The following is a 269,396-nucleotide window of genomic DNA, read 5'->3' on the forward strand; positions in this document are numbered from 1 at the left end:
AAATGCAAAGACCTCAGAAAAGTTCATGGTAAACTCACAACTGAAAATGCACGCCGATTTCTTGCATTCTGCAGATTTTCTTTTCTAACTCATACCATTGAACATGCCATTAAAATGAACTAATTGAAACTGAAATACACGAACAGTTGATCTAAAACAAGCTTCAGTTAGCAGAAGTACGTAAAATTCATGCAATAAGAATAAGTAACTGACAAGAGAATACGAACAAGCAAAATGCATGCAATAACAATATGAAACAAAATGAAGAACACAATTAGTTAAAGGACGTAAAATACATGCATTAATAAGAAATGCTAAACAAAAGCATGCAGTTAGTCAAACCGTATAAAATACATGCAGTTAGTTACATAAATTTAGGCATTAGTAATAAGTAACAAACAATAGCATGCAGATAGTCAAACCGTATAAAATTCATGCAGTTAGTCAAACCGTATAAAATTCATGCAGTTAGTTACATAAATTTATGCATTAGTAATAAGTAACAAACAATAGCATGCAGTTAGTTAAATTACATAAAATTTATACATTAGTAATAAGTGCAAACAATAGCATGCAGTTAGTCAAACCGTATAAAATTCATGCAGTTAGTTAAATTACATAAAATTTATACATTAGTAATAAGTAACAAACAATAGCATGCAGTTAGTTAAATTACATAAAATTTATACATTAGTAATAAGTAACAAACATTAGCATGCAGTTAGTTAAATTACATAAAATTTATGCATTAGTTAGTCAAACCGTATAAAATTCATGCAGTTAGTTAAATTACATAAAATTTATGCATTAGTAATAAGTAACAAACAATAGCATGCAGTTAGTCAAACCGTATAAAATTCATGCAGTTAGTTACATAAATTTATGCATTAGTAATAAGTAACAAACAATAGCATGCAGTTAGTCAAACCGTATAAAATTCATGCAGTTAGTTAAATTACATAAAATTTATACATTAGTAATAAGTAACAAACATTAGCATGCAGTTAGTCAAACCGTATAAAATTCATGCAGTTAGTTACATAAATTTATGCATTAGTAATAAGTAACAAACAATAGCATGCAGTAAGTCAAACCGTATAAAATGCAGTTAGTCAAACCGTATAAAATTCATGCAGTTAGTTAAATCACATAAATTTATATATTAGTAATAAGTGCAAACAATAGCATGCAGTTAGTCAAACCGTATGAAATTCATGCAGTTAGTTACAGAAATTTATGCATTAGTAATAAGTAACAAACAATAGCATGTTAGTTAAATTACATAAAATTTATACATTAGTAATAAGTGCAAACAATAGCATGCAGTTAGTCAAACCGTATAAAATTAATGCAGTTAGTTAAATTGCATAAAATTTATGCATTAGTAATAAGTAACAAACAATAGTATGCAGTTAGTTAAACCGTATAAAATTCATGCAGTTAGTTACATAAATTTATGCATTAGTAATAAGTAACAAACAATAGCATGCAGTTAGTCAAACCGTATAAAATTCATGCAGTTAGTTAAATCACATAAATTTATACATTAGTAATAAGTAACAAACAATAGCATGCAGTTAGTTAAATTACATAAAATTTATAAATTAGTAATAAGTAACAAACATTAGCATGCAGTTAGTTAAATTACATAAAATTTATGCATTAGTTAGTCAAACCGTATAAAATGCAGTTAGTCAAACCGTATAAAATTCATGCAGTTAGTTACAGAAATTTATGCATTAGTAATAAGTAACAAACAATAGCATGTTAGTTAAATTACATAAAATTTATACATTAGTAATAAGTGCAAACAATAGCATGCAGTTAGTCAAACCGTATAAAATTTATGCAGTTAGTTAAATTGCATAAAATTTATACATTAGTAATAAGTAACAAACAATAGTATGCAGTTAGTTAAACCGTATAAAATTCATGCAGTTAGTTACATAAATTTATGCATTAGTAATAAGTAACAAACAATAGCATGCAGTTAGTTAAATTACATAAAATTTATAAATTAGTAATAAGTAACAAACATTAGCATGCAGTTAGTTAAATTACATAAAATTTATGCATTAGTTAGTCAAACCGTATAAAATTCATGCAGTTAGTTAAATTGCATAAAATTTATACATTAGTAATAAGTAACAAACATTAGCATGCAGTTAGTCAAACCGTATAAAATTCATGCAGTTAGTTACATAAATTTATGCATTAGTAATAAGTAACAAACAATAGCATGCAGTAAGTCAAACCGTATAAAATGCAGTTAGTCAAACCGTATAAAATTCATGCAGTTAGTTAAATCACATAAATTTATATATTAGTAATAAGTGCAAACAATAGCATGCAGTTAGTCAAACCGTATGAAATTCATGCAGTTAGTTACAGAAATTTATGCATTAGTAATAAGTAACAAACAATAGCATGTTAGTTAAATTACATAAAATTTATACATTAGTAATAAGTAACAAACAATAGCATGCAGTTAGTCAAACCGTATAAAATTCATGCAGTTAGTTAAACTGCATAAAATTTATACATTAGTAATAAGTAACAAACATTAGCATGCAGTTAGTTAAATTACATAAAATTTATGCATTAGTAAAAACTAACAAACAATAGCATGCAGTTAGTCAAACCGTATAAAATTCATGCAGTTAGTTAAATTGCATAAAATTTATACATTAGTAATAAGTAACAAACAATAGTATGCAGTTAGTTAAACCGTATAAAATTCATGCAGTTAGTTACATAAATTTATGCAATAGTAATAAGTAACAAACAATAGCATGCAGTTAGTCAAACCGTATAAAATTCATGCAGTTAGTTAAATTACATAAAATTTATGCATTAGTAATAAGTAACAAACATTAGCATGCAGTTAGTCAAACCGTATAAAATTCATGCAGTTAGTTACATAAATTTATGCATTAGTAATAAGTAACAAACAATAGCATGCAGTAAGTCAAACCGTATAAAATGCAGTTAGTCAAACCGTATAAAATTCATGCAGTTAGTTAAATCACATAAATTTATATATTAGTAATAAGTGCAAACAATAGCATGCAGTTAGTCAAACCGTATGAAATTCATGCAGTTAGTTACAGAAATTTATGCATTAGTAATAAGTAACAAACAATAGCATGTTAGTTAAATTACATAAAATTTATACATTAGTAATAAGTGCAAACAATAGCATGCAGTTAGTCAAACCGTATAAAATTAATGCAGTTAGTTAAATTGCATAAAATTTATGCATTAGTAATAAGTAACAAACAATAGTATGCAGTTAGTTAAACCGTATAAAATTCATGCAGTTAGTTACATAAATTTATGCATTAGTAATAAGTAACAAACAATAGCATGCAGTTACTCAAACCGTATAAAATTCATGCAGTTAGTTAAATCACATAAATTTATACATTAGTAATAAGTAACAAACAATAGCATGCAGTTAGTTAAATTACATAAAATTTATAAATTAGTAATAAGTAACAAACATTAGCATGCAGTTAGTTAAATTACATAAAATTTATGCATTAGTTAGTCAAACCGTATAAAATGCAGTTAGTCAAACCGTATAAAATTCATGCAGTTAGTTACAGAAATTTATGCATTAGTAATAAGTAACAAACAATAGCATGTTAGTTAAATTACATAAAATTTATACATTAGTAATAAGTGCAAACAATAGCATGCAGTTAGTCAAACCGTATAAAATTTATGCAGTTAGTTAAATTGCATAAAATTTATACATTAGTAATAAGTAACAAACAATAGTATGCAGTTAGTTAAACCGTATAAAATTCATGCAGTTAGTTACATAAATTTATGCATTAGTAATAAGTAACAAACAATAGCATGCAGTTAGTTAAATTACATAAAATTTATAAATTAGTAATAAGTAACAAACATTAGCATGCAGTTAGTTAAATTACATAAAATTTATGCATTAGTTAGTCAAACCGTATAAAATGCAGTTAGTCAAACCGTATAAAATCTATGCAGTTAGTTAAATTGCATAAAATTTATGCATTAGTAATAAGTAACAAACAATAGCATGCAGTTAGTCAAACCGTATAAAATTCATGCAGTTAGTTAAACTGCATAAAATTTATACATTAGTAATAAGTAACAAACATTAGCATGCAGTTAGTTAAATTACATAAAATTTATGCATTAGTAATAACTAACAAACAATAGCATGCAGTTAGTCAAACCGTATAAAATTCATGCAGTTAGTTAAATTGCATAAAATTTATGCATTAGTAATAAGTAACAAACAATAGCATGCAGTCAGTTACATAAATTTATGCATTAGTAATAAGTAACAAACAATAGCATGCAGTTAGTTAAATTACATAAAATATATGCATTAGTAATAAGTAACAAACAATAGCATGCAGTTAGTCAAACCGTATAAAATTCATGCAGTTAGTTAAACTGCATAAAATTTATACATTAGTAATAAGTAACAAACATTAGCATGCAGTTAGTTAAATTACATAAAATTTATACATTAGTAATAAGTAACAAACAATAGCATGCAGTTAGTGAAATTACATAAAATTTATACATTAGTAATAAGTGCAAACAATAGCATGCAGTTAGTCAAACCGTATAAAATTCATGCAGTTAATTACATAAATTTATGCATTAGTAATAAGTAACAAACAATAGCATGCAGTAAGTCAAACCGTATAAAATGCAGTTAGTCAAACCGTATAAAATACATGCAGTTAGTTACATAAATTTAGGCATTAGTAATAAGTAACAAACAATAGCATGCAGATAGTCAAACCGTATAAAATGCAGTTAGTCAAACCGTATAAAATACATGCAGTTAGTTACATAAATTTAGGCATTAGTAATAAGTAACAAACAATAGCATGCAGATAGTCAAACCGTATAAAATTCATGCAGTTAGTCAAACCGTATAAAATTCATGCAGTTAGTTACATAAATTTATGCATTAGTAATAAGTAACAAACAATAGCATGCAGTTAGTTAAATTACATAAAATTTATACATTAGTAATAAGTGCAAACAATAGCATGCAGTTAGTCAAACCGTATAAAATTCATGCAGTTAGTTAAATTACATAAAATTTATACATTAGTAATAAGTAACAAACAATAGCATGCAGTTAGTTAAATTACATAAAATTTATAAATTAGTTAGTCAAACCGTATAAAATGCAGTTAGTCAAACCGTATAAAATTTATGCAGTTAGCTAAATTGCATAAAATTAATGCATTAGTAATAAGTAACAAACAATAGCATGCAGTTAGTCAAACCGTATAAAATGCAGTTAGTCAAACCGTATAAAATTTATGCAGTTAGTTAAATTGCATAAATTTTATGCATTAGTAATAAGTAACAAACAATAGCATGCAGTCAGTTACATAAATTTATGCATTAGTAATAAGTAGCAAATTTATGCAGTTAGTAAAACGTAAAAAATCATGCATTTAGTTAAACTGCATAAAATTTATACATTAGTAATAAGTAACAAACATTAGCATGCAGTTAGTCAAACCGTATAAAATTCATGCAGTTAGTTAAATTACATAAAATTTATACATTAGTAATAAGTAACAAACAATAGCATGCAGTTAGTTAAATTACATAAAATTTATGCATTAGTAATAAGTAACAAACAATAGCATGCAGTTAGTCAAACCGTATAAAATTCATGCAGTTAGTTACATAAATTTATGCATTAGTAATAAGTAACAAACAATAGCATGCAGTTAGTCAAACCGTATAAAATTCATGCAGTTAGTTACATAAATTTATGCATTAGTAATAAGTAACAAACAATAGCATGCAGTAAGTCAAACCGTATAAAATGCAGTTAGTCAAACCGTATAAAATTCATGCAGTTAGTTACATAAATTTATGCATTAGTAATAAGTAACAAACAATAGCATGCAGATAGTCAAACCGTATAAAATTCATGCAGTTAGTCAAACCGTATAAAATACATGCAGTTAGTTACATAAATTTAGGCATTAGTAATAAGTAACAAACAATAGCATGCAGTAAGTCAAACCGTATAAAATACATGCAGTTAGTTACATAAATTTAGGCATTAGTAATAAGTAACAAACAATAGCATGCAGATAGTCAAACCGTATAAAATTCATGCAGTTAGTCAAACCGTATAAAATTCATGCAGTTAGTTAAATTACATAAAATTTATACATTAGTAATAAGTAACAAACAATAGCATGCAGTTAGTTAAATTACATAAAATTTATGCATTAGTAAAAAGTAACAAACATTAGCATGCAGTTTTTCAAACCGTATAAAATTCATGCAGTTAGTTAAATTGCATAAAATTTATACATTAGTAATAAGTAACAAACATTAGCATGCAGTTAGTCAAACCGTATAAAATTCATGCAGTTAGTTAAATTACATAAAATTTATACATTAGTAATAAGTAACAAACAATAGCATGCAGTTAGTTAAATTACATAAAATTTATAAATTAGTAATAAGTAACAAACATTAGCATGCAGTTAGTCAAACCGTATAAAATTCATGCAGTTAGTTACATAAATTTATGCATTAGTAATAAGTAACAAACAATAGCATGCAGTAAGTCAAACCGTATAAAATGCAGTTAGTCAAACCGTATAAAATTCATGCAGTTAGTTAAATCACATAAATTTATACATTAGTAATAAGTAACAAACAATAGCATGCAGTTAGTTAAATTACATAAAATTTATAAATTAGTAATAAGTAACAAACATTAGCATGCAGTAAGTTAAATTACATAAAATTTATGCATTAGTAATAAGTAACAAACATTTGCTTGCAGTTAGTCAAACCCTATGAAATTCATGCAGTTAGTTAAATCACATAAAATTTATGCATTAGCAATAAGTAACGAGCAAAGGCATGCAGTGACATGAAACACCTAAAATTCATGCAATAAGTATAAATACTAAACTGCAAGATGCATTTAGTACAGGCAACTCAAAAATGCAGAAAGAATAAAGAAAAAGGAAACCGAATTTATCTAGTGCAAGCACTTCGAATATAATTTGAGAATAGTGTAAGTAAAATTAGCGAACAACATGTAGCAATTAAAAAATACTGAAATTCATACGGATATGAAATAAGCTTATATTAGTCAAAAATGCTATAAAGAAATAGGTGAATCTATCAAAAAGCATGCAGTTAGTGAAATTAAATATCCAGAAATGCAAGAAAGAAGGTACTCAAAGTTACATTTTAATTTAAAAACATGCAATTGATAATATGCAAAACCAGTGCGACCAAAAAATCCAGAAAATTGAAAATTTGTCTGCAAAAAAGATAAAAAAAGAAAAATTGAAAAATTCTAAAAAAATTTTTAAAACAGAATGAAAAGCTCAAAAATGAAAAAAATTATACAATATTCCTATAACAAAATGATCGGGATAATTCAGAAAATGAAAAATGAAAACGAAATCAAAATTTGAATAAAGAGCGAAAATTATTTAAAATTAATTGGTGCAAAATATTAAAAAAGCAAAGCTTAAAAAAAGGCTCAAAAGGATAATTGAAGACAAAGAAAATTTTAAATTGAAAAAAAAAAAACCAGAATTCCAAAAACGCCATTATTCAAAAATTAAAAAGTTAAAACAACAAGTTCATTTTTTTGAAATATTTTGAAATTAATCTGAAAATTCAAAAACATAACAACTCATTCAAGTACTTCAAAATCAAGAATATTAAAAAGTTTAGTGAGTTTAAAATTTGCAAGTTTAAAATTTCATTGAAGAAATTTTAGCTCAGAGGAATGGTTCCTTACTTAAAATTATGCTTAATTTCCATTCACTTAGTGCCAAGGAAATAAATAGGAAACAATAAATACTACTTAGTTACAAATTGAGTACCAACTCGTAACACGTGTAAAGAAATGAGCACAAAAAAAAAAAAAAATGAAAAAAAAAAAACTAAATAAATAAGATTACATAAATATTAAATAAGCACAGTCAGTGGAATTGCAACTAAATAACGAAAATGTTATTAAACAATCAAACTACAATTGAAGTTGAAATATTAATGACTTAATTAGAACACGAGTTGGTACCCTATCTATGAAAAAATCTCCAGCAAAAAATAAATCTAAACAACATGAAAAAGTTTTAAAATCAAAATGGATGTAAAAATAAAATAATGTGAATAATAAGCTACTTGGAACATTAGGATTTCAACTAATGCTAGTTTCCCATGCGCCATTGAAATTAAAAAAACTAAAAAATGGGAAATGAATACAAATTAAAGCAAAAAATCCCCTTAGAAAATTTCAAATTTTGGCAAGAATTCATCAATGATAACAATATACCTATATTATATTCATATCCACATTTAAAATAAAAATACTTCACCAACAACAAATGTTAATAAATCGTAGTTAAAAAAAAAACTGTTAAAAAAAAACAAACAAATAAACAAACAAACATCAAAAATTGTAAAGTAAAATATAAAAAAACAAAATATATTATGAGAACATTGAACATTGAACTTTAACAAAAAACAAAAAAAATATTAGTAAAAAGAGGCATAAAATTAATTAAAGCATATAATTAGTTAAACATTCAACAAGTTATTTGCCCAAATGAGGGCCACAAAAATTTAAAATTAAAAGTAAGCAGTTGAATTCGAAATGGAATGAAAAACTTATTTTTCAAGTCCCGATCTTTCCAACTAATAGTGATAATATATACTATCCAAATTGGTCTTCCAAAAATTTGCAAATCCCCACTTTCTTATTAAGCACATTTAGAATTCAACCGCACCACAAACAATATTAGTTGAAAAAAAAAACTGCAAAAAAAACTTTTTTTTTGGTTTTTCTTTTTTTTTTAATTTTTTTTTGTTTTTTAATTATTTATTTTCTTTTTATTTTTGTTTTTTGTTATTTTTTTTATTTTTTTTTATTTTTATTTTTTTATTCTTTTTTATGTTACTTTATTTTCATTTTTTTTATTTTCTTTGTTTTTTTTTTTCATTTTTTATTTCATTTAAAACCTGCTAACCCGCTTGACTGGCTTCATTGGCTGGAGGGTGGGGAACTTTTTGGAACAGGCAGCGACAGGTTGACCGCATGGGGAATGCCAAAAGATGTTATTGGCCTGAAAGAGCGATTCAGTGATTAGGAAATTCTTTGTTTGTTATAAGTTGAATGTTTGTTTTCTATAATCATTCAAAGTTTCTTTTTTTCAAACTTTCTGATTTTTACTTCATGAATTTTTCAAGCATTTCTCACCTGGAACGAAGAGGTGGTGGGTGTCCTCTTCTCTCCCCACAAGATTCAAACGGCGGCGTTTCACCTGTCGTTCTTTCATTACCGCTGCGCATGCCCTTGGGCACCAGTCAAGGGCATGCAGTTCCATGGCTGCAGTCTTCTGCTCAGCCGTAAAGTCGGGTGGCAGCAGAAGATAATGCCCACAACGGGCGCAGAAACCTATAATATGTATAGTTAATGAATTTGGTATTTTTTAGACCAAGCCAAATGTAAAACTAGGGAAATTGCTGTAAAGTACTTACCATTCTGCTTATGCATCCTCGAAGCATGGATGCGCCACCCTTTCAGCGTGTCAAACTGCCTGTTGCAGATGCCGCACACTGAAAATAGAAAAATATTATTTTAAAATCAAAAAAAAATTTATTATAGACATTATCTATGGATATTTTGTCTTGGAATTCATTGAAAATGAAGTAAACCAAAATACAGATACATGATTTACTTCGATGCTAAAATTAAAAATTTACCGATGCTGATAGTTCCCTCCGCTCGAAGCACCGTGTACTGCTCTGCCTGCGGCATTTCCAGCTCTCTCCGGAGCTGTTCCGGAAGGTCCCCTAGATCTGCGGGACGGAATGCTTCCGGTGTCGCCGCAGCCAACGTTGTATTTGTGGCTGGAACCGGGACCTTAATCGTCCTTGATCTCCTGAAATAAATTTAAATTTAGCTAGATTTATCTGTTTCATGTGATTAGCAAAATTCATTGTTTGTTTTAATTTCTTTCCAGTGCATTAAATTAAAACTTACAGGACGATCTCTCGGACTGTTTCTTCCGGTTCGTTATCACCACTTGATTCCACCGGTGCCACCGACACCTCAGGATTTTCCTCGCTGTCTTCGGGCAGAGGAGCCCACTCTGCCTCTGCTAGCCATTCGGCTTCATCATCACTCTCCGGCAGAGGTGCCCACTCTGCTTCCTCTATATTGAATCCCGGCTCCTGAGGTGCCGGCCCCTCCTCCATTTTTTCTACTTCCATTTCTTGTTGGGCATTTTGCCCTTCATATTCCGCCAGTCTTCTTTCTGCCTCAGTCAAGCGGGCATTCAGCTGAAAACCGTACAATGATTATTTTTTCATTAATTTCAGTATTCGCAACATAAGTTTAGTAACATTTCTTATAATTTTCTTCTACCGTAATAAAGTACCAACACCAAGAATGAAGACCATAAATCAATTTATGAAAAACGAATGAATAAATAAAAAGAAAAATGAAATACTTACGTGCTGCGTCATATTAATAAATTCCTGTAATGTGTGTTGCATTACAGGTTCGTTCTCCAAATAACGGAGAACATCGAATATTCCCGGCATTGCCGGGCCTTCTTCATTCGCAGCTAACATTATTCAACGAAATCTGAAATAAACCATAATTAGCCAAAGTTCATTAATTAAGCAAAATAATAACAATAATAGATATCACAGAAATGAATATTATAGGAAAATGGTTAAGTGCAAATATGTAAATACATCGAAGATCCCAGCAGTCGGTTTGGTCCTTACAGAGAGCTATTACTTGTGGGAGGTCTAACATTATCTACACAGACTGTTAAGTAACATGACTATATGAGCAAGTAATCTATCTACGTGACTAAGTAATCTATATGAGTACTCTTCTATACAAAAGAAGAGCATTTCTCTCTCTCTCTTCTTCAGTATTCTTTTGGGGATAGATCGAGAATAGAATCACTCAATGTTTAAAGCATTTCTAACCTTTTCTTTTATTTATTGTTGATTTTTATTGATTTGTGTTCCGGCATATGAGAAGTAATATTCAAACATTGTTAAATTTGACTTTGGAAAGCTCCGAACAATTTCAAAAATAAGTTTCATTTATGATCTGCGCACTCGAAAATGATTCGTCCTGGATTTCGATTGCTTATTTTGGTTATTTTGATAAGTCTGTTATTACCAATTTTTTAAGACTAATATTGTTTCATTTTTTCATTTCTTAGATTAAATACATATTGCTGAAGGCAACTTGATTTACTTCTTAATCATTTGCTAATTATTAATCAAATAATTTGCCATTTCTTAATCATTGCCATTGTTAATTGCTACTTTACCATTTAATATTATTGTAATTATGAGGAATATATTCTGTGCATTCATATTTCTTCTTTTCTTCTCAGTTTATGTCAATTTATTCAGTACAAATAATAATATAGTTTTGAATATATATAAATGTAACATATGCAACTTTCCGTCCCATGCAAACTGATGATCTTCAGTAGGGTACTGGGAAGGTGGAAGTATAAATGTATATATATATATATATATATAATTTAATAGCTATTCAAAATTTTTAAATTTCAGTTACTGGGATTTATTTTTGTTAGCTGTACGTGAATGGATATGCTGTTAAGCTGCTATTATTAATTTGTGATCATTTGCATGGCTATTTTATGCAAATAATTTGTATCGTATACAAATCTTTCTACCTTATTTGTAGTGGTGATGAAAAGGCTAAAAGGGAAAACAATCATTAATTCAAATTTATATGAGATGTTTTTAAAATAAAAATTACCGAAAACAAGTAAGTTTTTTATTTTTAATTAGTGATATATCTTAATTTCATATTATTGACCTATCCAAAATTGCATTACTTGCACTTCTTTCAAATGCCTTTCTCTTCTTTTCTCTAATTAGGAAAATAGAGCTAGGAATAATGATGCTTACTACCTGCAAGTACATTTTACTACTATCGTTTTGTCTTATTTTTATTTTACTTAATTCTTAATTCAATTTATTTTTTTTATCTTCTTTTTTTGCAGATTAGTTGCGCTAATGGTTGTTTACTAAATACTGTACATTCTTCTTTTTTTTGTTCCAAGATTTAAATTTACAGAAATTTATTTAAATTTCATAAAGCACAAAAATGTTAATTACTTAGTAATTAGCTTACACTTCAGAAATCTGATGTCACCATAACCATACCGCAACAAGCACTTATTTATTCTGAAAGTTCGCACATAAATCAAATTGATGAAATACGGTCGAAAAAATATATACACGCATTTCTTTGTCCAAATTTTAACCTCAAAGTAAAAGTTGAAATTTCATGGAAAGTAAAAAAGTAAAATTGACTAGTAGTTAGAAGCAGAATGCATTTGACATTTCTTTTACTCAAACGCTATTTACAATCTGGTCGCATGTAAAATATTAATTTATTCCATAAGTTTTCTGTAAGAGTTAATTGATTTTTCACCTGTTGACTCAGATTATATCATGATGGACGGTGAAGTCACTTGAATTGAAGTCAAAATCGTCGTAAAATTTTTAAATGACCAAAATATATTCAGTATAATTTATTGTTAAAACTGTTCATTGTTGTTATAGTTATCAACAGCATTAATCTTTGTATTTTAATTATTTCATTTCACACCAAAAGATTAAGTGGAAATTTCGTTTGCAAAAAATCGAAATAAACTTTAGCTGATCCTTTTACATTGAATGATATATGATATAAAACATAAAATATTTCAGATTTGCAAAAGTTTATGCAAAAGTTGTTGTGAGTGCATAAATAATACATTGCTGAAGAAAGTTTCGCCTCATAGAAACTCTTATAGAAAAATCTTAAAATTGCATAATATCCTGAAAAAATCGAAAAGAGTGCACATAAAAGTATTCAAAACATTAATTTGCATAAACTCATTTATCGTATTTCTTTCATATTTTTCCACCAAATCTTGCTTAATGTGCGCTGTTGACAACTGAGAAGCGCTATTGGAATGTTTAAAATAAAACTGTTCGTTGGATCGGAAATAAAATTATCAAAACAACAAGAATGCATTGTTTGTAGTTCTCGATAAACGTTCCACACCTTGATTTCACATAAATGTACTTATAGTTCAGATAGCTGAATTGATTAAATTTCCAAATCAAGAATATATAATAAATTTTTTGGTTAAAAAATTTCAATACATTTGAAGTGTATTTTTAAAATTGAAAATTGGATTTCAAAATGAAAAATGCTGGTGACAGTATGAAACATAAACTGTACTCCTTTTTAATTAATATTGAATCGGTTTATTGCTTTTTTCATTATTTCTGTGATTACTCATCGAGTTTTTGTAAGAAACTTTATCATATACGACGAAGGCTTTTACAAAAACTTTTCACGTATTACCACAATGTCATTAATCATTAATACCTGATTAATTTAAAAAGAAAATAGATGTTTAAATCTAAGATTACTCATCTTTTTCTTTAGAGTACAAAGGTATACCATTCAAGATGGACTGAAGCGTTAACTTTTAAAAAATTGATTTGTTACTTTTCTTTTCATTATCTAAAAAATTTAAGATATTATATTTTGCAATATAGGTTATCAGTAAAGCAATATTCAGCAGATGGTACTTACCTTTTCTCACAACGATATTTCAAATTGCAATAATATTTGCACTACAAAAAAAAAAAAATAAAATTCAACTTTAAATAAAGAATTATTGTTAGATAGAAAAGAGCACTTTTTAATGAAGAATTTGGTGTAAAAAAAAAAATTTTGAAAAAAGCAACTTTTTAAAAAAAGAAATTAAAAATTTTTTAAAATTTTGACAAAATTTAAAAATAAAAGTCAAAACTCAAAAGCAAAAAAAGTAAGGGAAATTTTTTTTTTTCTATTAGTTTGTTACTTAATATTTTTTCTTTTACCTCTAATTTTTTTTTTTTTAAAAAAAAGAAATATTATATTAGAAATTGTGGAATTATTACCGTATCGTAATTTCTACTCCAAAATATCGTATAATTTTACAACTAACTTTTATAACTTTTGAATGAAGCTGTTCATACGACAAAAAGTTATAATGCATACAGGTAGGTAAGAAGTGGAATAATTGTTTAATAAGTAAGAAATTTTTCAGTTAACTTAAGTATTGCTAAAAAGTAATAATGCAATTTTATTTTCTGCAATGAAAGGAGAAGTAATATGCAAAAGTTTGATGAGCTAAAAAAGAATTAAAGAATTAAACTTAACAAAAAGTGAGCATAAATTTAAGTTTCAAAGGTTAAAATGGATGATAATAATTTAACCTTTGAAAATAACAAAAATATTTGTCGGAATAAAATTACAAAATTACAAACAAAATATTTTACAGAAATTTAGCTATTTTTAAATTACAAACATTTGTATTAAATTATTAATAACACAAAGCGTATTTTAAAAACTAATATTAAGCACAATGTTAGCTAGCTGTAAGCATAATTAAGCTTAGAATATATTTTCCTTCTTTCAAACAAAACTAAAGCAATAAACAAATGTTTGATAATATTTTCTTTTTAATTCTTAGCAACTTATCATTGCTGTACATTGATCCTTCCACAAATATTCTTTAGAAACAATCAGATATTTTAGCAAAGAATGTTTTAACTAATTTTTTATCACTGATTAGTTATCAATAAACGAAGCCATTTTTTTTGTTTTTAATTTAAGCAATTTCTAGGTACTACTGAACAGGATAGTTTTTCCGGTACTTTCCAATTTTACAAATAGTACTATTCATAAATGATAAAAAAGTAATCCATCAAAAATATAAGTTTTCACGAAAGCTGAAGAAATTGTTTGATAGAAATCGATTGATCTACTTGAATTACTTTTTAGTAAGATTTTATTCAATTCTTATTCGATAATTAATTGCAATAGATTGTCACCTAATGTCGCTTTGTTCATTCTTGATTCCAACAAAATGTACTAATTTATGATAGTAATTATTAGTAATAAATTTTGTAGAATATTATCTCAGTAATAATAATCAATTAGCCAAAGGGCAAAATTGCCAAAAGAGGGAAGAAAAAAAAAAAAACCTAAAGAATTGGGCAGAAGATAGAAAGATCGACTTATTGAATCCATTCCATTGTTTTCTAAATGATCGAATTTTCATCATTCATTTGATCTGCTCATCTTTTATAGTCACACATATTTGACACAACAATTTTTGCTCTTTTTATCAATTTGAATTTTCTAGACATTGAGAAAGTGTCGTTTTGGTGTAATTTTTCGGTAGCGTTAAGGTAAATTTCGGTATAATTCTTTCGATCATATTATTACTATCGTTAAGGTTATTTTGTTGTGATTCGTTAAAGTTAAGTTAAATAATGAATAATGCTAACAGATTACTAATTCTTAGCTGAACATTGGCTCGATTACAACCAATCGATCTCGAGCAATCAACAATATTGACTAAGCCAAGAAAACAAGTCCAGTAAGAAGAAATAATTAAATGGCAAAGGAATAATGCAAGTGAAACTGAAGTGACTAATTTTTTTTTTTTTTCATTCCATAATATTTCAATTGTATTTCACTCTTTTAGCTTCAAATTTTTTTTAAATCTTTCAAAAATTTGCTTTCAGAAAATGTCAGATTTAAAGCAATGGGCAGCTACTTCATCTGGTGCTTCCTTATCAAAGATATTTATTGGACGAATGATAAAAAGCCGTGAAATAGGTAAACGTGTAAGGTCAATAAGTCATCACGCATCGCTTATGCCAAATACATCCAGTGCTTCGGAAAAGCTGATAAATTTGCATACATCATCTCTTGCAAATAAATCCAATGCTTTCACACCAAGTGAAAAAGCTAATTTTGTCAATAGGTTATTAGTTGCTAATGTAAATTTTAATTTAAGTAAAATTATAAAAAGAAAAAATGTTACTAATAAATACTATGATATATTTATTTATTACTACATTACTAAATAATTTTCAATTGTGAACAATTTTAAAATTTCATTGCTTTCAATTTTAATTTTAGATTTCTTCCTAATAAATGGACAGATGTTGATAAGCTTGATTCGGGATTATTTCGTTGTATACATTTGCCAAATGAAAGATTTGTTACTATAGGTCAAGGTAAAAATTTTATTAAATTTTTACTTTCACAAAGATTAAAAGAAAGTACTCTGAAATTTGAAAATGTTAGTAGTTGAAAATGAAAATTTTACAAATTTTTACCTCAAAAAATTTTATCAACAAATTGTTTCAGATAAAAGTTTACGCTTTTATATTCGTCAACCACCACGTTATCAATTCATTGATCAAATTGGTATCCCAAATAATGGATTTATTACTGATTTTGCTCGTAGCACAAAAGGTGATCAATTGGCATATACAACTTCTAATGCATATGGTATCATTTTTATTATCATTATTATCATCATCATTATCATTATTCATAATGTTTATTCTTTCTGATAAGTTTATCATTAATTTTAATTCAACATTTAATAATTTAGCTCGTAGTTCAAGAAGTGGTCTATTTGGTCATACATCTGATACAAGTGGTAATATCTTTTCTTAATGTTGCTTATTTCAATTTGATAATGATAATATTACATTTATCAATTTTATGATTGATTAAATTCATTTTATCAGTTTATCATTGCTTCTCGTGTGAACAGATAACAATGGAATACGATTTGGTTAATTTAAATTGTAATATATGTGAATAAAAAGAAAAAGATAATTTCTTAATTTTTTTTTTTAAATTTAAACTTTTCTTGAAAATTAAATTTAATTTAAGCAAAAATATTTGATAGATTTATCTGTTGTAGCTTATCATTGTTCTATTGATCAAATTAATGATGGATTATTGCAATGGAATAGATTTCAGCCAAACCAAGAAAGAATACCTAGAAGACGGTTAGCTAGCTATGCTTCATGTTTTTTTTTTTTTTTTTTTTTTTGTTTTTGATAAACAACATTTAACTGATTTTGAAAATTTTGAAAAAAAAAATGATAGAATTTTTTTTATTCTTAGCAAAAAATTCAAATTTTGTGATTTTAATTCATTTAATTTATTTCTAATTGTTAAAAATTTTAAATGTTAAAAATTTTTAAATTTTTAGAGATGCATTTTTTTCCATTTGCTATACAATGGATGATCAAAATCTAGTAATTGGAAGAGCAGGTGGTCGTATAAGTATTGTGGGTGTAGATGAACATACTCATTACTCAGTATATTTCATTCATTTTATTTTAATTTTCTCATCATTCATTCATTCATTAGCAGCATTGTATGATATTTGATATTTAATTTTAGCATTTATAATTTTTGAATTGAAAAAAATAAATAAATAAATAAAAATAATCCCAATGAAATTAGTAATAATTAACTTTATGATTTCAGTTTGATGGTCATGAAAATGATGTTAAAGCAATTCATTGCTCTAAAGCTAATCCAAATCTTTTTTATAGCGGTTGCAGTGATGGTTTTTGTAAGGTAAATTAGTTTTTATCTTTATTAAGTAATTAGTTAAAATTTCTTCTTACAGCATAAAATTTATCAAATAATCATTACTACATAAGCGATAATTTATAATGAAACTATTTGTTTATTTATGTTTTTTAAATGTTTGTTTATGTTTTTTTTTTTTTTTTTTTCTAAACATGTTGTTTATTAAAAGTAAACAAAAACTTATTTACGTGAATATATTATTTTATTATTTACTGATAGTTTTTAAAATGGAATTATAATAGTTAATAGTTATTAATTATTAAATATAATATTACATTTAGATGTGGGATTGTCGTACGCCAAATAAATCTATTCCACTTGCAAGTTCTTTTACAAATGATTATGCAATTACACATATTGATTGTGACACTTTTGATAGATACGTTGTGATAACTTCTGGTGGCGTAAAATTTGATATTTTGGATGTAAGACAATTTTCTGAGGTATCATTTAAATGATATCATTTGTGTTAAAGCATTGAAATATTAATTTTCAAATAAAAGGTAACGATAGCATTTTGGCATAAGATTAATGCTTCGATGTGTTTTAGGACGAGAAAAAACATCAAGTTGAAATATTTTAAAATAATTATAAATTTATAAAATTCATTTGTTTAGCAAAATTTATTATTATTATTATTATTATTAAATGAAAATTAAAATTTATTAAATGATTTTGCTAATTTATAGTGAATATCTTTTATAACAATATGTTATTTATTTATTTATTAAATTTTTATTTATTAAATTATTAAAATAAAAAAATTTAGCAAATTAGATTATGAATATTTTTTGATAAGGTTCTTTACATCTTTCCTAAATGCATTTCATATATTTTATTAAGTAATTTTATTTCTAGGTTATTTCATTTGACATAAAACAAAAGCACCAAGAATCAAATTTATGGGGTGATATTCCAACTTTTTATAAAGGTTATCATTTATTCATATGCAAATTTATTTTACGCCAATAAAAATAATTTTAATTTCAATAAAGAAATTTCAATATTCTCATTCAATTTATTTTTATTTCTTTATATATTTTTAACTTTTTTTTAAAAAAATTTTTTGTATATATTCTTAAAGTTTTTTTTTTTTTTTTCTATTAAATTAATAAAATATGCTTAAATAAATATTGTACTATTAGCAATGACAATTAAAAAACAAAATCTATCGGCAATATTCTGGCGAGTTAAATTTTCACCAAGACGAACTGGACATCGCTTTATTTATTGTGGTAGCAATATTGGAACTATTAGTAGTATGTTTCAAATGTACTTCATTATGTTTATTTATTTGAAAAAACAAAAAAACAAACAAACAAAAACAAAAACAAAATTTACAAATACTAAAAATAAATATAATATTTATTAAGACTGTGATTTTATAGTTTTTGATATTGTAACGGGTGAAATGGTTAAAGAATTCACTAGGGATGAATGTGAAGTGTACGACTGCAGTTGGCATCCAAATGATAATGAAATCGTCAGTGTGTCGGTAAGATCAGTTAGTTGAGTAAAATTAATAATAGTAACTGATAACAAATAACTGATAATAATAATGATAATGATAATAATAATAATAATAATAATGATACAAGAATGAGAATAAGGAAGATAATCAGTACTTGTTAATAAATTATCAAATTATTTTTACAAATAACGAATTGCTGTTATTGATAATAGAAACTGGAATAATATTTTATTTTTAAATATGCGACAGTATTTTTACAATTTTAACTTATTGTTAAATAAATTAATAAGAAATTTTCTTTTTTTTTTTTCATTTTCATTTGTTAATGCTAAAACTAAATTTGGTTAATTTCAAAGTAAGAGTTTAAAATTTGAAAATTGAATTTGGATAACTTTTGGCGAGTTTATTCATTTCATTAAACTGTATGTAAAATGAAAAATTTACCTACTTCAAATATGATTAATATATGTTAATGTACAAATGGTTGAATAAATTGAAAATATAATAAAACAATAAAATAAAATAATTCCAATAACATTATGCAATTGCATATATTCAGCAGAAATTGTTTAAGATATATTTGATAAATAAATAATTCCGAATATTTAATTTATTTAAAAAAAATTAATAAATTATTTTCATTTTTACATTTTCTTCTCATTCCACTCATTTTGTGCAATTTGTTCATTCAAAAAGTAAAAATTAATCGAAAAAATTTTGCAAACTAAACAAAATTTCTTTTTAACAAGTCAGCTGACAATTTCAGTATTATTATTTTAACAAGTCAGCTGACAATTTCAGTATTATTATTTTCATCTATTGATAATTAAAATTCATTTTGAATTATTTATTTTATCAGTAGTTTTTCTTTTTTTTTTCATCAATAGTTATAATTTTTGATTGATTATTTTTATAATAATGTTCTTTTCAATTGAAACAAATTTAATTATTAAATGATTAGTTTATTAATAATAATTTCATATTTTTATTTAGCGAAATGCTATGGGAGTATTATGGTATGATGCTAGCTAAAATATGGATGGTTATCATATTATGCTTATAGTTTATTCAATTTCAATTTTTTTTTTCTCTCCAATACCGCATACTTTGAATTTATTTGAATTAAATCAAAATACTTTTTAACTATTGATCTTTGCTCATTGATCTTTGCTTATTGATCTTTGCTCTTTTTGTTTGTGACATCGTATCGCTCCTTTTATTGTCCTTTTATTGATAAATATCACAAATTTGTTATGTATATTTGTGAGTTAATATGCTATCAAAAAAAGTTTCGAAATTATTTTACAAAAAAAAAAAAATCGAAAAATATTTGATTCACTTTTTTTTCTCTTTCAATTGAAATTAACAAATTTTCATATCATTTACTTTTTATTTTTATACAATTACACAATTTATTACATCTTCAAGCTGAATGTTAAAATTCGGTTTCAAATTTTTAGCTGAAATAAATTTCAAATTTGAAATTATTCTGAAATGTGAAATTTATTAGCTAAAAAAATTTGTTTAGTCAATGTTTTATTTTCATAAATGGGATAATTGTTTAATGTCTTATTGATTGCTAATTGCTGAATTTGATATTTTATTTCACTGTTATTTGTGAATTTGAATTTTCATTTGAAATTCACAAATTACTCTTAAATTATTGAGTTTTTCTCAATTTCAAAAACACTAAAATAAATTTGCTCAATTTATTATTTGTTTTTCCTTTTTATATTGTTTTACACATTTGTTTTTTTTTTTTTCTTCTTCTCCTGAGCTATTTTAAGTATATTATCATTTATTGATATGATTGTTGTTGAAATTTTTTGCCAAATTGAAAATATTTTTGCATGAAATTCCCTCCCACTAATGTTGTATTTTAATTTATTCGATATATCAATTAATTCAACAATTTGAATAGATCAATGGATGATATTTTTAGCAAAAAAAAAAAAAAAAAAAAAAAGATATTGTTGCCAATTTGATAGAAATGTTAGTTTCATATTTTCATCATTTTTCTGATTTTTGATTTACAATCAATAAAATTGCATCATACGTTTTAATTTTTATCATTTTAAATCATTTCTGAGAAAGAAATACATTTTGATAATCAAAAGGAATGCATTTTGCTAATAGCCATCTTTAAGCATTTTTAAATGTAACTAAAACTAATGCCATTAGTTTCTTTCGTCATTGAACAACAATTGATAAAATGATTGATGACTAATGTTAAAGCCTAAAGGACTATCTTTTGCAACAGTTTCTCTCTCTCCCTCCCTCTCTCTCTCTCTCAGAAATTGATCTTCGAAGAGAAATGAAAAAATTCATATAAAGTATGAGTTATCATTTTAATTGTACTTTCATTCTTATCACATTTTCAAATTTAAATTGTTTGTGAAATTTGTAATTGAATTGCTGAAATAAAACATCTCAAATGATATCTTTTGATAATATCAACAATTTAATGTATTTGTTAATGATAGTTTACAATTTTTTTTTATTGATTCTATAATACAATGAAGTCAAGAATCAGGAAACTGATAAAAACATGAAAATTTGAAATGAAAAAAAAAAGTCAATATTCATATAAAATCGTATAATATAGCAAAATAATTACTATCAAATCAATTCTAATTTCATATCTCTATTTACACCTACATATAATAATTGTATTAGCATTATTCTTCAATAAACAATAAACATTAAAACGTATCAGAAAAATTCAGTGAAGTATAGAAATTGAGAGAAAAAAAAATAAGCATAATCGAGTGGATTTAGAAAATATTTTATCAATTTACATACTAAAAGCTAGTTTGCTCTAGAAATTTATGAAAAAAAGAAATAAATAAATAAAATAAAGTTGCAATAGAAACTGAAATAAAGGCATAAAGTATATTATTCAAAGATATGTCACATACATGTTACAATACTGAACACAATTCATCATACATTTGAAATATGTATAAAATATAAGAAATTTGAAAAATAGCAATAAATAATATCTTTATGAAATTATTAGCATATACATGGAATGGAATATAAAGACTATGAGCTATTTGTCAATGAAAGAATCGATGATATTACCTGAGAAAATGAAAGAATCGATGATATTACCTGAGAAAATAAAGGAATCAGCAATATTACCTGAGAAAATAAATAAAAATAACATTCAAAAGTAATCTGATAAATTTCAAAATTTGCATAAAAACAATTCATCTATTAATAGATGTGCCTTTTTCTTTATAATACCATCTGGCCGTTGCACCACGTAGCTAAATAAATAAATAAATATTTATTTACTTATTTTTTTTCTTTCTTTAGAACTTAATTAACTTTTTCGCATTTATTAAGAATTTCTGCTTATTTATAAATATGAAAATCATATTAGCAATGTTGTATCTTACCGATACACTAATAATTTCGTTATCAGTTGGATGCCAACTACAATCATGTATTCCAATGTAGCATTTTCGAAATGAATATGTGCTTTGACCCGATACAATATCAAAAACTAAAAAAAAAAAAACAATATTAGAACAGATGATTAAGAGAAAAAAATTTCATTAAATAAATTAAATAGCTGAAAATATCGTTGCAAACTTACCATATACACATCCGCTATCGCTACCACAATAAATATACCGATGACCAGTTCTTTCTGGTGAAATTTTGGCTTGCCAAAAAATTTCCAACGTATTTCCTCCTTTTATTTTTAGTGCTAATGAAATTTAATTAAACAATAGCATTCATATTAATATGATATATCTTATGATATAAGAAATTTATTATAGGCATAATGAATGTCAATATTGTGTTACTTCCTCTAATTAGCTATTAAATTGTTTCATTTTATCCAATCTCTAATTTAACTTTAGGACTAGTTATGATAAATTTTTTGTATAAATAAAATAAATTTACACTTAATAACCTGTATTAAAACGAGGTATTTCTTCATGACTTTCTTTTTGATGTACATTGAGTGGGAGATTCTGGAAATGAATTATTCTGCAGGAAATGAAAATGAACCAAAAGAGAAAACGTAAGCAAATCTTCCAATCATAAACTATATGTAAGTTAGTATTAATTACATAACTTATTACCAGATGCAGTAAATTTATTTGGTTTCCAATTTAAAATATCTTTTGCGTCTGTAATTATATATAATATTATTTCTTAAACCTCGGAAAATCGGCGTAAATCCCAAACAGCAATTGTTCCTCCGATGGAAGTTGTTACGATATACTTATTATAACTGTCACCATCGATGTGACTTATACTATATCCATTTCCAGCGGATATAGCAAGCGGAGTATTATTATTAAGCGCACGATCATCCCATAGCTAAACCTAACAATTTAGGATCTATAAATAATTACATCTAATTTAATCAGTGACTATCAAAATAATTCGATATGCAATAGAATTCTACCTTTAAGCTTTAATTTGAACGTTTTAATGAAATTTTTGCGTTATACTTATGTATAAATTACTAAGCTATCATTTTTACGGCTTCATTTGTTATCAAAAATTTCCTATTTATTAATATATTTATTAATATAATAAAGTATAATTTATTACACAAAAGATTTCTAATTTTGATGTTGAACAATTTAATACGAATGTTATAAAAATTATATTTCACTATTAAACTTTTTATAATGATGCATATTCATTCATCTTTTAATCCTACTATGTATTGTGAATTATCTTAAGTACGCTAACAGATTGCTATAATTTTAGCAAGATATATGAATAACTCATTAAATATTTTTTGAATACAAAAGAATTCACTTACTTTACAACATCCATCACTACTTCCACTACAAAAAAGATGTGGATCAGCTTTGGAGCAGTGAATTGCTTTAACGTCATTTTGATGAGCACAGAACTAAAAAAGTATTCCATTTTTTAAGTTTTAATACATATACTTTTTATTCGTAAATTTTATTGTAACCAAAAGCACAGTATCACATCAAATTTAGCCAACCCGTTTATGACTTCTTGAAATTTTCGAATACTTATATAATATTTGTTTGTTTTGTTTGCAATTGTCTCTAATATCACATCACATTGAAATATAACTTCTGAGGAAAATTCAACAAAACAAAAAAACTTCACTGAATAATGAGAAGGTCGATCGATACCGATGATGCTTACATAACCACCTGCTCCGCCAACTATCAGATATTTATCATCTAATGTATATCGTACGCTAAAGTATGCTTCCCTGAAATTTTTTTTTTTCCTCTACAATTACAAATTCAAAATTTGAAAAACAATATCTTATTAATAGAAATTGCATGTATAAAAAAAGATTTACATAAATTAATTTAAAATTAAAAAAAAAAAAAATAGATCCTTTAGCAAGAAATATAGTAATAGAAGTAAGAACAACTTACCATCCTCTAACTGGCGGTAATGGTGGTGTGTGAAATACATTCCAATTCGAGTCATGATCAATTTGATTTATGTAAGAGTGGTAAACTATAATACTGAACTTTTCATATTTTTCATGAAATCAATTAAGTAATATAATAAAATATTATATATTCAACATAAATGAATCAAATAAAATGTTGAATTAAAAAAATTTAATCTAACTAAATAATAATGAAAAATAATAGTAAGGAAGAAAATGTACGATATGCATTAGAAGCTGTATACGCTAGCTGATCACCCCTCGTACTTCGAGTTAAATCTGTCACAAGTCCTTCTTTATCAGGTAAACGAATGGTATTCTTTAATTCATATTCTGATTGTTTTCTGACATAAAAACGTAACCATTTATCTGGAAAATTACGAAAATTCATTTAGAATTAAATATTAACGAGAAAATTTTTCGAGAAAAAAAAAAAAGAAAAAAAATTTAATAAAATGAGTTTTTGAACGAAATCATTTGGAATACATTAATATTATATTTGACATAAGAAAAAATGTTAGAGACAAACTTATTCATTCAACGATTTATTATTTACGTATTTTGTAAAAATTCTACTAGGATTAAAATGAATTTAGTTTAATGACTGATACAGTATTACCTTTAGCTAAAGTGACGAACGTCTCGTTTGGTAAATGTAAACAGCGAAATAATTCAGAATCCATCGTTGTGATCAATGTCCATTGATTGGGTAAAAACCTAAAGGTACATTTCTAGAGTGAATGTGAACACTATATAAGCAAATGTATAAAAGAATTTACGTAGAAATGACGTACGTAAAAAATAACTTGCTATGCTCTATTCGAATTTAAAGAGATAACGCAACAAATGATCCATTAGATTACGTCATCTTGAATGGTTTTTTTTTTTTTTTTTTCATACGATTACTTTAATTAAAATTTAAATTAGCTACTAACCTATTGACGAGATTAGCTTTCTCATTTTGTGTAAAAGCATTGGATGTATTTGACGGAGATGCCTGATAACTTGTTGGCTTTTCCGAAGCACTGGATGTATTTGGCATAAGCGATGCGTGATGACTTATTGACCTTACACGTTTACCTATTTCACGGCTTTTTATCATTCGTCCAATAAATATCTTTGATAAGGAAGCACCAGATGAAATAGTTGTCCATTGCTTTAAATCTGACATTTGCTGAAAGAAAATTTTTGAAAGATTTGAAAAAAATTTGAAGCTAAAAGAGTGAAATACAATTGAAATATTATGGAATGAAAAAAAAAAATTAGTCACTTCAGTTTCACTTGCATTATTCATTTGCCATTTAATCATTTCTTTCTACTGGACTTGTTTTCTTGGCTTAGCCAATACTGTTGACTGTTCAAGATCGAATGACTATAATCGAGCCAATGTACAGCTAAGAATTAGCAATTTATGGGTACTGTTTATTATTTAACTTAATAAATTACAATAACATAACTTTAATAATGTGAATGAAAGTTTATACCAAAATAATATTTTAATAAAGTGAAAAAAAAAAATTCAATTTGATAAAAAGAGGAAAATTTGTATCAGAAATGTGTGATCATAAAATGGATATATTGAATGAATGACGAGAATTCGATTATTTGGAATAATGGAGTGAAACAGATTTGATCTCTTTCTCCCTATCTCCTATCATTATTTGAGTTTTTTTTCCCTCCTCTGATAGCTTTATCTTTTAGCTAATAGATTAATACTATTTAGATAATCTTTATTCTAATAGACTATCAAAACGTAGATAATTTATATCAATCACTGTCGATTATCTACAAAATTTATCATTAATAAGTACTTCTATAAATTAGTATGTTTTGTTGAAATCAAGAATGAACGAAGTATTAAGTGATAATCTATTGCAATTAATTATCGAATAAGAATTGAATAAAATCTTATTAAAAAGTAATTCAAGTAGATCAATCGATTTCTATCAAACAATTTCTCCAGCTTTCGTGAAAACTTATGTTTTTGATGGATCATTCACAGAAATTTGTCTAGATTATTTAAATAACTAAACAACAACAAAGAATTGGAACGATTCTTTGCTGCTGATTGTTTTCTGAAGAACAATTTGTGGAAGGATTAATTTACGGAAATGATAACTTGATGAAAATAAAAAATATTCGAAATATTATATTCTCAGCAACTGAGGTGAAAAAAAATTACTCATAAGAAAAAAAAAAGCGCTCTGAGATTATAACAGAAGTAGGCAAAGGATATTTTTATAATTTCTCTTAGCTATTCGAATTTATTAAAATATTCTTGCTAGTGTCATATTAGATATGGTCCAAATATGCCAAATATGACACATAATAATACAAATAATTAAAAAAGCACCACTAATTACTTTAGCTCAATTTATAAAGCGAGAAAGAAGTCCATTGGTCATCCATGTTCTAACGGAAGGACAAATAAATAAAAAGTTAATATTGTGTGCATTATGTTGTAATTAACGACTGGGACTAGAAAAAGGGGACTTGGTTTTTTTCTAATCTTTAGTGATATGAAGAATTTCATTTATTTCAACCTCATCAAGTACCACAAGAGGGTTTTCAACTAATAAATGGATTCATAATTGAAAAATTACCTAGCAGGACAGTACGGTACATCCTAATAATGTAGGGAAAATTGTTCCAAGAGACATTGCTAAAGACCAAAAAAATTAAATACCAATGCCCATCTTTTGTTTTCGGGAAGAATTGACAATTTGAATCCCTTTCCAAGAGAAGACATTTGAGCGATTCAGATAATCCCTTCATTTTATTTAGACGCATAAGTAGAAAGCTAGAAAAAGTTTATTATAAAACAAATTTTATTGATAAAACAACTAGGAATGACGTCAGATATGAAAGCAAAAATATTTTGTAGCTATAACAAATAATATCAGTATAACAACATAAAATATACAATTATGAACAAATAACTTCAGAAGGAAAAGTTGCATACGGTTGAAGAACCGTGAAAACTTGATTCATTTGTTATTAATAAAAACAGCTAACAATTCCAGTCTATTCGACCATTTTTGAAGATCTATTTTTACATCTGCAAGTGTTCCTTCACTTTTGAGTGGAAGATATTTACCACCGTAACAATCATACAGTAACTATTTACTTTGGAACACGACGGATTTCATTTGAAAGCCAAAAAGCAGATGTTATCACAGCCATTGATAAGTTCTGATGCATGACACCCAAATAAACCGGTACATAGTGTACCTGGAATTTGGAATTCCGTTATAGTATTACACACTAATATAAAATTGGAATAACAATAAGTACTATTTCCATAGCTGGTCATATTTTCAGAAACCATCCAGCGAATCATAAAAACTGATACACGTTTTAAAACAACGTGAAACTTTTTTCAGATTTTTTGGAGAGTAAAATATACTTAACATCTGTACTATTTGCATCAAAATATTTAAAAATGTAAAAGAGGGAATTTTTCGGAAAGCAAATAAGACCAAATAAAAAATTTGAATAATTTAATGTATTATACCAAAGTAGCTATTCCTAGAAGAGCCTGCAAGTATACCGCACCCATCAATGAATGCAATGCAATTTTGGCACGTCGACCAAGAAGCATACGACGTCCAAAAATCCATGTGAGTGATACCGAAAGTAGTGTCAAGTAAGCCTGTAAATAAAAAGCTACTACCAAAAAGCGATTTCCAGTAAATAATAAAATAACAAATTCGTTTTAAAAGTATAAAAAGTTTGCTCCCATAAAAAACGTATTAAATCTTCTTAATGAATATTTTTTGAGAATAGGAAAAACACCTCGAATTGAAATCACAAGAAATGTAAAAAATTAACCATATTTCGATGCATGAACTGGGCAGTTGCCGGATTTTCAAAAATGTTAGACCATTTTGGATTTTTAAGCCATAAATCTTCTGGAAGCCAACGTCCGGCATATTTCGGCCATGAATTGTAAACTAATCCAGCATCCAAGCCAGCAACAAAAGCGCCTATAATTAAGATGTAATATAAAAATAAGTAATTCAGCGAATTCGAAACAGTGGGTACTAAATGTAATGAAACAGTATAATGGTGAACAGTATAACAAAAAACTCTCATAATATTTTTCTTGCATGTTTAAGAATAAACAAAATTAACCCATCACTGCAGTCAAAACTATCATCGTTTTCGAAAGATGTGTCATACCACGTAATCGTCCAATTTTGTTAACATTTGTGTGCTGAAAAGTCTTCATTAATTATATATGCCACAAAATTTACTTACAAAATTCATCAAGAAAGAAGGCGTCGGCTTTCCATCAATAAAGCTTAAGATTCGTCCCTCAAAAAATATTTCAATTTTAGGCAGGTGTCTTAGTCAGTTAATTTTTTAAAAAAAATAAGCTCCCTGAGATATTTGGTACTAAGGATGTAGTAGTAGATTAGGTTAACTTACCTCTTAGCTCACGTTAATAGACTTTAAAAAATTTCACAACTTTTTTTTTGGAAAAGAGAGATAGGGCAAAATTAAACAATTAGTCACAAAGTCTTTTCCCTAACTTTCCTTTTAACAAAGCATTCAAAAAATTTTCGCCATACATAAGACTGAATAGCCAAAAAAAGAAAAAAAGCTATCTGCCTGCTTAAATCATACATGTCGTGAGGTAACTCATAAAATCAAATCCAAATCAACCAAAAGCTTTAATCGCATAAACATTTGAAATAAATTTCAGAAAAAGAGAAGAAAAAAAAAAACGTACGTCATGAGCTGTAAAAATATGTGAAAGACCGGTCCACAAAAACACAGTGTATAAAACAAAAGCCATTGTCAGATGAGTGGCTAAACGATATTCCGAAACACGAGGTATTTCTTTGTTAGAATTGTTCTTCGGATCCAATCCTGACTTCACCATCCACCAACCAATAAGTCCCTGAAAAAAGCACAGACAATGAGACGGTGTAAAATTAATTTTAGTTGAAGGCACTATCATAAGTTTTCTAAAGGAGAAATTCCAATTGCTAAGACTAAATAAATTATCTCAGTATGAATAAAATAACTTGCCTGCATGCAAATCAGAGTACCAGCAATGAACATTCTTTTTTTCATTGCAGAAGAGAAATGACCTTTTGCCCAGAAAAATGCACAAGGAACTAGAAAAAAGATACCCAATGTCCGTCCCCACATTCGATGAATGTATTCCATCATCCAAATAAATTTGAATTCTGCCAATGTCATCTCTTCATTACCACTTTTGCTACAGAAATTGTACAGTCATTAATTTTTCTATGAACAAACTACTATCCATCAAAAAAGGATTGCAGAAATTTCATTTTACAAAAAATTACTGAAAAATTCATCATGAAAACCAATCACTTCTTATTAAAATGTAATAGACGTTGCTTATGAATAATATGGAACATACAATTTATATTCTGGAAATTGCTTGTAACGTTCAAATTCGGTTTCCCATTCATCCTTACTCCATGGTGGCTTCATCGTACGAAACAAATCCCAATTGACCATACTTAAACCCGATTCTGTCAATCTAAAAACAGAAATTTGATCATTTAGGAAGAAAATTATTAAATGATCTACCAGCTAACTAAAATTTTGCATTAATCAAATAGATAAAGAGACTGGATTAAAAATTTAAATCATGCCTTGTGACACCTCCCAAAGCAACTGCCCCGTAAACCATTCCGGCACATCCTAATAACCACACTCCGATTGTTCGGCGCTGTGCTGGTGCTAATTGATGTGATAGCGATACTCCAAGTACCATACGCCTTTTTATAGCATTCGTTCTGAAACAACACAATAAAGCATAATCTCGAAATATCATCTGATTATCGCAAAGTAAGTTAATCAAAAATAACTAACATCCGTGGAATTTTGAAGAAGGCAAATGATTCCTTTATATTATTATTGAATGCCGAACCAGTAAAAAATGATGACTTCTTTGTAATGTTGCCGCATGCTCGACGACTTGCCAAAAGGTGAGTCAATAGCGACATTGCTGAAATATATACGTTTTAATAATGCAACAAAATTGTTGTATTTACTAGTAGTAATAAATCATTCTTACCTCATATGAAATAAAATTTTAATTTGATAAAATGCACAAAGAAAATATATTTCTTACGTATGCAAAATAGCAGAGAACCGTATACACGGTTATTTTAACTGCTCAATATTTGCCAAAAAAGAACTGATTCATGAACAAAATCTATTTCATGAACTTGAGAGAGATAACGCACGATAATACCAAAATTCACTGCAATGAAAACATCGTATTATTTTGTTATGTCATAACGACACAGTTGACATATATAATAAGCTATATATTCCAAATATTAATTATGGTATAATTTATTTCTTCTGAGCTACCTAAAGAACTATCAAGACAACAATAACTGTTAAAGCTTTTGTCTAATCTGTCGGTGACTATAAATTAATGATTAACACCATTAATAACACAACAGGTTGTTAAGCAATAAGTTTTGAAAAATTGTTCCATTTGGTAAAACCATAATAAACGAAAGAAGGTATTAAAATGAAAGATTGAATATTATGAACCAATTCCATTTAAGCAACTAATTTAAATATGCAACAATGCGAAGCAACATGATTGGACTAGGACGGCTACATTCACATCAAATCAAGTTTAAAGAAGAAGCACATTTGAAATATTCCAAATCAACAACGAGGTATGTTAATATTAAATATTGCGCCTGAAAAATAGTAAGCGTGGAAAATAAATTGGGATACAGAGAAAAGACTAAAATAAAATTAACACATAGTCAACTAACCTATAACAGCACATCAAATAATCAAAAAATGCTTTCATTAAATAAGATGTACCTGCACAACTAATACCTTCCTAATCTTTGCGACAATTTTTTTTCATACTACTTAATTTACTGTTCAATACATATAAAGACATCCCTAATATAAATTATATCAATCCACTTAATAGAAAGAATTCGCATAAAGACCTAACTATTATCACGTGTAAGGAGAAACTTTTCTTACTTTGAATAATAAACCCTCGCAATGCCTTAAAGCTTAAAAATGAATAAAACCTCTTGAATGAAATAAAACTTTTTTTTGAATGAGTGCGTCACAATTTTAGGACTCTAAAACCTTAACATTGTTTAGAAAAGCCATGTGGAAGGTGGAAGTATTATGGGTTCTGCTTTTTCTCGTACAAAGGCAATTTTGGAGTAAGGCCCAGTGTTTCAAATTTGAAACGCCAATAAGCAACAACCATCCGATCCCACACATTTCCGACATCCGTGAGTGCTGGACGAACATCTAATATAGTGAATAATTTCGATTTTGGATCAACTGCACCACCATCATAAAAATCGATTATATAATGAACCTAAAATGAATTTCCTTCTTACTGAATAACCTAATTAAAGAATCTTATGAGTTGAAAAGATACGTTTTTAAAAAATTAAAAAATGCTATTTTCAGTAGCTCAACTAAAATGGTGCTTAGAGAAATTATTCTTCTGCATCACAGTAAAAATGGAATAGCCATCATTCTCTTTCTTTTGCCATTCCGTTCGAAAATTATTCCTTAAACGCTATTAACTCACTATACACGGATACGGATAATTTCAATTTTCCTTTCTTATAAAACCAAAAAAAAAAAGAGAAAAACAAACATCTTTTCGCCCACACCGATCTACTGTCCAGTCGTGCCGATCAAAAGGTAAACCGTACCTGAAAAAGATCCTTACAGATGAGTTTGCTTTCACGGAAATTATAAATTGGTGGAAAAAATTATTCGTGAATAGCACATGTCAATGGCAAACGAAAAGCTCTCAAAAACATTAAAAACAGAACAAACCCCAACAACTGTCTCACTCGAGCTCGTGGAGAAATCTTTTGCGCATTGCCATGGAAATTTTTCAACTTTGGACAATTGCATTCACTGTAACTTTTTTTTTTTGCGGTTTACTGCTTCAGCTTTGGAAGTAGAATTGAGACACAGCAAATCCTTTTGCAGTAGCAAAAAAAAAAAAAAAAAAAAAAAAAAAAAAAAAAAAAAACTAAAAAAAATTTTACGAAAATGAAGGTGATAAAATATTATCAGGAGTTATCTTTTTCATAAAACTTACGGATGTAGAAGCATTTCCCACTTCAAAATTTCACGCCATACTTCCTCATTATTTGCGTTGTGGATTTTGATAATTTTGTTCATATCTTTTGCACTAATCTGGTCATCTCGCCATTGCCATCCTATAATCATCAATGAAAGATATTCTAATAGGTAATTCATTAATGAATTCATAAACTAACAATACCTTTTCTTAGCATAGCATTCCAAAACATTTGTTCTGACGGATATTCCCAATAACCATCCTCTGTAGCCTTCGGAATCGTAGATCGTTGTCGTTCGGTACTTAATGGAAACGGTTGGCCAGGAGCAGGTTTTTGATTAGGTGGAGGCATCTGCAACAAAAAAAAAAAAAAAAAAAATTGCAAATATTAAGTACATTCATTTTTTTTAAAGCAAGTGAATATAAATGCACGAATTGTTTCATTGACAACTTACAGCATTTAACTCATTAAATTCAGATCCTGAAGTACATCCACCTTGTCCATCAGTCTTTTCCCTATCTTGATACTTTGGACATTCGGAAGCCATTGATTTAATCATATTTTTTTCTTTTGAGTCAGCAGATTGATCCTTAGCCGATTGGTATGGACAACTGAATTTGGAAACCTGAAATTTGCGAAAATTTTGAGACATAGTTAGACATGCAAGAAAACGAAAAATATTACTTCTGATTGAGCAACTTCATGTGACACCTGTGATGACTGCCGACCACCCATATTGGCCGATTCCTAAGACAGCAAAAATTTGGTCGATTCCTAAATTGGCGAAAATTAGTACAGTTAAGCAAACAAAAACGGAAAAAATTGTTTAAATTATTCAACAAAATTGCTTGTAAAGCATTGATGTAAAGCAATAAACAATGCTTTAAATCTAATGTTATGAATAAAATAACCAAAAATTTTCTATTTCTTAATCACTAATAATTATTAAACTGTTAGCAAAATATATAAAACTAAATTAGCCACAGCCTATATAATGTACTTATTAGCATAAAATGATATCAGTAATAATTTCACAAGTAAAAAATAATTTAAAAAAAAAAAGAAAAAACCCCTTACAACCGTTAAAAAAAAAAAAAAAAAAAAAAAAGAATAATAAGACAACCCCCCGCATTTCCAATTCGTTAAACCATATTTCACACTTTAATATAATTTATTTATCGGGCCCGAACCATCAAATACCCACAGGCCTATATAATGTAATAAATTTGAATTTCATAAATGAGTGCCTCTGAGTGTGGGAAAATGTGTTTAGTGTAATTATTGGGGTCTGAAGACATTAGCCTTATTGTTAATGTTTAAAAAGTAATTTTTTTGTAACATTTTCATATTTTATTGTTTTTCTCTCTTTCTCAATTTATTTTTTATAATTTTTATCAATTAATTGAGCAATTTATTATTAATTGACTGCAACAAATTATTACTTAAATTTATTTAATTATTTGAATGCAAACAAAGTATAATTTCATCTATCAATGTCATATTTTTAGAAATGTTTACAAATGAAACTTTTTTGATTTTTTTAATTAAAATATTCTTAACATTTCTAATATTATCAATAATAATCTGTTATTATCCTAATTGACAATATCCTACGATGAACTTCTCGCTTTTTTTCTCTTTTTCTTACCATAGGATTGTTATTATATTGGTTTTATTTACATCGACATAGCTTAATATAATGAATTATTGATTGATTCCGATGAGTGAGTGTTTTTTTTTTCACGATTCGAGTTAGATTTCAATAATTGAGCTGATTTTTCATTATTGCTTTAATGGAGAAGTTAGAATTTGAGATTATAAGAAAGCAAAAGAAATTTAGTTCTTAGATAATTTACATTTTACATTTGGGCTTTTTACAATGGAACAATTTCTAAATGATTATCATAATCAAAATAGCTTTCATAAGTTACTCTATTGGTCACTCATTTATTCATTCCATGAATCAATTCTTAATTTAGTAGTTTTTCGAAGTAACTTGTCATATGAGTCATCCAGTCAATTAATTTGTGAATTAGTCATTGAGTTCATTGAGCGAATAATTCATTTAATCAATTATCCAGTCTTCCAATTGCGATATGTTAATTAAATACTAAGATAAAGTCTTGAAAATTAGTGGGATAGTTTTCAAAGTGATCCAGAGAGTGTGGTTCTTGATATGAATTCTGAGTGTTACAATTAGAATGTGTTTGCATTATTCTCTTTCGTTGATTTATCTTGAAAAAATTTGCATAAATGAAGGAATGAATAGTATTTAAGAGAGAAATTAAACTGGCAGTCAGTTAGTTTGTGACTATTTGATATCTGTGCGGTTGCTTTATTCTTTTGCTTTCAACTTACTGTCAGTTGGTTGTTATCGGCGTATTTTTTTTCTTTTTTCTTTTTTAAAAAACAGAGATCTATTTTTATTTATGTTATTATTTTTGTCCTTATATTGCTATTGACAGTTTATATAATTTGAGTAATTGATAATTATGAAATGAAGGGATTTTTTGTCATTTATGAATAAAATATTGGTGCAAGGAATAATTATTTTTTGTGATAGCAATGAAAATGAATGAACATTACTTTACATTTTATCATATAACAATTTGCGAATGCTCTCCTTACAGCATAGTTCGTTCTTTCCAGAAGTTATCGTCTGGTTATCACTGTTAGCTAGCGGATTAATTTTCGTGATAAAAAGGAGGGTTGACAGAGTATTTTGGTGAGCGATCAAAAGTGGTAGAAATTAGCTGACAACAATGCGAGAAATTCTTCAAATTCAGGCTGGCCAATGTGGTAATCAAATTGGCACAAAGGTTTCCAGGATTTCTCATACACTTTTATATCTATTTGTATTTTTATATAAAACGATGAGCAAATATTACACATTATTAGAGAACAAACATAAAGCTTATATGATCAAACTGGACAAGAACAGATTATATTAGCATAAATGGCAGACTTAATTGGTCGTATACATAAATATTTTTGCATAATATTAATTACTTAAGAAGCCTTATTTACAACACAATTTACGTGGTAGTTTATAGTTTTGGGAGGTGATTTCGGATGAACATGGTATAAAACCAGATGGCACATATCATGGTGAATCGGATTTGCAACGCGAGCGTATTAATGTTTACTACAATGAAGCAAGCAGTTAGTTTTACATTTTTCAGTTTGAATAATTGTGATAGTGTTCCAGCGAGGTCAAAAATCGAGGTAGTGGATAACTTTTTCAATTTTTTGGAAGTTTCATGTTTAGCAAAACTAGTCTAGTTATTTCGTTTATTTTTCATCAGATGGTCGTTACGTCCCTCGCACTGTTCTGGTTGATCTAGAACCCGGTACAATGGATTCAGTTCGCAACAGTCCATACGGGAAGCTCTTTCGTCCCGATAATTTTGTTTTTGGTCAAAGTGGTGCTGGTAACAACTGGGCCAAAGGACATTATACAGAAGGAGCAGAACTAGTTGACAGCGTTCTGGATGTCGTCAGAAAAGAAGTTGAAGGATGCGACTGCTTGCAGGTTAGACATACTTTCACTCTCAAACTTTGTTTGTTTTTTTTTTTTTTCCATTTTGCTGTTAATTAAACAAAGAAAATACTATGTTTTCAGGGTTTTCAACTCACTCATTCGTTGGGAGGCGGTACAGGCTCAGGCATGGGTACGCTAATGATTTCAAAAATTCGTGAAGAGTATCCGGACCGTATCATGAGTACATTTTCAGTCGTTCCATCACCAAAGGTTTTCTTAACAATTTTTTTAATATGTGGCTGTTTCATGAAAAATGGAATATTTGATGAATAATTATGCTACCTCTAGTTCAGCCTTTAATTAATTGAAAATTAATATGTTCTGAAAAGAAATATTGAACAATTTGGGATTGGGTGGATCGAATGACTTTATGTAATTTTGTTTCAAAAGGTTCTTTTAAAAAAATGCATGAGATCTTCAGGTTTCGGATGTCGTACTGGAACCATACAATGCTACTCTATCAGTTCATCAATTAGTTGAAAATACAGATGAGACATTCTGTATCGACAATGAGGCATTGTATGATATTTGCTTCCGAACTTTGAAGTTATCAGATCCCAACTATAACAATCTCAATCATTTGGGTATGTTATATGAACATTTAGATCTGAGTTTTTATTCGTACACTGTACAGTTAAATTTGTTTCATAATAAGGATTTCATGGCTTTTATGATATAATTTGTTATCATTTAGTCTCAATGACAATGTCTGGAGTAACAACTTGTCTTCGTTTTCCTGGCCAACTTAATGCTGACCTCCGTAAATTGGCGGTAAATATGATTCCGTTTCCACGTCTCCATTTCTTCATACCGGGATTTGCACCACTTTTTGCACTCAATTCAGCTGCCTATCGCGCTCTGACCGTTGCTGAACTCACACAGCAGGTTGGTTTTCAATTTGATTATATCATATATATATATATATATATATATGCCACATCCCTACAAGGAATTAATACCATTCATTAAGGAAGCACCGATTGAAAATGATTTAAAGAAAATAAATTAATGCTACTGTTTATTTTATGTATTGCTATTGCTTAATTATGAAAAGATTTTTTTTTTTTGATGTCTTCATTTATTGCGTTCTGTTTCTTAAATGATGTAATTTTTTCTTCTGCATATTTCCACAAAAAATATATATATATATATATATGAACACATTTTTAGGTTTCGTTCAAGTTTATTCACTGGTTCTTCTCTCTTTTTTGTTCATAGTTATGATTAATACATTTTAGGTTTTCGATGCAAAGAACATGATGGCAGCATGCGATCCACGACATGGCCGTTATCTTACGGTAGCGGTTATGTTCCGTGGCTCGATGTCGATGAGCGTATGTGTTTTTATAGATAATTCTGCGTTTCTAAGTTCAGCACTGTTCATTTGATGATGTTTTTTTTTTTTTTTCATTTTGTTTGATAACGTTTTCTTCGTTTAAAATTCCATGGATTCTTTGGATACAACATGAATTTTAGGAAGTGGACAGTCAGATGTTCAATGTACAGGATAAGAATTCATCGTATTTCGTGGAGTGGATTCCAAACAATGTTAAAACAGCTGTTTGTGATATTCCACCACGCGGCTTAAAAATGAGTGCAACTTTTATTGGTAATTCGACAGCTATCATGGAGCTTTTTAAACGTGTCTCGGAACAGTTTACTGGTATTGTTTTTAAACTACTATCACATTACATTATCTGAACATATTAAATGCACTAAATGAAATATAATTTATAGCAATGTTCCGTCGTAAGGCTTTTCTTCATTGGTACACTGGCGAAGGGATGGATGAGATGGAATTTACTGAGGCAGAAAGCAATTTGAATGATCTCGTGTCGGAATATCAGCAATACCAGGATGCTACCATTGAGGATGATGATGAATACAATGAGAGTGGCAGTGATATATATAATAATCAGGTTGAACCGGAATATTAAATTGAATGGGAAATTCATGCAACTCTGTCATTAATTACCGCTGCCAGATTTATTAAAAATTTTTTCTATTGGTTTCTAATTCTGCGCATTGAATCATTAATTTCAGCTCAATTATTGGGAAAATTGATTTTAGTTGTTTGATGTTAGAATTTGTGCAAATTTTGTGAAAAATTCAGCATTTAAATTAAGTGGAATTTGTACTTGTAATACCATTTATAGAAATATCTTTTTGATTCGTGAATAAATTTGAGCGAATTTTATACCGGTGAGAAGGAAGAGTTATGTTGTTTTTTTTTTTTTTTTTTTTTCTCCAATTTATTCATCTTATAATGTTAATTCTACCTGTAATTTTTTGAAATGGTTTTGTTTTCTTTTTTATAGAATTTAAGACTTAATGTTAAGGATTCTCAAATTTTGAAAACTCTGGGTTTGCCTTTGCCAAGTATTCACTGCATTCCATCTGTTTTCTCTTTTCTTTTCTCCTCCCATCCTCTCTCCCTCTTCGAATCTACAGGATATACCTAAATTTATTCAAATCATCCCAATATCATTTTCTGTTTTTTTGATGAAATGAATGTAAGCAGTATAAGTAAGTACAAAGCTGCCCAGAGTTATATTTGTGTTATACTTAATCGTTTTTTTTTGTCAAAATCCATTTAAAGTACAAATTTCTTTTAAACTTTTGTGTTTTGCATTTATATCAAGTCGAAAGTTAGACGAAGGTGCTAAGATGTTTCGCGAATAGTATGTATACTAGAATTATACATAGTTTACTACTTTAGAGTAATTCTACTTATCATTTATCTTACTATTCATAGCAGACAAAGTGGTGTAATTCATAACTTTTTATGTATTTATCTGATAGTTAGAGTAATTTGTTAACAATTAGTAGTTAAGGCATTGAAAAGATTAGTATAGAATTTTTAGCTAAGTAAAAATTTTTTTAGTTAAATCTTTTAGAATGTTCGATATCACTAATGAAATAAAACATTTCGAGGATAAAGTTAGGCTGTCAATCGCTAGTTAAATTGTGGTAGAGTGGAGGAAGTTCTTTTTTTTTATTTGATTTGATAAGTGGATGAATGAAATTTCGTTATTTCGACAAAAGCAATATTTTTAATTAGGAAAGATTATTTGGAAAGAAAGATATGATGGGAATGAAGTTTACAAATTGCTTGAATTATTTTATGATTATCTTAAAATACCAATGATGTTAAAATCTGGTAGTGATGTGATTTCCTAATAATTTTTTTCATTTAAAATAACTATTAATTCTTATTACAACATTAACAATAGTAAAGGGATAATGGAAGAAGGAATAAGTTAAAAACTTATTAATAAAATACCAAATATAGAAGTGTTCAAAAGCAATCAAACCATACACCATCATTACCTAACAGCTAAACTTATTTCTGTAAAATATTCATCCATTTATGTATGAAATGAAATAAATTAAGAATTAAATTAAAAATGATAACTTATATAAAAATTGAAAGGAAGAATGAGAAAAAACACTTAGTTAAACTTATCTTAATTTCAAGAAAAAGAATGAAATCATAGATGGGATGAATCAATTCAATTAAATGTATAATTGAGTAAATTGATCAATTCCAATTATAGAAATACGAGTATACATAGTTATAACTTTTATAGTATTAATTATCTTGTTGCAGCTATTATTTAATATTTTTACTTTTCAAAGGTTTTTTTTATATATTATATAGAAGAGTTTTTGAATGTATTAATAATGTTTTTTATATATTTATTTTTATATTTAATATTTAAAAAATTAAAAAAAAATTTTTTTTTTTGTTACTTTATATTTGAAAATTTGCTATATATTAAGAAAAAATGTGTATCAAAAATTTTCTTAAAATTATCACTATACTAATATTGCTAGAAGATAATATGATGATAACAATATGATAAATCATTTCTCTCTCTTTGTCCATAAAAAGAAAAAAACAAAACTATTCAATGATAATTTAACAAATTTATCCAAAAGAAATGTTAAATGAAAAGGAAAAACAGAATAAATATAATTGGGTGAATTTTTTTTTTTTTTTTTAGAATTTTGATGTTATAAATGAGAAATGAGAAGATAATAATCATTAGTTCATTTCATGATAAATTGATTTAATCGATAGATCGATAGATAGGATAGAAAAATAGAATTGAAGAGATAGAAAAGATTAAAATGGTGTGAAAATTTTCGATCTTGTTCGAAAAACCGGATTTACAAACATGAAGAAATGTGATGAGATGTAAATGAAATGAAATTTCATCGAGAATAACGCTATGACTGATTGATTGTAATGTATCAGAACGAAATGATACGACACTTATGGTTATTTCTATTCATTAAACAAGTTTATTCTAACTTTACTCCATGTAATGGTATGTTTAATTTGATTTATAACAAATTTTAGTTCAAATTTTATTTATCATTTTTATCATATGCATTATCATTTTACATTTATTACATTTATTCATTTGAAATGAATGATAGTATTTTGATAAAAATGATTTTATATGATATATTTGAAAAGTATGATAATATATGTTATGATGAAAATATTAAAAAATAAATAATTTTTTTTTTTTTTTTAAAGGAAAATCACCACTTGGTGGCACATGTGATTGGAATATTGATTGTGAGAATAAAGGATCAATATGTTTACGAGGACGTTGTAGATGTCATCCACATTATACTGAAATTGTAGATGACAAAAGAGGTGGTAATCCATATTGTAAACGATGTAAGTTTCTCTTCTCTATCTTTTTTTTTTTTTTTTGCTATATTTTAATTTAGTTATAGTTAGTTAAATTCTATTTCATGCTAATATTTATTAAAGGTTTAATCCAAATATATAAACAATAATAATAGATATATGTATTCAAATGTAACATTATTTTTATTTTAAATTTTATTTTTATTTTATATATATATATTTTATATTTTTATTTTAAATTTTGAAATTAAAAAAAAAAAAAAAAAAGTAAAGTAAATAATTTTAGTACCAGCAAAAGTTGGCCAAATGTGTACCACTAAATGTCGTGAGCCATTATTTTGCCGTAGTGGACAATGTCAATGTGTTCAACGTGGTACAACAACATTAATTAATGGTCAATGCATATCGAGTATGTCTATACGTTACGTGAAATTTACTGAACAACATTAGTTAATGGTCAATGCATATCGAGTGTGTCTATACGTTACGTGAAATTTACTGTATTGATTTACGTGAAATTTACTGAACAACATTAGTTAATGGTCAATGCATATCGAGTATGTCTATACGTTACGTGAAATTTACTGTATTCATACGTTTAAATTACTTATCAATAGATTGCTATAAGTTATTATTTAGTAATGTCATCAGTTTTGGTTTAACTAGTTAATTAATTAATTAACTAGTTTGCACACATTAATTTGATATGATAATCACTTGCAAAATGCATATAGTATATACTTATATATTTTTTAATATAAATATACATGCTATAAATGATAAGCAATATTTCATAAATAATTTTTTTTTTTATATAAATAATAATTTTTAATAATTTAAAACAATAATTTTAAATAATTTTTACATTACATACAATTATTTCAATATATTTCAATATTCCAAACATATATTCTCCTTTTTTCTTTTTTTCTTTCGATAAAAAATGAAGTGAATGAATTAGTTGAATACAAATTATATATGATAATTTATATGCAAGTATTTTAAAATTTTTTTTAAAAAAAATTTTTATTATATTATCATTTAAATCATTTCAAACAATTTCATCTTTGTAATATAATTTTTAAGAGTGAAATTAATTTCTGTATGCTATCTTATCATTCTAATTAATTATTATTCTAACTATAATTTTAATTTATTATTCTAATTAATTGATTATTGATTATTACAATTATAATTATCATACTTATAATGAATCTATGGTTAAGTGAGCCGAGTGGGTGATCGTTGCACGCGACATTACGACTGTTCCGCACCTTTTTCGGCATGCTTGAATTCGCAATGTGTATGCATTAGTGGTACCATACAGCAAGGCTCACAATGTATAGCAAAATCAGCTTGTCCACTTGGAGGTAATTTTCTTTTATTTTATAATTAATTACTAATATTTTATGAAATATTTTTATAACATGCAAAATTGCAGGTATTCCTGGTAATGCATGCATTCGTAAAGCAAATCAACATATGGTAGAAAATTTTGTCGATGGGGCTGATGATTGTCCACCTGGACAGGTAAATAAATTTCACTTTTATATGGCTATTTTATTTTTCTTTTTTATGATTTAATTTTCAATTCTTTATATTAACTTAAAAGTATGATTATTGGATAAAATTACTCCCAGTATAAATTATTATCAAATGGACAAAAAAAAAAAAAAAAAAAAGAAAAAATGATAATAATAGGATGTAATTATTTGATAGAAACATTTTTAGATATGTATAACTATTGGTGAATCACCAATGGGACATTGTTGTCCAAAAGTATGTCCACTTGGAACATTACCAGAATATAATTATTCTTGTGATCCTACTTCAAATATTCGTTGTCCATCTGATACACATTTTTGCCATCGTATTTCAGGTATTTTTGTTTTATTTCATGTTACATTTTATGTTATCTTATTATACTACATCAAATATCTAACTTACTTTTATTGAATATTTGAAAATCTTTTTAGATTATCCTTAATAACTAATCTTAATGTTATCTTTATATATATATAATGTCTTCAATTAATGAAGAAATAATTTCACAAAATGATAAAAAAAACAAAGTATAATTTATCCATTAGTTTTATCCTAAAATTTAAAAACTTTAGAATAAAATGACTTATTGTGGATTTAGATGGTGGATTTTCCCAATCATTATGCTGTCGTCGGCCATGTAATGCTATGGCACCTAAAGCATTGTATATTAATGGTATATGCATGGCACGCGGGCAACTTAACTCACAATGTACTGCAAATGAGCAATGTGGTGGTGGTGAAGGTATGATATGCAATAGAGTAAGTTGACAGATCGATTGAAAATTTGTTTGTAAAGAAAGAGAATCGAAAAAAGAAAGTTATTCTTCTGAGAATTTAAAAGAAAAAAAAACGAATATTTCATGAATTTATTAATATCTAATGACGTTTCCGTAAGAAATATTTTTTTTTGTTTAGGGACAATGTGAATGCTTAGCTGGATTTCATCCACTTGTCGATCCAGTGACGCATCCATTGCGTAATCCAAGTCAAACCTGTACACGAGACTGTGAATCTGAGGCACTTTCTCGAGACACAACCTGCCTAAAGCCAGTAGCACTTCAAGGTCATTGTTTCATCCAAAAACAATGCCCAATAAATTCCGGATGTTATAGGTAAGTTTTTTACAGCTACACTAAAATGTAGAATATTAAAATTTCAAATTCAAAAATAGCAGCAAGGGTTTAATAAAAAGTAAATGCATTTTTGTATGACCTTCATGATATTTCTTCAAGTTTTAGGGGTCGATGTCAGTGTAAGTGTGGCTTTAAACAAGAGAAACAACGATGTGTTGAGTTACCTCCATCACCAACGACAACAAGACAACCATCCGGTATAAATTAAAATCCAGTTGTAATTCCTCTGATTTGAATGCATTTTTCCCAAACGATATCTTAAAAGGTTCTGTTTTCAGTGATAGTACCTGGTACTGTAATCGTACCTGGTGGCGATTTCTTAAGCCTCATTGGGAACTTTTTTGGTAGAACGGGAGCGCGAAATGCTATCGGCAGATAACGTAGGATGATTACACAATATACATTCCCGGCTTTACATTAACGCTGTATTATGCTTTGTAAATTATTGTAGCAAAAATCTCTAAAACATCCCCAAAAAATTGTTTGTAATTAACCTTCAGAAAATTTCTCTTACTAAAAGAATGTAAAGGCTAATTAAATTAGGAAAATTCTGCGTTAAATAGTCAAGAAATTACGAAGATCTAGTGTGAACAGATATGTTCGTTTTCGTTTTGAGCTAGTGTCTTTTCCTCTGATCCATCTGTCTTCCTAAACATGCATAAGACTTTCAACGAAAAGGAAAAATTGCAAAAGAATGAATTTGATTGAATGGATTTGAGCAACACTGTGCAGCATTTCATTTATCAAATTAACAACCTACCTACCTGAAAAGATTCACGAAAAAGTAAGAATATGCCACAAACAAATATCAAAGACCTCATGTATTGAACAAAATTAAAATGAATTACTTTTCAGTCATTCGACATGTGTACATGTTGACAGCAAAGGCCGAAATAATTATACATGAAAGAGGGAGACTCATGAAACGTAAAACGTAAAACTATTTCGTTCCAAGGATAACATAAGTTAGAGTTCTAGAAAATACCAATAAAAGCATAGAAGATTGGACAGTTCATTATTTTTTTTTTAATCGCCTGAAGATTATTCCTTCACAATCATTGGAACGCTAACTTCCTTCACTTTTTCCGTTCCAACAAGTAACTCGACCAATTTTAATGCAAACTCTAATGCAGTTCCTGGGCCACGGCTAGTGACTATATGATCTGTTGTAACCACACGATCTTCAGAATATTTGTATCCTGAAACTGAGCAAGAAGAATTTACTTGAAAAGTTTCCACTTAATAAAAACTCACTTAAAACTTTAGTTCTCCAGAAAAGCAATAAAATAGAAAGAAGGCCATTATCCAGTGCAACTCTGGCTAAACGCTAATAAAAGCTAAACTGTGGCATTTAAACAAAAAAAAAAAAAAAAAAAAATGCATACAAGAGACTTTTGAAAAGTATATAAGGTGGAACAATGTAATCACAAGATTATTTCCTATTGAACTAACCTACCTCCTTCCACAAGTTTTGGTTTAACACTTGGGTGTGATGTCAGCAATATCCCTGGGGCAATACCGTGACTTTTTAGGGCAATCGGTGCAGCACATATCGCAGCTATGTAACGACCACTTTCGTACTGAGTTCGAAGTATAGTGCCCACTTCGTCTGACTGAAAATGAGACTGTTTGCAATTGTTAACATCAAGGCGCAACAAAAACCAACCAACAACACTTCGAATAAAAGATGATAGTAAATAAAAATTTACTAATAATGCATTCTGACGTAGTCTTATTGATTCCTGCTAAACGACAGATTGTGCAAAAAATGTCAGTGCCACAAAAATTTTAAACTATTACGATCAGAAGAAAATGAATATATAAACGGGTTGCTCTCATTTGCTCAGATCGGCATGTAAAATATTATCAAAATACCTTAAGCTTCGAATTATAAAAGAATAATGTCGAAATTATAAGTGAGAGAAAGTATAAAATAACGCAAACTTACTGCTGCAAGGGAATTTGCCCCTTGTAAGCCACCTGGCAAAATCACAACATCAAATTTGTTATCTGCCACTTCGAATAAAGCTTTATCAGGCGTAATCATCACTTGCCTCGAACATTTCACTGTATTTTTACCGAGAAGACCAGCAATAGTAACCTATAAAATTCTATTCACATCAACACAAAAAATTGGATAATTTAGGTAAAATAAAGTTGAACAGACTAAGGCAGTAATTTTTCGCGGTACGTACGACACCAAAAAAACGCATTTGACACAAACTACACCTCAGTTTAACATATAAAACTACATTAGTTACATCAGCTGTATCTCTAACGTGTAAAACTGAGTCGTATAATTGGTTACGTAACGAAAAATCGAATTTAATTTTGATTAAAATAAGTATGAATATCGCCTGAAACCTCAACTCCAGCTCGTCTCAAAACGTCAACGGGAATAACAGTTTCCATTTCCTCGGCCCCCTCAGCAAGTATAACCATAGCAGTTTTTGATGCCATGCCTAAATAATTTATGAATGATGTATATATATACATAACTGAGCTAGTGATAATTCTGAAATTTAGGCACTTCTTACACTGTTTTTTAGACAAATATTAAAAAAAAAAAGTTTTGAATTACAAACTCTAAAGTCTCAAGTCGCTATACCGATCTAAATGTAACACTAATAAAAATAATGCTACAGCTCACTTTCTATGTTTAACAATCTAGAAACAACAGTTATGAGTGCAGCTCATATCAAAATAATGCCAAACAAAATATTAAAGCACCAAGAATTAAATAAAATAATTGTAAAAGCATAAAAAGATTAACAGTGAAAGGGAAAAAAATTCAAAAAAACAAAAACAAAAAAAAAAAAAAAAAAAACAGTCAGATCTTACGTATAATAATGTAAAGTTATTAATGATATTTCATACATTACTCATTAAATTATTACAATATTACAAAATTCATCTGTACGTGTAATTTAAGTTTTAATTATATATGACACGTTTACGTAACGTGTTAATTTCAGACACGTATAAATCGTAAACACGAAACGTATGTCAAATAAGTACAGTAGTTCTCTTTCGTTAACAGTTGGCATAATATTTAGTGAATTTTATTTGCTTGTTTTGTTTTCCTTTTAAGTTACAAAAAAAAAAAAAAAAAAATTATCTAATAATTCTTATTTGTTTTTCCTTTTTTATTATCCAAATTAAGAAATGATGTTTGTCTTTTGATTTCCTGAAATAATTACACTTGTAGATTTTTTTTGCTCTCTTTACAGAGTTATCGAATGTCTAATTTGTGTACTAATCTTTTATTCAATTAATTACATGAGATTTTAGTAATATTAAACAAGTCAAAAAAAGTTCATTGGGCAGGAATAATATGAATAATGTAAGGAAATGTTTAATGAACCTGCTGTGAATTGACTGATTTGTTTCCACTTTTTTAGCATCTTTTTCCGAACAATCATCTCACAAATATTAACTACTTGAGGCTTGTATATAGATAGCATTATTCTCTTCAGTTATCTGCAAGTTCTTTATACCAGTTAACATATATTAAAAATACATTATGTATTATTGAATAGTAAACAAACATCTGATTAGAATATTTATTAATTGCATTGAAAGCATCATCAAATAGTATCCAATCTTTTTGTTCCTTTCAGCCTTACATCAATTACATTTTTCATTCTTATTCTTTCTGTTCGCTAATTTTTGCCAATAATACTAATTCAGTCATACCTATAGATTTGCTCTAAAAAAGACGAGCAAATCACTTTCACGGTACGATTTTACCATAATTCTGATAATATGTAAACCAGATTTTGCCATTTATCACTGTTAATATTATATGGACCATATTTAAAAACAACTCTTCTTTCACTTACTTTAAAACTTGTTAAGGTAATATCTAATGGACTGCAAACTTTATCAGTATTAAGATATGGAAATTTTAAAAAATGATCCACGATTAAATGTGTTTTTGAATTTTTATTATTTTTTAAAAATAATAAAGAACATCTTCCACTCTCTCTATCTTATTATCATCTAATTATGATGTCATGCAATTCTCTTTATTAGCTGAAAGTGTGATAATGCCTTACTAGTGGAATATTAAGATAGAATTTATGCTTCATAAGATCCATAAACAACAATACTACACAAGAAACAACAACAGTAACATAGATATTGTAAAAAAAAGAAGCAAAAATTGCCAAAAAACATTCCCAGAATCCTAGCCACAATTATTCTCATTCGAGTAAACCATTACATGTTACTTTAATTCTAATTTTTTTCCGAACAATTTATATTGATCCAAAAAACAATATGCTTTTAATCGGTAATAAAACAAAACCACGCTATAATAACAACAGCAACGGGAGTCTATAACCGTATGATAACACCTTATATTTGCATTCAGCGAAACAACTAAAGATAAGGATAAAGCAAAGAAAGTAAAAAGTTTTTCAAAACATCAAAGTAAAATACATTGTAAATTTAGTGCTCACAATATTGCATGCAAAATACTATATAAAATATGATTTTAAACACGTAAGTGAAAAGAACAAAATGAATGAAACCCTGATAACACATTTAAATAATTAAATAAGCAATTTTTATTGTTCACCGGATAATATCAATGAAACCAGCAGAATTACCATTTACCAGATAAGAATAAACTAGGAATGGAATCTAAAAAAAAAACTCAAAGAAAAAAAAGTAAACCGTTTTTCCAAGAATTCTTAAAAAGAACTGTCACTTTAACATAAAGTAGGTAACACTAGGAGCAACCGATCATATAGAAAAATAGTGTTTTGTTAAATCAGTACGAAATTTACACAGATCGGATTCCACTGTAAATGATTCAGCCGATAATACAAGAATTTTAGCTAGATTCTATAAATTATGAAGTGAGGATAACAGTTCGATAGACCAATTGCAACGGCTTTCTTTTGATAAACTACTGATCAACAGCATCAACATGTCACAAACTACATCTGTTATTTATTTATTTATTTAAATATTTATTTATCTGTTATTTATTTATTTACGTTTTCTCATTTATTTAAAGAGTACTACGGGTTTGCTCTATGCCTAAAATATACTTGAAATAAGCCGCATTGAGCTGCTCAAGTATGATAAATGTTAGCATAGTGTGTGGACCCATACGAAAGTAATAAGGTGTAAAACCTTTCCACAACGAGAAAAATCCCTCATTACTTATAATTTTAGACCATACATCCAACATACCGCTGTATTCTGGTTTCCCATGTATCATACGCATATTCTGCACTCTGAAAAACTTTTCATCAATAAGCTTCCTACCAGTATTAAATCAAAAATCACTCTATTCCCATTTCCGTTAATATCGTAAATAAATTTATGAACGCGAGTCTTAGTCCTTACTTTACCGATCAGGGTTAAATCGATAATGTCTGCTCAAATGATGATCGAATTCGTATGAAAATCAGTAATCAACATCTTAAACGTTTGGACAAATCCGAATTTTCTAGTAAATAAACCGACTAACCTTGTTTTAACAATATCAATTGGCATAGAAGCTAAAGTTGTTGCAAGACCACTTATCATTGAAGCCGCAAATTGCAACATCATTCCTTCTTTGAAGAATTTACTCGACAATAATGCTTCCTTACTTTGTGAATAAGTTGCTAGTTGTGCTGCATTTACTGTCATTGCTCGAAGAACAGTTGGCCCACATCCCTATAAACGCAAATTCAATAAAAGAATTTACTTCCACTTTATGAGAAAAGTGAAGCTCCAAAAATAACATATATGAATTGCATATACTTACCCTCCATAACGTAGAAACTCCTTCTTCTCGGACAACACGCACCAAAGCATCCAAAACATTTTTATATTGTCGCCGTTGTTCTGGCGGAAGTCTAAAAGTAAATTATCGTGATGACATAGTGATTAGACATTGTGAAATATGAGAGGATATTTCTGCTGGAAGTTCAAAACAAATCGAAAAGGTATTTGTTACAAAAACTACATCACCTGGAATGATAGTAATTTTTTTGTTAGCTAGATTCGATTATAATAGTATGACCATGCTTTTTATACTATAATCTAATAATTCTATTTTTCATATAAAGATTTACCGTCCATCGGTGCACATTCGAATAAGTGCTACTTCTGCAGGAGTACCAACAAATGATCCAGTAGCACCAGCAGTTAAACCAATAACAGCCTTTGTTGCAAAACTAGTTGTTGTTCCGTCTCTTCAAATTATTTTAAATCAATTTAGGAATTTCATAAGTGAGCTGATTATAGAGTCCAGGATTTGTGAATGATACTCGGAAAAGTAATATCGAATGGAGAAGCATTACACACTTAGTGAAAATTATTGCTTAATGTTTCAAGAAACAAAGAATCAACCCTTCCAATTCAAAGCGAACACAGAAACGTATCGAAATAAATCACTTTTATTTCGTCTCATTAAAAGGAAACCAACTTCGTAAATTGCTCAAACAGCCAGGTATAAATGCCAAGACGAGTTGTCGTATAAGTAGCCTGACGTAGAAGACCAGCAGAGAGGCCACTATAGATCGCGAAAAAACCCTCATTTGTTATGATACTCCTTAGAACGTGTAAACTTGAACGGGATTCTTTTTTACCAGTTACTCCACTAAGCTGCATACGATTTTTTAACAAATCCAACGGTTGCACTAACAAAGTAGCACCCATCCTGAAAGATCAGATCACCATTACTCAACGGAATTTTTTTCTGCAAAATCTTATTGCTTGTTTACGGCACAGTTACTGACTTTTTGGTCTTTCTTGAGTCTGCACAAAAAAATAAAGATATGTAAACAATAAGAAATAATTTCATTTAGAAGAATTACCTACCCTGCAGTCCCACCAAATGCAAACTTTACAATATTCGGAATTGTCGCTGAGTTCACCTTATCCTTCGAATCCATAGTTTTTCTCGTCGTAGTAACTTGCAAAAGTATTTAACAACAGCGTTATTTTTTTCCAGCTATTATTACAGCACCAACTTTTACCTTATTTTGCACCTCTTTGCACCAATTATTATTTCTTGCCTTTATGTCGCTCAACGATTCACATCTAACCAACTGAATAGTTCCAACAAACTGAAATTGAATAGCTTTTCTAGATACATGGAGAGGAATAAGTGAAGTAAGAAGGAAAAGCGAATAAGAAATGATGAAACAAAACAAGTACACTGTATAAACATATTATGATTAAATGAGACTTCTTAGTTAAAGCATTTTAAAAGAAAACAAATGCTGATTAAAGTTATTCAAAATCAGTGTGTACAACGAATGATTAAATCAAAGTTTAAGAATTGCGAGATCCCAACTATATCTCGCTTATGATCCTCTTCGTAAATCAAAACAAAATTTCATACTCAAACTAATCTGCGCTAACATTTACTTTAACAGAAATAACTATGGCGTATTTCCTGAAAATCGATACACATTAATTCTACCTGAGAATAAATATAAATCAAGGAGATAATTCTAAAATCTCAACTGTATTTCATTAAACGTTTACCAAAAATTAACCATGTAGCAAAAATAGAAGAATCAAGCTGTTTAAAATGAATGATTATCTACAACTGATCATTCTTACACAATAAAGTAGCGATCCATTTTATTATTGCTCAAACAAATTTCCAGATTACAAGTATAGGGATGGAATGAGAAAAAAAACAAAAAAAAAAACGTACTATTACTTCCACAGTTCTCCTGTTCGAAATTATCGGATATTCGATAGAGATATACCATACAAAAAGAGCTTAAAACGTTAATTAAGTAAGGTTGTTCCGAATATTTCCTCATGGACTAATTCCAAACTAGCAGTAGATTCAGCTGCAATTAGTAAAAGTTAACCGAATAATAGATGAACAAAGTTAGGAGCAATTAGACTATTTTGAGTTATAAAAAAGTCCGTTTTAGCTCGTTTTCTAATCGGTTAATATAGAAAAGAAGTACAGAGAAAATCCTAAAAAAAACACCAATTTGAAAAATGAAGGTGTAAAACACTAGAACAGTTAATGGTATGTGCCAGTGAGACCAAAGAATATTTCTAAGATGAACAATTTTTGATATCAACCATTGATACCAACAGAAAAATGAAAAGAAAGGTAAATATTTCGGTTCGAGAAAAAATAATTAAGCAAGCTATCAAACATAAAAGATACTATCAAAATGTTAGCAAAAATAAACAAGTATATGATGATATATACATTCCGACTATTAAATTTTGAATCAACATCATCAACGGTGAAAAATACCTAGCTGAAAATGAATACGCGTGAGAATACCATTCAAAAATCACTTTCACCTTTGATATGCATGATTTCGTACGTTTGCTATCACAGAAATATTTAATATACGACTTATGAAAATTATACTTTTCATTGATTTACGAGGTTAGCTGAGTCATACAACTCCCCTCTACCTTTTCCAGTATGGAGAAATATGTGTAAAGATTTCTAATGCTACAAGAGAATGCAAATACTATCGAACATTGAAAGATTAATAATGTCAGTATAATTGAAAATAATTGAAAAATATTCTGATATAGTCCTAAACATGAAGCTGGAAAGGTAGATAGATTTTTATAGTTATGAAATATCAATGAATATTATCAATGCTTCTCGAAAAATAACAGAGCACAGACATCGAAATATGTTGTCAACCTGAGTCGAATAGATAGATATAAACAACGAATCAGTGGCATCATCAAACACTCGAAACATGTTTCTCGGCCAATCAAAACGAATGAAATGATCACGTGATCTCTGTAAACAAAACGAATGTTTGAGCAATGCTTAAAAGATCACCGAAACAACTAGCAGCAATCTTTGCTCACATTCCTGCATATTAGCAGAAATAAAACGAAGTTATGCTAAATTCATATATACGTGAACAGGAGTGAAAGTGGTGGATTTTGAATGATATTCTCAGCGTATATTTATACTGGAAAAAATGTACGAATGACTGATTACTCCAAAATCTTTTACCAAATTTATAATTATCTTTACTGCTTGTTCTAAATATTATCATTTATTTTCCGATAACCACCTTTTGACAAAACTTCTATAATTAAGCTTCGCTAGTCAATGCATAAGTATGTCTTCTCAGTTGCTGCTAAAATGAAAGACATAAAAAGACCTAACGAAACATATGAAAAATAAGGCCGTACACAAACTATTCCAATGATAATGTCGTTTTCATCCAGGTGAACAATTTTATCTCACGAAATAACCGAAATGATTGCAAATATTTGTGACCATGTTGAAGATAAGTAAACTTCCCGATTAACATCTTTATACCACCGGTAATACCTAAATGTTGACAATTATAGTCATACTCAGGGATTGCCCAGCTATTTCTTGCAATTCTTTGGTTAATGCAGGCAACAACATACCGGACCCGATCAATTTTATCAGCTTCCTGTTCCCTCCGATTTTTCGGCATGATGCCGGTGATTTTGAATTGCCTGAAATAATTGCCTAACATTCAATACGCATTTCTTTTTTAATAGAAATCCTTAGGAGTATTTTCAGTAATGTGTCACAACACTACAATAAAGTTCGAGTAGAACTTCTTGTTCTATTTTTATTTTTGCTTTCGTTTCCTTTTTTTTTCTGCTTTTACTTTTGCGATAACCATAGAAATCAGCTTCAAATTTCAATCAAATTGTCCTCAAATTCTTTTTCCTTCATTTCAATTATAACATGATATTTTTCAAATTATGTCAAAAGGTTCAGTTTTTCAATGATATAGAGAAACAAAAAATGCACAAAAAATAGAATCAATTCATTAGAAAAATCGAATAATGAATCAAATTTGCAATTACCAATGAGTTAAATTGACGACTACCACAATTTGCTCTTTACAATTATGCAAAAAAAAAAATCAATTTTTTATGCTCTATTTTAATTATTATCGATATCTCTAAATTTACATATTTTTCCTCATATTACCAATTACTTCTGACAATTTATTAGTTTTCCACTAATTTTATATTTCTCATAAATTCTTCAACTACTAATATTTGTAAAGCAGCACTATCACTAAAAATAATCATCTAATGAGTAAGATCCCAATTACCCCAGAAATAGGTGTTGCATTGTCGTTGCACGTATGTTACATCATTATCACATACAACAGACTGTGAAAATAATGGATCACATATTTCATTTTGATTGGCCAATTTTATATAAATGTGTTTAGTTAGTTACATAATTGTATATTTTAGCATGCTGGATATTATATAGGGAATATTAATTTCTGAATATTTTTTTAAGTCTGTAAAAATTATTTTTTAGTCATAGAATGATAAATTATACTAAGTAATTTTCTATTATTTCTTCAATAATGTTAATTATAAGCTAAATGTGATAGCAGTGTAATGGATTTATTTCAATGCACAGTTGATCTTTCTTTTGTAGCATATCGACAGCATTGAGCAATAAAATCATAAACATGGCTGTTGTGGATGATACTGATCGCAAGGTTCTTTTTGAAATTTTCTCTCCTTGCATCGATTGGTACATCTGAAATAATAATTAATGTTTTTAGATTGTTGAGTTATTTTAGGATCAGCTGAATGAAATTCAAGCATTAGAAAGTATATATTCTGGAACACCAGAATGGTTCTCATACAGGATAGATAATGATTCACAAATTAAAGGCTGCATAACTGTTGTCTTATCAAAAATAGATGATGGTATTGCTGTCCATGCAGGTTTGAACATATTTCTTTGAATGGCCAACTTATTTTTGCTCTCATATAATGTATTTGATTGCATATTATAATTTCTTACGAAGTAATCGATAATGTTTAAATAATGTGTTATTTGACGTTAAATCTTGTAATTTATTCCGATGGTATTTGCAGCGATTTTTTTTTCTTTTAGATGGGAAAATTATTCATGTTTATTATCTTCCACCTTTATTGCTATTTTTTACATTTCCTCAGGATTATCCTTCACATTCTATGCCTTTATTTTCCCTTCATGCAAGTTGGCTTGATTCAGCTACGGTATGTCCTTTATAACATTCTCTGATTGTAGATATTTATTAATTTTGCTAACTTTTAATTATTATATAACTTTATTTATCTGGTCATGTTTTTTAATTGTTATTCAAGTTCTAAGGATTTATATCAAATGATTACTCATAATTTTTTATCGGAATAAGTGCTGTCCATAGATTGACAAATTTCGGTTTTTAGAGACAACGGCTGAGAGAAATTCTGATTAATTCTTGGACCAATTATCTTGGCATGCCTATTTTGTTTACATGGATTGAGTTGTTAAAGGAAGAAGCTATGCAGATTGTTTTATCTCAAAAGAATGTTGATTTAAATAAAATTGTTTTAGAGGAGGACGAAAATGAAGCAGTAAGCTTTTACTTTTGCTGTCATCCGTATCCTTCATCACTAATATGTTTTGTAAATGTATATTGGATAATTTTTATAATTTTCAGTTTGGAAAGGCATCTGCTGAACTTTTGAAAACATTTATTGAATTTAACGATCGGTCGATACAAAATGATTTCGAGAATGAGTGGTATGATTGTGAGGTTGTCTCTTCGAATATTTTGATTATTGCAGGACATTTTTTAAAGGATCTGACTTATCATTATTGCTCTGGAAATATTCATGATGTTTTTTAGTTAGTAAAAATCATCTAGGAAGTACTGTGATAAATTTATCCAAAAATTTTCTCGCATTCTCCTCGTATTATCTTACATGCAAGAAAAAAAGAGAACTGAGGCATATTTATTTTCTAAACTCCAAATTAACATATGGTGTTAGCACATTCATTTTAAAAATAGATTAAAGGAGCTGAGACAAGAATTACATTCATCTGAACTTAACATATTTATTTATTCGAATAGCAATTTTATTTTCAATTATTGCAATTACTAATTAAAACTGTAGTACATCAGCTATGCGTTTCAGGTGTGCTTCAGTTTGAAAAGTGGTAAGGAATGTATTAGATTTATGCCATGTGGTCATGTTTTTTGCATGGAGTGTACTTCAGACTACTACCGCCAAAAACTACACGATAATTCGGTATATTATTGTTACTGCCTTTGCTTAATGCATTCAAGCTACGTTAAATTAAGTAGTTAAGCAGCAATATTGAGATACATATCTGGACTTATCATTGCTGTCAAACTTTTCGGCAGACTATCATAATTTCCATGAGCTAGAAGGTTAAACTCTTTTGCCAGAACTGTTTCCTCTGTTTCTTTTGCTAGAAAATATAAAAGATGTAATTAAAAATAAATATTGGTCAACGAAACCTCTACCATTTCTCTTTTTCCAGATTCAACAGTTACAGTGTCTAAGTAGTGGGTGCGACAGTTATGCAACTCAAACACAAATTCGACAAGTGTTAACTGATAAAGAATTTGAAATTTATGAACAACGTTTACTGGAAGTGGCATTAGATTTGATGTCCGATGTAGTTATATGTCCGAGAATATCGTGCCAAGCTCCCGTTATTGTTGACGATGGTGAAAATTCTAGGTATACCATTGCTTATGAATTTTCAATTATGCTTGATTTAAGCAGAGACATTTTTTACTCGTACTAACTGAAGTCGAAGTTGAGACACTTACTGAAGTTAAAATCTTTTTCCTCTAACTTGTTTTTGAACAATTTGACTCTTAGTACTTAGGTAAGGAAATGATTTATTGAGTGAAAAAAAAATTTTTTTATTGAGTGAAACTAAGATATATTTAGTAGTATCATCATTTTTTATCGTTCTTGAGAGAGATACATTATTCGTATGCGATATTTTTCACCGTTGTAGAAGTTAATTTTAATTTTTTTTTTTTTAGCTTAGCAAGTTGCTCACTATGTCACTATTCTTTTTGTATATTGTGCAAGAAATCATACCATGGTATAGAATTGTGCTCTTTAAGTGAAGGTAAACATTAAGTTGATTATTTTTCAAGCAATGTTAATCTTTCTTAGACATCATTTACTCTCATTTTACATCTATGTGTATTTGATTTTCAGAATCAAAGAGGAAGATACTTAGTCAAGTAGCAGTTGCGACGCCTGCTCAACTCGAAGAAATCTATAAAAGATTTGGTGGCAAAAAACAGGTTGAGCAATTGCTTCAAGTTTTGAAAAATGAAGAATGGATAAAGTGCAACAGTAAAGCTTGTCCTTCATGCCATGCCAAAATTGAAGTGATTATTTTTCCACAATCTTCTTTTTGAAATCATTAAAGGGATTAACATGCTACGACGCTTTCATATATTTTTTTAGCTTGTATTAGCTTGTAGACGTTATAAGTAAGCGAGATTGACTAGAGAAAATTGAAATGTGTTGTTTTATATTTGTGGATGTATTTAGATATCAAAAAATAAGCAACTAGACGATACAACTTCGTTACCTTGTCACATGATTAAATCCTCCAGTGGTACCAATACCGAATTATTCTCAATGATTTTGCTTACCTAATAATTTTTTTTTTCAGAAGAACAGTGGTTGCAATAAAATGACATGCATAAAATGTGGGCGTTCTTTTTGTTGGCTTTGCGGTATTGTATTAGATAAGAAAGATCCGTACAGTCATTTCAATATATCTGGTCCAGGAAGCTGTTATAATCGTTTATTTGAAGGTATGATTTTAATATTTGTGTAGGAGAAAAAATGGAACAACAGAATGCATAACAAATGCAAAATAATTTCTTATAAAGAGGCCTTTTTTCAGGTATTGAAGAAGAAGAAGATGATGATAGTGATGATGACGATGAATGATTGCTTGCTTAGTGATATTGTTCAAGATAAATATTAAAGTGTTAGTTAATGAAATAATTTCTCGTTTGGATCTTGGAAATCCGTTAAACTCATAAGCAAACAGTTATGTTCATCTTTCAATTAGTTTTGTTATAATTTGACGGTTCGGTTCCACTAATCTTTCTTTTATATTTGTCAATTTTAGAATTTTGTTTCTATATTATTACGTATTAAGTCTAAGTTTGTCTATACTGGTCGTACTTTAATATTTTATAGTTAGTAGCAGTTTCAAACGAGTTTGTTATTGTGCCTCTTGCTACTTCCGTAAGTTCTGTTGTATTTGGCTAATAATTTTTCTTATTTTTTTTTTTTTAAATCTTAGAATTCTTTGCAGTTCATCCTTGTCTAAATAGTTTTTTTTCTTTTGTTTTTAAGTTTTATTGAAAATTTATGCATGACAGGAAATTATTTTCAATTCGTCATTTTTGCTCTGATGTCTTAATAGATTAGTGGAACCAGAAACTGAAATAAAATAATATGAAATAAGCTGTCTCGTAACGATCTGACCTAGCAGTTGGAGATTACTTTAGTTATATAGTAACTTAATTATATAGCTCAAGGTTTTTATATAACTGCAAGTTATGCAAAAAAAAAAACGGAATTTGTCGTGTGACTGTGATGAAATAATTCAAATTTATGTTATAAATGTTGCCGGGTAATTTTATCTTTGTCTTATTATATTTGAAATAAATTGGGATAAAATAAATTTGAAATAATTTCTCGTACATTCTATTATATAATGGTTTTTCCCTTCCGATTTATGTTAAATTTGAATCTTATTTCATAATAAAACTCATAAAAAAAAAATATACCATTTTGGACTAACTAACGGATAAACTTGTTTAATTTAGCAATTTGACATGTGATAAAAAGTACTGATTGGAACTATTAATAAACCGATAGTAATGATAAAGTGATTTTTGTGATTCGGGGAAGATGCCGTAGCAGTATTAGATAATTGTACCGTGACCTGTCCTCACGTCATACTGATGATATCGTTTAAATTATTTAAAATGAATTGTTACGATTGATCAACTTATAGATCTGCTTTCAGTCATCTATATATTTGATTCTGCTTCTTAAATGCCCGTTATTGGTACTACCGTTTACTGCATATGATATTAAGTTAATACTAATAACAATATGGAAAGTTTGTCTATTGGCATACATAAAGTATTGTTTAATATTATTTGTAATTATAGGATAAAATATCTGATGAAAATTCAATGCCTTCGTTAAATTGGAAGCACTATACAGCTATATTTGCTTCTGTTTCTGGAATGCCGGTTTTCTGTTATTGGTACTATAGCTTACCGCATGTAGTAGATCGATTTGTTAGTTCATTGTTTTAGTTCTTATCCAAATGAATCAAATTTATCAAAAACGAAGAATAATTTATATATTTGGTATATTTCAGACTGAGAAATGGATGATAGAAGAACCGGAAAGAGATAACCAAGAGTTTCATGCATTCATGAAAGAGCTATCAACAATGAAACAGCAAGCTGATCATGAAGAATTGATTAGGAAAGTTGCGATTGAGGAGGCACGAAGAAATACATTGCGCCAATGATTCAAGTTATTTTGTAATTTTATTTGCAGTAAATGGAATTAAATAGTTCATTACGAGTTATTCATAAATTAAATAATGAGAAATTGAAAATACTTTTTTGGCGTACAAAAATTATAGTATTACTTGCTTCATTTTATTTGTGAAAAAGGAAAAATACGTCAGAAGTTAATATTAGTCTTAAATACTACTAAAGTCACTACTACTGGTTAATTTATAGTTTTATGTTAGCTATGTAGGATTATGATATGTTAGTTATGTAGAAATCTGGAATTTTCACATATTTTATTTTCGATGTTGTCAAATACAATTCCGTGCCATATACATTCAGACTTATTTTTGTTTTTTTTTTTTTCCTATAGTCATCCATTCATTTTATTATTTCTTTCATCGAAAAATAAAAAAAAGATGGTTTGATCTATAGGAATTGATTAAATGAACTCTTATCATCTTTTTCAATCATTTTATTTAATTTTATCATTATAATTTGTATATGGCACTATTGGAATTAAACAGCACTCACATCCACAAATTTACTGTTGCTTTTTAAGAGATGCTTCATCGTTGAAAAAAATTTCCCTCTATTCTTCTGGCACTACTTTTTTTTTTTGTGGATAATGAAATTACAGTTTATAGTAATATCAAATCTGTTTAAATAATCTATTTTGTAGTAATGAGAGAAAACTAGATTAAAGTTATAAAAAAAAAAAAAAAAAATGAATGTTCCGACTTTAAAGCTTTTTAAAACTATTTAAGATTAGTATAGAAATAATAGAAAGATTGTAGAAATTGTTTACTGATCATAAGTTCTGTTTTAGCTAGCAAATAATTAGTAAATTTTATATTCATTGCTTTCTTCGATATTCTATTACATAGTTGTTTGTATTGCTAATGTTATTATTGACTATATATTTGCTATTTTAAATACTTTAAAATCTTTCATTATGTCATAAAGAGGATAAGGAAACCATTACTTAATATTACTTAATTGATGATGGAAAGCTGTTAAACGAAAAAAAAAAAAAAAAAAAAAAAACGAAAATTATGAAGCAGTAAACAAATGGCTATGTTATTAAATTTATTAGTATCCTTAAAAATATTGTCAAAATATGCTTGTATATTTGTGAAATGAAAAAAGAAAAAGTAAAATGATTGAAAGGATATACCGAATAAAATCAATACATCCATCATTTAGATATGATAGTAGAAACTATGGATTTATCTTAATTGATACTGGTATATTCTGTTCTCGAAATGCTTTTATCTAAATATCATTAATTCTACAAATATTATGCTAAGATTATAATTAGCAAATTTTAAATAGTTGAGAAATATTTTGCTGAAATTGAAATTTTATATAAATCCCAACATCACAGAAGAAAGATATTTTACTTCAATAAATATTAGAAAGTCATGAATATTTCTTGATATTTCATTAAATCTAAAACTTTAATAAATATTACTAAAATCAATCCTATTATCAAAAAAAGATTAACTAATTACTCTGAGTTATGATTGAAATATCTAAATTCTTTGTGCAAAATAATTCAAAATTAGATTGATTAATTAAAATGTTGAGTATAAAATCAGGAAAGAAATATGATCTTTTGATTATCTTAATTTTATATTCTATTTCATACTAATATAACTTTTCATAATGATCACCACTGATAATAACGGTGCATATTGTATAAAAATAATTTGTTCAGTGATAAAAATTAATTTAATTATAAATATTTTCCTTTTCTTCTGATGAAACAAGCACTTACCATAATTATAATAGTAGATTCTTATTAAAAAAGCAACCATAATGTACCACAAATCATCTTTTTTTTTTTTTTTTTTTTCATCAATTCCCGTTTAATTTCATTTTCCACATTTGTAGTGCATGAATAAAATACACTAAAAAAAGATGAAAACGATGAATAAAACAAGAAATTATTGATTATTTGATAATAAATGTAGTAAAAAAAATCATAATAAATTTTTTTTTTTTTTTTAAAATCATAATAAATTCAATAAAAAACAAAGACAATAAAAAAAAAATATTGATGACAAGAATATTTAGATAAGAAAAAAAAAATAATTTCTATATAATTACCGATATTATCTATGAATACATCCAATCATAATATTATCTCATTTATATTTTAACCTTGTAATTTTTTAGAAAAATTTATTGGGATCAAAAGAAGAATGACAAGTAAGACATTTTCCAATTAACAAATTAAATTAATTAATTACCCGATAAATAGTTTTAGAAGAAAATTTAACACACCATTATTATATTTATGTTAGGAAAAGGGAAATGAAGATGAGAAAATGAAAGATGCCAATCTGTGATCAAATTTTTTAACAAGTTGATCAAGCGCATTTGTATACATGTGTATATATACATATGTGATTTTGTCAAATCTATTATCGCTTATATTTTGGTATTTAATTTCAGGTTTTAATCCAATAAAGTCGAAACATTTCAACCTTATCCATTATATCATTAGATGCTTGTCTTCTTTGGAATCTCCATATGTAGCTGATAGCAAAATATTTTATTAACACATATTGATACTTGTTACATATTACACTTACAGATATATCTAATGAGCAACAAATCAAATCAAGATTTCAACCAATAAAAAGTTCGACAAAAAACCTGACAGAACCTTTAAAAAAAAAAAAAAAAAAAGGCAAAATATGTTAGTATGCAGAGAGTAAGGCAAGAATGACATATTTCAAGAATTTTCAACGAAATTGTTGGAACTATTAGAAATATTATATGATTGCAGTTAAAGAGTAAAAAATATGAAAACAAATTTCACAAATGTAATTTATAAACATTAATTGTGATTTATAGACATTGGATTTTATTTTTGTTATATTATATTTATGATAAAATAAGAAATATTCAGCTTCTTCCTGTACGTTCCAAGGTACCAGTTTTTAACATATATGCAGGTTTGTAACCAATAATGGAACCATCATCACCAACAATCTTCAATGCATCATTCTTACGAGTGGTATCACGTCCTCCAAGAGATGTATAACCTAAGTCATACAATGGACAATATGGCATACAGATACCACGTAACGCTCGCCATACATCATCATAGCTCCAATCCAAAATTGGACAAACTCTAAAAGTAATTTTTTCGTTCTTTTTTTTTTCGGTTAAAATCATTGCAATCTAATCTTTATTTTATTTTAAACTAGAACTATTTCCTATAAAATAGTACAAAAAATGCTTATTTAAACCACAAATATGAAAATATCCCACTTCTCTCAATTATTACATCATGATAAATCGAAAATACTAGCCTCAAATAACGTGGCCAGTTATCATCTGTGAATTGACATTTAGATTTCATAGACGATACACTAGGATCAGTTGCGCGACAACCCATAAATATACACTTTAATTTCGGTCTCATATTTTTTAATTGTACAAGACCTTCTTTTACTGGACCTGATGCTTCCAGTACTATGATATTATATCTGGAATTTTGAAATTCGATAATATTTAATTAAAATTATTGTTCAGTGAATTAAAAAAAGAAAAAAAAAACTTTTTAAGTCACAATTTTCTTAAGAAAATACTACAGAACAAATAAATATCGTGTCTAACATCACATATTCATTGCTTTTGTCAGAACGTATGTCAATATATGTCTATATATATATATATATATTAGAAATCGATCAAAAATAAAATAACAAGCCGTTTAGTGGTGTCAATAATGAATTGATTCATTTCCGGGAAGCTATCACCACACACTATATGAACGCCAAGTATAGTTTGTCCTGGTCCATATTTCCTGCAATTACCATCACTCCCTTACTGGGACTGCAATTATCGAATTATCAAATTTATCGATTATCAAATTATCAATTATAAAATACAGGAAGACCACAAATGGATCTTGTGTTCACTCAGAAGGGTATTTTGTGTCATTCATAGTTTAATAGATCATTTATTGATAACAACCAAAAAAAACTCTAATGCGGTAAGAATTTCTATTCTTGAAAAAGCTAACTTATCGATAGCAACTCGCAAAAGATGCAGGACGAGGGTGCAATCTTTACCACCGTTGAATGCTATTGCTATCTCATCCAATCTGTAAATAATCACATTTCTATTCTTTACTGATGGTATATTTTTGCTTTTCTCCATAAATTGCTATCATTTTAGCTTTTAAGTTGAACTTTTGTAAAAGATTTTACACTTGACGAAATCTCATCGACTGAACTTACTAACAGATTCAGAGAAATTATTTTGTCGATACAACTCATGGTATCATCCAATCGATCCACAAAACCATCAGCTAAACCATCCGCCAATTCTCTTTCTCGAAAAGCGTTGAACTTTCGTACCGTATCTATCCATGGTTGTTCATCAAAGTATGTTACTTGATCTAAATAAATGAAAATAAAAGTAGAAAATTACATACGGATTAAACATGCACGGAGACTTCAAAAAAAAAAAAAAAAAAAAAAAACATAGGAATGAGCTCACGAACTTTTTCCTTCGCTATCATCTCCTGTTTTAATAATAATAATAACAACAACAAAAACAACAATCAATAAGCAGTAGTTAACCTTTCAAAGAAGCTTTCAAATCCTGCACAACTTTCTCACCAATATCCACGCATTCACTTTCCACTAATAACTTCGTTTTGTAATATCTGAAATTATAAAAGTACGCAAAAGGCAAAAAAAAGAATATAAGTTATGTAATATCAAAATAATAGTTTGATCTCTTTAGATATTAGAACTGTTAACTATATAACTGTTTCAATGAAGAGTTTTATGAAAGCTTAATGGAAAATTTTTAAAATGAAAAATTTTGGATAAAAAAAAAAACAAAACTTTTCGTCGTAAGCTTCTAATGTATTGAAAATATTCTTGATATAAATCTCGCAAAGCAAATTAAAGAATTAATAAATAGCATATCCATCCTCTGTAAAGTAATATCAAACATATAATAAAAATTTATATACTTACTGATTGTTTCTTACGGGATATGAACCAATGGAAACTTTCTTTGAACTATATTTCTTTGCCATCTCCATTATTATATCCGAAAATTGCAATTCGGTAGATTTTATATGAAGAACGCAGGAGTAAAACGGTTTTGCTGCATAAGACGAGAATATCGAATTCTGCAAAATATACATTAGTTTCATAGCATAACCCATCAACCATATTCTACGCAATTATAAAAATTATTTTGTAATGATCTATCCGGTTTATTGCATCAACTCTTCCCGAAAGTACTTCAACCAGGAGAAATTTTTAAATTTTTTGTTAAACAATAGGGGATATATATAAAGATTGGAAACACCAATCTAAAAATTTTAAAGTATAATTTCTACTAACATAATACAGTAAGGAAAACACTGCCCTTACTTTTTATTCCTACCAATAATATTTTAAAATGAATAAGTGATAAATTAAACAGGAAAATAGTCGAACATAGAGAGGAAGAAAAGACAATGAAGATACTTCTATAAGTTGCACGATATAATATCTTCATATTTGTTAATCACGTAAATAAGTAAAAGAATTCACAAAGAACAATTAAATTTGAATCATACAATCATAAAAATTATGATAAAGCTCAAGAAAAATATTTGAATTTAATAAGAGAAACAGGTCATTCAGACAGTAATCAATATTACTATGTGAACGAATGTTTGACATTCTCTTCACTGCTAATGTGATTCACTCCAGTTGCACTTTTATTTTCTATTTTCCTTTTCTCCAATCGTAGTTTTTCCTGTTTAGCATAAATTCTCCTAGATTCTTTTCGAATTTCCCTGTCATCCATAGCATCATAAGCATGAATGATTTCAATACAAATGTTTGCATAATTGCTCGTTAGAGAAAAAGTTTGGAGAATTTCAACTTGATCTTACTTCATATTCCTTGAATGCTTCAATACAGAATTCCGGAATACCGGGAAATGCATAAACATTACGCATTTGCACCAATGGAAAAACTGTTTGTTTACCCCATAATAACTGAGCACTTTTTGGTACCTAGAGAAAATTATGTTTTAATTACACTTAATTAGTGCTATCAATATTTTTACAACTTTAAAAGCAACCAAATAGTGGTTGAAGTTTTGGGTTTGATTATTAAAATAATTGTTATGATTTTGGCTTACAGATACATCAAAAGGAATATTTCTAACTATAAGACAACCTAATTAAGGATTCAGGAAGTTCTTAATTAATAAACAGAAAAGCATACAGTACACATCCGCTGTAAACCACCATCTGGTATGATTTTGTTCATACTGCGCATAAAATATTCAATCAATACCATCATTTCCTGTCTTGTTGTCAATTCATCATTAAAAGCAATTGCCAATCCTAAAAATGACCTTTCTTTTCTTCCTAATATATTGACCTCAGATCATTGATTTGCACTTCACATTTCCATTTGTTGTGTATAACATCATTATTGACCTTTCAGCATCTTTTAAAATCAAATGAAATAAATGAAATGAACTCTACTCTAACCATATTTTAAGTATACAAATAAAAAAAAAAAAGAGCTCACAACTTGCTACTATATAATTTTAAATAAGAAAATACCAGTGTAAGTTCGATCGTCATGCGTAGGTCCAACACCACCAGAACTGAAGACTAGATCGTAACTTTCACTAAATTGCTTCACCTCACATGCAATATCATCCACATTATCAGATACTATTGATATCTGTAATAGAATAGAATATCACTGAATATGTCTTTAAAAAGTATTAAATTTATAGCAATATTTGTTCATATCAATATACCAAATTTTAAGAGTTTTAAGCAATGAAATCGGTCCTACATACATAATTAGTAAACAAAACCTGTTTTAAAAAAGTTATTTACTTGAATTTGGAATTACTAAGTGCTATTCAATGCATTGCAATTTTAGGAATGCAAAAAATTTTCCTTATTTATAACAGTAACTAATATACTAGTGAACAGATAAATATGCGAATAGAAAAATGAATTAATCAGAGCACGGATGGAAAATTAAATAATCTAAGACAGATTAGATAAATTAGCTGATGAAAAAATAAATAAATATAAACAAATAAATTTCATATGAATGACGAATAGTTGAAGAATAAGTATCATACGAACAGCTTCGTTCGTCGTCAAAAAAAGAAAAAGATCAAAGAAAAAAAGATGCCCTTATTTGTTGATTTCGATCTTGAAATCAATGATTTTAAACTGCACTGAGTTCTATTTGGGTCGATGAAAACCTGTTACAGTTCATCAATATTACTAAACCATACTTTCTTCAGCAGAATTCCTCGACCATACAATTCTTTACAGAAGAAATTCGAATTCACATCACTTGTTACACCTTTCAAAATTTCATCACCAATTACTGAAAATGTACTATATGAAGTAAATTGTGAATTTTTAGATTATTGGTTAAAAAAAAAAAGGAAAAACATCATTAATCATATATCAAATAAAAAATACATACACTTAAAATGTTGCTTAACGGGAAAAGCATGGAATATGTGAAAATTTTATAAATGATGGGAGAACCACCTAATAGTCGACGATGGAAAAATATTTTTTGAAATTTTTTAAAATAATTTCTTGCATAAACTGATGGCACATCATCAGTTTATGCAATTTCACAAACAAAAAAAAATAAAAAAAAATTTGTTTTTTCTTAAAAAATTTCCGCTAATCCAAAAATGAACGTTCATTCTGTAGAAATAAATCTAAAAAATTAAAATAGAAGAGAATAAATCTTAAAAATTAAAATAGAAGAGCAAAATATTCCTTATACTTACTAATAATGCCTGCTGTTTTACGTTGTATACTGCTTGTTACATTTGATGAATATTCGCTATTCATTCCTCTTTGACCACTGCAACGACAGCGATTATCAATTAGATATGATAATGAATCAGTCACAATAAATCGCTTAATTCTACACCACATCATATAATTGTTTAATGATAATAGTAGCAACACTGAAATCAGATAAATTCTCAGTTTCAATTGAGAAGTAATAAATTTCTATACAATCATATTGTCAATTACAATTTAACTGTTGATGGTTTGATTAATGCATTCAATGCATTATTATTTATTGTTATTACTATTATAGCCTAATTTTATAGATTAATTAAATGACCATAGTTAAAATATGGCATTAGAAAATAGTCCAATAATATTGCATCACTTTTCTAATTCTAACATTGTCAAATTAATCTAATAATAATTCAAGAAATAATTCAAAATCAAGCAATAATTCAAACCATTTTACTTACTCATGCAAAGTGATATAAAAAACGATATAAAAACTAAAAAAAATAGATTACAATAATGATATATGATATAAAAACAAGATTATATATATATATGCAGCAATAATATATAGATTACAGTAACGCATACCAAACGTAGAGTTTGTCCATTTATCGAAAACTCGAAGTATTACATTTTTATTTTTATGTTGGTAGTCTTATCATTGCTTCTTTTCAAGTATCAATCATTTGACATCAAATGCATCTTTACCAATACTCTAAAGAAAAATTAACCTTCAGCAATCGATGAGAGGATATTAAGCAACTTCTCTTCTCCATCTTCATATAGCATATTCCATGATTATCAAAAAAAAAAAAAACTACAGAGCTAAAAAACCAAGTAATACTTCCTTGTATTTTCTACCAACATTCACCTGTCAGGATATGAGTTATAATCTCAATATTTTTTTTCGTCTAAATATATACAATAAAACCAAACTCCTGAATAACAGTACAGTAAACAAACATTCAATTCAGACATCAGAATTCGCCGGTAAAAGTATTTTTATCTTATGGCCACTACGAAATTATAGGTAATAAACTTTTTTATATCCATATACGTTTTAACGAGATGTTTCTCATCTCTGAAAAATTTTATCGAATGCAAATGTAAACCACAACAAAATGTATAACAGTTTACAAAAAGTAAATGGTGCAAGCCATTACTATAATCGATTCTATAAATCATGACAAAATTTAATATTATTTTGTAAATCATTTGTATAATGCAGAGAATTACAGCTCTTAACATTCTAGATATGCAAAACAAACAATGAAATTTCATTAACAATCAAAACATAATAATAGACTACCCTTATATATAACGCTGAATATATTCGAGATCTGGTACCGTACTTTCTTTGGAAAGTTAAAACTTAATATTTCAAAACAAAACGAAACAAAAATGAAATTAAATATCAACCAAAGGAGCACAGATATACATTTATATACAACTATGAAAACTCGTAACTGATAAATTTGTCATTATTATTCTACTGACTATGTGGTTGATAATCTGAATCGGATGAATCTGTATCACCTAGATAAACAATTCGTAATCGTTTACGACGCCGAGATCCTGGCACTGATTCGCGACTTCCACTTGGCCCGTTGTCATCTGCTTGCAAACCATATCCTAAATGAAATTTGAACGATAGAAAGAATTAATTTAAATTACTAATAGTTACATATATACATATATATATATATATATAGCTAGTTTAATAATCAGCGTGCCATTTAATTACTCAAATACGACTACACGAAATAATCAAAAATAATAATAGAATACTTTTGGAATCTAGTCATTACAGACAAAAAGACATTTCCAAAGGACGTTTTAATTATTCTAAAAGTAACTAAGAAAATGACTACGTCGAAATAACCCTTTTCTTTTTCAATTACATTAACAATTACTTCTGTCGAATGTTCGACTGCTGCTTGCAGCTGTACCACCTGACGTTGGTAAAGTGGAATTTCGTTCTCGAGCACAAAGCCGTGTTTGTCGTCTGCTAAGCACGCTTGAATTGTACTTTATATCATACAGCTCAAGCTAAAAGATAAATAATACATTTTCAAAAAGAATTATAGAAGCATAATAATTCACTTCTTCTGTTGAAAGTTTATAATTATTCATGGTACCTAAGTTGTAAAAGATAAAAATCCGAAAATGTTTTTGGGGTTTTCATTCAAAAAAAATAAAACAATAACACCCTGTGATAATTACTTATGGATTAAAAAAATAAAATAACGCACATCATTATGTTTTGCCTTCTCCCACTCAACAACTCCTATTTCTTGTAAACGCTGAACTTCAAGATACGATTTCCGAGGACCACGCTGGTTGAAACACATCAATACACCAGACATATCAAAATGTAAAACGGTATCCTAAACAGTATTAACAAATATTAATACTATTACAGTTCTGAATCGCTCAGAAAAAAAGAACTCTATCAACCAAAATTGACAGTTCTGACTACTGTCACATCTAATCTAACAAATTTTAGATTTGTAAAGGAACAATTTAAAAAAAAAAAAAAAAAAACAAAAACTTAACCTCTCTTATTGGTTCACGCATCATCGCAATTTTCAAAATTATACCAGTAGTATCATCTAATAAAAAAATCACAGTGCACATATCAACCTCGTCCAAATATATATTGCGGCGAGATATTGCATCGAACGTTCTTCAAAGAAATACAATAAGAACGAAATAAGAAAAAGATCTAAAGAAATTGTCTCGGCTATATTATTACTCAAAAGATAATTGACTTGAAATGTGAAAACTGCTATTCAAATCTTAGAAACAAACCGGTCTGGATCATCGAAAATTGGCGAGTGAAGATCGCATTCTGCAATAATTGCAATAATTTGGCTTTCAATATCGACATCCACTCCTTTGATGACCTCAATCACACCAATAGAAGATGTTATGTAAAAAACAAAGAAAAAAAGCTTTTACACTAATACTTAGTGATCGTTACGGAACAAATAAAACGACAATTAATGACTGCAAAATACTTAGGCGCATTACCAGCTTTTCATTTTGACAATAATTAGAATCTTGAGGTGTGTCTAATAGTAATAGTGGTAGTTAAATAAAAGAAGTGAAAGCGATAATATTATGTTATTATTTCAAAATGATAATATCAATCAATCAGATAAACATACCAGCCGAAAATCTTGCTCAAAATCCGACGTTGGTTTAATATGGCGTCCAAAACTTGATTTAATTTTTACATTGCTGAAAATAAGCAATTTCGTTAAACAGAACTATATCTTTATACTGACATAATTTTTCAGCATGTGCACTTCTCCTACTTAAGAAATGCATTTCCATCATAAGCACTTATATTCATGTGCCTTTAAATCTAAAAAAAAAAGTGAGATCAACATATTTTTGTCCAAAATGCTATTCATTGCAAAGTGAAGTCCTACTGTCTACTACAAAGAGTAAACCGCAACCTTTCAAGCCTCTCCTGCAAGAAACTATCTTTTACCCATAAATTGGTTCTCCAGACTTCTTGAAAAGACATTTCATCATTTACAGATCTGTAAAAAAAAAAGATACGGATAGAACAAACTATAATCAATGATCTTATTAGTCCAACGAGTAGCTACTGCATGAATCTCTTACACACATGGTTATATCTATATCAACAATTTTTAATTTTGAGAATTATTTGAAAAACTACAATTACCGTTGCATCTTATAGGATACAATTGCTGGTCCATCAAAACGAAGCAATCGCCCCGATTCATCTGAATGAAACATTAAACTTGCTCCCTCCACTTGCAATGATGTATTCTTTGGTGGTTGTAGTGGAAATGGTAACGATGCCTGTAACTGTGCTTATTAAAAAAAAAAACTAACTAACTGAAAGTTACATACGTACTCAAGGAAAAATGGGATGAATCTGCTTTCTTTTTGCTTTATCCAACCACTCTCTTTTCTAATGATCTTCTGTTTTATATATTCCATATGCGGTTATATCATATTTCTCAGAACTGCTTCTTAATATAATTGAATTTAATTCCATAATAAACTAACCGGTTCAGTCATTTTTGCAGCATCAACTAACATATATGATTTTTTTGAAGAATACGAAATGCCTAACAAATGATATGGCACACCACTATACTCTAGCGTTGACCAATTGCCTATAATGTTCATGCAAAGAATTAATGTCCACTTAACTGATGGAAATTATGTTTTGTTTGAAGCAATATTATAAAATAAAAGAAAATTACCTGCAACTGTAGCGCATTTGACCGGTTCTGATATAATTAAATTAGGCACAGGTAAAATTATTTTCCCATCGAACCGTAATTCTGGATCATACAATCCTTCTTCAGTCTGAAAGTAACTTTCACTACAAAAATTCGTAATTGTAAATCTTTAAATTCCTAAATAAAAACATCATGTATAATAACGTATCAGAATAAGAAAAAATTTTCATGCAGCACTGAGGATATTTACAAGGAATTATAAAATAATGAAAAATTTCAAACACTTTAAAAATACCTGATTTTGAAAATCGACCAAATTATACAGCACTGTTTCATAGGGTTTCTTCTTGAAAACGATTACCATATCAGATATTACACTTACATTTGTAACATTTCCAAAAACCTTAAAGGAAAAAGAGAAAGGTAAACAAATTACATCAAAAATCCAATCAGTTGTTTTTAACTTGTTGGCAATAATAAAATAAAAAGTGCAAAGTCTGACTTTTGAACCCCAGAATTCATGTCTACAATGAAATTTTAAATCTGCAAAGCAAACCATATTGATAGTTGCCGAACTATATTTCTTTCAGCTTGAAATTATAAGATCTTCAATTCAAATAGCTCTCGCCAAATAAGAGTAAAAAATAATAAGAAATAAAAAACCTCTTTCGTGATGCGAAAGATGCCTTTGAACTTAAGTGGATAAACATCAAAAATGCCCACAACACAATCTGTTCCTCCAGTACTGCTGCTTCTTACGCTATTCTGAATCAGCAAGCCATATAAAATAGTTTGTTTTATCGTATAAATCTCAAGTTTTCATGATTGTTTATGAATCTTATACCTGCGATAACATATTCCCAAATAAGCAAAACGTTCGACCAAGTTCATTGGGTGCTAGACAACTGTAAAATTTATACCTTTAGGATAAAGCAAGCAATAACTTTAAACCATTTCTTGTCAACACTCAAACAACGCTCCGCATTGATTATTCCTCACCTATCTCCCTCCCCCCCACCCCACTCCCATAATAATTTCAAAAAAAAAAATTTTTCTTTTTGTACTGCAATAAATGCAATCTAATGCGTATATATGTGTGAACAAAACTACAACCCGAATAAATCAAAGGTGTACGAATGTGTGTGTATGTGTATGTATACTTATACGAATATCTGAATACATGCTGTATAGATTTAAATAATTTAAGTATGACATATAATTATAATATATATATATATATATATGCAGAGATATACATGTTTATATAAACATTTGACCAATATACACAAAAAAAAAAAAATTTCTCGAGGAAAAAATTGAAAAGAAACAAACCTAAATTTACAAGAATCTGATGGTAGTATAAACTCAGCTTCCACTAACTGACGTAGGGGATCAATGCATAATAAACGATTCTGTGTTAAAATTAGTACCCAGAATGGTGAAGAATTCGATGTTCCTTCCTGTAATACAAATTATCCTAACACGAAGATATTACAGATTGACAAAAAAAAAAGACAAATAATAGAATTTAGTGAGAATTTTTTGTCTATAATAATTACTACGGCACATGCAACAATATGTCATTATATGGTCCAATTTCGAGTTTCTTCATTTTTCATCTACATATCGCCAAATGCTCATAAAACCTATTACGAATAAGGAAAAATAATTACACTCACTTCAAGTTTATTCAGTACATAATAATTCACATTGAATAAATTTCGAATTTTGTTAACTTTATAATAAATAAAGAAACTCGAAACTTATAAGGAAGTAATATTCAGAAACTTCCAAAGCTCTCTGTCATACTTTAAAAGGCTACAAGTAATCGTAAGCAAATTCGTCCAGATTAATCGGAACATATCGTTCAAGAAATAAGAGATTTAATGATGAAAAACACTACATGATATAAATATAGACCTGCAAGTCAACAACAAGTTCAACCCAAAGTGTTGATAAAATCTTCTCCGTTTCGTCTAGCATATCCAGTCGGCATAATGGTTCCAAAATATCAATGTTATAGATCTTGCGCGCTTTATGTGCAACCATCAAACCTCTATATTTGATAAAAATATGAACTAAAAAATCTTTTATTTGAAAAAAAAAAAGAGAAACACTTCCTTTCCTCAACTGCCTTCTTAAAGCTTATTTAGAGCCATATCACATTTCCTATTAGACCAATTACATCCTATTACATCAATTCTTTTAAATCTCAGTATGAAACTCACCCGTCGACGTTAAGAAAACCCTTCGCATCGTGCTTTTCACATAAGACATATCTCCGATTATTCTACAAAATATAATCAAAATAAATATTAAACCAGCTAGGAATTAAGTAGGTCAAGCAGACAAGGCTTAGAAAAGCATATCGTTATGAAAAAGTATTCCAACGTAAAAAAAGAATAGTTTCTAAGTCTATGAAATGAGCTTTTTCCGGGAACTAAGTAGCAAGAACAGTGAGCTATATTTAAAATCTCATAAACGACCATAAACAGTGTAAAATAGTCACATACTGAACAAAATTTAAAACATAATTCCTATATTATTAAATCCTATACTACCAAACAATCCAGACCGAAAAACAACAAAAAACATGCCGACATAATGAGTGAACGTAAAGCATTTCTACCAAAACTACATTGAGTTCGCTGAAGTCCTAATTCACGTCGAACGATTAATCGTGCTATAGACGGATGTTTCAATACTTCTACAGGATTTTTCTCACTTCCAGTATCCAAACATGATAGTAATCGACGTGATAGCTAAAATATTGTTACACTTCACTGCTTAGTAATATCATTTAAAAGTAAAAAGCAAAAAGTTTCTCATAAAAATAACTGAAATGAGAAAAAAAGAATATTTAAACAATTTTAATTATTTCATCCGAAATCACACTCAAAGTCACATAATTTTAAAAATTTCAACTCATAATTTTTTCACGATTATATAAAACAATAAAAATTGTATTTCAATATGGTGTAAATAGAAATGTAAACACATTTCTATTTACAAATTTTAAAATTTACCTCAATGTAACCATCATCATCATTCGGCCGATGAGTATTTCTTGATTCCACATTCATTAAACGATTCAGCAAACGATTTGCAAGTGATGATGTCACCATCGTTTTTCACTTTTATAATCTACCTTTTCAAACAAAACAAAATATTTGCATATCAGATTTTAAACTTCATTTTAAATGCAAAAACTCACATGAATCATCCTCTTCCATATCACTCTTTCTAATTCAATCACTCAAAATCTCACTAAAAATCCCGGTAGTTCTCAATCATTCACGCATTCCCTTCTATTCTCCCGCGTTTCCGTGTCCGTCTAAAAAGGACGCGGTCCTATAGCGTACGTAGAATGAAATAAAATAATCTCAGATTGTACAACGTATTTTCGTGTTGGATAAAATTAAAAAAGTAATAATTATAATAACTATATGCATTATTAATTAAAAAAAAAAAAGGATTATAATTCTTATTTCAATTTAATAAACAATATTTCATACAATAATAATAATAATTTAAAATCATTGCTTCGTCATTTTTTTTTTTTTTTTGTTTTTTTGTCATTTATACAATTAATGAATTTTCAAAAATTTTCCATTTTTTCTTTTTAATTAAATTAATTTTTTTTTCTAATATTTTTTATAAAATAGTAGAAAAGTTTTCTAATGTTTTGTTTTTTGTTTTTTATTCAAAAATTCCAATAAAAGAAGAATGATTGTAATTAAATGAAGCAATGATTATTAAAATTTTTATTAAATTACTCAAACTTTAAAATACATTTTTTAATTAGTTCATTAATTAAAATATATAATTGAGGAAACAAATTGTTTATTAGTATTATCTTTGTAATAATTTTTATATTACTAAAATACAATTGGTAATGAATTGGATTTGAAAAGAAGGAAATATTCTTTAAAAAATATTATTTAAATTATTTTATTAAAAATGATAAATTATATAAGAAGCATCAAAAAAGCATATCCTTATTATTGTTTATTATTATTATTACCATTATATCAATATCATTTACCACTACTATATATATTATTTATTTATTTATTATTAATTATTATTACTAATTAATGAGAATAATTAAAATCGTAATTTTTGATATGTAAACAAAGGATTCATTGATAAATAACAGTAAATTAAATGTGATATGAGAAGAGAAAGATGGAAAAGTATGAAATACATAAATTTGATTGATAAGAGATTAAAAAAAAAAAAAAAAAAAAGATTATAATATCTCTTTTCTTCCATAATGTTTTTATTCCATACTTTTGCCACTTTATCTTTATTTAAAATTTGTTCAACAAGAATAAAGATAAAATTTATAAGTTTTTTTTTTTTTTTTTTAGAAAAAGAAGTAAGAAGAGAAAGAGGAGAAAAAAAATAATACTTTTGCAATTAATAAATGTGAAAAAAAAAAAAGAAAAACAATTTAAAAAGAAATAATTATCAAATTTTAGTGATATATGATAACGTTGTGATATGTGATAACGATTCTATAGATAGAAAAAAGGTAATATTAGCACCGATAATATTGTTAATATCATTCATTAATAAATAGATAAGAAATGCTTTTATTTATTTTAATTTATGATTAATTCAGCTTTTACATAAATAAAACTTAATCCACCATTTTTACATTTCAATTAATTTTCTTTTTAACATTAATTAATCTGATATTAATTATTTTTTTCTAAAATTAAAATAATAATAAGAAATGATTAATGCAAAATGGTAATCAATTAAAAAATTTTTTATTTTATTTTTTTTTTTTCACGAAATTATACAAAGATGAAATTATTAAAGGTTAAAGATCAGAGAAATAGGAAATGATTCTGTTTAATGTATGAAATAATATTTGTATTTTAAAAAAACAAAAAAAAAAATTTTTTTTTTGATAAACAAATCCAAAATTGCATTATCATTTGTTTATCACTTAATCATCCAATGTTTGAGCTATTTATTATCATTTCCAATTGTTTACTTCATTTGGGTTTTGTTGCTGCAACGAATAAATTTTGATTTATAAAAATTAAAGTATAAAATTTGATGATTTCAACAATTTTATACATACAATTATCTTAATTAAAAAATTAAATTCCATTTATATTTTTGAACCTTTCCCACAATTCAATTTTCTATGCTAATTTCAATTTTTTTTCTTTGCTTTTTACATTTTAGTTTAAATCATATTAATTTGCTATTATATTATCCAACATGTTTAATATCTTTTTTTTTTTTTTTTTTGCTAAGCAATAATTTATTAAATTAATCAATTGTCTAAAAATTTAAATCTTCCACCTGCAATTTAAATTTTTCTTCATTGTATTAAGAATTAAATCAAAATTTTAAATACTTTTTTTGTTGTTGTTGTTGTCATACAAACAGATTGTTTTGATTTATTTTCTTCACTATGTAATGTAATTGAACTGGATGATGTATTACTGATAAATACTTCATCTAATGTTTTTGATATTGTTAGTATATATGTTTGCATTTTACTGCATTCCTCCTGCAAATTTAATTTTTTTCTTTCTTTATTTTAATTTATTTAATTAATCTTTATGAAATAATTTCAATTTGAAAATTTAAGAAACTAAATTGCAACCATTTCACTAATACTACTTATCATCATTTAATTTAGCAACTTTCCCTTTTTTTTTTTTTTTTTTTAATTTTTATTTTAGATTATTTTTGTCGTATTAAAATCACTTATATCAATAACAATTGGTCATCTAACATAAATAAATAAATAAATACATAATGCTGAAAAAAATATTGAGAAAATAAGTTTGAGAAAGGAAAAAGTAGACTAAATCAATTTCTATGATATATTTTGATCGTCAGATAAGTTTTAATCGATATGTTTATTAATCAGTTAATCAGTCAACTAATCATTTAAATTCTATGATTCCACAGGTTGACTATTGTCTTGCTGTAAGATAAACAGTTAATTAATTAATTAATTAATTAATATGACATCACAAATACTCTAGCTTGTATATTTCGTTGTTTACAACGTTCCGCAGCATAAATCATTTCAACTTCGCGATCTTTCATTGCTTCAAATATTCTCAACAATCGTTGATTCACTTTTAACCAATCAATCATCTTCCTTTCCATATCCATATTTTCTTGTTCTAACATTTTTATCTGATCATCCTAAATTAATATTAATTTATTGATAAAATATTTTAATTACAATCCAATTTAATTATGTATTTTTAAGCAAAAAAAGAAACATTAATTTTATTTTATTTCTGCAATATTTTGCCAATAAATTGAATAAATGAATAAAATGAAAAAAAAAAAAAAAAAAAAAAATTATAAAAGAGAAACAACAATAATAATAATAAAATAAATTCGATCAATAAAAAAAGTTACTTTGTAAATTTTTTTGAGTTAAAAAAATGATATTATAAAAGAGATAAATTACTTTATAAATTTTTTGAATATTATCATTTTGCCATCTACCAATTATTTTTCGTTTATGCTCAATAAGTCGATATGTATAATCAATTTGTTTCTCAATTATTTTCACTTGTTCAGCATTTTCTATTAATCTTTTATCAGCAAGAATTTTCTGAAAATTTTGAAAAAATAATTTAAATTGAATCCAAAAAATTAAATGAAATTTTTTGCTTCGATGAAATTTATTAAAATAATTAAAATTTGTGCGCAAAATCACTGGTAGTTATTATTGAAAGATATAGATAAGATGATAAAGTTAATCATAGAAATATAATATAGATAAGCTGAAAATTAAATTTTGAGTTTTGTCTAAATTTGTGTGCAAAATCTCGAATCTTTCATAAATTTCTCCGAACAAAAAAAAAAAAAAAAAACCATAAATTCTAATTTCAATCAAAAATAATATGTAATGTTTGTATTTGTTTGAAAAAAATTTTTTATTATCTCAAAAAAATGGTACCAAATTTTATTTTATTTTTTAAATTCTATCATATTTTTATGTTATCAATCTTTCGCTATGAAATTTTAACATTTTGAATTAATTTCAAAAAAAAAAAAAACAGGAAGATATCAATTTTTTACCTGTCCATTTTCACTTTGCCATAATTGTGACCATTTTTCGGCTTCAAATGCAATTTCATCCTTAGATTGAATCGAATGTTTCGCAAAAATCATTTTCCGACTAATTTCCTCCATTAACTGAATTAATTTAAAATTCATTAGCATTCGAATTGAATGCTTTCAGTTTATAATTTTCCATTAAAATATTTAAAAGATTAAAAATAAAAAAAAAGAAATAGCAACCTGATTAGATTGTTGAATTAAATTTTTATTCTTCTTTTGAGTAATGTAACGTGAATTTTTCAAATTTTTTAATTTTTCTTTCAATAATGCTGCTACTTTTTCCAATTCACACACTTAAAAATATATAAATTTGAAATTTGAAATTATTAGAAATGTGAAAATAAACAATAATTCATTTTAAATTGGAAGAAAAATATCATCACTGCAAATAATTTTAACACAAAATTACTTCTGATTTTTTTTTTTTTTTTTTGCATGATTGAATAATTTAATATTTTGAAAAAGTTTTCCTTCAGATGATAACAGTATTGACAATGTTGATAATGATGATAACTGATAACGATAACATTAGTCAAAATATATATACCTTGATATGCGGAATATGAATGTTTTACATTTTTCAAATGATAATTATAGAACAAATTTTTGCTATTATATTTTGAATCCATGGAACATATTGAACATGAACAATGTTTTATTTGTGATTTGTCGAACATTATTGGATTTATAAAATTATCAGACAAAGTTTAACCTAGCAGTAGAAATATCGATTAGTAAATCATAGATCATTAATAGTAAGAAATTATAAAAATTAATAAATTACAAATTCATTATATTTAGAAATAGTTTAATTCTGTTGATAGCTCATAATTCTATTTCAAATTCTATCATAACTGTTACATTTGTTTCTTTTTTTGATTTTCAATAAAAATTGAAATTCAACAAAATCAATAGTCTATAAAGTTTATCATCTTTCAGTCTAATTAATGATAAAAAAAAAAAAAAAAAATCACTTGTTAAAATATCACAAATATACTGATAAAAATTTCCTTCTATAATTTCCAATATCAAAGATAAAAAAGAAATGATAACGTAAGCTGATGAAGACAACCGTTCTAACACGTTCAATCAATTAATATTGCACTTATGCAACATAAAGTATTTCATTTAAATTTAAATTTAACTCCTGCAATCTTGCTAGAATTTCAAAGATGACATTTTTTATCTCATATATATCAATCCAAAAAAATTAATTTCTAAAAAGAAAATTTGGAAAGTAATTTATGAGTAATACTTAGTTTTTTATTTTCTCTTTCTCGTAATGTATATGCCATGTTGTATTAGAAAATATAAGTGTAACTTAGAACTCAGTAGTAAATCGTTTAAGCGATTGATACTGAACAAAAAAGTCGATTTTAAAAAGTGTTTCGAACAACTATTTTATATACTTTTATGATTATTGTTTGTTTAAATGAGAACTACATCGACATATCTTTGGAATATTATGCTGTAAGTAAAATGTAGATCAATAATTGCTCGTTTATCAATATTTGCAAAGATATTTATCAAAAAAGCGATTCATAAAGGAACTGAGATAAATAATAAAAGCATACACGAACACAGACAGGATATGTGTGAGAATAAAATGTCGAAATTAAATCTTATTAAATGTAAATTGAAAACTTACATGACAATATTAAGAGACGTCTAGGGATGACAATATTAACAAATGTCTAGCTATATATAAATGCAATAATGATTAATTAACAGATTAAATATTCTATATAAACTTCTATTTAATGATTAATTAACAGATTGAATATTCTTTATAAACTTCTATTTAATTTAATTAACAGATTGAATATGCTATATAAACTTCTATTCTTCTCAATTCATCCTGTTTATTTAAAACTACATTTGTAGGATGAAATGTGTTATTTTTTTTTTTATTTTCATTAGCTGACACACATTAACAAATATATTTTTTTCAGAGATTTTATTAACTAATAGCAATTTCATTAACTAACAGATAAATTTATTTTAACTGGAAACACTTTCGGGAGTTTTACCAATCATGCTAACATGTTTATGCTTTTGGTTATACGTTTCGATAAATTTTTGTGAACCGCCTGCTACTATTTCATTTCCATTCATCAATTTTGCTGGTACTGGAACCGATAAAATTTCTGGTATCATCCATGGTTTCAACCATCCTACTAAAATTCAATTCAGTGAATTTTTTTTCTTTTTTTTTTTTTTTGCATTTTTTCACTTCAAAGAAATTGAACTCGATCACATCATTAATTACATGTATCAAAAGACAAAAAAAAAAAAAACAGATAATACTAAAGCATTGCAAAATACATTCTCCTCCAAAAATTTAGTCAACTAAACTATCCAAAAAGTTTGTAGCCTAGAAAAATTGAATCAAATAGAATAATTATATGAACTATATAGGATAGCTACATATCTATATAGCATATAATTACAAGGTATGACATACTAAATGAATTGATCAGTTCTCACAATTCTATTAAACATAGTAATGAAATGAAAAAGTAACAAACCAAGTGGACTTTGACCTTTAAGGTAATGCACACTAGCATGATAAAAAAGAACACCGTCAATTTCGAAGTGAAAATTTCGATGCATCATTTCTGTCATGGAACTATGTTCACAACGACAATATGGAAGACATATAAAACGATACTGAAATATATCTGAAGTTAAATTACATTTAACCAGTATACAATACTAAATTCATACATGAAATTCATAATGGATAAAAGTCAATTTCAAATATTTAGAAATGAAAAATTTGGAATCAAAAATTAGCTGCTAAATACTAACAGGTATTTGCTTTGAGATCTCATGAAAATTCTCATTTTCACTTATACGCGAATTCATCATGAATAAACGGCAATCAAAATCCGAATCAGCAACTGTAAGGCTATTCCATGCAATCATATCCAAACAATAGAATGTTGATGATTTTGCATCAAAAACACAATCCAAAAGAGTATACGCACCTATGTAAATACGAGCAAATAAAATTATTTCAGGAAAAAATTTATAACAACATCATTATATTGATGAAAATTACTTCTATAAGATCCAGATGATGAGACCTGGTGAAACTTGAGCTATATTTCATCTATACATATCGACTCACCACGACAAGGATGATTTCCGCCCGGAAGATAAGAATGAAATTGTGTAATGAGATAACCGGATTTCGAATAAGCACTTGTTACTCCCTGCAATAATTAATTGAACATACTAAAATCTTCTCTTTGTATTCTTCTCTTCGTAACAGATAAAATGAATTGTAGCAAAATTTTAAATGATAGTTTACGCAAGATTACGAAGTAATTCAAACTTCTCAAAGATTATCAAAATAAGTTACATGTGATAAAAGACTATCCATGAAAAAATATTGCACTAATTCAAAGATAATTTCAAATAATTACAAAATGATAGTATGAATTAGAAATACCACTAGTCGTACTCGAAAAAAAAATTGCCTATGATTATGGAATATGCAAAAATAACTTTTCAACATATATAATAACAACATAATGAGTTTGAAATTCCATATCGGAGGTAAAAAAAAAAAAAAACTATATCAGAGTAAAATACTTTTTTTTAAAAAATATAAAGCAAGTGTAAACTATCATTTTAATTTTACATTAACTACAAATGAAATGATGGAACAATTATATTAACTACAAAAAATGAATTATCAAATAATCTTAACAGCGTTTTTTTGCTTTCACAATGATATAATCACATACATTAGATGCGACCACAAGACATCGTTTACCAACCGGACACGGTATACAAATCCAATCCTTGGATAAACTCTCTGGAATATCCACCAACCATTCACTAAGCATTAGTTCATCTGCATAACGATTGTAATTCCTTTTTCGATTCATTTTCTTACTATTTTTATCAGGCACTAAGTCCATTTCTTCATCCTCTTTATCTTTCTCATCTTCATCAAATTCACTCATTGCCAATTTTCGTGCATGATTTGCATAATCAAAACGAGCTCTATAAATGTCATGAAATTAAAAATACCTACAACTTTATAAGATGTAGACATTAACAAATTTTTATTTCCACAAAAGCAACATATTCTTTTTACTATAGAGGGAAGTAGTATTTTAATTTAATAACAAACGAAACTTTTAACTTCACCTAAAATGTAAATTTTTTTCTATATTCAACAAATATAAAAGACATACTCTTTCTGGCGTTGAAGAAACTCTTGTCGTCGCCTTTCTTGACTTACTTCTGCTCGTCCAATATATTTGTACTGCGAAAATCGTGGATGCTCTCGTGCCGTACTATTTGGCGCAATAGTTACTGAACTACCAGCCAATAAATGTGCCAAATCATCCATATTATCCATTTCCCTGGAAAAGAAAATTTATACTTGTATTAGCAACGATTAACTTTATCATCAAACATGGATATTTAAGCTGAACTAAGAATATTCAAATATATCTGCGCCGTATCTCAATCACTTCTATTCAAGCAATCAAACACATATAAACGTACCACCGATTGATTGTATAACAATCGTTTATATCTTTTTCTTTCTCTTTTTCTTCGAGATATTTCATCAAATATTTATAATATAATCCATGCTAACAAAAGCAAAAATGAATCATTTATTGAAAACTTCTTACACATAATACCTTCTTACATGTAATAGATTCAGCAACAACAATAACAACAATCAGAGGAACACATATCCAAAACTTTAGACGTAATATAAACTTATTTGGATGAACTGTGACATGAATTCAAAAATAATGGTGACATGAGTTAAAAAATAATAAAAACTAAGTTGAAATATTATCACCCATCCTTATATTGTGTCAATTTCTTAATCATTCAAAAAAAAAAAAAAAAAAGAAAATAGTCTATAAAAGCACTTTTGTTTGTAAAAAAAAAAAAAAAAAATCAGAGTCATTGACAAATAATACCACTAGAATTCAACTTGTCGTATTCTTTTCGTCTTTAGTAACACAATGTTCGCTCACATTGTAAACAATGCCATGACCAAGTATTGTAAAATCATCCAGTATAGCTTTTGTATTAACTATTAACTTATTATCTGGTCCCTTTAACCGATGTAAACAACTGGATATCTGCAAAGCAAATTATAATGAGACACTAATTGAATGTTAAAAACAATCTCACATCAACAATAATCTAATTACTCAATAATATATTCTACAGCTTAACAGATTAGTGATAAATAAAAACATTAAATTGCAAATAATTTTGGCAATCATTCTTAAAGAATACGAATAACATACGCTAGCATCTCGTGGTATTAATGCAGCTGGCTTCCATACCACTCCGATCACATCACCTACGTATTTGTTGTAGAAGAAAAGAGCAACTGAAGAGAAACATTGCCGCAAACGCTTTATATAATCCCTAACTGGATCATAATCAATTACTGGTAATGGTCCATTTATTAATTTACCATGAATTACTTTTTGTCGGACCATATGTCGTCTTCTGATATGGATAGTAACATTACAGAAAGTGGAAACATTTGATGTGAATAATCCCTATAAATAATAAGACAAGATAAACGATTATTTTAGGGATGTAAATATAATTTAAAAATGGTATGATATCAATCAATTATTTCAGAGATAGAAACATATTTAAAAAATTTAAAAAAAAAAAAAAAAAAAAAAAACGAATACGGAAAAGGAATCTAAGATATTAATAAAAAAAAAATCCAAAAATAATGGAGAGTGAGATGATTGTGTTCAACGTTATTACAATAATATAGAGGAAAAAATAAATAAATAAATAAAAACCTTTAAATTTAACGGCAACGAATTATTGATATGTTGTTCAATTAGTGCTGCTGATGCTTTGGCGAGTGCAATTATTCGTTTCAAGATCAATGGTTGTGGTTCTTCTCTTGTCCATCTAACAAGGAAAGAAAAAAAAAGCCTATTTCTATCTTCATTTTGTGTCAAAAACAAATAATCATTGATTTTTATTGATTAATTGAAATTGATGTAAGAAGTGTGTATGTGACATCAAAATTTATTATTTGAATCTCATTTTAATTAAACTTACCGCAAATATTGAAACAATCACAAAACTGATAAAAATAAAAATGAGATATTTGAAATCGACAATAACTTACCGGTAACCACTCCTATCAACCGACGTACATATCACCATTACAGGCAATACCGGTCTCATTTTGATAAACTCTTTTTGTATTTCATCTACATCTTCCTCTAAAAAAAAACATAAATTCAACATTATTCATTCCAAGAGGATTTCTGAAAAACGGCTAATGAATATGTTCAAGGTGAAAATTCTAAAAACGAATAAAAATGTAGCAAACCTGTCCAATTGTTGTCGAAATCAACAAGTAACGGCTTTACTAACCAATTATGCGTAGAAAGCAATGTTAGAAAGTGAAAGAAACCAACAAATGATGTTCTAAAAAATGAAATCACTATAAAAACTTAAAAAAAAAATAATAAAACTCAGCCATACTTTTATTAGATAGTCTCTATCGACTTTATTTTACTAATAATTATGAAACCAAACAAAAAAAAAAAAAGTGAAACAAAAAACAAAAAACAGAAAAAAAAGAACCTTGGTGGTTGAATTGAGAATGGTTTAAGAAATATGGAAGCAACTATAGTTTCCAAAATTACTTCGCTTAGATAATCAGATAATGCATGAGATGATAACCAATACATCGCTAGACGACATGTATTAGCGAACGCATCGAATTGTTGGCTTACACTGAAAAAACATTCGTTAAATGAAGCATACAATATTATTATTAGCAAATTTAAAACAATCGAACAGATTATTTCGCTCTCAGTGCGATTTAATAGAAAAGCGAATAATTTATTTGCCGTACATAATTTTCTTTATCCTCAATGTCCAAAATTTTCGTTTCAAAATTATGAATTATGGTTTTGGCCATATACTCAAAGCATTATTATAAATTAGCCAAGGTATAGATGTTTTTTTTTCTTTCATTCTACATAAAATTCGACGCATAATCGACTAAATCGAAGGTATTAATACTTACCTATGTAATAATGAAGTAATTTGAGGTTCCAGTATTAGTTCCAACTCTTTCAATTTTGATGCTGGACTATCTTTTAGAATACCCGTCTTACCACCATTTAATTTCCTCATTATATGCACTTCTTTCGGATAGTTTATTACCAAACGAAATACTACAGTATTCTGAAATATATAAGGATAGTGAATATTTAATGAAAGCTAAACATTGCAAGGTTTCTTTCTAATTCATAAGTAATTCTAATTATCTTAATGACAAAATCATACTTACAAAATGAACAATTAAATAATCATCGAAGGGAATAGCTTGCATCGAATGTTTCTCCTTTAGTATTTTTGACAACTCAATATAAAAGGCAGTCTTAAGGCGTGCAATAGCTCCCAGATCATCGCCCCATTTTCCACTTTGCTCCATAGTTATTTGCACTAAATATAGAACTAATCATATTTTGATTTGAAAAAAAAAAAAAAAAAAGATGAATAATTATATAGATCTTAGTTTTTTTAAAGAAATAATGCATTAAAATATTTCAAATATATATATATATATATATATATATATATATATATATATATAATGCATTAAAATATTTCAAAATTAAATTAAAACGCTATTTGGTAATGGAAAATAAAAACCTTCTATAGTAGGCAAATAAGGAGGTGAAATATGTGACAACGGAAGTGCTACAGAATCTTTAACAACCGCACTGTATCTTTCGATCACTGCATTAGTAGAGAGAGGTGGGTAAGGCTGTAAAGGAATTTTTACAAAAGATATAATATAAAAATATTTAACTGAAAGTTAATTATGGAATACATAAAATTAAATACAAATCTAAATTTAACATTCAATATGCAAAATATCTTGCTGACATAAAAAATGAATAAAAAGTTAAATTTTATTACTACGAACTTTTGAGAAATATCACTGTAAAACTATTTCAGACTGCAAAAATATTGAAACTTTGATAGAAATGTAGTCCTTCAAATTGAAATAGTGCCCATTATTCAGCTGATACAAATTAATTCTAATAAAATGTAAAAAAAAAAAAAAAAATCAGAAGTGAAAAATAAATGAATGGTACCGCAGTTCGTCTCAGATAAGAGGATACAGGATGGATATTTGTTATAAGAAGAGGTAAGCCTTGCACTAATCGAAGTGTTTGAGATAATTTATCATAAGCTCTTCCGATTGTACTGTATCTGTCCATTGCATTCGGTAAGATTTCTTCCATTTTTAACGTACGCTCTTCTACATTATTTGCTTCTAATTTTAAATGCCTAAAACTATCTACAATATATAAACTAAATTAAGGCGTACTTTCCATCCATAATGACAGAAAATACAAACTATCCACAATAATTATAATTAAAATATATGATAAAACAGCATGTAAAAAAATTAACCTCTGAATAATATGTTGGCAAATGAGCACAGTAACATTACTGGAACCCCAGACAACTGCTTCACAGATTGCATTGTCTGGGAACTTTCGTAATTCACAAATATCACCCCAGAATTGACGGAAATGAACTGCATCCGGTGATTTAGCTGGCGGACCGCGTGTTAATAAATTATTCCACTTCGACGAAAGTTGGAATCCAATTAGTAGTGTTACATTCTCATCCGTACATTTCTCTCGTTCCATACATACGTCCCACTGCAACCAAGGATTATGCTATTTTCAAAAATGGTTTTTAATAAAATATCAGATTCGTTTTTTTTCTTTTTTTTGGAATTTTCCATATCACACAAATCAAGTGGACTTTTAATAACATATTCTTCGACTTAATAATTCGAAAAAACATAAATGTATGATCAAAACTGCAACATTTACCGGTGTGACCTGTTGATCTGGTGCAAAAAAATCGAAATTCACAATTCTATCCGCAAAAGCCTCTTTCAGCAGTGGAGTTAGCCTGCGTTTAAATATAAGCAATAAATCGTTACAAGTGCTTACACACTCTGCACTGCACGTTTTTTGAAAAATATTTTGCAGATATGTTTGGGGTAATCGTATCCTTAAAAAAATTTTTTTTTTTTTTTTAAACAGTTATATAATGTTGGACACGAAATGAAGTAAATATAGAAACAAATTTTTCCCAAATAGAATACCTAATATACTGATCAAAAGATGTAGTAAAAGGATGATTTTTCACAAAAAGATGATCAAATTCATTGAAGATATCAATCTTTGTTAGAGCATTTGTAGCAGCAGCACGAATTTGCTCCATAGCAGTGATGCTCAAAGATGTAGCCAAATTGAGATATCCTGTATGATCAAGGAATACGAAATCGAAATGTGATGAGAACTGTGAATGTAATGCATCATTATCACATAAACCCAAACGAGATTGTTGCCAGTTTACTGATACTAAAATTTATAATTTTATATAAATAAGAGAACTTCATTAATATCTTATAACTATATCATTTAAAAAATGCACATTTTTTCTACCTTTTTAAAATAATACATTCTTTCTTTTCTATTTGATTTGTTCCTATTTATACTTATTATTTTAAAAGATGATCGAACATCAAACTCACTGATAGATGAAAAAAATCCTGTGATGATGTCGAAAACAGATGCCTGAGCGAAGGAAACTTCTTGGACGCTAATGTATATAAGCCAAGCTGCTAATAGCAAATCCGAAAAGCCATCAACTCTCTGGAATTAAAAGAAAAAACGCGCATGCTGAAGCAAAAAACAGCTTTCTCTTCTGTCAAAAATATTTTAAGTACATATCCTTCTGATCTCGAATATATAATGATTTTAGAACTAGGATGAATTTCGACAAAATCAGAAAAACGGAAGAAAAATCAGTTACCTTTGTTTTGTGTCATCCTTAAATCAAAAGATGAAATATCTGCCCTTAAACAATACTGCTTGAATTAATTTTTGATAAGAAACACAATAAAGGATAAGAAGTAGAGGAATACCTGAATGAAATTTCTTTGAAGCATCCACGAACGTATCATAATGAAGGCTTTTAAAAAGTTCGGTTTTTGACGAAAAAAAGCTTCATACTTGGATTCAATTTCTTCGCGTAACATATCAATTAATATCTTTGAATTATAAACCGGTGTAGGTGTATCGATACCTACAATAAATCATTTACTATTTCCGGAATAGCAAATGAAAGCAATTGATCTAACCAACAATTCGACGAATGTGATTCTAGAATACAATTCGTGCTTTCCTTCTTTATTTTATTTTCTGTCTTTTCATTTTCCTTTTCTATTAAATCTGATCAACAGTGACTTTTGTAAAATAAACTGCATTCACTGACCGAGAGATCCGAAGTGAGCCGAACAAAAAGCGGGCCTCAAATTATTATTTTCTGGACGAAGTCGAGAAATCTTTGTGAACTCACGCGGAGGAGCAAAATGAATTCGCAAGAATCCATCGTTTTCATGTCCTGAAATAAAACGAATCTCAGTTAGTTATGATGGGAAATTATTTAGAATTTCTAATTCAAAACCTCAAATTCTAAAACTTTTCAAAACACAGAAAAACTCCTTTTCTTTTCGACGTAAAATGTATTAATTACAATTAAGAAGAGAAAAAATAAGGCACCGTCTTTGTTTGCTACAAACAATAAGGGCTTCAGTGTGTCACAATGATCCAATCCAAATTTTACTGATAACCCTGTTTTTATCAAAATCCGTGCCACCTGGCAAATATAGTGAGCACGTTTGACAAAATATGCAAAATTAAGGTAATCACGTGAGCCAAAATAATCCTGAAACATTCACAAAATATCAAAATGCAACATTTTTTACTGAAAAAAAAAAAAAAAAAGAATCAAAAAAATGCACAACGAGAAAGCATAATGAACCTGAGGTATAATAATGATGAGATCCAAAACGGGATCCATTTTTGTTTGATAACAAATACGCCAACTACCTAAGCTATCGATTTTAACCGGATGAACCCAACGACAACCACACGTTGATTTAATACTACTTAATTCCAAATTAAAAGGTAATGACAGCGGAAAATGAATTTTGCCTAAATGTAATTTCTGCAGATCGTTCATCTGAAATGTTTAACAGCAATTAGATGTCTCTACGCAAATAATGTGATAAGATGAAAATTTAAATTCATTATTTGATAACAGTTATCGATTTGTGATATTTGGTAACAAGAAAAAAAGAATACGCATAACTTATTGGGTTGCGTAGTTCCTTAATCTACCCCCAAATAATCTTACAAATGGCTTATAACTAAAAATTTACATAACCAACCTGATGAGCAATCTTTGCCTCCTTACTTGCATAAATAGCACTCTTGACAGTCTCAGCTAATGCCTCCAGTTTACATCTTTCTGCGTCAGCTAATTTGATCTCTTCAATGTGATCATCAATTTGCATGCATATTAATCGCCGCTTTTCACGTTTCCGATCAATTTGCTCCAATGCATCATCACCCTTACGTTTCATTTTTTTTTTTTTTTTTTCCAAAAAAACAAAATGGCAGGATCAAACTGTTTGTATTATTTGCTTTCTCCAACAAATGAACACATCTCTAACACATCTAAAACTAACCTGTTAAGTAAAAATATACTTCAATGATTAATTAAAAATGATATGCTAACCCATAAATCACCAATAAATAGCAAACGAATTCGATCGAGCTAATATTAAATTAAGCAGATGATTTTTGAGTTAATATGAAGCATGCAAACATGCATTCTTTTCAAAGTCACAGAGATTAGACTTGTACGATTTACCTTGAAAAAATTAAATACGTTTAAGTAGTCGGAAAACCCACTCATTTCAGGCAAATAAGAAACGTACAAATTTGGCATAAATGAAAATGATTCATGGAATCTCTTATAATAAGATTCTTTCTTTTCATGATAAAAATATATAACGGATTCTCCATATACCGGTTAATAAATAGTTATTTGATAGCGTATCTTTTTACTCAATTCTTGCTGATAAATTCACAACATACATGGACTAAAAAAATTTTACAATAGCTTTCAAGAATTATATCCAAAGCTCGATTCACGTCGAAACATCTATTCAAGAAAACATATAGTACAAAAATCTGGTCAAACAGCGAGGTTTTTTGCAAAAATTGAAAACTACAAAATTGGTAAACATATATTTGCAAAACAGTATGCGTGACAGAATATTTTAACATTATATGTTATAATTTGCATGAAATATGTAATAAAATAGAGTGAAAAGAGATACAGATTTAAAGAGATGCAACAATGAAATAACAAAAAAAAAAGTCCATGTAGAAAGAAAAAAAAAAAAAAAAACAATACATGGAAGCAATGCATAAGCTAATATACCAGCTTTTCAATTATTTTTAATCAGAAATAAAGAAGAAACAAGAATGTTCAGATATACAGCAATGCAATAAAGGTGAACAAATGACCATCCTTTTTTCATAACATCATAGAACATAACAATTCAATTAAGTGATATCATTCAAGTTACAAATTTCACAAGCAAAAAATCAAATGATACACTTTCACATACCTCTAGAGCCCGTACTGCAATAACTGAAAGTCCTAACAATATAAGAAAAAAAGGTAATCCTTATTGTTGTGCCTTTTTCCGGTGGTACTTGTGACAGGCTCGGAAGGTACATATGAATCAATATCACAATAATTCGAGATCGAAATCGAATAATGGCATTTTGCACATACCGTCTCCACAAAATTCTAGTTTGATAGAAGACAATTTTCATTTAATGCATTATAATACAACCTTAGCAAGCTTCATTCAAGAAAGTGCTAGAAAGAAAAACCAAATAGCAAAATAACTTTAGCAGCTCCAATCCAACTAAATTATTTTGTTCGCCGATAGGTATATATCATTCTAATTTATATTAGAGCTATGAGGAAAAGTTACCCTAAGGATAAACTATGAGTTCTGAAGTAAACGAGAATCGTCTGATGACTGCCGACTATGTGCAGTACTCGGACGCCGGAAAAATCGCGTATTCACTGACGGCACCTTTGGCAATGATGAATTCACAAATAAGGCAAGTAGTACCATTAACGATCCGAAAAAAAATGGTGGTCCTGGGATTAACTTCTGGAATTATCTTTATTTATTTTCATAATAATATTTTATTTAATGCACAATAGAATCTGATAATATTTCCAGGCCTCTTTGAATTTTATACTTTTTCGAGACATTGCAGATTCTTATTAACACTTACCCAGTTAAATGCTGGTTTGTCAAATGAAGTTGCATTTCGACGCGGTGAAATAATTGGTTGAACTCGAATGCGAGGTGCCGGAAAAGGGGGTATTCCAATGTGACCCGTACCATCGTTATCCACATTTAAATCCATATCAAACAAATAAAATATAAAACCGAATAGAGCTGGGCCCAAACCTAAAAGAAGATACACATGTAAAATGAAGGTTATAAATAAAAGATAGAAGAGGAGCAAAATTTTCAGACATTTCTATGGTTTCATTCTTCACTACTTTTCATGTCCACCTAACTCTACGTGTCTTTGGTGCCTTTACGAAGATTTCATTTTTATTCAAGATTTCAAATCCAAGATGCTGAACTATCTCTAAGTTTTTTTTTTTTTTTTTTTTTTTTTTTTAGAACCTTGACAAAAACCGCCCACAAATAACAAAATGCTATGAGTTACAGACTTAAAAGATGTTTATTTATTTCAAAATAACTGCCGAAGAATATGACCTTGACATAATCCACGGACACCAGTAATGACACCCTGTACAGTCCCTTGTTTATCACGATCGCTGTGTACACTAACAAATGCACTAATTGATGGATAGATCAATTGACTCATCGCTACTAATAGACCAGCAGCCCACATCATCCAATATTTGGTACCCAAACCATACCTGAACAAGTTAAAAATGTTCAAAATATTACTAACATATAATTAAAGACAGGAATGTATATAAACATATGAAAATTTTCAAAAACCGATCCATGTTTTTGGAACTAACCATAATAATTGAGCAAACTGAAATGACAGGCCAAGAGTTATTGTATATTTCGTGCCAACAGTGTTAGTAAGAAGGAAAAGTATGCCGGTTTGAGCGATAACAGATAATATACCAACAAGTCCTGCAAAATAAATTGATTAACATATACTATGGTATGTTACCAATACATTCAACAAGGTTAGACCACCGGGTAGCCGATATATTAACATAAACGATTCCTGCACAAAACCACGCATTGCTGCTTAGTTTAACCCATTATCGTTAGGATCAAGATATCAGGAATACAGTATCCTTGCCAAGTAAAGCCTCCACTTGATTAGGATATAAGAATCAGCATATTCGTTTTTACTCAAAATAAGAAAATAAATAAATAAAAGAGGTAAGAATAACTGTTTGCTGAATACTAACCAATGAAAACGGCAACTGCTTCCGGAGTGAAACCAACCACAAGTTTTAAATATACGAAAAAACAAGAGAATTGGCCAGCTTCAGGAAGATAACTTAAAAAAATAATAGCAGCCAAGTGAAGCACCAAACGATCCTCCCAAACAATTCGTAGTGTTGCAAAGGGATCAGCTCTTTGCCAACGAAATGCATCTACTACTCGACGATTACGGGAAGGTAATGATTCTGGCACTACCAATAATATAAATAGTACATCCAAACTTGCAATTACTGTGGCCTACAATTATTTTTAATTATAACTGGACAGTTCCCCTTTTCCTCCTCACTTTTCATTATACTAATATTAAAAAGTCATATAATAATTGAAACCAAAAATTTACGACTAAATCATGAAAAAATCGAAACGATACACATACAAGTAAAACGACGCTATCGTCACCCCACGATTCAGAAATCCATGCTCCAAGTGCTGGAGATGTAACTAAAGATGCTGCAAATGTGGCAGAAATAAGGCCATAAGCAGTTGAACGATCAGCTTTATCGGTGATATCAGCCACATATGCAAGTACAACACTGAATGTTGTTGAAAATAAGCCACTAATTGAAAACAGAGCAAAATACCACCTGAAATAATTTTTACTCCATCATTATATCATCGCCACCTTCTTTCTGCAACTTTTATATAGTGCTAAATTCACGCGACAAGAAAGAATAATAAACAATCACGGACTAATTTTATCTTTCGAATCCTCCTGATTCTCACTTTTTATTAATAATACAAAATAATAAAGAATCACGAACCATGGACTAATTTTAAGGCATGGTATTGGCATGCATGTGAAAAATACAGTAAGTAGCAAAAATGACTTGCGTCCCCATTTATCCGATACAGCACCAAGTAATGGAGCACTCAGAAATGAGAGAAGACCTTTAATGCCAAGAATCACACCATTCATTAAAAACTTATTTGTAGGAAATGTATCAGCCAAGACCTGAAAATTTTGTCATATATAATAAATTAAGAATTTCTGTTACACTCGTAAAATACGTTAATAAAAGATTGTTAAACACAACTATCTTCGCTTATTACAGTCGTTATTATATCAAGAGTTTCCTACAAAGAATGAAAGGTTCAAGACAAGCTTGAGAAGTGCAATTTATTTATATATTTGTGATTTATACAACATCAACAAATCGTTCATATATTTTATCATTCACAAGTTATTCCATTTTTCACATTCTTTCAATAAAAGAGCTTTTAGCATTCAAAATACATACTGATTTAGTTGTTCTCCAAGACCATGTGAAGAAATTTGTCATATATCATCATGAATCTCTATTTTGTTTTCATAGCACAAAGATGGTCATCGAAATGAACATAAATAATTAAAAACAAACATTAATGACCGGCACAGTAAGCAATCCCCAGGCGAAATACTCGAGGAAAATGACGATAACTGCATGATGAACGCTGGCTTCACAACAACCCATAGTGCTTCCATCATGTGATCGACGTAGCTTTCTGCTAAACAGTACGTCGAAAATACGAGCACCTCTTACCATTCGCCTCTACTCCACCTGAAATGTAGAAATATTAAATTTACGCAGCTCATGCAAGTTAATGATTTCTTACCTGCAGCTAAAAAAAAATTTTCCCAGTTCGAAAACCTGTTTTCAATGTTACACAGCGTGTTTACAATGTACTATCTACTATGTTCTACAAATAATATTCGCATCCAGTACTTAAACACAAAGTCGACCTGAAAACTGTATAGTATGAAAAGAAGCAAATATCATGATGGAATATATTCCGAAACCCACAGGTATAAAAAAAACCTCTGTGCACTGATTGAAATGTTTTACCGAAAAAGTCAACCAGGAGACTGATAAAATTGAGATAATATCTTAAAACAGAGAAGAATAAAAACTGCTATTCCTCCTAATTGTCGTATTCATTTTTCAAAAAAAAAAATCACCTCTTGTTGAAACATACTAGACTAAAAAAAAAACAAAAAGTATAAAAAAAATAAGAAACCTTGCGAGGTAGTATATATCCTCGTCAGGTGAGCCGGCTGTTCGTTTATCACGTTTGATGTCTGAGATGATAATTGTTGTTCGGAAAGAGAGGCTTAACAGTAGTTCACTTCCTGAATCCATTCCACATATTATTGTGCCATATAAATCGTATAAATCTTCAATGCGAGATCGAAATAAATATTACCTGAATGATAGCGGCAAATCAACCCTACCTCAACCACAAATTACTGGGATAAAACGAACAATCAGGAGGAACAAATCAAACATTAAAAAAAAAAAAAAAAAAAAAAAAAAAACTATGCCACATAATTTTTTCATCAATTTCATATGCAGCAATTATTGCTACTTTTTATTAAGTCATGTATAAGAATAATTTCGAATATATAACAATGCAGAGACATTGTTATCCTTTTAATTTCTACCTCCTTATATTACAAACACACACACACGCTCTCTCCCTTTCTCTTAGATTAGTGTAAACTATAAATGAGCAGAAGAAAACAGAAACAATTTTATTATGATTAAATGAAAAATAAGTATGCAGTAATTACTTGAATAAAATTAAATTAAATCTATGGGTATCTATTCATAATGGGCAATGGTAATGATAATAAAGTAATACGTAATACTGCTAGCTATCAATGATAATTGATTAAAATATTTCAAAGAAATATAATCTTAGCAACATTACTACTATGCAATTTACATATTTTAACTACATTTGTATGATATTACCAAGCGAATGAACCATCCCAATAAATATCCATAAATGTTACGTAAAATGTCGAAAAAAAAAGGAACGTCCACGTGTAGAGACGTGTAAATACCACGTAACTCTTACCCTAAAGAATGCTAATTTGACAACAATTTGTCATAATATCAAGAAGCCAAGTTGTCATTGACAATTCTTTTGTCGTATGATAATTGACAGTGTCCACATGAAAATTAACGTTTCATCTATGGATTAGCTAATATTTTCGCATTTATGAAATATGAAAATTCTTGCAGAATAAATTGAAATAATAATTTAGCAATATTTAAAAGGAAAATTGATTAACTTTGTTAACCTTTAACCTTTTTTATTCTCTCCATATTTCTATTTTTTTTTTTAAAATTAGCCTATCACTTTTTTCATTTTTCATTAGCAAAAATTAATGCTATTTGAATATCCAAAAAAAAGATATATCATAAATTTTAATTTGTTTTCTTAAAATGAAAAAGTTAAACTTTCAATTTTTGTCTTTCTTTCTTTCTTCACAAAATTAATACTATCAGATATGCTTAGCACAAGAAATTGTGGTATTTTTCTTTTTTTTTAAATTATAGATTCTTTTATTTAATTCAGAATTTATTTAATAAAATCAATCTTAAAATTTACTTACTGATGACATAAAAAAATTTTATGCAAATTAATCAACATATGCTTTTCAAAATAAAACAGAAGTATGTATATAAAAAAATATATTAATAATGAATATTCTGAAATTTCAACAATAATCTTTATTGTTATTATTGTTTAAAGTATTTGCCTAATCTTTTAACTTTAGAATTGAGCAAGAAAAAAAAGTTATTTAAATTATTCATTTATTATTCATTCATTCATCATTTTTACATTCAAACAATTATATTATTAATTCAAATTATATTTTAATTATTATTACTATAAATTAGTCCTCTTAAAGTAATTCATTATTATTCTCAAAATTTTATCAAAAAAAAATATATATATTACACAAATATATAGCAATCAAAAAAAAAGAAAAAAATCTTACCAACAATAAAATTATTTACCGTAAGAATATGAGAGAAAGGTAGTACTGTATAATAATTACAGTAAAGTGGTACTGCATTGCAATTAAGATGAAAATAATGAAACATTAAGTTAATACATTATAATGCAATTATTACACTTTACTAATATTCATAAAATTAATATATCAAAATTCTGATAGTAATAAAATATGATAATGAGTTGTTGATTACAGTAATAATACAGTAATAACATATTTCATAGATAATAATCATTAAATTATGATGATATGCTGATGAACTATCAAATTAAAATAATCACATTTATCAGGTAAAAATAGAAATCTTAGATAACTGATACTGCTCATACAAAAACTTAATAAACCAAATTAACAACATTATTAAAATTATATTGCTAAAATATATTACACTTTTCACATACTTATCATAACATTATGAATTATAGAATTTCAATTATAAAAAATAAGATTTCAAAAAATTAAGAGAAAACTTGTAGATTGCTATTTCCCGAGGAAAATGACTACAAAAATTTAAAGAAATGATTAATTTCTAATTATTCTTATCATATAAAATAAAAATTGCTATCTTTACAAATATATTTACTAATTTATCTATTTATATAAACAAGTAAAAAAAACCGCGGTAAATATCCTCAATGTCGAGAAAATTCCAAATATGCGGGATGTATTATGTCGAGAACAATGCAATCAGTAAATATTATTTATTTTCTTTCCTTTAATCTTTCATTTTATTAAATTATACCACAATATATCCTTTTTTACACTGGAAAATATCAATTATTTTTTATTATTTTCATAGTATTAATATAAGTATATGTATGATATATTATAAATAAGAAGTTGAAACTATCATAGTAATTGGATAAATGTATTCCTAGTCAAATGTTAAAAATTGATCGCAAAAATTTGTTAACGAAACATATTCCAAAAAATTTGTTAGCTAAAGTTTATTTAAAATTTTTGCAAGAAAAATCTTAAACGATAGGTTTATTCTAAAATATTTGGTAAGAATGCAAAGTTTACATATTATCAAGTAAAAATCGTTTTTTTGATTGTGCATAATTTTACCAAATGATAAAACTTTAAAAATTTTAATCAGAAAAATTCGATGTATGCAATATAAAAATAGTTTTAAAAAAAAATTTGATTGCTATGAGAATAAATGCTTATATTTGTAATATTTGTTTATAATTTATCATTAAATTTTTGATTCATTTTTAGTCATATTTTTTCGTCAAAAAAATCATTATTATACATTTTAAAAAATTTTTTATTCAATTTTTGATCAAAAATAATTTGTTGCTCAAATTTTACATCTTTTTTTTGCATTAGAAAGTAGAAATTTTCAATTTATTTGCTTATTACTTTTTCATATACTTATTCAATCTTTTTCAAATTAATTAATTTTTACAATTCTTTTTATAACAGATAAAAGTGTTGCTGATACCAATATTGTGCGATATTAATTTTAAATTAAATTTGAAAGTAAGCTAAAGAAAAGATTGTGCATTTAATAAGTAGTAAAATTGCATTTAATAGGTAGTGGAAAGTGAATTAATCATGTGTCATACTTTTATATCATTGGATGAATTAGAACGATGTCTAGCTTATATTCCAACATACGGTAAGTTACAGTACCCTACTTCACTCTCGATGGATTACTGTAAAATGAAAACAATGATTGAAGTATGGTAGAAATATTGTTCTCAATTGATAAAAATTCTGAATTGTTACTTCGACATGTAAAATAAGATATTATAAATTGATAACAATGACATATGGGATATGAAATTTGCATGGTGGCATTAGTGAAAGATACCTGGCGGAATGTTCGATTGATGTTTGTGATAATTTTATATAAGATTCTTTGATTTCGTATTATTTAATAAATAGATTGGCGAAGATTGTTAGTTTCGAATAGATTAATTAACTTTTTGGTCATTAACGATTGCTTTCTTTTTTTTTTTTTTGAATCACTTAAGATTGTTAATTTTTGAATTATCTGAAGATGAGTTTTTTTTTTTTTTTTTTCGTTTTTGTCTTTGTTTTTTGTTTTTGAATAAATTTAAAGGTGTTAGTTTTTGAATGAATTATGAATATTAGTTTTTAGATAAGTTTGATTAGTAATGTGGTATTTTAGGGCTACCAGGTATGACAGATTGTTTGAAAGGCGAAGAACTTGTATTTGCTGCAACCTATACATTTCAACCTATTCGGGTGATTCGAATCTCAAGTAATTTTTTTTATTCTTTGCTTTTGAATTTGAAAATTTTTCGAATAATTTTACTTCTGTCTTATTTTTGCCTAGCAATCAAAAAGCTGTGCACATGTCAAAGATGTATTACAAAATATGCTTCCGGAATATTTCTATAATTATTTCTCTAGATATATTGTATTTCTGAAATGTGTTGTAAAATAGGTGAAGAATTGCACACACTAACCAATGAGGAGGTTGAACCTGCAGTTGGGTCTTACGACTTTCGTGATGTACCGGATATGATCGATCGTTTCATCATTTGGCTAGTTCCTTCTTTTTTTTTATACTTAAAGCATTTAGGTTTCGGACAGTTTCGTTTCTTATATTAATGTTAGTTGCAGTTCTTGATGGAGATGATCTATATCAGGATCTATATTAGGTTTTCTTGAAGATCAGGATCGAAGAGCAATTTGGATCAGGCGTGATCAGGTGTTAGAAAACAGGATCGGATAGCAGTCCAAATGAGATAATTCCAAATCAGATATTACAGGCGATCGAGTCGATCATCGTTGCTGTTGGAAGAACGAAGCGTTGAACGGCCTTTCGACTTTGCTTCGTTATGCTTCAACTTTAGCCCTGCTAATGTTATACCTGGAACACAGTTCTCTTTCGCACACAATAAACTGATATTATTAGTGCCGACGCAGAATGCTCTTTATCGATTTACTTTCGAAATTGCAATTCAGAAAAAGAACAAGGTTACATATACTGATTATAGTCAATGTTCCTGTTTTGTTTCGAAGAAAATAGATAAGTCTGAAAACTGAAAAAAAAGTAAGAGTAGAAAAAAAAGAGAAGGGAGGTAGAGACTAAGGTTTTTTTTTCCTAGCTTACCTGAATTGAATTGACAAATCCAAAATTCTGTAATAGAAACGAAAATTTTAACTATTTACAGGTTCAGTCCGTCCTGAAGTTATCTGAAGATCAGGCCTTTCTATACAATTATGATAGCTACGAACTAGCATCATCAAAAAGTGCCTGTCGTGCAAGTATCATGCATACTACGAGTACTGGTACATCTGCTGTATATTCGCTAGGTGATGGACAAATTGTTCTTGTGCAAATGCGCCATGAACCGGGAAGTAGAGGCCAAGGTTTCTTTTAGATGTTGCACTGATTTTTGATTTACTTTATTCCACAAGTCTAAGCAGTACTTAGTTTTTCTTTCTGTATGCAAAGTTTTTGTCGTAATATGAAAAGTTGCCAGCCTGAATTACTTATGAGCAACAAATTACAATATTTGCGTTAAAAAAGTTATTCAAGGTTACGAAAAAGTAATAAGAGGCGAAGGATTACTACAACGGGTTATGAAGGCAGCCCATCAGCTAAGCTTGGTTGTTAGCTTGGCATCATGTGTTGTTTATCATGACATTCTCTTTTATGTACTTTTCGACGACAGAAGGCTGCATGTTTATATGGTTTGTTTACTTTTTGTATACTTTCAGAAAATGTAACCTAGATACGTAATCACGATATTAAGTGGTAGCAAAAGACGTTAGAGTAAGTCGATCATTTGTAAATACAACAATGGTTGGATTGTCCTATGGATGGGTTAGTTAAATGTACCGAAATCCAAGCTTATATCATTTTTCTTACATTGGTTGGAAGTAATCTGCTTGTAGCATATGAATTCCAGAATGGCAAAAAAGAATACGATGGGAATTTATATGATATAATGGTACATAATAGCCACGGAGGCGATGGCGAGCAAGGTATTTTGCTTTATATTTACCTCTAAATAAAGATTTTTTTTTTTCCTTTGTCTTGTGGAAGTTTTCTTCTTCAAAACTTTTTTTTTAGTAACTGTGGAAATGGTAAAGACTTGCTCCAACGAGAACTGTTTTTATGTCGTCGTGCTTTTTCAAATTGATGACCATTGTGTGGTTCGTTGTTCTTTGCTGACATAAAGTTTAGTAGGTTAATATAACGCTGGAATTATTATGGAGAATCGCAAGCAGATTAGTTTGATCTGTATCTGATCGTTTACTTTTGTAACCAATATTTTTTAAGGCTGGATTGATGCTCTTTAATCATACTTTAACAGATCTTAAGCATTCGATTTTTGTTTCCGAAGAAAAAGTTTGTCGTGATAGGGTATAAAGTGGCCACTGAAGATAACATGTCACTTTTGTGTTAATTATAGTAATTATTTTAGTTTATGTTGGGGAAAATTGATCCATATCTGTTGCCAGAACGTAGTGGATATTTCTCGTTTATCAATATTTTCCAAACAGAAGTACGTAAGTTTGCTAATATTATGTTCTTTTTCGACACGAATCATTTAACTTGTCTCATCCTCTGTTCAATTTATGAATTTCACCGGATTTATAGAGCGGAGTAGTGGACTTCACTTGTGCAGTGCAGGAGGATATTCTGGATATTATTTGTTTATGTAAAGTTTCGGATGGAATTCGCTATTGTTTGCGTACTGCTTCAATTGATTGGTGAGTAAAGTTTTGTTACTGTTTTTCACGAAATCATTTCTGGAATTCTTTATTGTCCATTTGTTTCCCTCTCATTCGATAAGTTAATTACCAATCAAAAACATGCTTCTATATATGTACCTGCAAATGAGTATTGAAAAATAAATGATCATTTTCATGCCATATGAAATGTTTTAGTTTAAATGGCGTATTAACAATTCCTTGGAAAGGAGTAAATGAAATCCATGGTGGCGAACCGGAGGTGAGTGTACTACAAGCCAAACCAAAACAGTCGGTTGCTACACAGAAATCATATATCTTCGACCCGAACAGATATCCTTTTGGCGTTGTGCTACGTTCTCTTCAGGTGTTTTCTTCGAATCATTTCCGTTGTTTCTATCTACTATTCAATAACTTTTGTATGGTTCATCTATAGAATTTACTGATTTTGTAGCCAAAAAAATCTGTCAGTGTGCTTTGGCTACACGTAATAACATATGCTAATAATTTCAGTTAGTTTGCAAAAAAGGAACTTTCAACTGGGAACTTTTGGCAAGACGACATGATTGGCGTATGTTAAGAGAAGCAGCAGAAAAGTACTGCGAATCATTAGAGGTACTTACTTTAGTTTTTGTCAAATTTTTTATTCTGTAAATCCTGAATATAATTGATAATCTATGTTTATTACTGAAAATCAGTTATGACTTTATAGGAAAAGGAAAATATGAGCAGGATGTATAAAGTAGTTTACATAGTGAAGACAAACATATTTAACTATTACAGTTTGATCAGCATTATGTTACTCGAGAAGACCGTTCACTCTTGGCTACAAAACCGCCTAATCAAGCTGCAGAAGAGCGATTCTGGACAACGCTTACGAAGATGTGCAATGAATTAATACAAAATGAATGTCTTTCTTTAGGTCTGTGGCACTCTGTTCCTCTTGGTTTATACGGTACAGTACAGCAGGTATGGTTATTACTTTTGCATGTTTGCTAATTATATCACTACTACTATCAAAGTTCTACTTTTGAGTGTGGATTTTGGATGTTAGTTCCTGCTTGATTTACTTATTTTAGTATTTTGTTATTGCAGGGCCGTTTTACCGTATGTCGTCCGGGTGATGAGCAACTGCGCTGGTTCGAACGTTTGATTGGGAATGATGAAAAGAATGTGCAAATATGTTGGGAAATAGTTACGAAATTTGCAATAGGAGGGCTAGTATGTTATAATCTCTTCTACATTATTGTTGTGTGTGTGTTTTGTTTTTTGGTCAGTTATGGTCCAAAAATTCTTATTAATATTTAGACAAAATCTCTTATATTAACTAAATGTATGAATTTTCTTTTTTCGTCATTATATTAAATGCATTATAGGTTGCCAGTGCAGTAAGTGTAGAAGAAAGTGAACAGTTCGTGAATGCATTTCCAACCGTTTCACATATTTTTGAGGATGCAATCCGGAAATTTACCGAATTAAGACCTGTCGATGATTTTGAATTAGACAGTATGTTATTTATTAGCATCAGAATCAGTGAGGCTATTTTGTAAAGTTGAATAATGCAACTACATGTAAAATACAGCCATTTATAGGTCTCACTAATCTGCAATGGCAAATTATTACATGCATGACTGTCTTTGTTGAAAAAGATTAATAATTGTTTGTTTTTTTAGTTGTGTTCTTAGCAATTTGTTAGCTAAAATGGATGTTTTGTTTTAGCAGCAGCCGAAACGCCATTTCATGGATCGTTTACAGTTGGCTTGTTAGCCACCCACTTCGAGCGTTTAATTGATGACAGATTAGCCCTTAGCCAATGTTTTATTGCTCTAATGGAATTGGTGAAAACTATCTATTCTTCTCAGGATGTAATGACTTTTCATTATATGCCTTAAACTTATTTAATTTATTTAACCAGATTTTGATCTTTTAGGATCAAGCTTATAGCTAAAGTAACAGTCATACTTACTATATTCAGGAGACAATACCATTAGATGCCAGATGGGGGCTTACAGTTACTACTCATGAGAAGTCACTTCATGATATGAATCGACAATTTAGCATCTTATCGCAAACAATGAAACTGCGAATTTCTATGTAAGTGCTCATCTTTTTGTTATCTCTAAAATAAACTTACTTGATTTAAGTGATCCGATGAAAAAGATGGTTTAATTCAAAGTTCAACAAGAAATTTGAATAATAAAGCATAAAATAAAGCTGGTTAATTGCAGTGATAATTATAATGAAATAAGTCTAGCAGATGGTTTTTTCGCAAGTGCTGGTATTCCAACCATACTCAGTTATTCACAGGATAAGGTTATTCAGTTTTCTTTATTGCCATCGTTTCTCATACAATTTGAATAAATGTTGAAGTAGATTTGAACTGGAATATGTGAAACTATGCTATTTTAAGTGGAATGTTGTAGCATTTTAAATTTTTTGTTATTACTTGTTATTACCAAGTTTGATTATTATTATTTTTTTTTTTAAAGGAATTAGTAGATGAAGAAGACGATACGGAGGAGGATGAAGAAGAAAGTCTGGAAGACAAAGCTGGTATTGGTGTTGAAAAGTTACCTTATGTGTCGCCTCTGAAACAATCAACATCAGCGTACTCGCAGTTTATTAATAGAATTGTTAATGACGCTGTGGTTGTTCTTTGGCCAGAAAATACAGCTATGGTATTGGCCAGGTTTTTGGCTAATTATCATCAGTATTCTGCACTACAAGTTCGTTTTTTTTTTTTTTTTTTTTTTTTTTTTTTACTTTTTAATTTATTAAATAATTGGATATGTGAATGGGCTAACACTATCTTTTCTAGGCTTATTGTCAGTTGAATGAGCCTTATATAACAGAACTGTATGCTGCTTTTCGGTTTTTCGAAGGCTATGCACTTGCTGGTTTGGGAGATCCAGAAAAGGTATTTTTTTTTCGCTTTTTCGCCATTTTGGTTTGAACTTTACCTCTATCCAAGAAATATTTGTTATTTGCAGGCTTTGCAATCATTCTTGGATGCAGTGGAAGGTATTAATCGGGAAGATGAAGCGCTTAATAGGGTACTTTCTTCTGATGGTAATTTTTCAGAAGAACCATATAATGAATTGCAATATCTATTGAAGGTAAGTTTAAATATCATTGTGAATGGCTCAACAAAGTAATTTAACATCTGTTACTTATGTTACGTCCTGAATTCTGGACAAACAAATGGTAATCGAAATTAAGATATGTAACTGAGTGTTTCAGGTTATGTCTGTCATGGAGACACATGGTTTTCACGAACAGCTAGTTTATTTATCAAAACGTGCCTTGAAAGAAGCACTGCAATCGAAGCGCACTAAAGTTTTGGTAATCTTCTTTTTTTAGATTCTTGGAAAAAATTACGAGTCTTTTATTATTAGCATAATAATTTTATGCTGTTCCAATTTTACACACAAATTCACACACGTTTTAGCCCGGATTATATACGTCTGTTTTTAAATTTGAACTTATTACGGGACGATATGAAGAAGCCTTAAACACCCTTCTCTCCAATCCAGTTCCGGAAAACCGTCGGATATGTCTGAGAGAACTTTTAGCGAAATTAATAGAGCAAAGGAAAAATGCGGTCATTGTCGATTTAAATTACGGGAATATGGAACAGCAGGTCAGTATTACATATTTAAAAAAGAAAAAAAAAGAAACATTACAAGACTTTTAGCTAGAATCTTTCCTAGGAGAAGTGAAAGAAATAGAAAATGGAAAGAAAAAAATTGTTTTATTAATATTCGATAGAGAGCAATTTGTGATTTTGATTTTTAATTGGAACAAACAATAAATTTAGGAAGCAGTAATGTGTGCCACCGAATTAAATTATTGCTTCCAAACTTAGAGCATTTGATAGTAATTTACATTATGCTTGGTCATTTCTAATTGTTTAAGGTGGTCAGTATATTGAAAGCGAACGCTCGCACTTCAGATATCAGTAAAGATGGCTATTTCTACGAACTAATCTATGCATTTCATGTCAAACGCGATCTCTTTCAGCGAGGTGAAATTATTAGTCAAAACTATGTTTAGTGGTCAGATTAAAATGATAGTTGGCATTATAAATCTTTTTTAAAAGATTAGTGCAAAACTTTATTGAATATTCTTTATATAATATTAGAAATCTTGATAGTGAATATTGTTCTCAGATTATAAAACTGACCTATAATTATAGTTGTTTATATTTTACGTTACATTTGTGATGACAAATTTTGCTGCGACTATTTTTTTTTACAACAGCTTACTTTTTGTAGCAGCACTAACAATGCTCGAATATTCGTGTCGTTTACAGTCAGAACTACAGAATCGAAATGTATTATCTCGTCGTAGTCGTGCTCTTAGTATTGTTGTCAGTTTACTTTCGTTATTGCCAGAAGCTGATCAGTTCCTTACGCTTCCAGCATCACTGGTATCTTTTGATAGTTTAGATTCGATCACATAAGGAAATCTGACTTTAGTGAAAATATTTTTTGTAAAATATTATTCTTACGGAAGTTAAATATCTTTTTTTAAATGAAAATTTTGAAATTTATTAGTAATTTGATTTAAAATATTTGTTAAGGAAAAGAGTAAGAATCCAACGGAACAAATTGAAACAGCAGATGAGCAGAAGAAGATTGAGCCGAAAATGGGCAAAAATGCTCTTGTTATCTGGATGCTAAATGATATTTCAAAAGTGAATTTTCGTACGAAATTTCTTAACGTTATACATATGAGAACAGATACTTTTTATTTTTTGTAGATATTGGATAGAACATCATAAATTATTTTTATTGTTTCCAGAGGGCGCTGTTATCATCAGCCCGGTTGGCATTATTCGATGCAAATTACAATCCAAAAGAGAAGAAATCAATCCCACCGCCTATCAAACTTGAAGAAATTTTCGAGCAACTCATTCAGAAGAAACTCTTTGATTATGCTTGGGAAGTGAGCAAGTAAGAATTTGTTATTCTATCATTTTCTTCTCTTGTCTAACTATAACAAATATATTTCGTTTAATTAAATAAGTCTTATTTTTCAGGGTTTTTGATTTAAAACCATATCCATTGTTAAAAGCGGTTACTGTGGAATGTATTCATTTGGATGCAAAACCACCGAAAGGTGAACCGTGGTGGGTAGCCAAAAATCGAAAATTCGTGAGGAAAATACCCAGGTTGCTTTAATTTTTTCAAATGATTTTATCTTTATGCGTTGAGCTATCTTATTATTTGTTGATCTAACTGTTTGGTATATTTTTTAAAATATCTTACGCAGTTAATTTCGAAATTCATATTTTTATAGTTTACGTGAACGACATTGGGCTATTTTACGAGGATATTTGGAAGTAGCCATGAGAAGATGTCCGGAAGATTTCACGATATTGTGGACAGTAACCTATGTGTTTCTTCAGCATCAGTGGCATATACCTCCATGGCTATCAAATTGTTATGAAGTATAATGTTTTAAATTTTATGTATGGTGTAAGAAATTGCACTAGGTAAATAGTTATAAATGTTTGTTGTTCCCAATATCATGTTTAAATGGTTTGTATTATATTTCAGGATCGATGCGCAGCGCAGTATGCTTATTTGCTAATAATGTTCGATCATCTTCATCTAGCCTGTGAAACACTCAAAAAGAAGATAACTTTAGAATCAAAAAAAATAACATCTCGAAACTCACATTGCTTAATACCTGCTACAGAAATTGATTGGGTATTATGGTTAATTAGTAAAAGAGATGATGTGACTTTAAAAGAAGTAAGCTATGTCTTTTCTAAATCTCTTTACATTCTTTAATTAATTTTTTTTTAACGACAGTGCTAGTTTCATTATTACCCGACTGAGATTTAAATTTTCTATAGTTTTATTTAATACTTTTCAATAAAGTTGATGAATTTAACATTGTGTCGCATTAATTCTCAATTTAATTATTTAGAAGCTATTAGTTTAGTTTGAAGGTAATAGCATAATGTAGAAAGCGTTTTGTTTGAAAAGCTAGAGATGAAGTAGGTCAAAATATATAGGTTTTGTCAAAAAGTGAATGTCCTGCAATAGGCAAAAGCAGTGCGTAAATGTCCTCATAATAATTTATTTTAATTTCAGGATGCAAAACAACTAGAAGAGTGCGTAGAGCGGTATTTCGAACGTATTGCATCTTTTTCGAGGCAATAAATATTCTTTAGTGCACCACTTATCCATGTGATCTCCATTCCAAACTACTTCGTGAAATCTTGTCTTTTTTTTCTTTATTGTTGTTATGTTGTTGTTTTAGCAATAGTATGATCTAATTCTTTGTAAGCTATATTTTGGTAACATGGAAGATTTAGAAAATGTGAGGTATAGCAGTAGCAAATCCCGGATTTTCACGAACAAAAATTTCTGCATCATTGTTCCCATGTGCCTTTATATGTTTTGTAAATAAATTTTACTACCATCTTCTCTCAACCTTTTATGTACCAGTGAAAAATGAAATGAAAAAATTCATTAATCGACCAATAACCTCCACCTAATTCTACATTGCAAGTATTCCAGTTAGCATGATCGACCTGCTTCTTATTTTTCCGCAAGCTTTCCTTAATTTATTCTGATGCCGCGATATGCTTAATTCATGATATCTTTCGAAGCTGTTTTACATCTGTTCAATCATCTAATTTTGTTAGGTAACCAATACCAATCCTCATGGAAAGTGATTCATCAAGTCTACTATATTGTAGAAATGTTCCGCAATTCGCGCTTTACATTACCTCATTAAAATCAAATATTTTGAAAGATATTAGGTTATATAAGCAAGTGCCATGTACTTACTACTATTACTGTCCTCCATTTTACTAGCCCTTGGTTCCTTGGTTCTCATTCGAATATACTGAGAACAAATGTCAGGATTATAGAAGATCATGTCATTTTAGTACCCATAACAAGGAACAGCAAACAAAATAGTCTTGCAAATAACAGAACAGGCTCATAAAAGTAAGCAGACAGATAAGCTACATCACAACGCATCTAACTGAAAAGCATTGCTTTATAATACCTTAGACGTGGTGGTATGCACAAATCATAATAACCAAGGATTGTAACCAGACTGGGTACTACTGAAGTACCACAAATTGTAAACATAACAGCGCAGAAATAATTAGAAAGAAAAAAGGGACTTGATAACATTAAGAACAGATGCAAAAACGAGAACACTCGGTAAGCAGCGTAACAAAATAAAAAGAAAAGAAGAGTCGGAAAGTGGAAGTTGCTTTCCGACCAAAAACAAATGCCCTATTTTTTCTATTCTTCAGGTATTGTTGCTTCTTGTAATTTCACTTTTTCTGTAGTTAAAGGTACCGTTATAGTTTCTTCCACTAAGTCTTCATTGTCTGTTTTCAATAAGTCTAAGCCACCTGCAATTTTTTTAACAATAAAGAACAGATACCCCAAGTAGATGAAGGAAAACAGAAACTGACCATATTTATTATTGTCGTTCTAATTTGTTTATATTTCCGGTAATTTGTATAGTTCAAATTCCTTTTGCACAAAATTTTGACAATAAAACACTCTATGAGTAGATAAACCGTTTTGAAGGAAAAACCTCTCAATTGTAAGCGTAGCTCTGCTTCTTCTGCCAATTTCTTCGTGCAGATATTACGGATCTGGACAAAATCAGCCATAATTTTTTTGCGTTTTTCGCTCACTTCCTGAATATACGCATATAATATTCGAACTAGTACAAAAAAATGAATAAAAGTTGCAAACAAAGGCCATGAAGTGAAAAAAAGGAAAAAAAAAAAAATAAATAAATAAAAACCTTCGTTGCCCTTCCACGCTCCATTTTATCTTCTTCCTCGAATTTGGCTGATGTAGTCTTCAAATTTTTCCTAATCATCTGCAAAGTAATCATTTTTACTCATAATTTTACAGCACCAATATAATAAATAGAGCTTCGTATTAATACCAATAAATAAGTTCGGTTAATAACTTATAGTCTCCAGTAACGACACAAACGAATCTTAAATCAGTAACATGCATCCCAAACATTTTGAATGCATTGAATGTTACACATTTTTACCAAACTAAAATAGTATAATGAATATGTCATTTCTCACTAAAAAGAAAATACAAAGCCACCTTAATAGTTTCATCAGGTAATTTAACCGATAGACGTGGTCTCCATTTGAACTGCATCAGCCGATCTAGCGGTTTCCTGTACAGTTCTCTTCCTTGGAAAGTGTAGATACGATAACCTGTATCACCTTTTCCACCACCAATTGTACAAGCTGCTGTAAAATACCGTCCCGTAGGATCCCAACTTCCCTAAAATAAAGGACTAACATTGTGAATGACTGCAGTCCTTTCTTTCTCACTCCTTTCACATCCTCGATATCCAGACAGAAAAGCTCAGTTTTTCATATATCACTAGATTAACCTTATTGAAGCCTGGATATTCAACTAAATTGGTACGAGTTGGTCGCGTTCCGTTGCTATCAATAAACATTATGTTGCCCGATGCGGTACCAGCGGAAAAAACAACAAGCCAACCACCAGCTGGTGCCCAAAGAACATCACTGAACCGTTCCATTGGTTCGAATTTCGATATCAGCTGGGGCGCATGCTTGGTTGTGTCCAAATAATATATAAGAGGAGTTGATTTATGCTGTGATCCGACAAGCACACAAAATTTGTCACCTGAAATAAAGATTACTCAGGACTAATACTAAACAGTCCGCGTATATTCATCAAGGACGGTTAGCAGTAGATGCACTTTGATCTACATTTTAAAATGCAATCTCAACGCGGCAAACTATAGGATTTCCACTTAATATATATGCAGCCATATAAACTGCTTTGTTAAATAATCACATTACTTCGAATTCGCAATAGAATCCGATTAAAAAACAAGAAAACAGAACAAGAAAAAAAAATGTTTAACCAGATGGTTCCCAGTCAAATGCTATAAACGATTCGGAAAGAGGCATCGAAAGCACGGAGATATCTTTCCCTCTTGCATCGAAAATTTCTATATGTGAAGTCGGATTCTATAAATAACATCAGATTATAATAATTCATTTAAATTATTCTTAACCTATATAAGCTGCTTCATTTAAATAAGCACTACTACATTTCTAAGAGGGATTTCAAGATCTTAAAGCCCCATCAAATCTTGTCATTCTTCTTTCGAAAGTTGTTTCTTCACAATTCATAATTCCGAATGGCTATATTTAAAAGCAACATATTCGACTTCAAATACTAAAAACTAAGTGTTGAGAAAAAAGATGTTATAATCATAGAAACTTACTGTATACTTAATTTCTTCTACAGCTCCACTTGCAGATGTCTTGATATTTTTCTTTTGGTAACGTTCCGTATGTGCGGCTAATCGATCACCGTTCTTATTCCAAAACAGTTCTGCCTCCGATACAGAAAATATCCGTTGAGCACGAAGTTTCGTTTTTGATGGAATTTCCATTAAACCAATTTCCGCTGGTGCATTATCTGATGTCTTAACATCACTTTTATAGAAAAAATCCCACCATTGTGAAGCAAAAACGGCAAGTAAATTAACAGTAAATTATTTTATCCACCTAATGGATGAAAACAAACACTTACACGTTCGTCACAATAATATGCAAGAATGGGGCGTGTTGGTGACCAACGGAAAGTTCGTAAACCCTCAATTACTACATGCTTTTTGTCTAATAAGGTAAAATTCCTCGTTTCATAGACATTGATTCCATTACCACCAGGTTTCGGACACGCCACAAATCCATTCGCTTCTGGACAAGCCAAATATGTTTCATCCGGTCCCAAAGCTCGAGTATCTGCTGACCATCTGAAAAATCAAATTTAATTTTCCTTATATTATAGGTTGACATTCATTGTTCTCTTTAACAGTTACAAATAACCAGTTATAGTTTGATCAAAAGTAATGATACCGTACAAGACAAAAATATTTAAAAAATATTTCAATAACATTAAAATATACTGGAAATATGGCCAGCAGGGTAATTCATTGGATCCTTCTTGGGTAAGCAACGAAAAACCACGTCGCATTTCGCCAGTCATAGTGTCAAATATACGTAAAGAGTTAGTATCATCAGCCCATCGATTCTCCGGTAATGAATATGTAACAAGAAATCTATAAAGAAATGTTCATTTCTTGCTTTTATAACTTAAATCAAAGATTCAATTATGCCTCCTATACTATAGCTGCAAAAACTCAGATCAAGACCTCCATGATATTCTCACCGACAGAATTTGTAAGAATCAATATTAAAAAAGAGAAATTTCCTTGACAACCATTACTGGATAATGTGCCTAGATTTATGGTTGCTTAAATATTCGAAAAACACCTTCAATACATACCTTTCACATGGCGAAAAGTCGAGCATTATAACATTTTCATGTGAATAACGAGCAAAACGCTCGAAGTTAGCTCCTGCCCATAATGCAATACCCATACGATGAACACTTACAAAGAAAGTACCATTGGGAGACCACCTAAATACTGTTTCAGTCCAATACTGAAACGAAATTTATTTTAATAGCATCAAATAATATCTGTTCACTAATTACTCAGCAATAAAGAATACTTATAAGTGAAAACTAATCTAATGAACAAACAAAATCTAATCTTCATTCTTTAGCAAAGTATAATAAAGAAAGCCCAATTATGTAAAATATACATGTCGTTCCGTGACAGGCACAGGATCTTGTCCTTTTCGGTACTCGTAAACTCCGACAAACGGCGATGTCGAGCCATACTTAGAGCCTTGTGCGTCACGCTCATAATGGACAGCAAATTGATCGTAGCATTTCTCATTTTGTAACCAAGACCATAAGTCACCCTAGAAACTCATTCCATTTATACAACTAAGAATTCAAATATGAACCTATACATTCATGTACAAGTTAAAATGGAAAAAATACAAAAACGATACAATGTTGTTATATGGTCGAGGTTCTAATGGTTTCCAATCTTCATCTGGTTTTTCGAATTTATTCAAATCATTAAAAAGATTAGCCGAAAATGTGTGATTTTTATCGAGGAGATAACCATGCAATATTGCTGTAGCATTCTCGGCTATCTCGCTCCCAGGATATTCCACAAAGCAGTAGCCCTGAAATGCACTATAAAATTTTAAGGCTTTCTAAGTAATTTTGATCGGATTATGAATACCAAATGATTTTTTTTGCTCTTAAGACTTGATATATAATATATTCCATATCCATCATCCGTTTACACTAATTATAGTTTCAATACAGAATTAATTTTGGCACATACTTTTTGCAAAGAAAATGGTTTTGTAATGATACTAAAGTATTTTTTCATTCCAATCCAATGAAATAAAACAAGTGGTTACAACGGTTAACATATGATTCCTTTTATTACAAGAAAAAACTTTGATATTACTTTCATTTACACTATCACTCGAAGGAAACCTTGACCATTCACAGTCAGAACTCTTACATCACAACTTTTGAAAATTTTGATTGGTTTTTGATTTTAGACTTAATATGACTAGGTAAATATTTATATTGCAACATGCCTTTGTAAAACCATTATCATCAACTGGATAGAAATCATTGAATTCTGGATGGATCCGGCCGAAAATTTTACCCAGTACACTCTTTAATTTCGATAAACGATTTTCACCGACTATCGGTATGCCGGAAACTATTATGCAACAGTGGTCATATTCACTCAAAGACGGCCTCTTCCGTAATATATCTCCAACTAATTCTGAAAATTCCCAAAATACTTAATCATTTCAAACAAATATTAAGGCTAATTGGCGCTCCTCCGCAATACATGTAGTGAGCACTACAATGCTGACCTCTTCGACAATCATATTTTCTTTACCTTTCAAGGCACAATTAAAATATCTAGATAATGCAGTTGAAAAAGATTATTAGAATGTCTCATCTCTATAAAATAAACTAGAACAAAGAAAAAAATTAAAAGCGATAAAAGATAGGTTCTTCCACCCGATCGAACCTAAGCAAGCATTTTCGTGAAATTTGTCCTCTATATAGAGAACATTATATTATACCTTCATCAGTTGCGCTTTCTACAAAGCCATATTCGCTGTCTGAAAAGGACGGTTCCTCCGGAACATTCTCATCTAATATTGGATCTGCCGCCACCATTCCCTTCTAATTCTATCAAAAATGTCGCTCTTTTTTCTGAAAAAATGCAGAAAATTCATTACTGCACACATATTGCTACGAATTAGACGCAATTTTCGGTAACTATGTAAATAACTTATTTCCATAAACACGCATCTGTTGTAAAAATCTGGAATATAGCTTGGAGAGGGTTAAGAAATTAATAAGGAAAACTTATGAATTCAAAAGAATTTGGGAAAACAACACACATGCTAGGTAGAAAAGGCGTTAGCAAAGCTTAAATTATTGGATTATCAACTATTCATACCATACTCATTACCAGTATTTGCACATTATTCATCAATACAATTCATTAATTGGTAATTATTTACAAATTAGTAGCACATGTTGTGGAGAACCAATAAACAATGTGCGCCGAATAGTACCGCAAAATATTTAACATTGGTTACTTACCAATTAATCAAAAAATATTACTAGGTATCTCATCAATAAAAAATTCCTAGCATTAATAATTTTATAAAGTAATTTACACAAACACATTGTTAAGTACCATATTATTCCCTACTTATCGACTAAATCAATATTAAAGTATATCTAAAAGAATATTTGCTAACCTATAATCAAAATCAATTATCAACAACTTAACATTTGCATAACTTAAGCAATACTCATTGCATATTTCTCAAACCTTATCACTCCTCACTTTACCATTTAATCAAATATACCTTCAGTTACATTATAATAATCATTCTCTCTCCCTCTTTCTCTTTTCACCAAGTTAAAACTAACATTTGAGGCAGCAAGAATAAAATCATTCATTTATCTCGGGAATAAAAGTGACACATTGATAACTTATATAATGTTTTTTACACTTTGTCATATTTTATCACTTATCACTTGTCCTTATCACTTATCATTCAATTATTTGCGCTATTCCACTTAGTTTCTCATCGTCTACCAGTAAATCAGACAACACATCGCGTATAATCCCTTACGCCCAATCATACATCCATCAACCAACCTATGGCGACCGTTTTTCACGGACATTCCATTATGCTACTCTCACTAGATCACAACGTGAACAAACACATTTCATAAATTTTTTTTCTTTTTCATTAAATTATAATAAACAATTATTATTTTGAAATTCAAAATCAGAAAAGAAAAAAGAAGTGTAGTTTGAGCAATAATAGAATAATATCATACGTAAGTCAATATATGAATGAAAAATTTACAAACTTCTTTCTTACTCATTTATTTTAATAAATGGAAAAAAAAAATGAAAATTAAATGCTATCTAATAACTTACAAAATAATGTCATATGTATGTTAAACAAAATTTAGTAATAAAAAATTTATAACGCTCTCTCTTATTTATTCATTTTAATAGTTTAAAAAATTTTTTCATCATATTTTAAAATACAAAAAAAAAAAGGAAGAAAAAAATTTGAAAAAATGAGTGACAAAAAAATGCTATATAGTTTATAATTTAAAGTAAATTATACTACTATTTTTTTTTTTTTTTAAATGAAAATATTTTTTAAAATGAAAAATAAATTAATAAAAAAAAAGAAGAAAAAAAAAGAAATCATTCACCGCCTAACGAAATAGCCTATAGGGTGGAGTTTAATATTGTCAATGTTATACGGATAGTACCGATACTGTAAAATATTGTTTATGCTGACGAGTAACAAGCTGTTTACTGATGGAGGGCTCAGTTTCTGATTTATAATCAATGATTGAAATTTTTTGATATTTGCATTTCTTTTTTTTACTCTTTAAATTGTGTGCTTTTATTTACATTAGAGTGTTTAGACACGTCATCATAATTTATTATTGTTATTGCTATTATTATTATATTATTGTGTGTGTCAGAATTTAAATTTTTTAACGTTATAATTGTCATTTAATTGTGTAAAATATTGTTTTTATCATGTAAATTCCAACATATTTGTTCGAAATATATGCTTTGAACATTATGAAATTTATGATATGTGTGTGTTATGCATTTATTGTGTTAGTGATTTTGAACGAATGTTACAAATAAAGCATCATTAAAAAAAGGCAGATATTAGTTCGATAATGACAAAAAGAAATAAGTAGTTTCAGGGAATCGTAGTTAGTATCGCTCGTATATGCTCTTCTCCATCATTAGAAATACTGTACCGGAATTTTGTATTATTACGGAATGGACAAGTAATCGTAATTGATTTATTGCTCAAATGCAACACATGCAGATTATATCTTATTTTAGGTGTTAATGTTGTAGTAATTATTTATTAATCAATCACACAGACTTGCTCGATAATTATCTGGATATTTCGGATAACGGGTAATGAGCTAATGGATTTCTCATTTTTTTTCCTACCACTGTGTCTTTTTCATCAGCTAATGCTGATATCAGCTGGACGAGATTTTTACAAAATTTTAAAAGTGCCACGTAGTGCAAGTCGCAATCAAATCAAGAAAGCGTACCGAACACTTGCTAAAGAATTCCACCCCGATAAGCGAAATAATGATCCATTGGCACAGGAAAAATTCCAAGATATAGGTGCCGCTTATGAGGTTAGTGTATTTTTTTTTTAACATGTGAATTTTGTTTCCTACATTTTGGCTAAAGTAATTATTGGATTATTGTCCAATATTTTTGTTGTTGATGATATTATTATTCATATAGATAAATGTTGCATCAAAATTTAGGACTGTTCTCTAGTAGCTTATTTATAGGTCTTAAGCGATGATGAGAAGAGGAAAACATATGATCTTCATGGTGAAGAAGGCTTGAAAAATGCAGGTGATGGTGACAGCGGAAATTTCTACGATCCATTTTCCTCATTCTTTGGAGATTTCTCTCGTAGCAGACACCGTGAAGAGGGAACACTTCGTGGTGCTGATGTGGTTATGGACTTATGGGTTACTCTCGAAGAAGTGTATAATGGAAATTTTGCAGAAGTAAAAAGGTTCATAAAATATTGTTTTAATCTTCTTTCTTGTTTCTTTAATGACATTGGACGAATAATTAAATTTTTACATTTTCAAAGTAATTATGAAAATAATTTAATAATGAATTTTATAAGCCTCGTGCACTTTATATGAGTTCGTTATTGACTAAATGCAGTAACTATTAGAATTTGGTAAAGTATAGTAGATTGATTGGTGTTTAAAAAGGATATGAAATATGTTGTCAGAAATGCATTTTGAGTTATTATCCTGAGGACTTTCATGGAAAATTCATGTCATTACAGGGTAAAATCATTATACAAACAGACATCAGGTACAAGAAAATGTAACTGTCGTCATGAAATGCGTACCGAGCAGTTGGGTGCTGGTAGATTCCAGATGTTTCAAGTGAAAATTTGTGATGAATGTCCAAATGTTATGCTGGTGCAAGAAACGCATTTTCTTGAGGTATGTTATCTTGATCCTAGAAACACACCTTATATATTCATGTCACTAATAATAGAAAAAAGGGATGTAAATATTACTGTTGATATTATTAAGTCATTTATTTGGTAGAATCAGTTCTTTCAGGTAAAAGACTCTTATTCTTCAATCATTTTAATTTATTGTTATAAATGTTATCGTGATATAATTAATCATCGGACTTTTTTTTTCAGTTCTCATTTATTATTGGATGAATCTTCCTTCACTTACACTTTTTTTTTTCAAATGAATGTAAATGATTTTTATGTTTTTCTAAAGTATTTTAGGTTGAGATTGAAGTGGGTGTGGATGAAGGACATGTGCAAACATTCGTAGGTGAAGGTGAGCCACATATTGAGGGTGAACCGGGTGATCTGAAGTTTGTAATCAAAATCGATAAGCATCCAATTTTTGAGCGACGTGGTTTGGATCTATACACTAACATCACTATTTCATTGGAAAGTGCACTAAAGGGCTTTAAAACGGAAATAACCCATCTTGATGGACATAAAGTTGAAGTAAGCTAAAAATTTATTTTTTTACTCTGCTTTGAATATATCTTCAGATTCAATATTTTAAATAAGTTTTACATTTCATATTATATTGAAATATTAGGTATTTCATTCTTAGTCTTATTGAAACCTCCCTTTCATTATTTGTTACAACACATTCCTTGTTAGTGAAATGTTGTCAGTTGGATCGTAGAATTTTGCAAATTAGCTGTTATCATGCATAAACTCTTCGTTTTTTAAATAAAATTTTGCAAATGTAATATGTGTTTAAATCTTTGCCAAAAAAAGGTACTTGTAAAGGATTATGGAGGATATTTTTGATTAATCCATCCCCATAAAATATAAATAAATTGCCGTAGTTTCAAATGACTAGTCTATTTTATAGGTTGCGCGCGAAAAGATAACTTGGCCAGGTGCAAAAATAAGAAAAAAGGATGAAGGATTACCTTCGTATTCCAATAATAATAAGAAAGGGATTCTCTATATAACCGTTGATGTCGAGTTTCCTCGTGGAGAATTAACTCCTGAGCAGAAAGAAATTGTTGAAACACTACTGAAACAAGAATCTTTTCAGCCAAAAGTATGCTTTTATATTATACTAATCTTAGCGGCATTTTCAAATAGCTTAGAGGTAAAATTCTTGTCTTTACTGAGGTTAGGGGTACTTTGTCTGCTAAGTAAATTAGGCAAGAACTGATGGCAATCTTCTTTACTTCGTTTTTTTTTTTTTTTTTTTGAAATTTGTAGTTTCATCACTAGATGTGTTAAGAAAGATGCTATTCCGATCTGAAATTTCAGGTTTACAATGGTTTGCAGATGTCATGACAGTAGCCATTGTTTATTACATTTGGTGTGATAAGGTCATTTTGTTTAATTCTAGTAAGATATGTATAGTTAAGTTATTAAAGTGTTGTCGCATTCTTGCCATTGTTTTTTACTTGTTGGCTATATTTACATTTGGAATAATTGTTGTTGCAGAAAAATAAATTGTGATATTTTAATTTGGCATCACATCTTAATACATCAATGTTTTCTTACATCAGTGCTTATTTTTTACATTTTTGGATGAAAATGGTTGATAATAAAACAGACTGGAAACTTGCTGCTTAAGAGTGCTTATTTAGGTCGATTCGTTGTTCGACTCTTGCTGTCGAGAATGAAGCTTCTTACCTCATTCGTACGGTAGTATCAATTGTTTCTTCTCAGTCTAATATAACGATGAACAATTTTGGAGCCATTTTTTCATCATATGGCAGCTTAAATCGCGCACTTACTTCCATTGTTCCCCTTTACTTTACAATTTAGAGCATTGTGCCTTATATTATATAAACGTTACTAATATCAATTCTCTCAATATTCGCACGCATTAAACTGGGAAATTAAGATTTTGCCTTTTTTATGGCAGTTATATGAATTCCTTATTATTTGTTTACTGAAACTCTTTGAAAGCTAAATTAATTTGAATTCTAACTGTTCTTATGTATAAGAAAGTCGAGAGCAATAACGGCAACAGCACTGGAGCAATAAGAAGCAAACAAATAACTACAAATTTAAATTGTCCCAATAGTTCAAGTAATATCAATTCTGATTTCTTTATATCAAAATGATATACTTTCAGGAGATCGATGAATAGTCCATGTAAACACATTGGTATAAATCAGCGAGCGTTATCGAAAACCCTTAATAGTGTTGTTTATGCAGTTATATTTCCCAATAATGCTAAAGCACGAGAAGTTCATGTAAGTTTTAATTGATGTCTGATTGATTAATTGAATGTTCGATTGATCGATTGATTGATTGATTGATTGATCAGTGTACTGAAAAATATAGTAATGAAGTATATTTGATATTTCAACATGTTTCTGTATTGGAAATGATATATAATTAGATTAGGCATTTCTCCATGTATGACAACTATGTAGTCGTGAGAAGTATAAACTGCTTCAAAAATTTCTGATCTAAAAAAAAAAGATGATTTTTAAGTTAAATAATATTGAGGATTAAGTCAACTACATATACTAAAATTCTATGGCAAATCTAATTCAAATATTGATATGATACTACTAAAGTAGAAAGAACAGTTCATTTGCTAATGTTTTATATTGCTGAGTAAAAGATATTGTAAGCATATGCTATTTTGTTAATCTTTCAATTTATTTTTAGCTATTTATTAATATCATAAGCTTAATTTATTAATAAATGGTTAAAGTATAAATTCTTTGAATACATTTCTAATTTTGAGATTTATCATTGTAGCAATAATTTTTCTATTTTACTAAAAAGTTGTTCGGTTGCTCTATTCATTTTTCATATATTACTGTCAGTAATTATTTATCTGTTCATTGTTTATATTACTCTCAGTAAGAACAGTAATTATTTGCAGGCTAGATATATTAGATGTATTCAGTGTAAAACACGATTGAATGCATTAATGTGCGCATGTTGTCAATGTTCAACATTTGCATGTTTAACACATATACACGATCATATGGCAGCCAAAGAGCATCTCTTCGGTAAGGTAATTTTCCTGCTTTCTACAACTAATAATTCTCATTTGTGAAGTGAAATCCTTTAAAAATATTTTTTTCTCTATTTGCAGCGGTTTCTGTTGAAACAGGTTTTATTTATTGTTACCAATGTGGTGATTTTGTATACGATCGTGGTATGGAGGATGCTCGACGTGATGCCGAAAATGGTTGCCGACGATCATTAAACTTAAGTACTCGGAGTATTTGGTATCCAGGTGCAGCTGTTGTTGATGTATGTCATGATGATCCAACTCGAATGGTTCGATTTTCGAGGAGTAGTATCAGAGGTAATTTCAGTATTAAATATATTAGTTTATGGTATTATCTAGCAAGTAATATTATTATTAACCATTATGCAACTATATCATATAATATGATATAAACTATAAATTAATGTCTAAAATTGTCTAAATTTTGTGCTTACTAACCTAATTTATCATTTATTGCAAATATTGGAACTATGATTTACGACATAGTTTTCATTATAGGTTTACGTGGATTGGTGAATTTAGGGAATACGTGTTTCATGAATTGTATTATACAAGCTATTGTACATACTCCACATTTAAAGGATTATTTCCTTACTGATCAGCATCATTGTGCGTCATCGTCATCACATAGCAAAGCTCAGTGTCTCATGTGTGAACTTGCTAATACTTTTCAGGTAATTCTATATTCAATGATAAGTTTTGTTCATATCTATTACTCATTATGCCTGGATTGATATTGGTTTAGTGAGCGGGTATGAATTAAATTAGTTTTTAGCAGAAATGGATTGAATTTAGTTGTTTTTCTTCCCTAAAAATTTGTTGCAGTTTGCATTCCTTAGATCTTTCTCCATTTTTATATTAATTCTTTTGCTGATAGAATTATCTCTTAGAAGGTTTTTTTTTTTTTTTTTTATAAGCGAATTGCATCTGCAACAATTTTATCCAAGTATTTGCTATGTGAAAAGTTAGAATATGTTAAAATGATTCTGTTTTACTTCAATCAATTTTTGGTAAAATGTCATTGATAAAATTTCACATTTTTTGCATATTATTGTTGTCAGCTTATTATTATGGATGTTTCTAGGAGTTTTACAAAGGTGATGTAACACCTTACAAGCCAAATCGATTTCTGAATCTTGTCTGGACACATGCAAGGCATTTGGCTGGCTACGAACAACAGGATGCACATGAATTCTTTATCGCTGCCCTTGATGTACTTCATCGACATTCCGGAAGTTAGTCCTTTTTTTTTATGAGTTTACCAGATTTTATTAGTTTACGACTGGTTTCTTAAGAGCTATTATTACAGGTAGCTCACTTCCTTCAACGCCAAATGAATGTAATTGTATTATTGATTGGATCTTTACCGGCAAATTACAATCTGATCTCACATGCTCAATTTGTGGGTATGCTTATGTGATGTTATTGATTAGTTTTTTTTTTTTAAAAAAAAGTAAAAGTTATTTGAGAAGAAACAACTTAGTGAGCATGTAGAAGAGTGAAACGTAAGATTATTAGTTTAACAGGAATATTTAGATGTGTATCAACAACTGTTGACCCATTCTGGGATATATCACTTGATGTGGCTCAAGAAGTGTTACGTTCTCCCAGCAGTAGTTCTGGTTCACCACAACAAATTACTTTGGAAGATTGCTTACATAGGTAAGTCATTTTTCTTTTTCCAAAAATAGGGAAGAATAGATGCATGTAGCAGCAGCAGCAGCAGCAACTACTACCAACTCTATCTAATACATAAACAAAAGTAGAAATAGAAGTTAAAGTTTTTGTAAATTGAGATTAATGTAGATCATGAAATTGACGATTTACTTTCAGGTATATAATGCCCGAACATTTGGGAAGTAATGCAAAAACCAAATGTGCTCGTTGTGAAACATACGAAGAGTCAACGAAGCAACTCACCTTAAAAACTCTTCCAATGGTTGCCTGCTTTCATTTGAAGCGTTTTGAGCATAGTCACAAAGATCGGAAGAAAATGGACACAAAAATCAAATATCCTCAATTTATTGATATGACTCCGTTCACGGCTTCATTTCGTGAACGTTCCAGCGGTGCTCCAGAGAGCAGAACTAGTATAGTCACCGATTTGCTTACAACAAATCGAAATAAGTATGATTTTATTACCGGAAATAATATATACTGGCATTAGCATTTTGGTTTATCAATTTATTAGATTAAATGAAGGAGGTATACAGGATAATTTTCTATTAGCTGGTAAAGTTTTTATTAAAGGACGATAGGAAGTGCATTTTTAGGACTTCCGTTGAATTAAAAATGTTAACATGATAGTTGGTTGACCTGTTGATAGTGTTATTTATTTGCAATGTTTCATCTACAAAAGTGTAATATTTTGATTGTTAGCATTTGTTCGGTAGATGGAATTTTTTAAATTCAAATGATCCTGAATTTTCTTTTTTTTTTTGTGTGTGTGTATGTAATTATCTGATATCAATAGTCAAATTATGTATAGAGAGAATTATTTCAGATACGAACTGTTTGCAGTTGTGAATCATTTGGGTACGATGGAAAGTGGTCATTATACATGTTACATCCGGCATCAACGTAATCAGTGGTTTCAATGTGATGATCAAAAAGTTACAAAAGTACCTACGGAACGAGTCCTTTCATCTCAAGGCTATTTGTTGTTTTATCATAAATGTCATGCTGATTATTATTAAATAGCAAAATGGACAATTTCCAATCTGTGTATAGACTTTTGTTTGTTTGTTTGTTTGTTTTAATTTCTGTTGTTTAAATTAATCACTTATGTTTTTTTTTTTTTTTTTTTTTTTTTTTTTTAGATGATAAGAAAGACCTCAGGAAGGAAATGAAAATGGTAATTGGCAAAAAAATGTAATTCTCAGGATTTTCTTTTTTTTGTTTTTTTCTGGGTCTATACGAAGTTCAACTTTCAACTTAGGTAATGAAAATGAATGTGAATATGCCACTCATACCTTTCAGTTGTTTGTTTCGTACTGTTTATGTTTCACTTGTGCACTATTTCAACTTTCATGCTTATTTTGTCTTTCGAGAATAAATAATGCAATGATAAACACATACATACATATATTGGTACAGCAAGACAACTTATTCATATTTTTTGTCTAACTAACTTATAGCATTATGAGATATTCTTTTTCTGGAAATTCATCATCATAGGAAAAAAAAGATTTTTTTTTTTTTTTTGCTATAATAATAAAATCCAAAATCTTATTGGCAAAATCATTATGATCAAATTTGTTGTAAAAATTTGATGTAAAATTTTCTCAGTGTTATAATTCTCAGTGTCAATTATTTTTTTTTTTGCTTCAAACAAAAAAAAAGGAAAAGGAAATGAAATGTCTTTTGAATTGGTGCCAAATGCTATTATCACAATAAACATAGAATGCATTTGAAATAATTCCTTTAAAAAAAAGAAAAAATTAGAAAATAAAAAAAAAAAAAAAAAAAGGAAACATTTCGATATTTTATGAAAGCACCAAAATAAAATAAAAAGCAAGAAAGCACTATTTCAATTTTGTATAAAATTACAACGAATCAAATCATTTCGAGGTGATTTTTTTGTTTATTTTTCTTGAATGAAGCATTGAATACAATGAAATGAAATATTTCATCCAAATATGATTATTATACTTTCTTTCTTTATTATTATTATTAGTATTATCATTATTATTATTATTATTTTATTATTATTATTATTATTATTATAAATATAAATGAATGCCTAAATTTGGAATAATTCCTGCTTGAATGAATTCATATTTGATATACTGTTTCATACAATTTAGTCTTTTCCTTTTTTAATAGCAATAATATCATGAAAGTGAAAGGAGGAAATAAGAAGGAGGGAGAGAGAGAGAGAGAGAGAGAGAAAGAGAAAAAGAAAAAAAAAGAAGAAACAAAATTAACCAAAATGATACTATAGTATAATATTAGGAAATTCATTTTTCTACAATTAAAACTAAAATTAATGATTATAAACTTTTGGCTATCATTTTTCAAATTCTAACTTTTTCTTTTCCTTTTGATATGCAAATATTTGCATTCTTTTCTCTTTTTTCTTTGCTTTCAACAATACAATGTATTATCATTTAAAATTTTGAGATGATAACAATGATGACAAAACATCAAATAAATCTAACAATTATTTGTTCTTAGTTTTTTTTTTTTTTCGTTTTTCTTTTGAAATATTGAAAAATTCTACAGCTAGCAAAAAGTTTCATATTCATAAATAATATTAACAACAATAGCTTTGGTATTGTATGCAAATTTTAAAGATTATAATAAGATGGAAGGAGAAAAAAAAAATAAAAGTTATCGTTTTTTAATTAGCTAAACAAATAGGCTAACAAAAAGCAAAAAAAAAAAGATAATAGCTAATAAAATCAGTTTTTTTTTTTTTTTTCCATTACAAAAAGAGAATTCTATTTTTCAGTTTGCTAAGTAATTATGTTAATTTATGATGATATCAGAAAAAATTTTAGATAGGAATATAAAAAAGAAACAAATTTTGTATTAAACAAAAAAATTCAAAATAAGCTAAAATTATCATTCAAATAACTAATCTTTTCAAATTTTTTGATCCAAAAAAAAAAAAAAAAAAAAGAATCATATCACTAAACAATTAACAATACTTCATTTGTTTACCGTATAATTTATTCCATAGTTTTCTTTTTTTGAATAATATTTATATCCAATTAATATTCTAAATTAAGATGAAAAAAAGAAAAAAAAAAAAAACAAATGACTATCAAACATGAAAACATTATGGTTACTATTGAACTAATATTTCTAAAGAACTTGCAGAACTAATAGAATCACGATCAGTTTCACGAAATGTTCGTGATGATTCGAGAATTGATTCTGTAGTATTAGCATTAGCATTACTATCACCATTATCATTACTTTCTGTAACATTGATAAATTGAGAATGATCTTGCTGTTGTTGTTGTTGTTGTTGCTCTAACATTCGTCGTCTACGTAACGTTTGAAGTGTACGTGATGCTGTTGAAGCTGTTGCATGTTTATCAGTCTTATCCAAAGAATTAACACTATTCGATCGTAACATATCATCAATTGAAGCATTTGATGATGATGATGATGATGATGATGATGCATCACATTTGTTATTAATTAATAATGACGAAGAATAAGTAGGAATTGATGATGGTAGAATTGATCTACATCCAATAATATTATCTTTAGCAATATTACCACCAATTGTAATACTTCTAGTATGTTTCATTTGATAAGTTGTTCCTTTTCGAAGATAATGACTAATACGTGTTAAAAATTTATGACCCATTGTTATTCGATGATTCCTATTTCGATTATAGGTACTGAATGATGATGATGATGATGGTGATGGTGATGATAATGATGTCGATGGAATTGATAAATGATCACATGAGTTAAATGTGAAATTTTCAGCTGAATAATGATCAATTTGTGATGTTGATAGTATTGTAGAATTTATACATATGGAATTAGATTCATCCATATGATTAGTACTCAGAAAGAGTGGATTTGATGCAGAATTAGATATATCCGATGAATGTGTAAATGATAATTTTTGTAGTTCTGTTGATGGTGATGGTAAATCCTATAACAATTGATAATTAGTGATGTTTTTGTTAATTGCATTTAGAAAATTATCCATTAAAATAATCAAAGGGTGAAGAAAAGAGTTTTTTTTTTTTTTTTTTTTTAAAGCTTTTCAAGGATTATTTTTAATGGAATAAATAGATAAAGAATAAATGAAGAAAAATATTATGCTTTCTTAATTCATTTCAATTAATTTTAAAGAAGCTGTTTTTTTTTTTTTTTTTTTTTTTTTAATTTGCATTAACATATATATCATACCTCATTTACTTTTTCTGGTATGCTTAAAGCTTTCCTAGATTTTAATCCATCCAAAACTCTTGGTCGATCCAATAAATGTTGACATGTTGATTCCATTACACGCTTACCATTCTCGTTAGTCTTTGAAGATGGCCGACTGCAATCGTTATCCCAAAAATTTTGTGGTTTATATGATGATATCCTTTGAGATAATGTATCACAACTGATCGATTTCCCCAATTTTGAAATATTTTCGGTGTTATCACATTCCTAAACACATACCAATTTAACATATTCTAGTCTATTTTATTTCAGTAAAAAAGTATTACTCTTTCCTACTCTAAAGCTAACTCTTGATTTACTGATACAATGTAAAATTTTTTGAAATATTCGATCTCATTTTAACACAAGCTTCATAGACATACTACCTTCTATAATTTCCATCATCTTCTTTCCATGTTTTTCCACATAAAAAAAAAAAAAAAACATATTTTGAGGGTCCAATGATGAATGAACGAATCATCTAAGACAGAAAAAGTAGTGATAGTCTAATCTGAATATAGATGGAATGAAATATGATTTGCTTGTGCGAAGCATCTCAAGATCACCTGAACTGGACGTATATCACCAGGTAAGTTGGATTTTGAAACAGAGGACAATGTGAAGAAAGATGTCGAAACGGTAGTATTGTTGTCATTTCGACATTCTTCGTCATGTTCGCTGGATTTAGACGATAAGTTTAAATTATTTTTCTCTCGTAATCGTGCCTCATATTCCAATAATTGACCCATGAAATTGAAATTCGGTGAAATGGATGGTCTACGTTCCTTCACATACCTGCAAATTATTCGAGTTCATCAAACTAGAAAAACTTTTTTTTTCTTTTTTGGACCAGAAAAAGAATAATTTTTTAGGAAATATAAATATTTCTGATGCCGCATATGATGAACATGTGCATAACCATGTCAAATCCATAAACTGAACGGTGCTATCGTACACGTTTGTACAATTAACATGCATATCTTGCGTGCCGTATAAACGTGTACGTAACCATTCGTAAATCCACAAGATGCTGTTACGCACGTGATACTTTTACACGATATACGTGTTTTATGTTTATGTTCCGTATAAAATGCAGACAGCCATAGTATAATTGTAAATATCCAAGTTTGCTTTGAATATACGATCAATGTATATATACATATATAGCCAGCCTAAAGTAGTAATTTTAAGATCATAAATAGCCGATATCATTTGTGATATCTGCTATCGAAGCTAACCTATATGCTTGTTCAGATGTCCAATTATTTCGTCTCATCATATATGCGATAGCCAATGTTGGACTTCGAGAAATACCAGCAAGACAATGTACTAATGCTACAGAACCACGTTCACATACCTTATCTGCAAACCAATTTCATTCTATAATTAATTTAAAAAAAAAAAAAAAAAATCAAATATTATCATTTAACTAATTAATAAAAAATAAAGAAATTTGAAAATTAATTAAGAAAAAGTAAAGAAAGATTTACCAAGAAATTTGAAAGCATCTTCAAAATGTGGTAATAATTTCGCTTGATAAGTATCACTAATTGGTATCCGCATAAAATGACCTTCTTGTTTTAGTATATCTGGTTCAGGGCAATTTACACTAAGATTTATCACATATTTGATACCATATTTCTGCAATTATTACTATCACTTGTAATAAAAAAAAAGATGTAACTGATAAAAAAAAAATGAGCAAATATCTAGATAACTGATAAAGTGATAAATATTACCGATAATAAGCTAGAATCCATTGCATCTTGTTGTGAACCAAGATAAAGGAATGGAAGAATTTGAGTTGGACCATCATTAGTGGTTGAAAGACATGGATTTGATATGCTTGTTAGAATATGATTACCCATTACATTTTTCTCCACATTTTCTTGTCGTTTCGTAGAACTTTCACATAAATCCGGAAAACGATTACGGAAATCATTGAATCCATCTGAAAAAGAAAATATACATATACATATATATATATATATATATATTTGGTTGGTTAATCACTAAAGAGTAGTAGTAGTAGTAGTAGTCTAGTGAAATTTCAACTAGCTTTGTTAGCATTCAAATGCTTACTAGCAATTAATCATTTAAAGCTAATTTTGAAGAATTCTCATGATAAGGATAATGATGACGATAGTATATTTTAAAATTCTTAATATATGCAAAATGTTTAAACTAATATAACAATAATATATGACTTCGTTTTCTTTTCAACTTATTTCTATCTATCAATGAATCATCAAGAGAAATGAAATAGAATTAGAGAAACTTTTAAAAGAGATTTTAATCACAATATTTCCTCTACACTAACTAACTAACTAACTACTACTATTGCTATTGCTATTATTGGTTATTTATAGAGGAAAAACGTATGCCATAGCAAACAGATTTCAATTTTAATATTTTTATTTGTTTTATTGATTTATTATTAAATAGTTTAAATAATAATCCAGTTATAACAATTTTAACTATGTTAATACTGATTAAATAATAATTAATAATGAAAATGAGAGAAATAAGAAAAATCAATATTAACTAAAACAATTAATACTGATAAAAGAAAAATATATTTAAGAATATTACTGAGAAGAAAAAAAAAAACAATTATTCCTAAAGCTATAAGGAAAAAAAAAAAGAAAATGAAATAGATGTAAATTAATTTTATAAATAAATTAATTTTATAAATGTATATAAATTTATTAAAAATATGAATGGATAAATAAATTATGTTGAATTAAAATTTCTGAAAAATTATTATAAAATAAAAATTTAAATTCATTTTCCTTTCTTTCTTTTTTTTGTGTGATTTTTGTTTTTCTTGTTTTAGAATATACTTACAAGATGCAGATGTGGAAGGTTCATCCGGTGTCAATTGCCTGATGGTACATGGCCGATGCATTCCGGTATTCCGGCTAGCAAAAAGTAGCAATAGGAATAGCAAGTAACAAACAGGAAATAAATAAATGAATGAATGTTACTTCGAAAGGGACTCAAATTAGGAGCAAAAATTTGTTGGTATAACTACCCCATTTGCCATTTGATGATTGAACATAAATATGAATTCTTCGTCTTTCTCACTTTTCCCCTCTTAATATAGGAAGAATTTTTCGTTAAGTTTCATATTAAAAAGATAGAAGAATAAAAATGACAACAAAGAAAGCGTAAAAGAAATTAAATTAGAAGCAAAAAAAAAAAAAAAGAATTTTAATAAAAAGGAAAATAAAAAAGTGAATTAGTTTCTTTTAAAGAAAAAAAAGAATGATGAGGTAAGATAAAAATGCCAAAGTTAAGCTATGTGGGTAGTCATCATTATCATCATCATCATCATTACTATCACTATCGTCTCGTCGTTGTTGTCATCGTTGTCATCGTCGTTGCTTCATTGTTGTTTTCACTGCCAACATTATATTACTGCTGTTATGGCCTTAGGCTTTCGACTAGCAAAGCGTATAGGCCTGTTTCGCTCAATACTTATTCATAGTAGTGAAAATGTCACACACAAAATGTTAACCAATAATATCTAACTTTTTTTTTTCTTTTTTGTTATAGTAGCAGTGTCTATTATTATTTATTATTATTATTATTGCTATTTATTTGTTTATTTAACTTACCTATTTATGTCTATTATTATTTATTATTATTATTATTTATTTATTATTATATTATTATCTGTTTGTTTATTATTATTATTAACTATTTAATCACTATTATTATTAACTATTTTATTATTATTATTATTATTATCATTATTATTACCATTATTATTATTATTATTATTAATTAATTAATTATTATACTAGTATTACACTTTTTTCTTACTAATCGTATATATTTAGAAATAAAAACGCATGCTATTGTCATCCGGATAGAAAATATCGATAGTGAACAGGAAAGAAAACATTGATATTTTAAAATTTAAAATGATACTTTAAAATTAAAATTAAAATAAAAATGAAAGAAAAATTATCATCGATTTATTATTATTATTATCATTTTGTTAAGCTAAAAAATACGGAAACCGATATTAGCCTTTTTTGATGCCTTACATCAAACACCCATATAATATAAGCAGCAAGCGTAAACAAATTCACAGCTTTCTCAATTTACTAAAAGCAATATAATAACTTGTTCCCTCTCTCTCTCTTTCTCTCTCCCTCCCTCTCTCTCTCTCTCTCTCATTCTTTCCTCTCCTTTTTTAGTTATTCATCTATCTTCAGAAGTCTAGTCTCTCTCTCTCTCTCTCTCTTTCTCCTAATCACAATTTTCTTCTTTTTTATTCCAAAAAAAAAAAGAAAGAAAGAAGCCTAGTTTCATACTTTCTTACATCTTTTCTCTCTTACAAATTTTCAATTACAAAGAAGACTAAATCATTTTATTTATTTATTTATTTATTCATTTTCTTTCAATCTCATCTATTCAACAAAACCATAATATTTCTCTTTTTCTTTTCTGTCTGTTCTCATTCAAAAAAAAGAAAAAAAAAAGAGCCTAGTCTTGTCTATTTCTCTTCTGGCTAATACAAACAATATTAATATAGATTTGCTTCTTGAAATTGACAACAATTCTTATATCTCTTCAAATATTTCAAAGAAACCATTTCTTACAACAAAAACAACAACAGTAACAATAACAGTAACAACAACGACAATAATAACAACAATGACAATAATAACAATAACAACAACAACAACAACAATAATAATAACAACAATGACGATAATAACAATAACAACAACGACAACAACAATAGCAGTAATAATAAATACCTACAACACTATTGGTTAATTTATTAACTGGAATGATCTTTGACCTTAACTTTGAGCTTAATAAATCAGAAAGGAAAAAAAAAAGCACAAATAATCTATAAATGTGATGAGAGAAAGAAGTAAAGAGAGTGACAAGATCGGAAAGAAAAAAATAAACAAATATTATTGAATAGACGAATAGATGGATGGATGAGATAGAAAAGGGTATGAATATGTATGTTATTGTTGTTGTTGTTGTTGTTGTTGTCACCGTCGATGACATGTTTTTGGAAAGATGACAGATGGTAGTTTCAATGATAATCATAATGATCATCATCATCATCATCATTATCACTATTATTATCACTACATGACAATCACAATTACAACTTTTATTATTATCATTGCCATCACTGTTATCAATATTATCACTAAACATTACTGTTATCATTTAAAAGCTGACTGCATCTTTCTTTTTTTTGTGACATCTTTCTTTTTCTATTACATTCATAATAACAATTAACAAATAATAGCAGTAATAATTAATAATCATAACAATAATAAATAAACAAATAAACAAGTAAATATTAGAAATAAGTAAATAAATAAGTAGTAGTCAACTTACTGATATGATTCAAATAAATTGTAAGTATGATTTAAAGCTAACTGAAATATCCCAAAAAAAAAATTCAAATGCTTGAGTTAACACCTTGTTACATTATAAAATCAACAACTACAACTACATCTGTAGTAAACTATACACACATACACATACATACATACATACATACATACACATACACATACACACATACGTATATAACCGCCTGAAGTAATAAGGTGCTGACTCATCATCATCTATTGCCACTGTTGCAGTGCTATGGCAATAGATGATGATGAGTCAGCACCTCCCGATGATATATTTATTCATAGAGAGAGATGTATGTATCACAGTCATCACTAATCATCTCTCTCTCTCTCTCTCTCCGTCTCTTTCCCTCTGTCTCTGTTTCTTTTTCTCTCTCTCTCTCCTATATTTTTCATTTGTAATTAGTATATCTATAAAATGTTTTAATAATAAATCAAAAGATAAAAATCAGTTATTGAAAGAATTTTTTTTTTTTTTTTTGAAAAATTACTTAACATAAATGATCAAAGATCAAAAAAAGTACACAAAATGTTTTAAAATAATAAAATTATAATATCACTTCTAATCATTTAAAAATTACAAATAATTAAATAAGATAAATTCGAAATTTTCTACAATTAATTAATTAATTAATTTTGGATTATTTCTTATAATTCATTTTGTGAAGTATTACGAGTTTTTATAACACATTATTTCATGTTCTATGACAAATATTTGTCATTTAATTGAATGACATTACACATCGAAATAATCAATCGATCAATCAATCGATCGATCGATCGATTGATCTATTTATCTATTCATTAAATAAATCTTATGGTCACTAATTTTAACAAAATTTTTCACTTATTTACAAACATTTTACGATAATATTACTTAAAAAAAAAACAAAATATTTTCTTTTTTCTTTTTATCGATTTGTAAACGATGAATTAATCTAATTTTACATTACTTAATAAAAAACTTCGTTTCACGTTTACCTCGTAAAAACTTTATTTCACGATTACTTAATATAAACTTCATTTTAGCTTTACTTTATTTCACGTTACTTAAACTATTTCACGTTACTTAAACTTTATTTCACGTTTCACCATTCTCAACCATTTATTTTACTGTCCTATTAAGTAATTTTAATTTTGACAAAAAGGAAAAAAAAAAAGGAATAATTCATCAAATACACTTTTTATTAGGTGATATTTTAAAAAAGCAGAGTATATACATGCACACATACATGTACATGTATGTATACATACATATACAAAGACATGCATGTGCACATACATACACATACACACACACACACACACACATACATACATATAAACTAAAAGTTGTCATGGATATTATTTAAGAGAAAAAATACTACCGATATATCATTTGAGAGATGAAAAGAAGAAAGAAGGAAAGATCATAAATTCAAAGAGAACTAAAAATATTTTTCTTTTCCTTTCCTTTCCGTTCTGTTTTTTTTTTTTTTATTTAACAAAAAGAGAAAAAGTAAAATGAATGATCGAATCACTACTAATTCACATTTATTTATAAGAAAGTTACTAAAAAATCAAAAATTATTCTTACATTGTTAAATTTATTTATTAATCAATGATAATACAATGAAAAGAAAAAAAAATATTATTTTAAAAAAAAAAAAAAAAATGCTTTCTAATGATGTAAACAATTTCATTTTGTTATTTAAAATAAGCAAAATAATGAAATTTAAAGAAAGAAAAAAAAATTAGAGAAAGGAATTATTTGAAATAGGCAAAAAAGAAAAAAAGAAAAAGAAATAATGAATGAAATTAATTTAAAAAAAAGAAAAGAAATAATGGAATTAATTTAAAAAAAAAAAAAAATGTAAAAGAGATGAAATAGTAAAAGATAAAAAAAAAAAAAAAAAAGAGAAAATGATAGAAAAGTAATTATAAATGGAATGAAAAAAAGGAAAAAAAAAAGAAAAGAAAGAGGATAAATTGGATAAGATTAGAAATGATAATTGTAAAATTATTTATCACTGAAAAAAAAGATTAGAAATGATAATTGTAAAATTATTTATCACTGAAAAAAAAAGATTAGAAATGATAATTGTAAAATTATTTATCACTGAAAAAAAAAAAAGATTAGAAATGATAATTGTAAAATTATTTATCACTGAAAAAAAAAAAGATTAGAAATGATAATTGTAAAATTATTTATCACTGAAAAAAAAAGATTAGAAATGATAATTGTAAAATTATTTATCACTGAAAAAAAAGATTAGAAATGATAATTGTAAAATTATTTATCACTGAAAAAAAAAGATTAGAAATGATAATTGTAAAATTATTTATCACTGAAAAAAAAAAAAGATTAGAAATGATAATTGTAAAATTATTTATCACTGAAAAAAAAAGATTAGAAATGATAATTGTAAAATTATTTATCACTGAAAAAAAAAGATTAGAAATGATAATTGTAAAATTATTTATCACTGAAAAAAAAAGATTAGAAATGATAATTGTAAAATTATTTATCACTGAAAAAAAAGATTAGAAATGATAATTGTAAAATTATTTATCACTGAAAAAAAAAGATTAGAAATGATAATTGTAAAATTATTTATCACTGAAAAAAAAAGATTAGAAATGATAATTGTAAAATTATTTATCACTGAAAAAAAAAGATGAAAATGAATGAAAAAAAAAAAAAAAAAAATTGAAAGATAAAAAAAAGAAAGAAAAGATTGTAATATATCATTGTTATCAGTTTTAATCGCTTATTTAAATGAAAATTTAAATAAGTGTGCATGCATATTAATTTACTGATAATTAATTATCATAGATAATAATTGATTATAAATCTCATTTAATCAACATTAAATTATCAATGATAATGAATAATGATAATATTTGATTTTTTATCTCATTAACTTCTACAATAAGTAAATTATAATGAACAAATTGTTACTAATTAAACGGGTAAAATTAAGATCAAATTGTAATAATTAAACGATTAAAATTAATATTATATCAAAATGAAATTTGAAACAAAAATTTAACACTTTTAAAAAAAAAAGAAAGAAATTATATAAAATTAATATATACCTTCAAATTGCCTTCAGTTGTCATCATTTAATTAAACAAAATTATTCAAAAAAAAAACCAAATAAATAAAATTAGTGATAATTACATTTTTTTTGTTTACAACAATTCATATATTTTTAGCATATTTCATTACTAATTTCAAATAAGCCATAAATTAAATTGCTAAAAATTAATAATAACAATTCTATTTTATAGTTATTTCTGCTTTCTTTCTATCAAATATTATCATAGTATTTACAAAAAATAAATAAATAAATAATAATATGACATGATGTGATTGTATGATGAGAAAAAGAAAGAAAAAAAGTAAACAAATAAATAAATAAACAAAAACATACCACGTAAAACGAGAACTTTATGAAAACGTTTTGATGACGTAAATTTTTCTTGTAATGTTCGAAGTAATTTTTGTGGTGAATCATCATCATCAACGGAATCGGAATCGGAATCGGAACATTTTTCATCATCACCATTACAACATTTCCGTTTTATTCCGGATAATACATTGGAATAATTATTTGTTAATGTTTTCTCACTAATAGTTTGATCATTTTCCGAATATAACACCAAATCGACTAATGTTGAATTACACTTTTCTTCACCAATTTGTGATAACATTACACTATTGCAAACCTATAAATTTACCATTAAATTAAACAATGAAAGAGCAACAAAAAAAGAAAAATAAAATAAAATAAAATAAAAACTAAAAAATGTTATTTTCAATTTTTTTAATAAAATAATTAAATACTATGTGATTCTTTAATATTTTAATGTTTTAACATTTAATAAAATAATGCATATCAATGTTGTATTATAGACTATTATATTTTTCTAATAAAAGCAATTTCTAATTTTAAATTTAATTTTGAAATTAGAAAATGATGAAATTGAGAAATAAATAAAGAAAGAAAGAAATGAATAATAACATTTAACAAGTAATACATGTTAATGTTACATTATGTATTATTATATTTTTTAATGAAAGTAATTCCTAATTTTAAATTTAATTTTGAAATTAGAAAATGATGAAATTGAGAAATAAATAAAGAAAGGAATAAATAATGACATTTAACAAGTAATACATGTTAATGTTACATTATGTATTATTATATTTTTTAATGAAAGTAATTCCTAATTTTAAATTTAATTTTGAAATTAGAAAATAACGGAATTGAGAAATAAATAAAGAAAGAAATGAATAATAACATTTAACAAGTAATACATGTTGATGTTACATTATGTATTATTATATTTTTTAATGAAAGTAATTCCTAATTTTAAATTTAATTTTGAAATTAGAAAATGATGAAATTGAGAAATAAATAAAGAAAGGAATAAATAATGACATTTAACAAGTAATATATGTTAATGTTATATTATATATTATTATATTTTTCCAATAAAAATAATTCCTTCTTTTAAATTTAATTTCGAAATTAAAAAATGTTGAAATCGAGAAATAAATAATAATAATAATAAATATATTTTCAATAACAATGAATCATAGACATATTATTACTCATTCTGCTATCAATAATATCAATGATAATACATACATATATATAATTAAACATTTTTAAACAGTAATGCTTAATTCAAAATAATAATAATATTATTCCTAATGAATAAATTACTAATTACTACTAGTATATACTAAAATAGTATAATTATTCATAAATGAATGGAAATTTTAATTAATTCTAAATAAAACTATCATCTAATATATTTATATTATTTTAAAATTATTAACGTTTAGAATTAAATAAGTATGAAAGAGAAAATAAATAATTAGAATTATACAGTAAATAATGAAAAAATTTATTGATTATATGATAGAAATAATATTATAATTTAAATAATTTACATTTTTATTCTCTAATATTATGCCTAAATTCAATTATTTTCATTCCTTTATTTTTTTTTTTTGCTTCCAAATTTGCTTTGTTTATTTATTTACTTTATTTATTTACTTCGATATCATTTATTTGCTGCTTAATTAATTGATTATCATTCTATGCTTATGATATTTTTTTTATCAAATTATCCTCTAATTTAAGTAATTAAATTTTTTTTTTTTTCATAAAAATAATTGTCATCAACCAATGTAAAATATATTTTGTTAAATAATATTAACAATTATTAATTTCATATTCATTATCTTAGATAAATTATTCTCACTAATTTAATTAATTTGCATAAATACATAATCAATTACTTGTAATAAACAACACTTACTTATGAAAATTACTTATAATAAACAATGAATATTAGTAAAGGTAAATTTACAATTTACAGGTATAATAAAAGAGAAAAAATATATATATATTATATGTTAGTAATATATTAAGTAAATTACAGGTAAAATGACCATCTTCCCTCTCTCTCTCTCCTAAATTAGATAGAATTAATGCAAATCCCAGGCAATGATCGATCGATATTTAATTATATATGTTCAATTTATTACTAATAGCACTTACATACGATTAACCAATTTTCATTACTACTAATACCATTATTAATTCAGTAAATGGGAATGCTTCTCTCTCTCTCTCTCTCTCTCTCTCTCTTATTTTCCTTCTTTTTTAAAATGTAAAAAATTTTACAAATCAAATGGATGATACTATCATATCACTAATTGATATTATCATCTATTTATCCATTTCATATATCATAGATAGGAAATAAAAAAGAAAAACAATTATCAGTATAAATAATTCTACAAATGATATCATAATGATAAGATACATTATGAAATGATAAGAAACAATAATCTGAAATGATTGTAGCACTACTATTTTACTACTATTTCACCATCTTAAATACATTTTTTTGATGGGCGTTTATTTTAATCGAGATTGAGTCATATTTGAGGGACAGATAGATGGTTGGATGGATGATAATGATGATGATGATGGTGATGATGATGACGATGATGGGGTGATGGTGATGGTGATGGTGGTGGTGAGGGTGAGGGTGATGGTGAGGGTGATGATGGTGATGACTAATACTTCTAGCAGCTACTTAAAGGAGATAGAAATGCCAGATGGTGATGACAGGATTAGGTTAGCCATATTGGATCTTATATTCGTGAAATGTGACACTTAAAGAATAAAAGATGAATGAATGAATGAGTCATCAGCATTCGTTCATTATTTTATAATGGAAATGAATGAGAAATTATTCTTTAAGTTTTATCATTACTATTTCTATTCTTACTACTACTATTACTATAACAAATATTTCGTCAAAGAGAAAGATTGATGATAGCAATGAGAATATTGATGATGATAATGATGATGGTGATACGATGATAATAATGATAATAATAATGATAATGATGATGATGGTGACGATAATGATGGTCATGGTAATGGTGGTGTAATACGATATGATGACAACAATGATAATGATGGTGATGACAATGCCGATGGTTACAGTAATGGTGATAATAATGGTAATGATGATAATAATGATAATGAAGATGATGATGTTGATGGCAACGATAATGTTATTGATGATGATAATGATGATGATGATTATGATGATAACCTTTAAACTATTTCCATTTTCAATTAATTTCCTTATAATTTTTCCCTTTTTTTTTCACTCATTTCATTTTTTCTTTTTTCTTACACATAAAAATCATGTAGCAATGATATTTAACAAATAAAAAAAAAAAAAATATTTTATTATATTGATGCTTTTTTAAAACAACTCAAATTTCGGATAGTATTACTCATTCAAGATAAAATGAAATGACACATCAACGAGAATTTCATATCAACAAAGTGGTATTTCTACTTTATGAAAATAAATATTCACAAAGAAACATATGAAAATAAATATTTAATATAATTTTCCAGATGTAAAATTCACTAATAAATTCGTAATCTAATGCTAACTGATAATTCTACAAACATAAAATTAACATTACTAATTTAATTTATGTATTAAATAATTTTTAATGGGATATTTGAAATAAACAACTCTCTACAGACGTGTACGCTACGTGAAACGTGCAAAATGAATTACTTACTTACCTTATTGTCATAGACACGACGACGCATCATTTTGGAATAAAATGCATTGATTGCATCACGAATATGCAATAAATTGTAGTCGATAAAAGGACGACAATCAACAATTATTGTCTATAAATAGTGTATTAATTGTAGTAATTAATATTTAATTAAAAAATATATATATTTAAAATAATATTTAAATTTAAATACATATTAATAATATTTAAAAATACATATTAATATTTAATAAAAAAATATATATTACATTTATATTTTAATAAAATTTTAATTTAAAGAAATTTTATTTTTCAAATTTTAGCAGAATTTCAACAATTAATTATTTAATTCAAGAAAAAAAAAAAAAAAAAAAAGAAAACTAATATAATGCATTGCTGTATAGGAAATTTTCGAGAATATAAATATGTTTATAATAATACCTGTTTTTATACCTGTTTTAAATATGCCGATATCATGTAAATATTATTATTATTACTATTATTATTATTAATTATAATTGATTATGAATATTAATAGCTTTTTTATTTGATAATAATTGTTATTGTTATTCATTAAAAAATATTAATAAAGATATTACTATTATTATTATTATTATTACTGTTATTACTATTATTATTATTAATTACAATTGATTATGAATATTAATAGCTTTTTTATTTGATAATAATAATTATTATTATTCATTAAAAAATATTAATAAAGAAAAGCAAAGAATAGATATTTGTAATTATATTTGCATTATTAATATTAATATTTAATAATAATAACAAAATATGTTTAAAAGCTACAATTAAAATTTTTTGATATTTTTTTTTTTTTTTTGTCAACAAAATATCAATGTAAAATAAACGAATGATTGAATGAATAATAATAAATATTAAAATTATCATATACTAAAATAATAAAATTTATAATTGCACTTTTCTTTTTGTTGTTGTTAATATTATTTTAGTTTAGTTAAAAAAGAAAACTGACAAATTTAGTAAAATTATTATAAACATTTGATGATTATATGATAATTAATCAAATTTCTGCTAAAAAATTTTCATAAATATTGATAATTAATCATCAAAATTAGAAAATACTAATATGAAACTTTTCAATTTTATATTAATTTCAAATAACTCTAACATTGTATTGATAATATATTGGTGATAACGATTTAATTGCAATTTATCATATAATATTTTACAAACTGATAAAAATTAAACATTTCTATAACATTATCACTGTTACCGAATTTATTGATAATCTGTTAATGATATTATTAATATTATTATCTTATCACCAATTTTTGCATCATTTATATCATACTTTAATCATTGCCGTTGATAGTTTTTTTTTTTTTTCATTATCATTTTATTATCACGAATTTATTATCACTACTTTTAAGCTGTATGTATATGATACCAGGTGTTTTTTTTTTGATAAATTATAAAATATTCAATATCTAAAAATGGAATAATGTAATGAAATATATATCACAATAAATAAAACTAACAGAAATATATTTACTATTTATATTTTAAATCAACAATATGATTTAAAATAAATATGAAATCATTGTTATCAATCAATGACTAACAATATCATTTAATGATAATTTTTATAATTTTAATAAATCTTCCTTTTTACTCGCTACGAACTCAAAAAAATTTCATAAGAAATTTCATAAGAAATATTGATCTCTAAAAAAAAAAAAAAGATGAATCAGATTAGATTAAGAAATTAAAAGTTTTTAAATTCGGAATCATTCGATTAATGTTAACAAAAAAGTAAAAAAAAAAAGATTAAAAGTTTAATTTTAAGTGAATTTTTAAAAAATCTAATTTATAAGTAAAATTTAACTTTTCTATCAATTATTAACCAAATTTTTTGCCATTTGTAAATTGTCATTTTTAACAATGCGTCATTTCATTTCATTTCTGCGAATGAATTAGCTAAAGTGGAATGAAATTCATTCAGTTAAAATTAATAAATGGTTGCGCAAAGTGAAGGAGGCAGAGGAAGCGGAAATGAAAGCGGAAATGGAAGCGGAAGCGGAAGAGGAAGAGGAATGAAGTGTCGATTTGTTTGATGCATTCAAATTTGCTAAATAATTAATCAAATAGTTAACATAAAGGAAAAGAATTTGCATGACTCATCGTTATATGCAAATTACCCATTCTCTTCAATAAATTTTCATCATTTCAAATAGTTAACTAAAATTGAAATAATTAAATTAAAAAAAAAGGAAGAGAAAAAGATATGAATGAAAAATCAATAAATAAATAAATAAATAAAATAAGAAAAAAAAATTATGGAAAAAAAAAATTTTTTTTTATAAATTTTCAATTTTAAATTATAAAACAAATTTCTTTTTTTTTTCGTTTTGAAATTTAAAATTAATTTTTTTTCAAAAGAAAAAGTAAAAAATAAACGAAAAAAATAATTAAAAAAATATATATATATATGCTTCGAAATTACTTTAAATATTTCATATTTAATAAAAACAAGAAGCCTTTTTCTTTTTGATAAAATATATTTATTTGTTTGCTTGTTATTTTTTCGTTGCCTGTCATATTGTAACTTTAAAAATGATAAAATTTGTTATGATATCATATCATAATTCATGTTATGATATCAATCAATAGATGATATAATCACTTATCAACAAAAATGTAATTTTCAGTGGTTAAAAAACAAAAAAAAAAAAAAGAAGGGCAAGAGAGAAAGAAAAAGAAAAAAAAAAAAAAATGAAATTAGTACTTTAAAAGTGGAACGAATTGAAAGAAAAACAACAATGAATCATCCAATGCTTTTTTTTTTTTTTAATTTTTTATTTTTCATTTTAATTTATAAAAATAATTGCATATATTTATTCATTCGTCTCATCTCATCAATTACATCTATAATGGCTTCATATTTTCTATCAATAATATTTTTCAATTTCACAAAAGAATTTTCATACATTTAACATTTCATTAAATTATTCCAGAAAAAAAATTCAAATTTTTATCAACTTATCAAAATTTCACTTTCTAATATATCAATATTTGGAAATTTTCCTCTTCCTAATTTATTATCATTGAATAAATTTCAATTTGCAATCTATTTATCACTGATAAATTATTTCTAACTATTAGCTTATCAACAGCAATAATTTCCACTTTATCATCATTGTTAAATATATATCAAAAACCTTAATAAAAGAGTATTAATAGTATTATTTACATATCCTTAGTGATAAGTTGTCAGTGATTCCTTTCGTTGATTTTAGATAAAAATGTAATTATTAGTATCTCCGTTCTACTAATAAATAATTCAAATATGTATAATAATCTATAACAAACATAAATCTTTTTAATTGTATAAAATATTAATTAATAATCACATATAAAGGAAAAATTATCAATAAAATAATGAATCGATTAAAAGCAAATCGATTGGTAATTAATAACAATTTTTGAAAAATTAAAAATTTTATTAAATACATTTAAATATCTTTCATAAAATAACTAAAAGATTATTGATTTGATTTTAATAATAAAAAAAAATGAATGTATTTCTTTTTGTAAATTTATTTTATGCTAAATTATTTGAACTAAAATTTAAATTAACACAAAATATTTGGAAATAAATTTTAATTTAGTCAATAAATATTTTATTATCATTTCCATTCCATATAAAATATTGATTTCAAATAATTTATTTATTGCATAAGGATTAATTATTACATTTACATCTTCCAAATAAAAAATTATTTTTTAAGAAATTTTTGCTGACCAATAATTATGCCATCTTTATAACAAAATATAAAAAAAAAAAAAGAACTACGTTTACAGTAGTATTATTATTACATCTTCTGAAAAAATTATTATTATTATTATTACTACTACTATTGCTCTTATTAGTATTAATTATTATTAACTATTATCATTATCATTATTATTATTAATTATTGTCATTATTATTACCATTATTTTTATTAATTATTGTTAGTATTATTATTATCAATAACTATTGCTAATTATTAATTATTATTATTTACTGTTGTTATTATTATCATTGTCAATAATTATTATATGAAATAATTTTAGGCAAAAAAAAAAAAGGAAAATAAAATAACCTTCCGGAATGGATCAACTTTTTGAAGAAGTTTAGCAAGTGTTGTCGCATCGATATCAGTTACCATTATTGATAAAATTGTCATAATTTGATTCAAATAGCAATAATAGTAATAGTATAATTAATAATGCTTACAAAAGTATTATTAATATCTATCGCTGTAAATAATTTTCATATGTAATAATAATAATAATAATAATAATAACTTAATAAATAAAAAAAAAAAATTATTATTTTCTTCCATTTTTTTTGATTTTTTTTTTATCATTCAAATATTACTGTAATCAACAATATTCAATTGATTCATTAAAATTTATTTAATTACGTAATGCATAAACAAACAATAATGATTCGTGAATAAAACGTAATATTCTTAATTTTAAAATAAATTTCGTTCAAAAAATTTCGTCAAAACAAAAGCATTTTGTATAAGTTACATAGATTTAACACAATTATCAAATATATTTGAAATCAAAAAACGAACAAAAAGAAAGTTAATGAATTAAGAAAGGATAAAATTAATATATAACATTTTTGTGTGACATATAATTATCATCGATTAATTTTTTAACAATTTTATTTCAATGATTAGCGAAAATAAATTGAAAAAAAAAAGGAAAGGAAAAAATAAAATGCAAATTATTCTATTACTATTCTATTAGTTTAAATAAATAAATAAACAAACAAACAAACAAAAGGAAAATGAAAATAATTTTCCTACAATCCTAATAATACTAAATAAAATCAAAGTTTCATAAAATTTGATATAAATTCCACCTGAAAATCAATTTAAGACCATTTCAATGCAAAAAAAAAAAAATTTTAGGATTGAAATATTTCACAATAATTCGTCACATCCTTTTTTGAAATTTTGTTTATTGTAGGCAATAAATTTATAAGCAATAGAATTAAACAAACATTACAAAATTAAAAGTTATAAAAATTAAAATTATTTTTTAAATTTCAATAAATAATCAAAACCAACAAATAAAATGAAATGATAAAAATAGCTAAATATCATTTCAACATTTAAAATCTTTCAAAAAAAAAATTATAAATCTATAAACTTTTTATTGTTAAATTATTTTTATTGATTTTATCATAAAATTTATTTAAATATTATTAAAATGAAATAATTTAACTGCTATTTGCATACAATATTGTGAAATTATTTTATTATTACTATTTCTGATATTACTAAAATGGTTTCAATTCAAATTACTCCATCCATTTCATTAATGAAAATAACATTACAATCAGACATATATGTGAAATTATTCGTTATCAATTATTTATCAGTGATAATAATTATCACTGATAATTATTATCGCTGCGTAAATGATAAAAAGAAGAAAAAACGAATGAATGGAAAGGATGCAATGGAATATTTCACAATAATTCGTCACATCCTTTTTATAAATTTTCTGGCAAAATTATAAATATTCATGTGTATGTATGTATGTATGCATGTGATATACATGTGCATGTATGTGTGTATGTATGCATGTGGTATACATATGTATGTGTATGTGTGTATGTGCATTTATGCGTGTATGATGCATGTATGTGTGTATGTACACATGTGACATACATGTGTATGTGTGTATGTATGTGCGTGGTATACATGTGTATGTATGTGCGTGGTATACATGTGTATTTGTGTGTGTATGTGCATGCATGTATGTATGCATGTGGTATACATATGTATGTGTATGTGCATGCATGTATGTATGCATGTGGTATACATATGTATGTGTATATGTGTATGTGAATTTATGCGTGTATGATGCATGTATGTGTGTATGTATGTGTGTGGTATACATGTGTATTTGTGTGTGTATGTGCATGCATGTATGTATGCATGTGGTATACATATGTATGTGTATATGTGCATGTATGCACGCATGCGTATGGTATACATTGTATGTGTTTGTATGTGTGTATGTATGCATGCATGCATGCATACATGAAGCGCAGTTAAATTTTCAGTTATTCGTTATTGATTTTACTTTTTGAAGTGATAATTTGAATTATTGTGTAAAATTGATTTATTGATAGAATGAAAATGTCATAAACTATTGCTATCATTTAAATAATTAATGGAAATAAATTAAAATGTTATAGTTGTTTTGATAATTTATTAAGTTCGTTCTTAGGAAAAGTAATATACATTGTAAAATATATCGCTGATGATAATGGCAGTGATAATGATAATCATTAATGATAATAAATAAATCGAGTATAGGTAAATGATAGTATTAAGTATAGGTAAATGATATGATAATAAATAAATCGAGTATAGGTAAATGATAGTATTAATTAAGCGTAGAATTATTTATTTCATACGTAGGAAAGAAGAGAAAACAGGAATGAATCATAATTTTATGGTAAATACTGCATAAATCGAGTATAGGTAAATGATAGTAATCAAAGAAGATAATGATAATCATTAAAGATTCAGCTATATACATAAAGTATGGCAATAATAATAATAATAATAATAATAATAATAATAATAGTAGTAGTAGTGAGTAATAATAATAGTAAGTGGTAGTAATAATAGTAATAGTAATAGGTAATAATGATAATAATAGTAATAATAATGGTAATAACAATGATAATAATGGCAGATAATAGTAATAGGTGATAGTAATAGGTAATGATAATAGTATTAATAGTGGTAATAATGATGATAATAATGATAAATATTGACAAATAAATATTATGAAATATTATGTCAACAAATAAATAAGTAATAGTAATGGGTTAACAATAACAATAACAATAACAATAACAATAACAATAATAATAATAATAATAATAATAATAATAATAATAATAATAATAATAATAATAAAACTTTATCAAAGAATAATTTATTATGAAAAAAAAAAGTCAAATAATTTATTCATTTCTACTTTTTTCTTTATGTTTTTTATTTTTTATTCCTTTCCTAGAAATAAATAATATGCATGAATTTTTTGTTTTTCATTTAAAAAAATTCATCGATTATAAAAAAAAAAAAAGTAAAGGAAAGAGAGAGAGAGAGAGAGAGAGAGAAAACAGACGGAAAAGAGAAAAAAGAAATGGACAATTGTCAACAAATAATTCAATCATATCTTGGATGAGATATATTTGACAAACATAAAATCAAAAAAAAAAAATTTCATAAATTCATTTAAACAGATGACAGATTGATTCATTCATCTGTGAACTTTAATTACAATGAATGATAAATCAATAATTTGTATTAAATTCAAATAAAATAATAATAATAATATATTTATTGATCATTTCAAAAAGAGTTATCTGTTTTCAATGTCTCTTCCTGTCATCTATTTTGTTTACCCAATCAAAAAATTTTTTTATTTTCCATTTTATTTTATCACATATAATAATAACATGAAAATTTTGATAAATAGAAATTTCATAACAATAATAATAATAATAATTTATTGAATAAAATTTATGAAAAATTAACCATTGTTTTCATATTATTCATCCCTTTTCATTGCTATCTGATTTCAAATAATATTTATGGAAATGATAAAATGTAAACAAAAGCTTTCAATATTTGACTAACTTTCAAAATGATTTAACAAAAATTAAAAGAAATAAAAAAAACGGAAGAAAGAGACAATAAATTAATAAAACAATTTTAATTTTAATTTATTACTTTTAATTATTTCATGAATTAAAAGAATTAATAACTATGTCAAATATTGTATAAAAATAATTTCTTTTTTTTTTTTTTGCTTAATTATTTTCTTCCTAATTTACAATAATTAAAATATATTTTAAAAATATGAATTAGCATAAAATTATTTGTACAATAAATAAAATATTTTATTAAGCGAAAATATAAATATTAGAAAGTTTAAAAATATTTTAAAAAATTTAAAAAACAACTTTTTAATTGTTCATTTACAATTTTTTTTTTTTGTAAACAAATAATTAATTTAGCTTTTGCTGGTGCTTTTAGAATAATAATTTTAAAATATCTTTTGGAAAAAATTCATAATTTTGAATTTAAAATATTAAATATTCCGTAACATTTGCATTCTTTCATTTCGATATTATCATAATTAGATGAATTATTATTGCAATAGATTTTCCGGATTATAGCCGAAATATCACAAAACACAAAAATATTTACTTCGTAACGAGTAAACAGAATAATGTAGAGAGAGAGGGGGAGAGAGAGAGAGGGAGGAAGAGGAAGAAAGAAAAAAAGAAGAAAATGCAGATAAGTCGTAAAAATCGGAAATGCATCAATTGTACAAAGAGGAAATCCGGCTAACAGTTAAATTTTGAAGAAATTAATTAAAGAACATTTACCCAATCAATCCATTATTTTCCGGAATTGGATATCATTGATGAATGAATTATATTAATTAAATTTAGAAAACAATATATATATTATATATAATCTTAATTAAATGATCAAATTTTATCGATGAAGAAGCAATTTCAGGAAATGATAAAATCAGGAAATGATTACATACATACAATCGGTTCTAATAATCATGAATTATTTCATGAATTAGTTATGAATCAGTAAGACTGATAAGTAATGAATTAATTAAGGATCAGTAAGATTGATAAGTAACTGATAAAGTTTTTACTTATTATAAGTAAAGTAAAGTAAAGTAAAGTAAATTGCTTATTTATTTATTCAATATTATTTTTATGAAAAAAATTATTCCTAATCAATCAATAAACTTCCACATCCTTTTCAAATAAAACAAATAAAAATAACATTTTACTAAGAAAAAAATTTCCAATATTTCAAAATATTAATTTCAAAAAAAAAAAATCTTTTTTTTTTTGAAATAAAGAAATGAAAAAAATGCTTATTCATGACGTAAAACTAATAGACGTAAATAATAGACGGAAATCACTTCACGTTAATATATATCATTCATAGTTATCAGTAATATCAGTTATCAGCGATATCAGTTATCAGTAATATCAGTTATCAGTAATATCAGTTATCAGTAATATCGGTTATCAGTAATATCAATTATCAGTAATATCAGTTATCAGTAATATCGGTTATCAGTAATATCAGTTACCAGCAATATCAGTTATCAGCGATATCAGTTATCAGTAATATCGGTTATCAGTAATATGAGTTATCAGTAATATCAGTTATCAGTAATATCGGTTATCGGTAATATGAGTTATCAGTAATATCAGTTATCAGTAATATCGGTTATCAGCAATATCAGTTATCAGTAATATCAGTTATCAGCGATATCGGTTATCAGTAATATCAGTTATCAGTAATATCAGTTATCAGTAATATCGGTTATCAGCGATATCAGTTATCAGTAACATCAGTTATCAGCAATATCAGTTATCAGCAATATCAGTTATCAGTAATATCAGTTATCAGATCAATGATATTAATTCATCCAATTTCACAATTATTAATTCTCAAAAATTTTTTTTCTTTTTCCTTCCTTTTTTCCACCAATAAATAAAAAAAATTTTTTTGGTATTGTTTGCAGCGTACGTTGCAATTATTTTCAAAAATTTCAACATTGATATGAGGGAGAGAGAGAGAGAGGGAGGGAGAAAGAGAAAGAGAAAAAAAAGTCTCCTCCTTCTTGCATAACTAATAAATGTAATATAATGTAAATATTTCGAAATGATAACGATATATTCTTTTTTAATATATTCAAAGAGAGAGAGAGAGAGGAAGGGTGAGAGAAAAAAACAGAGAGAAAGAGAGGAAGGGAAGAGAAAGGAAGAGTGTAAACATTTCGAAATTATAACAATTATATTCTTATTTAATATATGAAAGAAAGAGAGAGAAAAAACGGAGGGAGAGAGGAGGAAAGGGGAGAAACAGAGAGATAGAGAGGGTAAGAGAAAAGAGAGAGAGAGACGAGGTTCTCTCTGCGAACTAACATTGTCTGCTTGAAACTCATTTAGCATTAGCCCGCGCATCCGGCATTCATACCATTTTATTATGGTCTTTGCTCTCTTTTCTAAACTGGTTACTCTTTCCCTGTAATGAAATTGAGAAATGATGCTAACCGGATAACCGGATTCATTCCGGTAAAATGAAGTTAATTAACGGAATGATTCATTGTAGGTAATATGGTAAATTGAACTGTTACTGAAATATTTGTAATTGAATTAACAAATATTTCCAATTTATTTAGTTATTTTACTCATTTAATAAATTCGGAAATACTCAATAATACAAAATTGCTTGGAAATTGAATAATAATAGCATTTAACTAAATAATTTTAGCATTAATTTTAGCTTTTAAAATATTTAAGTTTACCTGACTTTATGAATTTACCTGATATCCTATCACTTTATCAATATCATTTGAATTATTGATTATTAAAAAAAAAAAAAAATATGAAATATGCTAATTAAAATGACAAAAAATATATTTGAATTTTTGAATTTGCATGGATGAATCATTCATATAAATTTAATTAGCAATAAATAAAACAATAATTTCACGTTTACGATACGTTTAAAATACAATTTTAATTTTATTCCACGCGTTACGTCATTTAATGTATGCCAAAGTTTTAATGTATGCCAAAGATAAACATAATTACATTTTATTTTGTTTAAATATTTATCACATTTACCAGAATAATAGTAAATTTTATTCAAAAAATAAATAACAAAAAAAAATTATTTATTTATGTTTAATTATGGAAAAAAAACACGTATACTTTCACGTATACTACGTTTTTCTGGTAAATATATGAAAAGAATTTCAAAATTTCGACATAATCGATTAAATACTTTCTGTGAATTTTTTTTCTTTTTTTAATAAATACAAAATGATTTCTAAAAAGTTATTGCATCTTATATTATTTTTAAATAGAAAAAAATTAGAAAATAGAAAAAATTTTAAAAAAAAAAAGAATAAAAGAATCTCGAATTAGAAAAAATTTTGTTTAATAATAATAATATATGCTTGTCATTTTTCATAGTTTTTGGCTTCATTTTCATGACCCTTCTTGGCTTTTTTATTTCTTTCCTTTCTTTCTTTCTTTCTTAAACTAAGTGCAATTTTGAAATTTTCATTTAAAGTCTTTTTTTTTTTAAACCGATAATTTCGTAACAAAGATATATATTTCAGTTTATAAAGATCATTCTTGATTCTTTTTGATTTCTTTCTTCCTTTCGATTTGTTGGATTTCTTTGATTTGTCAAATGATCATCTATCGACTGATAGTTTTGCAGATACTTCTCGAATGATCATCTATCGATTGATAGTTTTGCAGATACTTCTCGAATGATCATCTATCGATTGATAGTTTTGCAGATACCGCTCGAATGATCATCTATCGATTGATAATTTTGCAGATACCTCTCGAATGATCATCTATCGATTGATAGTTTTGCAGATACCGCTCGAATGATCATCTATCGATTGATAGTTTTGCAGATACCTCTCGAATGATCATCTATCGATTGATAGTTTTGCAGATACTTCTCGAATGATCATCTATCGATTGATAGTTTTGCAGATACCGCTCGAATGATCATCTATCGATTGATAGTTTGCAGATACCTCTCGAATGATCATCTATCGATTGATAGTTTTGCAGATACTTCTCGAATGATCATCTATCGATTGATAGTTTTGCAGATACTTCTCGAATGATCATCTATCGATTGATAGTTTTGCAGATACCGCTCGAATGATCATCTATCGATTGATAGTTTTGCAGATACCTCTCGAATGATCATCTATCGATTGATAGTTTTGCAGATACCGCTCGAATGATCATCTATCGATTGATAGTTTTGCAGATACCGCTCGAATGATCATCTATCGATTGATAGTTTTGCAGATACTTCTCGAATGATCATCTATCGATTGATAGTTTTGCAGATACTTCTCGAATGATCATCTATCGATTGATAGTTTTGCAGATACTTCTCGAATGATCATCTATCGATTGATAGTTTTGCAGTTAAACTTAGAGTTTATAATGGAATAAAATGGTCTAACATCAATTTTTCTCTTACTTATGATAAAAACTTAATGCATTTAGAAGTATATTTCCGTCACGAACACGTACTACACGGGAAAACATAATTATCAGTACTTCTACAAGTACTACTTGCAAATAATGATAATATCAAATTAAAACTATTGTACTATTATAAGATTAGTATCATTGTTATTTTATATTACTAATTTTGATGAAATTTCCACATTTATTTTCATCAATTATCTCAATTTATCATCATCATTATTACATTTAGTTCCTCATTTGTTATCATTTTTTCTTTCTCTTTTGTTTTTTTGTTTTCTATTTTTTATTCGCACTAGCAATTTCCAGCTTAATATCATAACCTTTAACCTTTAACCTACTTCATGCATGTTTGTTTTTTTTTTCCTTTTCATTATAAATTTGTACATCTTTTTCTTTTTTTTCCTCTTTTTTAATTGTAGGAATGAATGAGAAAGAATGCAATGAGAAAAATAATTTCTTTTTTTTTTTTTTTCTAACAATTTTTCAAATAAAATACTGAAATTTTTTGATGAATAATTTAATTTGATGAATAAATTATGCAAAAAATTGTCAGTAAAATTCATTCGTCTCATAATCAGAGTAAAAAAAAAAAGAAAATAATAATTTGGGCACAAAAAAAATGAGAAAAAATAAAGAAAAAAAAAAAAAAAAAAAACATGGATAAACAAATTTTAACATATATTCTTTATCATGTTTAATATCTTTTCACATCAATTTTTTATCACAAATTTTTATTTTTCAAATTTTATTCAATCAAATTTTCTATTTTTGCTACAATTATTGAGAAATACATTTAACTATTTATGCATTATAAATTTATTTTTATATTTCAAAAGGTTTTCTTTTTTTTTCTCCCACTTTTAAAATTTCTAATTAATTTTAATTTTTCTATGTTTATATATATATCAGTAAAATTATGCTTTTAAGAAATTATTCTCAATATATGAAAGAAAAAAATTATTATTATATTGTAGTTTCCTTATTTTTATTTAGTAATAATTATCGGTAAATCTAGATAATGAATAATTATTGATAAGAATGTGATAAATTATAGAATTAATTTATTATTCATTTTCTAAATTCTAAATACATACAAAAAAGTTTACCTAAGATATTTTCTGTGAAAATTGTAGTAACTGATAAGAGAAATAAATGTCGATATAAATAATGATAGCGGTTGAAAGGTTATAGCAAAAGTGATAACGAATATTGATAATGATTAGTAAAAGATGAATTTATTTATTTATTGTTTATTTGTTTTTTTATTTATTATTTATTTGTAAATGCATTTTTACTTATTTATTATTTTAAAAATTACTCAAATATTTTGAGCAATGTATTAATTTAATCGTAATCAAAGCAGATTGCATAATAATAATGTTAGCTGTTTAAATTATTCCGTTTAATTTAAATTTAGAAATAATTTAATTCAGAAATAATTCTTTCTTTTCCTATGAGAAAAAAAAAATGATTTTATTTAAAGTTTGTAAAAAAATAAAAAAGTGCTATTTTTTTTTTTTTTTAATTTTTCGGAATAATAAAAAGACGAAGAAAAGAGAAAAAAAAAAAGCTTTTGAAGCATATATAAATGATAATAATTTCAAAAATAATATTTCGAAAAAAAAAGAATTTAAATTTAAAAAAAAAAAAATTCAAAAGTAAATGTATTTCTATAAATTGAAAAGTCCAATGAATAATTCTAGAAATTCTTTTTTTCCTTTTTTGAAATTTAAATTTTTAGAAATTAGGATCGTGAAAGACGAAATATTTAAATTATTATATCCAAAACTAACAAATTCCTCTTATCTAATTCCTAAATCTAATTTACATTTACAAAATTCATCTCACACTTGATGATTCAATTTCCGAATATTTTTACATTTATAATTCAGCTATGTCTCATACTAATCTATTTCCTCCTTTCACACACTAAAACTAATCTTGTTAAATATAAGATGTGATAAAACTAGTTAACACCTGCAAAATTGTTTAGGGAAATCATTACTTTGTTAACAATCTTGTTTTTTCATCCATAGAAATTCTTCCATCTAATTTCTATTCGTTAAATCAGTCTTATATATATACCAACCAATCCTTCTATAACCATCATTTGCTTTATGTTTTGGGTGGTATTGGGATGCGTCTAATACTTTATAATTTTGTATTATTTCACCATTTTTATATTATTGCATTTTATATAGTTTACGCGTTTGTTAATCGGTGTAGCATCCGTACGATATGTATAAAGCGCTATTATTTGCTTCATGTTAAATAAAGGTTTAATTACCCAAGTTTGAGGTTTCACGACAAAAATAATTTTTGGTGCCCGAGGTGAAGTAAGGTATGCCGACCAGTATAATTGTTCAAGCTACACCAGTAAAAGCGAATCTCGAGGGAATCCTCGATGAAATACGACAATTGGATCTAACTCCGTTAGACCAAAAAGCGACAGTAGAAGTATTGTGCCAGCAATACGAAGCAAGGGCAAGGATCATTAAAGAAAAGTTGATGCGCCTCGAAAAATACGTTGGCACTCTTGAGAAGATCAACGACAAATGGTTGGAACACATTCAACTAGCCCCAATGTCGCAAAAGAAAAAAGAAGAAGAAAAATACGAACAAATGGCAAACAACGATAGAGGTATTTTAAAATTAATTAACATAAGTACGGATACCATTATAACCTTATCTATGTACAAGGATGATACAGAGTTAGCCCTTAAACGTCTAGCACAAATTAAAGAACCTAGCTTAACTGAATGTCGTCCAGTAGTAAATTTACCACAATTGTCGTTACCAACGTTTAGTGGAGACCCTAAAACATGGAGAGAATTCTGGAGTAGTTTCGAAGCCTCCTTACACTCTCAAAACATACCAGATATCCAAAAATTAAATTACTTGGTTTCTTGCTTAAGAGGAAACGCCCTACAGCTAGTAAGAGGTTACGATAGGGCACCTGAAAACTATAGAATTATAAGAGAATTATTAGTGGAAAAATTTGGTCGTGTTTCCACTATAAGAAAATTACTTTACAATGAACTCATATCTACAAAACGAAACGACCGAGACTGGAAAACAATAATCGAAGAAATGGAGAGAGTTCTAAGGCAGTTAGAAGCAATTGGCGAAAACGTAGAGCAACCTACCATCGAAACGATAATAGAATCCGAATTGCCAAACTGGATATTAAACCAGGTTTATCAACAAAAAGAAGAAGATGGCCAGTGGTCCGTAACAAAACTTCGACAGCTTCTCAGGAAGACAATTAATAGAAACGACCAGGTAATGGAATGGCAATACTTGGATAACGTCAGTCGTAAAAATTTAATTAAACGTCATCCTAACGCAAGCATTCCAGAAAATTCAGCATTGATTGCAATAAAACAATCAAAGCAAATCAGAGGAACGGCTTCAGCCGAAAAGAACCAGCTAAATCAAGAGAATCCAAATTGGTCGACAAATAAGAAAAAGAGACCCTGTATCTTCTGCAATAACAATCACTGGGATAGCAAGTGTCACATATATTCTACAGTGGAGCAGCGAATTGATCGATTGAAGGAAATCAGTGTTTGCTCTAATTGTTTTAAGTCTGGACACAACGAACTCAACTGCATAAAAAGAGCAAGTTGTTTTTATTGCAAAAAATCCCACAATAGCGCCCTTTGTACCACTAAGACTCGTGATTCTGGGAAGATTGTTGCCAAAAATGCAAACATATCTGTTAATTCAACTAAGAAAGTTGAAAAGAAACGAGTACTGCTTTTATGAAGAGAAATTAATGTCTTTATTCATTATTCATTACCTGCCACATCATGATGTTCGTAATCCAGGTAAAACTACCACTAAGTTAAGGATTGTTTATGATGCTTCAGCGCACATAACCCTTTATGAATGAAAAGTTTAAATGAAGTATTATATCGTGGATCAATTAACCTCCCAGATCTTGTGGATCTTGTGGGAGTATTATTACGCTTTAGAATGATGAAAGGGGTAATCACAGCTGACATTGAAAAGGCATTCTTACAAATACAGTTACACCCTTCAGAGAGAAATGGTACTCGCTTCCTTTGGCTAAAGGAAGTAGAAGGAAGTGTATCCAACGAGAATATAAAATGTTACCGTTTTAGAAGAATCCCGTTTGGAGTAATATCATCCCCCTTTTTACTATCTGCTACCCTGAATTATCATTTGGAAAACCACGTTAGTGAATTAGCCGCAGAAATAAAGAAAAACCTTTATGTGGACAACATTATTGTGTCATCAAACGGAACGCAGGAGGCATTAGAAAAATATGTGGAAATGAAATCCATCTTCAATGAAGCCTCAGTGAATCTAAGGGAGTTCTTATCTAACGACGAAGAATTTTATGCAGAACTGCCGCAGCAAGATCAAGCAATAAGAAAAAATACGAAAATCCTCGGCATCTCATGAAATCCCTGTCAAGACGTCATTCAGATAAAATTAAATCCATGGAATGACCGAGAACTAACAAAAAGAACGATCTTACAGTTTGTTGCATCACAATATGATCCACTAGGATTTTTAGTTCCAATAATGGTAAGATTTAAAAATTTTTGCAAAATTTATGGAAAAAGAATAATTCGTGGGATCAGATATTAGATGAGCAAGACCATAAGCAATGGAAATTTCTTATTGCTGAATGGGCAACGGTCGTAAAAGACTTACCGCGATTTGTAACAACTTCTACAGATTTAATTGGAATACATGTATTTACTGATGCTTCAAGCGTAGCATATTCAGCAGCAGTGTATTTAGTGAGTCAGGATATGCAAGAAACAAAGTCATCGCTCATTTTTGCAAAATCTCGCATTGCTCCTATTAAAGGTATGACAATACCGCGTCTAGAGCTAATGGCCATACTAATCGGAACGCGAGCAGCGCAATTTGTCATGACACAGCTGGATATCGTCAATACAAGGATAATTTTATGGTCGGATTCTAAATGTGCTTTACATTGGATAAAAAACCATTCTAACCTATTACCAAGATTACTATTACCAAGAATATTATTTACATGCTTTACAACAAGAGCCATACATCTCGAATTAGCAGAAGACCAATCCGCAGAAACCTTTTTGCATGCTATCCGAAGATTTGTTGCGAGACGAGGGTGTCCTGAGCTAATTCTGAGTGACAATGCCACTCAATTCCAGGCTTTCAGATCTCTTATGACACAAGTCAAAGTCTCCAACTTCTTAGCAAAGGGAGGAATGACTTGGAAAAATATTATACCAAAGGCTCCGTGGCAAGGAGGAATCTACGAGAGATTAATTGGGTTAACGAAAAATGCGCTAAGAAGAGCCATTGGCAGAAAATTCCTAGCGGAAAGGGAATTGGTAACATTAATTGCAGAAGTTGAAGGTATACTTAATACCCGACCACTAACGCCAATTTTGACGATTGCGTCATTATACGTCCAATTGATTTTATCATGCCTAACGCTTCGCTCCATCTACCTATAAATGAAGTTTATAGGAGGCAGGAAGAAATCACCCCTTATAGACTAGATACCAGAGAAAAACTCGTGAGACACTGGGAAAGTACCCTTAAAACTCTCAATGTTTTTTGGGAAATCTGGAGAACCGAATATTTAACTAGCCTCAGAGAACGCACGCAAAGGGAAATTACCTCATCCAAAGGAGCACAAAAAAGAACTCCAAAAAAGGGAGAGATTGTACTCTTAAATGAATCGGGAATTCCAAGAGGAATGTGGAAATTATTACGGATCAAGGACATCAAAATCGATAAAGACGGTAAAGTTAGGAACGTTCAGGTGGAAACTCCCACTGGGAAACTTCTCGATCGTCCAATAAATGTCTTGTATCCTCTCGAAGTTAATGATGAAGAAATTCATCTTGAACCTAATAAGAAAGAAAATATGAAAATTCCGGATACCAGTGAAGGCAAAAAAAGAATGCCAATGGAAAACAGGAATACCGTTCAATATTCCAGAGAAATGGAACTGTGAAGAAATCACGGCACAGAACTCAAGTGTTCCTTCAAGTTCTTCTGTTAATTCTTCTCCACGTTGGCCGAGTTCATTCCAAATTTCGGATGTTTCTTGCTGTTCGAAAACAGGATTTATCATTTGTTGATTTTGTGCTAATATCTCTAATGCTGCATTGATTCTATCGATTTCAAATTTACTTATCAATCCGCTTCTAAATTCAATAATTTTTATATTAAGGGAATCGGACTTGCACGGGGCGATCAATAATTTTCCTTTGATTCTTTTAGCGATCACATCATCCCTTTGCAATATAGCGAAGGTAGGATTATCCAGCGATAACCATTCGATTAATAATAACAGATTATTTCGATTTTCACAAGTTCGCTGTTCTACTAGTTTTAATTGTTGCTGGAACTCTTGTTGCAAACTATCGAATAAGTATTGAAATTTTGTATTTTCGGGATCACTATCGTCTCCTCTTTGTGTTTCCATCATCATTAGCTTACCTCTAGGTGAAGCGAGAATTTGTATTCCTTCTGTTTCTATTGTTAGCGATCCTCGTTACAATGTCAATAACAGTGTCAGCATCTATTAAGTTGGGATTAGAAAATTTGCAGTTTTCGCTTCTAAATGTTTTATTATCTTTACTGAAGACGAATGGTAACATGATTTTCGTAAAATTGAGCATTAAAATTTCCCACCTTACGATATCGACACTTCTTCGTTATTTGTTGAATATCCCATAGAACGATACTATTGTTTGTGATACATTTTCCGTCTTGTGTAATACAATTTTCCGCAGTTTCGAAATCCGATACAGACCCATTTCCATCGTAAAGGAATATTTCTCCTTCTGTTAATACTAAATTTGTAGTGGATTGGCATCTAACACCCAGCCATCCGTAGTAATGTACTTGGTTGGTTGTTGTCCACTTATTATGGAAAATTTGGGTTAATTTACTTCCATTGATCTGTCTTTGATCGTGTAAATCTCTACAGGTTTCTGATGATGGTGCGGTGGTAGTTGTTTGGTCCGAAATTACTGATAATGAAAACCACAGAAATGCTTTAGTACACACAGTTCGGGTGATATTATTACACTTGATCGCAGGGAGTGTGATAGGACTGCGAGTGTAAACATTAACCTGAAGTAGACTGGAGTTCTGTGCCGTGATTTCTTCACAGTTCCATTTCTCTGGAATATTGAACGGTATTCCTGTTTTCCATTGGCATTCTTTTTTTGCCTTCACTGGTATCATTAAGGTATAAAGCATAGATGATACTCATACTCAGATTACAATTCTGTTATACTCAGATTGTAATTCAGTTATACTCATACTCAGATTATAATTCGGTTATACTCAGATTATAATTCGGTTTCACTCATACTCAGATTATAACTCAGTTATACTCAGATTATAATTCAGTTACACTCAGATTATAATTCAGCTATACACAGATTATAATTCAGTTATACTTAGACTATAAATCAGTTATACTCAGATTATAATTCAGTTATACCCAGATTATATTCAGTTACACTCAGATTATAATTCAGTTATACACAGATTATAATTCAGTTATACACAGATTATGATTCAGTTATACTCAGAATATAAATCAGTTTTACTCAGATTATAATTCAGTTATACTCAGATTATAATTCAGTTACACTCAGATTATAATTCAGTTATACTCAGATTATAATTCAGTTATACACAGATTATAATTCAGTTATACTCAGATTATAATTCAGTTATACTCATACTCAGATTATAATTCAATTACACTCAGATTATAATTCAGATTATAATTTTTTTAATTACTGATAAAAGTGATTAAGTTACTGATTAAATTACAGATTATAATTACTGATAAAAGTGAGACCATTAAGTTACTCTTACTGACCTCCTTTAATCGAGATTGTCGTTTTGTATTGCTCCTAGTTCGCATCGCAATAGGTTCCTGGAGCTCCTCAGTGTTCTGTTCGGTTTCCGGAATTTTCATATTTTCTTTCTTATTAGGTTCAAGATGAATTTCTTCATCATTAACTTCGAGAGGATACAAGACATTTATTGGACGATCGAGAAGTTTCCCAGTGGGAGTTTCCACCTGAACGTTCCTAACTTTACCGTCTTTATCGATTTTGATGTCCTTGATCCGTAATAATTTCCACATTCCTCTTGGAATTCCCGATTCATTTAAGAGTACAATCTCTCCCTTTTTTGGAGTTCTTTTTTGTGCTCCTTTGGATGAGGTAATTTCCCTTTGCGTGCGTTCTCTGAGGCTAGTTAAATATTCGGTTCTCCAGATTTCCCAAAAAACATTGAGAGTTTTAAGGGTACTTTCCCAGTGTCTCACGAGTTTTTCTCTGGTATCTAGTCTATAAGGGGTGATTTCTTCCTGCCTCCTATAAACTTCATTTATAGGTAGATGGAGCGAAGCGTTAGGCATGATAAAATCAATTGGACGTATAATGACGCAATCGTCAAAATTGGCGTTAGTGGTCGGGTATTAAGTATACCTTCAACTTCTGCAATTAATGTTACCAATTCCCTTTCCGCTAGGAATTTTCTGCCAATGGCTCTTCTTAGCGCATTTTTCGTTAACCCAATTAATCTCTCGTAGATTCCTCCTTGCCACGGAGCCTTTGGTATAATATTTTTCCAAGTCATTCCTCCCTTTGCTAAGAAGTTGGAGACTTTGACTTGTGTCATAAGAGATCTGAAAGCCTGGAATTGAGTGGCATTGTCACTCAGAATTAGCTCAGGACACCCTCGTCTCGCAACAAATCTTCGGATAGCATGCAAAAAGGTTTCTGCGGATTGGTCTTCTGCTAATTCGAGATGTATGGCTCTTGTTGTAAAGCATGTAAATAATATTCTTGGTAATAGTAATCTTGGTAATAGGTTAGAATGGTTTTTTATCCAATGTAAAGCACATTTAGAATCCGACCATAAAATTATCCTTGTATTGACGATATCCAGCTGTGTCATGACAAATTGCGCTGCTCGCGTTCCGATTAGTATGGCCATTAGCTCTAGACGCGGTATTGTCATACCTTTAATAGGAGCAATGCGAGATTTTGCAAAAATGAGCGATGACTTTGTTTCTTGCATATCCTGACTCACTAAATACACTGCTGCTGAATATGCTACGCTTGAAGCATCAGTAAATACATGTATTCCAATTAAATCTGTAGAAGTTGTTACAAATCGCGGTAAGTCTTTTACGACCGTTGCCCATTCAGCAATAAGAAATTTCCATTGCTTATGGTCTTGCTCATCTAATATCTGATCCCACGAATTATTCTTTTTCCATAAATTTTGCAAAAATTTTTAAATCTTACCATTATTGGAACTAAAAATCCTAGTGGATCATATTGTGATGCAACAAACTGTAAGATCGTTCTTTTTGTTAGTTCTCGGTCATTCCATGGATTTAATTTTATCTGAATGACGTCTTGACAGGGATTTCATGAGATGCCGAGGATTTTCGTATTTTTTCTTATTGCTTGATCTTGCTGCGGCAGTTCTGCATAAAATTCTTCGTCGTTAGATAAGAACTCCCTTAGATTCACTGAGGCTTCATTGAAGATGGATTTCATTTCCACATATTTTTCTAATGCCTCCTGCGTTCCGTTTGATGACACAATAATGTTGTCCACATAAAGGTTTTTCTTTATTTCTGCGGCTAATTCACTAGCGTGGTTTTCCAAATGATAATTCAGGGTAGCAGATAGTAAAAAGGGGGATGATATTACTCCAAACGGGATTCTTCTAAAACGGTAACATTTTATATTCTCGTTGGATACACTTCCTTCTACTTCCTTTAGCCAAAGGAAGCGAGTACCATTTCTCTCTGAAGGGTGTAACTGTATTTGTAAGAATGCCTTTTCAATGTCAGCTGTGATTACCCCTTTCATCATTCTAAAGCGTAATAATACTCCCACAAGATCCACAAGATCTGGGAGGTTAATTGATCCACGATATAATACTTCATTTAAACTTTTCATTCATAAAGGGTTATGTGCGCTGAAGCATCATAAACAATCCTTAACTTAGTGGTAGTTTTACCTGGATTACGAACATCATGATGTGGCAGGTAATGAATAATTCCATCTTGATTCATTTGTGATTGTACTTCTTCGATTATGCCAGATTGTAGTTGATCTTGCATTACTTTATCATATTCTTGTAATTCCTCTTTATGGGACTGAAGTCGTGCTATTAGCATTCGCAAACGGCTGAAGCATAATCCATAATTATCGCTCAATTTGCCTTTGCATGGTTTCCATGGCCAACGTACTTCGTATCTTCCATTTTGTTCCATTTTGTTTAGTGATACTCTTCTTAAATTGTTACAGTGCCTGTTCATCATCTTGTGTATCAGATCGATCTTGGATGCCAATACAGTCCAACTTCCAAAATTGATCTATATCTAGGGCACGGTTTTCTTGAGATGTCTTCGTTGCAAAGATCTGGTGATGGCACAATTCATTTGTATAATCGCTTCCTGCTATGATAGGTCCAACTTTGCTGTTCAGTAAAATGAATCCTGACTTTAGTTGCTGAGCGTTTTCCATATGAATAAAGTTGAAGAAATAGTCAGCTCCTTTGTCTACCACTTCCATCACTTGAAGATCGTTTGTCAAATAATCCATTACAGTGGCTTGGATAGTCACTTGATCGGAGTTTCCCGTTTTCACTCCATACTCGAGGAGTCCTATTGCCAAAGGAAGAGATCTTATATTCTTCTTCATCAGTTTCTAGGAGATTTAGTCGATGAGCTAGCCTTTGTGAGATAAAGGTCGCATCTGCGCCGACGTCAAACAGTACTAAAGCTTGTACTTGATGTTCAGGTTTATCACGATTAAAAACACTAATTTCTCTACATAAAAGCAGTACTCGTTTCTTTTCAACTTTCTTAGTTGAATTAACAGATATGTTTGCATTTTTGGCAACAATTAGCATTTTCTTTAGATGTGATATATCTTTGGTAATTAATTTTACTAATATTTATATTTTATACATTATATTTGACAGATTTTTTAGTTCCTTTGTAAATATTTGCGTATTCCAAAAATTAAAGTTTCATTCTCATTTTAATGCAAAATACTTCAAAGTAAAGTAAATATTTGAAATGTAATAAACGTAAAAGCATTTTAAAGTAAAAATTTTAGAAAGTCAACAGAAGAAAGAAAATTGTATAAAAATTTGATGTCTAATAATTTTTTATTTTTTCAGAAAATTGGAATAAAATAAATTTGAAATGAAAAATGAAATATTATTTAAAAATTATTTTTGAATTATCAACAAATTAAATTAATCTACCAATTGATGTTTTTATTTTCACAAATTGTAGGAATTTTATATATGCATTGATTAAATTGCAAAATAATAAATTTTATATTATTCTTTGAAATATTTTTAATTTATTGAACATTTTAATTTTTTAATTAATATCACAACAAAAAAAAATTTTTTTTTTGAACTTTGAAATATTATTATTATCAAAATTAATACAATTCATTTGTTTATATCCATAGGTTATACTAATTAAAACAAGTAAATAAAATATATTTTTCTTAAAAAAAATTAACTACAAACTTTCAATTAATAATATTATAAGAAAAAATACTAAATAAATAAATAAAATATAAATATTAGAAAATTGGAAATGAAAAAAAAAAATTAATAATAAATCAAAAAAAATGAATAATTAACATTGGATAAATTAATCAGTGAAACATTTAAAAGTATTTTTTTTTTACATATAGAAGAAAAATAAATAAATAAAATAAATAAAACATTAAATATTATGAAAAATAAATTTTAGTAATTATATATATATATATATATATATATATATATAAAATGACTAAAAAATCCTTTTCTAATTTAAGAAGTAAGTATAAAACTTTAAACTTTAATTTCTGCTTTTGAAATAAAAATAATTTAATTGAAATTGGTGTGGAATAAATGAAAGTAGGAAAATTAATTGCATTAAAACAAAATGGAATAAAAATAAAAATGAAATGAATTTCTAATATATAATGTGTTCATTAGGATAAAAAAAATAAAACGACAGAAGTATTAATTAACAGAAATAAATCTTTGATTATTTGTTAAAATGAATCATTGATTAACAATTTTTAATTTCATTTAATTTTTTTTTTTATTTCAATTATTTTGTGTCAACTTTGCGAATAATTTCAATGTTTATTTATCAAACAAATGAATAAATGGAACTAAAGTAAATTAATTGAATTAAAATGAAGTCGGAGAAGAAATAAAAATAAATGTAGCTAATATTATTTAGTCTAAATTAATCAACTACCAACTGATAAGTATAATAACTGTTCAAGATGCTTTTAATTTTATTCAAATTTAATCACACCTGTTCTAATTTTCTCATTGTTTTACACTTTATTATTATTCTCTTATAAATAAGATTACAATAAACTTATTATCACATTATAGCATACATTAATAAACCTATAAATAAAAAGAGAAAAAAAATTACAATCAAAAAATTTCACTAGCTAACAAGTTTCATTTATTTCTAACATTTTAGAATGAAATAATCCATAACTAATTGACTATTATTTAAGTAATCATTAGTGGAATAATGCAAAGTAAAAAATTCAAATCATTTTATTGCCAAATTTTCAATCCATCCATGAGATTTCATCTAATTCATCGATTGAAACATTCTATAACAAGATAAGTGATGCTTAAATTGATTACAAATTAATTTCTTACATCAGAATTACTAACATATCATCATGCTTTTTTCCATCATTTTCAACAGGAAACTGTATAATGATAAAAGGCAGAAGGTAGGTATGGTATAGATTAGATAACAAAACAATTTACTACATAAATAATATATACAAAAAGTATCACTTAAAAATCTATTTTGAGATCATTGGAATTAGCATATCCAAAAAAAAAAAAAAAGAATTGTGTTCAGTGAAAATTGATAATTTACAAATTTAATTCATTTTAACAATCCTAATGAAAAAAAAAATGTATATAAATAAACATTTCAGGGAATGATCAAAGACTGCATCAAACTTTTTGAGCAGAATATGTGGTAGAATACATAAATAATAATAATAAAAAATGGCAAGAAGATTATCGGAATCGCATTCTGAATAATATAAACATCTGAAAGAGCATAATTCCTTCATTGTTTAAATATTACTCTGTTGAAATAAAAATTGAAAATAGAACTAAACAATAGATTATCAGGCACAGTTGCTCTCGTCAACATGATTGATCGATAAGTCCGAACTGTAAAGTGCATGAGTTAAACGATGCCAAGATGCATTTGTGGATGTACTTGTTGTCAAACATTTTTTCAAATTCTGACCGAACCGATTCTTCTGTTCCCGTTCGCGATTTTGTGACAAAGAAAGCGCACTTCTGATGAGCTTTGGCCATCTACAAGTATTTAAAATTTAAAGCTTCATTAATTTCTTCCTAAATTATTTGTGTCAATTGATAACAAATAAAAATCATGAAACCAAAAATTTCAACTATTGTTTATTTAGATTCTATTACAATTGGAATATATGTACCAACTCTGTACGTACTTCGACATTTTGCATTTCTCCAAAATTAACGGACTACAAACATCTGACATCTCTGTATTATCAACTGAATATATACCAGCTTCATAAGAAAGCGGACGTTTTCTAAAATATTAACCATAAATTATTCGCTTATTCTTTACTCACAAAATACTTTATAATCTATATATATATATATATATAATTCATTCTATAACTTAAAATGATTCAAATCAATCAGTCCTATTATAAAATAGTCTTTTATTAAAGTTTATTGTTCATTTTATCTCATAAAATTTCATCGTTTATCGTTTACTTATATACACTAGAAACATATATTTCTCTCCGTAATTCTTTCATATTTTTTTCGACATAAATGAATAAATAAATAAATCAGAGACCTCTAAAGTTGATTATAATAAAAGAAGTCGCTTAATTAAGCTCACCTTGACATAAAACTACCACAGAAAGATTGCATCATGCCATCACTTCTAAGATATTTCATATTGTCAGATTTTTGCATCGTATTTATTTCTGCATTTTCTGCATCTTCCAGTTGTTGACTACATGCATCATTATATGGCAAGGAAGATGACCGTCTATAAAAATTCTCATAGTTATATTATCCAGTAGAAAAATTAAAAAAAAAAAAAAATAAAAAAAAAAAAACCGTGAATGTTGTGGTAGAATGCTGATTCTTAGTAGATACTGCATATTATATTATATAATTGTGACAAATAAACTGAAGAATTTGTCAATGAACCATCCATAACTTATCTTTTGAATTATCTTTTGATCTTATTCAAGTGCATATAAATAAACGAGGTAAATAGTTGGTTTTAAGTAAGTTTTAAGTAACTCTTTTCCGCCTAAAAGTTATTGCATACATACGTATAATGTTGCATATTTTCAATGACATACCAGGCAATAGTAATTCTTCCTTTCAAATAGTTATAGCATATGACTCTACTCTAATGAAGATAATTACAATTCGGACACTTTTTTTTTCCCTCCCGATAATCTCCTGATAATGTAAGACATCGAGGTAAATCTCAAGTATAACTATATCTGATCCTAGCTACACAACATACATTATCAGTTTCTTTATTATGATTTTATTTTATTCGTCTAAATTCATCAACTATGACACTTCTCATTAATTTATTATTATTGGCAACACGTTGATATGATTACTAAATTACCACCAAACATCCAATGAATTTAACAATTCTAAACTAGAAAGTAACATGAGTAAATTGGATAATAGTGATAACTAATTGTCATTGTGTTGTACATTTAAATTAACTAACTAATTAATTAATTAATTAAATATATATAAATCACCTGTAAGGAAGAATCGAACACGTCATTTGTGGTCTCTTGCTATTAACACTACTACTCTCATCGATATAGCCGCTGCAAAATTCCAAGTTATCATTACGTAGAAACGTAGCACGTTCAATGATACGACGTAATAATGATGGCTCTTTTCCTGCCAAAGAAATAGATGATCCTTTGCTGATTGCTGTAAAAAGAGTTAAATATATCCGGAATCCATTTATATTCCTTTTCGCTATGATGTGAAACAATATTATATGAGAAAAATCGATCCTCAAATTTATGTAAAATAAAAATAAAAATCAATTTTGATGATATCATTTCTATGATTAAACGAACAATAAGAATAGTAATATAATTATATAAAACATACATAATATATCATAGAAATATGATCATTCCAACCTACATATAGTAAGAAATAAATCACAAAAGATATTCTTACAATAAATTATACGTACCCGAAGTGGAAAGTCTTCTATTTCGGACAGACATTCGTGGGAAAATATTCGGCGCCAACTTTTCGTCTAACAACAGCTCACATTCATCCTTTATTGCAAATGTTACATTTCTACGAGATGTTAACCAATATGTAGTCATTAATCCTTTACCCTAAAAATGTTACATAATTAGTATTCATCATTCCTCTACAAAAAAAAAAAAAAACAAATTAGGAAAATATATAAACTTGCGAATCAAATTTCCAAATTCATTCATCTAATAGTAAAAAAATTATTAATCAAGTGAAAAAAAATTTTTTTTTCAAACTCAATATTATTAGTAATCGATGTAATCAACCTTAATTTGCAGCGTTCCTCGTTTCTTCAATTCAAAACCATCAATCCTTGCTAAAACATCTTGTGTTTGCTCACTGCAGTGAATTTTCAGAGCTGCAAAAATTCTTTAACGTAGCAAATAGATACAAGTCAAAAAAAAAAAATTTTTTTTCTATAAATTAGATTTGTGAAAAATTTTGAACTTATTTTAAATGTCTTATTTCACATTAGCAAATTTCCTTCATTTTATCAGGTCCTAAATGAAATTTTCTTTTGTATCTCTCTATTATAAGATAATTTAAAAAATTTAACAAATAATAAATTCTGCGTTTAATTTTTTACTACTTGCAACCGTTATCATTTAGTATTAAGTGTCATTAAATTAACTTAATACCAAGTTTTCTCACATAAAATGCGTCAAGTAAGTAACTTACGACAACCATTGCTTTCCATACGTGAAGCCGTATTCACTGTATCGCCAAATAGACAGTAACGTGGCATTGTTTTGCCTACAACACCAGCTACGCATGGCCCTGTATGTATGCCAATACGTAATCTGAGTTGTTCTTGAGGAAGATGTGGAATTTTAAAATTTCGAACAGCAGCTAAGAGATGAAGTGCCATCATACCAATGTGTTCTGCATGTACTTCCACTGGACGAGCTTCAGGCATTCCAGATACTACCATGTAAGCATCACCGATTGTTTCCACCTAAAAAATGACAATTTTGTTCATCTCTTTTTTTTGCTTTTCAACTTTTTAGTAATACCAACAATATTCAGGAAATCATTGTCAGGTATCTCATCTCACAATTATTATATGATTATTTTGCGCTGTTAGTAAAGATGGCAATATTTTCAATCATTTGTTAAGGAAATGTTAGAATAGCATCATAAAAATAAATAAAAATAACCTTGTAAACATCATACTGCTTGATGATATGATCAAACAGGGTATACAATTTATTGAGAAATTCCACTACTTGCAAAGGAGTTGATACGCCAGAGATTTTTGTAAAGTCAACAATATCTGAGAAATATATAGTAACAGAAGAAAATGATTCCGGTACGACATCAAGACCAGCAAGCAATTGCTGAGCTACCGAACTGAAGAAATTGCAGACTGAATAGAATGTGTAATACTACAAATCATGGTAATTAAGTAATGTCTTAAAATAGACCAACTTTCTTTTTTTTAATCAAAATCTAAAAAAAAAAAAAAAAAAAAAAGCAAGAGAAAAGAAGAGAAATGTTAATAAATAAATGAAATTTAGAATGCTAAATTCTTTCAAATTAAATGTTCCTGAGAAAGAGTTAATTTAACATATTTTCTTCCTCTAAAAAAATTATAAACAGCCCAAAAAACATACACAGGTAGCATACGTTGAAGTAAATTTTCTGTTCGCCGTTTTTCTTCTCTTAATTCAGTAGTACGTTCGTCAACCAAATCTTCTAGTTGATTTTGATATTTCTCCATCATTACCATCATATGATCCTTAAGGTTGACAAATTAGTTACTTCAATTCATTATAACGATTAGAAGTTCTATTTTAAAAATTCGCTAGAAAAAAATTATCGAACTCATAAAAATTATAAAATACATGATTACAGCTCAAAGAAGAGAAAAAATAAAATAAATTTTAATATAAATGCTACTGTTTAACCTTCTATTTTCATCATTTCCAGAGTTTATAGATGAATTTTCTAAACATACCATAATATTTCTTTTATAAATTGGTTCAAGCATAGGTTTCAGTTTGTGCCGAATAGTTCGAAAATCAGGACGATTTGCTGGGATAGCAGACCAGCTCAACGTCATAACATTGATAACATAACTAGCAGCTGGAAGACCGTCACAGGATGGCCGATAATCAACATTATTCAGTACATTTAGCACTACTTCTACAATTTCAGTGTATTATTTCACAAATCTAAGAACATGAAATTTCAGATAATATAATGTAATAATATAATATATAAATCAATGATCAAATCAAGAAGTCGCTTGTTTCTATAAAATTTTGGAGCTCATTTCTTCGGGAAATATTCAAATTCAAGAGATATTTCTATGACCATTGACAGCTGCAACCACATAGATTCAAATAATATAACTGCCTCAAAATAAGTTCCGATAAATCTATAATCACTCTAATGTTTACTGATAACTATTGTGTTAAAATGTTGAATTCTGCAACAAATTAAAAAAGAAAAGAATTAGATTATGTTATGCATTCATGAATGCACAGATAAAGTTTTAACATATAATTGTTACAGTTTCATAATACTAAGAAGTTGATCGATGTGATAGACAGAAATAACCTTTGGCTGTTAAATCACTATTTCGGAGCATCATGAATGGTCCCTGTCGAGTTATAATTTCATGCAAAATAATACCAAACGAGTAAGCATCGCCTTTTTGAGTACCTTTAACAGCATGCAAACATCCACTTTTACGCAATAATTCCGGAGATGTCCACAGAAAATTTTCCCACTAAACATAAAAAAATCTCATAATTATGCATGAAATTAGTCTGCAAAATGTAAGAAAAGAGGAGAAACAGAAACTGAATCCATATTTGAAGAGTATTATAAAACTTAACCATAAAATCATCACTTTCCCATTCTTGACCATCCCGAATTTCGTGCAATCCAAAATCAGCTATTTGTAAAGCCCATCTACTAGTAATCAAGCAATTGGTGGACTTGAGATTCCCATGAACTCCCAAATCCGATTCATGCAAATATATCATGCCCTATAAACCAGTACATAAATAACAACTCTTTCTTTTAAAATCTCTTAATAAGTTGAAATATAGTAGAATAATAAATAAGAACAAGTTGAAAAATACCTTTACAAGATCTTCCACAAATGATGCGATAAATAAATGATCCAACTTGAGATCATGATTACGAAGGATATCCATTAACGAACTTCTGGCACAGAATTCTCTCACTACACATATTGATGAGGAACCAATCACTATTCCTATATATCTAATATTATTCTATAGGAAAAAACTAGAAAATTTACAATTGCAATTTAAGGGATATTTTAACCTTTCAAAGAAGCCATTAACTTACGTTAGAAGATTCATTTTTCTTTTGAATGAAGAAACATTGTGAGATAAAATGGATTCTTTCAGAAAATACTATCAAAAAGAATAACAAAAAGAAAGAAATTATTCATTACATATAAACAACAGACATGATTATCAGAGATCTTATCCCATCTCATTGCTAATGATACTATTAAGAATTAATTTTTAATAGAATCTAGATTCTACCGATGATAGCCACCTTACTGATGACTTTAGAACTAATGATTTCTACAAAACATATTTTTACAAAAGAAACCTCGAAATGAATTAACATTGTCGTGATGCAATTGACGCATAATTCTCATTTCCAATTTGGCTGCTCGAGTCAATTCCTTTACTTTGCGAGGATAAGTAATTTCATCAATTGATACCACAGCCCCTTTATAAAGTGCAACACCACATAATCCAGGCCATCGTTTCTCCTGATTGCATTCCTCATCATTTTGTAGCAAAATCTAAAAGTCTTCTGATTATCACTATGTTTACTCTTCAGTGCTAAACCAATTATCCATTACATATACATAAATAACATTTCGATGATTCTAAATAAAAGAACAGATTGGATGGATAACGGATTTTAATATCTTTTGGTAATTGTAATTTACATACTGTAAATGTCATTAAAATTTATGAAGAAGAAGGTTACCTGATTATTTTCCACAACATATAATGAAGCAGCAGACTCACAGCACTGCACAATCTTTTCGATTTCACGTTGATCAATTTTCCAAACATTTGACAGCTCTTTCTCAAATTTATAACTCCTGGAATTATTCCATCCTTCTCCGAGAATTAAACGTCAATAGAGAAAAAAACTATGCAAACTGTTTCTCCTTTCTACCTAAACTATGTAATTGTGTTACATACCGATAAATCATTGCACTTCCAACCACCGAAAAGAAGCAGAATACAGTAACTACTGTCAGGAAAACTGTTAACCACCAGTCTGAAATATCTTTCTAGGATATGTCTTAGTAGTAGTAAATGAATTATTGTCAACTGAAAATTCAAAATTTAATTATAATCTTCAAAATTCACCAAATTTCAAATAACAAAAACATGAAAACAAGAAACATTGAATTCTTTATATCTATTTAAACATGAACTTTGAAAAAGATGCCTTTTTTGCACATTTTTCCATGAAATCCACAGATAGGTTCGTCACGAGGTGCAAATCCAGTAGGCCATTGGATATCACGTTTGAAGCGTAACAAAGGAAGATCACCGGTAAAGTCATGAACAAAATCAGCAGAAATATCTAGACCATAATTGAGTGGATAGTAATCAGGATTATCCATATCCAATACTGGCTCTATCTCTTGCAGTGACAATAGAGTATAATTGCCTTGTGCATCCCCGTTGCTATTAATATGCATATCAAATCCTTGTATACCTACAATCAACATCGTTTTTTTCAACTTTTCCATTCCTGAATTTAGTTTATCAAATCGGACAAATGAGAAAAAGAGGATGAAACAAATATACTAGCACTAGTAATGTTAATACATTAAGATATTCCAAATAGACTGATTATAAGAAATTTGTCTCCTTTTTTGATATACTTACTTCGATATACACGTCCCAAGATATGACCGATGATCCGTTTCCCATCCGATATCGGATCATAACCAACTGAAAGCTGTTCATTGGCAGTTTCGTTTAATACCATTGTTAATGCTGATGCGTATAATTTCACCGCATCATATAAATAACATGCAAAACGATTTGCCTGCAAAATATAAAGATGGGAAAAATTGTACAAATTTATTGGCAAATATTTTAAGCATTAACAAGAATTAATTGTTAATAAGCAAAGTTAAAAATTTAAATTATGTAAGGAAAATTGTAAAACATTTGCTATTTTTACTTAGATAAAAACAGAATAAAATAGCAAGTGTGATTTATATTTATATTCTAAATCGAAAATAATACCTTAATAGAAGTTGCAGTACTGCTCTGCTTTACACCAAATAATGACAAATAATGATTGGCTTTACGCCAAAATGCTACAAATTCTGGAGCATTTAACTGCACCGGTGTTGGAATGATTGCCAAGGCAAATTTCGAAAAATTTACAACCTTTCGATCCTGCGAATTCAAGTCATCCCATGATTGCTTTACCGAAAGCAGAGTATCTAAAAAAGGCATATGCAAAATGGGATATAAACTTGTAAAATCATCCTGGAAATTTAGGATTAAATCTTAGAATCCTATAAAAAATTCAAGCCTTAGAGAATATAAGTATTAAATTAATTTAAATCTAGGTAGTTAAAAAGATCAGAAATTTCCATAAAATACCTCTGAAGAAGTGATTATTCATAGCATGATAGGTGTTCAACCAATTATAGTCAGGATCCAGATAAATCAATGCATAATCACCAGATTCCATTAAGCCCTGAGCTCCCATTTCTAGAAGTATCCGACGAAACAAACGAACATTTCCAAATGTCAGATAAACTGCAAAATTTCAGCTTAACATTGTCGAATCAAAGCAAAAGTAAATCACTTAAAATACTCTAATAAGTTTTCAGCATTTCAGCATCGATAAAAACAAAATAATTTCCTTGTCTGACAACATTTCAATTAATTTCAAAATAATTGGGAATAGAGACAGAACTTACTTCGAGTTGAAACATATGTGTCAGAAATGATTTGCTTGATGTTGCTTCGTTCAATTTCCGAGAATGGGTGAGGTACGGTACTCACATTTATGATCACATAATGGGTATCACTTACTTCTAGGCCCATATTTTGCTTTTCAATAGTACTCTACAATAAATTTTTTTTCATTTCATACCCCATTTTTTTTTTTTTTTTTTAAATTTAATACATTCAGTCACTGTTACAGCTGATGACACTACTCCATAAAAGTTCCTTTCTTTGTGAAAATAATAGATCAGAGAGGGAGACAACACGTATTCGCTAACGTAAACATAAACTTTGCAACACGATAACAGATCGAATAAAAGCTCGAAATACCTTTATTGAACGAAATAATTCCTCATTTGCTACATTTCTCTCATAAATTATTGAAAATTTGCGCCATTCGAAATGCTTGAACAATGCAATCAATGCAGCTGTTATTTCTGTTTCCGTTGGTACTGTTCTCGCAAATGTAGGATATCTGAGATGTATAGATGAAAAATGATAACCTTCAAATTATTATGGCAGAAAATGTATCCCAAACTTTCCATGATATCATCACAGAACGTATTTTAATATCCTAATAAGTTATTCATTCAAAATTAATTTCCAAAATACAAACTTGGATTTGTCAGACATCATTTCATCCTTGCATTTGTAAGATAGAATAGGTAAATTCTGAGCAGCTGCCATCGTTGCTTCCGTCCGACAATTCATTTCCGGACCGATGAAAACCTTTGCACCTTGTGCCCAATGTTGCATAAAAAATCGAGTACCTAAACCTCCATAAATAACTTACACATGTTAGAAAAGTAAACAAAAGAAAAAGAAAAACAATCATTTATCAATTCTAATATTTCACTTTTCAACGAAATGAGATAAAACTTTGCTGCTCATCGCCACAAGTGTTGTTGAATGTATAGATTAGCTTATGATTTGGAAGTAACTCTGGGTCAGCATTCACATCATCTACGGCTACTTGCAAAGCTCCGGATATCATGGAACCTGAAGTAAAGTTAAGTTTTACTTTATCTATGTTATATACTTCAAAGTGTGCTTGATGAGAAATTTGCAAATATGGCATTATCCACAATATATAGTCAATTGCTACTTTTATCTTACCTTCAAAGTCTGTTCGGAAACATTTCGAGAGATAGCCATAATTTTTATCCCTTTCAGCTGCTGTTTCAATGTTATTAGCCTTAAAAAAGTAATTACACTCTTTCGTTGTTATTTTGCCTGAGAGTAATTAACTCATGTATCAATATAATTTTTTTTTTTCTTCAACTATTTTCAAACAAACAGTTATAATAGGATGACAACCTATATAGATTGCTTATAAATCACCTATAATGCTTTTTCCGATGAAATCCATTTCGGCAGTAAAACTGCAAAATTTTAGCTCTTCCGTAACTTACTGTAATATTGGAGGAACAAACCTCAGATAATAATTTTAGCGAATCGAATAGATTTTTTGGAAACTGACTTATCGCAGCTAAATAAGATATCAGTATTAAACGATCACTGCTTAGCTTTTCATCAGCTACTTTTTCAAGCATCTGTTTACTGTTGTTCAGTATTCCATCCATTGCCCTTTCATGAAGGTTCTGCAATAAGGTCATCTTATATGTCATACATTCATATATTAAAATAGCTGCTTATGAAAAAGTCACATGTTGTTATTTCATTAATAAAATAGCAATAAAAGTCACAGAAGCAAACATTTATGAGAAATGGTACCAAAGAATTATCAATTGCAAAAACACTTATTTGCATTTGAAAGTGCTCATTGAATAAAATTTAATTTTACGACTTCAGCATTTTCATCATACTGTTGCAAAAAGTAACATATGTTATACTTACGAGAATGTATCAACTTGCTATTTCTTCGTTTTCAAAAATAATTTTCAAGAAAAAGGAAAATATCTTTTATTCAAAGTTTATTAAAGAAGCATATCACTTTAACTCTTTTCGTGTTATTTTCATGCTCTGAAATATTTTTTGACATTTTTGTTTTTTGAAAAGATACTTCCCGACATTCCATTTTTTTTAAAGGATATTTTTGATACTTCCTTTTCCTCACCCTTGTAACATATCAAAAATACAATAGAAAAAAAAAAGTCGAATAAGTAACCTCCAAAAAATCAATGAATAAATAATTACAATTAGATAATTAATAGTAATTAATGAAACCTGTATAGATTGTTGTTGCTTGTTAGATATAGTATCATTGTAAACAAGTTGTCCATTAATTATGATACCAATATAATATACCAAACATAATATTAGTAATCGAATCATAATTATCAAATTGAAAATTACATCTGCAAATTAATTAACAAACATTATTAAAAAAAAAAAAAAATTATTTTCAGGCAGTTAAGCATAGATAAATGAATTTGTTATTTAAAACATAAAAAATCCAACTTTCCATCCTTTAATTTAGCAACAATAAATTCTCTTCCCTTTAAGTTATCTTCACTTGACAAATATAGAAATGAAATGGGAAAAGCATCTTGCATAGAAATCTAGCAAAGGGCCGTAGTAAATTGTTCCCATCATTTGTTTTGTGATTATGATTGGTATGGGTAACTTGTACGGGTGGGTAAATGTTGCAATGGGTAATTCGTGCCGATAGGTAAATGTCATGATGCCATTATAGTTTTTTCTTTTTTTTTTCCTTGATAATTTCATGTAAGATAATGACATTGGACTAAGTAAACATAGTTCAGGGAATTTCACTTACATTTTTTAATTTAACCTTATGATTCGTTATTTATTATTTGTAATCTTTATTACTTATCACTACATACTTTCTTCGTTTATTTTATTTCTCGAATTCTTTTTTACTTCACTTACCTTATACAATAATATGTTGTCGTAATGTTATCCTATACAATAATATGTTATCATAAATTCCAAAAAATAAAGGAAAACATAACATAAATAATTTTCACTAACTGTTCTCTTTTTTTCTAACCGATATAGTTGCAAGTTGTTGTTGTTTTTAGTTTTATTATTGTTGCTACTATTGCTATTGTTGTTTTTTAATGTATTGTTAATGTTGTTGTTATTGCTATATATGTGTAAGATAAGTTATCAAAACAAGTTATAAGATCACTAGTAAAGAATGTCTTAATATTAGTGTTACCATTTTTTCTTGTATTTTCCGGATGTCATCTTCATGAAATTGGCCTCATCATTGTGGTATCCAGTTGTGCGAAATTGGAAAGGAGTAGCTATTTGGAAAGAATCAGATCGTATTAAATTCCCAAAGGGCAAAAGTGAACGACGATTTGCCTTTCATAAGGTTAATTTATTGATCATAGTAATTGTAAAAATAAAAGTATGATCAGAACAATTAAATTAACTTTATTAAATTTTACACTACTATATCTAAGTACTACCAGATCTGAATACTGTCCTGATCTGATAAATAGTGTGACAGTACTATAAATTCATTCGCTAGTTTTTTTTCCTTTTTTTTATAACAAATTTACATTCTTATGATGTAGTCTAATTGCAATTTCTTGCTAGTTATTAAGAACAAGAAGAATGAAAATTAGTTGGAAAAAGATAATGTTAATAAGCTTTGAAATTGACTGTTAGCTAGATGTATAGACGATAGATTTTGACATTATGAGTTTCATTTCGCAGTGTTTGTATATGTATATTCTACTTTATCGAATTGTCAATCATATTTTTGTTCTTGTCAACCATAAGCATCGAATTATTGAAATAAATAATGAAAATATTCGTAAAGATCTATACTAAATAAATAAGTTAATGGATATGTATTCCTGTAAAAGAATAGTAGCAAAAGGTTTAACTATTATTCTGCATCACTGATTAATTTCATACGCTTTACACTAACTTCAAATTTGTTATCATTTGAAATATATCTAGCATTTCTACTACCTCATAATTGTGTGAAAGTGTTATTAACGAGATTTCGTCATTTTCTTTGTTGTATTTTTCAGTCTCCAGCTATCTACGCCTTAATTATCACATCATATATACTCTACGCTCGAATCCGAAGTGATAGAGATAAGAATTACAGACCAAGTAAGTCAGTTATTGTAAAATGTGAACGAAAATATAGCTTAGTGAGTTAAAGAAATTTGTATAATGCTGTGAAATATCTTAGATATCGCTTGTAAAATTTAATAGTTTGAGAAAATAAGGGTAGGAGAAGGGTAAGGAGGCGAATTTTATCACGAAAGAAAAAGGATAAGTGAGTTATATTTGGGATGAGTGAAATCATTCATTTAATATAAAAAGAAATTTAGCTTAATGCAATCCTGTTAAATAACTATGTTTTTTTTCATTTGTTATTGTCTCTTTGGTATTAATTTTGTCATCAGACATATATCATCGATATTTCGCGTAACGCTGTGGCTTAGATTTTTTTTTTTCGGTGTTGTCAAAATCGTAAATTAATGTTTTTGTAGTATGGGCTCGAATCAGTGCGAATCAGGAGGAAGCACAACTGTTGCCGGACCGATCCCAGCTAACGAAGTATATATATTATTTGACATTTCTGTTGAATTCTTGTCAAATGATTTGAACGTATAAAGTACATTTGCATATAGTATTCAGTTTTTCCTTTTTTGATATTCGTGGTAATAATTTATTGTATATCAAAAATTTTCTGGTTTTCTAAAAAAAGAAAAAAAAAGTTTATCTCTTTTGTAAAAGAAATAATTTCAGATCAAGTCGCTGGTAAAGGAAACGCCACCGGAAACGAAAGATTTTTATTTCCAGCAGACGATGCTTCGTATTAAAGATCCTCGGAAAACATTGCCATTTTATTGTAATATTCTGGGAATGAGGTTCGTTTAGCTCTTGCTGTTCATTTTCTCAAATATTCTTTTACAGTTAAAGTCTTTAAACAGTTAGTATTTTAGATTACTGAAACAGATGGATTTCCCAGAAGGAAAATTCTCCTTGTATTTCGTGGGTTATAAGCCGGCAGCAGAAATTCCTAGCGATCCTATAGAGCAGAAACGCTATGCACTTTCGACATTAGCAACGATCGAATTAACTCAGTAACTTTATTGCATTTACAATTTGATTAATTTATTCGTTTAATTTATATCTCATTTAATTGCATTATATCTGCTCACATTTTAAATTTATCATTCTCAAGTATGGATTTCACTGTAGAAAAGGTGTGAATTTAATGGTTTGATTCAATTACAATTTATGTTTTTAGTAACTGGGGTACCGAGAACGATCCAAACTTTAGTTATCATAATGGAAATAAAGAACCACGCGGTTTTGGTGAGTTCTATTGCATGATACCATTTTAAAGAATAATGAGTAGTACGGAAGAAGTAGGAGTGCCGACTTCCTTTTTGTCATGGTATTAAAATGTGGCGAGGATTTCGTTTGAAAACTGTGATATTTAATTAAATTATAAAGGATATCACATTAAGGTTGTGCCACTGTTTATCAAACATTTATGGAAAAATTCGACTTTGGTATAAAAAATGTAGAGGTTGCGTAGAAGAAAAGCCAGCAAAAGAGGAATAATATTTTTTCAGGTCATATTGGAATAGCAGTAAAGGATGTATATGCGGCATGTAAACGTTTCGAGGAATTAGGTGTTAACTTCGTAAAGAAGCCGGACGATGGTCGTATGAAGGGGTTAGCATTTATTCAGGATCCGGATGGTTACTGGATCGAAATATTCAATCCTTACACTGTATAACTTTTTTTTTGAATGTGTAAAATTATATTGCTCCACTACTATTTGATAAATGCTTTTATGTTGTATGCTTTTTAAATATAACCATTAAAAATTTTGATGAAAAACTGATCAATCTATTTTCCACTTCGATTAATAATTTTTGACCTAAAAATGGAACTAAGGTGAGAAATGATTGTTGCATCAAGAAGGTGACTTTAGTATTGCATGTGCATATTCAGTCTCGATTAGAACTTTTTACTGTGCAAAGAATGTAAACTTGCTGAATGGTCGAGAAAGAAATTACAGAGAATAGAAGCGAAAAAAAATTGTGCGACGTTTGCATTTCTGGACATCATTTCCGTAAAGTGTGAAAATGAACTTATTGTAATTGACGGAGAAGTTTAAGCTTAGTTTTAAGAAGCTAAGAAATAGTTTTGCTTGAAAACGAAATCATTTTTCTCCCATCTTATTTTTTTTTTTTTTTTTTCATAAAAATAATCGATTATTGATATAAACAAATTAGCTGAAGTGATCTTCACGAAATTTAATGATGCATAATGATTTTTTACCAAATATACTACTCATTAAAACATGAAATGATCAGTTTTGCATGAGATATTCACCTAGGATACGTTTTCTTTTTTTTTTTTTTTTTCATTTAAATAATTTTAACCTTTCAGATTGAGATTCAATCCTTTTTAACTGAAAAATTCCTAAATATCCAAAAGTAACATTTTGTTGCACTGCAAAATATGGATGAAAAAGAAAGTGAAGGAATTTCACCAAGAAACATTGAACAATATTATCAGTGTAGTAATGCTAGATTAATATAATACCGAAATAAAAAATACTTAAATAATGAATATCTAATTCAAATTTTCTGATGATCTATGATTTTTCAAGTTTATTATTGTAAAAATTTTATCACAAATGACTGATTTAATTATCTCATAAATCTATTACAATTAACGCTTCACATTAAATTGTACAATAATGAAAAATTATATTTTGATTTTTTATTTATAAAATTTTTTATCATTTAACATTTTGCATTCAGATAATAATTATTTATGGACCAGCTGGCCTCATCAGATTGTACGGATATTCACCTTTTGTTTTTGGACTATATAAAAGATTGGATCGATGTGGTATTGGATCATGTGGTCCAGGTGTTGGTACATGTCCAGCACAATATACCTAAAATTATCACTGAATAACAAGTAATTAAAATTTAAAATAAAAAAAAAAAAATTTTTTTCTCTCACTTCTTTAAATGTTTAACTTTTCAATCTATTCATTTTTCTATTTATTAGCCATTTATTTCTAAAAAATTTTTTCGTTTTATGGATTTCAAGAAGAAGAAAAAAATTGATCAAATTTCTTTTATTATGCAAATTTTAACATTAAATTAAAATTTTCTATTTTCTAAATCTTAAATGGAATAAGTATATTATCATATTATCATTTATTACCTCAAGATCTTGCGTATCATTCCTGTTATTGTGATAAGTTTTCAATGATAAGCGTGATCCGCATATCCAACACTTGAAACATCCCTTAAAAATTAAATTCTTTAAAATAAAAAAAAAAAAAAGAAAGGTTAAATTCCTTTCTAAAAAAGAAAAATCAAAATTATTTTTTTTTTTGATAGCAATAAATTGCTTTGTTTTTGTAATTAAATATATTTGTTCCATTCATTTTCAATTTCGTTTTTAAATTTCAATTTATTCGAAATGACTCAAAATTTTAAAAGAAAAAGTGAAGGATAATGTTTCATTTTTCCTTTAAAAAAAAATGGATAAGTTTGATGAAATATTGTGATATAGAAAATTCAAATTTAAATTTGAAACGTATGCACATGGTTATTTTTTAAAATCGAAATATTAATTAAAAATGTATTATGAACGTTTATTTAAGATTTATTTAAAACAAATAATCGATAAAATATGAAATAAACTTTTAAATATGAAGTAGCCAATGAATTTTTTTCATCCAAACGACCAGCAATTATCATTTTATCATTTTTAACTTTAACTTCAATTCAATCAACAAATTTTTTTTTTTTTTTTTTTTTTAAAAGGAAGAGAAAAGAATTAAAATGAGGAAATAAAGCATTAAATTACTCCCTAAAGGAAATAAAACAATCATTTGTCATAAATGATTTATTAAAAGAAATTTTATTTAAAAAAAAAAAAATTAAAAAATGAAATGTTTAAAATAATGAAATTTTTATTATTATACATTAATAATGATTAATAAATAATTATAAATTAACTTAAAATTGATTAAATAAATAAATGTTTTCAGTGATTAAAGAAAAAATAATAATAATTTTTTTTAAACAAAGCAAAAACAGAAAATGCATAAATTTTTATTAAAACAAAAAACAAATAAAATAATGTTTACAATAATAAATTGATGTTTTTTTTTACTTTTACTTTTACTTACTTTTACTTACTTTATGAAAAAGGACACCATCCTTTAATGGACCAATTTTATCATTAAAATAAGTTGGTCGTTTGCATCGAAAACAAGGTTCTTTCATTGTTTTCTGTAAAAATTTTTACAAATAACAAATATATTATAATTTTTGATTTTCTATTTTATTCAATTTTTTTGATTGAAAAAATAAATAAATAAATAAATAACAGATAATATTTGCTATTATTTTAACATACAAAATATTAAAATATATGATTGATCAGTTTTAAAAAGAAATGAAAAAAAAAAAAGAAAAAACAAATAAAAATTTTTATATTATATTCGAATTTAAATAATTCGAACATTCGTTTTCCAGCTGATTCAACAATATAACAAAAATTTTATTTGCTTCGTTTCATTTCTAAAATTTTATCACAATGTTTAGCGAAATATTTTTCATCAAATGACTTTCATTTATTTTTAGAAATATCATAGTAAATAGTTTTGATCAAAATTAAATTTTGAAATTTTTGATTAAAGTTGAATTTCCTTAAAAATAATATAAAAGTAATAAAATTAGAAATGAAAAATTGAATTTAAATGTATATTTTTTATTTTATCAAATAATAGAATTTTCATTGAGATGAATGAGTAATTAATAGTAAATAATTAATGAATAATTTTTTATTTTTTAATTAATATAATAATCAATTTTTATAATTGTACTTAATGATAGCTAATTAAATAATTTTGGCAAATAATTTAATTGATAAAATTAATTAATTAATTAATTACTGAAATAATATTTAATGATGAAATTTTGATAAAATAATAAGCACACAATTGAGAGCGAACTAAACAAACTGTTTAAAAAAGAGGAAGAAGCTGAAGTAATATCGAAATCGAATTGTCACAAAAGCGATGTGACAATGGAATTAGTAATGTAACGAAGAGAAAGAAGTATTGGGATAAAGCAGAGAGAAAGAGAGAGAGAGAGAGAGAAAGAGGGAGAGAGAGAAAAGGTACGAATAAATTGTAGGAAAATTGTAAAATAAGAAAGTATATTTTGAAAGTATATTTTCTTGGAATTCATAAGTGAACACTGAAGTATGTAAACAAAATGACAAAAAAAAAAAAAAAAAAATTGGGCGCAATTGACTTATGCAATGAAAAATTACAAATAATAAAGTATGCAAGTTCAAATATTTTAGATCTGTTTGATAACCCAAAATAATAATAATAGAATGTGAGAATATTTTGATATTAATCAATTTCATATAAGTAAATAAATGCTACTCACATTTGATCTAAATAATCAATAATTATTCTAGAAATTGATTACTTATGAATGAATAGTTGAAGAAAGTAAATATTGGATTGGATAAAATTTATACTTTAGAGCAAAAAGAAAAATGAAACGAAAACAAAAAAAAAAAAAAGAATTAGCTAAAAAAAAAATGGGAAAAATATTTTGATTGAAATTATCATTAATAGAAAATAAACATATTTATCATTTATTAAAAGGAATTACTAAAGTTAATTAAATGAAATTAATTAAGCTTTTTTTTTTCTTTATAATTAATAAAATAATAAATGAAAAAAGATTTGTGCATTCAAAGTGAGATTTGAAATGTTACAAAATAAGCAAACAATACTTATTAATAATAAACAAAATGATTTAAAACAACAATAAAAAAAAAAAAAAATTATTAATAAATTTTGGAATAAATTATAAGTTTTCTAACTTTGATACTTTATTTACTTGATAATTTTTTTAAAAAAATATTTCTAAATTATAAAAGTTATTATCTTAACTGTAAGTAATTACAGTTAAATGCGATCATATAATATTAAAAAATTATAAATCAAATAAATGTAAATAAAATTTTCGTAATTATATCAATTTATTATAGCACAAAATTAAAACTAAATACATATATAAATAATATACTATTCTTAATCAAATGATTATAAATTAAAAGCAAATTTTTGAAATATTTTATTTAGGTATTTAATACCAAAATGATAGCATCAGAAATGATATAAGAATAAATTGCACATTATTAAAGTTAAAACATTTTATTTTTGTCTCTTAACAAAGTAAAGTAATATTTAACAAAAAAAAAAAAAAAAAAAAAAAAAGAATAATCAACTAGCATTCATTTCAAAGAAAACAAACAAATAATTGAAAATGAATTCATAATAATTAAATTATATCAATAAATTATCATTTTATATCTGTCTGTTTTCATTTTTAAGTTTATTATGATTAAATAATAAATTTCATTTTTAAATTCAAAACTTTTTAGTAAATGACTAAATGAAATTTATCATGAAGAAAAAAGAAAACGAAGAAATGAAAGAAGAATTTTAGCTAAATGAAATACTTCAAATCTATATCAGCAATTTGTCTCCTACATCTTTGTCAAATGTCAACAAATGACAAGTTATCTGAGTCAGTAGGTAGTTGACAAAGATGTCATATGTATTTTATAAATGAATGAATATTCATACTACAAAATATTCAAAATATGCATTAATATTTGACCATTGACCTTATTAGATCATTTCCAATCAATTTTTAACCTAAAAAAAGCGGAATTTTATTTGATAAATTGATAATGCATAGATTAGAAATTAGATATATCTGAATAAAAAATTTTATAAAAATATAAATTTCGAAGTGATAACAAAGTTTAAACATTGTTCAACTTATTTTGAATTCATTTAGAATAGATAAATGATCATATTGATTAGGTTTGACATTATATTGATCACAAATGATCGTTTATCATATAACTAACATTTTCTTTTCTTTTTTTTTTTGATAATAATAATAAATTTTATAAAAATATGCGTAGAGAGATATAAATGATAATTCACTGATATCAAATTTTATAAAAATATGAGTAGAGAGATATAAAATGATAATTCATTGATATAATTTAATCATTATGAACTCATTTTCAATTCCAAAATAGCTTTTATTTGTTATCATATCAATCCGATAAATTTCAGAGTGATAGTAAAGTAACAATTAGCAATAGTTGACAGTGATACTATCACTGATACATCAACAAACTTTGGAAAGAATAATGCGAAAATGAATTTTCATTATGAATTTTTTTTCTCTCAAATTCCTCCTATCGATTTTTTAATACGATTTAATACGAAAAATGTGAAATGTAAACAAAAAAAATATATATTATTGATAATTTTTTTTATTAAATAATAATTAATTATTGTAAACTAAATTAGCGACAAAATGTTCAAATTCTTTTGGCACAATAAAAACAATATGTGAAGAAATATTTCATTCTAAAATTAATGGAAAAAAAATTTTTTTTTTTAGGTATTATAATAATTACACGAAAAAGTAATAAAAGCTATGCGACACTTTTGACATTGTCAATTGAATACAGTGGAAGTAATTTCAGTGTAGTAATTGCAATTGTTTATAATCTTTAAATATTTTTATGATATGAAAGAAAATTGGATGGCATTACAGAACTTAATTAAATAGTAATTTTAGAATAACTGTGATTTAATATAATTACAATAATAAATGTCGTAATAATATAGAATTATTATTGCAATCCATCGTTATTACTAGTTATTATTATCATTATTATCACTGTTATTATTATTATTATTACTATTATTATTATTAATATTATTATTATTATCATTATTATTATTATTGTTATTGTTAATGTTTTTGCTATTATTATTATTAATCTCATTATTACTATTATTTTTAGTACCAGTACTATTAATATTAATTAATTTACTCGTTTATCATATGATATTATTACTATTATTATTATTATCATTATTATTATTGTTATTGTTAATAACTATAGTTATTAGCATGACTAGAATTATTAGTACAATGATAATTATAGTAATAATTAGAACAATGAGTTACATTCATAAATTCGTTGTTATCAGCTGTGTAACTGATCCATTATCATTTACCTATGTCAAATTTTAATTAAATATTGATTTTCATAGTAATCTCTGATAAATTTTCCAGTGAAATCTTTTTTTACTTTATAACAATAACTTATTATTGTAATTCTTTTTCATATGACATTATCATATGAATTATAAAACAATTAGAAATTATGCACTTTATTTGGATGAAAAGTATATTTGTAATTCTTTTTGTGACAAAAATTTTAATAATAAATATTAAGTTTGTTTGTTTTTTTTTTTTTTTTTTTTTTTTTCGCCATTAGACTGTTAAAGCAATAGAATATCAATTTTGACATCAGCTAATGTTTGAAGTAAGTGAAAAAGTGACATAAACTATTGGTCATTATCTTATTGATCTGTGATAGCTATGTGACATAAAATTGGCTAAGATCAAAATAAGGAATTTGAAAAGTTCAGTGAATGTTTCAGAGAAGAAACAGAGGGAAAATATAAATTGAAAAGGAAAGTTTCATCAATTTGCTTATATAATTTCATGTGAATTTGAAAGATTTATGATTAAATTTATGATATTTAAAATATTTTAAGTAACAAAATTTTGTATCTCTTTGCGTATTCCATTTCAAAGTTTAAAAAATTCAAAATTTAAAAGAAAAAAATTGCTCACTTTTAAATTTACAAAAAATTCCAGGCATCTTCACAATGTCAATAATATATTAATAGCATTGGGCGCATTTGGTGACATTCTTCATCAAATCGGCCATATTCCATTTGCATACTTTATTTTTACTGGAATCACTTCCATACCCTTATGGAAATGTATTTGGATACAGTTATTACCCAATTTTGGCATGAATTTCTACCTATAAGCATAGATCGAGCCATGGCCATTTTAAGACCTTTCAAGTAAGTATTTGGGCAGTACAAGTAACTTCAATCTCTCTAGCTTACTGATAGATGATTACTACCTATAGGCATAGATCGAGCCATGGCCATTTTAAGACCTTTCAAGTAAGTATTTGGGCAGTACAAGTAACTTCGATCTCTCTAGCTTACTGCTTACTGCTTACTGTGATAGTTGTGTTTCTCAAATGGCAATGCTAAATTATTTACTTTGTTGTTTTAAATTGAATAATAGTTCTAAAGTTCAGAACTGTAATGGTTATTTGCAGATATCGAAAAATGAGTAAAATGCTTTATATTCCAATAATGACTCTACCAGCAATACTTTATGCAGTTGCTATGCTCATATTGGTTTTTATATATGATGCAAGTAACGAGTAAGATTTTTGATAGGTATTTCTCAGGTTAAGTATAATATTTCAGGTTAAGTATAATATCTCGGGTTAAATATAATGATAATATCTCTCAGGTTAAATATAATATCTGACTATCAAATATTTCAGTAAATTTTCTTCAAAAAAATTGAAACAAAATATTAATTCATCTTTGACCAAAAATTTTTCTTCCTGACTTTCAAGTGATTACTACAGAAAGATGGCAGGTAATTTGTGTTGTGGTAGCATTGGTTTGTCAAATTTATTTTAGAATATTATATCAACACTTATTAATTAAACAACAATTATACTTAATGCAATACTGAATTCAGTTATAGTGTTGACTAAAATATGTGAGCTATTTAAATAATTACCAAAAATGATATCACAAAACTGCATGTCAGCCATAAATGTCATAATTAATTAGCTTTTTTTTTTGTTTTTAAATTCATAATTAATTAGCTCTTTCTAATATGTATTAACTAGCTTTTTCTCTCTTTCTGACTATTTAACAGCTTTCATTTCTAAATTAAAATCATATCCATTAAAGATTTTAGAGAAGAACTTATTAATTATGAACAATTTTAATGGTTGCTATAGCAATATTTTAATTTCTAATTTCAGAAACTAAAAACTTCGAATTTCTGCAAATTTAATATTTTCAGAAGTTCGAAGTTGTGGCATTTATTGAGTCAACGTCAATCTATTTATCTATCGACATTGTTCTTTGATTTTTTAGAAAATTTAATTTAATTTAAACATATTATGCAATTATTTATTTTATTATTGGAAGAGGTGAAAATCGATCTCCTAAAATGTCAAAAAGAAATTAAAATGTTTTACATTCCAAATGCTATTGTATCCATAACAATCAGTAGTAATAATATTGATATTTTATAAATATATTAAGCAATATAATTCTAAATCAGAACTGTAATAGTTAATTTACATTTTGAAAAATGAATAAGAAGACTTATATTCTGATAATAACATATCAGCAATACTTTATACAGTTCATATTGTGTTCATATTGATTTTAATATATGATGGAAATAACGAATAAGATTTTTGATAGGTATCTCTCAGGTTAAGTATAATAATAATAATTCTCAGGTTAAATATGATAATAATATCTCTCAGGCTAAATATAATATCTGACTATCAAATATTTCAATAAATTCGCTTGAAAAAAATTGGCCAAAAATTTTTTATTTGGCTTTCAATAATTGTTTCAAGAAAATAAGCAGAAATTTATTTCTCTGTTATGGAAAATAAGAAATGAAGAAATGAGTTTAAAATGAAAAAGTGAACTTAAAAAAATAAATGAACAGAAAATGAAAACTTCAAATTTTCATGTTCGATGTTTGAAATGAGAATTTTCCTCAATTATAGTTTGATAACTTTTAGTTTTCATTACAACGTCAAAGTAGTCTGTGCTGTTTTAGCTATTTAAAGTAGTTTGTTGATTTCATTTAGAGCATTTTAATAACTTTCATTAATTGAACAATAATTATTCTTTATGGGATTTCAAGCCAAATTATAGTAATGACTGAAATATGCGAGCATTTTAATTGATTAGTAAATAAAAGCCATGCAAATAAGTTATTATGACTATTTGAATTGATTATTACTAATGGCATTGCTCCATTTTTAATTTCAGCAACAAAGGAATATCTTAGGATGGCTCTACGGCCTAGAAACGATGACTTATAAGATAGCCAAGTAGCTGCATCGAAATATCATAACAAGTCGTTAATGACCTCTTTACTGTGGACTGACCTTACTTGGTAATCAAATTAGGTATGTGACATGGTGACAACTACAGATATTTATGTTCACAAAGAATTTTTGCTAAGGAGCGGTAATGTCGCTGAGCTGATAAAGAGCTGAATATTCCATCTTGGCCATTAAGACACCTTATTTTTTACCTTATCCTTTTAATCCTGTTCGACTTTTCACGCCACGTTAACTAAGACTTTTGTTTGGTTATCAGTTAATATTGGTGGTTATCAGCTTTTTCCTTTCATTCTTTACGTTTTGAATAAAACATATCTTTAGGATAAGTAATATCCCCAAAAGTTATGCTAAGACTTATCTTTCAGAAATTACAATAGTAATATCAAAAATCTAAATTATTTAGAAACTTGAGAGAACGAACTAAGTAAAAAAACTTAAATTACATCGAATTCTTTCTTTTCATTTTGAATAATATGTTAAAGTTACATATGAATTGATAGCTTATATTAAGTTACATTTCAATGTAAATTAGCTATTTCATCTGATTTACTTCCATATTTTATTCATTACAAAATTTAACAAAAATTTATAATTTACTTCAGAAAAAAAATACTTTTCTATCATTAAATTTTGAATGAATTTTTTTTTAATTAAAAAATTTAAAAATATAAAAGGAGTTTTAATGTTGCAAGTTTAATTTTTCATTTTGGTCCATTTTTATAAAGAAAGTAGATTAGTAAAATGATTTTTCGACTATAATCAACTTAAACGGTTACGCCACAGATGTTTTCGCGCATAACTCTGATTAGAGTTAACATATTAGTTAACAACAATTTTATTTAGTTATTTCAGGAATAATCTTTGCTGGAGATACTTTCCTTCAATCTAATAGCTTTGAAAGAATATAATTTCAGTAAGCAATCAATTTTTTCACAAAAATTAGTCTAATAGTAAACAAATTTTTAAATATGTCATCGATATCAGTTATAATTGTTTATTAATCTACTTGAAAGATCAATATAGATAATTGAGAGTTTTTATAGTAAAATTAATTTCTTATATAGTAATATTTATCAAGGATTGGTAACAATGCTAAATTATATCTATGAATAATTCTAAATAATAATTTCACCAGTGGTAAATGAATAAATTGTATTAGTTGACAACATAATTTACTTTTAACTGCTTAAGGATATACAAACTTCTAACTATTAATTACTTAATTCTCTCATTCAACCATTCACCGTAATCAGTTTGTGTGTAATTATTAATCAAAGTAATTGCTGAGTAACAAGTAAGTTGTTAGATAATTCTGCTCAAATATTTTCGAAATAATTTACAAAAAATTTCAAGAAATTCTTATTTCCATCTATCCACAAAATTTTGCTCATTTCTTCTACGTTTATCATAAAGCGCAAACTGCAATGATATATAGTTGTAATCAATCTCTCAGATATCTATCAGAATCTCTCAGACTATCTCTCAGATAAATCACAAGATACATTGTTTACACTTACGATGATTTTACTTCATTTGCCCATTACTTTGTTTAATGGGTAAATAGACGCCCACAAGTATAATAGGCTCCAATACTTTCCCACAAGTCTTCATTTATATGCATATATTAGCTGAATTCAAAGTATTTTCACATTATTTTATAAAAGCTATGCATAAAACTTGATTTAAGTTTATGATGATGTAGTAGAAATATGTGTAGTGATGCTATTTATAGAAAAGAATTAAATTTAAACTCATTTAGTTTATGTGCTAAAATGGCTATTTTGGTACCAGTTATACCATGTGTATGCTTTTTTTTATTTTGTCTTTTAATTGGATTCGCTGGCAATACTGCGCTCATTATAACTACTATTCTGAGCAGGTATGTTATTGATCAATTAATTGATTGATTGATTTCTTGCGATCATTGAATATTCAACATTAATAGCTTTATCATTGGTGATTGTTCCTTTCCTCAATATTTAAATATAATTTTATGAAGAGGGAATGAGACGCACAAAACGGTTGTGCCATTAATTAATGAGATTTTAAGATCAAAATAAACAATCAAAAGAATCAAAGAATATTTAGAGGGAAAACGGAGAGAAAATATTGATTGAAAAGTAAAATCCCATCATTGTACGCATATAATTTCATATAAATTTGAAAGATTTTACAATCAACATTTACAATCTTTTGCACAGCAAATTTTTGAGCATATTCCAATTTCAAGTCTAAAAGTTTCAAAAGTTTCAAATTCTTATAATTTGTAAAAATTCTTTCCGGAACCTGCACAATGTCAATAATATATTAATAGCATTGAGCGCATTTGCTGATATTCTTCATCAAATCGGCCATATTCCATTTGCGTATTTTATTTTTACTGGAATTACTTTTACACCATTATGGACATGTATTTGTATACAATTATTACCTAATTTCGGTCTAAATTTTGCAATGGCTATATTACTTTTTACCGGCATAGATCGATCCATCGCTATTTTAAAACCTTTAAGGTATTTGAACAGAATAAGTAATTTTAATTAAATTTGCTAATGGCAAAGCTAAATTATTTGTTGTCTTCCAATATATTTTCTAAATAACAAGTAATGGTCACTTATAGATATCGAACAATGAGGAAGAGAATTTCAATTCCATTAATGACCATACCAGCCACACTTTATGCAATTGCTATACTTACAATGGCTTGTATATATGCCATAAATAACGAGTAAGTTACATTTTCAGATTTTTCTCGAATTAAATGTCTGATCTGTGATTATCAGAGAAATTTTATCTGAGAAAATTGATGCAAATGCAAATGGAAATTGGAAGTTACTCGTTATTTTTGAGAAAACTCCTGCATTCCATTGAGAAAAATAAGCAGAAATTTGCATACTGTTATGGAAAATAAGAAAAGAAAGATGTGAAACGTGAAATGAACCTGAAAAAAAACCTTCTTATTAAGAAGGGAAAAAGATAAAAGTAACAAAATTTCTAAATTAAAAGAAAAAGAAGTATATGAGATGTTCGATGCTTGAAATATTTATTGAAAATATATTGAAATTTGATTTTGTTAATTGTCATTGGGTCTTTCTATAGTGACAAAGTAATCTGTGTTTTGGTAGCAATATACAGTGGTCAGTTCGATTGGATTTGGGGCATTTTGGCAACTGTTCTTAATTTAGCAACGATTACCCTTTATGCAGTACTTAGTCGAATTATAGTAAAGGCTCGAATATGTGAGTTATTTAAATAATTAGCAAAAGACATGTAAACAAAGTATCAACCTGGATGTTCTATGTCACCGAAAATATTTTTTGTTTTGTTTACTATTCAAATGCCATGGCAGAGTCTAATTAATTAACAATAACTGAAGTAGATGCTGTAGTACTACCTCACTTTTAATTTCAGCAACTAGAAATTTCGAACTGTTACAAACATTAAAGATAACAGTGGCATTTGTTGCATTGGGACATTTAGCAACAACGACCATTTATATGGTGACAAAGTTCTTGAATATTTCCGATGTGGCAAAGTTTTATATAGGATGCTATGCGGGAGTATTTATTAATACAAGCGTTTCATTCAATTGGTTACTTTACTACTGGAGAAGGTAAAAATTAACTAAAATTTCTTGTGAAAAAATATGTTGAAATGTTAACTTCAAATATTTACGTTTTATGTTGGAAGCATACCTCAGTGACTGACAATATTGATAGATTGGATCTATTGCTGTGATCATAAAAAATATTGCAGTGAAGAATATCGGAACTCATTTAGAAGACAATTCAAGAAGCTTCCATGTCTAAAGAATACCGTAAATTTGCAAACGAAACATAAAATGCAGCAAGTAACAACAGTTTACCGATTAGAACTTTCAAGACGTTTGTCGCATTAATCTGGCTCATTTGGTCAAATTTTCAAACAATATCCCATGGAGACGATTAAGTGGGAATATTGGCAATAATTACTATGTCCGTTCGATAAATTAATGAGATCATCGTGCAGCATTCCATATCGCTTCTTGAAGATTAATCGATGTAGGAAAAGTTTTGAAAGTTTTGGATATTTTTGTTGTTATAATTTCGCTAACTTTATTGTTATACAATAGAAAAAATAAATAAATAAATAAAATGAGTATTACTACACCAACAGTCCATCAAATATTCGTCAAATTGTCACACTTTCTCTCAACTATCGCTTCCCTTTCGCTTCAGCAGTGTTACTGTTACTGGTGTAAAGCAAATTTAGAATTTCTTTCTTACTGCCCTGTTTCCTTGTGAAACAAAGTAGCTTCCTTTCTTGATGGTTCAGATCGTTGACTTCTTTGTCCTCGATACTGGTAGAATCTCGAATTTGTACTGGTTCCGTTCTGTGTACGTGTACTGTGGGAGTCTTCGTGAAACATTTTATTATTCAAACCTCAAACTCAAACTTGAGTAATTAAACCTTAGATTAAAATTAAATATTATACAACATTACAATAATGAATTGATACATAACACACAAATGTAACTTAATTATAAAACATTTAAAGATACAAGCAAGCTAGACACCTCGCAACCGAGCCATACCAAACAATGGTTTTGTAAGGAAGAAAACTGGGAGGGATTTTATGGGTGTTAAGGTTACAAAGTGGATTAAAATCATTTAAAACAATAGCCTTTGTTCATTAGGTTATAGCTTCGCCATTGTGGCGACAACTGGTGTGTCACCTCTGATGTCACCTTTTGTGAAGTGAACTGAGTGAGTGAGTGTTGCTGAGATGAACCAAACCAAAACCTCCAAATAATGTTTCAACTCCTTTTGTACAATGAGCATTGGCTTACAACAAATTGAGAGCTATCAGATGATCTTTACTCTTTATATAGTGGGAGCTGGTTTATAACGTTTGTTACAATGGTGACTGTCAAAGTGGAACACTGCAATGGGAAGTTATTGAAACGATGAATTTACAAGCTGAAATGTTAACAGTAAAATATAAGTTTAAATGTTAGAACAATAAAATTGAAAGCAATTTACAACATTTCAAGCAATACACAAAGTTTATGTTTTTCCTCTGAGATATGAAATTGAAACAGTTTGACATATATTTAAGGAATATTCGAGAAACATGGATTCAATATAGAACTATTCCAACACATTATTAAATTATTTTGATTTTTTCGGCAATTACATCAAAAGTTTTTTGTGCCATAAAACGGTAATTCCGCATTTTAAAAAGGAGAGAAAAGGGATGAATGGTACAATTTTGCATTTCTTTTCCATCATAAACAATTTCACTTCTAAAAAAGTCAATAAATAAATTTAGTTTATAATATTTTGTTGTCGCTAAAATTAAGAAAGGAATTAGCTGAGCTATTATAACATTCAGATCTGTTTAAAACCGTGTTTGATAAATGACAGCTTCTTAATTTCTAAGCTAAATGATAACTTTGAAATTGCAAGATTGTTTCAAAAGTAATAAGAATTATGCCAAAAGGCTTCAAAAATATATATCTCAAATTTGGTCGAAAAAGTCCCGAAATTTTTCAAATTTATTTATATTAATTATACTTACAGAAAAACAAGAATGAAAATTATGGACAAAATTAGAGGAAATGAAATTATGCACCGAGTTACAAGAAATAAAATTGTATAAGAAAAATCTGTTATGGAATGCTAATGTATTATTGATATCCAAGATGCTATGAAACGGAAAACATGGAGGTTATTAAAATTAAATCGTATATAATATTTTAAAAAGGACAAATTCTTCTATTAGACGGATTTGTTCTTTATTCAGATAATAGTTTCAATTCAAACACTTTGTCATCATTTCCCTACTCTTATCAAATGCTAACTCAATTGAATTTCGAGCTCAAATTCTAATTCGAACTTCGGCTTCTGTTGTTGTATATATTTTTGAAATTTTTAGAAAAAAATTTCACTCAATTTGAGAAGTATAGCTGATGTTATCCGAAGAGAATAATTCCTACCAAAGCAGCCATTATATCATAAATTTATAAATCAAACAAATTAAATCTATTGGAAAGAGAGCTCACAAAGATAAATAGCATACATGTGTTACATCAATATTATGATGCATTCCAAAAACAAAAAATTCAAGTATTGGTTCAACGTTGGCGATTACTAATCAAGTAATCAAATGATCGAAGAATACCAGGTAAAATAAAGAAAAAAAATCACTAATTATTTACAATTTCCATTGAAGCGAGCTTACAATTTAGTTTTAAAAATTTTCTTTAAAAATTTAAAGAAAAAATTGTTGAATTGCTACATTTAGTGAACAAACACAAATTAACGTCATGAAAGTTTGCTGAACTGAGCAACTTAAGCAGCAGAAAAAGTAAACATACAGTCAAGTTGGTGGGACATTAATTTTTTAATATATCATAATTCGATAATGCAATAAGAAAAAGTCGTCAAAAAAAAAAAAAAAAAAAAAAAAATCAAAAATTAAAAGATTAAAAAAGTAGCATAAGCTAACAGAAAACAGGCAAAACTTCTGGATTTTAATATTTTGTGAAACATCAACTAATATCACACTTGCATGTGAAGTTTTTTAATAACAAGTCACTTTTTTTTTTTTAGAATTAAACTGAGGCATCGAATAGTGCTAGATCTAAACTAACATAAATCCAAATTCAAATTTAAATCAATGCAAAAAAAATAGCAATATAGCAATGGCGCCCAGAGAATTTCCAATTTGTGCATGAAATTCAATCTGAATATCTCATTTGATATAAGAATGATTACAAATAAAATAGAAACAAAGTATTTCAATATTATTAAGATCATGAAAAAAATGGAAAGAGATGATGACAATGAAAAAGAGGCTTAGAAATGAACAATGTATAAAAACTGGAAGAAATATAAGGTTGGAAGAAACTTTATATTTCTTTCAGTCAGTATTGCACTCGATTTTTTTTAGTTATATCATTTACATTATAGTAATTTACTTTTTCCAGTTGACAAAGGGAAATAAAATTAAACAACAACAATAACAACAAAAGAGTAACCTAAAACTTGAAAAGTTGCTTTACCTCTATCACACTGCAGTAACCGGTCCAAGTTCCGCAGCAACAGCAGCTGCATGTACAGCTTTTAGAGTATGCGCTTCGGAACACTTAGTTTTACGAATGCCAACAATTGGTGCCATTCGTTTCGTAAATTCGATATAATTTTTTTGCAGTTCATTCTATAATTTTATAAAAAATGAATTCTCACTGTAAAATTCCTCTAAATAATTCATTATGAAATAGAATTGGCAAATGAATTCAATAAGTAAACCTGATAAGCTTGTTGATCAGCTTGGATAAGCTTTCTGTTCTTTTGAAGAGCATCAGCACATTTTTTTGAGAAGTCTTTAAAACATAAGCGAAGCTTATTCTGGAATTTATCCATCGGCTTGCCATGTTCATCCAAAATCATATTTGTAAGGAACACGTTGGCAACCTTCAAAAAAGAAGCGTCTTTAATTATTGAAATGATAATGAAAACACTGGTAATATTCTTTCCATCTATTCTCGAAAAAGTGGACATAACATTATAAAATGATGGAATATTTTTCATATTAGAGAAGGAAAAAAAATTTTTCGAATTTAGAAATTTAGTTGGAACAAAGCTGAAGCAATTTGCTTACTTACTGCTATTACTCTGAAATTCATTTCTAAAGGACCTTGGTAAAACTCTACACTCACTTCTATAGGACCTTGGTTGACAGTGGTACCAATGCAACCTTGCAGTACCATTTGAAGCATTTTAGCATCTGGTGGGTCTTGCACAGTAGCAGCGGCTAATTCACGAGTTCGTTTTTGGACATCTTCAATTGCAACTTCTATTGGCGTCAAAATGATTTGTTCACGACTCACCACCCGAAGACGTGTTTTCACATAAGGGAAACTAAAAGAAAAAAAAGAAAAACAAAAATAATGCAGAGAAAAGCTCATTTAAGCAAAAAAAAAAAACCTTAAAATGATGAATTAAAAGAAATTTTCCATTCTCAATCTACGTGGAACTTTTAGAGAGACTGCTACATTTTAATAAATCAAACTGAAGTTTATGAATTAGAAATTCGATTAAAAGTTACCAATACTGCGTGGCTAGGACAGTTCGTCTTTTGTATTGATCCTTCAAATCACCATGAGCTCGACCATCTTTCGTGAACGGTGTCGCATAAACGAATCGATATAATCTGTGATTCCTCTCGAAATGAGTTGGACGACGACGACGTTCCCAATTCTCCAAATACGGCTCCACATATGTGATTTGCAAATAAGCTTTTGTAGAATCCAAACGATTTCGATCAACCTACAGATCGATTTTAAAACATTAATTAATAGAAGTAACTTTCTTTCTTTCTTTGTCCCATTCATAAAAAGATTTTGGTATTCCAATAATATTATTGTAAAATGTAGTATAAAAAAAAAAAAAAAATGGGAAACATACAGTATTTGAATCTTTAATAACTTCCAAAACTCCTTTTCCAAAACGATCTGTATAAAATGTATCCAAACGATGACTGATTTCGGATAATTTTGTAATGGCCGGTTCTTTGTAGATGAATTCGACACCGTCCAAATCTCCAAAACGACTGCCATAAAAACCTACCCGAAAATAGGTGCCAAAACAACGTTTGTCAGCACTGGAATTCAACAAGTTTTTAAAATCAGTGATAGAACCAAAACATAACCATATTCTTTCCAAAAAATTTCTCATAAATCTCGATTTCAAATAGTTTGATAATTATAATAGTCATAAGTTATCCCTAAATGTCGTTTGAGAGCAAAATATATTGGAAGGTCAAAAGAAAAACCTAGCTGTAAAAAAAGTCTCAAATAGCATAGCTCTATCTTCACATTTCTTGAAAATTAAATGTTTGACTAAAATGAATGAATGAATTTGGAATTCTTTAGCTCATACCTTGGTAAAGGTGAATACCATGCATCGGCGATATCTTCAATTAGCGGTACAGTTGGCTCAATACGTGAAAGAGCTTGACTTAGGCAACTATGTACTTGTGCCAAATGCCGATAATCACGATTTTCTTCCAAAATTGGTGTTATTACCTGATATAAACAAGAAATCGGAAAAGACTGTATAAAACTTCAAAATTTTCAGGTTAGCTGTAAAATAAAACCTGACTCCAATACAAGTAGAAATAACCTTATACAGTTGTATCATTGATTCATACATTTGAGCTTTCTCCATAAACTGTGCCGTCTTCTCCACCAAATGTACTAAGCCATTTCGTGTAAAATGACGACTTTCACAAATACCTTCTTCATCAGGACTGAAAATTAATTAAATTCTATAGCATCTATTATATCGACGATTTCATTTCATCTTTCAAATAAAAGAGTTTTTTGAAAAAAAAAAAAACTGAATTTAAAAGGAGAAAAAAAAATTTTAATGATCCATTTTTTTTATTACTAAAAACATTTTTTAGTTAGATCAAAAACATTACCTAATAACATCATCCGAAACAGCACTTTCCTCGAGAATATTATCACTTATGGCTTCGAAAGCAGCAGCACCTTTAGGTACATATACGTCATATTCACGCATCGAAATATATTCAGCAGCTAAAGCAGCTGCATGTAACATACATTGTGCAGCTTCTGCTGCATTATCTCGAGCTGCATGCTTATTTGCCATATTTATCAACCATGTCAATCTAAATCATTACATTTTAAAGCCGATTATTTTATGTTTCCAAAAAAAAGAAATCTCGAGATTTGTATGTAAATCAATAAAATAGAAAAAGGGAGGTATCATAACAGTTCGATAATAAGGAACAAATAATTCCATTCAAGTCAAATTAAAAAATTTTTTTTTTTGATTTTTTTTTTATAATAGTAATAACTTTTTTTTGATTATCTGATGAATACTATTATAGCAATAAAGAAATACAATATGACTTCTAATAATAAACACCGAAAAATTATACTAACCTAAGATCTGGATTGTTCTGGTATCCTTTAGCGACACGATACATCAAATCAATTAACATTTCAAAATCATTTGTATATTCTTTCATTTTTACTGTATCCGATAATATCATATGTAAATTGAAAACTAGATCTTTCACCTGCAATTATACTCAATGCTTTCTTAATTTGGAGAGATCTAAATTGTAAAGAAAATTTGAAAGATATTAATTCAGAAATTGACATTTCACATAATTAACCTGCTCCGAAAAAGTTGTATTTCGTAGCTGAGAATCAATTGATGCATCTGTTTCTGAATATGTTAGCACAGTTTTTAAACTGTGACGTAAACAATCTTCATTTATCCAATCACCATATTTGGTACCCGTAGAAACCAGTGTACTCAACGACATCGTAATTTGCATCTTAACTTTTGAGAAACTTGCACCTGATTCGAAGCTTTGTCTCATCAATAAATATAGCGAAGCTGCAGCCTACAAATTCTTTATCAGAAAATAAATTCAATTTTCTGTAAACAAGAAAATAAATAGCTTATTAATTTGATTGAGATTTTCATTCAGATCATGCTGGCTCTTATTTTAGAATAATCTACCATCTTTTTCTATATGTAAAGTTATATCTATTTCATAAATTCTTTTAATAACTATTATTTTTTGCTCCATGTTTCTTTTAAAAGTTAATATAAATTACACTGTTATGAAGTTAGAGTTAAGTAACAGTCAAAGTGAATTAATTTGAATACGTAATTTCAAAACTTTAATAGTTAATAGTACCTGAGAACGAACAGCTGGTAAACGAGATGCACAGTGTCTTAATAGATGAAGGCATAATTCACCACACTGTTCAGTTTCCTGCAAATCATTTATTGTCACCACAACAGTTCTTAAATTTAATATGACAGACATACATGCACGAAGGAAGAAGATTCCGAACAAAAATACATCTAAAAAAGATGAACTCGAATAAAGAAAAAAGTAACAATCAGAATTGTCAGAGACGAATTAAATAAGCGCAAAAAACTATCTTTCGAAGTAATAAATTATCTGACAATCGGTGTATTTCGAAAATAGCAAATATATTATTAACCTGTTCAAATAATAAATCTGGAAACTTTGTAACTATTGCACGCTGACTTGCAAAAACATTTTCCAAAGTTTGCACTGATTGATTGCAAGCAAGAATATGCATCTTGAAAATATTCATTGAAAAAAATTAACTTAATTTTCTATTATTATTTTTTTCATAGTAAATATTATGCTCAACTGCTAATTAAATTACAGCCATTTTGTTTATCCAGTTTTTTTTTTTTTTAAATTTATTTTGGTATTTAAGTTCAGACTTTTCAGTACAATACTAAGCCTAATATTAATTTTATCTATCGTTTTTTATATTAAAACAAGAAATTCCCAACGCCGCAATGCATCTACACCGGTATTGACGAATATGCTTCTCATGAATAATAATAATAAAATAAAATAGGTAAACTAAAAATCGAAATAAACTAAAAAATGGCAATAATTTAAAACTACAAAAGCAATAGTAATGATAAACTCACCAACACTTTTAATACAGATGATAACACATAAAAGAGATAATCAGAACCGAGAACCGACACCACACGTATGATTAATTCTAACGTATCCAGCACTATTAATGGTATCTCGGTGCAAAGAGTTGCTTCAAGGATAACATCTTCATCAGTTTCTAAACCAAATAATTAATTCTGGAAAATAAATAGTTTCCGAATTCTTCCGCACTTCAATGATTTTCTTAGCATTTCGTAACGAGCAACTTAATTTTGATTTATAATAAAACTATTAATCTTAATAGCTGATTGTAGTTCATAACTTACGGATAGGTTCATCGCTTGAGTGTCCACCGCTACTACCTGTGCAACTTTTCCAAGAACCTTTTACTTGTGAATCTTTAGTTTCTTTACGCCAACGAATTCCACTTTCAGAATCAGCTGCACTACGTGATTTTTTCCGGCTAAGTTCTTTAACTGATGAATCGTCAACATTACTACCTTCGTTCTTTATTTCCTCTGTAATCTCAGTGATACCCTGCAAATTATCGATAGACAGTTCAGTCGTTTTACCATCACATTATACAAACTCATAGAATAGTAAATTTACAAAAATTTCCAGTTCTTAATATAAAAATTACTTCAACAAAAAAAAAGAAAGCTACTTGATTAGGACAGAAAGATGATCTGAATTCGAAACATGAAACAGCAAGTTGTAGAACATCAAGAAACTGTAAAATTCGATGAGATGACAAATCGCGAATCCATTGACGCAAAGATGATCGTTCCATATTTTTTAACGCCCAACAGAAACATGCTAATAGCTGAATAAAATTTGAATAATAGAATTCAATAAATAAATATCTAAGATAATTTTTTTTTTGTAAAAATTATCACTTGACGTGTATTTTCCAATGAAATTGATGGTCGGACTAAACCAATATGTTTTCGTTCGGTTCGAGGTGAACATGGTGGTGAAAAATTCATTCCACCAATTGCAAGCATAACTTTATCGCTAATAAATGGTCCATTATCCATTTCGGTCGTGTAACTGTAATTAATAGTGATATAAAAATGATTACAATCTTTTGTAAATTTTAGAAATATATTTAAATGAATATGTCAGATGTCAAGAAGAATGTTTAAAGATTGAAAAGTTTACCCATTAGAAATTGGCGTGGAAATGTCATAGTTAACATTGGAAGATTTCGAGTAAGGATCGTGTAATTGAGTTGACGCATCCAAAACAATACCAATCATTGGTAAATATAAAGATGCTATTCGTGCTTTTACCGCATTATCAAGAAGTCGAGCATCCAATTCATGGCTACTTAGCAAATTACGAATAAGGCCTATAGCACTGTAAACAATCCAAAATTATCGTTTTTTCTTTCTTTTCCCGAGAATTAAGATAGTATAAATGAATGATATCAAACGAACTTAGTAAATTAAATAAGAAAATAACAAAATGATATAAATGATCAAACTTTTTTTTTACAAGCAATCCAAATTATGATGAATTACATAAGTCAAAAACGTTACGTGAACTAACCGTGAATGAAGCAGTGTATTTGATGTATCAAGAACAGAAGCAAGGTCAGCAAGAGCAAGCCCAATTAGAAAGTGTCGAGAACGAAACTCAGCAGTTAGTTCTGCTGATCCAATTGCACTATGTGATTCATTTGCTTGGCTTGAAGACATGAAAAAAGAATGGAATAAAATTACATAAAACAACAATCTTCATATAGAATACCAAGAAAATAAAAAGATGAAAGGATAAGTTTGGAAATTTATCAGAAAATGGATTTCAGAAATTTAAAACTTTTGAATCCGAGAAACTAAATCATACCTACTACTACTAATACTTGAATTTCCCGGACTAGATGGTTGAATTTGTGAAGAAGAATGATGTAAGGAAACTGATAAATTAACGCTACCTTCCGAACTAGACGAAAATGCCGATGCTGCTGACTGAAATTTGAAGTGATTGAGAATGCGGAGAAAAAATGAGTATTGATTAGTTAGCAAAAAAATGACAAACTTCATAAAACTTCAAAAAACTTACATGAAATGATCCACCAGAATGGCTTGTTGACATACCCTGCAGATTACTCGAACCAAATGGTAAATTCAACACAACAAAATGCTCATGAGAAGCAATAATACGCAAAAAGTCAAGTTTAATCAGCATGAGAGTCGGGACTATACATGATTCGGTAGAATTTCTGAAAAAAAAAAAAAAGATTGTTCATCAACTTTTTAATGTAATAAGTGATTATAATTATGGCTAAAAAGTCCCTTATTATAATTCATTGCAACGAATAATCAGTTTAGCGTAATTAGTATTTACAAAATCATCTTAAATCTGAACCTCTTAAATTGACTGTTTCTGGATAAACAGTTAATTTGCATATGAGTAATTCAGGAAATGAACTTATTTTGCAGCTTTTTGATTAATAGTTTCTGAAAAAAGAATTCGAACAAAAATTTACCCTATTTTAATAGCAACTTCGCGGTTAAATTCTCCGATCAATGTCATCACAAAAGTTCTATCCATTAATGAGAAACAATCACGCAAGAAATAAGCCCATGATGTACTGATTGATTGTGACTGAAGTAGATAAATTTAATCTTTTTGAGTGCATCAGTAATAAATCATTTATGTTATATTTCATCTTTCTTTTTATTATCATCTTTATCAATTATCATTATGTGGTTGCATCTCATAATTTATCACCAAATATTATTATTAGTTCTTTAATAAGGCAGAAATTTCTACTATGAACATTAATTACCATGTAATTACCTGTCTTGGATCTTTCGAAGTTCTTTGAATCACCTCATTGACAATAGCCTGAGAAAGAGCATTCAAATCTTGGATGAAAGCTTCACTAAAACGAAGTTTGCGTGGCAAATACAAACGATTTGAAAGAGATAAATGTTCTGCCATTGATTTAACCTATAAAATATACTATAAGTAAAAAAAAAAAAAAAAAAAAAAAAAAAACAGCGAAATATGTCAATATGTTTCATATTATTCTGACTGAATATTATTTGAGCTATAAGGTAAAGAATAAAGGTATAATTTAATTGCTCAGCTTCAACCCTAATCCTATATAAATGCTAAATAAATGACTCAATAAATTTGCTATATGATGACATACCATGAGTTCAAGGAAAAACCAGGAATTAAGAAAAGCCATTTCTCGAGCTGCACCACCACTGATTACCCATTGCAATGCTAATTCTTCGTGCATCATCTGCAAAAACTCGATATATAAAAATAAACCCTAAAAATAATGAAAATTCCACTCAATTATAATTGCAATTTTTATGTAATCTGATTTTCCTTTTTCTATTACAACTAATATAATTGATAATGCGCTCGATTTAAATAAAATTAAATTCCTAACATCAAAAGTAGAATTTACAAACTTTTGGAAATAAGATATTGCAATATTCAAAAGATTTTTGAAAACCAATTAAAAAATATACAACATAACCTTTTTTGGTGTTTTCAGTTCATAATCACCTTCAACAGATGCTTTCATATAATTTGTTCGTTCAAATTCTTCTTTAAAAAAATAAAAATTTCATTCTAGTTATTGATGAATTCTTAAAAGTTTTTTTTTTTTTTTCTATAAAAAAATAATCTAGAATACCATCCTTTTGGAAGTTAAGTCATAATATACTAAAATGAAAATGAATCTTCTTCAAATAAATAAGCCATTGCATATCTAATAAAAGTATAAAGTATAAAACATATCGAAAGAATTATTAAAATTTCAGCTTAAAAAATTTGTTTGTAAACAGCTTCCAATAAAAAAATATCATTAAAGTTATGCTTATCAAATATCCCGAAATTTAACTCCACTTACTGATAATATCGAGCAAATGTTTACTTTCCGGTGAAGTAGGCATTCGTACAGTACTCTCCAGTTTCGGTTCCGTCTTACTGTTGTTTGACTGGACAATTGAAGTCTCTAAATTTAAAAAGCATTTGAAATTTCATAACGTAATATTAACTACACTTACATCTTATCTTGCAGTATATAATCATTGTTCAGCTGCGTATTTTTTGTCTGATTAACAAAAAAGAAAAATCCTGGTAAAATTTATAATAAACCTTTCAGAGCAATTTTGTGGTAATGTATATAGGTCGTCAGGAGTGAACTACGACCATGGGCATCACGGAAGCTATTCAAGAGAACGGTACATATTTTGACAAGTTGTCCAAGCACTTCAAAACATACGGCCGACACAGATACTGCAAATAATAATAAAAATAACATTAAAAATAAATTTCAACATTTAAGAACTTAATGAACTAATCGAAATCAATCTAAACTAAACATTTTTATGGTATCAAAAGAAAAAAAAAGTGGAAAAGTGATATTTCATACAATACCAGAAGACATATTGTTAAATATTAACTATTTAAAAGTCACAATTCATAAAATAGAGGTATTTTCATTTAGAAAAACAAGATTAAAATTAGTTCCGATCTAAAATCTTCAAAAATATATAATTGAAAATAATAAAACAGACCGGTATATGGAGGATTTGCAATTAATGCTAATAGCTTATCCAGTATAACATACAGGAAAGCAACCATTGGCTCCGGACGAGCTTTTATAACACTGCGTATTGCATCCTTTAAATCAGCTTCCGATACCGGTGGATTCTTTTTATCGTTTATACTTAACGACTGATATGCAAGCAGAAATTTGTCCAAATGGGAATCCTAAAAATAACAGTCATACTTTCAAAACTAAATTTCAAAAAGGATAACCTGACCATTCGTTGATTGAACTAACTTTCTCAAGAATTAAATTAGATTAGCAACTTATTAACAAGAAAAAAAATTAAAACATTGAAATAAACACATCATACCTGTGTATGAACTGTTGTAACGGCTTCAAGTTTAATATCAAAAAGCGGTTTGTGTCCTTCCAGCCACTTAACATTTGGCAAATTGACATCCGGTGAAAGATACCCATAACTTTGTGGTAATTGTTCTAATGCAATCGGTAAAGCAAATTCACCGGTTTGCAATCGCCCATCTTTGAGTAAAGGAATCCATGAATAACCTATGGGTATTTTCACTTCATCGCCAACTTTGTTTGCCTTACAAGTAATGTGGAAAAAAGTGAATAATAAGTGATGGCCATCATTTAAGTCAACCGGCAAATTGATTTTTATTTCATCACAAAAAGTAGGCGTTCTGAAATTAAAATTAGAAAAAAAAAATAAATAATAAAACTTTTAAATTAATAAAAAATAAGAGTGACACTTTACCTAAATCTTCACTGCTCAAATATTGCAAGAAAAAATTTAGTGAAATTTGTTCAGTAAATTTCTTCCTAAATGTATCCACCATTGAAAATAACGATGAAATGATAAGAACAATAACTTCAAATAAATTATTTATGTTTCAAATTTTCCGAATGGTATCATTTCTGACCATACAAAAAGATCAAAAATTGGATGAAATTACTTTACAAACATTTACATTGCATATAACGATTTACCTATTTTATTTATTATCTATAATTTACTTGCAATACATTATAACAATTACTTATTGTGATAGGAAACTGCCGTATCAGCAGAAAAAGTGATATTTGGTCCACTAGATTTACCAAATATAGCATAGATTGGCTTTTCCTGAGCATTCATCAATTCCACATGTATAGCAATGTTACGTGATGGACCAGAACGACTGGATAAATTAACTGATCGAGGATAAACGTAAAGAAGATTCCTGAAATATCAACATTTCATTAAGAAAATAAAAATAAAAAAAATAAAAAGTGAAATATAAATAACATTTAGCAGTTTTAATTGCTTACCTATAAATAGCATTTACTGCATAAATTCCTTTACTCGGGAATTCCACAATTTCCTTGACAATATCCGCTGGATTACCAGAAGCGAATGGATGCATACGAAGAAGTTCAGGTGTAAGCCGAAAAACAAATAAAACTTTATAAAATGAATGAAATTATTTAACTAATCATATATTTAAATGAATAATCCAGATCCTTGAAAGAACAATAACTATCGCTAACTAGAAATTCAAATTTTAAGTGATTTGTCAGAAATTCAATTGTCTGAACAGAAGGATTTTTAATTTTATCCCTTCAATTTTATCTCTCATTTTACAATAAACTTCAGAAAGAAAAAAATCTTAAAATTAAATGATTGCAAAACACTGAAAATATAAAATAATATTAGTCAAACTGTTACCTCATTAAAGATTCGCCACATCCACCTGACAGTTCCATTTTGAATGTAATTGGAAATGTTTTCAGTCTAGCTAATTTGGAACCACCTTTTCGACAATCCGCAAGCATTTTGCAGAGATCCTCATCGGTTAGACGTTCTGCTTCCTATAGTAGTAATAAAGGAGTAAAAAATAATAAAATAAAAATTGAAGAAAAAAAAAGAAATTTCAAAAATAGAAAAAAGTAGAAATAAGAAGCAAGCAAAACATAAACTTCATACAGAAGTATGATGAAGTTCCAAGCGTCATCACTGACCAATATGATAAGTAATAATGAAATTATATTAGAACATTTGACATCAAAACAATATCATGATTTTTTGACAGTTCTTAATTATAACTATTCGGTATCAGTAACAATGTTTTATTAAAAAAAAAAAAAAATAAAATTTGTTAATCCTTTCAAAATTTTTAAACAATTTAGCTCATGCCAAGCAATTTTTTTTATTCAACATTACCTGTCTGAAGAACGAATTAAGACTGAGGAGCAGAGGTTGCAGATTACTTAAGGAAGTCAACGGAGATCCGCCATCTTTCAATAATGAATCAGTTTCGAGACCTGATCCTGTTGTAGTTGCATCATTTTGAGAGACAGTTTGATGAAGTCCTCCGAAAAGTTTACGTTTTTGCAATGGTGTACGATTTTTTTGGGATTGCTGCGCTCCTATAAAGACTGCACCGGATGAAGTTCCGCTACCTACGCGGCGAAATGTTCCCGATGTTGAGGTTGATATTCGATCTAAAACATGTCTTTTAAAGCAATCAAATTTTAAAACTCAAGAAGCCAATTTTTAAGTGACTTTATTAGAATAAAATTAAAAATACATCTACAAGATCAATGAAGATAAATTCTGAAATCTTTTAAAGATAAAAAGCAACTTACCCATACTGATAATGCTTTCTACATCGAATAATGTTGTTGGTGAAGCTGGTGTTATATCCTGTCCTGCAAATGTAACAATTGCAAAAAGTTAGGATTAATCAAAATTAAAAAGCAAATATGATTATCCTCAAAATTTTCGAGAAAATCTTGCCTTATCATTCTTATCAATTCCAATTTGCTGAAAAAAAAAACTGAATTGAAGTAATCAAAATAATTTTTAAAATAACACATACTAATAGAATCTCTTTCTCTCTCTCTCCCTACTTAATCCGTATGCAAAATAATCATATGAAAGAGATGCATCATTTCGATATATTTCAGATAATGCAAAGAAAATTCATGATCCACATAATGTAGGAAAAAAAAAAATACCGGAAACAGAGCTCGCAATCATTGTCGGTTCAGTCTTATCCGGATGATATGATCCATTAAGGATTTGATTCAGGTCAATAGCAAACCATCCAAGTGGCATTCGAAAAGCACCAAGTCGTTCACAATATTGTTGTGCCATTTGCATTAATCGTTCTTTATTTTTATCTTCTTTCACATATGGTTCACATGCATCTGCTACCTCGCATGGTTGTAATACTTTTTCAAGCTAAAAATTTAAATTTAAAAATTCAGAAAAATTTCGTAATGCTAAATTTATCATTCCATTCGCATTTTGATATTTTTTTTTCCTACCTTGATCACAATAAATATATCGTTTAGTGGTTGACTTATACTGAAAACTGCTTGTGTACATTTACTTGCATCATCCACGCAATCAGCGTGCTGCGAAATCATTGCACGAAGTGAATCATCATTTAAATCAAAATAGAAATTCTCTGATATCTGAAAATCACAATTACACAGTTTTCAGCAATCTTTAGCAGTTTTTGTGATAATACTATGATAATATTTTTGAATAAATGTTAAAAATAATTTTGAAAAAAATGTTAAAAATATTTTCATATTTTTATTTGTGATAATTATAAAGATTCAGAAGCGAACATGACTCTTCCAATAGTAGCAACGAAGTATTGATTAAAAACATTCAAACATTATTAAATGATTTAAAAAATACATTTTTTTTTCTTTTTTTTTTTCGAGAAAAAAATAAAATACAATTTATTAAGTGTTTACCTTTCGTCTTTCTTTCAAATCGTAAAGTACAATAGTACCAAAAACGGGTTCAAACGAAGGTTCAAGTTGTAACTAAAATTTTAAATTATCGCTTTTATTGAAAATATGTCACTACAATTAGAAATATAAGTATAATAAAAAAAATGGCAAAATTTTTAAAAGTTAAATTTTATTTCTTGTACATTGCACTGTAGCAGAGGAGAAAGATTTTCTTTCGTAAGAAAACAAGAGATTGGCACAGAGGCGGAGAAAGGATGAGGAATATTTTGCAACAACTTGGAATTTCTCTAAGGCACAAAAAATTGCTAAATTAAAGAAATTAAAATTTCTAAACTACTTACAATCACTAACCTTCAAAACTTTGATAAAAAGTTTCTGACCGGTATGCTCAACCGGGAATGGTGCTGGACTTCGACGTTCAATTACATCAGCCTAAATAATTCTATTACACTCTATGAAGTAACAAGCTTTCCGGATTCGAATATACTTATAAAAGATTTCGACAAAGTTCTAGCTGAATATCTAAACAACGCATTTTTTTTTACAATTTTTAGATAACAAAAAGATTTCTATCAGAACATTCTCATCAAGATAATCTTCAAGAAATAAAACAAAAAATTAAATCAATCGATTATGTGTAGTACAAACTTCAGACTGAGGTGGAAGTAAGCTAATTAATGCATTTTGCCGATGGGCTCGTCTTCGAGCTTCATTAATTTGATCAAGTTGTGTATTTGAAATACGTTGCACTACACCTGAAAAGATGCTATAATTAATTTCAATTAAATATATTTTAACAAAAAATTTCTGAAAGGAAATATTTAACCATCATCGGTAATCACAAAAAAAAAAAAAGGCAAAAAATCGCTTTAAAAATAATCAATAAGTTTGATTTTTTCTATCCTTATGATCATTAATATGATCAGTAAATTTAATTTAGTTAAGTTTTTTTTTTTTTTTTTCTTTAAATTTAATTCACAAACCGGGCACTGTAGGGTCACTGGCAGAAGAATGAAGCTGATGAGGTGCACGTAAAATATCATCACGATTTGTTCCACCGGATGATGAACCAACAGTACACATTGAATCGGATGAATAGTGTGAACCGAATGAATCACGTTTTGCAATCTATTATTATCATAGCTTATTAAAATTTCAGAATTTACAAAAATTTTAAAGAATTTTGGAAAGTGTTTTTTAAAAAAAAAAATCACTAAAGGCTATGTATGCATTATTACAAAATTGCATTTGCTGTAAAGTAATTAGAATGACGATAACATTCACTATAAAATAATTTTATTTGAGTAAGACAATATTTCAGTAAGACAAATATCTTTTTTATCTAATAAATGTCGCCTACAGTAACGGTATTATCAGTCCTTTCAAAGTTTAAAATGTTTTAAATTTTAGAATAAATCATTTAAAAAATACTTTCACTTCTTCCATATTATATACATTTCACTCAGTTATATACTTTTTTTTTTTTTCTAAAATACATTTGTACGTTGATTTTAAAAAGTTTCAGGTATAGAGATTACTATAAAGGATTCATTTTATAGTTCATCGATACTTTTTACCTGATCCTCGCCTGCCGTGCTAACACTTCGTCCGATAGGTCGCTCTGAATCCACTTCAAAAATTTGTTTTGGAGTAGTCTGAGCAATAATTGGCCGTTCCATTAGTAATCGAATATATGCTTCACCGCTTGAATATTGAAGATATTTTCGTTGTACTAGCGAAAAGCTATCGTTGTATGTTTGTATTATATCATTTACAAGTGAATCGACACTAGAAAAAAAAGAATTATTTAACAAAAAAAGTAGTAGAAATGAAATTTATATGAAATTAAACTAGAAATAGGACTGAATTTAATGATACTGATATATACAGATAGTCTTAAGCTATAAATGAACTAAACATTCATTGAAATTCATTTAAATTAGTTCTAAAACTCTCAAATCTTTGATCTACTCCTTCATTAAGGGAAAAAAAATTTAGAAAACCCTGAAAGATTTGATGGAATCGGTGATTCAACCGTCAGTTGATCTCGATGTACCAAACGTACTTCAATATCATCGACCGGAAATTCTGCTACTCTGAAATTTATTGTGGAAAGAAGTAAAACAATTAAATGCCTTGAAAATATAATTATGTTTACTATGAAATATACTCCTAAATTTAAAATCATTTTTGCAAAAAAAAAAAAAACATATGTACAAACCTTCTCAAATTACTGTTACTAGAAATATGCTCATGTACAGATGAATTGCTTTTTCGTTGTGATAAAATATCTTCCACATCCAGCGGTTCAGCTATTTCAATTAAATTAATCTGAAAATTAAAACAAAACTTTACTTCTATGATTAAATTTTAAAAATTCATCCTATGAAAATAGAATCTATATTATGCATCTCTTTACACAGCAAAAGCAAAAAGCATATTTGCTTATGAAAAAGAAAAGCATTTTTGATTTAATGAACAATTTACTTCAAAAATGAAATTCATTCAGTACAATTCTCGTTTACTTTTTAATTTGCATTTTATTCACGGTAAGATAAGAATTTTGTTACATTAATCGTAGTAAAAGTCTAAAAAATCAATAAATATCTGCTCATACTTTTCACAATAATAAAAAACAGTCAACAATTTACATTTCACTTCTGAAATTTTTGTGACAGAACAAAAATCCATTTCACTAATACATCTCTTCACAATTTTCAAACAACTTAGATTTCAGGTAAAACTACAACTTCCCAAGATAATTTCATATATACTTTTATTAGATAATTTAGTGAAAATTAAAAACTAACAGTTTGAGGAGTACTACTATCTATTGAATCCATTTGCATAGCATTCTGTGGATGCAATAGCAAACTTCCCATCATAATATGTCGACGTACATCAGCTGCAGTCATTCTGCAAATAATAAAACTGAAAGTAATCATTTTCAAAAATACTTAAATTTTAAGAAAAATATGAAACGTGAATTTTTAAAGTAGAACATAATTTTCTTTTTCTTTTGGATAATAGTAATGGTTTTAAGAATTTCGGCTAATTAAAATTCAACTAAAAAGTTGCTAATAAATAAGGAAAAAAGAATAAAGGTAATTTCAAGTTACTTATTTCGTTTCAAAGCGAATGCTCGCTGTCCACCAGTGTTTTGTGATGACATAATGAACAATGCTAAATTTCTTTGCAACGAAACATGAAATTAGCCATATGCTGAAAATAACATTTATTTAATTGGAAATTGTAAACATAAAATAGATGTGTATCTATAAATTAAGTAAGTGAGTTAAATGTAAATATAAAAACATAAATATACAAAGATGAATTAAATTAATATAATAATTATATTTTCTATTATATATACATCCAATTCCTTCAATAAATCCACTTCAATAAATTCTAACATCTCTCATAAATATAATCAAATCAATTAAAAATTTACTTGTTTAATTGCTATCAATTTTTAGTTCATGAAATAATCACTTTTTTTCAAAAAAAAAGAAAAAAAAATTTTACAGTAATTGCAAAAAATTTCCAAATTTCTTCATTAAAACCTCATCAAAAATTTCAATCAAAATGCTATGAATATTTTCGAAAATTTTAGAATTTTTTGAACAATCAATCATAAAATATATGAAATTCTTGTACAAAAAATTTAACACATTTAATTGGATCAATAAATGATATAAAGGAGCGGTAAAAGAGAGAAAAATTGCAAATGAATGATTCATTTTGTTTAATTATCTATATTTTTTCATATTCAATTGATAAATATAATATTACAAATTATGAAACATAATTAATTTATCTTTACTAAAAAAAAAAAAAAAAAAATAATAATTCATTTCTTATTGGTTATTTCTATGAAAAAAAAAAAAAAAAAAAAGATGAGAAATTAGCTAATGAATTAATTATCTGTTTTAATATTTCTTATCAAATCAATAACCAAACAATTTCGTTTCGTTTTTTTTTTTTTTTTTCTTCTTTTTTCAAATTATCATTTTTTTATTCAATTATTTATGATATTGAAAGCATTATGGTTTTTTTTTCTTTTTTAAAATTAATACGATGCAAGGTAATATTAGAAATTGATAATTGTAATAAAAATATTTCCATTTAATTTTCTCAAAAATTTCCATTTAATTTAAAATTGGAAAAGTTATTGGAAGAGAAAAGGAAAGCTAAACTAAAATAACAAATATCATTGAAATTATTGAAATGAAAATATTTACGAATTAATTCGATAATGTCTCTTTCGTTTCTCGTTGTGTTGAAATTTTTAAAAATTTCTAAATTTTTAAATGTACGATCAAAAAAAAAAAAATCTGATAAAAACTTGTGAGTTGTGATGAATGGTTGTGATAGTAATAGTAATATTTGTGATAATGATAACAACAATAATTGGTGATAATAATGATAAGAATGATTTTTTTGACAACAATTATTATTAGAAGAGAAATGATATATTATAAAAAAAAATAATTTTTGTTCAAATAGCAACTTTTTTAATAATAATAATAAAAGATGATAAGAGTAATGTTCATAACAGTGATAAATGATAGTGATAATGATAATGATAATAGAGCGTCAAAATTTTAATTTGCAAGTGATAATGTCTTGTTAAAAAAAAAAAATAATATATCAGTCAAAATTATTCAGACAAAATATAATTCATATTATTATTCAGTAGCATTAAATATTTGAAAGGATAATTAAGAAATGGAAATATTGAAATTAGTGTAAAATGTGAAAGTAATTAATAACAAATTTATAAATTCTATTTTTTTTTTAATTCTTCTAGCAATTGAAATGATAAAATAAACAAATTGAAAAAGTAAATAAGAGAATGAACAGATAAATATTCCAACAAAATGATAGCAATGAACAGCAGTTGCTGAGGAATTTGTACTAAATAAATGATTAGGGAAAGATGGATGATTGGTTGGTTGGTTGATTGGTTTAGTTGGTTGGTTGGTTGATTGGTTGATTGGTTTAGTGATGGATAAAAGAGAATAAACAATTTATTGATTATGCTTTTAAAAATTAGATGAAAGAAAAAATTCACATTTTGAAAGAAAAAGTTCACATTTTTTTTTTCACAATTTTAAATTAAAAAAAAAAAAAAACTATCATTTATGTTTATTTTTTAAACAGAAAAAAAAATACAAATTTTCACAATTTAATATAGTTAGTAGTGGGAAAAAAAAAGTTATAAAATAAAGTTTTATTTTATGATTAATCAATTTACTTATTTGAATTTAGTAAATATATGGAATAAAAAAAAAAAAAAAAAAAAAACAAAACAAACAAATATGATAATTACTGATATATTTTACATGCAATGAGCAAAAAAGTTGTAAAGTTTATTTATATATCATTTTGCTATTCTGATATGATCATATTAAAATTAAACGTACGTGATATCCACGTACGTGATATTAATAGAGTTGAATTTTCATCAAATTTCATTCATAAATATAATTAAGAATATTTTATTCGTTAACAATGAATTTATAATAGTAAATACATTCTGAGGGAGATGAAAGATCATAATATCATCTATAAAATGATAATATCAGTGCATAAAAAATGAAAAAAAAAAGTTATTGATAAAAAATTGATTGATTATTTTAACATATCAGAAATTATTATGCATTTTTTCTAATCCATAATTAAAGTTTAGGAAGCAAAAAATCATTTTTGATTATAATTTCAAAAAATGAAAGATAAAAAATAGATGAAAATACACGCACAAATATAATTATAATCGTAATTATCATCGCAAATTACAAAGTAATCAAAATTATCAAAAATGAATTTTTTTTTTTTAAAAAAAATTAAATTATATTAAAAAAAAAAAATTGAAATTTAAAATTGAATTATATTATTGCTTATTAATTCAATAATTTTTCTTCCTGAAATTTTACTAACATTGCTAAACAAATAATTATAATAAGCACAAAATGATAAATTTATAAAAAATTATATTAAAAAAAAAATTAATTAATGAAACTGATATATTATTGGCAAGAAAAAATAGCAGAATGATTAATCTAATTAAAATTTATCAATGATTTATTAAAAATTGTATATTATCGAAGAAAAAAAAATTAATAAATCATATAAATAAACTAGAAAAAAAAAAAAACAACAAATAGAAAGAAAAAGTTAAAAATTCTTCTAATATTTAAATAAATTTTACAAAATGATAAATTTATATACGATCAGATTAAAATAATTAATAAAACTGTTGTATTATTAGTTTAATTTGATCATTAAAAAGTTAAAAAATGACAAAACTTATTTATAATTTTTCATTTCACAAAAAAAAAAAAAAAAAAAATAAGAAAAGAAATAATATATTCTCGAAATTAACCAATCAATGGAAGATATTATGATTATAACAAATCAATAATTGTCGCAACAATATTATTTATTGTTTGTTTGCCATTCTTATTGTTTGCCGATTCTAAAATAAATTCATTTTTGGAAAGAAAAAATTTCTATGTAAAATTGAATTTAAAAAGTAAAAGTAATTCTAAATAATTTATAATTTAAATTTCTAAAATAATAGAGGAAAAAAGTTGAAGCAATAAAAATTTTTGCAATTTTTACCTTCTGATAATAATAATAATAATATAATAATAATAATAATAATGATAATAATAATAATATACATTATTTGGAAATACTTTCAACGTATAATTTTTTTTCTTTTGAATTTTATTTTAAATATAATTTTGATTATTGCAAGAAAATTAATTGAGCAAATAAATAGAGAAAGAATGGATTTGATTTGAAAAATTCTTGTCAAATAGGTTTCTTTTTTTTTTTTCTTTTTAAATTCAAATATTATAATTATTTTTTACGTGCAATTAAAATTCTTTCATTTTTTTAACAATCATTTAAAATTAATTTTTCTTTTCAATTTTCTTGATTAAATGATATTTTTACATTTAATATACATTCTTAATGCAAATATTCCTCAATGTGCAAAAATGATAACCAATGATAAGGTGTTATCATTGATTATTTATTTTTTCTTCTTCATTTTACTATTATTATTAAATTTAGTTTTTGCAACAAAATAAAAATATTATAAAAATATAATTATATTTCTCGCAAATTTATCAATTAGCATCTGAATTAATTAACATTTATTGATCATAAACAGTCAATTAGCATTTGAAATTTAAGCAAAAAATGATAACAAAATGATAAGAATGATAAGTTAATGAAATAAGCTAAATTTATCCAATTAAAAATTTAGCATTTTTAATTACTATTTAATTTTAGGTTGAATTCCATTCAGATAAACAGAAATTATCAATATCACATCACTGACCATTGAAAACTTTTCAATTCATTGAGAGATGCAAAAATAATAATAATAAATATATTTTGTTAATTAAAAAAAGAAAGAAAGAAAAAGGCAATTTTTTTTCTTGCTTAAATTTCAAGCTTAATTAGTTATTAATTAATTAATAAAAAAGCAGATGAAAATTTTAATAAATTTTTAAAAGTGATTTGTAGGAATGAATCAATAAATGCATAATTAGAATTTACTTTTAATAAAAGTTACTTTTAATTTTTAATTTAATTTTTTTTAAAAAAAAAGATGGAAAAAAAAATTATCGTACATTAAAATGATCCGATAATTTGAATATTAACAAACAATCAGATGCAAACAACCAAAAAAAAAATGCCTTAAAAATACTAAATTTTTATTTCAAATTAAAATTACATCAAATTTACATGAAAAAAAATAAATAAAATTTATCAAAATTATAAATTATTTTCTATCACAGCGAATATTAAATTAAGAAATAACAATAATTCCATTATAAAATTATAAATAAAATTTTGAAAATTTGCTCTTACATTTTGAGAATCATAAAAATCACTTAAATATTTTACATTTTTATTTATTAATTTCATCTATTTTTCTTAAAAGCATTTTAAAAAAAAAAAAAAATTTAAAATGATTCACATTTGTATTTACTGTTATTAAAAAATTTTTTAAATTTAATAAAAAAAATCATAATTTTTTTATTTCTTTTTATTTATTTATTTTTTCTTTTTGCATTCTTTTTTTTTAAAGATTTATTTTTTTTTTCTTTTTGTTAATATGCAAATTTTTAAAAGCTAATTTTTAACAATCATTTTTTAAAAAGTCCAAATATTTTTGTTAACTTTTGATTTTCTAAATTAAAATTATTGTCATATAATTATTTTATTTTATTTTATTTTTTCAACAATAATTTTAAATGATTATATTTTATGCTAAAAATATTAACTTTTGCAATGAATAAATGATAATATTTTAATTAATTTTTGAAACTTATCCAATCATTAAAGTTTATTTCTTAAATATATATAAATTTATTTTTTTTTTTTTATTACACAACGATGCATTCCAATGATGCAATACGATTGATTAGTGATAACGCATTTTGTTTACGATTCGATCGAATTGAATTTACAAGGACGATGATAGTTTTATCTTTCCTTGTATTATTCAAATACATTTATTTATTTTAGCAATTTTTCAGTTCTATTAAAATTTTAAATTCAAAATTTTTCTTTTACTATGAAAATAATATTAGTAATATATATTAATTATTATTATTATTATTATACATATTTACAGCTTTTTATTTTTTATTTTTTTTAAGACAACAAATGATTGAGAAAATATTTGGTTATGAGAAATTTCCAAAATTTTGCTTAAATAAACCTCGATTTCCACAGCATACATTTCTTGGACGTTATTTACATTTTTTGGATATTATTGATCCGAGAACATTGTTTACCAGCGAGGTAAGATTATATAAATTTGTGCTAAAAATTTGTCAGCAAATATTATTATTATTATTGTTGTTAATTGTTATTAATATTAATTATTATCTTCATTATTGTTATTTATTATTTTCACAAATTATTATTATTACTTTTAAATGTTATTATTATTATTTGTTATTATTGATTGTTATTACCATTATTATTAATTATTGCTATTACTATTAATTGTTATTATTATTATTATTAGTTATTATTATTAATTATTATTTATTATTATTATTATTGATTTTTATTATTATTAGTTATTATTACCATTATTATTAACAGTCATTATTATTATTATCATTATTATTATTAATTATTATTATTATTACTATTAATTGTTGCTATTATTATTATTAATTATTATTACTATTAATTGTTATTATTATTAATTATTATTATTATTATTAATTGTCACTATTATTAATCATTATTTTTCTCTGTCGTTTTTCAGGAAAAGCTTCGTAACAGTATTGAATTGCTAAATAATTATAAAATGGGTAAAATTCAGTTCGCAACTGATCAACAATTATGGGAAGCACAAAAAATTAAATCAGCTATTTTGCATCCTGATACGGGTGACAAAATTTTACCACCATTTCGAATGAGTGGTTATGTACCATTTGGTTGGATAACGGTCATCTCATTTTTTAATTTAAAATTTTAACTTCTATATGTTGCAATTTTTTTTCATATCTGATTAATTCTTTAAAATTACATTTTTTTTTTTTTTTTTTTTAGATAGAATTTTAATAGAAGTTCAATTAGAATGTTAAAAGAAAATCGTTGTATATATTTGTAAAAGTATAAATATTTTAGATAATTTTTTAAGATAACTTTAAAATATTTCAGTTAATAATACATATATGTAAACAAATAATACTATAAATTTAAAATTTTTTGGGATATTTTTGGTAAGATTTGCATGTAATAAATAAATTATTAAAAAAATATAATAATAAACTTTTTTTTAAAAAAAAAATAGAAAAATATTATTATTAATTTTTTTTTTACAGGTTACTGGTATGTTATTGCCAAATCCATCTTGGCTTTCAATACTTTTTTGGCAATGGCTTAATCAAACTCATAATGCATTAATTAATTATTCAAATCGTAACGCTACACAGGTTAATCATTTTTTATAAATTTATTTTTTAGATTTAACATTCGACTTGTTTATTTCATCATTTTTAAAATAAACAACAACAAAAAAACTTTATTTGTTGTTGTTTATTTTATCACAATTTTGAGGAATTTCAATTTCATTCTTTTTTTTTTTTTTAGGAGCAATCAACATTACAATATATAAATGCATATTGTGCAGCTGTTTCATCAGCTAGTATTGTTGCTTTGGGTAAAATTTTTTTTTTTTTTTAAATAGTCTAAAATTTAAATTTGTTTATAAAATGTTTCATTGTTAATTAAATTTACAACGATAAATGATATGTTACTATGATGATTAAATTTTATGAATTAAAATGTGTAAATTTTCATCGTTTTTTTTAAAAAAAAATAATTCAATTTTTATTATTATTGTGCTAAAAAAGAAAAAAAAAAAAATTTACTTACAAAATTATAAGCTTAAAAAGAATGAAAATTTTAATACTTTAGGATTAACAGCTCTAATCAAACGTACTGAAAAATTAAATTCTATCAAACGTGTAATCATTCAACGTTTTATACCGTTACCAGCTACGTCATTTGCAAGTTCACTTAACGTGTTATGCATGCGTTGGAATGAATTACAGAATGGTATTAACGTGTATGATTGTAATCAAAATGTAATTGGTGTATCTAAAATTGCTGCTAAAAAGGTTTAAATTAATATTTTTATATAAATGAGAAAAAAAAAAGAAAGATTGGTTAAGAAATTTTGAGTTTAAATTTTCCATAAATTAAAATAACAGAAGGAAAAAAAAAAACATTAAATTTAATAATTTCGTTAAGTAAATACAAAGAAGTAATTTTTCATTTTCAATTTAGAATACACAGTGATGCAAATTTTTAGTTTAAAAAAATTTTTTTTCAATATTTTAATTTTATTTTTTGTTTTTTAAAATTTTTTTTAAAACATTTTTATGAAAAAAATGAATTTTTTCTGATTTCTAATCAAAATTTCCTCATCTTTTCAGTCATAATTCGATCTCTATTTCATACACTATCATTAATTTTCATCTAATCATAAAAATTTTTATTTGCTACATTGAAATTATTTTCAACTTTACAATTTACAATTTGCTATAGGAAAATTTCATAAATGAAAAATAAAAATAGAAGGAATAAAAAGTAAATGTTCAAAAATTCTAATTTAAAATAAATCAAAAAAAAAAAAAAAAAAGAAGTTAACATATAATTTTATTTATAAGTAAATTATCGGAAGGGGAAATTACTTCCTCAATGTTATTTTTATTTTATTTTATTTTACTTTTTTTTTTTTAAACAATCAATTTAATAGACAGAAATTACTCGATAATGTGCAAAATTATAATTTGTAAGAAAAAATTTCACAAATTTTTCTTTTTTTTTTTTTCTTAAAAAAAATAGTTTCAGATTAAAATTTCCCTAATTTTAAATTTTCAAAATTATAGGCAGTAGAAGATACAATGTTAACACGGGCATTTCTACCAATACCTCTGTTAATGATACCTCCATGTGTAATGCCATTTCTGGAAAAGTAAGTAAATTATTTTATGCAAAAAAAAAAAAAATTAATTTTTTTTTAAGTTAAAAAAAAAAAAAAACAGAAAAACAATTACTTACTTTTATAAACAAAAAAAAAAAAAAAGAAAAAAAGATTGACCCATCAATATGTTATTCCATAAATACTACTAGTAGAATGTAGAACAAATAAAGGAAAAATTGTATGTTGACCTTTAATTTCTGATCATTTGACCTCTCATCGATCACAAAAAATATAATCTTTTCTTGCAGAAAATATCAATGGATTACTAAAAGTACCACAAATCATTTATTCATCAGTGCTGTAGTTTGCATATTTAGTTTTGCATTCAGTTTACCCATATCTTTGGCAATTTTCCCGCAAGAATCAAAGGTATAAACTATTGTTTTAATTGAAAAAAAAAAAAAAAAAATTAATTTAAAATAAAGAATAAAAGAGATTGTAGAAATAAATTCATTTCATATTAATCAAAGAGAAAAAATGCCATCCCTAAAATGTTATTTATTATCAAATGCAAAGCTAAAATTTGTTAATTTTTTCAGATACTACGTGATCACCTGGAATCAGAAATACGAAAGAACACAACACAAAAATATCTTTTTTATAATCGTGGTTTATAATCATGATAGCAGTTATAATCATGATTATAGATGATGCCAAAAAATTGTGTTTAATTAAAAAATAATTCCTTCTATTCATATCAAAAGTATTGTTATCACACAATCTGTAATTTTGTAAGTTTTATCAAAAAATATTATTAATTTATTTCTTTTTTCTTCAAGATTTTATATCCTACGACAATAATATTCTAAAAATATGTAACTCTTTTCTTTTTTTCTTTTTTTTGTTTGAAATATGTAAATATCAAATATGTAAATGTAATACGTGAAGTAAATGATAAACATACGTAAAACCTAATGCATTCTACGTAAAATAATTATAAAAATAATAAAATTTCAATCTATTTTCGCTTCCATTTTCGTTTTACTTCGTAGGACAATTTGAAAATTTCAAAATACTTTGAAACCCAGCGGCAATTTGCACTTCACAACCTTCAAAATCCATAATTTACATTTCGCATTTTACTGGATAAGTATAATTCAGGTAGTCATCTTTTTCAGGTTGATAGATTTCACCTAGGATAAGTATAATATTTATTCGAGAATAGCCGTCTCAGATATTCGGAATGCATATCACATATTTTGGTATACTCATACCTGTTGAGCTTTATTATTTTTAAATGTCATCATTGACAGCTTTAAAACTGTCGTAGTGGGAGAATTGAACCATCAAACAAATCACTCAACGAGAAATAATCAGCATAGTACCACCACTTAGCCATTATTACCAGTTGTCAAATACTCGAAACTAAAATTAAAACTTAAATGTTCTTTTCTCTCTTATCTTCTCTTTTCAAAATTTCATTTATGTTATTTTCTCCAGAATTTCAAATTTTGCTACTTAAAGAATAAAATTCAAGTAAAACACGTTGAACAATTATACGTACATATTATGACGTATATATTAAGTTCACGCAATTACATTTACAATATTAAAAGAACGCTCGTAATTGTATTCACGTTGACACGTTTCATGTATTCGTTTTAGGAAAAAAAAAAATGTAAAATTATCTTACATATTTAAAAAAAAAGAAAAAAAAAAATTTGATGTTACTCATATCTGTTGAATCTTAATGTGATTAAAACAACTATGAACAACAATACAAATACTGCTAGCATCAAATTGTTCTTTGACTCTAAACATATCTTATTTTACCTAGGTTCATTCAATTACATTCACAATATTGAAAGAATTCTCGTAACGTATTCACGTTGATACGTCTCACGTATTCGTTTTAGGAAAGAAAAAAAAGTTGAATGTACGATTGATAATGCACATTACCTAAGATTACTCATTAACACTTTTTATTTTTTACTCTCTATAGATTCAACAATTACGTCACAATATATTAGCGTTAATTTGTGGCTTGTATTATTAATTTTCAAAAGAATTCCCTGAAAGTCAAAGTTTTTACTTTATACAAATGTTTATTTATTTATACTAATCTGTGATATACTTGATCTATTGAACATTTATTTCGGAATGAACAAAACAAAACAATATCGCCAAACAACCGAAATGGTACATATAAGATCAAAAAGTGAAGTATCTGTACTCTCGTTGCCCACGTATGATAAGAATGCAACAATTAAAAGAAAAAAAAAAAACAGCGTAGACAACGTATCAAACTTAAGATCACTGATATGAGACAATGATGAACTTTTAACTTTTTTTTTCTTTGCCATTTAATCGCTTACCAGAAAAGTAAAACCATAACTGTTTCTTATTTCTCCATCATTTACTCCATTTGCCCATTATCTAGCTCTTCCTGCAAAAACAAAAAAAAAAAAAAGATTTTCTATTTTTTGTTTCTTATTTCTGAGTTAAACTTTCTTCTTTGACATTTGAAAGGAAAAGTTTCCATTATGTATAAACTATTCCAATGTACTTTTCAAATAAGTTTAACTCAGCATAACGAAAAGGCATCAAAGAAACATTAAAAACAATGTATAAATCACTTGAATTTGAAAAAAATCTATAAATAAGTGGAAATGAATTATTTATTTATCAAAATCTAATTTCTTAGCATACCCCCAATCAACACAATAAAATTAATAAATAATTTTACTTCATGTGGTGGACTTGCTACTGGAGATTGTACATCATCGTTAACATCATCATCAGCAGCAGGATTTGCTATCGGTGAACGAACATCATCATCGCCATCTTCTTGTTCAGCAACAAATCCATTACTTTCTTTCGTGCTACAAATGATACAATTCCACAAATCATTAAATTTATTGATGCATTACGGAAAGAATGTCGACAAAATTTTTAAACCTTTACTTATGAACTTACTCTTTTTCAGCATTTTCTGCTATATTACCAATACTTTCACGATTCCAACCACTTTCCGGAATTCGTCCACTTTGTAAAATTGCTTGCAATCGCTCCACTTCAACAAGGCTCGAAGCTGATGCAATCGCTTCCTCAAAAAATATAAAGTTTATTTGAAATTAAAAAATGGTTTGATATGCTAAAACTAACATTTGTCACTAATTTGTATATAAATAATTTGTTAATAGTATATGCACATGATAGCAAAGTCGGCTTGCATATTGCTTTTATTTACATTTGCAAAGTATATATATATATATATATATATATATATTCATTTATGATAAGCCAAAATATTGGAATTTAACAAAATTCCAAATTTGTTTTTACAAGTTGAAACGTTTGGAAAATTGTTCAAAAAATTCAAACACTGCATATATTACCTCAATTTTCTTAGCATCCTCCACATGCAAATTTCTCGGTTGTCCATCTTCATCATCAGGAATAGTTTTCGATTTCTTTACAACTTCTTCCCTGAATTTCTGACCCTTTTTACCCTTGAACAAATTATTTGCTTGTTTCCTTTCCTGAAAAAATATCTTCGTATGACTTTTCGCACAATATTTATACATCATTTATTCAGTGAATCAGTCCTTTTATTATAATGTGCATTCTCGATATTTTTACCAGGTATATTCTATAGAACAAATAAAAGATAAACTTACTGCAAGACGAACTCGTTTAAAATCGAGGACACGCACTGATGGTACCCTGTATATCACGTAAAGACGATACTGTGGTTTGTGAGTTATTGGGTTCCCAATTAGTCTGAAAAAAAAAAGAAAAAAAACCCGTATTCATTTTTAAATGAAACTGTACAAAATTTCTGTCAGAAAATATGCAGTGATAAACTCACGTCAGATACTCCAATTTTGAGCAGGTGGCTAGAGGATCAATATCACCTAACTCACATAAATTATTATTCGTCAACGCCAGAGTCTTCAGTGATGGGAGTACTTCGCCAATGTTCGGCATTATATGTCTGTAAGATGAATGATCATCGAAAGCTACAGGATATATTCAATTCATAAATCAATATATTTGATAAGATTTAATTCAAACTGGCTTACTGTACGCGATTATTATGCATCAGAAGAGTGCTAAGTCGTCTCAATAGAGGTATATTCTCCAGCTTTTTGATATCATTATCTGTTAAATCAATCGTATCGAATTGATCCTGGAAAAAATCAAATGAAAGTAGAAATTTTTAAGATGCTTGATTAACGCACATTTGAGAGATCAAAAGCGCATAATATCAAAAGACTTATACTGTTTATTGTAAGGCATTTAATCCAAAAAAAAAAAAACTAATTGCCAAAATAGAAAACTTGATCTTACATTCATAACATACAAAATCTTCAATCACTCTTTTCTATTTCTCTTCCTATTCTAATTATAAGGATAGTTTCAATAAATTTTTGAAAAAAGCGCTTAGATAAATTAACCTTAATGAATGTCAAAAGACAGTGAAGGATTCTGCAAAAATTGATAAGTTAAAAATTGAACAAATAAAACTCTTAAAATAACATCTATTCAAAAAAAAAAAAAAAAAAAAAGGATTAACCTTCGTAACGCCAAGATTTTCTAGCACAGGAATTTTGCAAGCTCGTAAACTTAACTCTCGATCACGAACTGTATTAAGATATTGAAGAGAGTCGTTAATTAACTCAACTGTTAGACGGACCATTCCAATAATAAAGCTGAAGAAAAATTAATGGCGCATTCACGAAATAATCAGAATTAATACAAATAATAATGGATGAAAGATTACATTACATTTTTATCACTAATCAGCTAGAACATTACATATGCAAGATAGTAACTTTCGCAACTCTAACTGATAAATTTCAGAATGGTACTTCTTAAATTCAATACGACATTAACAAGAGAACTGATATCGTTATACAAAATTTATCAACTTTAGATTATTGTCACATCTATTGAGCCACAGGTTTTTATTGTGACTTAGCAATTGATTTTTCATCTTCAACACAATTTTATATTATTATTACTACATGAAATAGTACTGAACACCCTGAAAAGCTAACAACATATTACAATTCCTTATGCTTCTATTTTTCCGTCTTCAGCAATGATCACGTCAGTGAATCAATAATATGTTCTTCTTTTGGATTAAAATTAGAATAAATAATAAATGAAAAATATGGGAAAGTATGTCATCAGAATGAAACATTTCAAAAAATCATCTTTTTTAAACAATATTTTTGAGATATTTTTATTCATTAACAAAGAAATGTGACTAAATATTATAGTATGAATTGTTTAAATATTTGGCACCACATTCATCTTCTATGTATCCTACAAGCATATCAAAAATTACATCCTCAGAATATTCGATGAAAAGAAATAATTTAACACATATGCGTATTCTTTATAATCACATAGAATGCTGTATTATTGCATATGGGTATTGTGTCAATTGTTTACTCCTAAAATTTAATACATAGTCTCAATAAGTAATTGCATTCTTTAAAAAAAAAAAAAATATATATATATATATATATATATATATAATATGATTACAAGAAAAAGCACTGGAATATTATGTGAGATCCTCACAATTCTTCCTAATTATATTCAATTAATATTATTAATTATTAATTCAACAGTCAATTATGAGAAGAGTACAACGCTATAGACAAAATAGGAAAATATCGAATGTATTTGGAAAAAAGATATATTGGCATAAATCACTATACTTACTGTACACAGATAAGCATTAGAACACGCCAATATAACAAATAATCAGCAACTTGAAAAATACAAAAATTTAAATTTCAAAAAAAAAATTGAGAGCATTCCACACAGTCCAATTACCCTATTTTTGCACAAAGCAAATATCTGAGCATAAAAAACACAAACAATAGTATCATAGAGTTCATAATAATGAATTGTTAGAAGATCGAGACAGATCAATTAGTTTATTCCGTTAGCCATATGAACTCCGTATTATGACTGCTATAAATAAAGGCATTTTTATACACTTTGTAGGGTAAATAAAAATAGCCATATCGAGAAAATGTTTTCGGATATCTATGAAATCACTGGCTCCATTATAACATTATTCACCTTTTGTAACAATACTAATAATAAGTATAAACAAAATAATCATTGTGAACGGAAGCCACTGTTTGATGAAACCACCAATCCTGAAAAGCAAAAAATTTTTATAACAGGAATTTCAAAAATTCCAAAACTTAAGATAATTAGCCGTGCAAATTTCATTTGATTGTAATTGCTCAGGTATTTTAAAACTTTAAAGCTCCAATTTACATTTTAATGCGCTTTTATTGTACTGGAAAGCTTTTCAAAGCAATTAATAAAGTATCAGCAAAAAAAACTACACATCCCAGATATCAGGAAATTTTTACTTCCTATACGCTTGCAATAAAAAGTGAGCTTCAGCCATCTTAATCATATTAAATCATTAGTAAATGAGTAACAGGACAGAAAACCTCAGCCAAATGTCAAAATCGCGCCCCCAATATTAAATGATTCAAATACTTTTATTAACAAATCAAGCAGAATGGCTTTATGGCTAATAGAACAGATCTCTTCTAGAAGTTCAATAGATAGTCTTATTCGGAACATAACTAATCATATTTGTGATATGCTGATCTTGCAGGTGTAAGTGTGATATGCTGATCTTACAGGTGTAAGATTTTTTTTTTTTTGATAGAAACTTACCCAACATATCGACCTTTGAACATCAACATATTGACCAATCGGAAGCAATTATAATCTCGTTTGTGACCAAATTTCATCTTATTCAATGCCAACGCAACATGGCAGTAACAATTATCGAAGAATAAAGTATGCTGCAAAAGACAAAAAGAAAAATCTCACATTAATAGTCACGAAAAAAAAAAAAAGTTCAATGTAAACAATACACATATTCAAAGTTATGATAAACAATCTCATTGTTCTAGTGAAGAAATATCACAAGGATGGAAGGTCAAAAGGACTTCAAATTAAATTTCTTCAGGTCTTTTGCAACTTCAGATCATATGATATAAGAACTTATGAGCAGTGAAACTGAGAAAAAAAATGCACAAAAAAACATACTACATGCCCTTTATATTCTTCCGACGCATCTAACACAGCACGATCCCAGGCTTCCACTCCACCATCAATCGTATTTGGATCTATTTGATGATACCATGTAGGCCAACCAAACGCCATATTATCTTCCTGTAAAATATCACATTATTTTTTAAAGAACGAGTTTATATAATTTGCCTTAAAACACTATGAGTAATCTAAGGAATCTTTTAAAATTTTCGTAGTTATTAAATCTTAAAACTAAGATTTGAACTTATTTTAAAGTAGGATAAAACTGAAAATAAAAATTATAGAATATTTGGCTTATTTCGTTGTAGTTATTGCAAAAAAGCACATCGAGAGAAGTTAACAGAAGGATAATTAACTGTTACGACATAAACATGGAAAGATACTTACAGAAACACAATAACTTCCAGCAAAATCACGGATAATACCTCGGCTTGTTGCTATGCCCATATGACCAACAAATGGGAACAACCATCTGCAATAGAAATGCTATATTTCTTTATGCGATGGATAATCCAATAGTTTTAAAGCTTACTATTAACAAGACGGAAAATCAATAAGGAAGATAGAATGAAGATTAAGTAAGATAACCACCACCTTTTTTTATAGGAATTCGTGTCTATACAAAACAAGAAATGTAACAGAAAAACAGAAATGTAATAGAAAAAGTGTAAAACTATATGACAAGGTTTACGTAAATCATTATAATGATGCAACTACACCCAATTACATAAATAAAACTCACGTTACTATCGATATTGGTGTCCATATAACATAACATGGAAATGAAATGAAAAAAGTGTAAAACAATGTGACAAGGCTTACGTAAGTCATTGTAAAGATGCAACTACGTCTAATTACGTAGATAAAACTCACGTAAGTACCGGTATTGGTGTCCATACAACACAACACGGAAATCGATGTCGCATTGGCTCAATTTCCATCATATCGCTTCTCAGTTCGTTTGATTCATCGAATTGCATGTCAAATAACACAACTTAGCGCAATCAAAATCAAACTGCAATGCTTGACAATTCATCGCCTTTCAATCCAAATTATTGAAACAAAATATTACAACTTGCCCGGGACATGTTTTCTTGCACTAATTAGAATTGACGGCCCGGCCATTTTAACTCTTTTTACTTAAAAACGATGTTAAGGAATAATTAGCGATAATGAGAGATGGTTTTAGGGGGAGTGCTGAAATAGCGTTTTCAATTGAGAGATTACAAAGATTGCTAGGAATGACTAAATAGCATTTTACCAGTGATTGAGAAAAACTGCAAAGAATAATGTAGTAGTAGTGAATGAGTGATAAAAAGAAAATGGTTATTCCTTTGTGAGAGATTGGAAAGTGTTAAGGTTTAATCTATTTAAAAAGATAATACTATGACAGATTGTTTGAATAATTCAATGAAATAGAATGTTTTTCTTTTTAATTTAAATATAATTCTTAAATTTAATGTTCGGATAAAGTTAGGAATTTGAGTTAGATGTTTTTTTATTTTAATGAAAAGAATTAATAATTACAATTTTAGGAGAAATTATATGTGAAAAAATTGTTATTATTGATGGGTGATCATTCACGCTCAGATTTACGTTCTACCCGTGAATACTTCAATTCTCCACGTATTGCTAGAGTAAAAATTGATATTTCACTCTTTTTTTTTTTTTTTGAATGTAACTGGTAATTTTAATATACATTTAAACTCTCAATTCACAGTAACTTAACATTCTGTTCCTGTAATTTATTCAAAAATTGTTCGATTTGTTTAATCATTTTTTTCAGATTATAATTAATTAGAATTATTTGGTTGGTTGTTTTTGTTTTGTTGATGCGGTTAGCAAATCTGATAAGCAGTCGAATAATTTAGTGTTTTAGTTTTTAATAAATTAAACATAAATGAGTTAGCTCATTCAAATGGTTCTTTATTTAGCTTATATTATTTTGTTCAGCTTAAGATTGAGGACTTGAATAATTAGTTAGTTATTCCAACTAATTTTTAATCTTTTCTGTTTAATATCATTACAAAACAAGAAAGGGCTAGTTATTAAGAGAGAAAAAAAAAACCTTAGCAGTGAAACTGAATTAGTCAATAACTTATTAATTTAACTGATTTAATATTTAGCATAAAATGAAATCATTTCACTTTTGCATAGTTAATTAGACTTATACAGACCACTTGCCAAGATTATCTAACACTCAAATTTAATTCGCAAATTTAATTCGTGCGGCTTTGATTTTAGTAAGAACTTTAGTAAAAAGGGACTGTGCATAAGTGCTGAACTTGACTACTGCAGTTTTATTCATTTTATTTGATTTTAATCACTTTTTCAGCAAGAAAATGAAGTGAAACGAGGGCGTCGTATCCAACACTACATAGGTAGTACGGGTACTCGAGAAGATAAATCAAGAAATGCAACGGTAACGATTATGCCTCGTCCAACTGCTATTTTATCTAAACGTAAAGGTCTTTTTTAAAAAATTTTTTTACGATTAGTAGTGCTTGCAGAAGTCTTAGAAGTCGTTGATCTTAGTGAAACTTCTCTCAGTTCTTTATATGTTCTTTTGTTGGATGGTTGAGACAGATTTTTGTTTCCAAAGGAATAAATCATAAATTGGTAGTTTTTCGAGATCAGAATCTAATTTATTCTTTTGAAGTTTATGATATCTCAAGTTTTATGTTTATTTTCCAATAAAAAGAATTTTTCGTTCCAAATTAACATTTACGATTTCAGAAGAACCGACCACATTTGAAAATGCAGAAAGCAGTCAGAAGATATTGTCTCAGGCTGTTCCTTCATCCCAAGTAATCATTTGACAGTAGCTATGGTTACATTTACTCTTATCTCTGCTTTTTGCTATAGTAATTGTGTGCTATAGGCAAAAGTGGATAATGAAGTATACACATATTTTTTTTTTTTTAAATTACCTTTAAATTTTCTATTGCAGGAAGTGATACCATCGGGAATAACTCGTCCAAATTCTACTTCAAGATTGGTGAGAGGATCAACAAAAGCAGTGAGGAGCCCTTCACTCCGAATGGATAAAACACGTTAGCTTTTCAAAATCGTTGTCATGATTTTTAAGGAATATTTTCGCCAGAATGTGGTTATCAAGTTTTTGTTTCTTAATTTTTAAAAATTGAACTTCTGGAAATTGATTAATAGTTTTCAGAAACTTCTCGTAGTGCAGTAGCAGCAGCAGCAGCAGCAGCAGCAACATCAACTGTCATGGAGCAATCGCTCGGGATGATGAAGGCAGCTGTCCGTTTACTTTCCGACACGATGGATTTTACGGATGTTGTTGCGGTTTGTTGATTATTATCATTGCTAAAGGAAAGGATGAGGAATATAAGGTAGATTGTTCTCACAAATCACAAATCCAGGAATGAAAAAAAAATTTCTCAATCTTTGCAGATTTTCAAAATTGCATATTTAATCTGTTCCTTACTTGTTACTTGTCAACTAAAAATACAAATTTTACTTGTCAACTACAAATACAGGATTACTTGTCAACTACAAATACAAATTTTACTGTCATTGGTATTATTGGTCCACAAGGTTCGGGTAAATCAACACTTCTTAGCATGATAGCCGGTAATGATCACATGGATATGTACAGGTCCGTAATTTTCATTATTCGGAAAAAAAAAATTTCCTGGATATTTTAAAGCTTCTTCAGGTAGATATAAAATCATTTTCAACCCAAATGGTGAGTGCAAATAAATCTAAGTCACTTGTCCTATGGATCATTTTATATGGTTAATACTTGGTTATCCATTATTTTCAAGCGACACATTAAATAAATGAAGAGTGTATAGTGCTTTCAAATGTCATATTCTATGTATTAACAAAACTCTTGATATTTTGAAAATTTTCTCTGATTTTCTTTTTTTACTAAGTTTTTTTCCACCAAAAATCGCCAAAAAATTATATGCCACTCTTATATGCTATTTCAATAATTTCACATACTTCGCTACTTTAGGCATTATGCTTTTCGTCCAGCATCTCGTGAAGCAGTTGAATGTTGTCGTTATCAATCTCAAAAAATTAGCGTTTATGTAACCAAATCAAGGATGGTTTTATTAGATTGTCAGGTAAATTTCTTCATGTTTCTAATAGATTCTTCTGATAGAACTAGTAGTTTGTTCATTTTAGATTTTAGATAACTAATAATATCGTTTTGTATACATGTCTACTTTCAGCAAGAGATATTAAAAATATTTTGAATAAAGAAACTGCGCTGAATAATTAACTGAGTAGTGTTACTACTTCATCTGTTGTAGGCTATCGGTTCTGCTTCGATTCTTAATCACCTGTTAGCTACATCATCATTAGATGGAAATCGATCGGGAGGTGTAAAAGCAGTGGATCTTTGTCGAGGATTTACAGCGCTATCAGGAGAAATTGAAGTATAACCAAATAATTTGCATGTGACATTTACAAATCTTATCCAGCTTTTTTGTATTAATAAGAAATTAAATTTCTTATCAAATTCAGTTTTTTTTTCTCATAGTTTTTGAATTTTAAATCTTTAATTGAAAATTTTTTCAGAGCTTGCATTTAACCGCATTTCTTTTGCAAGTATGTCATACCGTAATACTTTCTGTCGATTGGTTTGTTGATATCGATATAATTCGGCATGTACGGACAGCAGAAATGCTTCGCGTAACACCAACTCATTATTCACCAGAAACAATGAAGTATAAGCCAAATCGTAAAATTAATTTTGGTAATTTTATATTTTTTACTAATTGTAATTTATTTTTATTAATTAATAATTATAAGGTAATGAAGTTGTTTATATGTTTATTGGCAAAAGCGATAGTTTTTTACAAAGGCATTTCATGATGATGATGCAGTGACTACGTAAACCTCACAGATTACTGGAATGAAACGATTATTTGCATGTAATGTACATTCTTATTACAAAAATTCTAATCTTGAACATTGAATAATTGATAAAAATTGATATTTTCCAGTGTTGGCCCATCAGAGAGCCAAATCAGAAGACTTTCAACCTAGGAATGTGAAAAATCGGGCCAAGATTTTGGAATGTTTATTCAACGATTCACAATTAGATATCAAAGGTGGCATATCATTAGGCAATTTAGGATGTAAACCGTATGGTGAAATTGCATCGGATGTAAATTATATATTGCTATCAGAAATGAAACCACGACCAAAAACGGAAGCATCAGCACCTGGCAAGTTTATCTTTCATTTCTCATTTCATATTTATTCTAAAAATTTGTTAAAGGAAAATTGAAGGACAAAAAATTACTTTTTTTAAGTGATTTTTTTAAAAGTCTTCTGTTAATAATTGAAATACCATATTTGTGATTTGTAATTTAATTATGTTGACGTATGGAGATTTTAACTTTTCTTGTAATTAATAGGTTTGAAACTGTGTTTTTCATAAATAACAACTTTGTTAAAAATTTAAATTTCAAAACGTACATCTTATTTATTAACAGAATTTGCTTTTTTTCTTATGAAAATTGGTGTCTATTCTAGTGACAAATATTTTTTGTTTAAGTTTCACCATATATGACAATGGATCTTACTCCTTTACGAGCAGTTATTGATTATGAAGAAGTTGTACGTCCGTTACGAATTCGGCTATTGTCATTACCAAAAGAGCCATTTATTCTTGGAAATCAGCCTTTTACAGAAATTCAGTGGTAATGATTTCTTTGTTATCATCCATTTCTTTTTTTTTGGGAGAGTTTATTCGAAAATAATAAAAAATATTTAACAGATTTTTTCAAATTGAAGAACACAATGTTGATTTTTGATTATAGTTACAAATTAGCACTGATTTCGAATGATTCGAATGCTTAGATCTTTCCAAAGTATCATTTGTTTACAGGTATGAATTTGCTACACGAACCTGGCGAGCAACATATGGAAGTGTGGAGATTGCTAAATATGCATCAGCGATAACAAAAATTTTTGATGAATGATATGTCACTGGGAATACCAATAGTATTATTAAATATAAAATATTTGAAATAAGGTTTTTAGAGCTTTCAATTACTAGATATTTGTTGGTGTAAAAATTTCTTCTAAGATAATGCCTACAATATTAAACTAAATGTCTTTCTGATTTTTTTTTTGTTTTTTTGTTTTTTTTTTTATCATAGTTGTAGTTCAGATTCTGATTCATAAGTGGAGAATTAAGTCTATGTTTGTCCAAAAAAAGAACTTTTCGGATTTAAGTAAGTTTTTCACTTTTGGAGTTTTTGATTCTTTTCAACTGAACTTGAATTTTTTCAAAGGGGCAAAGAAATGTGCATGATTTTCTCTTTTTCGAGTTGTTCAAAGCAATTATTCCGTAATTTTGAATAAGATACAATACGATTAGGTTGTAGGTCCTTATTAAATTCATTATTATTGGTTCTTGATTTAAGTCATCGATCTTTATTATCCAAAAACTTTTTGATTATCTGGAATCTAATTTAGCACATATATTTTATGTTTTGTTATAATTCATCTTTAGAAATTACATATCCGGTAAAAAACATTAATAAATATCTTAATTGATCCTATATTCTTCCTCTTATAGTCTGATTTGTTCTTTAATGATTTTTTTGTGTTTCCAATTTTCCTAATACTTAAATACTACATTTTTAGCTAGGTAAAAATCCTAATTCTACTCCATTAATATTTATTTGAATGTTTGAATTAGAACAGAAAACTAGTGTTTAAAATTCTAAACGAAGCTCGAATATTTTCTCTTCAAGTGCTTAATTCTTCATTCACTCTCAATCAATTATATAAGATTGAAATTGTTAATCTCTTATATCTTTTTTTATATCTATATCTAAATTTATTTTTATGTTTCTTTTATATTTGCTCTTGATCTTAAGTTTACCCCCTTTCTCATCACACATTCAAAATTATGCGGGAAATATTAGACAGTATAACTTTCCAATTGTTTCTTGAGAACTTCTATCATTTTAAAGCAAAACTCTTTAAGGTCTTTTTTTTTAAGGCCATATCGGTCGTTATACTATGTACACTTTGAGCAAATGTCGGAATGTTTTTATGTTATATATTCGCATTATTACGAAAGAAATAGTTTGCACATTTTCGTTGGTTGTTTTAAATTTTTAGAATTAATAAAAATTAATTTCTGATCGCTAGATATGTCAGGCACCGGTTATCAGCAAATGTAGTACAACATATTTATGTTTTACAATGGTAATTCCATTTTGTTCATACGTTTTTTTTCGTAGTAAACAGTGAATTTTCATGGATAATTTAGAGAAATGATAGTTTACTTGATAGATTTCTTGTGGTAAGAAAAACAAGAAAAGAATATCAAGATTCTTTGTTAATTTGAGAATATATCGTTTTTACTGTGGGTAAAATTTTATCTCATTTCATTCATTCATTCACTATATATTGTATATTGTATGTAAAATGTAAAACATTAAATTTTATCACTTCAAATACATTGAGAAATTTTTCGTAAAATAATAATGAGGAGAAATAATTCATTTTAGGTTTAAGTTTTTCATTGCTTAGTTAAAGTTTAAATTTTTTTTTTTTTTTAATAAATCAAAGGTTAAACATTTTATAGCATTTTCATTGCTAATTTATGTATAATTTATTATCAAAAAGAAGAAGAAAATATATAATAACAAAACATGCCATTTTATAAGTCCTCGTACTTACAAAAATTTGTTAAATGATTCAAATGAAATGTCAAGTTTTCGTTTAAAAGTTCAAAGCCAATTTTTTGTGGAATGCTTTTTCATTTGTCTAAGCAATAAAAGGATACATTTTTCTGTACTAGAATTCAAATATTCAGGATATTCTGTCACATATGCTTTTTTTTTTCTTTTTCTTTTCTTTTTTTTTTTTTTTTTTTGTTTCTGTTTTTTAAAAGCTTTGGCACCAATAATTTTTGCAATTATATAAATAATCTATCATTATGTCGTCTATATTTTGCATATTTTGATAATATAGCACTAACATTGTGAATATAACCAATTTTATAATTTCAAATTTTGATATATTCCAGCATATGCTTCTTAACATTTAAGAAATTTTGTTATTTGTTTTTTTTTTTTGACTTTTTCCAACAATGAACTGCTAATATTGCTAAAAATTTTGACATTAAAGACATCTCAAATACGATTATATAATCGTATTGTTAGTTAAATTTAATAAATTGATAACTTGTCCTGACCTGGTTTTGTTGTTTATTTTTTTTTTTTTTTTTTTAATCAGTTGACATAAATTGATAAGAATAGAGTAATGATAACAGGAAATCAATGAATTTATTTAGCATAAAATTAGGTAAATGAAATTGTTTAATTAAATCAATTATAGGAAAAAATACTTTTCTTTTTTTTTTAAATAAAAATTTAATGATTTGTAACCGTAACTAAATAAGTGAACTGTTATTATTATTATTATTTTTTTTTTTTGATTTTTGCTTATTAAATACTATAGATGAGATATGCTTGTCTTCTTTTTACTATTTACAAAATAAGTTTAAACAGCTGCGAAAAAAAAAAAAAAAAAAAAGTGAACGAATATTATTAATAATTTAATTAAAGCAATTGAGGAAAATTTATTTATATTACACTTGTTTGATCAATAATTTTTTAACTCTAAAATAAATCGACAAAACTTGTTTTGTAATAAAGATTTTTTAATGCAAAAATGAAAAAAAAAAAAAAATAAATAAAAAAATACCACTAGAATTTGATTAATATATGATTCAAATCTTTTATTACTTTCTCATGCCTACTTTTTTTTTTTTGTTTTGACGATGAACTTCCATTTTCATCCTTTTTTTTTTTTTTTTTTCTCTTTATTTATTTATTTTTTTGATTGACATTTATAAAGAAATTGATATAATTTGATTCTTTTTTATCTTTTACTTTTTTTTTGCTCAATTTAAATTTCAAAATTGTAAAATGTGAAAAAATTTTAATTTATTCAAATATTAGCAGCAGTAATTTTTATCAAATATCTCTCAACATATTTCATTTATTCTTTTTATTAATCGAAATAATTTATTCGTCATATTATTCTCTATGAATATTATTGTAAATATATCTATAATTTATGTTAATTTTCATATTTTATTCTATTTCCTAATTGATTTCTTCATTTCTTCTTTTAATCTATCAATTTCTCAAAATGCCTGTTTCTACCAATCATTTTACTTTCACGTGCGGTTGTCTCGTAAAAAAAAAAAAAAAAAAAAAAAAAAAAAACTTTTGATATTCATTATCATATGACTAAACAAACATTCCTGTTCAAATATTTCTCGACAAACAATTCCTTTTCAATGCTTTCCGGAAATAGTCTATGCTATTATCATACCGGTTTTGTTATAATTCCCTCAAAAAGGTTGATGAAGTATGTTCGTATCATAGAATGCGGTTGTTTCACTTCGAAATTATTTGATTTTTTTTTTTATACATTCATTTATTTTAGAATTGTTTTACTACTTTAAAAAAAAAAAAAAATAATAATTTTGTCCTTAACAGTTACTTTTCCTTCTTCATTTATACTCTTTAAAAAAAAAAAAAAAAAAATACTGATAACATATTCTAAGTTGATATTCCGAGATAACATATTAATTAATGAGTTTTTTCTTTATGTATTTTTATTTATTTATTTGCTTGTTTAAATCACACTAAATTATTTCGTTTATACTTATCAATGATTATTTATAATGATAAATTTGCCTAACAAATTAAACAGACATAATTGATAACATTTTAATGGCTGATTTAGATACGATTCTCGAAAGCTTAATGTCATCAAAACAAGCAATATGAATAAATTTTCTACATTAAGTAATTTTACATTACAAGTTACTGTGATCTTTATTGCTTGGTATTTTGTTAGTTCAGCATCTAGTATTGTCAATAAAATTACATTACAGGTTATTCTTGTTTTTCTTTTTTTTAAAAAATAAATAAATAAATAAAAAAGAAATTACGACAATTTTAAATTAGTCTATTAAAATAAAATTTATTAAATTTAACAATCATAATTTTTTCTTTTGAGAATTTTTATAAAAAATATTCATTGATATTTAAATATTAGAAATTTTTTAAATGTTCATTTTAATTAATACTAAAAATATACTTTTATTATTATTATTATTAATTTGTAATTATTCATTTCCAGAATTATCCATATCCTATGACAGTTGCTTTGGTGTCACTTTGTTACGTTGAACTTTGTTCCGTTCCAGTACTTCGACTATGGCATATCAAACAACCTTCTATATCCAATTATTATCTTATATATTATATCATTCCAATATCATTTGGTAAAGTAATTGCTGTTGTTAGTGCATATATAAGCGTTTGGAAAGTTTCAGTTTCATACGTACAAACAGGTAAATAATTATTTTATTTATTAATTTTTTTTTTTTTTTTTAAATAATTAAATAGCATATTTTGAGATAATATTCATAACTTTCCTCTGTAAACAAAGATTTATAAATGAAATAATCTATCCATGTTTACTTTAAATACTATTCATTGATCATTAAAATAACTAATAAATTCTGTAAATAAATAAATTTTATTTGTACAAAATATAAATTAAAGGTTACATTGTATGATATTATTGAGATGTACTTATTAATACATTACCTTTTGTCCATAAGATTGATTCCATTTGTATTCTCAGAAATAGTGATAGTATTATGGATAGCTTATCTTTGTATCTCTTAATTAGAGGTTAAAGGTCATCACTGATATGTATGTCCTAGGCTAAAAGATTGTGTCTAAGGTATATTTATTGTGATAGAGAATGATGATTTCAGCGAAGAGTACAGTTTTTAGAGAACGATAATTTTCCATCTTGAAAAGTTAACCTGTAATATGGCTGATTCATGGCAGTATTAGTTACCTGGTCAGTGTAGTGGATAATTAGAATGAGTCAGTCAGGTGATATGATGGATGACTCATGACTCATGATTCAGATCTATACAAAACAATGATTGAACTGTATGATAGCTCTAATCTTAAGTGTTTATTCTTCCATATTTTTTTTAATGAAATTTCTCGAATGTTTTATATATCTTTACCAGTCTATTGTTAATTACTCTTTAATCTTAGTGCTTTTGAGAAATTGATTCTTACAAAATAAGGTAAACTGCTGAAAATAAGGTAAACTGTAATGTTAATATAAGGTAAACTGTATTTGAGTTTATGATGATATGAGAAGAATGATAAATTACCTATGATGTGGATTGATATAAACAATTTAGCAACTTATACTTTCATTTCGTTGAGTTCTTTCTGAAACTTTCTACATCGTTTATCAGTTATCTTATAATTGTTTTCTATTTTAATATAACTTTAAATTCTATCTAGCGTTTTTTCACTTCTTTAAATTTCAAAAAAGCTCTGCAGCTTCTACAAAACAAGAAATTATGCACTTCTGTATGAGGTGACAAAGGTGACAAAGAGTAGTTTTCTCGTACAATATGATGTAGAATTTTAATATTTGTCTTTAATTACCTGAGGTTGAATATAATATCGAATAGAAATATCATTTTCTTCATTTGAAATCTATCGTAACTCTTCGAGATATCATACTAAAGAATAATATGAATAGGTTGGTACGAGAATTCAACCTTGTTTTCACATCTTTGATTATTAAAAAGCTTTCCGAGAGTAGGTTGCTGAATGTACAAGACTTTTATTTCCTCTCTCTCTCGAGAAGCCAAAGTGGCTTACCTGTTTCTCTCGAGTTAATCTCGAGAAGCCAAAGTGCTGAACCATTTACATGCACGGTTTGGCTTACCTGTTTCGTTTCTCACCTATCACTATAGGATTTTTTAAAAGTAGATGTATTTTTCCAGGTATTTAGGCAAAACTGGTCTTATCCTTGAACTTAAGGTTTATCTACCATACCTAGCAGGTTTAAACGATGATAGCAAAATTCTTAGTTCATAGACATACAATTTTGCAAGACTAACGGACTCCATCTATCCGGATCCGGAATCGAAGTTGTCCCCTCCTAGGATGATTGCCCTACCTTGAGGCTAATGAACCTATCCTATCATTAGACATACTTTATCTGACTTTTCAGTTGAAACTCTTCTGGTCGGTGTCATCACTAGAGTACAGCTTACAACTTCAACAAAGAGATGTCCACAGAGAATGACTCTGAAATAAATTGCTTAATCAAATTAAAAAAAAAAAAACAAAAAAAAAAAACAATTCGACTAATTTTTAAAATTCAACACTAATTTAAATTACTATCTTTTTCATTTTCATAGTTGTTGTATTTAATTTCAGGTGAAATTCTTACTTTATACATCATATACATACATTTTTTTTTTTTTTCGACTACTATTTTTTACCGAATTATGCATTTGATATTTATGTTTATTATATATTTATAGTAAAAGCAACAATGCCATTATTTGCTGTCTTTTCTGCTCGAATTGTTTTGAAAGAGCGACAAAGCAAGCATGTTTATCTATCATTAATACCGATTATAATTGGTGTAGCTATTGCAACATTTACCGAATTATCATTTGATTTAAGTGGTTTACTAAGTGCTTTATTATCTACCGGTATTTATTCGGTGTTAAATGTTTTTGTCAAAAAGGTTAAATTTTTTTTTTCTTTTTTTTTTTGTCTTAAATTCATAAATTTAGCAATTATTTTTCTTTTTGCAAACTGTAGATGTCACTAGATGTCACAGTATAATATAATTTATGGGTTGTTAAGATTTTTTTTTTTTTTATAAGTAAATAAAACAGTAATAGAAATTACACAGCCAGTAAATGTTCATCAGTAGTGTATATTTTGTTGATGAAGGTTGGTTTGATTTGAGCAATCTGATAGATTTTTAATTAGTAAATAAATTAAGCTAAAGTATTGATTAAAAAATTAATTTCAATGATTTGTAACAAAGAGTTAATGTTTTTATATGTTGTAGCGAAAAGGTAATTTGAAATAAATAAGCGATTATTTTGATATAACAAATATGGAAATTCTATCATAATTTTATGTTAGGATAATTTTTATTTATTTATTTATTATTTATTTCAGGTATTGGAAGGTGCTGATATTCATCCATTATATTTGTTAGCATTAAATTCTCGTATTGCTGCAATCTTACTGTTTCCGGTTTGGTGTCTTCGTGATGGCTTATTATTATGGCGTGGTGTTGAGTTAACTGTATGTTTATTTCTTTTTTATTTTCATTTATCCAACCAATTTTTTTTTTTTTTTTTTTTGTGATTTTATTTGTCTTTCATGTAATTTTAATTAATAAGTTTTTTTTTTTAATAAGTAATTAACAAATTTTATTTGTTTTTCATGTAATTTTAATTATATAATTAATTTAATTAATAATAATTTTAATCATATTAAATTTTCTCGTAATATTTTATGGAATATATTTTTCTTCCATTTCAAATATTTTAAAATTTATGCATAAGCTATTAGCTTTTTTTTAAATAGAAGAATCAACCATCACCACATGAAGCGAATTTCGTCGTTTTTTTATTGCTTTCTGGTATACTTTCATTCCTGCAGAATTTATGTGCTTTCATATTAATTCATCGTTTATCTGCGCTTTCATACGCTGTAGCAAATGCAGCAAAACGTATTACTGTAATATCAGCGTCATTACTTACTTTACGTAATCCGGTAACTCCGGCCAATATTTTTGGCATGTTTTTATCCATATTTGGTGTTTTTCTCTATAATCGGGTAAACATTTAACTTTTATTTATCATTAATTTAAGTAAAATAATATAAGATGATTAAGAAAAAAAAATAATAATTAATTTGCATAAAATGTTTTCAAATCTATTAAACAAATTTCATACTTATGAGTAAAGTTTTTTCCATTTTAATTCGATACTCATATTTGTAAAAATTTTTGAAATTATTCAAGATAAATAAAGTTGATATCAATTATTAATTTTAGGCTAAACAACGCGAAAAAGAATATCGTGTTTTACCGAAATCGCAAACAGATTTAGCAATATCTGATACTTCATCGGTTTTCCTGAATGGTTCAGTGATCTATAATGACGGATTTACTGGACAGCTATCATCAGTTGATTTCATTCAAATGATTTGCTGGTTTCCGAAATTTTTCCTTCGTTGGGCAGTTGTTGGTATTTTTATTGCCATTTTAATTTGTTTATTTGCAGGACATTCAGATATTCGGTAAATTTTGATTAATTCTATGACATTCAGATATCCGGTAAATTTTGATTAATTCTATGACATTCAGATATCCGGTAATTCTAATAAGCTTCTGTGATATTAAAATGACAATTGCTACTTCTCAATATAACTGAGAGCATTTACATTTTTATTTGTTTGCATTGAAATGCACTGTTATTCACTTCAAACATTCATTCCCAATGTCAGTCAGAATATTGTTAAGGTTATATTTATCATATCAATGTGATAAGTTTTTTTTTTTTTTTTTTACTTTTTTCTAATTTTTATTTTATTTTTCTTTTTCATTTTGATTTTAGTTTATTCAAAATGCAGCAAGATGACAAAACCAATTTCTATTTGAGCGCTTTATTAATATTTATATCAAATTTGCATTAGTATTAAATAATGACCCATTTATATGTCAAAAGTTGTTCGCATCACTTTTTTTTTTTTTTTATAGTATGTATGGATGGAACTTTTTTTAAATATGTAATATTAAATTATGATTTTCATATTAAAATTATGTATTTTATGATGCTAAATCTTAATTAGGTTTTATTATATCATATTGTATTGTTGCTGTTTTTTTTTTTTTTTTTTTTTTTTTTTATGATTTATTTAGTGTGTTTAAAATTTTTATTGTTGATTTACATTGTTATTTTTATATAATTTAATTACTCGAATAACTTATATTGTTATTTTCATATCATTTAATTACCCGAATAACTTACATTGTTATTTTCATATCATTTAATTACCCGAATAACTTATATTGTTATTTTCATATCATTTAATTACCCGAATAACTTGGCAAATTGATATTTGGAAAGTAATCATAATAGAATATTTATTTATCATTTCCAAAAAAAAAAAAAAAAAAAGAAATTATACTAGCTGTTAAAAATTATTCCATTTATCATCTGATATTGAACATTTCATATAATTTACCTTTGTCACATTGCCTTTCTAACTAATTTAAAAAAGTCTTTCGTAAACAATTCGTTGTGATAATTTGAAAACTACCTGTGACATAGTTATGCTAATAATTCCAACTTTTTTTTTTTTCTGAATTCCATTATTTATTATTTCACTTGCATATTATAAATGATTTTGTATAGTTTTTTGCTTAATTTAAAAAGCATTTTTTTATGCTTTTTAAAAGGAAAAGTTTCTTTCTTTTATTTATATGCTCAATTTTATTGATTTCTAATACGTTTACTTCTAATATATTATATTATTCACTTCGTAAAAGTGCTGTTCAATTTTTTCCTTTTTTCTTTTTATTATCTTTTCCAAAAACATTCATTGTTTAATTTTTGATATAATTAAATATAAATTATTATATGATATAAAAGGGAAAATATTGATATAAAAAATTATTATATAATATTATATGATGGCAATTATTTTCCATCATATATTAATTATCTCTCCCTTTTTTTTTTTAAAATTTGTAAAATTTCGTTTTTTAAAATTAAAATTTGTTTGGGAATAGTTTTGATTATATTGTTGTGGTTATGCATATTTCTATTTTCAAATGATAATAAATTAGTGAAAATTTTTGATACATTGAAACCGTTGTATTATTATCTCCAAAAATTACTCATATACTCTTTTAAATTCTTAGATAAATTGGAATTTTAGTCTTGAATTAACTTACAAAATTTGATTAACTTACAGAGATTAACTTATTAATTAATCAAACTAAATAACTCCTAGAAGTATCAATTTCTAAATCATTTCACAAAAATATCTGACAGTTTATGCATAGTATTTAAATGAAGTTAATTGTTAATTTCACATGTATTTGAAGGAAAAAATGAAAAAATTTCAAAATCAACATTAACTACTAAGATAGCTATATCAAATATAATTAGATAATAAATCCTCTCTTATAATACTTATGAAATTTAAAGAAAAGAAAAAAAAAATATTTTACCAATAAATTCTAAATTTATCATACTTATTATATGACTATAACCGAATAACTTTTAGCCTAAAAAATTTACTTAAATATATAGCAAAAAAAAGAGAGCTAAATACAAAATAAAAAATAGTATAAAGAAAACCAAGAAATAAGTTACTAATTAGCTAAATTTAAGATTTAATTTGAATTAAAATTTGATAATTTGCTAATAATAAATAAGCATATATCATTCATATTTTTATCACATTGCAATTTTTTTATCAGTAAAGAGAGAAATGTTATCTTAGAAATCTGAAAAATATTTTACAGTAATTTCTTTCAATTCATAAATTTAAATGTAAAATTGATTATTTCAACGAATGCTTTACATTAAGTAAAATTAATGAACAATCGAGCAGACTTATCGAATGGAAAATCGAAACAATATAATTCTTTTTTCGTTTAAAATTACAAAGATAAGAAAGGAATTTTTTGAGATACATTTTTTTTTTTTTTTTTTCTTTTTCTATTAAATATTTTTCTAACTTTTCCATCAAAGTAAGTTCTATGATTAATTCTAAATTTTAATACATTATGGAGTTTATCTTATAATTTTTCAATTCCTATAAAAAATATCATCTACTAAAGTACTAACCTTCAAAAAAAAGAGAACGAAAAAAAAAAAAAATCTAACTTTTAACTTTTTTTTTTTTCAAAATCAAAGCTTTTATAGTCTGAAAAAAAAAAATTTTTTTTTTTTTTGAAAAAAGATATTATTTTAGAGAAAATAAATTTTACAAATCAGTGAAAAAATCAGAAAAAGAAGTTAGTCATAAATAATTAATAAAAATGTCGTTTTTTCTTTCTCTTTTTTTTTTCAATTATTTATTCGAAATGAAAATTATTTATTTATTTTTTTTTTTTTTAAAAGCAAAATAAAATACAATTTCGAATTTATATTTTTTCTTTTTGTAAAAACTAATGTGTTTTCTAAGAAATGAAAATGCATCTTCTAGCAAAATACAACGCTATTAGCGTGTTAATCATTTCTTCTTAAAATAATAATAATAATAATAGTAATAATAATAATGATAATAATAATGATATTAATAATAATAACAATAATAGTAATAATAATAGCAATAATAATAATAATAATAATAACAATAATAATAATAATAGCTAAGTGATAATATCATTATTAAATATTAAATCGGAATAATAAATTAGTGATAACAAATAATTATTTTCATTCCAGTTTTAAGTTAATTAACTTTTATCAGACATAAATAATATCTCTCTATGGATTATCATCAATAATGACCACTAGATTTGACCAATGATATTATAATTTTATCTATTGTTTACACTTTATAAAACTAACATTATAGTTGAATAAAATAAAATAAAAAAAAATTCATTTTTGAAAAATTTACAGTTTTTCGTCTTTTAATCAATGAAATATCAATTTGTTTGCTTGGAAAAGATAAGAAAAAAATAAACTAAAAAATATATACATACAACTTTAAATTTTACATATAACTTTACTTAATAAACTAAAAATATACATACAACTTTAAATTTTACATATAACTTTACTTAATAAACTAAAAATATACATACAACTTTAAATTTTACATATAACTTTACTTAATAAACTAAAAATATACATACAACTTTAAATTTTGCATATAACTTTACTTAATAAACTAAAAATATACATACAACTTTAAATTTTGCATATAACTTTACTTAATAAACTAAAAAATTGAAATAATAGTGCTATAATTGATAAAAAACCAATGATATATTTAATATTTCAAAATTGTTTAAATATACTACATTCTAGGAACTTTTTTTTAGCCTCAACAATAGCCAAATAAAATATAGGGTAAAAAAAAATTACGAGGAAATAAAAAAAAAAAGAAAAAAAGAAAGAAAAAACATATAAATTGAATAAAATTAAATTAGAATTAAAAATTCATTAAATAACATTTAATATTTTTCTTATAATTATAACAAAAAGATAAAAAAGAAAAAGAAAAAAAAAAAGGAAAATAAACGAAAAGAAAAGAAAAATGAAAAAATGCAACGCGTAAGATTGCAATCAGAAATTTTTTTAAACAGTATAAAAGATCAAACAAACTTTGAAAATTTTCAAATGAAATTTTTTGAAAACTAAAAATTTTTATTTTATCTATTTTCCTTCTCAGTTTTTCTACTAATTGAAAAAGTAAAAATGTAACATTAATGTCATTTTCTTCATCGAAAATAATAATATTACAATGTGTTTTTTGATAATGAAATGAGAAATATTTCAGATTGAATGAATTAACTGATAATATAAAACAAAATGAGTAATTTTATCATTTTTGTTATCAATCATTTTAAACTTTTATCTCCAACTATAAAATTAGCTATTTTGAAACAAAAAGATTAAAAGTTTCTCTCTAGCACTGCATAAATAATAAGATAAGAAGAATCATTTTATACTGTAAAAATATACGTTAAAAATGATACGTACGTGTACGTTTGAAAATTGTAACATTTTTATACATAACAATGAATCATATTGCTTGGATATTATTTATTTTATTGAAGAGAATGAAACAAAATTAAAAGATTTATGAAATAATTCAATTAATATTGGTTACTTTCAAATTCAATATTTTCTCAATTTCAGTATAAAGTTTATGATAATTCTTTTATTTATAAGTTTTCTCAATATTAACTTAATTGTAATGAAAATTAAATTCCTACTTACATTCTTTAATTTTGCTATGAAATGAAACTTTTCATTTTAGGAAAGATAAAAGTATTGAAAAAAAAAAAATGGTAAGTAATATCTTATTTTACTGTAAATCAGAAAAAGAAATTGATTCGGGAAATACTGTTAATTCGGGAATTAATTCGGGAAATACTATCACATGTAACACAATCAAAAATAATATCAATTTTCAGATTTTCATCTTCTCACTGCTATTTTCTTTTTCGAAATCATTCAAATCAATAATATTTATCAATAGTTAAACGATTAATTATTAAATTATGAATGTAAAAAATAAAAATACAATAAAAAAGAAGTCAAGGAATTATATTAAAATTTGTAAAAATTCAATTAAATATGAAGTAGCACACAGTAATGTGATAAAATTAACGAACCACTGATTGTTGTTCGAAAGCAATTATATGCTTATGTCTCTTTTTATGAATATTAAATGTAAGAATATTTCCAACATTTCAATAATTTACAAATTAAAAATTACATAACATAATTTGTTCAATTACTAAAAATTAATTAGTTTATTGCAAATGAAATAAAACTAACCGATCAAATAAGTACAGAAATCATATATATGTATTATAAGGAAGAAGATAATGTATTTATTATTATTATTTAACGATTGTAGTTTGGTTATTTTTCACAAAGCGAACATCAAAGTGTATTACATTGTGGTTCTGGTTTTGTTCATTGTGATGTTCGTAGTACGTTGTTATGATGTTTTCTATTAGTTGAATGGTTCACTGTGGTTTGTTGCTTATTTTATTAGGTTGGGGAAGGTTGTGATACTCTTGTCATATGGTTTAATTTTTTAGAGATTTGAAATTTTATCATGAGTGCGAATGCAATAGCTGTGTTACGTGGCGATAATGTTAATGGGATTATTCGATTTAAACAGGTAAATTAAAAGAGACCTTTTAATTGGACGATAGAAATTTGTAAATAAAAATGTTGGCTTTCTATTAAGCCAATATTTAAATTATTTTTTACAAAAGTTTATTCCTATGTAATGTACATCTCAAAAATATTGTTTAGAATAAGGAAAAATAGATTGGTATAGTTATCAGCGTAACTTATGGATGTGTTTATTCTATTTTCTCAATAGTGCCGTGACACTGTTGTTGAATTGTGGGTATTTTATTATGCAATAAACATTAACCGTTAAATCAGCATTTTTAAAGGAGAAAGAAGGATCGCCAACAACTATTAGTGGTGAAATCAAAGGTTTAACTCCCGGTTTGCATGGTTTTCATGTACATCAATACGGTGATACTACAAACGGATGTATTTCTGCTGGTCCACATTTCAATCCTTACAATAAAACACATGGCGGTCCAACCGTTAGTTTTATTCTATCTCCAAGGGAAAGAGGAATTACGTTAAATATACGTTAGTTTTATTGGTTTAATTTCAGGAACAATACCTGGTTCTAAATGTTTGTAATATGACATAAATCGAGAAGTTCTTTTTTTTTTTTTTTTTTTTTAATTTGGGCAGAGGTATATTTTCAATAATCAAAAACATTTATGCAACATTGCAACAACGGTATTGACATTGATAAGAGTGATATAGAATGAATAGTTTAGTTGCTCAATATCAATTTCAGTTTCAAGGTCTTTATAAAATTATGTCCTTTAAATTATTTAAATTTTTTCCTTTAAATTAATTATAAGACTTATATCCCTTAAATTAAAAATTATAAGACTTATGTTTATAAACAAATTTTAATTTTAATGGGAGATCGGCATTTCTTTTATTTTTGCTAATTCACAAGTGATGTTTAGGATGAAATGAGACATGTTGGTGATCTTGGAAATATTGTGGCTGGAGCTGATGGCACTGCTCACATTGATATTTCTGATAAGCATGTACAGGTATACCAAAATTACGTCAGACTAACACAATCATTGTTGCATATTTCTCGACATCTATTCAAATCTTATATTTCTGTTATAATTCTTATATTTTCCTATTCTCGCATTTCCAGTTACTCGGTCCCAATTCAATAATTGGCCGTTCAATTGTTGTGCATGCTGATCAAGACGATCTCGGGAAAGGAGTTGGTGACAAGAAGGACGAAAGTCTTAAAACCGGTAATGCTGGTGCCCGTGTTGCATGTGGTATTGTTGCCGTTGGTGCTGCTTCTTGAATTGATTTTTTGTTTTTTTGTGAACTTCTGTCCAAGACGATGAGATTTGAACACTCTAATAATGATTTGTCAGATGTCATTCCTTCTTGCTTCCAGTGTTTCTGTCTCCTATTAAATTTCCTTGTGCAAAAAAAAAAAAAAAAAAAAAAAAAAAAATGTCTGTTCTACTGAAAAAGGGATGTGCATCTCATTTCAACTCCATTTTTTCATTGCTAATTTCTTCATTACCATTAGACTCAAACACTTTTTGTATTGTTAAATTTCGTAGTTCTCGCATTTTCAATAGAATATCAAGTAAAAAGTAATTAAAAGGTAAGGAAAAAAATTCATTGGTTTCTCGATGCCTTTAGTATTACATTTTATAGCAGATTTCGGTACTTTTATTAATATATTTTGTGTATGTTTTAATAAATTTTAATGTTACAATGTTCAAGAAAATTCAACAATGAAAATTCCATTTCTTTTTAAATAAGCAAAGTATGGGAAGTATGCAAAATACCTGAACCAATTTGAAGTTTATTATATTAAAAAAAGTTTTGAAGTTTCGAAGTTCGAAGTCATTTTGGATTCCAGTTTTCTTAATTGCAGTGATTGTGGTAGGTAACCGTAATGCCGAATATATATGTTTTTAATGACTAAATACAGTAGCAAAAAAACAAAAACTAAACAATCATGCATTAACCAACAAAATTTACCAAAAAAAAAAAGGACTGGCATACGCACATTCCAAAGAAAGACCGGAAGTTCGTCGGTATTTTTTCGGTTTAAACAAAACTTTACTCTCGAATTGATAGATTTTGATTACCTGGGTAATAATCCAATGCAAAAACAAATTCTAAGTATTTATTTAAAAAAAAATAAAATAAGACGAAGTAGGGATAACAATGAAAGTAAGAATAATCATTGATTGCCTTCAATAGCAAAGACTTTTTCCCACAAATAGTTCTTTTTCCTACAATCAGAAATCGATTTTTGTTGTGACGGTGAATTTATATGATCTAACTATTAAAATAATGGAACAAGTCATAGGTATGTATGGTCGTTTGTTTGAGTATAAATATTTAAAAATTTTGTACTTTCTAATTATGAGTGTCTTTTTTTTTTTTTCACTTAAAAATGTTTATTTCTAGATATATCTGCTATCGATTATTGGATCAATATTAGTTACAGGTAAAAGATTCAACATAATCATTAAAATATGAAACAGAATTCGCTATATTATTTGATTTCCTATTTTATGAAGCCATTAACAGTACTATTATTGTTTCTGCTTGTAAACAAATGATTAATTAATTGATAAATTCCAAAAATATGATTAAATTTTGCCAACAATTATTAGCTATCAAATCAAAGGCTAGCTTCATTTTTAGCCTTTTCAATAAAACTCATGATGGTCCTACCGCTAGTTTCAATATATCTAAAAAAGGAAAATAAAAAACAATTTCTGCTAATTGTTATATCTCATTTCATTTCGCCATTTTTTAAAGTCTTATTTCTCGAAATAATGTTTAATTTGAAGCAATTTTCCGATAAAATAGCTTATTTGATAAGAACTTAACGAGAATTATATTTCTTATAAGGCATAAGGTAGGTTATTTTTACCAATAAATAATTTTAATTCGATTTTTAGGATTTAAATGAGATAAATCGGTTGTCTTGGAAACGTTAAAATTGGAAATGATGGTATTGCTCATATTAATATCATCAGTAATTATCAAGATAAGCAGTTAGCTTAAAAATATCTTCATAAAAGTTGATTTTTAATTTTCTAAGATTTTTCTCAACTTGACATTTTTAGTTATCAGGTTTCATTTGAATAAGTGAATTTAAATCCGTTTCATTTTAAATCCGTTCACTTGTGCATGCTAATCCGGATGATATGATAAGATGAATGAAAGTTTAAAAATTATTAGTATTGCTGTTTTTACTTAAAATCATTAGTTTTAAAATTAAAATTTATAGTGTAACAATAATTTCATTCGCATTCATTTCATTACTATTTTTAACAATATTATTATTTATTTCTCAGCAGTGTTTATATATATATATTCATTTACAATTTGAAATTTTGATAAACATAAATTTGCATCGTGTAAGCATATTATCATATTGATCATCCTTATATGTACGTTATAATTTCACTTACAAATTTATTTAGTAAGCATAAGTAGGTTAACAAAAATAAGATCAATTAATATTTTAATACATCTTTTATTCTTTCTAAAAAGATGCATGAAAATATTTCAGACTTTAATTTTGGCAAAATTATCAAAAGGATGAATAATAATATTTGATATTAAAAATTAAGAAAGAAAAATTATTAATGAATACCATTAATGTTTGTTATAATCAAAAATAGAGTTTTTTTTTTTTTTTAATTTTAATTTCAAATCTCATTTCTTTTCATACACACACAAAAAAAAAAAAAAGAAAAAAGAAAATTCACTTCAAGCACTGATGGCAACAATACCACATGCAACACGGCCACCAGCATTACCGGTTTTAAGACTTTCGTCCTTCTTGTTACCAACTCCTTTCCCGAGATCGTCTTGATCAGCATGCACAACAATTGAACGGCCAATTATTGAATTGGGACCGAGTAACTGGAAATGCGAGAATAGGAAAATATAAGAATTATAACAGAAATATAAGATTTGAATAGATGTCGAGAAATATGCAACAATGATTGTGTTAGTCTGACGTAATTTTGGTATACCTGTACATGCTTATCAGAAATATCAATGTGAGCAGTGCCATCAGCTCCAGCCACAATATTTCCAAGATCACCAACATGTCTCATTTCATCCTAAACATCACTTGTGAATTAGCAAAAATAAAAGAATTGCCGATCTCCCATTAAAATTAAAATTTATTTATAAACATAATTTATTTATAAACATATTTATAAACACTATACCCTTTGCCCAAATTTAAAAAAAAAAAAAAGAGATTTACATCATTTAGAATCAGGTATTGTTCCTGAAATCCTCTTTCTCTTGGAGATAGATTAAAACTAACGGTTGGATCGCCATGTGTTTTATTGTAGGGATTGAAATGTGGACCAGCAGAAATGCATCCGTTTGTAGTATCACCGTATTGATGTACATGAAAACCATGCAAACCGGGAGTTAAACCTTTGATTTCACCACTAATAGTTGTCGAATTTTTGCCCTATAAAATTAAAAATTATTTCTGAAATTTACCAATGAATTAATCACTTCTTTACAAGTAGAAACAATGATAGTATTGTTAATAGTTGAATAAAATACGAAATCAAAATAAGATAGTAAATTGCATTTCATTTTTTTGATGTTTTATCTGTAAAATAACTTATCGAAAGATCACACTGTAGTATTGGTGCAATAATCGATGATAGATAAATTGGAGGAATGTTTGGTGATAGCATATATTAAGCTTTATTTATCATAAATTAAGCATAAATCAAAAAATTGTTGCTAACAGAAGCACATACCTATCATAAGTTTAGCATAAATCAGAAAGCAATTACGTTGAGAGCTGTGTTAGCTGTTCTATAACTATTGAAAGCATCAAAAAAAAAAAAAATATTTAATTAAATTTAATTTAATTTAATCATTAAGAAATGAGAAAAGACAGAATATTAAAAAAAAAAGTTGTATAAATTGTTTTAAAATAAAAATAAATTTCATTAACTGTAAATTTTAATACATTTAAATAGAATTACCTGTTGAAAATGAATAGTTCCATTAACATTGCCATTATCACTATGTAATATTGCTATTGCTGTTGCTGTTGTTGTTATTGTTCTTCTTATTGTTATTGTCGTATTATTTTGCATATTTGGCTGAAAATTTTACAGTTTAATAATAGTTTTAATTTTAGGTTTAAATAGTTTTTAAAAAAAAAAAGTAAAATTATTAATTATAAGATGGTTATATGAATTAATTTAGAAAAAAAAAAAAACATTCAATTAATTATGGTACAGCAAAAAAAATTTAGCATTTGCATTTTTTTTGTTCATTTAAAAGAATAAAAATTTCGATACTTTAAAATATCGTTGATTTGATGTTGCATAAGTGATAAAAATGATATGTGATAAGAAGATAACAAATGATGCAGTCATTATTATCTGAAATTTATTGATAACATTGAGCAAACATTCAATATAATAATTTTAAATCAAAAATAACAAATTAATAACTAATACCATCTTTACGTATAAGTTATACGTTTATTAAAACGTGTGAAACGTTTGTCTTCATTACAAAATAAAATTAAAATAACAAGAAAAAAAACAATGAAATAACAATTGAAGCAACAATTAAACAATCACGGATGCATATGTATTAGCATTTAAGTATAAATTAAAAAAATATAAACGTTTGACACGTGACGTGACACATTTGAACGTGTATTTAACGTATGCGTTTACATGCACTGAAATGAAAAAAAAAAATGAAACAACAGATATTAATATATATATATAAAAAAAGAAAAACTGATTTCTTTAAAACGAAGTAAACAAGTTTGTTTACTTCTAATCCATTAATATTTTAATGCGCGATTAAAGTTCAAACAATTTTAAAATTGTGTAAAATCAATGAATCAGCACAACCAATACACATATTAAAGATGAAATGTGATTGTTTATCATTATCAGTGATTATTATCATTGTATAAGCTGAAAATGCGTCCATCATTCATTGCATGATTTTAGGTTTATATGCAATTAAATTAATCATTGAAAATTATTATTATTGCATATTTATTTTTAATTTTCCTGCAAAATTTTATTTATATTTTGATTAAATTTGTATAATAAAAAATTCAAATTTTCTTCGCTTTTATTTTTTTTTTTTTCATTTTATAATCAGTTCAAATTGAATAAAATTAATCCATTTATATTTTAAATTAAATTAACTTCTTATTTCAATGATTAAAAGCTTTTATATTATTGTGATTTGGAAGAAAAAATGATTTTGAAAGGAAGAATTTTAACATTTCAAATTGCTATGTCTGTTCCTGGCACCGTTTGTTGTTTGAACTAATCAAATAGTACTTAAGATTTCATTTTAAAGAAACTATTCGTATTGGTTCAGCTACCTCAAAGCATTTATATCATTTTGATGAGTAATTAAAAGAGTTATTTAATTTTTTGCATCATTGAATGAAATGCAAGAACTGAATAAATTCTTTGGAAATTATTACAAATAATTTAGCAAAAAATAAAATTTTAATTTTAGTAAAATTTTAAAATTATATGTATAATTAAAATAAAATAATAAATGAATTGAACAAAAATTTTTATAAATAATAAAAATTATTTGAAAAGGAACAAAAGAAGAACGAAGTAAAGAAAGTAATGGTAAAATTGTTATTTGCTGATTTTCATTGTGCTTTTCTAAAAGAAAAAAATAATTTCTGCTAGTATAACTCTTTTCTTTCTACATTTAACAATGAAAATTTCTCTCTTGTTAAAACATAAATTAGTGATTCATCTATTTTAATTCCAAATTTGTTCTTTTTTTTTTTTTTTTTTTTTTATTTGAAATTTTTCTAAAAATAAATTTGGATACATTTACACAAATAAAATTGTTTTTAAAGCTATTTTGAAGTGAACTGCAGTTGATAAACAAGTAATTGTTTATTAATCACTCTAACTTTTTAATTAAAAAAAAATTAACAAAGTTCCAAATCAGTTTACTTTAGAAATTATGAAAAAAAAAGTAGGTGATAGTAAGCTTAATTTTGAAAAAAAAAAAAAAAAAAAAAACGATTATATAATTTTGTGTATTTTTTGTATTTCAGTTTAAAGAATAATTTAAATTCTAGAATTGTATTAAAAATTATTCATATCATCCAATTTTCCTTATTCTTCCTTTTTTTTTTTTTCTAAGTTACAGTAAACATAAATTGAAAAAATATAACAATGATTTTGCAAACAATTATCATTTGCTAATTAAATGACAATTTTTATTTTAATTCAAAAAAAAAAAAAAAAAAAACTTAATGAATCATAAATTAATTTTATCATAATAATTTTATCGATAATAATTAATGACATAGCTAATATATTCTTTTAAATTAATTCCATTTTATTTTAATTTTTTTTTTCCTATTACACTATAATTTTTAAAATTTATCCAAAATCAAATTACCGATTGCATTTTAATAACAAAAGAAACAGTGTAATTACTTATGTATTACTTATAAGATAATTAGAAGAAACAAAACTGATCAAAATTTTTACTTATTCATTTTTATTTTTAATATATTTTATGTTTTACTTATTTTAATATATACAAAATTTACTTATTTATTTTATATTTTAGTCTGATCTTTCTTTTTCTTGTTTCATTTCTGTTTTATGCATAAATCCTAAAGCATATGGGTAAATTAATACTTATTTGAAATAAATTCAAAAAAAAAAAAAAAAATTAAGACGAAGAAAAAGAGTGAAACAGGTCAAAATCAAGTTTTTTTTTTTTTTTAAATTTTCCTAAAGGTTATTATTAGCATTTTGTTGTACATATGCATTCTTTAAGTAAATTAAATGAATTAAGTAAGTAAATGAACTGAAGTAAGTAAGTAATGCAAAACTAGCTAGTAGCAAACAGAATGTTAATCCATTGCTTTAACAAAAAACGAGTAAAAATGCAAATGATAAAAATATATTTTACTACTGAAGGAAAAAATTTTATTAGCATTGTAAATATTATTGTTACAATACAATTGGATAAATTGTTGGGTAAAAAGTTAGGAATAGGAAGAAAGAATTGGGTAAAAGGAGTGGAAGAGTCGGAAAGAATTGAATGAAAAGTTAGAAATGAAAACTGGAATTTTCATTTCAAATTTCTTTCTGTTACAAAATTTCATCCAGTTTTTTGGTAAAAAAAATAACTATGTAAGCGGTAAAAAAACAAAAGATAGAAAAGAATTGAAAATGAGAAAGTTTTACTCTTTCAAAATTTTACATGAAAAAAAAAAAGAACAAAAGGAAAAGGAGAACAAATAGAAATGAAAATGAAAATGTTTTGTAAATTTTTGGAGAATTTTTTTTTTTTTGAAAGTAAAAAAAAAAATTAATAAATGAAATAATTTCAAATTATATTATCAATTGAAAAAAAAAAAAATTTTTTTTTTTTCACAATCACTACTATTTCATTAATTCATTCAGAAATTATCAGACTTGCTTCTCTTTTTTTTTTTTTTTTTTGAAGAAAAAAAAATTTAAAGAGCAAGTAAATATTTTGTTAGAAATTAACTTCCATTGTTGTTTTTATATATATTTTTTTTTCAAAACATTTTACAATTATTTAATTTATTGTCTAAAAAAAAATTTTTTTTTTTTTTTTATTCTACTTACTTTTTTATTCTACTGTTGAAAATTATTTTCGAGCTTGTCATTTCATTTGTTCTAGCAATTGAAATTAAATTTAGCTTACGATAATACAATCATGATTGGATTTATTTGTATACTTTATATGAGTGAGTCTATAGTTTTGTTTGTCAATGAGACAAATCTATGTGTCGAAGTGTCACATCAAAGTTTCCTGAAAAAAAAAAAAAAAAAAAGAAAGAAAAAATCAAATACTTTTCAATTATTTGTCCAGGAGTAAAAGCTGCTAGAGGAATGCAAGGAAAGGTAAGCAGATGGAAGGATTATTAGAAAAGGAAAGAGAAATTGGTGCCATTAAAGATCACCGGTGTACCAGCACCTCCTGAAACCGGATAGATAGACAGATATTTGATAATAGGTTGAACATACAAGCGCAACCCGGCACAATATATAAAGGTGAAATGAATTAAAAAAACTTCCTGGTGAAGTTAAAAAGCGGTACTCTTCAATTATTAAGTAGCATAAATTTCGAAATTCAATTGATTCCTTAAAACATTTCCTTTTTTCTTTCTTCTTTTTTGGGTGAAACAAAACAAAAACAAAAACAAAAAAATGTCAAAGCTTCTAAGTAGTGCTTTGCTAATTGCATCATTGCTTCTTCCCGAGCTTATTCATTCTGCTGAGGTATGCTTTATTCTTTGCTTTTTTTTTTTTTTTTTTTTCATTTTAAAAATTTTATTTTGTATTATTAAATTTCACCTATTAGTTCGAGAGGGAGAGAGAAAGAAAAAAAAGAAAGAAGGAAAGGAAAAAAGTGAAATGAGAGTGAATTATATAAAAATATGTATTTATGTAATCAAAACAGAAGAATTTAATAATAAAATAAATCAAAAATTTGATTGTTTCTTCATTTATTTTATAATTATGTTTGCCTGAATATTTAAAATTTTTTTATTTTAAAATTTAAAAATTTGTTTTAATTTTTTGTTTTAAACGAATAAGTTCAACAGATATTAATTAAGTTTGAGGTATATTCTTAAATGATAATTAATGTCAATATTACTTCTTTTTTTATACTAAAATAATTCAAGTAAGAATTTAAAAGAAAAAAAAAAGATTATAATAGAATGATTATATACATATATTTTTGAGATAGAGGGTATTTTTTATTGAAAGATTTTAAGCCAATAAAACATTGCTAGTAATATACCTTATTTTTATGATGTTTTTTGCAATACAAATTATTTCATTTTAAAATCAAAATTCGTAGAGTGCTTTCAAATTAAATGAGAAGATAAGTGAAATGAGAATCATTTATTTTTAACTGTACATTACTGTTACTACTATTATTATTATTATTGTTATGATTATTATTATTGTGACTACAATACTGATAATTTCAATAATTACTAATTATTATAATAACTTACTTGTTAGTATGAATTTAAATGGATGGTATCCATCTATTAGATAAAGAAAATGGGTAAAAGCAAAAATTGAAATGAAATTTCAATGAAATTTAAAACAAAAAATAAGCTAACTACACACATAAGAAATTTTCAATTATTAACACGGAAAATTTTGGTTACTGTACATTTACAATTACATTACTGTAATAGCAGTGAAAGCATCATTTTTACAGCACCCATTACGGTATCTCACATACCGTAATCCAATGGTTTATTTTAGTTATATTGAAGTTATATGAATTTTTAGTTATATGAATTTTAGTTGTACCGTTTACACTGAAATTTTCAAATAACTAAATTACAACAAATTTTTAACATCATTGATGATAATAACATTTTATTATCATTTCCATTAATTTACATACAATTTCAAATGATCAATCAATATTGCTATCTTTCAACACTTATATTTATATTGCATATAAAAATTACGAATTAAAGAAATTATTTATTATCTTTTAATTTTTCTTTTTGTATGCTTTTTGTATGCACTAATTTTTTTCTTTTTATATTAAAAAAAAAAAAAAAAAATCATAAAAATTTTTATAAACTTTCATTTGTAATTGATTTTTATTTTTCTGGAAGCAACACAGTAAACAAAAAAAAACTAATTAATAATTTTATTTCGAATAAAACATATTTATAATTTTTTGTTAAATTAAATTAAATTTGTGATTGAATATGAATATTTCTGAAATATATCTTTTTCGAAATAGCAAAGAGACAAAAAGATAAAGAGTTAAAAAAACAAATTTATTAAATTTTTCAACAAAAAATAATTAAGAATAAACAATGCTGCAAATAATCAGTTTGACTAAAATTTTGTAATTAAAATTAAAATATTTCAAATATTTAAATTAACTTCCTAAATTAATTTTAATTATCAAACACAAAAATTTCTATGCTTCGTTTATCTTTCTTTATTTCTTCTCCTTCATTCATTCATTTGCATTTACGACTAATTCATCATCATTTCATATTTTGTTTACTTTCTAACTTCCCACTGTTTAAATGCTGTCAACCGATCCAACAATCTATCCCTCTTCCTGTTATATTTTTAACACTCAGCAGACACATCAAAAATGATATTTAATCTTTTTGCTTCAAAATCCATTTGTAAACAAAGAATTACTTTTCCTTTTTTTTTTTTTTTATTTTTGAAGAAATTAGAAAAAAAAATTTTTTTTTTGAGGATAAAAATATTTTCTTAATGAAACTTATTTTAGAAAAAAAAAAAAAAAATAAAATAATATCTAGATTAAAAATCTTAGGTAATATTTGATTGGAAAAAAAATAGATATTAATTACTCTCATGGATAATTTCCTTTATTTTTTTTTTATTTGTTAGATCAAATAGGAATAAAAATATAATATTCAAAAATGCAATTTGTATTAAGAAAAAAAGCAAAATTTTTTTTTTTTTTTTGAAAATTTATTTTTTCAAATATTATGAATTTGTGTAAAAAAATCATTTTCTTCATATAGAAAGCCTTTTAATAAAGTTATTCATTTATTATCAATAAAATTACTGGAGAAAAAATAATATCAAAATGGACTAGTTTAGCTTTACTTCAGTTGATTGATCAAATAATAAATAAATAAATAAACTAGAAATTTACTTGTAAACTAGATAAAAAAAGTATTATTAAAATAGTAACAGTAGTATGTATCAACGACAACTACAATCATAGAAAAACATTAAAGGTTTATTTGAGTAAATAAAATCTGAGCAGCGATAAATAAACAAAATAAAATATAACAAGAAAGAGAGAGAAAAGAAAAAATTAAATTGATATTGTAACTTTGCGGTTACTATTTGAAATAAATTAAACAAATTATTTACTAAATATTTTTTTTTTAAATCGAATAAAATTTTACCGTTTTATTAAATTGAATTGTTAGATTGAATTAAAAATGCAATATTTGAACTAATTCGAAGGTTTGAAAAAAAAAAAAGGAAAGTATGCTCGATGGTTTAGAATTTCCGAAACTAATTATTATTATTTTTTTTTACAATTTTAAATGTTAAGTAAATAAAAAAGTGGCCTTATTTTGGATGAAATTGGAAAAAAAAAATAAAAATGATCTGTAGAATGTTATATACATTATTAACATATTACCAATTTTTTTCAATTAAAAAACTTTTTTCAAAAGAAAAAAAAAATGTTTTTTTTTAAAATCATTTTCAAAATGATTGTATTTCTAGACACAGCTACGTACTCGTGCAAGACGTTGCGTTTGTATTTCGATTAGTTGCGGATGTTATCAACCAACCGGTCCAGTTTACCGACAGCCATTACCGTCTTCATATCGGCAACCAGTTTATCGACAACAACCGGATACAGCACCATGCGTTACAAATTGTATGCAAGGTTGTATGCAAAAGCAACAAAATACATGTCAACAATCATGTCAAAATTTATGGTTTGTTTAAAATTATATTTTTATTAAAGTTAAAATTATATTTTTTTTATTAAATTTTTATTAAAGTTGAAGTTGAAAAAAAAAAAAAATATTTGCACGAAAAGATTTTTTCTTTTTGATAAAAATACAAATTTGCAAAATTAATTCATATATAATTTATATTTATTACATATATTAAAGATAAATTATTTCCTTTAAGCAATGATAACTTATCACTTATTTTTTTTCTATCATTAGCATAATTTACAGCAGCACACAACAAACTTATCAGCAATCAAAAGGATATGCACCAGTATCTTATCAGTATGAACCATCAACCTCTGATATAGCTACTGGTCAACAAAGCGCTACTGGTCAGCAAAGCGCTACTGGAACATGCTTACATGTTTGCATGCCTAGCTGCGAATCACAATGCATTCAACGATCAACACCAGCACCTGCAATATCACAGCACAATAATCCTGTACCTGTAGTAAAAAGCCAGGTAGCCATTCATCATTATTTCATTTAACTTTTTCTTTTCTCCTAATTAAAATTATTTCATAAATTTTAATTATATTGTAAAAAAAAAATCCAGTTCAAATTTTTTCTAAAAAAAATTTTAAATAATTTTTTTTTTTTGAAATTTATTATAGACACCGTCTTATTATCCAGTACAGCAATATGAACCTGCAATGCAACAATATGCTAATAGTGATAATACAGTTTGCGTTCATCTTTGCATGCCATCCTGTGAAAGACAATGCATTGAACGAACAATTCCTGCAATTCCGTCTCATCCGGAACGAACGGAACAGCCAAATGGTATCTATTATCCAAAACCAACACCGGATTCATCAGTATCCTATCAAAATTTCATTCCAGCTAATCAAACATCGATTATCATTCGACCACTTCCAAATAGTGGTACGGCAACAATTTGCTTACCTATTTGTACAGCACCATGTCCAACAGAATGTACCGAAAGTCAAAAACAAAGTGGTGCAGGAGATGAATACACAAATGGTGGTACCACTCAGGAACCAATAACACCTACCCAAACTGATTTACTACCACGTGAAATTTCGATTAGCCTACCGCAATCAATTCAACAATCACCGGATTGCATGAATTTATGTCATGAAACATGCATGCAACAATGTATTGAACAAAGTAATACTCTATTAATTAATTAATTAATTTTTTTTATATTCATAAAAATTAAAATTATTTTACATAAAATTTGAATTGAAAATAAAAAAGAGTTTTTTTTTTAACGATTAAAAATTAAATTAGTTAAAGAGAAAAAAAAAAACTAAATAACATTTTTTTAAGATCAACCGGCTGATCAATGTCAACCATCTTGCTCATATACATGTCATGAAAGTTGCGCTCATTCACCAGTTAATACCGCCACAATCAGTTCCATTCAACAACCACAAATAGAAACGGAAATTTACGAAACGGTTGCACCAATTCCGGATAATTCCATGAATTCACCACTTTTCAAAACTTTCCTCCTTCGATCACCACCATATTATCGTCAAAATGAACCGCAAGTTATCAACTGTCTTTTCGGTTCAGCAAGAAGTGGCCAATGTAAATGTCCATCCGGTTATGTTGTATGCTTATCAACACAATCACGTATCAGTAAACAGCAATGTTGTAGGAGACGATGATAAGAAGAAATGAATGATAATTCATTTGTATGATTACAATATTCTTGCAAAAATTTTTAAATTTCTCAGTTCATTTTTTTTAAAAAAAAAAATTTTTTTTCTTTTACTTCTTTCATTTGAAGTAAAGAAAAATTTCTATTATTATTTTGTATGCACTGATGATACTCGTAAAAAAAAATTTGCTTTTGTTTTTTTTTGCATAAATTTTCAAATAATTTGTACTGCCTTATCTGAATGTAGCATTTGTCAACAATGTTTTTGTAAAATTTTTTCATTTCATTGAATAAAAATTTATTCGTAGAAAATTTAAAACTTTTTAGTATCAAAAAAAAAAAAAAAAGGAAACACAAAAAAATGTTTATTTGTGTGATTTTATAAACAAATGTTATACGTAAACATTACTGATTCTATGTAAGCAAATTACATTAACAAAAAAAAAAAGAGAAAAAAAAGATTGCATTTATTGCTTTGCAAAAACTTTACAGTACATATAACTTGAACAAAATTTCAACTTAAAATATTAAAAAAAGAAATTCGCATAATTCTATGCAATTAATTCTTCTTGCCCATAATACTTTTACTATCATATTTTAATTTCAACAAAACACTTTCATGGATTTTTTTAAAAATTTAAAAATATGATTTAGTCTTTTTCCATCTTCATTACAATCATAAAGAATGAAATTTTATCATCAACTATTAAATCATAAATTTATCAACTTTTTTTTTTGAAATTAATTTTTTTTTTAAAAAAAGCGACAAAAAAAAAATACAAGGAAAAACTAAAGCATGCGCACTGATGAAAATATCAAAACAGTTAAATCATTTAGATTGTATCATACTACACACTTTGAACTTTTCCATTATCACTTGAATTTGGTTATCACTGAATTTGATCATCACCATCATCACTTAAACATGATTTTCATCTGAATTTGATCATCATCATTATCATTTGAACCTGATTATCATCTGGATTTATCATTATCATTATCACTTCAACTTGATTATCACCCGAATTTAATCATCACCACTATCACTTGAACTTGATTATCACCTGAATTTGATCACCACCATTATCACTTAAACTTGATTATCATCCGAATTTAATCATCATTATCACTTGAACTTGATTATCACCTGAATTTGATCACCATCATTATCACTTGAACTTGATTATCACCCGAATTTAATCACTATCATTATCACTTGAATTTGGTCATCGCACTATCAACTTGAATCGTTTGAATACATTCGGTCACTCAGTCATTTGTGCGACTTCATTTTTTTCTTTTTCTTTTTTTTGCATTCAAACATATTATCAATCAAATGATTCAAAACAATTCAGAAAAAAAAAAAAAAAAAACGATCTATGTTATATATAGCATAAGTTTAAGATTAGAGATTAGAGATTGAAGGTTAAAGGTTAAAGGTTCGATTTCTATCAAAGCATTAGCAAAGATTAAAAGTTCGAAAAAAAAGGAATTATTTTATTGATTTAGATAAAGCTTGAAAATGAAAGTGTTGCATTGTGTGAGCACGGATGGCCGAGTGGTCTAAGGCGCCAGACTCAAGCAATAATGTTTATGCTTCACACGAGAATCTCAAAGTGTGTTTGGGGTGTTCTGGTATCGTTATCGATGCGTGGGTTCGAATCCCACTCCGTGCACTAGTACTTTTGCATCTCTCTCTCTTTTTCGTATTAAATTTTAAAATTAAATTTAATTGTATAAAATAAGATTTAAAAAAAAAAAAGAAAATAGTGAACAAATTGTTGAAATATTAAATAAATTTCAAATTTTTTATTTAATTAATTAACTAATTAATTAATTAATATCAATGAATAATGTGAATGTGAACAAAATCATATTAACTTAAATTTGGTGGGGAGCAGAAAGAAGTAAATCTCAGACAAATTTGCTAATTTATATGTTTAATAAAATCAGAATAAGTCAGCATTATAGAGAATATTGCATTTCTGAGTGAACTAGAAGCATTCTAATTAGAAAAACATGGCAAAATATTTCAATATTTATTTTATTAATGCAAGTAAACTATTATGTTCGAGAAATAATGAAATTTAGTTAATTTAATAAAGTGAAAAGAAAGTCCATGGAATATTTTTCACTCCCGAAGTATTTGATTAACTGTTATCATCTACTATTAATATCTTATAATCAATAATTTCAGATAATTATTGCGGAAATCGATAAATCTTTCACTAAAATCATATGGTGAAAATTATAAAATGCTTTTACAGTTCTTTTCTATTTCGTACAATGAATAATTGCTTAATTTTTTTTTTTTTTTCTTTTCTACTCCTTTAAAATTAATAAAATCATTTTGATCCTAAACCATTTTTTTTTTTTTAATTTATAAAAATTACGATTTTTACAAAATAATTCATTGTTTTGTCAGTGAAATTAGGTGAACGGACATCCAGAAGTTATGTCAGCTCTTGAACCACGAAATGTTATATATACGTATGTCAGTAGTAGTATTTCACTTATTTCATTTCTCATTCATTTAAATTGATTTCAGAGTTGATAGTTATTAAATTTAAATTTTTAATTTCATCCCTTATCAATAATCTATATTACTGATCAAAATATTTTACCTTTTAATTTTGTTTCTTTCCCTTTTTTTTTTTCTTTCTAGAAAAAATGAATAATTTACTCTTTTGTTTGTTTGTTTGTTTTTTTTTTTAAATCTGAAATTCTATACCGTCAAATTTGAAATTAAAATTTTTCAATGATATTGGAAATTTTTTTACACCAATCTATTTACATTATTAATTAATTTCATTTTTCTTTTTCTTTTTGGAAAAAAAAAATGAATACTTTATTCTATTATTCTTTAAATCTGAAATTTTATACTGTAAAATTTGAAATTAAAAAATTTTTAGACTGGAATTGGAAATTTCTTTACACCATTTGTTATATTCTTTGTCATTGGAACAGTTGTATCATTTGGGTTGACAATGTTACATATACCGATGACAAATATGATTATTGATTACGTACGACAACGTGAACTGACAAAGGAAGAAAAGAAGGAAGCAAAAAGGAAAGAGAAAGAAATGGAAGAGGAAGAAGAAAGAAAGGAATCAAATAGGAAAAAGTAGTATAGAAGTGACAAATGTGATAATGATAGATGTAGTGATAAGGATAAATATTAATGAGATGGATAATTTTAGTGATAAAGACAAATATTAATGAGAGTGATAATTCTAGTATTAAAGATGACACAAAAAATGGAATGATAAGATGAGTAGAAATAAATAAGAGAAATGATATTAAAATCAATGAATGAAAAAGAAATGATGGTAAAAATGATTTACAAAAAATAAATAAATAAATAAAAATCATTTAAAATCAAATCATTTAAAAAAGTGAAATAAGAATTTGAAATATTATAATTAACAAAATTAAAGAATTAAAATTGATTTTTTGTTAGTATAGCTATTAATAAGATTCATTTCTGATTTTTTATAACACATGAAAATATTTTGATCAATTATCATTCATTGTAATTACATTTGATTACTTCATTTGAATGAGAGACATTCTGCATAGAGTTAAAATTTCACCTGAAAACCTGTAAATAATTTACATCTATAATTAGATTAATTAGTTCTACCATTAATTCTATTTATCTCTCGCAAATTTTAAGAAACTATTAAAACATTTATCACACATAATTTAAGCTATCATAACTAATTTATTTAATCACTATATCATTAACTTTTTCTATTATATTTCGCTAATTTTCTATTTATATTAATTAATCATTATTTTACAATGATTGAAAATTCTCAACTAAAACTTCTCAAAATACATAAAACTAAAGGATAAAAATATTGACTGATGAATTTTGCATACAACGAAATATGTAAATTTTAAGTCGTTTACAAATGTTAACTTTGTAAATAACAAAAACAATTGTAAATTAGCAATGATTAAAAGGCTTTAGAAAAATACTTCAGAAAGTTATCATTAATTTATTTTTAAACATTTTTTTAAAAAAATTTTTCTCACTTTTAATGTTCACTATTAAGCAGGAAAAAATACACTAAATACTGTGATTTGCTATTTCATCAAGTGCTACTCGAAGAATTATTTGAAATACTGTCATTGAGTATGTCACTCTATCTGTCACAAATGGCAAATAAAATAGTATCAATTAAGTGACAGAAGTGATCGTTTTGTAATTGCGTATTCTTACAATAATTGAATACGCTAATAATTCTTGTAATTTTGCATAATCACAAATGAAAAAACTTCAATTTATAAAACTTAAGAAAATGTTACAATTTCAAAACACATTAATAGCGATAGATGCAAAATAAAAAATAAAAAACTGGAAATATAAAGTAATCGATACGACTATTTTATTTTACAACTTTAATTAATCTAGCTTTTATATGTTATTAATATTTTATATTATAATTTTGGATAATTTTAAAAGCTTCCAAAATATATTGACAAATTAAAAGGAGAATTGATTTTAATAACTGTATCCTCTTTTGCACATTGCTAAATGTTTTTGATCAACATAAATTTGAACTTATTTGTGATTTTCCCCGGCGCTATATTAATATCATAAATTATTTGAAATATCAATTTAAAATGATAATTTTTGAGATATTGATTTTATTATTGAAATACTGATTTTAAAATATTCGAGTAATGTCATAAGAAAAAGAATCATTAGGAAGTGATCCCCAATTCTCGGGTAGTTGAAACATTTTCCTGGGACTATAGTATTAAGCAAATCAGTTCGTAGCCTTTTACTCATTAAACTTGTCACAAATCGTAACCGACAATAGAACAGAACAGAAAAAGAAAAGATCTCTTATAAAAACATTTTCGTTTTGATTTGAGACCTGGATTTTACCGCAAAAGTTCATGCTAGATTTATCGAAATTAAATTTTGTGCTGATTAACTGACGAAAGGTTGTAACTGTCAATCAACTGACATTTAAAATCTAAAATTTCCATAATGTGCAAATAATTCAGTAGCAATATTTTTTTAAGAAACGCAATTAGGATTATTCAATACTGTATAGATTAAACATTTTATCACCTACTGATATTTGATTCCAACTATTCATCAATTTCCATTCATGCATTTTGATTTTGTGCAATTACTTCTATCACTTGCTTGAAAACTTCTTTACCTTACTGATTCATTATTTGAGTTGCTGAATTAATTTGAAGAAAGGCAGAGATTAAAATGAAAAGAATGGTGTTTTAAACTTCTGGTTAGTTAGAATCATTATTAATTACCACTGCTTTGACCATCACCCATCCACACTAAAGTTTTCACATATTTCCTATCAATTCATTGTGTGTTACTTTCCATTTCTGACCGATCTGACCGAGGATTATGTCTACTACAGTTCGATCGATTGTGAATTATTGCATATGTTGAGATAGAATTGGATATGATCAATTAAAATATGAGTAAGATGGTAAACAATAGTTAAGAATAAACATCGGAAGTAAACCAATATATTTCCAGTTGTCAGTTAATTGATGACACCATCAATATTTTATGTACCACTCAATATACAATATTTCATTAAACAAAGTAGACAGGATTATTGAATATTGCACAGATTAAATATTTCAATGACATTTAATTCCAGCTATTCACCAGCTTCCCTTATGCAAATGTAACTCCATTTTATCAAACACACTATTAAAATTTGTCCCATCCTTTCAAACACCAAACACCGTTTCAGCTTATGTTGAAATTCTTTCTCATAATAGCAGGAACAGTGTGTGAAATGTATCTCAAAAACCAATAATTATCAAATTTAAAGTGATGCGTCTATCCGATGAAATTCTATCAGTGATATTATTAGTGGTATGTATAACAAACCATTTTAAATGCATCAGAATACCATTTTTTGCGGTGTCACCCAGTGTACATGTATTACTGAAATGGTAGAACACGCTACTGCAGCGCTTCCATCGAGTTTCAAAAGAACATTTACAGACTTCATAAACTACCAATGGTGGAGAAGAAAGCGAGAATGAAAGGGAAAAAATATTAAAACAACTGTTTCACCTTTGGTCTTTAATTCCAAGCAATCTGAAATAAAAAGCTTCCATTTGAGCATTTCTGTCATCTCACAAAATTGTGTTTCACCATGTTCTTCAATAAATTTATGACACCCATCACTTGGTTCAATCTTCTACTATGCATCGCTTCTGATAATGAAACTTCCAATCTACCTAATTTCGACCCTTTTTCTGGCATCTCAGATAGCCTTGATATCTTCGATTACAACAATTTTGAGCCATTGTTTAGCTCAGAATTTCCGTTGGATCCTTCGCAGTTCATTGATTTCGCTCAGTTGAGTGAAACTGAGAATATAAGAAGTGAAGAATCGAAATCTGGAACTAATCAGATCACAAATTCTCCTCATCCTGGTTTCTCCGATATCTATGGCCACACTAATTTGGAGTTATCAGATATGGGCTCATACAGGAATCTGTGGAGAGATGCTAATGAAGAATTAAAAACGAGTGATGATAACGTGCGATATCCTTCCATTAGAAGTGAGACTTTTGTTTTAGATACATTTAAAAATAAATAAACTTCTTCTAATTTGAGTTATTTAGATGCTCAGAATGAAGTTTCTTCCTCACTTAATCTCAACAGCGATGATATTATCACATATATGCACTTACCTGGCTCACAACAAAATGCCGTTCCGATTTATTTTCACCAGCTTACTCTTTCCTCAGATGACACTTCCAGTCAAAGTGCAACTGCTGAACAGAGCAACATCGACAATAAGTACTCAGATTACTTGAATATCCTCGATTACAAGGAAAATACCTATAAAGAATCAGGAACAGGTAATGACACATTGCATAACAACTTTTCGTTCTAATAGTTCTTTGCTTTCATTATTCGCATGAAATTGAAGAGGTGACATTCAAACTATGACTTTGGCTTCAAAATATGAGAAGGTAAGTAAAGAACTACTTTCTACCTAAGTTATTCAAAATGCAATGTGATATTTTTATGTCAATGACATTTTTATGATTTCTCACATTATTTAAGTACCAAATGGTGTAATGGACTACTAATTGCAAAATGCTTTGACAAGAATTTTTCAGATAAGAAAAATTATACTTGTCATTACCTTGGGTGTACTGTGACCACGAAAAATTACAAAGAATATCTAACACATAAGAAAATGCACAGTCAACCTTTCACTTATGAATGCAAAGTGTCCGGTTGTGGGCGAACATTTGACCGTGAATCATCATTTTACAATCACATACAGACGCATGAACCTCGTCCTCAGTGCAAGGATTGTGGCAAATTCCTCGTCAATAGGAATGCACTGCGAAAACATGAGTGGCTCTGCCAAAAAAAATCTCGTTAGTTTGTAAATTTAACAGAACACATATATCAACCTGAAATGGAATACGCTTAAAATGTGCTATGATTTGTGAGCGATGAGACAAACGAAAAACTTACAAAACAAACGAAAAACTTACAATTACACTTTTTGTTCAATTATAAGTGAAGGTAATTGTACAGCTTTTTGTGATCTAAATTATTTGAAACGAGATGTGCTAACATTATTTCATAGCAACGATGTTTTTATGGTTTATCAGAATACTTAATTAGCTGCTAAACTCCATAATAAAATATCAATTCAGACGAACGAAGGTATGAATGCCTTTACCCCGGATGTGCTATGGTCACGAAAAGTCGTAACGAATATCTAACACATAGGAAAACACACGGTCAACCTTTCATCTATGAATGCAGAGTGCCTGGTTGTGGGCGGACATTCGACCATGATTCAACACTTTATTATCATAAGCAAACGCATAAACCTCACCCTCAGTGCGAGCGTTGCGGCAAATTCTTCAGTAGCATGAATGTACTATTTAGACATAGGAAACTCTGCCAAATAAAATCTCGTTAGTTTGAAAATTTAACAGAATTTTAGAAGTATATGACAGTTTAAAATAGAATGCATGTACAAGAAAAAATACACAGAAAATTTGTAGAAAAAATAGCTTCTAGTGATGTAAATTATTTGAAATGAGATGTGCTAAGGAGTGATAATCAGATTACATAATTAGTTGCCAAACATTGTAACAGAATGGCAATTGCAAAAACAAATATTATAAGAGTTTTTTAGGCGGAAAAAGCTACGAATGCCTCTATCCCGGGTGTGCTGTGATCTCAACAAGTCACAACGAATATGTGACACATAGAAAAACACACGGTTTGCCCTACATTTATGAGTGCAGAGCGCCCGGTTGTGGACGAATATTTGACCATGATTCATCATTTTACAAACACAAGCAAACGCATGAACCTCATCCTCAGTGCGAGGATTGTGGCAAATTCTTCACCACCAGGAATGGACTGCATCAACATAAGAAGATACAGCATACAGCTAAATAAATTCTCGTTAGTTTGCATATTTAGCAGAATTTTAACACATATGTCAGTCCGAAATAGAATGCATGTGAAATCAGTTGCGAAGCACTTGTGACCACAGAATCACAATGCAAAATTCATTTGACGCGCTCGTTAGATGCTGCATATTTTCTTTCATAACACTTACTTAATGTGTAGTAACTGCCCATGACCTAAGAACCAACTGCTTAAAAAGGTATTGACTGTCGTAGAAGCAAATTTTTGTCATGGAAGATTTGATAGTTAAATTATAAATTTTAGGTGAGGTTTTTGATTGCAGAGAGATTCGTTGGATGTAGGTGTAAATATGTGGGGTAACAGAGAAATACACAATTCCTTTATTAGCTGAAGTAATAGTACAATACGTTGATAGAGAACAATTGAAATTGAACTCGTTTGATTCTTGATAAAAAATACACAAAATCTTTCAACAAAAGTGACCCTTATATAGCAATTATATCTTACATTATATGTGTTAAGATGTGGGAGTGGTTCATAATCAGACATTTTTGTACAAAGGATAAACTGTCTAGACATGATAATGAGTTAATTTAACAACAAGTTACAATGCATATCACAAAGAAAGTGCAATGGTTTGTCTAGGCATTATGATGGATGGCTACTATAATGGTTTACAATAGACCATTAAATGATAGACGCCCATAGTATGTGAATTGATATAAAATCAAAGGTCATTTAAACGATTACGATAAATTGTAAAAGACATCAATGGATTGCTATATTAAGCATTGTTAACATTTATTTAGTGCTTCGCGAAATTAAAATTCACGATAATTGACAGTGGTGACAGTGAGACTTTATTATACATTAACAAACATTGAAAATATTGGAATAGAATGCATGTGAAATGCGTTGCGAAGCACTTGTGACCACAGAGTCACAGTACAAAATTCATTTGACGCGCTCGTTAGATGTCGCATATTTTCTTTTATAACGCTTACTCGATGTGTAGTAATTGCCCATGATCTAAGAACCAAATGCTTAAAAAGGTGTTGACGGTGGTGACAGTGATGCTTCAATATAGATCAACGAACATTGAAAATATCAACAGAGAAACGAATGCTCCATTCGCTCTTCACCAAATTACTTTGTTTTTCTAATTCGTGGAAAGTATGCAGAAAAGCATATCATTTCATCCACAAAACCAAGCTGCGATGAACTGCTAATCATTTCTTTTGGCGTTACAAAACAAGTAAAAATTTTCATTTCAGAAAATGTGACAGAATTTGAACATTCTTTGCAAGCATAAGAAAAGGAGTGTAGCAATCGGACGTTTTCGAGACATCAGAATGCAGCTACCAATTTATAATTTCATTTTGTTATTGGATATTTAATATTTTATCGTCATTTATTATCTCATGAATATCATAAAAATGCATAAACATATAATTGACAATGAAATCTAAAATTTGAAGGCAAGCAATTAAATGCAACGCTCAATAAAGGATTTATCATGCAAAAAGGTAACAAAAAAAAAAAAAAAAAATAATTGATAGAGTATTTTTTTAATAATAGTTTTTAACAAAAGTGGGTAACACGAGAAGATTTTAAGCAAAAAAAATGGTTTTATAAGAAAAAAAAGTAAGCTAGTTGCAATTTAGTCTAAATCTTGATGTGCAAAATAAATGGTAGATAGTGTAATGAAAGAACTTCCATCACATCACTGTTTCATCATAGCTTTTATTACTTGCAAAAGTTAACATTTGTAAACAGTTTAAAATTTATTTCGTTGAGTGCAAAACTTGTTGAACATTCATAAACATTAATTTAGCATTACGTATTTTAAAAAATTTGGAATGAAAAAAATTCAAATGAAAATAATGTTCAAATATATAAGAAATTGAAGTGATATAGTCTTCAGAGAATTTAATCATGATAGCTTAAAAATAATGCGTATTAAATGTCTTGATAGCTTCTTGAAATTTGTTTGGGAAGAATAGATTTAATGGAAGAAATAATTAACCTAATTACAAGTGTAAACAATTTTAAAATTTGCAGGTGAGATTTTAACTCTATCCAGAATGTCTCGCAATTAAATGAGGTAATCAAATTAAAATTATTGAAATATTGATTTAAAAATTTTTTATCACAAATCCAGCTATGAATTAAAAAAGTTTTGTAAGTCGCTATTACAGAATTGAATTTTAATATCAATTTTAGCTTTAGTACCTTGCAAAATAATTTGATGATATCATATTCAGCTAATTTCAGT

The 269,396-nt window shown here is 27.1% G+C and overlaps 41 protein-coding genes and 2 further genes across 53 annotated transcripts, besides 1 other annotated feature; 20 read left to right on the top strand and 23 right to left on the bottom strand.

The window, feature by feature from the left end:
- Window positions 1-9,132: 9,132 nt before the first annotated feature.
- On the bottom strand, window positions 9,133-10,653 carry Bm17451 (Uncharacterized protein; the record flags this gene model as incomplete). The annotated part of the gene is made up of 6 exons (XM_043077999.1): window positions 9,133-9,140; window positions 9,275-9,472; window positions 9,556-9,633; window positions 9,781-9,959; window positions 10,061-10,359; window positions 10,534-10,653. The coding sequence occupies 6 exons, from the start codon at window positions 10,651-10,653 to the stop codon at window positions 9,133-9,135; spliced, it is 882 nt and encodes a 293-aa protein (XP_042933933.1).
- A 5,010-nt stretch (window positions 10,654-15,663) lies between these two features.
- Bma-wdr-23.3 (Uncharacterized protein) lies at window positions 15,664-19,055 on the top strand (the record flags this gene model as incomplete). The annotated part of the gene is made up of 11 exons (XM_043078000.1): window positions 15,664-15,902; window positions 16,061-16,158; window positions 16,292-16,435; window positions 16,542-16,589; window positions 16,860-16,947; window positions 17,154-17,262; window positions 17,435-17,527; window positions 17,824-17,985; window positions 18,401-18,473; window positions 18,688-18,801; window positions 18,931-19,055. 11 exons carry the CDS (start codon window positions 15,664-15,666, stop codon window positions 19,053-19,055), a joined length of 1,293 nt encoding a protein of 430 aa, XP_042933934.1.
- A 3,170-nt stretch (window positions 19,056-22,225) lies between these two features.
- Window positions 22,226-25,741, bottom strand: Bma-wdr-23.1 (uncharacterized protein; the record flags this gene model as incomplete). The annotated part of the gene is made up of 12 exons (XM_043078001.1): window positions 22,226-22,285; window positions 22,418-22,524; window positions 22,618-22,731; window positions 22,942-23,002; window positions 23,193-23,354; window positions 23,809-23,901; window positions 24,171-24,240; window positions 24,413-24,497; window positions 24,655-24,801; window positions 25,052-25,149; window positions 25,368-25,606; window positions 25,703-25,741. 12 exons carry the CDS (start codon window positions 25,739-25,741, stop codon window positions 22,226-22,228), a joined length of 1,275 nt encoding a protein of 424 aa, XP_042933935.1.
- A 1,156-nt stretch (window positions 25,742-26,897) lies between these two features.
- Bma-cox-15 (Cytochrome oxidase assembly protein) lies at window positions 26,898-30,422 on the bottom strand (the record flags this gene model as incomplete). The annotated part of the gene is made up of 11 exons (XM_043078002.1): window positions 26,898-26,910; window positions 27,119-27,232; window positions 27,560-27,663; window positions 27,947-28,084; window positions 28,264-28,418; window positions 28,567-28,648; window positions 29,168-29,338; window positions 29,470-29,662; window positions 29,831-29,953; window positions 30,069-30,212; window positions 30,289-30,422. 11 exons carry the CDS (start codon window positions 30,420-30,422, stop codon window positions 26,898-26,900), a joined length of 1,371 nt encoding a protein of 456 aa, XP_042933936.1.
- A 610-nt stretch (window positions 30,423-31,032) lies between these two features.
- Window positions 31,033-31,116: a sequence feature (Short protein (BM_BM11280, VIO92926.1) was converted to a misc_feature.).
- A 475-nt stretch (window positions 31,117-31,591) lies between these two features.
- Bma-cchl-1 (cytochrome C-type heme lyase, putative) lies at window positions 31,592-33,254 on the bottom strand (the record flags this gene model as incomplete). Its single annotated transcript, XM_001892969.1, has 7 exons — window positions 31,592-31,792; window positions 32,081-32,138; window positions 32,266-32,349; window positions 32,537-32,657; window positions 32,723-32,870; window positions 32,974-33,144; window positions 33,204-33,254. 7 exons carry the CDS (start codon window positions 33,252-33,254, stop codon window positions 31,592-31,594), a joined length of 834 nt encoding a protein of 277 aa, XP_001893004.1.
- A 2,027-nt stretch (window positions 33,255-35,281) lies between these two features.
- Bma-tbb-6 (Tubulin beta-1 chain, putative) lies at window positions 35,282-37,997 on the top strand (the record flags this gene model as incomplete). The annotated part of the gene is made up of 9 exons (XM_001892970.2): window positions 35,282-35,338; window positions 35,573-35,681; window positions 35,825-36,051; window positions 36,142-36,270; window positions 36,482-36,644; window positions 36,755-36,945; window positions 37,299-37,394; window positions 37,537-37,723; window positions 37,798-37,997. 9 exons carry the CDS (start codon window positions 35,282-35,284, stop codon window positions 37,995-37,997), a joined length of 1,359 nt encoding a protein of 452 aa, XP_001893005.2.
- A 2,315-nt stretch (window positions 37,998-40,312) lies between these two features.
- Window positions 40,313-43,786, top strand: Bm4455 (EB module family protein; the record flags this gene model as incomplete). The annotated part of the gene is made up of 10 exons (XM_001892971.2): window positions 40,313-40,394; window positions 40,610-40,756; window positions 41,016-41,138; window positions 41,956-42,099; window positions 42,171-42,259; window positions 42,461-42,608; window positions 42,873-43,033; window positions 43,190-43,386; window positions 43,513-43,604; window positions 43,686-43,786. 10 exons carry the CDS (start codon window positions 40,313-40,315, stop codon window positions 43,784-43,786), a joined length of 1,284 nt encoding a protein of 427 aa, XP_001893006.2.
- A 662-nt stretch (window positions 43,787-44,448) lies between these two features.
- Window positions 44,449-46,871, bottom strand: Bm1804 (the record flags this gene model as incomplete). Of its 3 annotated transcripts, XM_043078003.1 has the most annotated exons (5): window positions 44,449-44,606; window positions 44,864-45,020; window positions 45,356-45,508; window positions 45,772-45,869; window positions 46,772-46,871. In XM_043078003.1, the coding sequence occupies 5 exons, from the start codon at window positions 46,869-46,871 to the stop codon at window positions 44,449-44,451; spliced, it is 666 nt and encodes a 221-aa protein (XP_042933937.1). The 3 variants fall into 3 exon arrangements, with proteins under 3 accessions (XP_042933937.1, XP_001893007.1, XP_042933938.1); XM_001892972.2 differs by lacking the exon at window positions 46,772-46,871 and having other exon boundaries at window positions 45,772-45,867; XM_043078004.1 differs by lacking the exons at window positions 45,772-45,869; window positions 46,772-46,871 and having other exon boundaries at window positions 45,356-45,454.
- Window positions 46,872-48,427: 1,556 nt separating this feature from the next.
- On the bottom strand, window positions 48,428-50,306 carry Bma-misc-1 (mitochondrial 2-oxoglutarate/malate carrier protein, putative; the record flags this gene model as incomplete). Its single annotated transcript, XM_001892973.2, has 6 exons — window positions 48,428-48,656; window positions 48,893-49,083; window positions 49,175-49,265; window positions 49,485-49,604; window positions 49,838-50,071; window positions 50,233-50,306. 6 exons carry the CDS (start codon window positions 50,304-50,306, stop codon window positions 48,428-48,430), a joined length of 939 nt encoding a protein of 312 aa, XP_001893008.1.
- Window positions 50,307-50,454: 148 nt separating this feature from the next.
- On the bottom strand, window positions 50,455-51,191 carry Bm434 (Uncharacterized protein; the record flags this gene model as incomplete). Its single annotated transcript, XM_043078005.1, has 2 exons — window positions 50,455-50,480; window positions 51,080-51,191. The coding sequence occupies 2 exons, from the start codon at window positions 51,189-51,191 to the stop codon at window positions 50,455-50,457; spliced, it is 138 nt and encodes a 45-aa protein (XP_042933939.1).
- A 2,655-nt stretch (window positions 51,192-53,846) lies between these two features.
- Window positions 53,847-57,147, top strand: Bm4475 (RWD domain containing protein; the record flags this gene model as incomplete). The annotated part of the gene is made up of 11 exons (XM_001892975.2): window positions 53,847-53,876; window positions 53,961-54,108; window positions 54,281-54,405; window positions 54,598-54,765; window positions 54,852-54,947; window positions 55,330-55,443; window positions 55,700-55,902; window positions 56,217-56,305; window positions 56,398-56,573; window positions 56,864-57,008; window positions 57,101-57,147. 11 exons carry the CDS (start codon window positions 53,847-53,849, stop codon window positions 57,145-57,147), a joined length of 1,341 nt encoding a protein of 446 aa, XP_001893010.1.
- Window positions 57,148-58,412: 1,265 nt separating this feature from the next.
- On the top strand, window positions 58,413-58,759 carry Bm9696 (Uncharacterized protein; the record flags this gene model as incomplete). The annotated part of the gene is made up of 2 exons (XM_001892976.2): window positions 58,413-58,520; window positions 58,604-58,759. The coding sequence occupies 2 exons, from the start codon at window positions 58,413-58,415 to the stop codon at window positions 58,757-58,759; spliced, it is 264 nt and encodes an 87-aa protein (XP_001893011.2).
- A 2,902-nt stretch (window positions 58,760-61,661) lies between these two features.
- Window positions 61,662-66,630, bottom strand: Bma-flad-1 (putative molybdopterin binding domain containing protein; the record flags this gene model as incomplete). The annotated part of the gene is made up of 12 exons (XM_001892977.2): window positions 61,662-61,890; window positions 62,072-62,248; window positions 62,473-62,568; window positions 62,788-62,868; window positions 63,009-63,165; window positions 63,350-63,435; window positions 63,755-63,912; window positions 64,669-64,791; window positions 65,006-65,127; window positions 65,353-65,476; window positions 66,051-66,145; window positions 66,567-66,630. The coding sequence occupies 12 exons, from the start codon at window positions 66,628-66,630 to the stop codon at window positions 61,662-61,664; spliced, it is 1,512 nt and encodes a 503-aa protein (XP_001893012.2).
- A 1,447-nt stretch (window positions 66,631-68,077) lies between these two features.
- On the bottom strand, window positions 68,078-73,942 carry Bm9695 (Uncharacterized protein; the record flags this gene model as incomplete). The annotated part of the gene is made up of 18 exons (XM_043078006.1): window positions 68,078-68,220; window positions 68,502-68,637; window positions 68,841-68,975; window positions 69,145-69,274; window positions 69,400-69,494; window positions 69,759-69,831; window positions 70,053-70,139; window positions 70,289-70,428; window positions 70,639-70,748; window positions 70,839-70,944; window positions 71,113-71,220; window positions 71,481-71,582; window positions 71,662-71,722; window positions 72,150-72,277; window positions 72,738-72,873; window positions 73,046-73,107; window positions 73,415-73,579; window positions 73,844-73,942. 18 exons carry the CDS (start codon window positions 73,940-73,942, stop codon window positions 68,078-68,080), a joined length of 2,016 nt encoding a protein of 671 aa, XP_042933940.1.
- A 1,865-nt stretch (window positions 73,943-75,807) lies between these two features.
- Window positions 75,808-76,338, bottom strand: Bm1289 (Uncharacterized protein; the record flags this gene model as incomplete). The annotated part of the gene is made up of 2 exons (XM_043078007.1): window positions 75,808-75,843; window positions 76,198-76,338. The coding sequence occupies 2 exons, from the start codon at window positions 76,336-76,338 to the stop codon at window positions 75,808-75,810; spliced, it is 177 nt and encodes a 58-aa protein (XP_042933941.1).
- A 3,599-nt stretch (window positions 76,339-79,937) lies between these two features.
- Bma-nol-6 (nucleolar RNA-associated protein alpha, putative) lies at window positions 79,938-89,439 on the bottom strand (the record flags this gene model as incomplete). The annotated part of the gene is made up of 26 exons (XM_043078008.1): window positions 79,938-80,113; window positions 80,465-80,606; window positions 80,748-80,926; window positions 81,070-81,154; window positions 81,692-81,953; window positions 82,148-82,318; window positions 82,464-82,552; window positions 82,952-83,059; window positions 83,231-83,491; window positions 83,750-83,864; window positions 84,088-84,184; window positions 84,295-84,392; window positions 84,552-84,704; window positions 85,000-85,160; window positions 85,267-85,421; window positions 85,632-85,746; window positions 86,081-86,276; window positions 86,403-86,656; window positions 86,834-87,017; window positions 87,112-87,370; window positions 87,544-87,664; window positions 87,937-88,097; window positions 88,287-88,415; window positions 88,574-88,739; window positions 88,836-89,036; window positions 89,245-89,439. The coding sequence occupies 26 exons, from the start codon at window positions 89,437-89,439 to the stop codon at window positions 79,938-79,940; spliced, it is 4,233 nt and encodes a 1,410-aa protein (XP_042933942.1).
- Window positions 89,440-90,882: 1,443 nt separating this feature from the next.
- Window positions 90,883-93,923, bottom strand: Bm6004 (transporter, putative; the record flags this gene model as incomplete). The annotated part of the gene is made up of 8 exons (XM_001891624.1): window positions 90,883-91,056; window positions 91,184-91,362; window positions 91,681-91,847; window positions 91,956-92,076; window positions 92,364-92,637; window positions 92,777-92,984; window positions 93,162-93,352; window positions 93,759-93,923. 8 exons carry the CDS (start codon window positions 93,921-93,923, stop codon window positions 90,883-90,885), a joined length of 1,479 nt encoding a protein of 492 aa, XP_001891659.1.
- A 3,824-nt stretch (window positions 93,924-97,747) lies between these two features.
- Bma-npp-6 (Uncharacterized protein) lies at window positions 97,748-107,040 on the top strand (the record flags this gene model as incomplete). 3 transcript variants are annotated; one of them, XM_043078009.1, is made up of 31 exons in its annotated part: window positions 97,748-97,811; window positions 98,328-98,420; window positions 98,607-98,706; window positions 98,935-99,142; window positions 99,340-99,538; window positions 99,708-99,862; window positions 100,081-100,156; window positions 100,245-100,327; window positions 100,600-100,680; window positions 100,776-100,888; window positions 101,066-101,234; window positions 101,381-101,482; window positions 101,651-101,836; window positions 101,963-102,088; window positions 102,244-102,373; window positions 102,587-102,732; window positions 102,843-102,961; window positions 103,096-103,180; window positions 103,357-103,593; window positions 103,686-103,784; window positions 103,858-103,983; window positions 104,108-104,209; window positions 104,316-104,507; window positions 104,783-104,891; window positions 105,142-105,296; window positions 105,450-105,563; window positions 105,671-105,822; window positions 105,909-106,040; window positions 106,169-106,319; window positions 106,429-106,626; window positions 106,972-107,040. In XM_043078009.1, 31 exons carry the CDS (start codon window positions 97,748-97,750, stop codon window positions 107,038-107,040), a joined length of 4,071 nt encoding a protein of 1,356 aa, XP_042933943.1. The 3 variants fall into 3 exon arrangements, with proteins under 3 accessions (XP_042933943.1, XP_042933944.1, XP_001902513.2); XM_043078010.1 differs by lacking the exon at window positions 97,748-97,811 and having other exon boundaries at window positions 98,339-98,420; XM_001902478.2 differs by lacking the exons at window positions 97,748-97,811; window positions 98,328-98,420; window positions 98,607-98,706; ... (6 more) ...; window positions 100,776-100,888; window positions 101,066-101,234 and having other exon boundaries at window positions 101,441-101,482.
- Window positions 107,041-108,141: 1,101 nt separating this feature from the next.
- Window positions 108,142-112,998, bottom strand: Bma-eif-3.B (Eif3s9 protein, putative; the record flags this gene model as incomplete). The annotated part of the gene is made up of 14 exons (XM_043078011.1): window positions 108,142-108,254; window positions 108,443-108,548; window positions 108,659-108,736; window positions 108,979-109,164; window positions 109,277-109,536; window positions 109,781-109,886; window positions 110,147-110,350; window positions 110,458-110,680; window positions 110,834-110,986; window positions 111,214-111,371; window positions 111,534-111,695; window positions 111,789-111,968; window positions 112,398-112,591; window positions 112,902-112,998. 14 exons carry the CDS (start codon window positions 112,996-112,998, stop codon window positions 108,142-108,144), a joined length of 2,220 nt encoding a protein of 739 aa, XP_042933945.1.
- A 2,322-nt stretch (window positions 112,999-115,320) lies between these two features.
- Window positions 115,321-117,737, top strand: Bma-dnj-20 (the record flags this gene model as incomplete). 2 transcript variants are annotated; one of them, XM_001895695.2, is made up of 6 exons in its annotated part: window positions 115,321-115,542; window positions 115,705-115,937; window positions 116,223-116,385; window positions 116,688-116,918; window positions 117,298-117,492; window positions 117,711-117,737. In XM_001895695.2, 6 exons carry the CDS (start codon window positions 115,321-115,323, stop codon window positions 117,735-117,737), a joined length of 1,071 nt encoding a protein of 356 aa, XP_001895730.1. The 2 variants fall into 2 exon arrangements, with proteins under 2 accessions (XP_001895730.1, XP_042933946.1); XM_043078012.1 differs by having other exon boundaries at window positions 115,369-115,542.
- Window positions 117,738-118,068: 331 nt separating this feature from the next.
- Window positions 118,069-122,126, top strand: Bma-usp-3 (Ubiquitin carboxyl-terminal hydrolase family protein; the record flags this gene model as incomplete). Of its 2 annotated transcripts, XM_043078013.1 has the most annotated exons (10): window positions 118,069-118,094; window positions 118,531-118,651; window positions 119,296-119,425; window positions 119,512-119,727; window positions 119,929-120,104; window positions 120,515-120,665; window positions 120,740-120,836; window positions 120,967-121,092; window positions 121,264-121,557; window positions 121,934-122,126. In XM_043078013.1, the coding sequence occupies 10 exons, from the start codon at window positions 118,069-118,071 to the stop codon at window positions 122,124-122,126; spliced, it is 1,530 nt and encodes a 509-aa protein (XP_042933947.1). The 2 variants fall into 2 exon arrangements, with proteins under 2 accessions (XP_042933947.1, XP_001895729.1); XM_001895694.2 differs by lacking the exon at window positions 118,069-118,094 and having other exon boundaries at window positions 118,538-118,651.
- A 2,096-nt stretch (window positions 122,127-124,222) lies between these two features.
- On the bottom strand, window positions 124,223-134,429 carry Bma-vhp-1 (the record flags this gene model as incomplete). 3 transcript variants are annotated; one of them, XM_043078014.1, is made up of 7 exons in its annotated part: window positions 124,223-125,050; window positions 125,311-125,559; window positions 125,898-126,126; window positions 126,570-126,693; window positions 126,822-126,972; window positions 127,071-127,282; window positions 134,150-134,429. In XM_043078014.1, 7 exons carry the CDS (start codon window positions 134,427-134,429, stop codon window positions 124,223-124,225), a joined length of 2,073 nt encoding a protein of 690 aa, XP_042933948.1. The 3 variants fall into 3 exon arrangements, with proteins under 3 accessions (XP_042933948.1, XP_042933949.1, XP_042933950.1); XM_043078015.1 differs by lacking the exon at window positions 134,150-134,429 and adding an exon at window positions 128,179-128,239; XM_043078016.1 differs by lacking the exon at window positions 134,150-134,429 and having other exon boundaries at window positions 127,071-127,199.
- On the top strand, window positions 130,373-130,442 carry Bm16769. Its single transcript, XR_006228089.1, has one exon. The product of XR_006228089.1 is annotated as a pre-microRNA Bm16769 (primary transcript).
- On the top strand, window positions 130,907-131,002 carry Bm15568. Its single transcript, XR_006227953.1, has one exon. The product of XR_006227953.1 is annotated as a pre-microRNA Bm15568 (primary transcript).
- A 2,274-nt stretch (window positions 134,430-136,703) lies between the features above and the next one.
- Window positions 136,704-137,369, top strand: Bm17452 (Uncharacterized protein; the record flags this gene model as incomplete). Its single annotated transcript, XM_001896669.1, has 2 exons — window positions 136,704-136,876; window positions 137,252-137,369. The coding sequence occupies 2 exons, from the start codon at window positions 136,704-136,706 to the stop codon at window positions 137,367-137,369; spliced, it is 291 nt and encodes a 96-aa protein (XP_001896704.1).
- Window positions 137,370-137,842: 473 nt separating this feature from the next.
- On the bottom strand, window positions 137,843-142,046 carry Bm17453 (Uncharacterized protein; the record flags this gene model as incomplete). The annotated part of the gene is made up of 2 exons (XM_043078017.1): window positions 137,843-137,965; window positions 141,963-142,046. 2 exons carry the CDS (start codon window positions 142,044-142,046, stop codon window positions 137,843-137,845), a joined length of 207 nt encoding a protein of 68 aa, XP_042933951.1.
- Window positions 142,047-156,604: 14,558 nt separating this feature from the next.
- Window positions 156,605-158,138, bottom strand: Bm17454 (Uncharacterized protein; the record flags this gene model as incomplete). The annotated part of the gene is made up of 2 exons (XM_043078018.1): window positions 156,605-157,105; window positions 157,869-158,138. The coding sequence occupies 2 exons, from the start codon at window positions 158,136-158,138 to the stop codon at window positions 156,605-156,607; spliced, it is 771 nt and encodes a 256-aa protein (XP_042933952.1).
- A 2,182-nt stretch (window positions 158,139-160,320) lies between these two features.
- On the bottom strand, window positions 160,321-160,722 carry Bm8975 (uncharacterized protein; the record flags this gene model as incomplete). The annotated part of the gene is made up of 1 exon (XM_001895154.2): window positions 160,321-160,722. One exon carries the CDS (start codon window positions 160,720-160,722, stop codon window positions 160,321-160,323), a length of 402 nt encoding a protein of 133 aa, XP_001895189.2.
- A 2,490-nt stretch (window positions 160,723-163,212) lies between these two features.
- On the bottom strand, window positions 163,213-173,691 carry Bma-gcy-12 (the record flags this gene model as incomplete). 2 transcript variants are annotated; one of them, XM_043078019.1, is made up of 27 exons in its annotated part: window positions 163,213-163,408; window positions 163,561-163,662; window positions 163,983-164,135; window positions 164,881-165,061; window positions 165,336-165,486; window positions 165,673-165,764; window positions 166,085-166,361; window positions 166,564-166,756; window positions 167,020-167,144; window positions 167,364-167,551; window positions 167,969-168,140; window positions 168,250-168,402; window positions 168,499-168,635; window positions 169,004-169,202; window positions 169,394-169,511; window positions 169,615-169,693; window positions 169,868-170,140; window positions 170,314-170,476; window positions 170,680-170,882; window positions 171,046-171,204; window positions 171,369-171,516; window positions 171,727-171,871; window positions 172,013-172,166; window positions 172,276-172,395; window positions 172,513-172,591; window positions 172,830-172,997; window positions 173,584-173,691. In XM_043078019.1, 27 exons carry the CDS (start codon window positions 173,689-173,691, stop codon window positions 163,213-163,215), a joined length of 4,236 nt encoding a protein of 1,411 aa, XP_042933953.1. The 2 variants fall into 2 exon arrangements, with proteins under 2 accessions (XP_042933953.1, XP_042933954.1); XM_043078020.1 differs by having other exon boundaries at window positions 163,326-163,408; window positions 163,550-163,662.
- Window positions 173,692-174,574: 883 nt separating this feature from the next.
- On the top strand, window positions 174,575-177,103 carry Bm9083 (lactoylglutathione lyase, putative; the record flags this gene model as incomplete). Its single annotated transcript, XM_043078021.1, has 7 exons — window positions 174,575-174,700; window positions 175,371-175,459; window positions 175,842-175,908; window positions 176,101-176,222; window positions 176,298-176,438; window positions 176,606-176,673; window positions 176,937-177,103. 7 exons carry the CDS (start codon window positions 174,575-174,577, stop codon window positions 177,101-177,103), a joined length of 780 nt encoding a protein of 259 aa, XP_042933955.1.
- A 1,047-nt stretch (window positions 177,104-178,150) lies between these two features.
- On the bottom strand, window positions 178,151-179,627 carry Bm7503 (SD03168p, putative; the record flags this gene model as incomplete). Its single annotated transcript, XM_043078022.1, has 3 exons — window positions 178,151-178,279; window positions 178,555-178,638; window positions 179,541-179,627. 3 exons carry the CDS (start codon window positions 179,625-179,627, stop codon window positions 178,151-178,153), a joined length of 300 nt encoding a protein of 99 aa, XP_042933956.1.
- Window positions 179,628-188,907: 9,280 nt separating this feature from the next.
- Bm3456 (Uncharacterized protein) lies at window positions 188,908-190,351 on the top strand (the record flags this gene model as incomplete). The annotated part of the gene is made up of 5 exons (XM_043078023.1): window positions 188,908-188,966; window positions 189,074-189,181; window positions 189,553-189,692; window positions 189,865-190,066; window positions 190,210-190,351. 5 exons carry the CDS (start codon window positions 188,908-188,910, stop codon window positions 190,349-190,351), a joined length of 651 nt encoding a protein of 216 aa, XP_042933957.1.
- A 3,153-nt stretch (window positions 190,352-193,504) lies between these two features.
- Bm11424 (uncharacterized protein) lies at window positions 193,505-209,397 on the bottom strand (the record flags this gene model as incomplete). The annotated part of the gene is made up of 44 exons (XM_043078024.1): window positions 193,505-193,654; window positions 193,747-193,911; window positions 194,157-194,358; window positions 194,546-194,766; window positions 194,905-195,100; window positions 195,379-195,524; window positions 195,622-195,748; window positions 195,923-196,132; window positions 196,410-196,546; window positions 196,646-196,879; window positions 197,180-197,257; window positions 197,493-197,594; window positions 197,962-198,110; window positions 198,259-198,469; window positions 198,597-198,755; window positions 198,829-198,982; window positions 199,094-199,291; window positions 199,484-199,621; window positions 199,781-199,902; window positions 199,997-200,156; window positions 200,424-200,542; window positions 200,738-200,890; window positions 201,096-201,191; window positions 201,435-201,505; window positions 201,810-201,914; window positions 202,058-202,198; window positions 202,480-202,675; window positions 202,825-203,155; window positions 203,513-203,695; window positions 203,784-203,916; window positions 204,206-204,323; window positions 204,676-204,956; window positions 205,101-205,163; window positions 205,473-205,698; window positions 205,785-205,934; window positions 206,226-206,297; window positions 206,577-206,657; window positions 206,874-206,980; window positions 207,209-207,353; window positions 207,803-208,013; window positions 208,229-208,321; window positions 208,447-208,556; window positions 209,036-209,141; window positions 209,345-209,397. 44 exons carry the CDS (start codon window positions 209,395-209,397, stop codon window positions 193,505-193,507), a joined length of 6,603 nt encoding a protein of 2,200 aa, XP_042933958.1.
- Window positions 209,398-214,916: 5,519 nt separating this feature from the next.
- Bma-sfxn-5 (Uncharacterized protein) lies at window positions 214,917-218,378 on the top strand (the record flags this gene model as incomplete). Its single annotated transcript, XM_043078025.1, has 8 exons — window positions 214,917-215,054; window positions 215,533-215,715; window positions 216,095-216,205; window positions 216,363-216,432; window positions 216,690-216,892; window positions 217,667-217,752; window positions 218,010-218,130; window positions 218,301-218,378. 8 exons carry the CDS (start codon window positions 214,917-214,919, stop codon window positions 218,376-218,378), a joined length of 990 nt encoding a protein of 329 aa, XP_042933959.1.
- A 1,739-nt stretch (window positions 218,379-220,117) lies between these two features.
- On the bottom strand, window positions 220,118-222,403 carry Bma-mog-2 (U2 small nuclear ribonucleoprotein A, putative; the record flags this gene model as incomplete). The annotated part of the gene is made up of 8 exons (XM_001894594.2): window positions 220,118-220,147; window positions 220,448-220,583; window positions 220,678-220,808; window positions 221,100-221,243; window positions 221,382-221,484; window positions 221,573-221,698; window positions 221,787-221,893; window positions 222,281-222,403. The coding sequence occupies 8 exons, from the start codon at window positions 222,401-222,403 to the stop codon at window positions 220,118-220,120; spliced, it is 900 nt and encodes a 299-aa protein (XP_001894629.1).
- A 1,395-nt stretch (window positions 222,404-223,798) lies between these two features.
- Window positions 223,799-225,788, bottom strand: Bm4665 (D4Ertd196e protein, putative; the record flags this gene model as incomplete). Its single annotated transcript, XM_001894593.1, has 5 exons — window positions 223,799-223,886; window positions 224,425-224,555; window positions 224,803-224,928; window positions 225,196-225,280; window positions 225,682-225,788. 5 exons carry the CDS (start codon window positions 225,786-225,788, stop codon window positions 223,799-223,801), a joined length of 537 nt encoding a protein of 178 aa, XP_001894628.1.
- Window positions 225,789-226,376: 588 nt separating this feature from the next.
- On the top strand, window positions 226,377-230,774 carry Bma-smg-9 (Uncharacterized protein; the record flags this gene model as incomplete). Its single annotated transcript, XM_043078026.1, has 12 exons — window positions 226,377-226,445; window positions 227,144-227,276; window positions 227,545-227,615; window positions 227,759-227,861; window positions 227,984-228,117; window positions 228,312-228,430; window positions 228,794-228,905; window positions 229,095-229,220; window positions 229,363-229,540; window positions 229,791-230,015; window positions 230,348-230,492; window positions 230,681-230,774. 12 exons carry the CDS (start codon window positions 226,377-226,379, stop codon window positions 230,772-230,774), a joined length of 1,509 nt encoding a protein of 502 aa, XP_042933960.1.
- Window positions 230,775-234,613: 3,839 nt separating this feature from the next.
- Window positions 234,614-238,055, top strand: Bm8823 (Solute carrier family 35 member E1, putative; the record flags this gene model as incomplete). The annotated part of the gene is made up of 4 exons (XM_043078027.1): window positions 234,614-234,724; window positions 234,973-235,186; window positions 237,209-237,417; window positions 237,864-238,055. The coding sequence occupies 4 exons, from the start codon at window positions 234,614-234,616 to the stop codon at window positions 238,053-238,055; spliced, it is 726 nt and encodes a 241-aa protein (XP_042933961.1).
- Window positions 238,056-244,514: 6,459 nt separating this feature from the next.
- Bm13727 (Uncharacterized protein) lies at window positions 244,515-245,831 on the top strand (the record flags this gene model as incomplete). Its single annotated transcript, XM_043078028.1, has 4 exons — window positions 244,515-244,580; window positions 244,864-245,022; window positions 245,467-245,556; window positions 245,670-245,831. The coding sequence occupies 4 exons, from the start codon at window positions 244,515-244,517 to the stop codon at window positions 245,829-245,831; spliced, it is 477 nt and encodes a 158-aa protein (XP_042933962.1).
- Window positions 245,832-248,278: 2,447 nt separating this feature from the next.
- On the bottom strand, window positions 248,279-249,933 carry Bm11557 (Uncharacterized protein; the record flags this gene model as incomplete). Of its 2 annotated transcripts, XM_043078029.1 has the most annotated exons (5): window positions 248,279-248,434; window positions 248,548-248,637; window positions 248,850-249,002; window positions 249,535-249,654; window positions 249,856-249,933. In XM_043078029.1, the coding sequence occupies 5 exons, from the start codon at window positions 249,931-249,933 to the stop codon at window positions 248,279-248,281; spliced, it is 597 nt and encodes a 198-aa protein (XP_042933963.1). The 2 variants fall into 2 exon arrangements, with proteins under 2 accessions (XP_042933963.1, XP_042933964.1); XM_043078030.1 differs by lacking the exon at window positions 249,856-249,933 and having other exon boundaries at window positions 249,535-249,648.
- Window positions 249,934-253,761: 3,828 nt separating this feature from the next.
- Bm8824 (Uncharacterized protein) lies at window positions 253,762-258,700 on the top strand (the record flags this gene model as incomplete). Its single annotated transcript, XM_043078031.1, has 5 exons — window positions 253,762-253,833; window positions 256,825-257,042; window positions 257,292-257,526; window positions 257,678-258,194; window positions 258,357-258,700. The coding sequence occupies 5 exons, from the start codon at window positions 253,762-253,764 to the stop codon at window positions 258,698-258,700; spliced, it is 1,386 nt and encodes a 461-aa protein (XP_042933965.1).
- Window positions 258,701-261,148: 2,448 nt separating this feature from the next.
- Bm8825 (Uncharacterized protein) lies at window positions 261,149-261,824 on the top strand (the record flags this gene model as incomplete). The annotated part of the gene is made up of 2 exons (XM_043078032.1): window positions 261,149-261,187; window positions 261,606-261,824. The coding sequence occupies 2 exons, from the start codon at window positions 261,149-261,151 to the stop codon at window positions 261,822-261,824; spliced, it is 258 nt and encodes an 85-aa protein (XP_042933966.1).
- Window positions 261,825-264,857: 3,033 nt separating this feature from the next.
- On the top strand, window positions 264,858-267,148 carry Bm17456 (Uncharacterized protein; the record flags this gene model as incomplete). Its single annotated transcript, XM_001895289.2, has 5 exons — window positions 264,858-265,269; window positions 265,333-265,572; window positions 265,837-266,103; window positions 266,389-266,655; window positions 266,880-267,148. 5 exons carry the CDS (start codon window positions 264,858-264,860, stop codon window positions 267,146-267,148), a joined length of 1,455 nt encoding a protein of 484 aa, XP_001895324.2.
- Window positions 267,149-269,396: the final 2,248 nt, after the last annotated feature.

This window comes from Brugia malayi (assembly GCF_000002995.4).
Source record: "Brugia malayi strain FR3 genome assembly, contig: Bm_v4_Chr2_contig_001, whole genome shotgun sequence".
Taxonomy (NCBI): domain Eukaryota; kingdom Metazoa; phylum Nematoda; class Chromadorea; order Rhabditida; family Onchocercidae; genus Brugia; species Brugia malayi.